This window comes from Phocoena sinus, chromosome 7 (genome assembly GCF_008692025.1).
Source record: "Phocoena sinus isolate mPhoSin1 chromosome 7, mPhoSin1.pri, whole genome shotgun sequence".
NCBI lineage: Eukaryota > Metazoa > Chordata > Mammalia > Artiodactyla > Phocoenidae > Phocoena > Phocoena sinus.
In genome coordinates, this window is record NC_045769.1 from 66,528,166 (window position 1) to 66,798,954 (window position 270,789).

Here is a 270,789-nt window from a genome sequence, read left to right on the forward strand (position 1 = left end):
TTGGAAGAATCAACATTGTGAAAAGGACTGTACTACCCAAAGCAATCAACAGATTCAATGCAATCCCTATCAAACTACCAATGGCATTTTTCACAGAACTAGAATAAAAAATTTCACAATTTGTATGGAAATACAAAATGCCCTGAATAGCCAAAGCAATCTTGAGGAAAAAAAAAGGAGCTGGAGGAATCAGGCTCCCAGACTTCAGAGTATACTACAAAGCTACAGTAATCAAGACACTATGGTACTGGCACAAAAACAGAAGTATAGATCAATGGAACAGGATAGAAAGCACAGAGATATACCCATGCACATAGGGTCACCTTACCTTTGATAAAGGAGGCAAGACTATACAATGGAGAAAAGACAGCCACTTCAATAAGTGCTGCTGGGAAAAGTGGACATCTGCCTGTAAAAGAATGAAATTAGAACACTCCCTAACACCATATACAGAAATAAACTGCAAATGGATTAAAGACCTAAATGTAAGACTAGAGACTATAAAACTCTTAGAGGAAAACTTAGGCAGAGTACTCTATGACATAAATCACAGCAAGATCCTTTTTGATCCACCTCCTAGGGAAATGGAAATAAAAATAAAAATAAACAAATGGGACCTAATGAAACTTAAAAGCTTTTGCACAGCAAAGGAAACCATAAACAAGATGAAAAAACAACCCTCAGAATGGGAGAAAATATTTGTAAATGAAGCAACTGACAAAGGATTAATCTCCAAAATATACAAGCAGCTCATGCAGCTCAATATGAAAAAGCAAACAACACAATCCAAAAAAGGACAGAAGACCTAAATAGACATTTTTCCAAAGAAGATATACAGATTGCCAACAAACACGTGAAAGGGTGCTCAACATCACTAATCATGAGAGAAATACAAATCAAAACAGTGAAGTATTACCTCACACCGATCAGAATGGCCATCATCAAAAAATCTAGAAACAATAAAGGCTGGAGAGGTTGTGGAGAAAAGGGAACCCTCTTGCACTGTTGGTGGGCATGTAAATTGATACAGCCACTATGGAGAACAGTATGGTGGTTCCTTAAGAAACTGAAAATAGAACTACCATAGGACCCAGTAATCCCACTACTGGGCATATACCCTGAGAAGAGCATAATTCAAAAAGAGTCATGTACCACAATGTTCATTGCAGCACTATTTACAATAGCCAGGACATGGAAACAACCTAAGTGTCCATCAACAGATGAATGGATAAAGAAGATGCGGCACATATATACAATGGAATATTGCTCAGCCATAAAAAGAAATGAAATTGAGTTATTTGTCATGAGATGGATGGACCTAGAGTCTGTCATACAGAGTGAAGTAAGTCAGAAAGAGAAAAGCAAATACCATACGCTAACATATATATGGAATCAAAATAAAAGTGTTTCTGAAGAACATAGGGGCAGGACGGGAATAAAGACACATATGTAGAGAATGGAGTTGAGGACACAGCAAGAGGGAAGTATAAGCTGGGAAGATGTGAGAGTGTGGCACTGACATATGTACACTACCAACCGTAAAACAGATAGCTAGTGGGAACCAGCCGCATAGCACAGGGAGATCAGCTTGATGCTTTGTGACCACCTAGAGGGGTGGGTTAGGGAGCGTGGAGGGAGATGCAAGAGGAAGGGGATATGAGGATATATGTATAGCTGATTCACTTTGTTATACAGCAGAAACTAACACAACAATGTAAAGCAATTATACTCCAATAAAGCTGTTAAAAAAAAGAAAAGATCTTTTCTCCATACTGATGCTGGTACTGCTCCTTTCATCTAATGACCAAGAGAAATGGCTTGCACTTTAATCAACAATATAAAATATTATTACACTTGGAATTTGTTAGAGTCCAAACCTGAGTTGACTTTGATACAGTTTTTGCCAAAATCTTACTTCAGCTATTCAGTTTTTAGAAAGGTGGTCTAATGGCTAGATTAACTTTTAATCTTTCTATATTTTTCAGGCATTAGTGCTATATTAAGATCACTCACCAGAAAACGTAGGGCCTGTACCATATTTCATAAATTCCCCACAGAAATGCTTTTACTGAATTATGATTTAATGATTAATAATTTACAATCTGCACTCAGCCATCTAAAAGTCAGATGCAAGCCAGTTTTATCTGATTAAGTGCTTGCATTTCTCTGTCATACCACAGAAGACAAGGCCCACTACACATTTATTCACCTAGTCAACAACTGGAATAGTTTCATTCAACATCAAAATCATGACTAAAGAAGTCTTTGGGGACAGCTGACTGGATTGGGAGAGAGAATTAGCACTGATAAAGTCAGTACTGTGTAGCAGGCTTTCTGTATATGGTCTGTTTTAATGTTTGTGACCCAGTGTGATATATGAGGGGTTCCAAAATTTACCCAGGCTATGTTATAAAGATCTCTTAGCTAGTAGGTGGCAGACTGAGTAATCAAAGACTGTTGTGCTGTGAAATGATAACAGAAAGAAAAAGAAGATTATATTTGGACTATACAGTAAGAAGACTGGCTGGCAAATTAAATTTTGAGGTTTCAATGGATGGTGTTCAAAAATGTTTTCATTAATGCAATAAGGTTGCAACCTCCCTTTGTATCTACTTTTAAGGACACTATTTTTTACACACAAAAAATAATGATTTTTAGCAGTTAGAATGGATCACTAAAAATATAAAAAAGCACTTTTACTGTAATATGAAGAGATATATGTTAAAAATGCTTTTGATTTTGTTAATTCAATTATTGTTAATTCAGTGCTGCATACGTTTAGTTTAGCTAATATTTAGCCTAAACGTTTAGGTCATGTGATACTCTGAATATTCAAAGATTTTAGGATTGCAAAGTTCTAAATACAAGGTTGCCATCAATCATATTTGGATCCATTTAAATTATTCTGTTAATAAGTCCATGCTTCCACATTGCTAGTCAGAGGGAAGGATTAATGTCCAAGTCAACTTATTCCATTTTTCAATGGCTATTTAGAAAGTGCTTTATTATCTTGAGCCAAATCTATTCTGGCTTCAGCTCATTGCTCCTAGTTCATCTTATTTTTTTAAAGTAATACTTAAATCTAATTTCTCTTCTACATAAAATCATTCAGATACTTGGAAACAATAATGTTCTACTTCAGTCTCTTCTGCTTCAACTAATATATCCTCTATTATTTTAACTGGTCTGTAGATGGCATGATTTGAGTTTTATCATATGCTGATCCCATTTGAAGACCCTCCAGTTGACATGCATGCCTTTTAAGAGTGGTCATGGAATACAGAAGAAGAGAGAGAAATTGCCTCATTCATCTTCCTTCAATACCAATAAAGGTTATATTAGCTTTCTTGGCAGACACAAGTCAGTATTGATTTATATTGCACTTACTATTAAGTAAACCCCCTTGGCAGTTTTCTCTGCTGTAAAAACGTACTGACTGCACTTGTGCAGATAGGTTGTTTTGGTCCAAATTTCAAAACCTTACATGTATTCCTACTATACTATTATTCTGTTAGATTCAACCAATCATTCTAAGATATAAAATCATATCACAGTTAAAATTTTATGTTTAGGGCTTCTCTGGTGGCGCAGTGGTTAAGAATCTGCCTGCCAATGCAGGGGACATGGGTTGGAGCCCTGGTCCAGGAAGATCCCACATGCCGCGGAGCAACTAAGCCTGTGCGCCACAACTACTGAGCCTGCGCTCTAGAGCCCACGAGCCACAACTACTGAGCCCGAGTGCCACAACTACTGAAGCCTGCATTCCTAGAGCCCGTGCTCTGCAATGAGAAGCCCCCCAATGAGAAGCCAACGCACCGCAACGAAGAGTAGCCCCCGCTCTCCGCTACTAGAGAAAAGCCCGTGCACAGCAACAAAGACCCAACACAGCCAAAAAATTAAAATAAATTAATTAATTTTAAAAAATTTATGTGTAGTTTGAACCTATTATGTGCCAATCACCGCACTAGGCATTTTCATTCATATTATTTTATTTTATCCTTATTTAACCCGAGTAGGAACCCCAATTTTATGATTGACAGGTTCAAGAATATAAGTAATTTAATTGAGACCTCTAAGAATATTAATAACAGAATTTAGGATTTGATTGTAAGTCTAATTCCAAAGTTTGTGATTTCGTTTATACTAGTCTATAACCATGAATTGTTAAGAATCTATTCAAGGAACTACATGTAAGGAGTACAATTTTGAAAGCTCATTAAATATTTTAAGGGAAGAAGATTATATATGTAAGTAAGAGCAAACTTCAGTTGTCTGTAGCTTGTCTCCATAAATTGTACTTATTCAAAGCATTTTGACTCCCCTCAATAGAATTTGATATGTGAGGTATTCCTATACATGCATTTGTATGTGTGTATGGTGTATATAAATAATTCTTACTAATCCTTTAATAAGTGTTAGTTTTGTGCATGATATTGAAGCGAGATATTTGAAAAATAAGTAAATTTTATGATGAGGAATTGTTAGTTTTTATTAGTCTGGAAAGAGAGTTCCAAATAGATATATGCTGACATTCCTATTCCATATTTCTCTCTTTAAAACTGCTTCACACCCATCCTTGCAGCATCCCTTGAGGGTCTTGGGCATAAGCTGCCATTGCTATTGTGAAAATGTCCCTCTCTCTGGTCACAAATAACTGAACCAAGAGGAAATAAATCCATAGGCTGGGCTAGTCAATTAGAGTATATTTTAATTTACATTTTTGGAGGTAGAGGTTATAGGCATATGGTGGGAACTTAAACTGAAATATCAAAGTTGAGGCAGGCGATGGCATTTTGTTCTACGTGCATTCTTAGAAGTAAGCATAGGAAGCCATTCTTTAGATAGAATGCAGTAGAAATTAAAAGAAAAGAAAAGCCGAGAAAACTGTGATGCCATGAACAGCATAAGGAGTTACCCTAGTAATTATTTTCCATTTTTATTTTTCAGGGTACAGAAATGGACTATGTGTCCTCTCCTTGGATGTCTACGAGACTGCCATTTGTGTATTTTAAATATCTCTCACACATCTCTTATTTAACCTATTAGGAGTCTGATTCTCACAATGATTGGTACTCCATTATGATTAGCGAACATATTTTTTCTTACTTTCCATTAATAGCAAGTAATGGATTCAACTATTAAACAACTCAATTTTACCCAGTAGTGGAAAATTCTGGATTAGCATATATGTGTGTATACATATGTGTGTGATTTCTGTCTTAGGAAAATATTATAGAAGAAATTCAGCTAAGACCAACACTATTACAGACAAAATATACATATAGAAAATGCTACAGTATCAAGTACAAAATTTCTTATCCTTAATTGCAATAATAAAATTACAAAGGGGGTTAAGGAGAATGTATAAAGAATAATCAGTCAGTTGTCACTGAGCAGGATCATTTGAAGTGTAGGTTTTGACAGAAATTGGACTGGGAAAAATCAGCAAAAGAACATAATTTTATGAGAGGAAAGAACCAGGTTCATAAATGGAGAATTGATGCATGAAATTGTATTTAATGAAGACTAATTGAGTGACCCATAGGACGACTTGAAGTAGATAAAGACTAGAATTGAGAGAGACCTGTAAAGACTACTAGAGCAATCCAGAGATAGAATTACAAAGATGACTATCTTGATGTAGGTATATGAACAGTGGATAATATTTAAATACCTAATGGAAAATAATTGTAAGAAAATTATTTTTTTCAGAGGAATTAATGACAAAGAAAAACATTTCATGAGTAATTTTCAAGGCAATAAATTTATATGTGTGTTTTTGTTTTTACAATGGCTAGAAGGTAAAAGAGTGATTCTAGTCTTGGGGAAAAACAACAAACTTTGTTTTTACTTGTTAAATTGCGTTATTGGTGGATTGCCACATAGATGACTGAGGGAAGGGAGTGTTTGGGGAAATGTACTTGGTAAATACCCATGTACGGTAGTTAAAATTCTGTGTTTGCCTATGTATGTACCAAAAAGATGGATATAACTAGGGGAAAAGCAGAACTTTAAAGGATATCAAAGTTAAAATTTCAGAGGAAAAACTAAGTCAAAGGAATTAATCAGAGCTATAGGAAGAGATAAAGAAGAGGGGGCCCCCAGAGCCAATGAAAACTGAGTTTAGAGAAGGAAAGTCTAGTCAGTAGTTAAATACAGCTGAGAGTGAAATAATTGGATTTGGCCTTCCAACAATCTCTAGCCACTTTAGAACTCTTTCATTACAAGGGAGAAACTGAAAGGCAGATTTCAGTAAAAGAAAGAAGATTCAATGGATGAATAAATGAAATAGAATGAGTTATTTGTGAAATTACAAATTAAGTCTAATATTAAGTGAAACAAAACCAAGTTTAATGACTCAGATTTCTCTAAAACTCAGGAATTTTCTTTGAATGCTTTTATTCAGTTTGCTCTTCTCTTTTATTCCTATCCTAGACTTTTAAAACTTAAATTTTTTCTTTATATACACAAATCTTATCTAGAACTGAAGAAAATACTTTTCAGGTGCAAAACTGGAAATGGCTTCCCCAGAACGTAAGGGCCTTGTCCCCTTCACCAGAGAGTCTCTTGAAGTTATGGAACAGCATAGTGCTAAAAAACACAGTGAGGAACACAAAGAAGATTTAAAGCCAAACACTGACTTGGAAGCTGGAAAAGAGCTGCCGTTTGTTTATGGAAATCTTCCTAGAGCAATGGTGTCAGAGCCATTGGAAGATGTGGACCCATACTTCAAGAATAAAATGGTAAGGATTAATTAAACTTATGACTATATTTTTATTCATTTTCCAGACATGTGAAAAATGTAATTGAGATAGGATGAAAGAAGATGGAAGAATAAGTGAAGAGGTAATTTTAAGTTATAGAAAATTGGATAAGAAATTTCACACATATTTGAGATTTTTATCAAAACCGAATATTTGCCTGGTAGGTTAGTTTGTTTAGGGTTACTGTACTTTGTATGTAACTAGTTAGGAAAATAAAGCCAATGTATATTTCATTCATAAATTTTATTCATTCATACAGTCACAGCCTATCTATCCAGAGAATGATTTGAGGAACTTACTAAATATTTTGAACAATCCAAAAAGAAGCACAAAGTGATAAAAATAAAAATAATTATGCTTAGAAAAGCCAGAGATCTGTGTAGACTGACAAAGCTGGAAGAGTCTCTACTAAGAAAATAGAATTTGAGTTATAGCTTGGAGAACACTTCACATTTTTACAAGGCAAAGGGAAGCTCTTCAATGAACAGTCAGTCAATAGCAGATATTAATTCTGGAATAGGGAAGAGACAGGCTGATGATAGAACTAGAACCCTGTAGCTGTGTTGCAAATTGTGAGAAATACGATGAGATAACAGAGATGGCAGCATGGCTTTAATGTGGTGGCCAAAGTACTGGTGTAATGAGTGCAGTGTTTAAGTAAGATTAATCTAGAGATTCCTAAATTACTATTGCATGGAAGAGATAGGGTCAGAAAGATGAAATTAGAGAGAAAACAATTGAGGCCTGAAGTCAAGAGGTCTGGATTATCGGAGTGTCTTGGAGAGAGGTAACACACCCGAGAAGAAATAGCAGGATTTGAAGACTGATTAATAATGCCAAGGTTTCCAGCTTGAAAGAATAGAAGTGCTTCTGACAAAAATGAAGTAACTATAAAGAAAGATCAAATTTGGGAGAGATGAGGATTAGTCCCGTTGTAGACAAATGTAATTTGATATTCTTGTAGAGTGTTCAGTGATTTTACCAAATGGGTGAAATGGAAATGAATCACTTTCTAGACAGAAAGCAAAGTGAGCATTTTGTATAATCACAACTCTTTTGAATACTTTGCATGGTGGAAGCGTATTGACAATTTACAGTATAAATGTATATATTAACAAAAGATTCCAGTATCTCTGGTAGCCTCCATGGGCATTATGCATCATTCGCTATAAAACACCTGTAAAACCTTAAGAACATTTTAGTGAAAATGTAAGTCCTCATCTCAATTATCTCCGCTTTCACTTTTGCTACGCTTAAGTCATTAACAGTTGATATAACAGTAACCTTAAAGGTAACTCTATTATAGCAGAGTTCTGAGTTCTTTGTAGTGTTTACAGACATGGCAGACAAATCTAGGTGTGTTACTGAAGACAAAATCAAAGATTTTGAAAAAACAAAAACGGTAAGGATACCTTAGTATAAAAAGTATTGTTATTAGTGATAACACAAAGATACTAAAATTTTAAATTATATTTAGTTTGCTCTGTTAAAGATGGCATACAAATAAATAATTCTAAAATGAAATGAACAATTTCAGCACTTAAATATTAACTAGAAAATTATTCTATCTGGATCTACTCATTCCTTCACAAAGACATAAGTTGGTTGGCTACATCCTGTGTGAAGTTTGAAATTGTTTTGGAAAATACATGGAAAGCACATTTTAAACAATCAGATTTATTTTATTTGGCCCTTTTTACTTTCTTTTTGCTTTTAAAATGGAAAGAGGGACAATAACTACAATCAGGCCAAAATACACACAAATTGTATGTTGGAAAAGTGTTCCATTGAGGAGAATCAGAGCACGGTTTGTTTTCCATTTAGAATAGGTATTCATAAAATATCAATGAATATATATTTGTATATATAGACAAATATAAATACCAATGTATAGTCACATATACACCTCTGTATAATTATATATTAAATATATATTTTAGTATATTATAATATATTTTATCACATTGCATTATACACTATACATTACTGTTACATTATACTCTATATAATGTTTACTATGTGTAATATAGTTATGCACACACCACAACAAATGAATTTTCCAAATGGGTATGTATATATAATAAAAGTGCACATATGTGTGTGTGTATATACTTATGTGTGTGTGTGTATATATATATACAGACATACACACATACATATACACTTTTACTGTGTATCCATATTTTACACACATATACACACATATACATAAGTCCTTTTTAAAATGTTTCTGATTTTTCCCTTTTTTGCTTTAATATTTCTATATGCCAACATATTAGTTTTACATGATATAAACTTCTGTTTTAAATATGTTTATGTCGGGGCTTCCCTGGTGGCGCAGTGGTTGAGAGTTCGCCTGCCGATGCGGGGGACACGGGTTCGTGCCCCGGTTCGGGAGGATCCCACATGCCGCGGAGCGGCTGGGCCCATGAACCATGGCCGCTGAGCCTGCGTGTCCAGAGCCTGTGCTCTGCAACGGGAGATGTCACAACAGTGAGAGGCCCGTGTACCTCAAAAAAAAAAAAAAAAAATATATATATATATATATGTTTATGTTATTGATAATTTACAAGTGGGGTTTTATACCGTAGGTAATTACTAATGATTAATGTAATGTTTGAGTGCATTCGGTCACTTTTACTACTATAATCCCATACCTTATTTGCTTCAAAATAAAATTAACTTATTTTACATTCATTGAATTTTAGTATGCTTAAATGCATACCCATGAGCCATCTGGATATAGATTTCTTTCTATTACATTAGTTTTGCAGGAAGACTTGAGGATTGGTGTGTGGCAAACAGTTTTCTTAGGTAGAACATTGTTTAAAAAAAAGTGGTAGATAAGGCTAAATATAAGTAAAAATAGTTTAAAAAAAACTTTCCATTTGATTTAGTCTGTAAAAGGATATCAAAATGTAAGAAGTATAACTGTTAGACTTCATGACAAATGATCATTGGCAATACGCTTCATAATTGATGAGATCATAATTCTCAGTTCTAATTTCAGTTGATGTTCTTTATTTTCATTTCACTTGATGTTCTTCTTTTCCTCTTACAGACTTTCATAGTATTAAATAAAAAGAGAACAGTATTCAGATTCAGTGCCAGCTGGTGTACCTTGTCTCCTTTCAATTCAGTTAGAAGAACAGCCATTAAGATTTTGGTACATCCATATCCTTTTCTGTTGGTTTTAAACTGTACTAATATCAAATGCAACTATTCTATTCAGATATTGCTGCAGTCTTTTTCTCTTTTTAATTTTCATTTTAGGTCATACTGAAATCTTGATTATAACTGCACTGTGTTCCATATTTGAAAGTACATTTAAAATATATTTTCTAGGGACTTCCCTGGTGGTCCAGCAGTTAAGACTCCGTACTTCCACTGCAGGGGGCTCGGGTTCGGTCCCTGGTCGGGGAACTAAGATCCCACATGCCTCGTGGCCAAAAAAATATATATATATTGTTTTCTTTTCTAGTACACACAACAGTAGTAAATGTTAACAAATCTTAGTAATCCTCATTGTTTTCAATATGAGGAGTATATTTTTTTGACATTTGAGAAACTATGTGATCTCATATGTGTAAATACATATAAACAGATTATAGAAACATGTATTTCCAATATTATTTTTATTAACATTATTCCTTGACAATAACTTACCTTTTTCCGACTGTTAATTTTAATTAGCATCTTGATTGACTGCATATTTATGTCCATGACTGATTTGCCAAAATGGGGGCCAGCATTACAGTAAGTTATATAATTTTATTATGTATAATTGCGTATATAATTTATTTTATATTTAATACATTGTGTTACAGTACATTATATATTACATAATATAACAAATTAATATTTTTAATATATAATATACATTGTACATAATATAATATTTATACACATGCCACAATTAATTGATAGTCAAATTTCATGGTTAATGCTGTAAGACATAGCCCACTCTAGAAGCCCTAACTAAAGCCCTATCCTATGGTCGTCTGGTTGATTGGTTGGTTGGTTGCTTGGTTGCCAGATAATTATCCTCGACATAGTTCTTCAGAGTTGATGATGTATTAGTCTCACTTTTAATATGAAAAGTTATTATATGAAAACTTTTCTGCAGGAATACTTTGCTTGGAATTTATACATTTGAAATACTTGTAAAACTCATTGCAAGAGGCATCTGGGCAGGATCTTTTTATTTCTTTGGTGATCCATGGAACTGGCTCGATTTCAGTGTAACTTTGTTTGAGTGAGTATTTCTTTTAAGTTGCAAACATCTTAATACCTTGCTAAGAAAATGCTCTTCATAAAGAAACATTGAAGATGATAAAGTTTTCTGCCTGCAAAAATTCTGTGAGTAAAGAATAATTCATAAATCATAGCCATATGAGCTCTCTCAGGCAGCTCCAACTGAACTAGTCCTTAGAATATGCATTCAAAATGAAAGGAGTGGGATATTATCTCTGTAATCTACCCGAAGCAAAAACAATAGAGATTGAATTTTTGCATTTGAAGTGATTATTTTCAGTGAACAGAAAATCTCCTGGGAGTTTAAGAGAGGATCCTGGCGTATTTGATTCTTCTCTAATCTACATTGCTTAAAAACAGTAAATATTCTAGTTATCAGAATAAGATAGTTTATACGCACACATTTTTCTAGAATGATACATTAAGTTCTAATAATTTACATGTGTATTGATTTATTTAATCCTTCTACTTAGTGTACTCTATTTTATGGCTAAAGAAATTGTCACTGGCATCAAACTTCTGTTAAAATAATTTAAAATAATACTCTATTTGTGGACTTGGGGTCAATGTTTTTGAAAAAGAAATAACCTTTATAAAGAACATAATTAGTTTCTGCCATGTTGTAAGCAGTCAAAAAATAGTAGCTAATATCATTGAAATTATTATCGCTACTACTTCTACTATTACTATTATTATTTCTGCTCTTGCCATTGCTATTAGCTAACACTTAGGTAACACAGCTAACATTTAGCCCTTAGTATGTGCCAGATGCTTTGCCATGAACTTTACATATATTAACTTATTTAATCCCCCCAAATCCTCAGAATTAGGAAGTATTATTATCCTTACTTTACGTTTGAGGAAACTAAGGCAAGAAAGATTAAGTAATTTAAATAGTGGAGCCTGTATTTCTACATGGTCAGTCTGGCTACAGAGTCTGTATCGTTAACCACTATTCACCTTTACTTCTGCTGTCATCACCATCACCATTGTCATCATCATCATCACCTCATCACCATCATTATCATCACCAGAAGTTTAAATACTTAAATTTTATTCCTTTAAAAAACTGTGGATTTCCTTATTTTTAACTATTTCTTCACCAATTAGATTCAAAGTATTTATGAACATAATATAGAGTATTTGATATGGAATTATGACTACTCAGAGTGTCAAGCTTTTATAAACTCTCATAATTTGTTTGTAGATTAATATTTACTTGGATACCTTGCACTATAGCAGTCTTTCCCTTCCAAACAATTATAAAACTGTTTGCAAAATGCAATAATGAAAGCAAGTGAAACATTTGGATATATGGTTTTAAAAATAAGTTTCAAATAGTATAAAGAGCCAATATGACTTCTAAATGACTCCAATTTAATCCCACAGGCATATATCAAGATATTCACCTCCAAACTTCATTTCAATATTTCGAATTACAAGAAATTTGAGAATTTTGAAAATTATTCCTTTAAACCAAGGTAAGAAAAGGCATTGAGTTCTTCATTTTGTTTCATGTACTTCCGTGTATTCATCTGAACACCCCTATTATTGCTTGAAGAAATGTTAAATTGAACAGTGTTTTAGCTTTGGAATAAATGAATTATCTGATTTTCAAATTTATTTCAGTCACTCCTGGAACGGCAAGAAAGAAATATCACATTTTTTACTAATTTGAAGTGGGTTCAATGCTTTGATAATAAAATATAGAGCTCAATCAAAATATATTATTTTTCTATTTTTTTCTTTTTTACTTATTCTTATGTCTTAAATATGAACTTATAAAATTGTCTTTAGACTTCTGAGAGAGATAGCAGTTTAGACAGATATCTAATCTGTCCTCTTCTTTTCCTCACTGTGTCTAAAAACCAGTTGAAATGAACAAAGCAATATAAAATAAGATAAATTTCCTTTTGCTGTCAGTGCTTGGATAGGATGCATTCCACATGCCACAAAGTTTAAGAAGGTTCTGCTAAATAAAGTGGAGCTGTGACCACATTGATGGGAGAAGCTGACAACTAATTTACACCTCCCATTCCTGAAAGAGTCTTACAGAAGCCTACCAATACCTTCTGATTTGTTGTTCTGAATGAGTAAAAACAATCAGCTAGGAAAACTTGACCCTGAGTTTTTTTTTGGCTTCTATGAGTCAGAGGTGTTATGAAATATTTGAACGAATAAACCCACAGGCAAGTGTGATAATACCAAAATAAGATCTACAGGCAACTTTCATCCACTGGAACACCATGAAAAAGGCCAGATATATTGCATACTCTGTACTTTGAGAACAGGCTGGGCAAAACAGCAAAAAAAGATTGGAGAAATATGGTAATGGATGCCTAACCTTGTGGATATACTGAAAGATTAAATAGTACACATTAAACAGGTGAATTGTATGGTTTATAAATTATATCTCTTATTTTTCTTCTAATACATTGGCAATGATATTTTTTTAAAATGTCCTAGCTTTAGTGAAGGCCTGACTATATATTTATAGTCTCTGGTTTATGCATTGGTTCAACATCTCAACAATTTGAACGTATGAACCAATACTTAAATATGGTCATATATTTTGATACAGAAATTCCATTTCTAATGTAATACTTTAAAAAGACTTGCATATGGCAAAAAAAAATTAGTAGTATTATTCCAGGTGGCAAAAGTAGCTATAAATATATATTTCGGTATGATAGCAATTAAAATTGTATATTTACTCTAGATATCACATTTCTTTAACGACAGGAATAACTTTATTTCAACCCTATTCTATTACACTCAAGAAATCTAATCATCTGAGGAGGTCATTTAAAAAATAGATTTTCAGTTCTCACAATGATATATGAAATAGGTATCACTATACCCATTTAAAAAATAATAAAACAAGCATAGAAATGTTGGTAACTTGCTCAACGTCACAGAGCTAGTATATTCTCATCCATTGTTGAGCTGAGTAGCTATTAGGATCATAAATTTAAACAGACCAACAAATAAAAAAGGAGCAAGGGAAAAAGAGAAGGAAGGAAGGAGGGAACTAACGAAGGAAGGATGGAAAGAAGGAAGGAAGCAAGGGAGGAAGGAAGGCTTATAGTAGTTTCATCAATGAAATTTAATTATGCGGTTTTTGTTGTTGTATCTTCTTGTTTTCTATGTTTTCAAAATTGAGCATGTATTATTTAATAATTAGAAAAATGAATGTTCTTAAATAAATCTAGCTTTAAAGTTGAATTCTCGATTAGTAAGTATTCTGATATAAATACAGCCACATACAATCACAGTTATGTGTTATTCTCATTTCTAATCATTAAAAGTTTTTCATGTTTTACTTAATCAGCTCTAAAACTTGAGTTCTTAAAAAGTTAATGAGATAGCCACTATGGAGAACAGTATGGAGGTTCCTTAAAAAACTAAAAATAGAACTACCATATGAACCAGCAAGCCCACTACTGGGCATATACCCTGAGAAAACCATAATTCAAAAAGAGTCATGTACCAAAATGTTCACTGCAGCTCTATTTACAATAGCCAGGACATGGAAGTAACCTAAGTGTCCATCAACAGATGAATGGATAAAGAAGATGTGGCACATATATACAATGGAATATTACTGGGCCATAAAAAGAAATGAAATTGAGTTATTTGTAGTGAGGTGGATGGACCTAGAGTCTGTCATACAGAGTGAAGTAAGTCAGAAAGAGAAAAACAAATACCATATGCTAACACATATATGGAATCTAAGAAAAAAAAATCGTCATGAAGAACCTAGGGGCAAGATGGGAATAAAGACACAGACCTGCTAGAGAATGGACTTGAGGATATGGGGAGGGGGAAGGGTAAGCTGTGACAAAGTGAGAGAGTGGCATGGACATATATACACTACCAAAAGTAAAATAGATAGCTAGTGGGAAGCAGCCGCATAGCACAGGGAGATCAGCTCAGTGGTTTGTGACCACCTAGAGGGGTGGGATAGGGAGGGTGGGAGGGAGGGAGATGCAAGAGGGAAGAGATATGGGGATATATGTATATGTATAACTGATTCACTTTGTTATAAAGCAGAAACTAACACACCATTGTAAAGCAATTATACTCCAATAAAGATGTTTAAAAAAAAAGTTAATGAAAGAATGTATAGAATACTGCTATTTCAAGCTATTTCTTGTTTCAACATTTGCAACCCATGTTGATTTTTAACTCTACGCCTTTACCTATGCTTATAAATAATGGTGATTAGTATGAAAAGCAATAGCCAAGAGAGAAGTCCTCTTCTTTATGTAGTAAAGAGAAACAAACAAATAACTAATTTAAAAATACTAAGTTATGTCTAAATTATTGCCAGGTGTAATAAATTAGCAATCATACAGAAACCTCAAAGTTAAGGGTTTTATTCATTTTAGTCATTGGACCTAGATAATGGTGAATTAAATTATAAAACACAAAACTATTGATTTCGATGGCATCTGCATTTGCCATGGGAGAAGTTTGCTAATCCTGCTTTACTAAGATATTTTATTTTATCGAAAACAAACCTTTCTCTTTTCAGGTCTGAAGTCTTTTGTAGGGATCCTGATCCATTGTTTGAAGAAACTCACTGGGGTCATTATCCTAACTCTCTTCTTTCTGAGCATATTTTCTCTGATTGGGATGGGGCTCTTCATGGGCAACCTGAAGCATAAATGTTTGCGATGGCCCCAAGAAAATGAAACTGAAACACTGCACAACCGAACTGGAAACCCTTATTATATTCGAGGTAAGAATCCCTTGCATCTATATCAAAAAAATTAAAACTTTTCTTACTGGAAAAACATTCTTCACAGAAATATTGAACATTCAATTTCAGAACAAATTTGACTTCAGAACAACCTTCATATAAATGCCATAACTATGCTCAAGTACTAATTTGGATCAGTTTCCTTTATCAGGATAATAAAGTTCCAAGTCTTCAGACAGTTAAATCAGGGAAACCTAAGTTTGGAATTGCTAACTTGCAAGTTTTATCCTTTCATAAATAAATAAATATGACCAAAGTCTTAATTGCAATTTTATCAGAGTACAATCCTCATGATACTACCTTTCTTCGATAAAGTTGTTTAAAATTTAAATGTAATTATACACATTAGAAACTTTGGGGTGATCATATAAATCAAAAAATGACCTACAATATAGAAATTCTTACTATTGTTGTATTTCAATTGCTGCTGCTCATTTTAAATGCTTTGAGTTATACTTTGATGAATAATGAAAATATTTTAGGCTAACAGAAATAATGTCAAACAAGTATTGCTTAGCCCTTATACATAAGTAATTCACATGCCTGATCACATATCTTCACCATAATCCTGCAGAAAAGACATGAATAACCCGTTACCAACAGGGAAACAGAAGTAAAGAGAAATTTTGTGAATGTTCTAGCATACTATAACCACTCGGTGGCAAAACTAGGATTCTAGCCAAACTCCATCTGGCTTTAAAACCCATTCCATTTTCACCAGGCCATACTCTCTTATTAGATTTTTCCCTCATATTAAAATCATCAGCTCCTTTCTGACAGTATTTAGAAAAAACCAAAAGCATATTGTTCAACTAATAAAAATAAAATATTGTTTAACCTTAAGTAGTCCTTCTACCTTAATTTTATTTATACTTTGGATTTAATAAGTTCTAAAACAAATCTTAATAAATTTTACTCTTTGGTTTATCCCATAATATGATATGATGCAAGTAATGCAAAATTATTAGTATATATGTGAAATGTTTCCTTATTATGTAGGTCTATTTCATGGTCTTAATTCTAGTGATAAGAACAATAGGAGATGGATGTTAAATCTTAGATTCCAAGTGAAATCCCCTTTAGCTTCTTTGATGTTGTAATAAAAATATGCTAATTACTAAAAATTTTGCTACTTCACTGGTTATTGCTAAGAAAATAGAGTCCAAGTTCTTTTCTTTGTTAAAGTATGTATATTATAATGAAATCATTTTAAAGATTATCACTTTAATATTTGTCCAATTCTAGTCATTCCATTTTCTCAAATAGCATGTTAGGAACTGCTGGAAATATATTTGCAAAACATTATTTAATTTCCATGTCGTAGTCCTTGTATTTAGAAGAACACTTGGGAGTGCTCAGTTCTAATGTCAAATTTCATTTGGGTTTTGACAGTCACTCAAAAGTTTTGATTAATGGTTCCTAACTATGATTTTTAAATTCTTCTAAAATTATTTTAGGTGACAAAATAAAGTGACATTTTCTGAGATTGGTGTAATTCAATTTTGTATACACACACACACACACACACACACACTCACCAGGACTGATCTCATGGGTTTGATTTGTGTGATTTGAATTCAGAACCTAAAAAGCAATGCTACTAAACCTATATGTTCCCAACCCTGGTAACTGATATCTATAAATACACAATTTACATTTTGATTGATAGCAGATAAAAATACCTGGATGAATTCTATGGGCTATGACTCAGATTAGCTCAGATTATGATTGAAACTAGGTGATATCAGGACAAGTAATTAGGCGGCACTGGACACTCATTGTAGAAAAATAAGCTGCAAAGTGGGAAGAGAATGGAAATTAAACCCAGAGGCAGAAAGCTCTGGTCTTCTGTTCAGGAAGATCATCAGGAATAAATCCTGGAAGGAATAATCCTCAATTTTCAAATAGATTAGTCTTGGGAATTTTTCTTTCAGGGTCTGGTCATACCTGGCTGGAGTAGGTGGATTGCCAGAGGTCTTTTGGCCTGTACACTGGATGCTAGGACAGCCTCCTAGATTTAAAAGAAAAGCGGGGGAGTCAGGCTCTATGCTCCTTCCTTCTCACTATACAGAAGTATGTTCATCTGTACAGATTTAACTGGGTTTCAGATATGCTGTCCACTCAAGATTAGATATGGAATATCATTTCTTTCCTATTTTTCAGAAACAGAAAACTTTTATTATTTGGAAGGAGAAAGGTATGCTCTTCTTTGTGGCAACAGAACAGATGCTGGGTAAGTGGTATTAATGTTTTCTTCTATTGTAACCAGAAGTGAGGTCTGGCTGTTCAACACTCAAAAGCCGGTAAAAAGGCCAGGTTGGTGGAAAGGAAAGTTTGCTTTATTTTGGGTGCCAGCAACCGTGAGCAGGAGATGGGGTGGGGAGAGGGCGGAAGCCTGTGTCCAATGGACGACTCTGACCCCACCGCCCTGACAATCAGGGAGCAAGAGCTTTTATAGATGGAGGGAGGGGACTACAGGCAGGAACAGCGCAGTCAGCTCTGACAGACATCTTGACATTGGTCATCGGTGGTCTGACCAGCATCATCTTGATTGTTTAAAGTACAGTTAATCTTCAGTTCCAGGGTCGGTTTGTTCCCATTTCCTTGAGGCCAGTTCTTGGAATTATGGCAGCTCATGTCACGGCTACAGTCTGGTCTTCATGTAGTTAACTTCTTCCACCTGGTGGGGACTTCAGCATCTATAGACAGCTCACAGGATATGGCTCAGAATATTATCTGTAGCCCTTGAGAAGGAACTAAAGGTCCTTGACTATGTTTAATGACTAAACTATTATTATTTGGTCTCCTTTGACTGTTTTCCTTTGTTTCTACTTTTTCTCACTTCTCTGATTAAACTTATTCTTTGGTTAAAGTTTTTCCACAGACAAAAGTCAGGATGAGAACATGGGAGAGCAAGGACCATAGGGTCCTGCTCCGTTTCAGTATCCCTGATCAATAGTATTTATTTAATGATTATTGCTTTTATTAATGGTTCCTATTTGATTACATAATCTCATTTTACCATCAAAACCATGCTGAGAAGTGTACAATATGGAATACTATTAATCTGATTTTACAGAAAAAAGTATAATGGATAGACTAGCTAAATGGTTTATTCAAGGTCAAGAAGTTAGTAAATGGAAGAGCTGGGACTTAAATAAGAATCTGATTTTCTGTTTTCAGTGTGCCCCAGAGCTAATAGGAATTATCAAGAAAGAAAATATAATCTGTTCTTCAGCCCGAAGACTTTGAAGAAAAAAAAATTAAAGATATGATGTTATTTCACTTATTTTATGGCTTGTATGTCTTTAATGAATATAATTTACATTAATCACAAGCTGATTGCTCTTAAAAACAGTACTTATAAATAATTCTTCAGTGAGATGACAAAACTCTCAAGTTTTATTGTCCTATAATTTCAGATGAAGAAATAAGAAGGTAGAAATAGAGTGCTTCTCAGCAGTACTATGACTCAATTCCTTATGTTACTTCCCTAAGCCAGGATGACTTGACATCCATTTGTAAACTCAGCTCTTTCTTAGAGGCTCTGGGCACAGATTGACAAAAAAGCACACGGGAGAGGGGAACATGAGTTATGTAGTTTAGTTGTATTAAGGTGATTTAGACATATTGTTGCTTACTCAGCTCTTTTTGCCACCCTACTTCTGGGCTTCCTTTCTGTTTTCAAGTCCAGATTGTGATTTCGTCGCATCGTTTCTGCCCCATCCCACTCGAGCTAACCCTTTCAATGGACATTCCAAATTAAATTTGACCTGAAATGCATGTTGGAGATATCTGGTCATGGATAGAAAGAATCACAATGATATAGTATGTCAAGGTCAGAAGAGAGAGTCATACAGCGTTTCACCTGCAGCCATCATACTTTGCTGCATGGTAAACTATCCTAAAAGTTGGTGCTTTAAGACAAGAACAAAAATTCATTTGTTCGGGCTTCCCTGGTGGCGCAGTGGTTGAGAGTCCGCCTTCCAATTCAGGGGACACGGGTTCGTGCCCCGGTCCGGGAAGATCCCACATGCCGCGGAGCGGCTGGGCCCGTGAGCCATGGCCGCTGAGCCTGCGCGTCCGGAGCCTGTGCCCCGCAATGGGAGAGGCCACAACAGTGAGAGGCCCGCGTACTACAAAAAAAAAAAAAAAAAAAAAAAAAATCATTTGTTCAGATTCTGTAGGTCAGCAATTTAACAAGCCTCAACACACAAGTAAGTACTTTTTAAACCTTTGTTTGCATCACAATTGTTAACAAGTATGCAAAACAAGTCACATGGCCAAAGTTCCAATAATGTAGGAGGAACTACAGAAAGTTGTGGATGGAGGAAGCATGATTTATTGGGCCACTACTGTCATAATGGACCACAACACCCAAGCCCCAGTAGGTAAAAGTATGAAGACTCCATGAAAGGAAATGAAATAAATATTTAATCATCTTTCTACCAAACTGCCAGTTCTGCTTATAAATTATTGATAATAAAATTTTTCTCACCCTTGAATAATGGGATGTAAGGATTTGAGATGATATCACTTAAAAATTAAACCCTAAACTACTACAGTTTTATTTTTATCAGTGTTATTTTCTGTCAGTTATACTTTCACTTTGATACTGGGTAGTAAAGAAATCTTTAACAAAAGGCTTAGCAAAAACCATTTGTGAGGCCCTGTTGTCTTTTAGTTTAATTAACACTGTTCACTTATATCAACTTAAAATCTAACTCATATGCAGCTTTTTCCGCCGGGAATTTTTTGGGAGAAGACTATTTCCTGTGGAAGAGGGAGCCGTTTATTATTCATGGGCAGATGTTATATATTTATGATTTGACCATAATCTGAAAGTCACCTAAGAGTAAACAGTTTTTCTTTTCTGTGTCTTAATTAGTCAGTGTCCTGAAGGATATGTGTGTGTAAAAGCTGGTGTAAATCCTGATTATGGCTACACAAATTTTGACAGTTTTGGCTGGACCTTATTAGCCTTATTTCGGTTAATGATGCAGGATTACCCTGAAGCACTTTATCACCAGGTAAGAACACAGAGAATCTGCACTGCACAGAAAAATGGTGCCATGCTCCTCCTTTCTGAAATAATGATCAAATATAATACACTGTATTAAATTTTTATGTGAAGAAGAATTTGAGGACAGAAGAAAAGAGGACGAGAATTACCTAATGTCAAACTGTATGTTAAAACTGAGCCCAAGTCTGTGTTCTTATGTATGGTATTGATATCTTATTTAATCTTTGAAACAATCCTACAAGGATATAAATATGTATATGCGCTTTTTTATGAAGACCCTAAGATCAGAGCATTTAGGTAATCTCCCCAAAGTTAAAACACATGTATCTGCCAGAGATCACTATACTGCTCTGTGCTCTCAGACATTTGACATTAACTAAGTAAAGAGCATTTCTAACTACTAATTCTTTAGACAAAAAAACTGAACCTATGAGATTACCATGTATTAAGAAATTATTTGTTGAATGCCCACAATGTACTCCTTCTCTTTAATTCTCTATTTCTTCTCATTCTCCTTTAATATTCAATCAGGCTCCAGTTGTAATAGCAGAAAGCCTGCTGTTATGAGACTTGAAATCAAAATGCTGAGAGTCCTCCTTTATAACTGATGATTTGGGTGCCATAGTGTCTCAGAAGGATATAATACGTGCTCATTAAAATAGAAATTCAATTTTTCTTTTAAGAAAAGTTCCAGTATAGTGGAATATGCAGTGTCATTTCAGCAGCATAGTTAATATGGAAGGATATTAGATAAAATAAGTAAATTACTTTAAATTCCAAAAGTATTTACAGTTGAAGAAGAGCACTCTTTTTAAACACACACACCATACTTTTTATGATTGAATAAATTATGGTGTGTGTGTATGTGTGTTTACAGGCCATTAATAATGATAAGGATAATATAATATATTTTTGGCACAAAGATTCATAATATATTATTAAATGAAAATCAAGTAAACCAAACATGCTTGTAGTATAATTATATTTCTAGTAAAAGTACATGAAAATACTACAAGTGACTTTTTCTTTATGCAAACTATATTTTTCTAATTTTGTAAGAGTAGTTATATTGTTATTTCCCAAAATTTTGACAAGCATCAATGCCTCCTCCACAACACTGTAAACTTCTTATTTCTAAAATAATCTCATCATGTTATTCTCCTTCTAACAATCCTTCAGTGATTTCCAAATTTCTGTGAGATGAAGTTCAAAGTCCATATGCATTGTCCATAGTGCCCTTTAAAATCTAGTCTCAGCATTTGTTGCCAGATTCATTTCCCAAAAATATCCCAATATATACTCTCTGCTTTATTTGAGTCAAAAAGATTTGCTGTTTCCTAAATGACCTTTGCCTGTAATTTCTTGTTTCAGTGTGTACAAATTCAAGTTTCTTCCATCTTCAGTCTCATGTCTCAGATTTTTGCCTCCAAGCTATATTTCTTTTTTGAGCTTTTCCCCAACCTCTTCTTTTAGAGCTGGACATATTCTACATCAGAATTCCATGGTACCCTGTAATTGCCTCAGGTAGTGGTTATTTTAATTGCTTGTTCAGCATTTCCTCCCACTACCTAAGAAGAAGTATTTTGTCTTATTTTAATTTTTGTATTCTCAGCATCTAACACAGAAATGTTTGATGAAATTTTAATAAACAAAAATATAAGTAAATATTCATGGGTTATGTTACTTTATATAATAGTGAATGTCTTGCCTTTTTTTTTACAGCTTTCAAAGTGCGTTAGCTAATTTTCTTGGTAACATTGGTCTAAAGGAAATCCTCTCATACAACCAGTGAAATGAGAAATCAGTTTGGGAGTGCCCTGGTGCTGGAGTCTTACAGGACCTTCATCATTATTGTACTCTAAATTTTTATTGACTAGTGTAGATAAGGTTTGCTTTGATTTGGACTTGGTTTTTACTCTGAGCATTGCCCTACGGAACTAAACTGACTGTGGCTAGGGAAATTTGGTAATTATTCCCAAAGAGTACAGCTCACGTTTTAGAGGATATCATTCTCCGTTTGTTCAACAAATATTTATTTGACCCAAGTACTCTTTGATACAGCATCAGTACGGAAATGAACAAAGCAGATTGTCAATCCTCATGGAATGGAGTTATGTTTAGCAATGGTTAACGTAATGCATACTTGCCATGAGCTAAGATCTTCTCATACATTGTTTCATTTGATTTTCATAACAAATCTATGACAAAGGGGTATAATTAGCCCCTATTTCCTGCTAAAATATAATAGAACTAGAATTTGTATACTTTTCCATTCTAATAAGATTGTATACTTTTATTCTCCATCAGCTTCATATAGGGGAAAGAGCAAAAGTTTTGAATTCAGGCATTCCCCCACAGTTGTGAGATCTTTGCCTATCTAATTTTCATCTCTTTTCTATGTGGTAAACACCACACGAATGTTTTGCCCAGAATTAATAAAATAATAACCATAAAGTATTTATTAATATACATGTCCTGCAGTGTACTCCATGATATCTATTACTAACTCCTGAATATACTGTAAATGACAGCCATTTAGTAGGGGAAAAATATTTAACCACATCCTAAATAGCTGACTCACTGAGATAATCGAGTTTATTAAAAATACCTTTAAAGAAAAACATACTATAGATTAATAAGAAATTATTTCGGACTAAATGTTAGAAGGTCGTATTAATTTGTAAACATTCTTAACTCTGTTATATCAACACAGTATTTTCTGTAAATACCTGTCTATTGATTCAAATGAATACTTAAAAATTAAAACTATTCCCATTTGTTTTCTTGAAATTTGTTCATATACTTTTAATCAATGAAGATAAATCAGTGGACTATATTTTGAATTTGTCGTATCTACTTATAAATTTAAAAGTTTTCTGATATATCTTAGGTAATTATTATGAAATAAAAGCTAGTCAATGTGCAGTTTGGAAATCTACAGTTTTGTATTTTTCTATCCACAAATGACTTCATATAAGTGAATGATATGACTTTCCTTTGTGATTTGTCTAGAGGTTCATCAACAAAGCAGGTATTCCGACAGATATAGAAATATTCCTGTTCCTCACCCCTTTGAATAGAACTGATTTTGTACCTCGTTGTGATGTTTCCATAAAGTTCAGAGGAAAGTAATCTCCAAACAGTCATTCTTTGACTTTATTACACTTCGTATAGTTAAAGATTCTACTTCAAAGTAAATAATCTTTCATATTCAGACTGTCCAGCTTTCTTTATTGAAAGATGACAGTTTTTTCCTTTCAACATGTTTACTCTGTTAATGAAGACATAAAAGTCAGATGTTCAGCCTGAATTAATTAAATTACTAAATTCTTCCCTGGTTTTGTACCATGTATTTTGTACCTTACATATATGTCTAAATTGAAGAGCTTTCATTTATTTCTCCAGGTAGAGCCAGTACTTAAGCTGTCTTGTGATTACATTCCACTTATAACTAAATTATTTTCATAACAAAATTTCATTTTTCATTTTAAAATAACAGATTGCAGGAAGACAAATAACGTTTCCTCTCTGTCCTGTTTTCCACCTTTCCTTAGATCCTTTATGCTTCTGGGAAGGTCTACATGATATTTTTTGTTGTGATAAGTTTTTGGTTTGCCTTTTATATGGCAAGTTTGTTCTTAGGCATACTTGCTATCTCCTGTGAAGAAGAAAAGCAGAGAGCTGCTGAAAAAGCTAAGAAGATTGAGCTGGAGCTTCAGCAGGCTTTAACGGAACTTCAAGAAGGAAATAAAGCAGCAGAGGTACAGATTTTTTAAATGCTTTTTTGGAGTCAGAGTTTATCTTCTTGGAGCATATTGTCTTCTAATAGATGCTCAATATCTGTGTGTGGTACATAATAAGATCATAAGTGATTTTAATAGGAGGGCTCACTTTTGCTACATAACATTCTTTCCTGAGTGTGGTGTGGTAAGAGTGACCAACATGTTTAAGATTTTGTTTTTGCTCCAAAATGCATACTACTACTGCTGATAAACTATGGATATATTATACAATTTTTTGAACTTGACTTCTCTTAATGCAGGTATAATTTATTAATTTAAACTTGCTTCAGACAGCACATCAGAATTAGCTTTGGAAAATTTCAGTGTTCAACTCAAAAGTGACAGTGCCTTCCATAATTTAGAAATCAGAAAGTACTAAAAGCATGGATCGAAGTATAGTACTGAAGTTGTAAAAAGAGGAAAAAATTTTACTTTATTGACTTTCTAACTCGTTCAAGAGGAAATGCACTGTGCATCCTGACCTAAGGAGTTATTTTACCTGTGGAATAATTAAATCCATGATCAGTAAAATTTAATACAGTTTTACTCTAATTTTCAATGACCTTAGTGTTGTGTTTGAATATATTTTCAGATGTTTAGCCTCATAGCAAAAGATTTTGCCCACGAATCTAAAAGTATTGACAGAAGTAACATTAAAGAAGTAGAAAATTATCTTTAAAAATCTAAATTGTGCCATAAGTGTGCAGAAAAGAAGAACAGGACCTAGGAAAGCAACCAGAAGTAGCTTTCTTATATACCACAGGACCTAGCTAGCTCACACCTCCTCTTAGGTTTAGAGAGGGATAGGTTTAGCTCAGTCTCCTAATATCCCTACCCAGAAGCTGTCAAGGTGTGCAGTGGGCAGAAGCCAAAGCAGCCTAAGGGGGACGGAACCCATGCCTCTTCTGAGGTGTTGCTCCCTTCCTCTGTGTTGTGAGAAGTCCCCCTGCCAAGAAGCTTGTTCTTTGGAGGGTGTTTGGCCCAAAGTGATCACAAGCAAGTCCAGTGCTCCCACCCCACTGGCCTAGTTACAGGACCCTCACTTGCGGGAGGGGGGCCATGCCCTGCCTTCTTTTCCATCCTTCTGGAATATTTATTTTTGCACTCTTAACACTTGCTAATAAAGATTGTCTACATGGGAAAAATACTCGAACTATATTTTCTAGTAGATGTAAAAAGGACAGATTGCCGGAGCAAACAAAAGATAGAAAGGAGCTATATCCAGAATCCTCTCACAAAAAAAGATAAAAAGAGCTGAGGAAAAGTAAAGGGCAAAAGATTCACTCCGGCATGTGTAGTATGACTGGCTAAGAAGTTCGTTAATACCAAAGGCCCCTGCTGGGCCAAAAAGAGGAAAATGCTAACTTCCCTGTTATATAACCCTTTCGTTAAGTTGTCATCAGTAAAGAAGCTCTAGAAAAGTCATTCCACTACAAAGTGGGGTCTGAATGATATGATATAGGATCATACCAAATGACAAGTTATTGATAGATATGTGTATCTATGAGGTTTCAATGCATACAATTGAAAAATGAATCAATTACAGACCGTATGAAGAAAACATGTATAAAAAGAAGCTATCAAACATAGCCATCATATCACCCATGAGGAAGTCACAGAAGAACAAATTACAAAAGCTTTCTGTCTCTAGAAATGAGTCTGAGGTCCTTCAGATTGAATGATTGTAGTCTGAATGATATGTTGAATGTGTAATTTGTTTTGAAGTGGCATTTCAAATCTCAAGGGCTACACACAAATGCATTCAAGAGCACAATACTTCTCTTATTCCAGATGAGATGCCCTATTAGCTCTGCTTATGAAGAACTTAGATTATTCCCTAATTTCCCAATATCTCCATTCCTTTGGCTATTTGGATCACATAAAGCCTTTCTGGTTTTAATTAAAATCTTTCAATTATAAAAGATTTCTGTTCCTGGAAGAGTACTAGAACATTTTGTCATGCAAAAGTTTTCTGGGAAAATGAGAATAAAAGTTATTTTCACAAGATGTACTTTCTTTTCCTTTCTTATTTATAAGAAAACACTGGACAGTGAAGAATTTAAAATGGAACATACTGAGGACCCTTTAGGTGACCGACCTGATTTAACCCTAGACAGATTCTAATTCCAATGTTGGAATTACTGGGAAATTACATATGTGTTTCATATTCTCACATTATAAGAAAACAGTAGATCATATTGGCTAAAATCAGAGTTTTGCAGTCAGATAAATATAGATTTAAGTCCATTTTAGCCACTTAATAGATGTATGATATTTGCCAAGTCTGTTAACCTTTCTAAACTTCAGCTTCTTTATCTGTAAGGTGTGTATTATAATATCTGTGTCATAGGTTGTTGTGAGATTCAAATTAAATAAACGTTTGTAAAGCACTTAGCACTGCTTAGAATATACTAAGCAACTGAAAAAATGGTAATGGCTAATTATAGGAAAGACAAGAAGACAACTGCAAGAAGGTACTGTCGTCCATATGGAGAATACTTGTCAATATAAAATTCTTTAAGTCTTTGACTATGTCCCCCTTTTAGGGATAATTAAAGTAATAATAATAATATTGATAATAATAGTATATAATGTTTATTGAGTGTCAACTATGTGCCAGACACATAATTAGTGTCTTAACAAATTCTCAAATTTAATCTTTATTGAGAAGTTCCAGTTACAAAGTTTGATCTATATTTATTGGTAATTGATTTCTCAACACTGAGAAAGAGAACCCATTTTTCATCACTTTACCATCATTGTTCTGGAGAATCAACACTGAAACAATATTATTTCATCAGTTACACAGTTGGTAAGTGAAACTTTCCTATGAATTGTCAGTTATTGGCAAAACCTTAGAAAAGAATGATTTATACAACTGTAGGAATATAAATATTAAAAAAAATTTTGCCCATCTAAACTGATATCCTTACAGTTCATCTGTATAATTAAACATTATTGACAATATTCTGTATGTTAGGCATTGTATTAAGCATTGGAGATTTTAAAATTAATAAATATAAATACAGTGTCTATCATCATGAAGCTAATGGTCTAATGGGGAGATAAACTATAAAAATAAATGGTAACTTTAGGACCCCCAGACATTATGTTTCCTGATGTTATGAAATAGGAAACATAAAACACCACAACATATTCTTGCCAAAATCCATGCTAAGTCTAATATGCCTCTAGATCTAACCATCTTTTTCCAGAGACTATAGGAGAGAGAAGAATGCATTAAATTAAACTAAAAAGACATAATCTGCCAAATTAAGAATGTGGAAAATTCTACAATATAAGTGATTCAGTGTCTTTAACAAATCACACAGGCTAAATAAACTTAAAAGCATGATAATCAGTAGAACTGCAAACCAAAAAAAAAATGTATATCATTTTGTATTTTGATTGGAACAAGTCAACTATAATAGAATGTTTCTGAGAAATGAAAGAAAATTGAGCATGGTCTGGGTCATGGATAATATAAAGGAATTAATAATTTTGCTGACTGTGATAATGGTGTTGTGGTTATCTTTTTAAAAAGCTTATTCTGAAATTTTATGATATTTGAAATTTGATTTAAAATACTTCAGGAAAAAAGTAGGGTGAGTAATACATGAAAAATGGAAAGTATAATGTCATTAATGGTTGAAGCAACCTATTGGGTACCTGGTGAGTATTATTCTCCACTAAAAAATTAAATGAAAATATGGGGAGTGCTATAAAAGTGAGAAACTTAGTGCTTTGAAAACTTGTAATAAAGAATTTCTCTGAGTCAGAAAAGGTTTTTATTGAGGACTTGGCACTTGAACTGAGATCTGAAGAATGAGTCCGTTCTCTCTGACAGGACGGAACAAGATGAGTCAGAGGATTAAAAAGGCCAGTGGGGTTGCAGTAGAGAGAGGAAGTCTGGGTCCAAGATGAACACTTCAGGTGTTCATTGCTAAATGCCAGGAGTATGACTGGGTTCTTCCTTTTTCATATCGCCCCTCCAGAGAAAATTGAAACCAGCAGTGAGAAGAATCCTAGCCCGTTCTTCCAGTTTAATTTTAATGCTGGATTGTCTAAAATTCAGGCATATATCCTTTTTAGCTCTTAAACTTCCAAAAAGAAGATTTTTGAGTCATAATCCTTTCAATTTACATTGTAAACTAGGTGTATCCTTAGGAGTTGGCCAACGTATGGGCACTTATTGAGAAGTTCAATTGAGATAATTACTAGACTGATATGTGGTTTGTTCATTTTGTATCCTAAAACACATCCGTAGTTCAAGCCAAATCAGTAATGAGCATTGACTGTCTCAACAATAACGTTATCACTCTCCCCGCTCCACTGCTCCCCCCCATCACAGATGATGATCTTAACTGGATTGCCCTTTGTTGTAAATTCATCAAACATTGTCACCGTCACTACCAGAAGCAGCTCTATGAGAAGTAATTCCTCAGTATTAAGAATATAGTGGAAGATATTGTTCACGATATGACAAAGTATCATCTTTATGAAGAAACACCTGGGAAATTCCTATCAGACTTTAATAACAAAAATTATAGTTCTGTTGGTTTTTAACTCATGGAAATTTGGAATTATATAAATGATCACATATTTTATGTAGCCTTGTAAGTCAGCAAAGAAAATACTTTCTGGAATAAGCATTGGTTTAAATAAATAAATTAGCTTCACATCCTGAGCTTTTGCTTACTTTTTCAGTTTAAAAAAAAAAAGTGAGGCAACAGAGATCTGTAGACCTAAAGAATCTGTCATTTTCCTGATGGAACTCAGTATGTAGTACAGTTGGTTTTTACCTCCTCTAGCTCTAGTATTTAAATTAGAAGGACTTGACTCCTACTGAGTGAGATGAATATGATGATTCCCTTTATATCTACTCTGGGACTTCAGATAGACCACAGCAGAACCTGCCAGCCAGGGTGTTCTGGGTATGGGTATCAGTGAGCCTCAACCATGAATCCCCTCAGTGTTAGGGCAGCAGCAGGCCCATGCCAGTTATCTCTATTCAAAAGCTGCCTCACCTATTTAAATTTATTTACTATTTATTTCACCTATTAGGCTCACCTATTTACCAAATTAACAAGCATACAAATATTATTATTCTTTGTGTGTGCCAAGTGTAAAAACTGTTGGGGGCTCTATGGTGCAATGTCATCTACCCATTGCCAGTTTCTTACTGTTTAAATTCAAATACAAAATTTATACATGGTCACTAGAAACATCTGGGGCCATACTTGTGATAATCATGAATGTGTAGAACTTGTAACATCTGCATCGAAGCCGAGGAGTTTTGAGTGCCTTTCCAATGCAAGGGTTCTTTTTAACTCGGTAACCACGTCAGCAAAACAGAGGTTGTCTTAAAATCGTTACTCAAGAGTCATGAGGGACAGAAAGAAGTGATTCGTTTTTGGAAGTATCAAATATGTTCTAACCAAAAATATCCTTTAAAATTCATTCTATTACCTGATATTACATGAGACATGTTTCATCATCTCAACACCAAATAATTGATTTTATCAAGAAAGTTTACAAAGTCATAGTTAACATATCCTCAAGTAAAAAATGTAAGGTGTTAGAGAAATGTAAGGTGTTATTGTCTGGTAGCATGTTTGCCAACTGCATATTCCACAATAATTCTAAACTGTACGCTGAATTCTTTGTCAAATATGGGTAATACCACTATCATTCTCTGATTTTCTCCTTTTATAGTTGACCTTATAATATAAAATGATTTTGTTGAGTTGCAAGTAGTACACATTCATTTTCCAAAAAATCCTAAGTCAGTTTAATAATATCTATAGTGTAAAGAGTGGCAAATTATGGAACACAGAAAGGCTATTGGAAGTAAGAATCAGCATTTTAAAGAAGGTTATAAGCCGTCTTATAGTTATTGTCTTAGATATACAAAGGGGAGAAGCCAGTATTAGACTCATCAAATTTCTTTTTAGACCAAGACTACAGAAATAGAAATGAAGAAAAGATCATCAACTTCTATGATTACTTCTTTGGATATGTTGGATGATGCTACCATCAGACATAAAGAAGGTAAAGTAAAAAATATTTAGACACTATGGAAGGTACCATTCATATGATTCACTTTTTTAAATTTTTATTTATTTATTTATTTATTGGCTGTGTTGGTTCTTTGTTGCTGCCCGCGGGCTTTCTCTAGTTGCAGCAAGCGGGGGCTACTCTTCGTTGTGGTGCTCGAGCTTCTCATTATGGTGGCTTCTCTTTGTTGCGGAGCATGGGCTCTAGGTGCGCAGCCTTCAGTAGTTGTGGCACAGAGGCTCAGTAGTTGTGGCACATGGGCTTAGTTGCTCTGTGGCATGTGGGATCTTCCCAGACCAGGGCTCAAACCCGTGTCTCCTGCATTGGCAGGAGGATTCTTAACCACGGCGCCACCAGGGAAGTCCCCATATGATTCACTTTTAAGGAAATCCTCCAATTTCTTCAGAATTTTAGATGATAATAACTAAAATTTAAGGAATAACATGAGACTATTAGGGTAAACAATACTTTAAAATTTCATAAGCATAGTGTTTTAAACACTGGAAAAGGAACCAAAGAGTACCAAGGTATTTTCTTTGTTTAAAACTGAAAACAACATGAAGTATTACCTTGTAACTAAAAATACAGTTTGGTGTATATAACATTAACCTATTAAGGTCCTTTTTATACTTGTCTCTGCTTTTTAAATATATATAACTAGTAATCATTATTATAGACAATATTGAAAGACATTATTTTGTAAAGCATGTAAATCTAAAATTATAAATATACTCTCAGTTATATTCCATATTTTTTTTTCTTGAGAGGTACTCCTATGTTTTGATTCTAATACATAATTTGTCTCATTTTCATTTGTCTAACTTGAAAGCAGGAACAAAATAGAAGAAATTTACTTTGCTCAGATTTTTATTAATACAAAATATTTCTATTTGCTAATATAAAATCAGAAGTCTAGTTTCAAACCTCCCTTTGCATGCAAAAGTCAAAAATTTCTACTAGTTAGAGCTTAAATAAACAATTAGCTAATGCATAACTTTTCTATTCTTTCATTTCAGAACTTAGAAAATCCAGGAAGAGATGCCCATTTTGTTGGTATAGATTTGCTAAAACTTTCTTGATCTGGAATTGTTCTCCTTGTTGGTTAAAGTTGAAAGAGTTTGTCCATATGATTATAATGGACCCATTTACCGATCTTTTCCTTACCATATGCATAATTCTAAATGTACATTTTTTGGCCTTAGAACACTTCCCAATGAGTTTAGAAACCAACAATATTCTCAACATTGAAAACCAGGTAAGGCTCTCATTGTACATTATTTTCTTTTGCAATTTCAACTTTTCTTTAGTCATCATTATCCCTGCTATTTTATTTTATAACTCCAAATTGTTGCAAATGCATTATATGAGTATGAGATGAAGTACTATGTTCATGCTTTCTCACCTCACCTCCCCCAGCCCTGCTTTGTAAATATTCTTATCATTGAATAGATTTATAGCTAGAGTCCGTTTAAATTTAATACTTCTGGCTAGCTGCATGGCAGTCAGGTTAAGTAGAAATTATTTATTTCCTCTCCCTTCTCAAATATCCCCTCTTTTGGTATGGTAGCCCCTAGATCAAGGTAGGGCAGAGGTGAAATAACAGACACAAGTCCTTCACTGACACCTGAATTTTGAATTCTGTTACAACTGCACCTAATCTTAGACTGGAGCTTATCCTTTTGGCAAGGTATTTTTGAGATTCGCCCATCTTTTCTTTCCACATACAATACAAAAGACAAAGATTTCTATGAGTTTAAAAACAAGTCACATTCAAGCAAATATATATTGTTTAATTTCGTTTGCTTTTATTGTTGTTTAGTTGCTTGATACCAATACAAAGAGCCAACTGCTACCAATTTTGAACTATACATTTACTTGATACCAAAACAGTAATTTAGTTAGTTCTGCCAATGTAGTTTTCAAAGGACAATTTCCATGGGTTTGCTTTTTTTCTGGATCATATATACTTTTGAAAAATTTCTTTTACAGTTTTAAAAATTAAATATCTTAATATGTACTCTTTAGCCCAAAAGGAACTATTGAAAATGAAAAGATTTTCACTCTCAAATATTCTTTTGTTTTCTTCCAGGATGACTTTTATTAAAGTAATTGAAGATTACACGATGTTTGACATTAGATTGTCAAACAAAACCTATGAGCCTGTACTTGTAATACAGACTCTGAAACTAATCAGATCTTGACAGAGGAAATATGAAAAAGGTGGCAGTGAAAATTTACAGTTTCTGCGTGTGAGGGTTCTGATAGAGCTACTGGAATCATATTCTCATCTCTATGTTTTGTTCTATTTAGGTGTTTATTGGAATTTTCACAGCAGAAATGATTTTTAAAATAATTGCCATGCATCCATATGGGTATTTCCAAGTAGGCTGGAACATTTATGATAGCCTAATTGTGTTCCATGGTTTAGTAGAACTTTATGTAACACATTGTCATGGACTGGCTGTTTTTCGATCATTCAGGGTGGTAAGTAGAATCCAAGACCTAAATTTTATTTTATAAAAATTCATCTCAGTTTCCTCAGACATGAAGTGGGAAGAATAGTAATACCTATCCTTTTGGTATACTGGAGGTAGTAAATGAACTAATTCATATGTAACAAGCTTAGAAAGTAACCCAGAAAAGAGTAAGTAGTCTCCAATGCTGTTGCTTGGCTCAGGCATTAAAGGAAATATGCCATATATACAGCAAATTTGAGATACAGTTTCAGAAAGCAGGGTCAGGAATACTGGGTCAGTTTTGTGAAGCAGAATAATAAAGAGTCCCAGAAGCTGAATACCAGTGTGTAACTAAAGAATCAGGTGAGTGTTTCTAAATGTAGGGTAGAAAACTTTGTAAAAGAAGAACGGTCAGGCCAATAAAATGTTATTAGAAAATTATCAAGTCAGAATCACTATATGCCTGCAATGTAGGTGGTAGTAAAAGCATCAGAAAACTAGGCAAAGAAATAATGTTATTAGAATGATATTTATAGAAATGTTGGGCATTTGATAAATAATATATTGTCTCATTCTTGGTAACAAGTTGAAGGAATGTAGCAGATATCAAGACCAATTAAGTAGATTTGATCTTATCCAAATAATTCTTCAGAATCCTATCTTAAATCTTTATCCATAGGCTTGTCTAATGAGTAAGAGAATAATATAAAAGCTGTATTTATCAAATTTATGGATGAAACAAGACTGGGAAATACAGACAATGTAATAAAAGGTAGTATCAAAATATCTGAAAGACTAGTAATGGACTGAATCTAAGATGATGACGTTTATTTATTTATTTTTTTGGCTGTGTTGGGTCTTCGTTTCTGTGCGAGGGCTTTCTCTAGTTGCGGCAAGCAGGGACCACTCTTCATCACGGTGCGTGGGCCTTTCTCTATAGCGGCCTCTCTAGTTGCGGAGCACAAGCTCCAGACGCGCAGGCTCAGTAGTTGTGGCTCACGGGCCTAATAGCTCCGCGGCATGTGGGATCTTCTCAAACCAGGGCTCGAACCCGTGTCCCCTGCATTGGCAGGCAGATCCTCAACCACTGCGCCACCAGGGAAGCCCTAAGATGATTAAGTTTTACATGGATAAATGTTAAGTCCTACCCCTGAGTCCAGAAAGCCAACTATATACCAGAAAAAGTTGAGGAGGGTATAGCACATATAAAAATAATATATGGATTTTAGATGACCCAAATATTAAGGTGATTTTGTGCCATATAAATAAAAATTTTTTAATCTGGTGAAAAGAAGTGAAATATTCAGACTAAGCCTAGCATGTTATGTTTGGTCTTCCATGTTATTTTTAAAGGTAAATACACAATAGAACTGTCAATGGAATTCACTGGAAACTGAAGACTTTTCCAGCATCATCTATATGTCAAAATGTGGGAAAATATTCAATACACTGTGAAAAACAAAACAAAGAATGGATACTTGCTTTACCAGATATTAAAACATAAAACTAGAATAATTATAATAGTATAATATTGAATGGGAATTGACAGATCAATAGAAGAAAATATACATGGATTTACAGTAATAAAGTATAGAATATGTAAGATGTATTAAGAATTATACATAAACTGAATTTTCAGTGCTTAGTATTTAATAATGCTCAAAACTGAATATTACTTTAAAGACTACATATGTATATGTGTATAATGCTGATAAAATTTTTTAATGTACATCGTAATGAATAGTGACCAGATTTTTTGTTGTTTTTTTCTTATTCTGGGTTTTACATTGCTCTATCAGTTGCGAATTTTCAAATTGGGGAGATATTGGCCAACTTTCAAGATTTTGCTGCTGACTCTTGGTAACTCAATCATGGCCCTGAAAGACTTGGTCCTGCTGTTGTTCACATTCATATTCTTTTCTGCTGTGCTTGGCCTGAAGCTGTTTGGTTCAAATTACAAAATATACGTCTGCAACATAGATGAAGACTGTCAACTTCCACGCTGGCACATGCATGACTTCCTCCACTCCTTCCTGAATGTATTCCGGATTCTCTGTGGAGAGTGGATAGAAACTTTATGGGATTGCTTTAAGGTAGCAGGCCAATTCAGTTGTATTCCTTTTTACATGATGGTGATTTTAGTTGGAAACTTATTGGTAAGTAATTCATGCTTTAAAATTTTCCTTGAAAAACTGATGTATTGTAGTCTGGCATTTTCACAATGTGGACTTATGGAAGCCAGTGGTCTATAACTGTGCTGTCTGATATGGTGGCCTCTAGCCACATGTGGCCATTGATCAGTTAAAATATGAGTGGTCCACTTTGAGATGTGTCATAAGTGTAAAATACCCACTGAATTTGAAGTCTTACCTCCCAAAAAAGAATGTAAATGATTTCATTAATAATTTTTATATCGAATGTATTTTAATTATAATATTTTGATACATTTAGTTGAATAAAATATATTCGTAAAATTAATTTCACCTGTTTTTGTTTACACTTTTAGTGTGCCTACTGGAAAATTGCATATGTGATATGCATCATATCTCCATTGGATAGCACTGGTTATAACCTGCTACTCAAAGTAGCTTTGGCTTTATGGGAGATAGTTATTAATGAAGACTCTCAGATTCCATCCCAGAACTGTGGAATCAGAATCTATATTTTAACAATATCCCCAAGTGATCTGTATGCACATTAAATTTTAAGAAGCGCTTAAATGTAGCACTGGTTGTCAAATTTGACTGCACGTTGGAATTACCAGGGGAACTAATAAAAATAAATTAATGTCTTGGATTCATTCCAGAGATTCTGATTTTATTGGTATGTGGACATAACCTGGTCATCACGATTTTTTTTTAAATCCTCATTTGATTAAATTGTGCAGCAAAGTTGGAAAACCACTGATCTATAAAACTGTTATGCATTAACTAAGAGGAAATACTTTCACTTTTAAATTTCCAGTAATTGTAGTGATATTACCTTTTACTTCTTAAAGAAAAAAATGGCTTATAAGACAAAATTGTTCTTACAGGAAAAAAAAGAGATTCAATATTTACTTTTTATTCCTAAGTCATAGAGGTCAAGCACATCTCCCAAAAAGTGGGGAAAAAAAATCACAGGTTAGACTCCATTGTATCAGCACACTTCCTCATTACTTCTGTTTACCCTGGGCATACTCCTGTCATATGCACACATTGACATTATGTTTAATTGTTCATGTACTTGTCTATCTTCCTTATTAAACTGTAGGCTCCATGAAGGAAGGGATCATGAGTCCTCCTATTAATCTTTTAGGAGACTAAGCTATTTTTAATTCAGAGCGCACTTAAACAAAGCAGTAGCATTTTATAGTGTTATAAAGTTCTTTCTTTAGATCACAGTTCCAGAGCATTTTGAACTTGATTTTCAGCCTTTTAATGCTCTTATCGTATATGTATATATGCATATATATATACGTATATATACGTATATATATATATATATATATATATGGGGGGAAGTGTGTGTGTGTCTAAGATATAAGAAATCTTACATTGTAAGCTCTTAAATATACAGTTGCTGTAGCATAATTTTTCCTTCTCCAAATCCTGACACAAAAATCTATTCTCTCATTCATTCCATACTTAATTAATTTTTCAACAAATATTTTTATCATGTACTTTGTGCCTAGCATTGTGCTGGTTGTCTATTTAAGAGAAAACATGGTTTCTACTCATATGAAGCTTATAGTCATGAAATTCTTACTAAACACCCTTTTCATTTTTCTCACTGTGGACAATACTTAACCAAACAAAGGAAAAAGAAACAACCAACTACCTTAAATTATACTTGCTCTTTCCCTTTGTCCTTTGAGAATGATAGAGATGCTAATAGTCTAGTTCCTACAAGGGCCATGGAGCTCCTGCCCAGATTATCTGTAAGTAAGCCTTAATATCAAAATGGGACACTAGTGGGAGAAAATCAAACTATTCTGGGGATATTGGCATTCAATTACGGTCTTTTCAGTTTTTTTTTTTCCCATTGAGATTCTGTAACTGTAGGTTATAGAAAATATATGTTAGTTGTTCAGATGATCTTACCTGCAAGAAATTTCCAATGCTGAGCCATCTTATACCCTCTGTTTTATTGCTACACCAAAACTATGGTTACGATTAAGATGATTTATTTGATGACTTTATTAACTGCAAAAATATTTTGATTTTTCCATGAGTGAGTCTCATTTGAGCTTTCTCTATTCCTAAGTGTTAAAAAATATCTGGGTATTGAGAAGTAAAAGTAATTCATTAGAAATGAACACGATTTGGTGGGTACTTCATAATATTTTAGGTGTATATGTGCATGAGAAACAGTAATTATCAGAGTGCTTGAGAATTCACCTCTTCGCATAGATCCAAAATTCTGAAAGATATTTTAACAAATGAACGCTGCAGATCTTCATATACTTAGCTATTTTATTTTATGTACACATAAATTTTCAGTATAAGTATTTTTAAAAGTAGATCTTAATATATGAAGAAATCAGAAATACAAGCAGGAAAATGTTATGTAAGTTATATACATATTATTACACATAATGTGTAACATTTGAACCTTTCCCTTTAAAAATAATAGGTAAAGCATAAACAAGGAAAGTTAGATGTGGGCTTCAGAACCAGGGATAGCTCTCTCCCCATGAGATTCCTCATGGGTTTGCAGACCCATGAAGATGTCATTACACATCTTCCTGGGTTAGGGCTAAAGTGAAGTCAGCCACCTGGAGTAGCAATTCATTTTCTCACTTTGGGAGAGTTAGCCTGGCTTAGTGAGAAAAACAAACTTTGGAATAAGACAGACTTATGTTCAACCTGTGTGATCTTTGATACTTAGCATCTGTAAGCTTTGTGGTTCTCATCTGTAAAAGAGAAAAAATGATATTTCATAGAATATTGTGACCTTGAGATGAGTTCTGGCTATACAAGCCACTAACACAGCACCTGGCCCACTGTAGATGAGCAAAAACTGAATAGCCTAAATAACATTGTAGTGTGTATGCTGTTTTCAAATCTCAGGTCCGCTTTTTTAGAAGATTATTTTGTCATTGTTGTTTGAAAGGAAACAGAAAAATGAGATGCATTTAACCTCATTGACTTCCTCATTCAGATACTTTACCTGTTTCTGGCATTGGTCAGCTCATTTAGTTCATACAAGGCTGCAACAACTGAAGAGAATGATGAAGCAAAAAATCTCCAGCGTGCAATGGCGAGGATTAAAAAAGGAATAAATTATGTGCTTTCTAAAATATTATGCAAAACCCAAAATGTTCCAGAGGAAACAATGGACAATGTAAGTGACATATATGTTAAAGAGAATATTTCTGACCATACTCTCTCTGAATTGAGCAACACCCAAGATTTCCTCAAGGATAAGGAAAAAAGCAGTGGCACAGAGAAAAACACAATGACCGAAAATGGGAGTCAGTCACTTATCCCCAGTCCCAGTGTCTCAGAAACTGTACCGATTGCGTCAGAAGAATCTGATATAGAAAATCTGAACAATAAGGAGATTCAGAGCAAGTCAGGTGATGGAAGCAACAAAGAAGTAAGTTGTTTTAATATCATGATTTCTTATTGTTGATTGATGGCATTGTTGATAAGGAAGTGAAGCAGTGCTGAAGTTCCCGAGTTAGATTACCCATTCAATCCTAGCTATAGCATTCCTTGCTCCTGATTTTCTGCTGCTGATCAAGTTTCTTAAACTTTCTAAGCTTCAGTTTCCTCGTCTGTGAATGAGGATAAACTTGTATCTATTTCTTAGAGGAGATAGAAAAGAAAGATTGAGAAAAATAGTTCAATAGTACATAGAATAATGCCCATATATAGTAAGCACTTAGTAAACATCAGATAATATAATTATAATAGTCTGTCCATTAATAAGCAAGCAGCATGGGGTGATGAAAAGTATATTGAAGAAAACTACATTTAAAAAAATCTGTGTGTGTTATTGGAGAAATCACCAAACTCTCCTGGACTTTATCATGTTTAAAATATAAGATGGGACTAGAAGAGTGCTAAGTTACTTTCTTGCTTGCTAAAATTTTAAGATTCTTGTCAGTTCATTTCTGCAACGTATTATAGCATATATAATTGAGTTGGACTAAAAGAACAAAGGAAAAAACCACCAGTTTGAATTGTGAACATTTTGCAACTTTATAAACACAGGGTGGTGGGGGAGAAGGGTCATATTCAAAGAAGGGCAGATACTGCTGTTCACTTAGCTTTTAAAATGTATACCCTATGGGATACAGTCTTACTGTCTTCATTTGCAAGCAGCATAATGTGTTAGTAGGAGCTATCATTTAATTCAAAGCTACATCTATAGAGATCACATCTGCACTGCGAGCCACTTGCATTGGACCTCACTAGAGAATCGTTTTAGTTCATTCACTGGCATGGGGAAGGGCAGAGAATATCTTTTTCCAGGTTCCCATAGTCTCTGACACCATCTTATCTCCTAGACCTCTTCTGGCTTGGCAGCTGCTCTCTGCAATAACTTATCAAATTGGCCTTCTAAAAGGAATTGTTTCAATTATTCAAAGTCCTTCCAGTTTCTAGTGCAGGCATCTTTGTTTCCGAGAATCATTTTCACTCCTTGTCACACCCCATATTCTCAGGTTCATTTTCCTTTAATTAATACCATTGTTAGAAAATGAAAAGTATTCTTCTCCAGCACACTTCTATATCTTCACTTAAATATTTATGAATATTTATAGAGTGCTAGCTGATTTTATTTAAATTATAACAACACTATAAGGCATGTACTACCATCCATTTCTCAGTAAAATTACTATTTATCATAGCACATCATGTGGAAATGGGAAACTTCTTGCCAATCTCATTAGAAAGTTGGAGATACGAAAATACATAGGAAAGATGGAAATTAATATAACTGTAAATGTTGAAGTTTCAGAAGTTGTCATTTAAGCTGCATAATTATTTGGTCTTGTTGATTAGTTAACTACTCAAAGAAGATTTATTCGTTTATATATTTATAACACTTTCCAGATTATGTAGCCCAAGAGTGCTTAGGATGTTGATATACCAAAAGCTAAAGATGAAATATAAAATTACATGTGATCTGATAATTCAGAGATTCATACTCTCTTTGGTATTTAAACTTTCATATTTTATTACAAATATATAACTATATAAATTTCATAAAAGCATAAAATTTAAATCAGATTTTGAAACTTGTTTTTTCATAATGTAGCAATATATATTGGCCATTAAATAATCTTTTACTAAAATGATTTATAATTTTGAATCTTAATTGATTTATTTATAAATTTAGAATAAAAGTACTCACACAGTTTTGGGAAAATGTCATCAAACAATTTATGTGCAAGGGTTTTCCAAACTCTAATAAAGCATTTAAATATAAAATGTATAATTTTCAATCATTGAATGCTCAAACATGATATAATATTAACTTATTTATTGTCTACTCCCAAATCAGTGCATTGCTATACCCTTATTTTATCAATAATAAAGAGAATACAAAGGGAAATGAAATAATTTTTCAAAAGATTTGCTTATTTAAGAGTAATATCCTGCTGTATATTTTATTTTTTTAATTGAGCACCATGATGTCTTACAATTGACCGTATATGGTTTAAAGCAAACAAAACTTCTAATTTTATTTCCTTGATGCTTACTGTGCAAAAGACAAAGAGGTAGAACAAAATATTTATAATTTTCTTTTTTGTATACTCTACCTAGATCTTTCCTTTCAGAAATTTGAGATAGCCTGCACATCTTTTAGGAGAACAGTGTTATTAACTATATGTTAATTTTAATCTAAAAATCATTTTATCTTAAGTTAATTTTTTAAATATTTTTTAAAACTTCAATTCCCAGAGATATGTATACATTTTAATATCAATTATGAAATTGGCCTGAAGTCTTTTACACCTGACAGTAGTCTTTCTGTACATAATTTTTCTTTTTTCTGAAAATAAAATAAATTTTAACTACAGTGAGTAAATGAAAGTTTAATCACAACTTTCTTGGTGGGATTTTACTTTTCAGAAGGTAAAGCAGTCTAGCTCATCTGAATGCAGTACGGTTGATATTGCTATCTCTGAAGAAGAAGAAATGGTCTATGAACATGGAAAGCCAAAGCGTCTTAAAAATGGTAAGAAAAAAATTAATTCCTTTGAAAATTGTATTGAAATTAGACTAAATTTCTCTTAACCTAAATAATACTATTGAATATACTTTTAATTTTAAAGAGTTTATTAATCTGACTAAGGAATACACACACATGAACATGTTTGTGTGCATGCACATGTACACATGCCCATATGAATCCTGATAGAAACTTATAATAAATATCTAAGAAAAAGTCAGTATTTGGAAAAGAGAGGAAGGGCCTACTTCCTAGGGAGTCTAATGAAGTAGTTAAGAGTGTTGGTTCTGGGGCTTCCCTGGTGGCGCAGTGGTTGAGAGTTCGCCTACTGATGCAGGAGGCACGGGTTCAGGCACGGGTTCGCGCCCCGGTCAGGGAAGATCCCACATGCCGAGGAGCGGCTAGGCCCGTGAGCCATGGCCACTGAGCCTGCGCATCCGGAGCCTCTGCTCTGCAACGAGAGAGGCCACAACAGTGAGAGGCCCGCATACCGCAAAAAAAAAGAGTGTTGGTTCTGAAATCAGACAGCGTGAGTTCGTATGCCAGCCCACCATTTACTAGCTTTTACTTACCCTCTCTCTGGCTCATTTCCTAACATGTAAAATGAGAATAATAATAAGACTTCATGGGATTATTAAAAAGATTAAATTAGTGTACGTGTGTATGTTTTTATAACTCGTGGAATGGGGTCAATATTTAAAATACTCATAGGAAAACAAATCACGTGATGGTCATGTATTTTTATATACCACATGAATATTAAGAAATGTATGGGGCTTCTGTCAGTTGACCGACTCACTAGATATGTAGCATGCAACCCTCAATGACTTATAATTCAAGTTAGTTTCCTAACAAATAACTGTAGGTTCTGAACATTTGAAATCACTGGACATCATCAAAATGGTAATTGCTAAATGTTCAAATTCCTATATTCAAAAATAAGAATACGCTCTCGGTAGCTTGAGTTATAGCACTTGTATCATACAAGACCAGGGAGGAAACGTTTTCTATATTTTTCCGACCAAAGATGTATAAATTGACTCTAGGTAAAATTCTATAAAATTCTAAAATGTGTTGACTTTAAACTCCACCCACCTCCATTCTTCATTCTCTTACCTATTAATCATACCCTTCTCAAGCCTCACGTTTTCCTTATGCTAACTCTCTTGACGAGAAGGTAAAATTCAACCTCATACACAAGTATCCTACCCACAAATTACTCCATAATCCAAGCTTAGCTCCTTAAATAGTCTCAATCAAAATTTCCATTCCCATGCCACCTAAGAGCTGGTATCAATTTAACTTACTTAACTGATATTATATCTCTTATCATGTCATAAATATTTGTATATTTAAATGGAAATGCTTGTTATGCCATGTGAATCTTCAGAGAATGACTTTTCAGGCATTATGCAAAAATGTAGTCATCAGAAGATGGTGTGTGTGTGTCTTGTGTGTATGTGTGTGTGTGTTTTGTAGGAGTGGGGGTGAGTTCTATTCTCAGACTCTGTCCAGCAGGGTAAGAGGATGTTCTAAGGCATCTCTTCCTTTCACAATTTCTTTCCTCCTACTGTTACCAAACTCACAAGCTAAGTTTTTTCTTTTTTTCCTCAGTGATTGCAGTGGTCACTACAATAGAGGTAAAAATCAAATATTTATGTCAGAAACCACCTATATTAGACTCTGTAAATAAATACTTGCCAAAACATTTGGAATGTTTACTTTTTCATGAGTTTTCTAGATTTCTGTTCTTAATAGTTTCATTCTTGACAGGTTATGGACGAAGATCTTCATCTGCTCAAATCAGTAGAGACTCCAGGAAAAGAAAAATTTGGCAGAACATAGGGAAAACTTGCTGCAAGATAGTAGAAAACAGTTGTTTTAAGTGTTTCATTGGCCTTGTCACTCTGCTCAGCACGGGTGCTCTGGTAAGTGAGAGTTCATATTTTTATGGAAAAAAAATGCATCATGAGTCTCCATTCATGAAGTCACCATGCCAAATCATTTTTCCCCAGAATACTTATTAGAGCACAAAATTTCATATTCTAGGATTTTAGTTTTGAAAGACATACATTACAGTTTCTCAGAGAGTCTGTATATGCCTCATTCAATATTAAATAGATAATATAATTTCAAAATATATGAATGATAGCAGGAAAAACGAATGTTAATAAATACCCAATTTTTCTTATTTTAATAAAGTTTAATAAAATGCACATATTGTACTAGTACTTTGTTACCCGTTCCATTGGAAAGAGAAATAGTGCATTTACTTTTTTGTAAAATTAATTAATTAATTTTTGGCTGCATTGGGTCTTTGTTGCTGCACGTGGGCTTTCTCTCTAGTTGCGGCGAGCAGGGCTTACTCTTCATTGCAAAGCGTGGGCTTCTTATTGCGGTGGCTTCTCTTTGTTGCGGGCTCTAGGCGCATGGGCTCAGGAGTTGTGTCTCGAGGGCTCTAGAGCACAGGCTCAGCAGTTGTGACGCATGGGCTTAGTCGCTCCGCGGCAAGTGGGATCTTCCTGGACCAGGGCCCGAACCCGTGTCTCCTGCATTGGCAGGAGGATTCTTAACCACTGTGCCACCAGGGAAGTCCCTGCACATACTTTTAAGAACCTTTGAACTGCAAATATATTTACCCATTGGCCCAAGAATCTTAATTCAGGGAAATTATTTTAAAATCTTCACACATATTAAATGCATTTACAAGGCTATGCACTGAAGAATTTTTTGTAATAGCAAAAGATTGAAAAACAAAAAGAAACCATATTAGGTGACTGTTTAAATATGCTATGGTACAGTCATCCAATGGGATACTGTGCAGTTACCTAGAAAATACAAGAGCTGTCTGCATGCTGATATTGCAATTCCCCAAGATATGGTAATAAGTGAAAAAAAGAAAGAATAAAGTGTACAGCATGCTACATTTTATGTAAGAAAGGGAGAAAAATAGAACGCATATTGATATTTGCTTGTGTTTGATTAAAGAAGATCAAAGAATGATACACAAGAAATAATTAATCATGAGATGCACAAAACAGAGAAGATGGAGTCATGGTTCGGAACCAGACTTTGTACTGCAAATATTTCTAAAGTAAACTTTATACTGACATTTAGCACACATACTGAAAAGCATGAAAATCTTAAGTGTATAGCATAAAAGATTTTCACCAAGTGTGTGTACCTATGTAACCATCACTTGGCTTGAGAAATAGAATGCTACCAGGGCTCCAGAACCATACTCTGACCCTAACAGTTACTTCTTCATTCCATGTGGATAGCCAGTATGTGGACTTCAACTGCCACAGATTGGTTTTGCCTATTTTTTAATGTTTTAATTGAAATAGAGACTTCTGTATATCTTTTTATATTATTTCACATTATATACCTATTTAGTAAGTAAATACATGTAATGAATAAAGTCCTTTAAAATAACTTTGGATAATATTTATAATCTGCTTTTATAAACACTTTTACTCCATAATTCGTTCAATTGAGTCAGCAATTCTCTTATTTTATATTTACTTTTATTTAATAGGTTTTTAAGAGTCACACCATTATTTACCAAAGATTATTTTCATCCTTGTTTAATCTTTGACCTCAAATACACTTTGAAACAAGTCTGCCTGAGGTTATTGATATTTTATTGCCTTTTTTACAGTGATAAAAAATACTATGAAATTGCTTTGAATGACATTATCAGAATTTGCTTCCTTCACATTAAAATTGAGGTTGATCTATTAAAACCAAGAAACTTTAGAAAAACATTATAATTTTATCTCATATTCATGTGTTTCCAATGGTTGATCTGACAAGCTCTGTGACTTTTTCATGTAATAGCAGCATGGATTTCTGAAAACACAGGTTTGGGGGGTTTTGTTTCTTTGTTTGTTTATCTCTGCTCCTTTAATCTCAATAGCATATATCTATGAGATGGCTATGTGGAATTAGAGACAAGAACCAGGTCAGATGTGACTAAAGATTCCACCTCTTAAGTTTGATTAATTGATTTGAGAGAGGCTTTTCAGATCACTAATTAGAACACAATTTGGAGGTTCTGGAATCAATGAATGATGTCTGCTACAGGCATGGGATCAGAAAACAGATGTGGATTGTGTGAATAAATCCAAACCAAGTGAACAAGCCCTTGAGACTACAACCTATGACAATGCTCACCATCTAGAGATGGGATTTCATTCCCCTCTGTGCCAAAAGAGCTTATAGAAATTACATGTACACTAATCCTTAAATTTTTTACCCACAGGCTTTTGAAGATATATATATTGATCAGAGGAAGACTATTAAAATCTTATTAGAATATGCTGACATGATCTTCACTTACATCTTTATTCTGGAAATGCTTCTAAAGTGGATGGCATACGGTTTTAAAGCCTATTTCACTAATGGCTGGTACCAACTAGACTTCATGGTTGTTATTGTACGTATTTTAAAGAAAAAATTGAAAGGCTATTTGATTTACTCTTCCTTCTTTACTCTGACTTACTCTTCCATTTACTTATGTCTTTCTTTTCCCTCTCTATATACATTTTCAGTCACCAACATCCCATATTTCTTCATATGTAATGTTTCACATCCATCCTTTTCTTTTCATTCTAAAATTTTAACAGTTCAGTACTTAACTCCTGATTCTTCTAATCATTGCCTATAAACCTGCTGCTAATTAGACTAGCCTTATTGCAGAATATCTTGAAAATATCAGCATTCTAAAATATTTAGATTGGTTCTACCTTTAAATCATACATTTAAAATTAGACTACTTATCATAACCTTCACCAGTACCACACTGATCCAAGCTACCAGAACTGCCCATTTGTATCACTGCAGTAGATTCCAAGCTGAGATCCTTGCTTCCACCACTGCACGCCTTTGTTCTACTCTCCACATAGCAACCACATATGTTGTACTGTTGTAAAATGAAACTCAGCTCAAGTCACTTTTCTTGAATTCCTCCAATAAACACCCCTCACTCATAGTAAAAGCTACAGTCTTTGCAATCAAAGGTCTACAAGTCTCTACATGATCCAGTCTTATGTCCTGCTACTCCCCCTTTCCCCCATCCTGGTCTATATACTGCTCCACCAGCACCGGAATTCTTGAAGTTGAAAAACCATGCCAAAATTACTTCTATCTTAGTGCCTTTGCACTTATTCTTCCTTCCACCTGAAATTTTTGCTGGCTTACCTCATTTATGTCTGCTGAAAAGAAAGTGTTGAAGTTAGGTCTTTATGCATTACCATATTTAAAACTGCAACCACTACAATACTCCTTTGTGCTTTCTCTGCTTTCTTCATTTCCTATTAATATTATATGGGGTTGGCCAAAAAGTTCCTTCGGTTTTAAGTAAAAATAAAAGACACATTTTTCATTTTCACCAAGAACTTTATTGAACAACATATTCACCCTTCTGTTCCACTACTTTCTGCCGTTTTTCAGCCAACTTCATAATTTCATCTTCCCAAAACTTTTTATCTTTTTGAGCAAAGAACTGTTCTAGGTGCCTTTTACAGTCTTCCAGGGAACTGAAATATTTTCCATTAAGAGAATTTTGTAAAGACCAAAATAAATGGAAATCCAAAGTTGCAGTGTCTGGTGAATATAGCGGATGAATCAGAACTTCCCAGCCAAACCATAATAGTTTTTGTCTGTGTGGTCTTGCATTAAACTCATGGAAGATTATGCGTTTTTTGTTGACTAATTCCGGATGCTTTTTGCTGAGTGCTGCTTTCAGTTGGTCTAATTGGGAGGAGTACTTGTTGGAATTAATCGTTTCGTTTCTCAGAAGGAGCTCATAATAGAGGACTCCCTTCCAATCCCACCATATACACAACATCACCTTCTTTGGATGAAGACTGGCCTTTGGTGTGGTTGGTGGTGGTTCATTTCACTTGCCCCACGATCTCCTCCATTCCACGTTATTGTACAGTAGCCACTTTTCATCGTCTGTCACAATTTTTTTTAAAAAACAGAATGTCTTCATTACATTTAAGTAGAGAATCGCATGCAGAAATACGGTCAAGAAGGTTTTTTTCGCTTAACTTATGTGGAACCCAAACATCAAAGTGATTCACATAACCAAGCTGGTGCAAATGATTTTCAGTGTTTGATTTGGATATTTTGAGTATGCCAGCTATCTCCCACATGGTATAACGCTGATTGTTCTCAATTAATGTCTCAATTTGACACTATCAACTTCATCTGGTCTACCCAACCATGAAGCATCATCCAGCGAGAAATCTCCAGCACTCAAAACACTTTTGACACATTTGACCAGTCACAGCACCTTCTTCAAAAACTGCTAAATCTTTTTTTGCATTTCAGTTGCGTTTTTACCTTTCTTGAAATAAGAAAGCATAATATGCTGAAACTGTTGCTTCTTTTTTTCCATCTTCAATATTAAAATGGTTACACAAAAATTCACCAATTTTGATAAGTTTTTTAAAAATGCACACAGATATGACAGCTGTCACAATACAATCTAATAAAATTGTTTCAAATGAAGTTAAAGACAACTAAGTGCTACTAGAGCCATCTTACCGAAAAAAACCAAACAAACCTTTTGGCCAGCCCAATATAATTTACTCACTGATTTTGCTTACTGAAAGATAAGCTCCATTAAGGCAAAATAGTTTCTCAGTTTGGTTCTCTCCTTATCCTATACAATTGTTATCCTAGAACAATTCATGTCACATATTAGGTGCTCAATAATTTTTGTTGAATGCACAAATGTCTCCCTATTCTATAAACAATGATTGAAGCTTCTCAGTCTTTAAATAATGACTTACAATATCTGACCTTTGTCTTCTAAATTAATTCTTGCAATTAACCTTCTACTTCAACCAAACCATACTACACCTGCAACCCACCTTCCTGTTTCCTGGTATTGTTCTTTTGAGTCCACATCCCTCCATGCTTATATAAATGATACCCTTACTTCAAAGTCCACTTCAAGATAATCTCTTTAGCATGGGGTAAAAGAGAGTAATTTTTTTCATTTATATTGCCTTGAAAATACAGAAAATATGAAGGTACAACAAAAGTTAATCATAACTATACCACCTTGCTCAATCTCCGTTAATTTTTTAGAATTTGAATCATATTTATACATATATGTTTAGTTTAAAAAATCACCTTAGAATCTTGCTATATTTTTTGGTAATTAGTACTTGGACTTAACAGTATTCATTTCCTTCTTTATGCCTCTTCTCTGAAATCCTATTTTTTATATCATCTTAACCATCTTCATATTTAGATTCATATGTAAATATATTCCGAATTTTGTTTTAATGAATACATTGTGTACTATTACTATATTGCAAATAATCATGTAACTGATTCTTAATTTAATTTAAAAATAAAAAGTGGATATAAATATTAAGCCTTGACCATAAAGAATCTCAAATATACAAACTTTTGTTTATCTCGATAGCATATATTCCTATTACCAGAAAATAGTTTTATCTTTCTTTAAGTGATTTTAACACAGAATGATTTTCTTATATCTTTCTGTAGGTCATCATTAAGATATATTGAAATGTATATTAAAATATTTCATAAATTTCTTAGTAGGCTTTGACTGTATCTTTTCCATAATAAAAGTTTTTTACACATTGTTTTGATTAAAGTTAAAATTAAATTCTATTCACTTTTTTGATATACCCAGGTGTTTTGTCTTAGCTTAATAGGCAAATCTCGGGAAGAATTAAAACCACTTATTTCCATTAAATTCCTTCGAGCACTCAGAGTTCTATCTCAATTTGAAAGAATGAAGGTAAGAGAAAAGTTTCTAATCTATAGGTTTTTATTTAAGATTTAAGATCTCCATAAATTAGCAATCATGTTGTCTTCACATTTGTATCTTTATCAATATTAATACAAAAGTCTTACATATTACTAATTAAAAATACAGAAGAAAGGTTTATTAGTTATGCTTATTAACATTTTAGGCCTTTATTGCTCATAAGATATGAAAACTAATAAAGATAAGCAAAAAATTAATAGTTGAGAGAGAAAAAAGTAATAACCCACTGATACATAGAAGTATTAATGAAATGATGTCCATGTTAAAAATATAACTGATAGAAAATGAAATGTTGATCAGTTAGCTAACTTTTTAAAATTATAAGGACATCATACACACTTATTAATTTACCAAATGAAATAACAGTTTGAGTTTTAAAATAAATTCACTTTTAAGTCACACATCACAAATTACGAATTCTTGCCAGTCTTCTCTCTCTCACTCCCATGTTAAAACTTCTTCTGAACAATGTGAGGGAAACTAATAGGTTGCACCATATAAAATGGCCAATGTTCAATCTTTGGGCCTATAATGGAAGTCCCATATGACTCAACCTAGAAGAAAAAACAGAGTCTATGACCACCACAATTAGTATAATTATATAGCTATACAGTGATCAATTATATGCAGAAATGGGAGAGTAGTATTTTACCTTTTATTTTGTAATCATACATTTATATTCCTTGCATTTGTCATTTACATGGATTATTTAACATTAGCCTGCCTCTTTGACTAATACTATGGAATATCATATATCCAATGTAGGTGGAAGCAATAAGAAACTTATTTATGTTTAAGCTGCATTGTTTTTATAGTTGATACATTGTATGTTACATTTAAACTGCCATTCATTAAGAAACTCAATACTTAAATTCCTTCCACTTGATTAAAAAATAGATATTTATTTTTATTTCAAAATTTGAGTGATTATTATAAATCTAAACAGAAATATAAGTAATTTAAAAAATGTGTTTTACCTAAAACATACTTCCAAAATTTTAATAGTACCATCTTTTTATGATTCAATATAATATGATTATGTGATACACAGTTGTGTATATATGTGTATATGTTTTAAGTATGTTAATTATATTTTAATATATATGCAAATGCATGATTGACAATATTTTTGTAATTAATATGAATCTGTGACTGGTCAACCTATTCTCCAAATACATTTGATGTGCTAATGTTGGGAAAGAAACATTTGATCATGTAGCAAATACAGAAAAATTCCAGTTATCATACACCTAGAAAACAAAAATTTTGAATATTAATTGTAATTTACATTATGACTTACGAAACACTTTATTAACAACGTTATGGAAGTCCACAAGGTGGTGATATTCCCCAGTGCTTTTAAACCAAAATAAGGAGGAAAATAAGCTGAAAAGGAGAAAATGATTGAAAAGATCTGTAAGATTCAGGAATGACAATACAGCCAAATTTCTAGCATAAATTCAGTTTAGTGATAAGATAATTTCATAGTATATTCTAGGGCTATAAACTACACATGGCCTATTAAAACATAAGGGCTGTGGGTAAGGGAAATGGAGAAATGTTGATCAAAGGGTCCAAACTTTCATTTATAAGATGAATAAGTTCTGGGGATCTAGTGTACAGTATGGTGACTACAGTTAGTAATACTGCATTGTATACTCGAAATTTTCTAAGAGAGTAGATCTTAAATGTTTCTCACCACATACCCGAAAAGATAATTATGTGAAGTGACGGATGTGTTAATTAGCTTGATTGTAGGAATCATTTCACAATTTATACATATATCAGGACATCACCTTGTACATCTTAAATTTACACAATTTTTGTAAATTATACGTAAATAAAGCAAAACACGTACAGATATACACTAACACACAGAAATTAGATAATGAATGTAACTAGACTACTTTTCCTTATTTTAAAAAACGTTCTGGCATAATATCAGCGTTTCTTTTTCCTAATAAATTTAGATACAAAGAGGAAAAAAAAGTGTCAAAATCAGCAAGTTTTCTGCCCTTGATTCACAGAAAAGTAGGAAGCGATTTGCTAGGGAAGCTGCCTCTCAGAAATCAAGTGCTGTACTATTTGATGCCATTCATTAATTAGAACGGCAATGAGACAGTAGCCATGGACAATTCGAGGTCAGGTAAATAATTATGTTTAGGTCAAGGTCAGATCCAGATCTTAATCTTCATCTCATCCTCTGGAAGTTCTGTAGCTGAATTAACTGAGTATATAAGGAAGCTAAGTGATTACAAAATTAATGTTTTATGTATTTAATAAGCTTCAGGTGCTCTTACTATTTAAATATTTGTTTCAACCATATCTATTGCTTTTATTCTTACATTTGTGTGTATTTTCTAATAGACATAGCATTTTTTTCATCAGAAGCATCAGTGGGCCTTTCAAAGTATCTAAATGTCAACAAAGGATCTGTGACTTAGTTTTAGAAGTAAAACTGAATGTAATTAAAAGCATAATTAAAAATCAAAATATTAATTCAAGGACAGAAATCTAAGGAATATAAGAAAGAAAGTATAGGCACAAGGCTCCGTATCCAGTAATGGCTGAGGGAAGGGAAGGTTAGAATGGTAGAAAACAGAAGGGTCCCTCAGGGAAAAAAAGAGAGAGAGAGAAGTGAGGTTGGGGAAAAGGAGTCAAAGTATAAATGATAAAGGAAAGATAAAGAGGTAGCAAAGATTGAAAATATTTTATTGGGTATAGCCACTGGTTTACATTCACCATAACAGCTTTAGTGGACTGATAAGAATAAAATTCTGAATGTATCAATAATATTTAAAGAATGAAGGAACTGAGGAAATGGAGACCGTGATCATAGATTATTGTTATATTTAAGTTTAGGTGGTAGATTCATTTCCCAAATGTCCCACTCTGGAGTAGGTCACTAGAGACAGTGGTTCAGAGAGGAGATCTATGATTTTGAGAGGCACAGCTGCACATTCAGTGTTTCTTGACACAATCTCTTGCCTTGGCTTCAAGAATCTACAATCTCTACAATCTCTTGGTCTTCCTCTTATTTTCCCTCCACTTCTTCACCATCTCCTTTATAGGCTAATCCTCCCTGAAGTTAGAATCCCCAAGATTAGATCCAGCCTTATTTCACTCTCATTTTATATGCTTTCTAAATAATCTCATACATATACACAGGTTCAGTTGTCTTGCCCATTTCTGGCACAATAGAGAAAATGGAAAAACGAGTTAAATAAGTGAAATAATTATGTATTCTAGTATTTATACCAATCAGCCCTGTTGTCTTTTAATATTTTTAGTACAAAAATTTTGAGAATATCTGGATTTTTAATATATATATATTTTAACATCTTTATTGGAGTATAATTGCTTTACAATGGTGTGTTAGTTTCTGCTTTATAACAAAGTGAATCAGCTATATGCATAAATATATCCCCATATCTCCTCCTTCTTCAACCTCCCTCCCACCTTCTCTATCCCACCCCTCTAGGTGGTCACAAAGCACCGAGCTGACCTCCCTGTGCTCTGCGGCTGCTTCCCATTAGCTATCTATTTTACATTTGGTAGTGTATATATGTCCATGCCACTCTCTCACTTTGTCCCAGCTTACCCTTACCCCTCCCCGTGTCCTCAAGTCCGTTCTCTATGTCTATGTCTTTAGTCCTGTCCTGCCCCTAGGTTCATCAGAAACTTTTTTTTTTTTTTTTTTAGATTCCATATATATGTGTTAGTGTATGGTATTTGTTTTTCTCTTTCTGACTTACATCACTCTGTATGACAGACTCTAGGTCCATCCAGCACACTACAAATAACGCAGTTTCGTTTCTTTTTATGGCTGAGTAATATTCCATTGTATATATGTGCCACATCTTCTTTATCCATTCATCTGTCGATGGACACTTCAGTTGCTTCCGTGTCCTGGCTATTGTAAATGGTGCTGCAATGAACATTGTAGTACATGACTCTTTTTTGAATTGTGGTTTTCTCAGGGTATATGCCCAGTAGTGGGATTGCTGGGTCCTATGGTAGTTCTATTTTTAGTTTTTTAAGGAACTTCCATACTGTTCTCCATAGTGGCTGTATCAATTTACATTCCACCAACAATGCAAGATGTTGCCCTTTTCTCCACACCCTCTCCAGCCTTTATTGTTTGTAGATTTTTGATGATGGCCATTCTGATTGGTGTGAGGTGATACCTCATTGTAGTCTTGATTTGCATTTCTCTCATGATTAGTGATGTTGAGCATCCTTTCATGTGTTTGTTGGCAATTTGTGTACCTTCTTTGCAGAAATGTCTATTTAGATCTTCTGCCCATTTTTGGATTGGGTTGTTTGTTTTTTTGATATTGAGCTGCATGAGCTGCTTGTATATTTTGGAGATTAATCCCTTGTCAGTTGCTTCACTTGCAAATATTTTCTCCCATTCTGAGGGTTGCCTTTTGTCTTGTTTATGGTTTCCTTTGCTGTGCAAAAACTTTGTTTCATTAGGTCCCATTTGTTTATTTTTGTTTTTATTTCTGTTTCTCTAGGAGGTGGGTCAAAAAGGATCTTGCTGTGATTTATGTCATAGAGTGTTCTGCCTATGTTTTCCTCTAAGAGTTTTAGTATCCAGCCTTACATTTAGGTCTTTAATCCATTTTGAGTTTATTTTTGTGTATGGTGTTAGGGAGTGTTCTAATTTCATTATTTTACATGTAGCTATCCAGTTTTCTCAGCACCACTTATTGAAGAGGCTGTCTTTGCTCCATTGTATATTCTTGACTCCTTTATCAAAGATAAGGTGACCCTATGTGCGTGGGATTATCTCTGGGCTTTCTACCCTGTCCCATTGATCTATATTTCTGTTTTTGAGCCAGTACAATACTGTCTTGATTACAGTAACTTTGTAGTATAGTCTGAAATCTGGGAGCCTGATTCCTCCAGCTCCATTTTTGTTTCTCAAGATTGCTTTGGCTGTTCGGGGTCTTTTGTGTTTCCATACAAATTGTGAAGTTTTTTGTTCTCATTCTGTGAAAAATGCCAATGGTAGTTTGATAGTGTTTGCAGTGAATCTGTAGATTGCTTTGGGTAGTGGAGTCATTTTCACAATCTTGATTCTTCCAATCCAACAACATAGTATATCTCTCCATCTGTTTGTACCATCTTTAATTTCTTTCATTGGCATCTATAGTTTTCTGCATACAGGTCTTTTGTCTCCTTAGGTAGGTTTATTCCTAGGTATTTTATCTTTTCGTTGCAATGGTAAATGGGAGTGTTTCTGTAATTTCTCTTTCAGATTTTTCATCATTAGTGTATAGGAATGAAAGAGATTTCTGTGCATTAATTTGGTATCCTGCTACTTTACCAAATTTATTGATTAGCTCTAGAAGTTTTCTGGTAGCATCTTTAGGATTCTCTATGTATAGTATCATGTCACCTGCAAACAGTGACAGTTTTGCTTCTTCTTTTCCCATTTGGATTCCTTTTATTTCTTTTTATTCTTTGATTGCTGTGGCTAAAACTTCAAAAACGTTGAATAATAATGGTGAGAGTGGGCAACATTGTCTTGTTCCTGAACTTAGAGGAAATGCTTCCAGTTTTTCACCTTTGTAAACAATGTTTGCTGTGGGTTGGTCATATAATGGCCTTTATTATGTTGAGGTAAGTTCCCTCTATGTCTACTTTCTGGAGGATTTTCATCATAAATGGGTGTTGAATTTTGTCGAAAATTTTTTCCGCATCCATTGAGATTATCATATTGTTTTTCTCCTTCAGTTTGTTAATGTCGTGTCACATTGATTGATTTGTGTATATTGAAGAATCCTTGCATTCCTGGGATAAACCCCACTTGATCATGGTGTATGATCCCTTTAATGTGCTGTTGGATTCTGTTTGCTAGTGTTTTGTTGAGGAATTTTGCATCTATGTTCATCAGTGATACTGGCCTGTAGGTTTTTTTTGTGTGTGTGACTTCTTTGTCTGGTGTTGGTATCAGGGTGATGGTGGCCTCATAGAATGAAGTTGGGAGTGTTCCTCCCTCTGCTATATTTTGGAAAACTTTGAGAAGGATAGCTGTTAGCTCTTCTCTAAATGTTTGATAGAATTTGCCTGTGAAACTGTCTGGTCCTGGGCTTTGGTTATTGGAAGATTTTTAAACAGTTTCAATTTCAATGCTTGTGATTGGTCTCTTCATATTTTCTATTTCTTCCTGGTTGAGTCTTGGAAGGTTGTGCTTTTCTAAGAATTTGCCCATTTCTTCCAGGTTGTTCATTTTATTGACATATATTTGCTTGTAGTAATCTCTTATGATCATTTGTATTTCTGTTGTTACTTGTCCTTTTTCATTTCTAATTCTGCTGATTTGAGTCTTTTCCCTTTTTTCTTGATGAGTCTGGCTAATGGTTTATCAATTTTGTTTATCTTCTCAAAGAACCAGCTTTAAGTTTTATTGATCTTTGCCATTGTGTCCTTCATTTCTTTTTCATTTATTTCTGCTGATTTTTATGATTTCTTTCCTTCTGCTAACTTTGGGGTTTTTTTGTTCTTCTTTCTCTAATTGCTTTAGTTGTAAGGTTAAGTTGTTTATTTGAGATTTTTCTTGTTTCTTGAAGTAGGATTATATTGCTGTAAACTTCCCTCTTAGAACTGCGTTAGCTGCATCGCATAGGTTTTGGGCTGTTGTGTGTTCATTGTCATTTGTTTATAGGTATTTTTTGATTTCCTCTTGATTTCTTCACTGATCTCTTGGTTATTTAGTACTCTATTGTTTAGCCTCCATGTGTTTGTATTTTTTTCCTGTAATTGATATCTAGTCTCATAGCATTGTGGTTGGAAAAGATACTTGACACGATTTCAATTTTCTTAAATTTACCAAGGCTTGATATGTGACCCAAGATATGATCTATCCTGGAGAATGTTCCATGAGCACTTGAAAAGAAAGTGTATTCTATTGTTTTTGGATGGAATATCCTATAAATAGCAATTAAGTCTATCTTGTTTAATGTCTCATTTAAAGCTTGTGTTTCCTTATTTTCATTTTGGATGATCTGTCCATTGGTGAATGTGGGGTGTTATAGTCCCCTACTATGATTGTGTTACTGTCGATTTCCCCTTTTATGGCTGTTAGCATTTGCCTTGCATATTGAGGTGCTCCTATGTTGGGTGCATAAGTATTTACAATTGTTATATCTTCTTCTTGGATTGATCCCTTGATCATTATGTAGTGTCCTTCTTTGTCTCTTGGAATAGTCTTTATTTTAAAGTCTATTTTGTCTGATATGAGAATTACTACTTCAACTTTCTTTTGATTTCCATTTGCATGGAATATCTTTTTCCATCCCCTCACTTTCAGTCTGTATGTGTCCCTAGGTCTGAAGTGGGTCTCTTGTAGACAGCATATGTACAAGTCTTGTTTTTGTATCCGTTCAGCCAGCCTATGTCTTTTGGTTGGAGCATTTAATCCTTTTACATTTAAGGTAATTATTGATATGTATGTTCTTATTACCATTTTCTTAATTGTTTTGGGTTTGTTTGTTTGTTTTTTGTTTTTTTGAGGTATGCGGGCCTCTCACTGTTGTGGCCTCTCCTGTTGCGGAGCACAGGCTCCAGATGCGCAGGCTCAGCAGCCATGGCTCATGGGCCTAGCCACTCCGTGGCATGTGGGATCTTCCCAGACCAGGGCACCAACCTGTGTCCCCTGCATCGGCAGGCGGACTCTCAACCAGTGCGCCACCAGGGAAGCCCTGTATTTAATTTTTGATAGTTTGATTAATATGTGTCTTGGCATGTTTCTCCTTGGATTTATCCTATATGGTACTCTCTGCACTTTCTGGACTTGAATAACAATTTCGTTCCCTGTATTAAGGAAGTTTTCAACTATAATCTCTTCAAATATTTTCTCAGTCCCTTTCTTTTTTTCTTCTTCTTCTAGGACCCCTATAATTCAAATGTTGGTGCATTTAATTTTGTCCCAGAAGTATCCGTGACTGTCCTCAATTCTTTTCATTCTTTTTTCTTTATTCTGCTCTGTAGTTATTTCCACTATTTTATATTCCAGGTTACTTATCCATTCTTCTGCCTCAGTGATTCTGCTATTGATTCTTTCTAGAGAATTTGTAATTTCATTTATTGTGTTGTTCATCACTGTTTGTTTGCTCTTTAGTTCTTCTAGGTCCTTGTTAAACGTTTCTTGTATTTTCTCTATTCTATTTCCAAGATTTTGGATCATCTTTACTACCTTTACTCTGAATTCTTTTTCAGGTAGACTGCCTATTTCCTCTTCATTTGTTTTGTCTGGTGGGTTTTTACTTTGCTCCTTCATCTGCTGAGTATTTCTCTGTCTTCTCATTTTGCTTAACTTACTGTGTTTGGGGTCTCCTTTTCACAGGGTTCAGGTTTGTAGGTCCTGTTGTTTTTGATGTCTACCCCAAGTGGGTGAGGTTGGTTCAGTGGATTGTGTAGGCTTCCTGATGGAGGGAACTGGTGCCTGTGTTTTGGTGGATGAGGCTGGATCTTGTCTTTCTGGTGGGCAGAAACACATCTGTTGTTGTGTTTTGGGGTTTCTGTGAACTTATTATGATTTTAGGCAGCCTCTCTGCTAATGGGTGGGGTTGTGTTTCTGTCTTGCTAGTTGTTTGGCATGTGGTGTCCAGCAGTGGAGCTTGCTGGTCGTTGAGTGGAGCTGGGTCTTAGCGTTGAGATGGAGATCTTTGGGAGACATCTCACCAACTGATATTACATGGGGCCAGGAGGTCTCTGGTAGTCCATTGTCCTGAACTTAGCTCTCCCACTTCCAATGCTCAGGCCTGACACCCCGCCAGAGCACCACGACCCTGTCAGCCACACTGTATTCAAAATGTGATCTTAAGACCAGCACATGGTTATCATGTGGCAGCTTGTTAAAACTCGAACATTTCAATCTTTCTTTTCTTCTCTTTTCTTTTCTTTTCATTTCTTCTCTTCTCTTCTCTTCTTTTCTTCTCTTCTCTCTCTCTCTTTCTTTCATCAACCACTCTGATTGTTTTAGTTCTACTGCAGGCATTTTACTCCTCACATTTAATAAACCAGGGCCTCGCTTCTTCCCTTCCAAGGGTCGTGTTGTGTGAAGCTGTGCTGGGCTGACCTGGTTGGGGTTCAGAAGCCCTCAGGACCTATTATATTCTTCCAGCCTCTCTCTAATTCTTAGAAATCCAGCCCCCTCAACCTGTCTGCCACTCCCTCAAGGCAGGCCTATCTTCTAAAGCTAAGACATTTCCTTTCTCCTCCACAGTTAAAACTTTCCAGAAAGATCAGCAGTCCAAGGCTGGTATCATCTAATTAGCCAGCACTGAAATTGCTCAGGCAGGAGGCAGCAGGACCATCTGGGCAGGTGTGGGTGGTGAGGTAACTTGGGGTGCGCTGAGGCTGACACTAGAGCGCAGGCTCATGGCCTTTAATGTATATTTTTAATTGAAATTTGTTTTTTAGGTTATTCGACTATCAGATGTGATCTATTAAATCTTTAAAGATGGCCTTTTTTGTTGTTATTTCAATATGCCATTACATTAATTAATATTTCCAATTTAATTAAAACACTTTCACATTTCTTACCTAAAGTTTACATGTTTGTTTTTTATATGCCAGGTGGTAGTGAGAGCTTTGGTAAAAACAACTTTACCCACATTGAATGTGTTACTGGTCTGCCTTATGATCTGGCTGGCTTTTAGCATCATAGGAGTACACTTATTTGCTGGCACATTCTATGAATGCATTGACCCAACAAGTGGAGAAAGGTTTCCTATATCTGAAGTCATGAATAGAAACCAATGTGAAAGCCTTGTGTTTAATGAATCCATGCCATGGGAGAATGCAAAACTGAACTTTGATAATGTTGGAATCAGTTTCCTTTCACTGCTTCAAGTAGTAAGTACATGTTTGAATTTGTGAATTACATGTTCATTCATATTGTATGTGAACATAAAGGACAAAATGTGGGTGCTTAATAAAGTTGGTTTTAAATTATTTTAGCAATTATTAGTTAGTAGATACATGTTATGGGGCATACTATACTAAGCTCATTTAGAAAGACAAAAGTGAAATATAGTCCTTGCTCTGTTGGGAGAAGGAAGTGGAAATAAAGGTAGGACTAACGGAGGAAATGACAGGTACTGGCCAAAGCTATTTCCTCCACCACTGATGAGATAATAGGTTCACAACTTTTGATCTAACTCAGATTACTGCTATTTTGTTTCTACTTAGTGCTTTGAGGAATGGCTACTTGGTCCCCCAATATCTAGCAGATATAAGGTGGTGAATAATTCCTGTCTTACCTCTGTCATAGTAAAGCACATATACAGCAGTTACAACTAACTATGACACTTGGGCAGCATGTATTTATTTACCATTTATCTATCTATCTAACCAGTGCTCTCTCTCTCTCTTTTTATTAATACTATCTTAAAATATTTTAAGTTATTAACTACAATTAAGCTAAGTAGTTTTAAATAGTTGTTAATAGACAGTATAAATGTAAAAATGAAAGTGGTAAAGATCTCAATTACACAGTATATTGAAGTGTGGTCAGCCTTACTAATCAAATGCTTTACTGTATTAATAACAGATTGAGTTTTAATTTTTATTTGCCACAAAGCATAAGATTTCCATAAAAATTAAATACATGCCATTTTTACAGGCCACATTTAATGGATGGATCACTATTATGAATTCAGCAGTTGATTCTATTGGTGTAAGTACAATATAATCCTAGAGCCACTGTTAAGGTTCACACAAAGTCATTTTTGCAATTCAAGGACAGGACACAAGCAATAATTGAGTAATTAACATGGTAAAAGCAAATGCTTATGCTAGATAGAAATTAAATACATTTCAGATTGAATATTTCATGAACAATGAACTCCTTCCAGGATTATATACAATGGTTGAGGCCAAACAGACCCATTTGAAGGATTATCATAACAATGATTAAACCAATGCAATAAACTTTAAAATTCAAATAAAAGCCATGATATCTCTTCACCAAAGACCAAGGAGGAAATATTGCCTCAAGTATCACTGTTGTATTTTTTTTTGTCATAAATTATTTTCTAAGTCTTAAAAGGTCAGTATAAATATTTTGCTTATTTTCTCACTTTTTATTTTATTTTTAAAAACAATTTTTTCAGAGAAACTTTAGATCTACAGCAAAATTGAGAGGGAGGTACAGAGATTTCCCATATACCCCTGCTCTCACACATGCACACCTCCCCATTATTGACATTCCTCACCACAGTGCTACATTTTTTACCAAAGACGAACCTACATTGACACATCATAATCACCCAATGTTCATAGTTCATAGGGTTCACTCAGTGTTGTACATTCTATGGGTTTAGACAAATGTATAATAACATATACCCTTCGTTATAATATCATACAGAGTATTTTCACTGCCCTAAAAATCCTCTATGTTCTGCCTTATTTCGCTTATTTTTTAACTTAACTTTTAGGTAGATATGCAGCCTAATTTTGAAGACAACATCTACATGTATTGTTACTTTATTGACTTCATTATCATTGGATTATTTCTTCCTCTGAGTATGTTGATTGGTGCTATTATTGCTAATTTCAACAAACATAAAGTAAAGATAAGTATAAATATTCTTTGTTCATCAATGTCCAAGGGGAAAAAAATGTCCTGCTTCAAATAATTGGTTTTGGATTCAGTTTAATATTGTTTTTATTTGGTACTTATCTTTAAAAAAATGATTGATGTTCCTGCAGATTGATGGATATTGCTGAAATGTTCACTTTTACATTGTTTTCTATATTTAAAAAAGCACAGACAAGATTAAAGGTTGAAAATTACAAATGTTTCTGTATATAGGTTTGTAAATAATGACATGCTGAAAAATAACATTGTTATGCATCTGCACAAATATCTGAAGATGTTCAAGAAAAATAAACCACACTTTTTTACTCTCTGATATACTCAAAGCTTTGAGTCATAACCAGCAGAGACATCTTTGTCAGTTGAAATAGCTTTTCCTGCTAGAAGTAGAGTCATAAATCCTAACTACATGACCTAAATAGGAGTGCTCGAAACAAATAAGAGAGAATTCAGAGGCAGAATTGAACAACCCATGTTTGGTGCCGTCTCCACACAAAGACTCCCTTCAGGGCTTCTATTAATACAAATGTCTCAAAAGTCATATAAGTTCACTTATTTTAACCTCAGGCCCTACTTTCTATTAGGTGTAGGAATGCCTTATGGTAAATCAAAGAAAAGAAGAGTTTAATCTTGAAATTCCATCTTTGGCCATGTCATCAAAGTTTAACCACATGCAGAATCTGGTAAACAAACCACTCTGAGTCTGCACTAATTAGATGGGATTAGAAAGATCAGTGGTCAAATGAAATATTCGTTGGATTGGATGCTTCATCTTCCTAGGGATTTCAACCTAATGGGATGATATCCTAGGATTCTGGACTTCAAACTGATGACCCCTATCAATTTTAAGTGAGCAAGTCCTGCCATGGGCAGTAACAATTCCTAATTCCTAGATTAACACATTAAATGTTCACCTCTTATTCACTTTGCATATTCTGTATAAGATACTGAAATTAGCACTAGAAACACAAAGATGAATAATCCCTAGAAGGTTCAATGAAGAGGTAAGCAATGGTGCTTTTTGAATAATAGTGAAAAGTATCTTCTAATAGTATTTGGAAAATTAAGTAACGTATGAACATATAAAAACACATATATGACCAATTATATTTTTTCCTGATTATTAAAAGGTACAAACCAGCTTTACCTTTAGCTTTTTAGTTCAACTTTTCTTAGTCACCTTTCCAGATATCCTCTGCTGTTTCTCCTTTGTCTCTAACAAGAGGTCGGCCTCAGTAACTAAAAAGTTAAAATACGGTTGACTACCCACAGGAAAGTTCATCAAAAGATAATTATCAATCATTTCCAGTGTATACTCTGTTTTGTATGAATTTTTGTGCAGAAGGTCAGACATGTTTAAACTTGATTTAGTTCATTGCAGTTAATCCTTTTTTAAAGGATTAAATCAATAGTTGCCAAGCTTTCGAAAATGCATATTAATGTAAGATGAAATTTGGATTAAATATGATTTTAATATCTTTTTCTTTCATTTATTTACCTGGGAGGCTCAAATATCTTTATAACAGTAAAACAGAAGAAACAATACCATGCACTGAAGAAGCTGATGTGTGAAGTCTCTCAAAAACCAGTACCTCGCCCAGGAGTAAGGAAATATCTAGATTTTTTTTTAAGTTCTGAAAAAGTTTCCTTTATATATTCTCTCTTACAAATGAAGATGTGTTTTTAAAATTCTTAACAACAAATGCTTTTGACAAAATTTTTAAAATATAGTCTTTGAAAGAGCTTTTGATGGTCTTTCTGTTTGCTTTTACTCTGTGCTATAGTTATTGCTTGGTAAAAACCGTCTTCAGTTATTTTCCTATTTATGCTGGGAGGGAAGCTGTAAATCTAAAGACAATATGTCTGTATAAATATCTTATTAATAAAAATATTACACCTTTTTTCTTTACACACAGAACAAGTTCCAAGGATTTGTCTTTGACTTGATAACAAATCAAGTTTTTAATGTCATCATCATGGTTCTTATATTTTTCCAAGCAATAACCATTATGATACAAAGTGATGAACAGAACCCCAAAATTGACATTGCTGTCTACTGGATTAACTCAGTTTTTGTTACACTGTACACTGGAGAATGTGTACTAAAGCTCATCGTTTTCCATTATAACTATTTCACCAATGGATGGAATGTTTTTGATTTTATGGTGGTTGTTTTCTCTATTACAGGTAAGATTTTGTTTAGTCAAATTTTCATTTGTAATAATATTAATTCAGGCAAGCTCTTCGAGTAAACATCTCCTGAGATATAGTCTCTTAATAAGCAAAACAGGTAGAGATCCTTTTTATTTCCAGCAGGAATGCCTTACATTTTTACATTCATACATGTACACATGCCTGACAGATATAAGATATTAAAAATACTTTCTGAATTAATACATAGACTTTACTTCACAGACCACCAGATAAATGCTTAATTATATCAGTATATCACATACATTATTTTTCTAAGATAACACTAGAAGGATCTTTATGTCTTAGCATGCTATAACCTTTCAAACTCATTATTGTTCCCTTTCCTCTAAGCTCTAAAACTGTTTGCTACTTTCACAACACTAGAGTTTTAGGGTTTAATGAATTTGTTACAAGTTTTCTCTTACTCTGGAGATCCCAGTCCTTTATTTAACAAATATACTTGATTACCCTCTTTGTGAATATATATTATGCTGTGTGCAAAGAGTTCAGTTACAAACAAAGTAGGCATAATTCCTGTATATACATAGTTTATAATCTATCAAGGGATGCAGATAATTAAACAGTACATGTTAATGTTGTGCTATTAAGGTTATGATAAGGGAAGAAGCATGGGGTGCCACAACAGCACAACAGAGCGAGGAGCACCTAATCAGTAAGCAGAGATCAGAGAAAACTTCACGGAAGAAGCAAAAATCTAAATAGAGACCCATTGGATAAGGAGGTAGCCAAGAATCTAAGATAAAAGTGTTTTAGGCAGAGAAAAGTTTGTTTATTGTCTGCCTCCCATAAGACACATACTAGAAAGTTATCTCCATAAGAGTAGAAACAATATTTAATGTTATTGTCAAGTACTATTCTATGCAGTCAGTAGTGAAAAATGTAGATAAACTGCTCAGTTGTGCTCCCAGAAAATTCATTCATCGGCTGGTAGTAGAAGCAGTGCAGCTAATATTGATAGACAAGTACAAGAAGCTTGCTAGAAAAGTATGTAAAGTCAGCAAAGGGCTGATAGGAAGAAAACAGAGGAAAACAGAATTAAAGAGCCCCATGAGATTGAAATGAGAGTTACTGAATCAGACATCTAGAAGGAGAGGAAATCGCAGTCCGAGATAAAGATGTTTGAATTTGAGATCTCAGAAGGTCAGGTATCCTGGGTGCAGAATGTGGCCATAGATGGGTGTGTCTACAGTAAAATGATGGAGATTATTAAAATTTAAGAAAGCCAAATACTGGAGGGCTAGCCTTTCAATGGGTTGTTGATGGTAGGTGCTGGGGTGGAAAGGGTGACAGTGAGCCATGTACCAAAGTCTCCAATGAATATGATTGAGGGAGAATGAATAGATCATAGAACCAAGGAATGGTAGGAGATGGTATAGTTGAATGTCATGGTCCACAAACTCAAAAATTTCTTTTTTGTTTATAAAATTAATGTGAAGGAAAAGTATCTGAAAAACACATTGGAAAGAGGGAAAGATGCTTGCTTGTTCCATCTTTCTACCCTGAGAAATGTGGAATGGGAAAGAGTGAGTTATCTGTGTTTGAGAGTGTTGCAAAGGGAATAGTGTCCTCAAGATAGAGTCAGATTTTAGATAAGAAAGGAAGTGAAGAAAATTTAGTGATGAAGAAGTAAAAATGTGTTTGTAATTAAGTAGGGAAACCTCCTGCATAATGGAAAGGTTTGAGAGATTGAGGAGAAATGAAAATTTGAGTCAGAGTAGAAAGTTCACTAAAGCACTGTGGAAATGAGGGTATATGTAAGATAGAACGTCAGAGAGAATGCCATCATTGGCAGTGACCAAATTAACAGAAATGTGAGACATGATCCTTCCAGATTCAGCAAACATACCATCTCATTTAGAAGTTTCATGGGATTTTCCCCTTCTCCACCTTCTCAACTCAGGATGAACCACACCCTCTCCAGTACTTTCAGAGAGCATCCCTTACATTTTTTATGGTAATTATAATTTCACCTTGCTCTATAGTTATATATCTCCCTCTCATAGTGCCATCATCCTCCCACCATTGCCAGAAAGAAAAGTTCTTGGCGAAGACTCATTTATTCAATTCACATTTAAAGCTCCTAAGGTCCCAGATACTATTTATGAAGTCAATAAATCAAATTATAATCTGTGATCACTGAATACAAAATATTTTTTAAACTATGTTTATCCACTAGGTCTTTCTGCCTTGCATTATAGTTAGTTTAAATATCTACCTCTACTCCCTAGATTATAGGGTCTTTGAGGATAGGAGTCATGTCACTCATCTCCGCATATTTTCTTGACACCTTTATGAGGTATCCAATAAAGGTTGGGTCGAATTAAATTTCTTGATCTAACTGCAATCAGGAAAAAAAAATATGACTACTGTCCTATATTATGAATTCATGCCATCTGTGACTCCAGAAGTGCTTGATCTGTAATACTCTGAAAATGATGGTAGAAATAATTATCTTCCAAATTTTGTTAGACACTCTGAGCATTGCCACAATTAGTATTTGGCTAACCCAGACTTTCAATATGTGCTAAATGTTATACGGGAAAGATTAATTACCTTAACATATAGAAGAAAACCAAAGAAATGTAAAATAATTTATATTCCTCTAAATAATTGTATTGCCTGCTTTATCTTTTCCTACACCAAGGACTATTTCTGCCTCTGATGGTGGGATATTACCTTGTACCTCCTTCCCTTGTGCAACTGATACTTCTCTCACGGATCATCCACATCCTGCGTCCTGAGAAAGGACCAAAGGTGTTCCATGATCTGCTGCTTCCTTTGGTGCTGTCCCTCCCCGCATTGTTGAACATCGGTCTCCTCATCTTCCTGATCATGTTCATCTACGCCATCTTTGGAATGTACAATTTTGCCTATGTTAAAAAGGAAGCTGGAATTAATGATGTGTCCAACTTTGAAACCTTTGGCAGCAGTATGCTCTGTCTTTTCCAAGTTACAATATTTGCTGGTTGGGACGGGATGCTCAATGCAATTTTCAACAGTAAATGGTCTGACTGTGATCCTGATAAAATTAACCCTGGGACTCAGGTTAGAGGAGACTGTGGTAACCCCTTTGTTGGGATTGTTTATTTTGTCAGTTACATCCTCATATCATGGCTGATCATTGTAAACATGTACATTGTTGTTGTCATGGAGTTTTTAAATATTGCTTCTAAAAAAAAAGCCAAGACATTGAGTGAAGATGATTTTAGGAAATTTTTTCAGGTATGGAAGAGGTTTGATCCTGATAGAACCCAGTATATAGACTCTAGCAAGCTTTCAGATTTTGCAGCTGCTCTTCATCCTCCTCTTTTCATGGCAAAACCAAACAAGGGCCAGATCGTTGCCATGGATCTTCCCATGGCTGTCGGGGACCGAGTTCATTGCCTTGACATCCTACTCGCTTTAACAAAGCGAGTTATGAGTCAAGATGTAAGCATGGAGAAAGTTCTTTCAGAGATGGAATCTGGATTTATGTTAGCCAACCCTTTTAAAGTCACATATGAGCCAATTACAACTACTCTGAAACGAAAACAAGAGGTAGTCTCAGCAACCATCATTCAGCGTGCTTATAAAAGTTACCGTTTGAGGCAAAATGACAAGAAAACATCAGATATTCATATGATAGATGGGGACGTGGAAGTTCAGGCTATCAAAGAAGGTTCATATTTTGACAAAACTGAGGGAAAGTCAACCATTTAAAGCCAGATCTAATCCCACTCACTACCTTTTCACCTTCTTTACATATTCCCCAAATGTTAAAAGTTTAGATCAGAAATAAAAGCAAAGATCAGAGAAACTAAAGATTTCACTTAAAAATCAATTGTTTACAACCCATGGAAGATAAGCTTGCGCTCACAAGATCCCACGTCCAATTCACTTTTACCCCTGTATATTCAGTCTGTCCAAGACAACCCCTTGCTATTACTGCAGAGTTAAATTGGGCTAAAACTGTTGTTTAATAATCCAATACTTGTTTTCTCTATATGGCTTATATGGTGTGTGCTTCTTCTGGAGGGTTGGGGGAGGTAGTAGCAGAAATTAGTAGCCAAAGGAGCTTACTTATACATTTTATGTCTACTTTAACTTGATGGGATTCAAGTCACTACTAATGGGACTTAATTACAAATAACCAAGTACTTTCTTAAAGTGGGATGGTATTTAAAAAAATAGTACAGGGCTTCCCTGGTGGCGCAGTGGTTGGGAGTCCGCCTGCCGATGCAGGGGACACGGGTTCGTGCCCCAGTCCGGGAGGATCCCACATGCCGCGGAGCGGCTGGGCCTGTGGGCCAAGGCCGCCGAGCCTGCGCTCCGCATCGGGAGAGGCCACAGCAGTGAGAGGCCCGCATACCGCAAAAAAAAAAAAAAAAAAAAATAGTACAATGCTACAGGCCATTAAATCATAAACTTGCCTAGACCAATGCCAATCAGGGGAAGAGGAAAGGCAGTTCTTAGAAAGTGTCTCTGAGATTAATCAAAGAGACTCTTGGGCTGATTCAAACCACTTTTGAAAAAGATTGATTAGAGCCTAGGTTTTGTTTTTGATTGTTTTGGTTTTATTTATTTTTGGTTTGTGAATTAATGTTGTTTCATTGTTCTTGGATTCCTGGTTTCTCATCTTTTTGGCTAGTTCCAGCTAAGGACCATTCTCTCTTTAAGAGAATGAGTTCCTAGAACAATCAGCATAAAGGGAGCTACAGTTATAGCCTACACTTTCTAATTTTTCTCATTTCGTGTTGGGAAACTGTGGCCACTTTGTAGTACTTTTCACTGCACTTCATGGATTTTTATAACTTTCAGAAAGAAAATGATCACTAAAACTGTGTGGACTCTGAACTAGGAGATCAAAGTGTGAGTTTGCTGTTCGTGGTGTTTTATAACATTAGTGTATGCAACTTAGTTTCCACGTTCACATTTATCTTTCCAAGTTTTCTGTTTTGTTTTGTGTTTATTTCATCACATACATAATTACTATGTAAAATGTTTTATGTTTGAAAAACTTTAAAATCCTAAGCATTAATTTTCACTAGTAAGATAGGCACAAATTGTTGTTTTGATGTAATCATAAAATGCAGTCTCTTGCATCCCTGTAGTTTGAGATTCAGATATTTATTCTATTTGTGTGATGATTGATTTCAGTGTGCCTACAAAGCCCTAAAGGATTCAGAAGGAAAATATGTATACTGATGACTTAATGAAAAGCTTTAAATATGACGTTCAATATCACTTAAATATCAGTAATTGTATTTTATTATGAATGCATGATCTTGATTGAGCCTTAACTATTATAATCTATTTCTGCTCCTCAGAAATGTATTAACCTGACCAAGATGCCTTTGGGGGATCCCCTAAGCAAATGTAATTTCAGAGTTCTGTTTCTTACTATAAATGTCGCTTCCCTCTCTCCTCCTGTTCTCCATCATGTGATGGGGACCAGTGAGGAATCAGTGTTAATTTGGTGACATGGTGACAGCTGGTGCTTTATTTAAGCTTCTCAATTTTCTATTTCTTGGAAATGCTTTAATGTGGAAACTGCTTCAAATATTTAAACTGAATCTAAGCTTGCTTCTGTATATTCTATAAAGACTATGAACTGATTTTAGTTCGAAAATGACATCTTTTAATTGTAAATCACGTTTGCCGCTAACCTTCCGAAAGCTATGTAAAGAATTATTTTTAACAAATCTTACAAAATATTTTACTTTTTAGATACTAAAGAAAATAGTAAATACAACTTGTTAACCAAGGTAAGCTTTGGTTCTTTTTCTTTCGTAAATTAGGTTGGCAACTTTGTGTAATAAGAACTTTTTAAAATGAGCCTTACAGGGCTTCCCTGGTGGCGCAGTGGTTGGGGGTCCGCCTGCCGATGCAGGGGACGCGGGTTCGTGCCCCGGTCCGGGAGGATCCCACATGCCGTGGAGCGGCTGGGCCCGTGAGCCATGGCCGCTGGGGCTGCGCGTCCGGAGCCTGGGCTCCGCAGCGGGAGAGGCCACAACGGTGAGAGGCCCGCGTACCGCAAAAAAAAAAAAAAAAAAAAAAAAAAAAAAAAAAAAAAATGAGCCTTACATTAAAGCTTATTCATTCAGGTTCAAAGTTCAAAACTGGAAATATTTTTGCTTCGTTTGGATTAACTTAATTTTGTAAAATAAATATTAGTAAGCTTACCAGAGATCCTTACAAACCGAAAAATGTAAAAAGCACTCCTCTTAGCAAAATCTGAAGTTTACTAGATATATCTTCATATTTTTAGAAGTTGCTATACGGAAGATAATGCTGAAATTAAATTTATTGTTATGCTAATATTTATCAATACCTGCTTCTTTAAAATTTTTCTTTCTGCTTCTTTAATAAATATAATTCACTTTAATATGGTTTTTAAAATGTTGGAAATAGCTACCATTTATTGAGCAGACTGTTAAACCCAGCCTTGTGCTAAGTATTTACCATGCATGAACTCAGCATTCACAACTCATGAAGCAATGATAACTCTCATTTTATAGATGAAAAAACTCAGGCTTAGAAGGGTTATAAGGGCTTTTATATGACACAGAACTTGTAATTAACATGGCCAGGAATGCAAACCAGGGCTAATTTCAGAGCCTGAATAGTTAACCACTCTGTGTGACAACTGTCTACTAATAAATGACCTGGATAAAGACAAAGGAAATTTAAGATAAATTATATTTTTGTGCAGAGATAAGGAATCTTTTTCCCTCCCTCTCCTCTCACCCTCTCCCCCAGCCCTCTCTCTCCCTCTCTCTCTCTCCCTTTCTCCCTCTCTCCTTCTCTCCCCAACATCCAGCCCCCCACCACCACTGCCCACACCCCACCCCCGTGGGAAGAATTTTAAAAGTCATGACCACTTCTGGAAAAAGGAAAGGCACAAGGGATAAAACTATAGAAGTTTTTTTCATTCAACACTTATTGAATGCTAGATACTAGAGATAAAACCAGAGCCTGGATAGATATACATACATATACACATAGATACATACAAAGATAAATATGAAACTAAAGAATTTATTGGCTACCAGGGGAAACATCACTATTTAGCTGGATATATAACATATTGTAATTTTTATACTATTTCATATAACCTATAATATATATATATACAGGAAGGAATGATGGATTCTACATTAGAAATTACAGGTGATGTTAATAAAATGAGCTCCTGAAGAAAAAGAAAGATTTTATCAATTAGAGAAAAAGGTAACTGTATTCAACACAGAGACACTTTTAAGGAGAGGAGTTCGTCATGGAGATGAGACCTAGGTTTCCAGCTACTAGTTCTTCAAGCTAGACAATAAAGAGAGAGAGGAATCAACAATAGGATAAAATTTTCACAGCAGAGATGGAATAGAAACTGGAGCAGAATTACTCTGGGCACTCTGAATCCCTTCCCAGACATGCTTTATTTTTGCCCTTTGGCTCTTGAACCCTCTCCTCCTTTAACTGCTCCTTTCAATAAATTCCAGGTCCACATGCTCAACTCTAACACTCAATAACATGCCCCAGTGAATGACTGAGCCTTCACTCTACCCGTGGGGGTTTTCCTCTTTATGTTAGGTAACCTAAAACTGTCAGGGTCAGACACTTACTCTTTTCCTCATCTGTAAGTGAACCTCTTATCTTCACTGACTTCAAAATTACAAATTAGCTCACAGGATTTTCTCTCAACTCCAGCTATCTACTCTATCAACCATCCAGGTGGCACAACACCCCTACTCCTGGATTCTAGTCTAAAACCACATGAAGGTAACATCTTCAAATGACCCATAAATTCAGGGTCCCCATTCATACAAAATATCATCACCATTCTTCCCTTCTTTTCTTCTTACTATCTTTCATAAAAAACTGTTGAGCATCTCCTAGGCACAGTAATTTAGAGATAAAGTTGTCTTTATCCTTAAAAAGGTATTAGTCAAGGTTCTCCAGAGAAACAGAACTAATAGGATACATAGAGATATATAAGAGGAGATTTATTATTATGTGAATTGGCTCACACAGTTATAGAATCTGAGATATGCCACGTGCAAGCTTGAGAACCAGGAAAGATGACAGTACAGTTCTGTCCACATCCAAAGGCCTGAGAACCAGGAGAGCCATGGGGTAGCTCACAGTCCAAGGCCAAAGGCCTAAGAACTGGGGAGGGACACTGGTGTAAGTCCCAAAATCTGAATCTAAAGGCCCTGGAACCAGGAGCTCCAATGTCCAAGAGCAGGAGAATATAGATGTCCCAGCTCAAGAACAGAGAGAGAGAATTCATCCTTCCTCCACTTTTTGTTCTATTTGAACCTTAAATGAACTGGATGATGCCTGCCTATTGTTGAGGGAAATCTTCCTTGTTTTCATTCCAATAGACATATGTCACTGAATTTGAAGTGGGCTTCTTATAATCACTATATGGCTGGGTCACATTTTTTAATCTACTTTTTACTGGTATATTAGATCAATTACATTTAAGGTAATTATTGATATGTTAACATTTAAGGTTGTCATTTATTATTTGTTTTTTATTTGTTTCCTCCAGTCTCATTTCTCTGGTTCTCTTTTCTTACCTTCCTGCACAATTCTGAACGTATTTTAGGATTCCATCTGGATTTATTCATAGTGCTTTTAAGTGTATCTCTTTGTATATTTTTGGTAGTGCTTGTTCTGAGTATTACTATATCTACTTATCTATATATATATAGATCTACAAATTATACAGTCTAATATAAAGCATTTTACCACTTTTAGTGGAGTATGGAAACCTCACTCTCATTTGTCTCTTTGTCTTCCTTATTTGAAAATATTATTGTCTTGGGAATCAGAAGGCACTACAATTTTTGCTCCACTCATCAAATATGGTTTTAAAACTCATAAGGAAAAGGACAGTCCCTTGTATGAGTCCATATTTCTGCTTTTTGCATTATTTCTTTCTTCTTGATGCTCCATCATTCCTTCTTTTATCAATTATTTTCTGTTTGAAGAATTTTGCTTAGCCAATATTTAAAAGTAAGAGAGTTTATTTCTCTTTAATATTTTTATATTTAATATATATTTATTACAAGTTGAAATGATAGTGTTTTGATATATTGGGTTAAACAGAATATATTACTAAATTTTTAGAAAGACTATGTCTGCTAGTAAAAAGTTCTTCTAGCTATTCTTCCTCTGAGAATGTTTTTATTTCTCTTTCATTCCTGAAGTATAAATTCATAGGATATAGAATTTTTGGTTGACAGTTTTTTGTGGTTGACAGTTTTTTGCCTGAAGAATATTTTACCATTTCTGGCTTCCATAACCTCACATAAGAAATCCATTGTCATTTGCATTGGTATTCATTCCACTGTAGGTAAAATGTCATCTCCTTACAGCTGCTTTCAATAATTTTTAATTTTCAAATTTTTTAATTGGGTGCAGCTTTGGCATGGATTTCTTTATGTTTATCCTGTTTGATATCTACTCAGCTTCTTGGAACTGTAGATTTGTGTCTTTCACCAAATTTATGACATCTTCAGCCAATACTTCTTCAAACAATTTTTCAGCCTCGCTTTTTTCTCCTTTCCTTCTGAGATAGTAATGACATGATGGATGACTCTTTTGTTATTGTCTCACAGGTACCTGAGGCTCTGTTCATTTTTTTTTTTTTTTACAATCTTTTTTCTATCTGTTGTTCAGATTGGATGAATTGTATTGTTCTCTGCTTAAGTTCACTGATTTTCTCTTTCATAATCTTCACTTTACTGTTGAACCCATCTATTGAGTTTTTTATTACTGTTATTGTATTTTTCAGTTCTATAATTCCACTGTTTTTTTCTTATAGAATCTATTTCTTTGCAGTGATTTTCTGGTTTTTAATTTGTTTCAAGAGAATTTGCAATTCATTGTTGAAGCATTGTTATAGTGGATGTTTTAAAAATATTTCTCAGATAATTCCAGTATCTGACTCATCTCAGGATTAGTGTCAACTAATTGTCTTTTGTCCTTCAACTTGTGATTTTTCTTAGTTCTTGGTATGTTGGCTGCTCTTTTAAAATCATACTCTGGATATTTTGTCTATATTAGGAGATACTGGACCCTACTTAAATCTTTTATTTTAGCAGTTAATCACACTGTTTAGGTTTAGCATATAGGTTTTGGTCTATTTTTGCAGGCTATGGTTCTCATAGTAGTTTAATTTCAGAGCCTTGGAGGTGTTATTTTGGTTTTCCTTGTTTATCTGATGTAGCTTGGGCTGTCATTGGTCCCTGCTGGACTGAAAGAGGTTTCCATAGGCCAAGCAACCTGGCTTTTCTCAGAGGGAGGTCAGGGAATGAGGAAGGATCCCTCTACGAACAGCTCATGAGGACAAGGAGACTTTCTGGACCAGGCTACTTGTGCCTGCATCCTCCTTGCTGGCTCCTCCCATCCATTCAGGTGTTTCTGGACAGAGAAGGAAAGTCTCTGCATCTCCCAGATTACTGGGTTTAATTTCCACTCTTTATGGCTGCAACTTCTGTAACTGACACTTTGTTATAGCTACATCTAGTCACTAGGGAACTTCTGGTAATCATGCCTCCTGCACCCTGATCCCCAGCCCCCACCACACCTTCAGGCCTAGAAGCAAAATCCCTTGACTTCCCTTTAAACTTTGCCCATACATTTTATGAGCTCAACTCTCCACAAATTATCCCTGATCCATACACCACCTAAACGTTTGGCCTTTTATAGTTGTTGAAACAGAAAGAACTCAAATTCTACCTCCTGTAATAATTGACCTCAAAGTAAGCTTAAATCTTATTCTCTCTCTTTTTAAAAATTTTTAAAATTTAACTTTATTTTTTTGAAAAAGTAAAGGAAGGAAAAATGGAAGGAAGAAAAGAAGGAAAGGAGGGAGGGAGGGAGAGAGGAAGGAAAGAAGGAAGGAAGGAAGAGTACATCCTATGATACTTGTATTTTGCTGAGTGTTAACAAACTTGGAACCACAGCTGAACTGATTGCTCAGAACAATAGAGAAACTATATGGCTCTGAGAACATGGGAGGTAGGAGAGGAAACTTGGATATAGAAGAGCTGGACAAGCAACGTTTGGGAAGAAGTGACCTGTATGGTGAGACTTGTAGAGTGAATTGTTTAGATCTTTTCACCTCCCTGGTGGCCCCAATTTGAAAGAAGCACTCCTGCTTTCCGTCTGGGAGAATCTTTTTTTCTAGTCTGAAGAAAGGAAATTCACCTTTCCTCTGTGCTTTTTCAAGATGTTTTGTTTCTATCTGAAAATTACCTAAAACCTATAAGTTTTCCTAAAGATCCAGGCTTTCCAAAAGCAAAGTCCAGAGTACTTCGAAGCTTTTTGTCTTTTCTGCCTTGACATATAATTGGCTGGGTTTAGAAAGAACAAATCAGTTCTCTTCCTAAATGTGTGGAAATTGAGGGAGGGCAGAAGCAAAGGTTAAAAGGGTGAAAAAAGAATCTGAACTGATATCAAATAATATCTGAAAATATGCAAAGTAGTGTATTCCAACCCTACATTGACTTTCACTTTTTGCTTAGGATTCTCTCCAATAATCCTAAACAAGTGAATTGGAAGGAAATTATCATAAACTCATAAAATAGTGCTTTCCGATCATTGGGTACATCATACTGTTTCAGTACCTGAAAGAGCTATCCTTTTTTTTGCTGAATAATCCTTTTTGTGTTAAAATTCTTATAGCATAGACTGTCTCATATATGCCAAAAAACAAGTCTGTTCTTATTTCCAAGTAGTATATTTAGGTACAAAAACCAAGTAAAATACAGACTTTCTGACCTCAAGAAGTTGACATCTAGGTGGGGAAACAGACCATTAATAAAATGATACAAAAATAATTAAAGGTGGTATATGCTGCAACTCAGATTACTAATGGAAGTAAATGTACCACAGCTACTAAATTGATTATCACCATAGGACCTGATCTGGCCTTTGATCACACACTAGCAGTATGAACACAATTAGGAAAAACAGTATTTTCACAAGTTTCAGCCCAATTCTTCTTCCTCTCTTGCTTCAACTCCCAATTACTTAAAGTTCTTCTGCTCAGAAAATCACATCTTTGCTGCCACAACCCAGCCTGAGCACTTGAAAAATCCATCACCAAGAATACTGTCTTAATTCTCTCCAAGCTTCCAGTCCATCCAGCAGAAACAGAGATAGCAGCCTCCTTTCCAAATGGGCACCATACTCTCATCCTGATGAGAAAACTACAGAAAATTCAGGGCATGACAGTGAAAACTGTTCAATAAGTTCCTTTTAATAAGTGTAAGATTTAGATAAAGGCTAATTTTCTAACTAGGTCTCATGGTTAAGCAGACTCAGTATGTTACAAAGACTCTTTGTTTCCCCCAAACTTGTTCTCCCATCCTTACATAGTAATAGCATTCCTGATTCTTAGCTAGATAACATGGCCTTCTGGAATAAATACTATATTTTATAACCTTTTTTTTTTTTCAATTAAGGCTGTCTCTGTAACTAAATTCTATCCTTTTTAACTTTCTTTCCACTGACCAGAACATGGATGAAGAGGCAGGGTATCTGTTATGAAACAAGGGAGGCCAACAATCAATGAATGCTAAGCAATAAGTTAGAAGGGTCTGGTTCAGATAATCATACTTTATGATTAAAGTAGGGAACAGTCAGATCACATTGTGTCTCCTTTACCTAAGCTATGAAGAAAAATATGAACCCTGAAGGATGACCCAAACCTCTTTCCAAAATTTCCAGGCAAAGGTCCAAATCTTAAAAAAAAAAAAAAAAAAATCAGACCATTACAGCAGAATCATATTCTCTAGAGCTTAAAACTGAAAAATTGTTATGGTTATGTACAGTTGTGTAGTAGAGAGCATAGGACTCTAATATAATATCCCATGATAATTGTCTCTTTGTTAGCCATATGGGTATTACGGGCAGTAGTTTCCAGCCCTACGCTGACTTTCACTTTTTGCTTAGGATTCTCTCCAATAATCCTAAACAAATGAATTGGAAGGAAACTATCATAAACTCATAAAATAGTGTTTTTCGATCATTGGGTACATCATACTGTTTCAGTACATGAAAGAGCTATCTTTTTTTTTTTTTGCTGAATAATTATTTCTTTCGAATTGTTCTATCAACCATGCTTGACAGTTATGGTGAAGGAAAATATTTGTTCTCTCAACTGAGTGAAGCTTTTAGATCAAGGAAAAGCACTGACATATTTAGGAAAAGCAAGACTCTGCAGTAGTAGCATCAGTTTGATTAAAGGATGTGTTGATTTATTTTATTTTACATTCCAGAAAGTGACTAATAATCATCTCTAAGATGTCTGTTTTTCTCCTGAACCTTAAATTATTAAACGTATTTCCCTGTCCTCACCTTGGTTTCTGCAGAAGAAAGCACTGCATCCTTCCAGTGCACACAAAGATTCTACTGCAGTGCAACCCAAGAAAAACCAGCCAAGGTCTGCTGAGGATCTCTGCTGCTGCAGCATTTGATACACACAGGAAAAGTCTCATGAATAATGCACAGTTATAAACAGGTAGCCATATCAAGAGCTCTTCACTTAATTCTATTGCCAAACACACTCCAAGGAAAGTAACTGGATACCTTCATTAACGATTGATCTGTATAGGAAGAAAGTATGATTAAAAGCTTTCAAGACATCGATTGCATGTGCATTAGCTTGCATTGACCTGCATTGTTTTCTACTGAAAACCCAAGCAAATTGTAGCAATAATCAGAATTGTAGTGCTAAACAGAAATATAAAATATTTTAAAACCACAAGTATGAACATCCAGAACAGTTCACCCACTGCAGAGTATGTAAGAAGCAAAAGCAGCTTGTCATGAGGTCACCTTATAACTGGGTAAGTGCTTGTGAGGCAGCATGAAGTGTTGATGTGCTACCAATGGAACAGCTTGTAGGATATGAATCCACTTTAGTCCATTTTCTTAACACCAACGACAAGAAGTGCCAGGAGGCTCTAAACACCTTCCCGGAACAGCCATCATTAATCTCTAATATGATCACATTACTTTTTTATTATTTTAGATGAAAAAAATAGTGGGCACTTTTCTTTTTTTTTTGCCCAATCAGAGACTATGTGTTAAACCTACAATATAACAGCCTTTGTGTATTCACCTCAATTTGCCAGAATTATCAACACAATTGGCTGAAGTTGATTGCTGCTCTTGGTGGAGGGAGGGAGGATGGCCCCCACGGCCAAGTCATACACTACAAATATAAGCCTCTCTACTCTTTTACACATATCTTCTTTAACAAGAAGATGGAACAGTGTAACACTATCCTAACTAGACTATAAATTATTATTATTATAGTAAGCATTTATAGGTATTTTTAAGACAGCACTCAATTTCTGTATGTTTCGTTTTGCTTTATATTGTTTTATCTCAGTGGCTCTTATGTTATCAGTTGAGTCCTATATAAGGTTAACTGTATATGATTAACTTTTTCTCTTTGAAATTGTAAAGTAGAGTAACTCATCTAGGCGGTCCGGAGATTCTATGTTGCTGACTGTGGTAGGAAGTTTTGTTTATATCATTACTCTGTTATGGTTATGTTCTCCATATCTTAGTTACTTCAAGATATCTGTGTTGATTTAATGCATGAAAATTAAATATGCTAATATGGGAGAGAAAAAATCAAATTCTAAGCTGTCATTAATATGAGGTGCAATCACTGGGGAAGAGGGCTTTATTTAAGGTTACTTAAAATTAAAGTCAGGATCTTCTGCCTGTATTTACAAAAGATTGATGCGGGAATTACCATCTCATTGTAAATAACTAGAAAACTTGACAAAATGTATGAAACAAATATTTTTAGACATTGAACAATAGTCAGCACAAGATTATGAAATCTGACAGAATGGGTCCTGAGACAACTAAGTTTCAGGATCTCTGCCCTTTATCAAAGGCTGCTTCAGACCTGACTTAAATACACTTTAACACAAGCCTCACAAAGGCTAAACAAATCTGAAAGGAATTTAAGTGCATGCCATGCTTAAGGAATACAGTAAAATGCAGCACTCAGTACTATAAAATTCACAATGTCCAGTAACCAATCAAAACTTTCAGAAAATGGAATAAGCAGGAATATGTGGCTCTTAAGCAGAAGTAAAAAGAAACAGATTCAGTTACGATATTAATTATGAAATAAGCGGAACAGGATATTAAAATAGCTATTCTGAATATTATAACCATGGGCAAGGTTATAAAGGAACACATGAAGTAATAAGGAGAGAAATTAAAATTATGAACAATTATCCTAATAGAAGTCCTAGGGATGAACAAAAATCATCTGGAATGAAAAATAAACCAGATGGGTTTAACTGCAGATTAGAAACTGCAGTAGAAAAGATCAGTGAACTTGAAAATGTGGAATAAAAACTATGCAAATTTAGAGAGAGAAAAAATTACAGAGTCTCAGTAACCTATGGGTCAATATCTAACAATCTTATATATGTGTAATCTTGCCAAAACAAAGATAAATACTTTTTTTTATTGGCGTATAATTGCTTTACAATGGTGTGTTACTTTCTGCTTTATAACAAAGTGAATCAGATAAATACTTTTAAACACAAACAAAAGATAAGAAAATTTATCACCGGTGTTGCTGCACTACAAGGTCAAAGGAAGTTCTTCAGGTGGAAAGCAAATGATATCAGATTGAAATGTGGATTTAAACAATGGAATGAAAAGCACTAGAAATTGTAAACATGTGAATAAATATGAAAGACATATTTTCTCATCTTTAATATTTTTAAGTTGACTGTATAAAGCAAGATAATAATGTACATTTTCTATAATTTGTTTGTAAACATGTATAAAAATGCCTAACAACATGGCAAAAAGGACAAGATTGAAGAAATAGAAGTATTTTGGAATAGGTGTTATACTGTATACATGAAGTGGTATATTATTTGAAGTTAGACTGCGATAAGTTAAAGAAGCACATTCTAAATTATAGAATAACCATTTTAAAATATAAAACAAAGAGAAGGTTAATAAGCCAAAAGAGGGGACAAATGGAAACTTTCAAAGTGCTAAAATAATTTTTTAAAAGAATGAAAACTTGAAAAACAAATACAAACAAAGATGGAACAAATAGAAAGCATAGTAAGATAGCAATATCACTGATATAAATTCAACAATATCAATAATTACATAAAGTGTAAATGATCTAAACACTCCACTTAAAAGACAAACATGTCAAATAGAATTTAAAAATTACCAAACCCACAGTATGGAGTTTCCTTAAAAAACTACAAATAGAACTACCATATGACCCAGCAATCCCACTACTGGGCATATACCCTGAGAAAACCATAATTCAAAAAGAGTCATGTACCAAAATGTTCATTGCAGCTCTATTTACAATAGCCCAGAGATGGAAACAATCTAAGTGTCCATCATCGGATGAATGGATAAAGAAGATGTGGCACATATATACAATGGAATATTACTCAGCCATAAAAAGAAACGAAATTGAGCTATTTGTAATGAGGTGGATGGACCTGGAGTCTGTCATACAGAATGAAGTAAGTCAGAAAGAGAGAGACAGGTACCATATGCTAACACATATATATGGAATTTAAGAAAAAAAAAATGTCATGAAGGACCTAGGGGTAAGACAGGAATAAAGACACAGACCTACTAGAGAATGGACTTGAGGATATAGGGAGGGGGAAGGGTAAGCTGTGACGAGGTGAGAGAGTGGCATGGACATATATACACTACCAAGCGTAAGATAGATAGCTAGTGGGAGGCAGCCGCATAGCACAGGGAGATCAGCTCGGTGCTTTGTGACCACCTGGAGGGGGTGGGATAGGGAGAGTGGGAGGAAGGGAGATGCAGGAGGGATGAGATATGGGAACATATGTATATGTATAGCTGATTCACTTTGTTATAAAGCAGAAACTAACACACCATTGTAAAGCAACTATACTCCAATAAAGATGTTTAAAAAAAAAAAAGGTAATCTCTTCAACAAACAATGCTGGAATAACTGATCATTCACAGGCAAAAAAATGTATCTAGACACAGACCTTACACCCTTCACAAAAATTAACTCAAAGTTGTTTACAGACTTAAATGTAAAATTATAAAACTTTTAGAAGATAACATAGGAGAAAACCCAGATGACCTTGGGTATGGTGATGCCTTTTTGGATACAACATCAAAGACACAGTCCATGAAAAAAGAGAATTGATAAGCTGGACTTCATTAAAAGTAAAAACTACTCTGCCAAAGATAATATCAGCAGAATTAGAAGGTAAGTACAGAGTGGAGGAAAATATTTGCAAAAGACATATCATCTGATAAAGGACTGTTATCCAAAATGTACAAAGAACTTTTAAAATGCAACAGTTAGAAAACAAACAGCCCTATTTAAAAATGAGCCAAAGACCTTAACAGCTACCTCACTGAAGAAGATATACAGCTGTCTAATAAGAATGTGAAAAGATGCTCTACATAATATGGCACCAGGAAAATGCAAATTAAAATAACAATGAGATATCACTACACACCTATCAAGGCCAAAATCTGTAATACTGACCACACCAAATGCTAATGAGAATGTGGAACAACAGGAACTCTCATTCATTGCTGGTGGAAATGCAAAATGGTACAGCCACTCTGGAAGACAGTTTGGCAGTTTCTTACAAAACACCACTTACTCTTAGCATGTGATTGAGCAATTGTCCTCCTTGATATTACCCAAAAGAGCTGAAAATTTATGTTCACACAAAAACCTGCACACAGACATTATAGCAGTTTTACTAATAATTGCCAAAACTTGGAAGCAACCAAGATATCTTTCAGCAGATGAATAGATAAATATTCCACACAATGGAATATTACTCAGTGCTGAAAAGAAATGAGCTATCAAGCCATGAAAAGACATGGAGAAAATTTAAATTCATATCATTAAGTGAAAGAACCAATCTGAAAAGATACATAATACTGTATGATTCAAACTATATGACATTCTGGAAAAGGCAAAACTATGGAGACAATAAAAAGATCAATGGTTGCCAAGGGCGGAGGGGGAGAGGGAAGAGATGAAGAAGCAGAGCATAGAAAAATTTTAGGGCAGTGAAAATACTCTGTAAGATAGTTTAATGATGGACATATGTAATTATACAATTGTCCAATATCCCATAGAATGTACAACACTAAGAGTGAACTCTAAGGTAAACTATGGTCTTTGAGCGATTATGATGCATTAATGTAGGTTCATCCTTGGTAAAAAATAAACCATTTGGGTGAGTGATGTTGATAATGTGGGAGGCTGGGCATGCATGGGGGCAGGGGGTATATGAGAAAGCTCTGTACCTCCCTTTCAGATTTGTTGTAAACCCAGAACTTCCCTAAAAAAATAAAGTAAAACAAAAATAGAAGAAAAACAAAACAGTGTAAAAGATTTTTATGACTTTCTAAAACACTGGACATATTTTGAACACCAGGTGGCAGTAGATATAGCATTTATCAAAATGAATGCGTGAGGAGGAAACAGTTTGTGTCTGCAAATCAATAGTATATACAGAATGTCCACGGTATGCAGCATGCTAGAATTTGACTGAGGTACCTCTGAAGGAATGAGTCATAATCCAGTGCTGTAAGGATAACTTCACGTTTGAGTCTATGGCTTTTATTCAATTAATCCTCATTTGATTATTTCTCTTAACTTGTAACAATAGACACTAATTAGCCATTTTGATAACATCTCCCAAAAGTGGCCATCATAGAGAAAATATGAATACTGAATACATGCTGCTTACAAACAACAATTCCCCAGTAGGTAACATGTTTCAATGAAAGAAATATTCGATTTAAATTTGACTTAGAAAAACTACACATATTCATTTAAAAGAAACAAATCTAAAAGGTTAGCAAAGAAAGGATCTTAAAAATAATTAGTACAAGCCTTCCTATTTAGAGAGGAGAAAAGTGAAATACACAGAGATTAGGAGACTTGTGCAATGAACGACACAGTCATAATTATGGTCAGGAAATGGCTTCTGTATTCTCTCCACCATAATACAATGCAATTGAACTTCTCTGACTTGTTTGATTTCAGTTAACATGTTTATTTGTAAATAAATGAACTACTGAGAGATTTACTTTATGTTTATATTGTTCTTCTACATTACAATTACCAACTTTATTTTCCATTCATAATTATAATGTAGCCTGGCCAATTTTTCTTAATTGTAGGTTTATGTTTCTTAATGTGTATACTGTCTTTATAAGACATAGAATAGCCATTTCCCTGTGGGATTAGTATCTCTTGGTGCTTAAGCACAGACTCCAGAGCCTGATTACCTAGGCTGACACCTTGGCCCTTCCACATATTAGCTGGGTGACCTTGGGAAAGTTAATTAACCTCTCACATTTAAATGTTCTTACCTGCAAAAATGGGGATGATAATACTACTTACTTCCACGAGTTGTACGGATTAAATGGGTAAACAAGTAGAGTTTTAAAAACAATGTCTACTACGTATTAAAAAGTAAACAAGTGTTATTAATCTCACTGGCAAGGACAAAAATAATTTTAAGTGTGAAACCTAACTACTTTGCTGAATTTTTTATAAAAATATACTGACCATTTTAAAAAACATAGTATTATTTACCATTCAGTCTATCTTCACTACATTTCACATAATGATGCACTCCCAAAATATTTTTGGAATAGGTAGCTATTTTAGACATTGCTTAAACAGGATTCAAATTTAAAATTTACCATATCCTAGTCATCATAACACAAATACATTCGGTTTTAAAGAAAATCTGGTTTCCTTTTTCTTTTTTTTTTTTATCTTTCCTCACTGCTAGAAATTTTGAGTCTATTTACTGAATTGCTTAAAACACACCGAAGTAAACCTTTTTTTAAAATTGTCAAAACTCCCCACTACAATGATAATCTGATCATTTGAAAATCTGTGATTTCAAAGATAAACCTTAACTAATTAGTATTTACATGATAAAAAGTTGCAGTGTGGGAATCTTTAAACAACAAACAGCGCTTAGAACATGGGGTCTATAAACAGCAAAAAAGTCCTTGCAAGTGTATCTCAGACCCTTTGAATGCTGGGCTCCTGGAGACCTCCCCAGGCTGACCCCTCTCTTAGGTCTTTCTAAATCACTCAGAACTTCTGATCCATGAACTGGGAACATTCATTCCATTGTTTCTTCTTTCTCAAATACCCCATCCCATCTTTGCTTTAACATCTCGTACTCTGGCAAAATTCAGTTATTACCACATCCTAGACTACACGTTCGAATTTGCCAACAGTCTACTTCTGACAACAATCAAAACAACCACCAAAAAAATGCCTATATAAACTCCAGTTATGTAAACTCCATTTAATGTTGCATAATGGAAGTTTCAATTTAGTAAAGATACCGGAGTTAATACATTTAAATAGCTGTTACCACCTTTAAAGTAGCAGCTTGGGAAGTTACATCTTGATTTCACTAATGATATTGCTGAAATATTTAAAAATTTTTCTTTTGGAACTATCTTCAAGGCCTGTTTTATATATCTTTAATGGACAAAATTTCCTAAACCTTGAGAGTGAACTTAATAAATATAAAATGTTAGTTAAATCCAATATATTAAAATACTTATTGCGAAGTTAAATATGGTCACAACTTCGAATTATTATAACGGCAAAAAATTATGCATTACTATTTTATTGTTTCAAATAATATTATATTTGTTTACACAGACAAATAAAAGTCTGGAAAGACAGTGGTCAACCTCTTAAAACAGTTCGTACATGAAATTCAGGATTACAGGAGTCATTACTTTTCTATTTTGCGTATACATATTGTAAGGCCAACTGGCCCGAGGCAGGGGAACACAATCAGATTCACAGGTTGCATCAGACCGAAATTCTCCAGACCACCCAGTTTCAGAAACTGCCCCGGAAACATTCCGGACCACCCAGTTCCAGGAACTGACCTGGGGACTTTGAACCCAGCCCAGTCTTCCCGCCTTTCGAGGGGCGGGACTAACGGTCCCCCAGGATACCCGAAAAGACCACCAAATAAGGAATACCCTGCGCCCTCGCAGATTCACCACACCCCTTTCCCTTCTTCCCCTATAAAATCTTGCCCAACCCTCGCCCGGGAGCGATTTCTCTGGCCGCTTTTTCTCGGTCCAGTGAACCTCGCCTGGGAGCGCTCCCTAATAAAGCTCACTTGAAGCTTTCCTCTGTTTCGCGGTGCCGTTTGTTAAGATCCGACCTTACTCATATGTATTCCTTAAATATTCTTCCAAGTGAGTATTACTTTTAAATACCATGGATTTTCAATTTCTTATATTGTATTTTTCACATCTAGAAGTTCAATCTTGGGGTTTTTTATATCTTCTATTTCCCTCTCTTCATCGTGCTCAGATTTTTCTCTACTGTCTTGGGCATTCAAAACACACATAATATGCAATCTAATGTCCTAATCTGTTAATTCCACCGTCTTTGCCATTTCTCGGTCTGTTCCCAGAAATGACTTTTTTTTTTTTTTTCCAGAAATGACTTTTAATCGACTTGTCTCCTGGCTATAGTTCATATTTTCCTTTTCTTTGCAAGTGTGGTAATTTTTTTTAAATGGTGCCAATCAGTGATAATTTTATGTTTTCAGGTCCTTCAGAAATGTTGAATTTTATTCTGGTTAGCAATTAAGCGAGTTGAAACCGGTTGGATTCTTTTGTCTTGCTTTTAAGCTTTGTTGCTGTAAATCCAGAGCAACTTTAAAGTTAATTTAGCCCCACTACTAACACAATATCCTTTTAAGGATTCTACCAATATCTCACATGTGACGAGATCTTTCCACTTTGGCTGGGGGGAATACAATTTCTAGCCCTGCGTGAGGTCCAGGAATTTTTTGACATGCTGTTTGCCATTAGTTCTTTCCCTGGCCTTAGGTATGTCTGTTCTCACACAATGGCACATCAGGATCAACCAGAAAAGGTGAGGGTCTCCTCTGCAGGTCCCTGGCATACTCTTTATGCAGTTTCCTTCTCTCTGGTTTTCTAGACCACAGATTCCAGCTCCCTCAGCCTCTTAAACTCTAGTTTCTGTCTTCTCAACTCAGGGAGGTTGTGGAGCTCTTTTGGGGTTTTCCTCTTTCTTTGCTTCAGTCTGAAAACCAATTTCATGTAGTAAACTGGGACGATCACCAGCTCACCTTGTTTATTTCCTTTCTCTCAGGGTTCACAGTTTTGCATATCATGTTGCCCCAGTGTCTAAAAGCAAAGGTTTCATATATTGTGTAACCTTGTCTAGTTTAAGGCTTCTGCAAGAAGGGGACTTGGATAACAGTGGTTTTGATCAAGAACAATTCCAAAGAAAGCACATCATCAACAAAAGCATTGCTCTGGTAAAGGACCCATCCGTGGGCTGTTTGACCTTGTGAGAGGAATTCTTCATGAATAATTGATCAATCAATATATTTACTGAGCATCTACTACATGCAAAACAAAACACATTTATTTTTCTTTACATGAGTTTACTGGCACAACAGCCAAGACCATGTCAAATTAGATCAGTAAACACTCTGATGTTGATACATTTTTAGTAAACTGCTTTTCTTCTGTTGTTTCATTATGCATAATTTGTCCATCTTATCACTTAAGCTTATGTCTGATAATCTCCCTTGTTTATTGCACCATGTTTTAATTATAGCTCTAGTTCTTTTTAATCCTACTTTGAAACTCTACTTTTGAACCCTACTTTAAAATTAATTAATTAATTTTTGGCTGCATTGGGTCTTTGTTGCTGCACGCGGTCTTTCTCTAGTTGCGGGGATCAGGGGCCGCTCTTTGTTGCGGTGCACAGGCTTCTCATTGCGGTGGCTTCTCTTGCTGTGGACCACGGGCTGTAGGGCGCACAGGCTTCAGTAGTTGTGGCACACGAGCTCAGTAGTTGTGGCTCACGGGCTCTAGAGCGCAGGCTCAGTAGTTGTGACACACGGGCTTAGTTGCTCTGCGGCATGTGGGATCTTCCAGGACCAGGGCTTGAACCCGTGTCCCCCGCATTGGCAGGCGGATTCTTAACCACTGCACCACCAGGAAAGTCCCTGAACCCTACTTAAAAAAAAAAATTATTTATTTGGTTGCACCAAGTCTTAGTTGTGGCAGGTGGGATCCTTAGTTGTGGCACACAGGCTCCTTAGTTATGGCTCCAGGGCTCCTTAGTTGCAGCACATGGGCTCCTTAGTAGTGGCATGCGGACTCTTAGTTGTGGCATACATGTGGGAGCTAGTTCCCTGACCAGGGATCGAACCCAGGACCCCTGCATTGGGAGCATGGAGTCTTATGCAGTGTGCCACCAGGGAAGTCCTGAACCCTACATTTTAGCTATGTATACACAAAAACTTATAGCTCTATTCCTCCATTTTCACAACAGTGTAATTGTTTTTCCTCAAATTAGAATATTGCCATGTAGCAGATGTTAGAAGATAAATAGATATTTCTAATCCTATTTAATGAGAAAACTCTGCCAGTACTGTATTGCTTAGTTTATTGTCTCATATTACTGCCTATCTACCTCTTTTCCAGAAACTTCTGTAGTTTTGAAAATTGGAGTGGCAATTGTGGAAAAGATAGATGTGTGGATTTCCATGTTACTACCAAGTAAAACAAAATTCTTCATTCTTGTTCTGGTTTTGAAGTATAATATTAGTCAATTTCAAAGTATAAACATACCTACTCTTTTCTACCCAAATTATAGAATATCAGTTGTGAATAGTCCAAGAATTTATTGGTTGTTGGCTGGCTCAACTGGGTTCTTCTCTGCCTCCCATAATTCAAGCCTACCCTTTAACCTTCTCAATGGCACTATCTACTTATGTCTACATGTGACACCATCACTTAGTGTTTGGTGAATTCTTAGGGGTATTTAGTGTAATATTCAATAGGAGACTCAGAGTCTTTTTCTGAATTTAAACAGAGACAAAAAATCCCAGCACTGCCAAAAGAGCAATAAAAACACAGACAGCATAGACTAAAGGCAACAGATTACAAATTCTTGCAAGACTGAAAATGGTACATGAAGTAAATAGATGGATGGTAAATAAATAGTTGGGAGATGAAAGAGAATTAGAAAAAATAATGAATAATATACACCATGCTTTGCCAATGAATTCACAGGTAAAATCCCACCAGGGACCCCTCAGACAAACCAAGGAGGTTTTATTTTTGAAGACCCCTAATAAGAACCTAGGTATATTGAACAGATTTTTAGAGTGGCAAAGCATGGTATATATTATTTTCTTAGTGGCAGGGGGAGAGGGATACCAAATCCCTTTCCTACCACACAGGTGGGAAAAAATTTTGGTCATTAAGAAAACCTGCTACACTTCATCGAACCAATGGATCACCCAGCCTAGTATCTCATCACTATCCCAAGTGAAGTTTTCTGGGTAGTCCTACATATTAACCACCAAAAGTGACTCTAATTTCCTATAATTCCATACGTTGCCATCATTTTTCAATTCATCTTGACTCTATTTTTGTCTTCATTTTTCACCATCTCTAGGAATAACAAATCCAATAAACTCACTCTATACTGTATTTTATAATATGGTACTTTGGTTTGTTCTTGATTGCTTCTTTAAAGCTTTGAGTATTTTGGAATTTGATCAAATCTGTGTTAATCATATTAATAAATTTTATAATTTCAGAGGCATTGATCATTTTTTCTTTGTCTTAATCAGCTAGAGCCTTAATGTTCTAATTTATCTTCTTAAGGAAAAAATAACATGGATTTGAAATTCTGTGGGTTCTAATTATTCTGAATGTCATATGGATTATTCCCTAATGAAATGGAGAGAGCTGTAAGAGAAAGGGTTGATTGAGCTCATCTTACATCTCAGTGACTGTGCATCAGACAATTTAGTTGAAGGGAGACTCCACTTCAAGGTGGTAAGAAAAGACAGTGGCTTTACTGCATCTAATAAAAAAGGCTGTGTCTCCTAGTACAGTTAATTCTTCTTCTTATGTCTGCAAACAATGAAGGAAGAGAAAGTGACTTGGCCACGACATGGCATTGAGAATTAGGTCCCAGTGACCCAGTTCACTCTTCAGTGGAAAGCCTCAGAAACTGACAGTTTCCTTCCTTCAACAGCACATCTTACAAATCAAGAATGTTAAGGTCCAAAGCCCCAGGGCAAATCTCAGAAGCTTAGTAAGCGGCCCAGAAAGGTAAACCCTGGGACTTGGTATCCTGTGTGTTTACCACTAAGTATCATTTCCATAATAGGAGTGGAAGCAAATTACACTATAGCTGCAAATGCCCATCATTCATATTTATACAGCTAAGTGATCTGTCCATTTTATAAGGCCGGGATCCGGAAGTCTACCCTACCTCAACATCTTAATCCTTCGATTTTTCCCCTTGGTGGAAACTTCCTGTTTCTCTTTGAGAAAGATAATTCTATCCTGTTTTCATCGCCTTCCTCCCAGCAGGCTGCTGTAGAAAACACGCGCGCGCGCACACACATCGCACAAAATAATTTATAAAGATTTCTTTTCACAGTCGCTCCTACCCAGCTCTGAAAGTCAGAACCTATATGACTGATCGTGTAACCAGATGAGCGGGTCCCAGGTCCGAGAAGGCAAGTCCCCTCTGCCCCAGGTCCCCCTCTCCACCCACGGCGACTTGGGCTCCTCTCTCCGCCTTTGAAAGAAAATGCATTCTTTGCTTCCCTGGAAGACTTGGCAACCCGATCGATCTATCATAAAAAAGAAAAGAAAAATCGCAGCCTAGAGACAGGTCTTGCACACCACCAACCCAGCCTCCGTGGGCAAAGTCCCAGGGAAGGAACCGATTCCCAGTATTGAATCCTCGGAGCCCAGGGCCCAGGAGACAATGGCTGGGCCTTTGCCATCGGTCCCCACCTCCTCTGCCCGTAGTTCTCTCCAGCTCCCCGTCAAGCCGCAGTAAGTGACTTCTCGGAAATCTCAGCAGATTCTGCTGAGCAGGAAGGGAGGAAGGGGTGATGGGGGCGGAGTGAGGTAAGGGAAGGGCTCTTCTGGCTCCTGGACACACACGCGCGCGCCCCACCCAATGGGGTAGGTGAGGGTTCACGGTCTTGCCATCCCCTCCTCTGCCTTCTTCTAGCGCACAGTAGAGACTGCAGCATCTCCAATACCTCGCCGGCTGGGTCCCCGCCCCGCGCCCCCTGCGGGAGTGGAGGGCGGCGGGGAGCGAGGGTGGGGAAAGGGCGGGGAGCGAGGAGGGGCCGGAGAACCGGGGCGGGGCCGCTGCTTCCCTGGGCGCGCCCCGGAAGGAGGGGCGCAGTCTCCGGGCTGGCCCTCGCCCGCAGTGCTGCGTCCGGTGTCTGGTTTCCAATTCCGCGGGCTCTGCCGGCTGGGGCTGGGTGCCAAGCGGCGGGTAGTGGCAGGCGCCCGCTGAGCAACAGGATCCCAGAGAAAGAGGGAGCGGCAGCGGCAGTGGCAGCGGCAGCGGAGGGGACGCCGCGGGAGAGAGGCCGGGAGCGAGGAAGGGTCCCTGAAGCCCGCCCCCTACCCGGCGCCAGACTCTGCGTGCGCACTGGGTGAGCATGGTCGGCGGGCAAGGTTGCAAGTAAGTGCCTTTTCTCTTGCTCCTCCGGTATAGCGGGTAGGGAAACCGCCAGTCTCGCCAGTGCTCGCCTCGACCGCCACACCCACCTGTGCCTGATTTCACATCTGTCGGGTTTTGGCCGCCCGGTGTTAACGCCACCTGGAAAGTAGAGGGGAGAAGTTAGGCGAGGAGGTGCCAGCGACTGGACAAAGAGGAGCTGGAAAGGCAACCGGTCCTTTGCCAGTTTTGACGGTGTGGATTTCAGGTTCTGAAAATGTGGAAAGGCAAGGCAGCTAGCTTTACCTCATGGTTTACTATTATTTCTTTCTGTCTACGCTAGCTGAGTCGTTGGATGGGTTTCGGTTCCAGGGGTAGGTCGTATTCTTTACGAGCAAAAAGCATGTGTTCTTTTTCCCATCTGCAAAGGTGAGCGTGCAGAACCAACAGAGCTGACACTACCTGTGGAGACGGCGAGGATGCGCCGAACCCCTTAGGAGCACACAAACACAAATGATTGACGGGACCGCTTAGCCCCATTTCTCGACGCAGTTTTTTTTTTCAAACGAATGTGCATTTTATAGTGAAATTCAGATGAGATTCAGAATCATTTTAACTTTTTATCGGCTTCAGCTGAAACCGTCTTTTAGTTTTAGAAGAAAATAGTTGTTTTCGTCACTTCTATTAAAGACAAAAGATTAAAGCGAGATTAACATACTAGAAACTTAAGTGCCAAGTTTTGTGATTACAGCAAACATATTTCTCATTATTTCAGTGTTTTTTTTATTACAGTTGCAGCATTCAAAATAATTTATATCTCCTCTGAAGCTAAGAGCAATTTTTATGTGAGAGAAGCTTAGGGGAGGTTTTAAAAAGCTCATTTCAATAAGATAAAGACCAAATCAACATAGGCTTTTAAAAGAATGATGGATTTTCAGTTGTTGAGTGTGAAGTCAGTGCTAGAAGGTTCAGGTTTTTTTCAGAAACACAATGTTCTTTTCTATTTCTCATGCTTCTCTATGGGCAGGAGAAAGGTATTGTCTTTCTTTGGTGATTTAAAAAATATATTTATGATTTTTGCTTTAATGTCAATAAAACCTATCTATATATAATCTGCAAACCAAGTCCAATTATTAAACAGTCCATTTTATTGAAAACTCTTTAACTTATTTTTCCATCATTTAAAACAACTTAAACTAGAATTCACTTTTTTAGAAACTATGTTAAGTAGGATCTTTAACAAATTTTATTATTTGAAAGCCTTATCTGAGCCCTATGTGTGGAATGATCATGATTGCTAGAACAGCTTATTTACAACAAAATGCTAGACAAAATATGGCATTTGATATAATGAAGGATGTGCCCTGTATCAGGCAACCGACAGTAGTTTTGCTTAAGGTACGTTTTTGTATTTTGTAGATGTTTAAAGTACCTCTTTATTTAGAGGTCCCCTTTTGAACGTGAACCATTGTGCAATCGTGGGACACTATGACATATTCTTATAAAAGCCGGGTATATGGTTTGCCATGATTCCTATGGTGCAGGGCAGGGCTTACAGGGTACCTGATGCTTCTATGGAAGAGAGATGAGTCAGGTCTGGCTCTCTGCCAAGAGCATCCTCCTGCCTCTGTGACTCTCAGGACCAGGAGAGACCATGGGAGCCCTCCTGTGGTAGTGCTTCTGTGATTTTGCTACCTGTTGCTGAGGAGACTTTTGGCAGCAAAGAAAAAGTAAGAAATTCAGAGGTGGAATCATTGGGGTCCTATTCACCTTATTTAATGTGACCAACCAACTTTCTCTGTGGCAAGGAAAAAGAACAGAATCTTGCATTTTTCATGAATAATAAAAATTAATATTTACCTAATGTCTCTTCCTGTTAGACATGTGAAAGAGTGTGAAGTACTAGGAAGAATTATATGTTATTTTTCTAACCCTGTAAAGGAACTTAAAGTTTATTAATATGAATGGGTCATTCTTAACGTCATAGTGGTAATAATTTATGATTTTCCCTAAAACTCTTGTCTCAGATCCTTTTCCCCAGTCTTTGTCACCTGGATTAATGGTTCCACCATCCACCAAGTGTTGATTGCTTTCTGTTCCTCGTCCCGGCATTTTATCCCTACTCAGTCCATGTTTAGATCTCTCAATCTTATCTCCCAAACGCATCTCTATTCAATTATATTTCTCAGCTGTACCTCTTCCACCTTGTTTTCTATATCTACCCTGCCACCAAATTAGTGGCATCATCATAATTTTCCTGGATTCCTGCTACAGCCTTCACATTAACCTACCTCCATAGTTCGCTCCCTTGTGATTCACTCTCCATACAAAGCAATGCCATTATGCCTCTGCTTAAGAACATTCAGTGGCTCATAACTACATAGAAAAAAGGAATAAATGCAGAAACACAAAACTATTAATAACAAATTCCTTCTGGTAGCCTACAGCTCACTCTTTGATCTGGCCCTCTGCTACAATCTCCCTTAGTGCATCTCCCACTCATTTATATGCTCCAGCCACCCTGGTCTTTTTTTTTAATTTATTTATTTTTGGCTGTGGTGGGTCTTCATTGCTGTGCGTGGGCTTTCTCTATTTGTGATGAGCGGGGGTTGCTCTTTGTTGCAGTGCATGGGCTTCTCATTGCGGGGGCTTCTCTTGTTGCAGAGCACAGGCTCTAGACACGCAGGCTTCAGTAGTTGTGGCACATGGGCTCAGTAGTTGCAGCTCGTGGGCTCTAGAGTGCAGGCTTGGTAGTTGTGGTGCACAGGCTTAGTTGCTGGGCGGCACGTGGGATCTTCCAGGATCAGGGCTTGAACCCGTGTCCTCTGCACTGGCAGGCAGATTCTTAAGCACTGTGCTACCAGGGAAGTCCCCACCCTGGTCTTTTAGTACCTGAAACACATGAAACGATTTCACTCCCTAGGCCTTTTCTTTTCAAGTGTTCCCAGCGCCTGGACTATTCCTTCCTCTCTTTAAATGCCTAGCTCCTTTGCAAACTTTAAACTTCAGCTCAAAGGTCTCTGCCTCACAGAGATCATTCTTGATCACCTTGTCAAAAGTAAGCTGTTATCTGTTAGATTCTGTCTTGCTTCCTTGTTTTCTTCCTCCATAGTGCTTATTACAGCATGTGGGTATTTTGTGGATTTTGTGGATTTGTGTATCGAGTGCTCCAAATGAACGGGCACCGCTTCCGTAACAGTACCTACAATGAAGCAGTAGGGGTTTCCTAGATATTTATGTAAATAATTAAGTACAAAGATTAAGACTTATTTCACCATAGAGTGCACTAACCTTGCAAACTTACGCATTTTAGGATTCAATTTCTTTTTTATTTGTTGAGCATTGGGTGTATTTACACTCAGTACTATGATTGTGAGGAGGTAAAATTAAAATATCCTGAGATGTATTCCCATCTCTCAGCAGTGTAGGCATTAAGGTATTCAAAGGGAAGTAGACTGTAACACACCCTTAGAAAGGCAGTGACCATAACTGGATTAAAATGTATTTTGAAGAAACATTGGAGTACATAAGGCAATGACTTTATGACTTTGGTGTAAGTGATTCCTAATATACAATGATGACCTTATTAGGTTTAAATATGTATGTTTTACCAAAATTTGAGGGCCGCTTAATAATCACTAAATTTAAAATCATGTTTTGTAATAAATATGGCCACTTGAGTGGGCTCAGTTGATGGAAGTATGGTCAACAGGTGCCAACATGATCGAAATTGGTGTTTACTCCAGACTCAAGGGGCAAATTATCTCACAAATGCAAAGTGTTCACTAGGGAAGGCTCAGAGAGACACTGTGGACTAATACAGGAAAGTCCATCACTATTATTGGGGAAGGGGAGTGGGCTCAAAATTCACATTGGTGAATGATAGCATCATACTTACACTAGAATGTATACACACACACACACTTTTTTTTTTTGAATTTAATTTTATTTATTTTTTCATACAGCAGGTTCCTATTAGTCATCCATTTTATACACATCAGTGTATACATGTCAATTGCAAGTTCCCAATTCATCACACCACCCCACCCCCCGCCGCTTTCCCCGCTTGGTGTCCATACGTTTGTTCTCTACATCTGTGTCTCAACTTCTGCCCTGCAAACCATTTCATCTGTACCATTTTTCTAGGTTCCACATATATGCGTTAATATACAATATTTGTTTTTCTCTTTCTGACTTACATCACTCTATATGACAGTCTCTAGATCCATCCACGTCTCTACAAATGACCCAATTTTGTTCCTTTTTATGTCTGAGTAATATTCCATCGTATATATGTACCACATCTTCTTTATCCATTCGTCTGTTGATGGGCATTTAGGTTGCTTCCATGACCTGGCTATTGTAAATAGTGCTGCAGTGAACATTGGGGTGCATGTGTCTTTTCGAATTATGGTTTTCTTTGGGTATATGCCCAGTAGTGGGATTGCTGGGTCATATCGTAATTCTATGTTTTTTTTTTTAAGGAACCTCCATACTGTTCTCCTTAGTGGCTGTCTCAATTTACATTCCCAGCAACAGTGCAAGAGGGTTCCCTTTTCTCCACTCCCTCTCCAGCATTTGTTGCTTGTAGATTTTCTGATGATGCCCATTCTAACTGGTGTGAGGTGATACCTCATTGTAGTTTTGATTTGTGTTTCTCTAATAATTAATGATGTTGAGCAGCTTTTCATGTGCTTCTTGGCCATCTGTATGTCTTCTTTGGAGAAATGTCTATTTACTTCTGCCCATTTTTGGATTGGGTTGTTTGTTTCTTTAATATTGAGCTGCATGAGCTGTTTATATAATTTGGAGATTAATCCTTTGTCCATTGATTCGTTTGCAGATATTTTCTCCCATTCTGAGGGTTGTCTTTTCATCTTGTTTATGGTTTCCTTTGCTGTGCAAAAGATTTTAAGTTTCATTAGGTCCCATTTGTTTATTTTTGTTTTTATTTCCATTTCTCTAGGAGGTGGATCAAAAAATATCTTGCTGTGATTTATGTCAAAGAGTGTTCTTCCTATGTTTTCCTCTAAGAGTTTTATAGTGTCTGGCCTTACATTTAGGTCTCCAATCCATTTTGAGTTTATTTTTGTGTATGGTGTTAGGGAGTGTTCTAATTTCATTCTTTTACATGTAGCTCTCCAGTTTTCCCAGCACCACTTATTGAAGGGACTGTCTTTTCTCCATTGTGTATCCTTGCCTCCTTTGTCATAGATTAGTTGACCATAGGTGCGTGGGTTTATCTTTGGGCTTTCTATCTTGTTCCATTGATCTATGTTTCTGTTTTTGTGCCAGTACCATATCGTCTTGATTACTGTAGCTTTGTAGTATAGTCTGAAGTCAGGGAATCTGATTCCTCCAGTTTCGTTTTTTTCCTTCAAGACTGCTTTGGCTGTTCTGGGTCTTTCGTGTCTCCATACAAATTTTAAGATTTTTTGTTCTAGTTCCGTAAAAAATGCCATTGGTAATTTGATAGGGCTTGCATTGAATCTGTAGATTGCTTTGGGTGGTATAGTCATTTTCACAATATTGATTCTTCCAGTCCAAGAACATGGTATATTTCTCCATCTGTTGGTATCATCTTTAATTTCTTTCATCAGTGTCTTATAGTTTTCTGCATACAGGTCTTTTATCTCCCTAGGTAGGTTTATTCCTAGGTATTTTATTCTTTTCATTGCAGTGGTAAATGGGAGTGTTTCCTTAATTTCTCTTTCATATTTTTCATCATTAGTGTATAGGAATGCAAGAGATTTCTGTGCATTAATTTTGTATCTTGCAACTTTACCAAATTCATTGATTAGTTCTAGTAGTTTTCTGGTGGCATCTTTAGGATTCTCTATGTATAGTATCATGTCACCTGCAAACAGTGAGAGTTTTACTTCTTCTTTTCCAATTTGTCTTCCTTTTATTTCTTTTTCTTCTCTGATTGACATGGCTAGGACTTCCAGAACTATGTTGAAAAATAGTGGTGAGAGTGTGTGCATCCTTGTCTTGTTCCTGATCTTAGAGGAAATGCTTTCAGTTTTTCACCATTGAGAATGATGTTTGCTCTGGGTTTGTCATATATGGCCTTTATTATGTTGAGGGAGGTTCCCTCTATGCCTTGTTTCTGGAGAGTTTTTATCATAAATGGGTGTTGAATTTTGTCAAAAGCTTTTTCTGCATCTATTGAGGTGATCTATGGTTTTTATTCTTCAATTTGTTAATATGGTGTATCACATTGATTGATTTCGTATATTGAAGAATCCTTGCATTCCTGGGATAAATCCCACTTGATCATGCTATATGATCCTTTTAATGTGTTGTTCGATTCTGTTTGCTAGTATTTTGTTGAGGATTTTTGCATCTGTATTCATTAGTTATATTGGTCTGTAATTTTCTTTTTTTGTAGTATCTTTGTCTGGTTTTGGTATCCTCATAGGGTGATGGTGGCCTCGTAGAATGAGTTTGGGAGTGTTCCTTCCTCTGCAATTTTTGGGAAGAGTTTGAGAAGGATGGGTGTTAGCTCTTCTCTAAATGTTTGACAGAATTCACCTGTGAAGCCATCTGGTCCTGGGCTTTTGTTTGTTGGAAGACTTTTAATCACAGTTTCAATTTCATTACTTGTAATTGGTCTGTTCATATTTTCTATTTCTTCCTGGTTCAGTCTTCGAAGGTTATACCTTTCTAAGAATTTGTCCATTTCTTCCAGGTTGTGCATTTTATTGGCATAGAGTTGCTTGTAGTAGTCTCTTAGGGTGCTTTGTATTTCTGTGGTGTCTGTTGTAACTTCTCCTTTTTCATTTCTAATTTTATTGATTTGAGTCCTCTCCCTCTTTTTCTTGATGAGTCTGGCTAATGGTTTATCAATTATGTTTATCTTCTCAAAGAACCAGCTTTTAGTTTTATTAATCTTTGCTCTTGTTTTCTTTGTTTCTATTTTATTTATTTCTGCTCTGATCTTTATGATTTCTTTCCTTGTGTTAACTTTGGGTTTTGTTTGTTCTACTTCCTCTAGTTTCTTTAGGTGTAAGTTTAGATTGTTTATTTGAGATTTTTCTTGTTTCTTGAGGTAGGCTTGTATAGCTACAAACTTCCCTCTTAGAACTGCTTTTGCTGCATCCCATAGGTTTTGGACCGTCGTGTTTTCATTGTCATTTGTCTCTAGTTATTTTTTGATTTCCTCTTTGATTTCTTCAGTGATCTGTTGGTTATTTAGTAACATATTTTTTAGCCTCCATGTGTTTGTGTTTTTTACATTTTTTTCCCTGTAATTGATTTCTAATCTCATAGTGTTGTGGTCAGAAAAGATGCTTGATATGATTCCAATTTTCTTAAATTTACTGAGGCTTGATTTGTGACCCAAGATATGATCTATCCTGGAGAATGTTCCGTGCGCACTTGAGAAGAAAGTGTAATGTGCTGTTTTTGGATGGAATGTCCTATAAATATAAATTAAATCTATCTAGTCTATTGTGTCATTTAAAGCTTGTGTTTCCTTATTAATTTTCTGTTTTGATGATCTGTCCATTGGTGTAAGTGAGGTGTTAAAGTCCCCCACTATTACTGTGTTACTGTCGATTTCCTCTTTTATAGCTGTTATCAGTTGCCTTATGTATTGAGGTACTCCTATGTTGGGTGCTTATATATGTCTAATTGTTATATCTTCTTCTTGGATTGATCCCTTGATCATTATGTAGTGTCCTCCCTTTTCTCTTATAACATTCTTAATTTTTTTTTTTTTTTTGCGGTACGCGGGCCTCTCACTGTTGTGGCCTCTCCTGTTGCGGAGCACAGGCTCTGATGCGCAGGCTCAGTGGCCATGGCTCACGGGCCCAGCCACTCTGCGGCATGTGGGATCTTCCCGAACCGGGGCATGAACCCGTGTCCCCTGCATCAGCAGGCGGACTCTCAACCACTGAGCCACCAGGGAAGCCCAACATTCTTAATTTTAAAGTCTATTTTATCTGATATGAGTATTGCTACTCCGGTTTTCTTTTGATTTCTATTTGCATGGAATATCTTTTTCCATCCCCTCACTTTCAGTCTGTGTGTGTCCCTAGGTCTGAAGTGGGTCTCTCATAGACAGCATATATATGGGTCTTGTGTTTGTATCCATTCAGCAAGCCTGTGTCTTTTGGTTGGAGCATTTAATCCATTTAAGGTAATTATTGATAGGTATTTTCCTATTACCATTTTGTTAATCGTTTTGGGTTTGTCTTTGTAGGTCCTTTCCTTCTCTTGTGTTTCCCACTTAGAGAAGTTCCTTTAGCATTTGTTGTAGAGCTGGTTTGGTGGTTTTGAATCCTCTTAGCTTTTGCTTGTCTGTAAAGCTTTTAATTTCTCCATCAAATCTGAATGAGATCCATGCTGGGTAGAGGAATCTTGGTTGTAGGTTTTCCCCTTTCATCACTTTAAGTATATCATGCCACTCCCTTCTGGCTTGTAGAGTTTCTGCTGAGAAATCAGCTGGTAACCTTACGGAAGTTCCCTTGTATGTTATTCGTCATTTTTCCCTTGCTGCTTTCAACAATTTTTCTTTGTCTTTAATTTTTGCCAATTTAATTACTATGTGTCTTGGCATGTTTCTCCTTGGGTTTATCCTGTATGGGACTCTGTGTGCTTCCTGGACTTGGGTGGCTATTTCCTTTCCCATGTTAGGGAAGTTTTCGACTATAATCTCTTCAAATATTTTCTCGGGTCCTTTCTCTCTCTCTTCTCCTTCTGGGACCCCTATAATGCGAATGTTTTTGCATTTAATGTTGTCCCAGAGGTCTCTTATGCTGTCTTCATTTCTTTTCATTCTTTTTTCTTTATTCTGTTCCATGGCAGTGAATTCCACCATTCTGTCTTCCAGGTCACTTATCCGTTCTTCTACCTCAGTTATTCTGCTATTGATTTTTTCTAGTGTATTTTTCATTTCAATTATTGTATTGTTCATCTCTGTTTGTTCCTTAATTCTTCTAGGTCTTTGTTAAACATTTCTTGCATCTTCTCGATCTTTGCCTCCATTCTTTTTCCAAGGTCCTGGATCACCTTCACTATTATTATTCTGAATTCTTTTTCTGGAAGGTTGCTTATCTATACTTCATTTAGTTGTTTTTCTGGGGTTTTATCTTGTTCCTTCATCTGGTACATAGCCTTCTGCCTTTTCATCTTGTCTGTCTTTCTATGAATGTGGTTTTTGTTCCACAGGCTGCAGGATTGTAGTTCTTCTTGCTTCTGCTGTCTGCCCTCTGGTGGATGAGGTTATCTAAGAGGCTTGTGGAAGTTTCCTGATGGGAGGGACTGGTGGTGGGTAGAGCTGGCTGTTGCTCTGTTGGGCAGAGCTCAGTAAAACTTTAATCCACTTGCCAGCTAATGGGTGGGGCTGGGTCCCCTCCCTGTTGGTTGTTTGGCTTGAGTAGACGCAACACTGGAGCCTACCCAGGCTCTTTGGTGGGGCTAATGGCAGACTCTGGGAGGGCTCATGCCAAGGAGTAGTTCCCAGAACTTCTGCTGCCAGTGTCCTTGTCCTCACGGTGAGACAGAGCCACCCCCTGCTTCTGCAGGAGACCCCCACCAACACTAGCAGGTAGGTCTGGTTCAGTCTCTATGGTGTCACTGTTCCTTCCCCTGGGTCCCGATGTGCACACTACTTTGTGTGTGCCCTCCAAGAGTGGAGTCTCTGTTTCCCCCAGTCCTGTCGAAGTCCTGCAATCGAATCCCACTAGCCTTCAAAGTCTGATTCTCTAGGAATTCCTCCTCCTGTTGCTGGACCCCCAGGTTGGGAAGCCTGACGTGGGGCTCAGAACCTTCACTCCAGTGGGTGGACTTCTGTGGTATAAGTGTTCTCCAGTCTGTGAGTCACCCACCCAGCAGTTAAGGGATTTGATTTTATTGTGATTGCGCCCCTCGTATCATCTCACTGTGGCTTCTCCTTTGTCTTTGGATGTGGGGTATCTTTTTTGGTGAGTTCCAACTGTCTTCCTGTCGATGACTGTTCAGCAGTTAGTTGTGATTCCAGTGTTCTTGCAAGAGGGAGTGAGAGCACGTCCTTCTACTCTGCTGTCTTGAACCAATCTCCTCACACACTCTTTGTGTGACAATAAGTCTCCTCCTTTTTTGAGACTATACTTAAAGATATGAAACAAATAAGTAGTTTTGCTATTACCGTTTGGTTGAAAATTTAGCTTTTGGTTAAGTAGTCAGCTTTGATTAATGATATTTTTATCTAGCAAGTGTCTAACCATATTTGTTTGTTTGTTTCTGGTAAAGAATTTGGCAATCATGTTTCTTTTTGAAAGACTAAACTATTTCACGAATTGTCACCAGGGATTTGGTTAAATTTTGCAATTATGGTGGCACAACGTGGTTGTTGTAATCTGTTGGAATGCATCTGTGCGCTAATTGAAGTTGGGCCTCCATTTTACACATCTCACATTAGCTAATTCTCACATGGAGGTATTAGGGCTTCCTTCAGAACTTTGTAGGATTAGATTACTGTTTAAGATGGCAAGGTCATAATGAAATGGATAGTCTAAGATTGTATGAAAATGATTTTCATATGAGAATTTTTAGGAGAGCATTCACAGACGTGGGTAGATTACTTTTGTGGAATATGAGAGAACAGTTTTGGTGTCTTTTGCATTCTGCAAAATGAAATTTCTTCATTGAAGGTTTAACTTTCTCTTCCTTCTCTGTAGCTAGAAGGAAACTGCTTTAGGCAACAGGGAAAGCCATCAGCTCTTGGCAGCTAAAGGTAAAATGAAGTTTGGAGGAATGAAACCCTTGAGTGGTGAGGAAAAATGCCAGACCATGAAAGAGGGGAAGGAGGAAGGAATGCCTTGAACAGTGCCAATAAACGTATCGGCCACAGACAAATTTGAGTAGACGTTGTATATGGAATTGGATGATCTTATATCTTTTTAGCCCCACTGAGAAAATAATTCTTTCTTTTCTCTTTAATATAACAACTGTATTTTAAATGAAAAAATTCTGTCATTACTTCTTTAATACAGGAAATTGAATACCTTTGGATTTTTAAACTGATATAACTGGGAGCCAAAAGTACCATATATTATTATTGTTAAAATATACCATGAATGGGGCTTCCCTGGTGGCGCAGTGGTTGGGGGTCCGCCTGCCGATGCAGGGGATGCAGGTTTGTGCCCCGGTCCGGGAAGATCCCACATGCCACAGAGCGGCTGGGCCCGTGAGCCATGGCCACTGAGCCTGCGCGTCTGGAGCCTGTGATCCGCGACGGAAGAGGCCACGGCGGTGGGAGGCCCGCGTACCGCAAAAAAAAAAAAAAAAAAAAAAAAAATACCATGACTTTAATTGTAATTTCATTGCTGTTCATTTTATGACTTCCTTTTGTTGTGTCAGGTGTTTGAGAGACTGCCATTATTGATCACAACTTTCTTTAAAATGTCTCTTTGGATTTTTTACAAAGCTCTCTGAATCATTTATTAAAATATGATAAAACTTTAATTGCGCCTATGATTGTTCACTTGGAAATGGTTCAGTCTTACAGGGAGTGAGTACGCTTACAGTATCATTAACCTACCATCTCTGCCCTGCAATGAATGCCTTTTTCTTGCCCTTTCTCTCTTATATCTCATCTTTGAAAACATTTGATCTATATACCAGTAATACAAATTTTGCCCCACTATTAGATTAAAGTATTAACACAAATAATTGGAAAATTGAGCCTCTAAAGAAGAATTAGTAAGATTAGATAGATGCATTAAAATATAAGTACAAAGACATTTCTGTGTAGATGTTTAATGAAATCTTCTTTGTGTTATACGCCAAACGAAACTCCCGTGTCATCTGATTGTTTTTTAAAAATGGGGTGATTTCACTAGATGTAATGTTTGCCAACTATATTAGTCACTCATACAATATATATCTTAGAATCTAATGTAATTAAAAATATGTCTTCTTCAGGGCCTATTACTTAGAAGTTCAAAAAAGGAGTAAATAGAAGTAAACAGTAGATATACAAATCCATACATGAAAATAAAACAGGGGAAAGTGAGAGAAATGTTATATGATAATGAAATATTCCCTTATGTATTGACTTAAACTCCACTAAATGATTATTCTTTCAAGTCCAATGGACAGTGCTTCCTTTAGGGCTTAGAGTATGGATAATTTACTAACTCTATGTACATTTTAAATAGAATAAATAGAATATTTTATTGGTAAATTATGCTTTCACTTTCTCTGGGTGATGATATAAAGTTAACATTCCTTCTAGATAAATTTTATGGGACCAATCTTCATAGGTGATCCTTTCATGGAACAAGTATTACAAAGTTGAAGTGTTGATTTCCACACAAATGGAAATACATATATATTCTTGTTACCCTGGACAAACTTGGCTCAAGGTAATTCAAGTAGGGAGAAAAGAAATGGCATCCTCAGGGGTCAACTGGGAGCAAGCTTCTTATAATCCCATGAGATCGTCTGACAGACTTTCAGGAATGAATGTTTGTGGCATGGCTATGCAGAGAAACTCTTTCGAAAATTCATATTATGTCCCTCCTATAGTTCAGAATCATTGTAAAATATTGTTATAACATGTTAAAAGCACAGAGGAATAAATTTGTGTTCACATTTGGGTAGTGAAAAAAGTGTTTGTCTAGTTATCTCTCTTGCTGAACATGTGATCTTAGTCAAATACTTTCACTTCTCAAATGCAACTTTGTTATAAAATTGGTAGTGTCTACTTCTCAGGGTTGCTGTACAAATTAGATTAAAAAATATATATCCACAGCAGCCATTTTAGTGTCTCACACATGACAAGGAGGTGTTCAATTATGTTGGCTAGATATTTGGTAGCAGTATATAGACAGCACAGTTTACATCTTGTTAATATTACTGATACTAACATTAATTTAACAGCTTCATATGTGAGGGTCTCATTTATGCCGAATAGTGCATTAAGGGATTTGCAAATGCTCCTTTTAAATCCCCACAGCCGCCCTCTGAGGTGAGTAAACACGAAGGCTCAGGAGTTACCTTACCTTCATAAAGACTCACCGTGTTTACTAAACTTGAATAACATATATATTCCTTTTAATGGAAATAAAATCTTATTTATCCCAAGATTACACTTGCAAATAGCCAGGTACGCCTGGTTACCAGGTATGCCACAAAGCCTTTTTAACCCATAATGGAGCTGAAAGAATCTACATTTGCAATTAAACATAGCAAACTGTAATTACAATACTATAGAACAAGAAAAAGAAAGGTTGAATATTGGTTAAATGTTCCCCTTGAATACTGATTCTTGGGCAGTGCATTTGTATTAAACTGAAATTGAGATTTAGGTAGAAGTTTGAAGACAGTATGATATTATGAAATGTATCTATACATTTAAAGTGTTCCTGAGGTTGTTTTAGACATTGAATACCTTTGCTTTCTTGGTCTAGGGTTGTCCCTGTATTGCCCTGACTTGACTTGGCCACAATTAGAGTATTGGGGTTTTTTGGTTTTATTATGAGAGAATCAAGACAGGAAAGGGGACTTTCCCAAGGCAGACAAAAATTGAAAGAAGAGGGGTAGTGTCATTGAAAAGGGTAAGTGTGTGAAATGTCTCGGGCAGGTTCATTCAGCTATGAGCTATGAAATGGAGTAGAAACAGGGAGTGGAGTTGTACCTATGAGATCCTGGGTGTTAGAGGATGGAGAAGGAGAGAAAGCAAAGTGATCTTGTGCAGGGTAAGGAAAGAAGAAGACAGTGTTCATCTAAGGTGTTCGTATGTCCTAACCTAAAGCTCAGTACTTATTGTAACAAAGAATCAATGATTTATATCAATAACAGTGATTCTTTAACATCAATGATTCAGGGTGCTTACTCTTAAGGGTTTTAAAACATTTGGGGAAAAATAATTTATTTTACATGATGCTTATAATAATTTTCTAAGGCAGATGATTTTCTTTTAATATCTATTACCTACTTAGATACTGTTCTTTGAGTGAGATATGAAAATCATGAGAAATTGGACCCCTGAGTTCTACGATATGTCTCAATCTGTTGTAATGGTTGTGGATTGGCAGCTTATCCACTAGACTGCTAAGGTTTTAAGGGTAGAGACCATAACTTGTTCATATTGGCACCCCTGCAGGGTGCCATACATGCAGTCATTCTTGATACATATTTCATGAATAAATGATACATACTACACAACCAGGTGCTTGACTTCTATGAAAAATAGCTTTTTCACTGAAACTGAATGCTTTCTAAGAATATAGGAGGAATAAGTTAACAAGAATTTAATAATTTATGCTTCTCTTGCCTAGCTTTTTACCATTACTAGGTAAATTCATATTTCTTATTTCTTAGGGAAGGAATAGCATTCCTGCTTATTTTCTGCCCCAGTTTGGGTTCATCAATTCTAGGTGACAATGTTTAGCCTCCTTTGTAGAAAAGAGCCCAAATATTTTGACATGTACTCAAGTTGATGCATTAAAAAGGCTGAAGCCCAAATCCGTCTCTAAAGATTTGCTTAAAAGGTGGACTGGTAATCAGATAGTAAAAAAAAGTTTGAACTACAATTTCCAACTGCTTTGTCTTGAGCTCATGATCAATCATTAAGCCCTATCTGGTTGGCCTCCAAAATGTGTAGGTCAGGAGTTCGAATCCAAGTTTGTATCAGTGCCATTGAGGTTTGTGGGGAGGGAGGACCTGGCAGAGATCCCAAGGGTAGTGGTAAAGAGATGCTGAGTTGCTCCAGGTCTGTTCCTAGAACTCTCAGCCTTACTATTCTCGGCATTTATATGTTTTCTGAAATTAAATGGTAATTCCTTCTTTCCTTCCCTCTTCCTTTGTTCACTCCCTTCAGCAAGTATTTATTGAGTGCCTATTCAGGGCATTGCTGTAGACACTGTACATGCAACATTGAACAAAACGTAGAGGTTTCCTGCTAGTTTTGAGACAGATAATGAATAAGTAAACAAATGTTCACCACTTCCTGACCTTGTATTATACTATACACTGAAGAAAAATAAAGCAGGACAGAGAAAATTGAGGGAAGGAGGCATTGTTTATTAAGGGTGGTTAGAAAAGCCTTTCAGAGGTGCTATTTGAGCAGAGACCTGAAGGAGGTAAGGAAGTGAGGGAGCCAGCTACTAAGCTACAGGAAAATTATTCTAGTCACAAGAAGCAGAGATGGCAACAGCCCTAAGGCATATTTGATGTGTTTACGGAACATCAAGGAGGTCAGTGTGACTGAAGTGCAAGAGAGCAAGGTGGAAAGTGGTAGAAGATGGGAACCTTTTCTTAATTTGGAGAAGATTACTAAGTCTGCCTAGAGGTCTGTGTGATGTCAACATTACAGTGACTGGCAGGGGACAGACTTTGGGAGGGGATGAAGTGTTCTTTCTTTAAAAACTGGATCCCATTCTGGACGTGGGTACCACACAATCCAAATATATGATTGGGAAACTCCTAATTTCCATACAAAATTCATCTTTCAGTCATTTTTTTGTGATTTATATGTAAATGTTTTATGTTCTTTTCTCATCTGCAATAGATTAGATTCTTGGAAGCCATTTGAGGAAAGAAGGGCTAATATGACAGAGGTTACAATTGAGAGTATCTTTAAATTCTGGAAATTAAAACATGGCAAGAGTACAGTAATATTTTGCATATTTTGATTAATTTTTATATCTATTGTACAAATTATTTCTCGAGAAATAATGATACTGCATATATATAAAGGAGTCCTGCCTGGCAAAATAGATACCAGAGAAGCACATCTGAATCCCATCGAGGTTGACCCACTGTTAACTGCCATGACTTTGGTATCTTCCTGACGCTCCTCCCTACAGTTCTGAGCAAATTTTTGCAGATTAAAAAATAAAAAATTTTTTGCAGTAAAATATACGTAACATAAAATTTACCATTTCAGCCATTGTTAAGTGTACAACTCAGGGGCATTAAGTCCATTCACATTGTTTGCGACCATCACCACCGTCCATCTCCGGAACTTTTTTTTTTTTTTTGCGGTACACGGGCCTCTCACCGTTGTGGCCTCCCCCGTCGCGGAGCACAGGCTCCGGACGCGCAGGCCCAGCGGCCATGGCCCACGGGCCCAGCCGCTCCGCGGCACGTGGGATCCTCCCGGACCGGGGCACGAACCCGTGTCCCCTGCATCGGCAGGCGGACTCCCAACCACTGCGCCACCAGGGAAGCCCTCCGGAACTTTTTCATCATTCCACACTGAAACTCTGTACCCATTGAATAATAATTCCTCATGCTTTCCACTCCCCCCAGTCCCTGGTAACCAGCATTCTACTTTCTTTCTTTATGAATTTGACTATTCCAGGTACCTCATGTAAGTAGAAATATTCAATATTTGTCCTTTTTTGTCTGGCTTATTTCACCTCACATAATATTTTTAAGGCTCATTGATGTTATAGCATGTATCAGAACTTCCTTCCTTTTTAAGTCTGTATAGTAATCCATTGTATGTACATAGCACATTTTATTTATCCATTCCTCCACTGATGGATGTTTGGGTTGCTTGTATGTTATGGATAATGCTGTGATGAACACCATTGTACAAATATCTCATTGAGTCCCTGCTTTTAATTCTTTTGGGTATATGCCCACAAGTGGAGTTGCTAGATCATAAGATAATTCTATAGTTAATTTTTTGAAGAACTGCCATACTCTTTTGCACAGGGCTGCACTATTTTATATTCCCACCAGCACTGCATAATGGTTCCAATTTCTCTACACCCTCACTAACATTTATTTTCTCTCTTTTTAAATAATGGTCATCCTGCTGGGTGTGAAGTTGGCTCTCCCTGTGGTTTTGACTTGCATTTCCTAATGATTAGTGAAGTTGAATATTTTTTCATGTGCATATTGACCATTTGTATATTTTCTTTGCAGAAATGTGTATTCAGGTCCTTTGCTCATTTTAGAATAGGGGTGTTTGTTTTTGTTGAGTTTAAGAGTCCTTAATATATTGTGGATACTAATCCCTTATCAGATACATGATTTGCAAATATTTTGTCTGTTCTTGGGTTGTCTTTTTACTCTCCAACAGTGTCCTTTGACACACAAAAGTTTTAATTTTTATGAAATCCAATATTCTTTTTCTTTTGCTGCCTGTACTTTTGGTGCCATATCCAAGAAATCATTGCCAAATCCAATGTCTTAAAGGTTTTCCCCATGTTTTCTTACTTTAGTTTTATAGTCTTAGCTCTTAAGTTTAGGTCTGTGATCCATTGCTGATTATTTTTTTCCATTCCTATAGACATTATAGAGTCTAAGAATCTCCAGCTTCCCTTCACCCATCACTCCCAGGGGTTTGGTTTTTAGTTCAATATTCCTTACTCTGAACATTTACCTTTCTTTTCAGTAACCCCCATCTCATTTGTTCTTTCTTGTATGCTAGGATTAAAATGCTTTAATTATTGAAAGAGTATAGTAGTGACAGATAGGGATCCCTGGTGCAGAAAGAATATTATATACTCACATGCTCCTAGTCTCTGATTGGGTTCATTCATCCTTTTGACCAATCTTATCATTGAAAAACGTTTGGGTTTAGTCCCTTCCTATGTAGTTTAGGAATTCTGATTCCTTACTCACTAGATAATAGATTCAGGAGCTCTTTATATTCTGATCCTAGGTATTAGATGATATGATTAAATAGAGCAAGAATTTTGTCTTGCTACAGTTATAACCCCCCCAATCATAGCAGAATATTTTACACAGAGTGAGTGCTCAATACTACTTGATTGAATAAACAGATGAGTAAATGAATGGGGAAAAAAAGACTATCTTGTTTCCTTAGGTGTTTGGTAAATCAATGGCTTCTACTATTTAGAATTTTAGATTCATTTTAATAAAGAGCAAGTTCGAAAATCTCCTTTCCCCTTTCCCTTAATTCTTAGTGAAGACACTAATTTTTCAATCAGTTTTGTTAGAAGTGTTTTAGAAGAGTTTGCTGCTGAGAACTGAGGTTTGAAGATTAGAGTTTGTACCACAAATATTTCTGTTCCGTTAGACAGTCTTTGTGGAGGTTAAGTCCTATAAGCAGCACCTTTCCCCTTGGGTAGCTACCAGAAAATGAAAAATGGTGACTATTTATAGAAACTCAAGGTCACTGTGTACGGTTTATATTGTCATGAAAATAAGATGTATGAACATCTTTTTGTTTATAAACAGTTAAATGCATTAATTAGAACAATAGCTGAAAGAAGTAAAACTTTAAGTAAAAGTTAAGCCCCTTTGCCATTGAATTGTTATATACTCTTTTTGCCTAAACACTCACCTTATCTCAGAATACAAGTCTTCTGGTCAGATATCTACTGGAATGTAAATTTGAAGAAGGATGGGAATTATTTTCTCCCCACTTACTTGTTACTCTGTGGCCAGTATCTGATCTGGAATTTTCTCCACTATTCTAAGCCTGTTTACATTTATTATGAGAGTCTGAAAATCCTGTTTAAAAGTGGCAGAAAGTAAGAGATATTATCATACATTTAATTCACCCCTCTTTAAAAATAGCCATACTTGGGCTTCCCTGGTGGCGCAGTGGCTGAGAGTCCGCCTGCCGATGCAGGGTACACGGGTTTGTGCCCCGGTCCGGGAGGATCCCACGTGCCGCGGAGCGGCAGGGCCCGTGAGCCATGGCTGCTGAGCCTGCGCATCCGGAGCCTGTGCTCCACAACGGGAGAGGCCACAACAGTGAGAGGCCCGCGTACCACACACACACATACACACAAAAGCCATACCCTTCGTCTTCTGAATATCTTTTAAACAACGACTACCTCAAAAGAGGGTACTTTTTAAACAGTCTTATATGGGTTTCATCGTATTCGTAGATTGAGGTCAGGGCTACTGAATGCCTTGCCATAATTATAGCCTCTAGTTCTAAGAAGGAGTAGAGAAGTATGAAGCACAGGAAGTTCCTCTGTTGATGAACATATTAGTTCGATGGACATATTAGTTTGCAAAGGACTTGTTTGTAAGTTCGTGTGATTCGTTCCATGGTTCTTTACCATCCCTAGATGAATTTCCATTAATAAGCTGTTTCTTTAGAATCATGAAACCTCCTTTCCCTGCCATTATGCATTCTAAAAAAATGTCTACACCAAAAGTCTTATAAGTAGACTGACAACTTTTCTTGATAATGTCCACAAATATTCCAAAGAATCTCTTGGCATGTGTGCTACTTTATTCACTTGTTCTGTTATTGAGTTAAAGGGCTTTGAGTCTATTGAACCATTCGTGGCCTGCCAGGAATATTTTATCAGCAACTGTCACTATGCTTGGATTTTTGCCTTCTTGAATGAATACCTAGCCTTCTCTTGCTTTAGCATTAAGTTCTGGAGCATCCACTACTAATGAAGAATAATCCTCTGACCCCTACTAGAAATTTTTCCCTATTTTTTTTTTTAAATAATGTTTCTGTGTATCATGCTGGTTATTGCCTACCCTCAGCATTTTTAACCTATTGCATGATCCTTCTCAGTCCTAAAGAACCATTTCTAATGTCAGATGATTAATCTTTTATGAACTTGCCACATTCCTTATTTTCATATACGAAATTATTTTATTATTTCCACATTGGTTTTCATCAAATTCCAATTTTTTGGTTATCACATATTTTAACACTCTCAGTATATTTTCAGTTAACAAGTCTGATTGGTTTAATAATTTTTATCACCTTTTAAAAACAATGCACACATTCTGCGTACACTGCATGGACAGACTGATGAGCCTTATGTCAGGCAGGGACTAGTTGACTGTATGACGTATATCGCCATCTGTTGGTAGAAAGCACTGTCGTTTTGGTTGATCATAGTTTAGTTTTAATCTTTAAAATATCTTGAAAGTGGAGACTCACGGACTTGAAGAATGAATTTATGATTACCGGGGGGACAGGTGGGGGGGGGATAGTTAGGGAGTTTGAGATTGACATGTACACACTGCTATATCTAAAATGAATGACCAACAAGGACCTACTGTATAGCACAGGGACATCTGCTCAATATTCTGTAACAACCTAATTGGGAAGAGAATTTGAAAAAAGAATAGATACATGTATATGTATAACCGAATCACTTTGTTGTACACCTGAAACTAACAAAACATTGTTAATCAGCTATACTCCAGTGTGAAATAAAAAGTTTAAAAAAAAAACCAGGTACAACCCCTAAGAAGAGCAATTTGGGAATATCTTTCAAAATTACAAATACACATATCTTTGACCTAAAAAAAAAAAAAGCAGTCCTGAAGAAGAAAAGTTTCTGTGTGTAGGTAAATGCAAAGCTTTATCTATTATGAAGTAACCAAATTTATTCTCCTTTCTTAAGAACGTTAGGTGTGCAAAATCAATTGATAAGGAAGTTGATAAAAATCATTCATAATAACGGTTCGAGTTTTTGTGCACATAAAACATCAGGAAATAAGCTAAATGAACGGTTAGAATGTATTGTACACTTAAAATGTACTAAGAAATGTGCTTCATGTTTAAAATGCAGTGTCTCGTTTTTTCCCTTAAAATGACCTTATTGGATAATTATTTCCAGCCCTGTTTTCCAATGCAGAAACCAAGCTTTAGAGAGGTTAATTAACTTGCCCAAGGACACAAGCTAATAAGCAGTAGAGATGGAATTTGAAGCCAGGTCTCTCTCACTCTGGAGCCACAAATTTAAGAACTATGAATATTGCTAATATTTAGCCTAGGCACTGTGTTAGGCACAGAAACTGTTTCTATTTTACCTAATAACCAGCTACTTTCCCTGCTTCATGAATGAGGACTTTGCATAATGTCACAAGGCTACTTATGTGTTATAACTAGGGAAGTCAAAAAACCTAACCCTGCCTGGCATCAAAGGTATTATGCCCTTTCTCCAAAACCAAGTTGATGTTTTGGGGGAGGTGGGTATATGCATAATCAGAGTGCAAATGAACTCACTATACAACACTTTATAAAAAGGGGTAGGACCTCTTCTGCAGCCGTACTTTAGTGACCCCAGAAGTTACCTAAGTTTGTGATGATTTGTGCTCTCAAGAATTCTGACTAACAGAGAAAATTTAATGTGAGCAAAGAAATCTTTTCCCTTTTTCCTTCATACATCACATGTAAATGGGACTACATGAATTTTCTTTTAAAAATTTCAGATATGCCAGCAATCATTGACAATCATCTTAATTTCCCTCAAGGTAATATACTTTTTGAGGTTATAAACTTTAATTTCTTATAAATTTGAGGAGTACTGTATTTTGTAAGCCCATACATAGAGACAACTTCTGTCTTAAAGTATAACATAGATAATCAATACAGGCTGTCTGAAAGGCCCAGATCACAATATTTCAATAATTTTCCTCATCAAAGAGTCTAGAAATAAATCCCTAACTATCTGTCTGCTACTCTTAGTATGAAATTATCACATACAATCCTTAAAATTTTTTGTGTATCAGTTGATCAGATGCTATAAAATGTCATGAAAACTCTTTGATTTTGGGATGTGGAATATTGGGCTACTCGTTTGAAGTGTTTGTCATCCTCCAAATTATACAGCTTTAAGAAATAATAATCACTTTGACAATTTATTAATATGATTAACATGGTGCTAAATATAAAGGATGTAATGGTAAGGTTTCAGCAATCATAAAATAATTAAATTGATTGCTTATTTATTGATTATTATATTTAATTTATAGATGATGTATCTCTACTTAACATTAGGGGTTTTAAAGTGGGTGGCCAGCTCAGCTCAGTTTTCTTATGATGGTATATTTTGTGTTTATGGTCTAAAGAGAAGGTATTAAGGAAAGGAGTTATAGCATATAAAGACAGCAGTTCTTTTTAAGTTAACTTATAAATTTACTGCGATCCCATTGAAAATAAAAATAGGATTTTCACTCTGAAATTAGATCAACCGAGTCTACTTAGCTAGGACAATATACAAAACACAGAGTAATATCTGATAGGACTTACCCCATTAGATATCAAATGATTTTGTAAACTAGAGTAATTAAAATGGTGTAATATTGGTATAATACATAATGCAGTGGAAGAAAATATAATGTCCAGAAATAGACATAATTACATATGAGAATTATAAAGGTGGCATCTCAAGTAGATGCGAGGAAATATTACTTAATAGGTATCGTTGGGACAGCTGGGTAACCATGTGGATAAAGATAAATTCAGATTGCTACCTCACAACTTAATCCCAAGATACATTCAAATGAATCAAATATTTAAAATATAAACCACAGGAAGAAAAAATGTTACTAGAAGAACACGTTGAATTTTTTCAAAATCTTAAAGTAGAAAATTTTTCTAAGGTAATGTAAAGCACAATAGCCATTAGAGAAAGCACTGCTGAATTCAGTTTAATAAAAACTAAATGTTTTGAAGGGGAAACATCACCATAAACCAAAAGAAATGAAAAATAGCAAACTGTTAAAAATATTTACATCTTATTCCACAAAAAAGAATTTCCTTATTATATTAAGAGTTCCTAAATTAATAAGAACAGACCAATAGCCCATTATAAAAACGGACAAAGGCTGTATACAGAGAGCTCACAGAAAAGGAAGAACCAATGGTTTCTAAGGATAGGAAAAGATCCCCAACCTTACTCAGAAGAGAAAATGCAAAATAAAACAATAGGAAGTTGTCATTTCCCACTTCTCAAAATGGCAAAGATGAAAACAATTTAAAAAACTCTGTGTTGAAGTTATGTGCAAACAATTCCTGACATATTGTGGGGAGTATGAATTGATAGAACCTCTATGAAAAGTAATTTGGCAATATTATCTTTTTCCAAATTAAAAACAGATACAATTATGACCCAGCAATTCCACTTTCAGGCATTTGTCTCACAAATATAGTTCCGTATTGTGAAGCTATATATGAGAGGATAATCATCATAGCTTTGTGAAAAAAACTAAATGTTCTACAAGGGGGAACGGCTAAATAATTTTGGCATATTCATGGACATATATACACTACCAAATGTAAAATAGATAGCTAGTGGGAAGCAGCTGCATAGCACAGGGAGATCAGCTTGGTGCTTAGTGACCACCTAGAGGGGTGGGATAGGGAGGGTGGGAGGGAAACGCAAGAGGGAGGGGATATGGGGATGTACGTATACGTATAGCTGACTCACTTTGTTATACAGCAGAAACTAACACCCCATTGTAAAGCAATTATACTCCAATAAAGACGTTAAAACATTTTTTGATATGTTCATACAATAGGAATTTATGAAACTGTTGGAAAAAAGAGGTGGTGCCTCTATACATACTATTATGGAAATACTTCCAGGTTATACTTTTAAGTGATAAATGCAAAACGTAAAGCAGTGTGTATATAGGGTATTATTTGTGTGAAAAGAAAAATTAATAGGTATTTATGTGTTTATAGAAACACGTTAGATGGATACACAAGGGATTGGTACCAGTGGTTCCCTCCTACTATGGTAAGAGTATAGGTGGCTGGGAAACAAGGGAGAGAGGGAGAATTAATTTTCATTATATATACCTTTGAGTTTTGTGGCTGTGTTTAGTCTTCAAAAACAAAGATAAGAACACTATTGAGGGGAAAATACTGAGTCATAAACCTGTAGTTTTGACCCAACTATTCAACTTAAAAGTATTCTATTCTCAGAGTTACTAATTGCTCTGAAGCTTAGGGTTATAATCAAATAGTGTATCCTCAAAAATATGTCTAGAATGAACTTGAATGAATGAATGATGCAGGTGAAAGTGTTTAGCAAACCATAATGTGTATAAAAAAATATATTATTATTAGCCTTATTTAGAATAGAGTCATCTGAATTAAAGAAATTTCACTCTACGAAAATTCCAAATGCAGACAAGGTTATACAGAAGATCGGAGGAGGTGCGTGACCCAAACACTGAGAGAAGAGGAGAGGCAAAGGTTGAATTGGATGAATCCAGTCGAGGTAAAATGAGCAACCTGTCTCAGCCTCAGACCTGACTCCAGGGACTGTGTGAATAGCTCATTCCTAGGCCTGTGATTCCCAGAAATATATCTGGAAAATAAAACTCTGCTCTCACACTAGGAAAAAATACGTATGCATAAAAAGTGAACATTTTAATTATAAAGTCACTGTATAGTTTTTTAGATAGCAATTATGTAAGTCTATTTTCAAAAACCAGGTTTACCAAAGACAAAAATTAAAAGATGACAAACTGGCAAAAAATAAGTAAATAGAAACTTTTATGCAAAGGGACCAATATCCTTAGCATAAAAAGACCCCTTATCAGGCTTCCCTGGTGGCGCAGTGGTTGAGAGTCCGCCTGCCGATGCAGGGGATGAGGGTTCGTGCCCCGATCCGGGAAGATCCCACATGCCGCGGAGCAGCTGGGCCCGTGAGCCATGGCTGCTGAGCCTGCGCGTCCGGAGCCTGTGCTCCGCAATGGGAGAGGCCACAACAGTGAGAGGCCCGGGTACCGCAAAAAAAAAAAAAAAAAAAACCCTTATCAAAGAAGGAAATGGTGAAAACCCCCATAGAAAAAGGACCAAGGGAATAAGCAGATTTATTAAAGAAGAAACAGGAATGTTCCATGGAATGCACATTTTTAAATGTTTTTTTCCTATCAAATTGGGAAGCATTTTAAAAATTACTATATTTAATATTGTTTGGGTATGGAAAAATATATGCTTATATATTGCTAGAGGGAACGTAAATTTTTACAGCCTTTCTGGAAAGCATTTTTGCTGTATGTATGTGCGTAAAAACACAAAGCAAATACTTCAGAATATTGTCAGTAATTTTTTCTGAATAGATTCATTTTGTTTTAATCTTTATGCTTTTCAGTATTTTCTAAATTTTATACCAATGAAAATTTGCTATTTATATTCAACTGTATTAATAACCTTAAATTAGTTATATGCACAACTTTCTTCAAGGTATTGTATGTCAGATTTAACAATAATAAAATATTTTCTGTATAACTTGGCCCTGTTATTTCCCTACAAATTTTAAATAAACCGCGTTGTTAATGGCAAAATTTAAGTTAGAATGAATCACTAATCTACTCTTGCATCTGTGCCTAAGTTTCTGAAACAATTAAGTTATCACTTTGCTAGAGATCCAGACATTTGGGGATTTGTCCTTAATCAAATAAGTGTTTCAAGTAAAGTATTTGCAGTTTTGGGGTGCTTAAGCACTGGTGAAATGGGAAAATATTCCTAATGAATTTTTAGGAGTGACTAGTATAATTGTGACTATGCATGACTAGTATAATTCAGAATTGAAGAATTTTACATTTAATTAGGTGATGTCCACCATATTGGTCTCCCTTCTCATCTGTCAGATCAAGCTTTTAACTTTACTGTTTTTGGTTGTTTGAATGCTGCTTTGATTAAACCCAAGCAGATAGACAGTAGTTTTTATTTTGGTATCATTAAAATGAGAAACAGAGTATAACAGCAGAAAATTTATATTTCTTACACACATCAGGCTACATATAAGGATAGGAATTGTTTTGTTTCTGAATGTTTTTTAATTTTTTTAATGAGAAGCAAAAGGAAAATTGAGAGTGCCATAAATTTTTTTCAAGTTTCTGATGTAAAGTCAATGACATGACAGTTATTGATTATTGTATTTGAAGATACTCTCAAAATATTGAAAACTCTTGGGCGTCCCTGGTGGCACAGTGGTTGAGAATCTGCCTGCTAATGCAGGGGACACGGGTTCGAGCCCTGGTCTGGGAGGATCCCACATGCCGCAGAGCAACTAGGCCAGTGAGCCACAACTACTGAGCCTGCACGTCTGGAGCCTGTGCTCCGCGACAAGAGAGGCCGCGATAGTGAGAGGCCCATGCACCGCGATGAAGAGTGGCCCCCGCTTGCCACAACTAGAGAAAGCCCTCGCACAGAAACGAAGACCCAACACAGCAACAACAAAAAAATAATAAACTCCTACCCCCAACATCTTAAAAAAAATATTGAAAACTCTTAAGTAATTTCATTGAATAATAACTAAAATTTGCTTACAAATCAGTGTGATGTATACATTACCTTAAAGGCAAGATTCTTGCTTCTTCATATATTTGGGTTAGGAGAAGTTGTCATTCATCAGTCATTCAGCAGGTTCCTGTGAGTCTAGATACCATGCAATACGCTAGTGATAAAAGATGCCTAACACAAGTTTCCTATCTAAGAAGCTTAGCGTCTAGATGAAGAAGATAGGCATGGAGACTAATGAAAGAAATGAGGCATTATAAGAAATATGATAAAAATCTGCACTAGGTGGTAGTTGGGAGCCCAAGTCAGACAGGAGAGATGAGAGAAGGAGAAGCTGATGAAGAGTTGAGTTTATATTTGAGGCAAGAAAGGTAGGAGATGCGATCAGATCTCTTCATATAAGAGATATAAAGCATTATAGAGTATTGCTATATATAGCAATATATAGCATTAAAGAGTAAAAACATAACACTGTACTGGAATAAAAGACTTTTTAAGTGTCACTGTATTATTTTGCATATAAATATGTTCTTAGGTGGCATCAGCTATGCTGATGAGGTGCTTCATAGTAATTGTTTAAAACTCCACAATGAGATTTGTTCCCATTCTAATCGAGAAGGATAAGGCATTTTGAGAAAAAAAAAGAAAAGATCGATTCTCTGGTAATTAAAGTTAACCATATGGGCACCTGGCTGAGAAGGTTTGGACATCGTAAATCCACATGGTTTTTCTACCCAATCCACAAGCCTAATGACTTAGATGATCCTGTTGTATTTGCTTGTCTATTGCAAAGATAGACGGGTCAGCCAGGGAATTCTCCACTAGCTCTGCCTTTCTGAAACCACAGTCAGGAAATGTAATCAGAGTGCTCAGCTGAACCAGAGCAAGAGCTTTCCTAATGGGTAACTGTGACTTGAGAAATCACATCCATTAGATAAAGTGATTAAATATACATCAGCCCTTTGGCAAGGAGCCATGAAGATATTGCAATAGAACATCATCATGTGACCCATCTCTCCTGCTTGAAAAAAGAAACATGTTTTTACCTTTGACATGTATCAGCTCTAAATTCCTCAGCTCAGTTGCAGGGAGACATTTTTTTGTGACAAGATTGATGCAGTTCTGATTTTCTGTGAACCGTAAAGTAATTGCGTGGTTGATAAAACATTATAAAGGAAATATTTCTGACTTGCTCATTCCCCCACACTGTTTTTGTTTTATATTGCTGTGCTTCATAGGCATTTCACAGTTCAGTTATTTATTTTTTTTTTTTTTGCGGTATGCGGGCCTCTCACTGTTGTGGCCTCTCCAGTTGCGAAGCACAGGCTCCGGACGCGCAGGCTCAGCGGCCATGGCTCACAGGCCCAGCCGCTCCGCGGCATGTGGGATCTTCCCAGACCGGGTTACGAACCCGTGTCCCCTGCATCGGCAGGCGGACTCTCAACCACTGCGCCACCAGGGAAGCCCTAGAATGTTCTTTTTAAACGACGAATAATCTTTCACTTTTTCCCTGGTGACCATCCGCAGACAACTGCAAGATGACTGACAGAGCATGTGTTTACAATCATGGAGTCATAGATAATTAAGTTGAAAGTACCCTCAAAAATTATAGCCGACTTCCTCACTTTACAGACGAATCCCTGAGCACTCAATTCATTGTGTCGAGCATAATAGAAAGCACAATTAAAAACTAAATCGAAAGTAATTGTCATTTTTAAAGTTTCATTAGTGAATTCCTGAGCACACCTCTATACACACTAATTCCTCTCCCCCAAATCAAGGTTTCTCTTCATATTCTTAAATCTCCAAATCCTCAAAGTCAGCAGAGATGAGAAAGTGAAGCTCTGATTTTCTTGGGTTTTGTGTACGTATTTATACGGTTCTAAAGCACATATAGGGATGTCTACTATCATGAGACCAAGTGGTGGGGATATTACATACACAGAGAAAGTTGTCACAAACAAAACCAGACAGGAATGCATATGAAGTGCCTGGAAAGTTGTCTTCACTAGCCTGTGTAATGTCTGCTGTTATGTAAAACACTCAAATTACCTGTAAATTATACATGCAGGAAAAATGGAATCAGAATTTTCGTACAGATGTACTAGTATAAATGTTCTTGGTGCCAGAGATAGTTTAGCTATAGCATAGCAAGTTAGAGTCAAGTCCATGAACCATTCATTGGTAGAAAGGCTTTCAACTGAAAATATAGCAGACCTAGCATGTTACTATGAAACATTTTTATGTACATAATGACCTAGGCTCCTATAGTGTACTGCCCTCAGTGTCTACTTAGAGTGTTTAGTAAAATTGTGCCCTAACTTAATGTAGTGGAGATATTTAATTTGCAGAATTGACAATATTTTAATTCTCTCTGACCATTGAGAATGTTTCATTTAATATTCCAAAACTGGAGATGAGGGGAAAGTACTCAGTAGGTAAGTAAAATATGTGGTTCAGTGCAGAAATTGAAATAAATAAAATGGATTGTATAGAAAGTAATAAATATGAGAGAGAAAGTGGAGAACTCATTACATAAGTTGGTGACATTTTTCTTTTTCTTTATTGGGATCTTGAGTTTTGAGCTTTTTCTAATCTTTTCTGGAGTATGGAATAGAGAAAAAAAGTATATAACCATGGAATCATGTTTGTTGTCTGCCTACTATGTGCGTCATGGGAGTTGAAAGATGAATAAGATGTCAAATCATGATGAGGAGTAACTACTTTGGAGATTTAAGGAAAGTGGTCCTGGGTGAAATAATCCTTGGACTGGCTCCTGAAGGATGAATGGGAATGCTCCATTGGACCAGAGCCACTTCGCCAGAGTTCTGAATAGGTGGGTGGGCCTGAATTTCATGGAATGAGGCTGGGGTCTCTTAAGAAAGGCCTTTGTAGTTAATCTCATAAACCAACCATGGATGATTTTTAAGTAGAGAAGTGAAGTCATCAGTTTTTATTTACCACTTTGATAGTAATGTGTAGTCTGTAGATTAGAGGAAAAGAGACTGGAAACCTAGACATTAGGAAACTATTTTGATAATGCAGATAAGAGGTAAAGAATAAAGAGAAAAGCTGTGGGGATGTAAAAGGGAATAAATTTAGGGATGGTTTAGGAGGAATAATCAGTAGGACTTGTTGATTGGATATTAAGAATCTATTCTGTATCCCTAGATAGTGAATGATATTTGTTACTTCTAGTACTGGCTACTGATTAACAGTGTCATTAAGTGATCCTGGTAATATAAGAGTATAGGAAAAATAGATACCAGTTTGCTGAACCTGAAAGGACGTATATAGGCTGGTAAATAGTTGTTTCTCAAGTTTTTACAGTGGAAAGCCTTTCCGTTCTTAGTTTGTAAAAAAGCAGTCCATATGATAATCAACAAATAATTGCACATGGTGGCTCGTGAGTTGACTGCTTCCTGGCGTCCTCTCTGAGAATCACAGCATGACAGTTGGGAAGTGGGCGATCTCTTCCCCATGTGTTCTCCCTGCATGTGCACCTGATTTGAGTACCCACCATCTTATTATACTGAAAGAAGAAGGCCTAGTCCCTCTGGATCATGGTCATGAAAAGTTGCCAATTCCTTATGTAGGTCCTGGGTCTATTTGAAATTCAAATTCAACTGGGTACTGCATATTTTATCTGGCAACCCTATCCTATAGTTTTAAAAAAATGTTCATCCTTTTCTGTCTCCTCATGACCTCATTATATAAGCTGTAGATCAGAATGTATCCCTTAAATTCTGGGACATGAACTTCAAATGCAATGTGAAGGGTGGGGTCAGGGGAGGATAGTCTACCAGTCAAGTCAAGGTACTTAAGACGCTAAATTCCTGGGTTTATTTTCAGTGTTGTCATTTATTGGTGACTTCACATAAAGCCTTAATGTGTTTATAACTCAGGAAGAATGATGGAATAGTACTAACAGTGCCCCAGGTGTGTTTTGAGCATTAATTAGTTAATTATGAAACACTTGGTTGAGAGGCATCCTAAATGCACAGAACTCAAGGCTTTTCGCCTCAATTGGGGGTCCACTTAAATAACACTTTACTATGCCAGGAAAAACAAATACAACTTGTCCATAAGGTACATCATCCACTAGGAAGGGCTGATCTCCCAGTGTGATCACATGCATGAAAATATATCCCTTGGGTGTCAAAGGCTTTCAAGAGCAATGATTCATGAAGCTCCTAGATTTTTAGGACAATATTGTGAACATATTTTCATCTGTATTCTTAAACAGTTACTTGACGTGATTAAAATATTTTATGCTTTGATCCAGGAGTTGTAGGTGTCAGTGGAAATGAGAGAATGCTCCAAAAATATAAGATCCCAGAGGAGATTAAGAAGTGGGAGAGGACAGATGGGCTAGGAGGATGGAGAGAGTGGTAGGCCAGTGCCTAAAGATTTTAGACAAACTTGCAGTACTAATGCTTCTAGTTTGTGTTCTCTAAGTTCCATTCTTATTGATTCAGGGTCACCGTAATACATAAAAACTTTTTTTTTTTTTTTTGCGGTACGCGGGCCTCTCACTGTCGTGGCCTCTCCAGTTGCGGAGCACAGGCTGCGGACGCGCAGGCTCAGCGGCCATGGCTCACGGGCCCAGCCGCTCCGCGGCATGTGGGATCTTCCCGGACCGGGGCACGAACCTGTGTCCCCTGCATCAGCAGGCGGACTCTCAACCACTGCGCCACCAGGGAAGCCCTAGAAGTCATATTCTTGATCGTGTACATTTATATATTTTATATATATATATATATATATATATATATATATATATATATATATATATATTTAATTGAGCTCGATTCCCACCTGAACCCCTGCTATAGAGAGAAAATGATAAGTTTTCTCTGCACCTGTTCCATGTTTAGTAAGTTTCCAGTTCCTTTCGGTATCAAACAATAGCATGTATCTCTGCAGTCCCTCAGGTCACTAGTGTGCTGGTTTTGTTGTCAAGGTAGCAGCTGAGCTATAGCTTTCACAACAGGTGGTAAATTGTTTTTCAGCTTGAGCTGAGCACCGCCCATTCATTAGGTAGAAATGCCCCTAGAGGCCCATCTTTATGTTGTCGACAGGGCCAAAGCATTGTATACTTTAAAGTGTCTAATACGTACAGTATTGAATTGTTTTAAAACATTAAGTATCCTTAATGTTTTAGTAAATCCTCTTTGTTGAGATGAATAAAAGGTGTCCAGTTTCCCAAGGCAAGACTGAAAAGATCTATGAGAAATGCCAAGTCGTGGTGGATTCATTTGGGGAAAAAAGAGAAAAGTTTTGTGCAAAAGATTTATGATCTTTGGTATTAAATTTTGGAATTAAGAATAGGCCTAAGTAATGAGAAGATTTTCTGATGATCTGTTCCGTTTTCATATACCCTGACTAACCCCCGTTTTCCTTTTGAGAAATTGGCTAAGGCAGGAAAGAGGGAGCAAGTGTCAGGGCACCACTGGTGCTTCTTTCCTTGTTTGTTACAAGTGGTGAGACAAATTATCTACCACAGCAGCACAGGTTAATCAAGAGGCTCAGAAGAGCAGGAAGATGAGACACTCCTTACTGATATTTCACTACAGAATTCTCCATCTTGGTGGTTTTAAGGCAGATGACAGAAGTTCCCAAGCCTATAAGTCCCAACAAGCAGACCTAATGACATAGGACTTTATCACGTGTTCCCTGGTGGCAATTTTAAGTGTATTCTGCACTTAAAATACTCCCTAGCGAGGATGCTAGGTCTAGCTGTTCTTCAGTAATATTGAAAGTCTATCCATAATACCTGTGTTTAAACAGTCGTGTTTCTAACAAGTTATATCTTTGGAAGATATTCTCTTGGGTGCGAACTTTAAAATACAGGGTAGGCAATGTTAGTTTTATTTTGGGAGGAGTTGGTAGTAGGGGAAAATGTAACCAAGGATATCATCCTCATTCCTAGTCACGGCAACATGGAATTCTGGGAGCTCAGGAAGAAGGAAAGCAACAAATACTTTCACCTTCAACAGGACCTTCTGGCAAATATACCTGGGTTTGTTTTGTTTCTTTGGGTTTTGTTTCATTGTTTTTTATTCCTCTGTTGATTTGAAATACCTATTTGTATTGTGTGTTTTCTTATAACTTACACCTTTATGTCAGTCAGTATCCCATTTTCCATAGCTTTCTTCCCCTCACCTTTAAAGAGCCTACTGACCTCAATGTGGTGAAAACCTTTCAAAACAGGGAGAACTGAGTTTAGCTTGCCTCTGCCCCTTTCTAGGAGTATCAAAGAAGTTCTCTAAGTCTCCATGAATTGGAATGAGAGTAATAACACATTCATAGTGTTCTGAAAAGATTACACTTCTAGCACAGTACTTAACACAGAGTAGCTGCTTTATATATATATTAGCTTTCTTCTATAGCACAACCAAACTCTACCTACTCTCAAAAATCATATTCTTTGCTGATGGCATTTACAGTTTTGTAAAAGCTCTCATCACTGGCCGATTTTCTAAGCTATGTACACCACAACCCAGTACCAATTTTGTCATGAAATGACCTAAAGATAGCCTAAGAATAGAGATTCTATGAAAGAAACTTTGGGTACTACTAAATCAAGATATGTATATCAAGCAGCAATTTGCTGGCCATTCTTCTATACGGGTGAGAGCTGAGGTCTCTATTTAGGGCACTTGATGCCCGTCTTACAAGACAGTTGTGATATTTTAATTCTTGGAGTAATTGGGGGAATATTTTCAATACAATCAGCTCAAATCTAATTTATCAATTTATGAGGTCTGAAACATGGTCAGAGCTCTCTTTCGGAGCCTTGAGGAAAAGCTGCTTTGGCAAGACAACAAAGGGCATGACTCAGGGCTTTCTGACTTGCACTCCTGGTTCACATCAGACGCAGAGAATTTATGTTAGTGACTTTCCTCCTCCCACGTATTTTGGATTTTCTCATCTAAAGGCACAGCTGTGACATCAGCGGTGGAAATTTCCATCTCTGGGTTTGTTATCTTGATTAGTTTTTCCTGCTTGCACAAAAGGATTTTAGGTGGCTTTCCATAAAACACACATGAAAGGGGATCACTAAAAGGAATTTCAAAATAAATTAGATATTGGTAATGGAGGAAAACAGTTCAAGCATAGGAAATTTTGTTTGTCTTTGGCAGAAGGTCTACCACATACTGATGAATTGCTAGTATGATGATTATTTATACAGCCCAGATACATCTTCTTAAGGTTTATTCTCTAGTTTCTTTGACCAAGCCCAGTACTCTTATAAGGTTGAATGAGTCTGATGATAGATGATTAGGAGGACCCCTTTCTAAGCCAATGTAAAAAATTATAAATCCTTAGCTTCATAAGATAACTTCTCACCAAAAGGCTTACTTTGTGGTTTCTCACGTTTTCACACTTCTGTTAACTCCTAGGTGATGGTTAATGGTATCCTTTTTAGCAGTGCAATGTTGTTAGATTCAAATGAAATAATAATACTAAAAAGCTTTACAAAGGTAAAAAATATACCAAATGTGGTTTTAAAGATGCTCATTTATTCTAAATAATATGATGTGGTTAATAATTTTTCAATTAAGTATGTGGTCTGTGCCAGTTTAGTTGGTTGATTGAAATATACTACTAAAGCTAATGCAATGGATTGGATCCGTATAGGAACACTTAGCATTTATTTCTCCATGAAAAGACATATTATACTCTCAGGCACCCTCCTTGACCCTAGCGGATTATCCACATAAGCATAGAATTGAGCCTTAGCAATTGAGCTTTAAATTATTTTATTGAGTGGTTCTTGTGTTCAGCACCCCCTCATCACTTTGTCTTATAAGTCATCTATATAAATAGATGGCTTTAATTTGCAGTATCTATTGTAATGCACACAATAACATAATGAGGAAAGGCACTATTGTCGTCTCCACTTTTTAGGTGAGCAAACTTGATCTTAGAGAAGTAGAGACACTAGTCCATCACACACAACCAGAAGATGATAGAGCTGGACTTCAAAAGCTGGTTTGTCTGACTCATAGTTTCCTATACAATAACTATGTTCCTCAGTCCAAAGGCTCTCTCTTGGCTGATTTTGAAATGTATAGAAAAATTCTTGGGGGAAAAGAAAGCAATATTTTATTTAAAATTTTTTCTTTCCAGAAAAAGGTATCTGGTATGTATTTTGCATCAACTGGAACTTCTTTTTTGAAGCACAAACATTTCCAGTTCTGTAAAATACTGACATATGTAATGTCTCCTGAAAACTTGGGGTTTTCATATGTAAGACTCCTTGCTTTTGTTTCAAAATAAAATACAGTCATAACTCTAAATGGGTTATCCAAAATACGTAATTTTCTCCTCTAAACCAGCAAAAGATATGACAAAAAATTTTATGTGTTCTCTTTTTCACCACACCAAGAAAAATTCAGTCTTATAATTATTTCATATAAATATACATTTAGTGCAGATTTCGCCTGCGCTAATTATGTAGTTAATTTCACAGCATCTAGAAAGGTGTAATACAGAAGATGTTACAATTAATCTTGATGTTGAAAAAAATGCTAGTTTTAAAACCAAAAGTACTCTGTGCACTATAAGTGTTTTTGCAGTGTGAAGGTAGGAATAGATGGGACATGTTTGCCATGGTTCTCCAGGGAAGTTTTGGTGATGGATGTGAGGCCTGAGCTGAGCTGGTCCAGTTATGATTTGGACATGGGAAAGGCGTAATCTGCAGTCTCCAAGTGGATTATGCACATCTAAGAAGGATGCTAGAAGACTTTTTTTTTAATTCTTGTCTTTAAATTTCAATCTTATATGTACATATTTTTAATTTACATAATGTTTTACAGTTGCACATGTAGATTCTTTAAAATTTTAGCGATAGTATAAATTCATGTAGGAGATGCTCACTTTATTATTATTGTTATTTTCCTAGTAAAAATGAATCTGGGACGTTTTCTTAATGATAAGGATTGCAAACTTGATCCTATACGTATTATCATCTTAAGAAAAGGCAGGAAAACTAACTGCAGGAATTGCCTATTGGCATGTTGTAGGGGTCATGATTGGCCCAGTGTATCAGCAAGTGACCAGACACTAACATCTCCATATGGCATTGACTGAATAGACTGGGCCACCTCTGATTTAAATCATTTGTGTTTCCTGCACAAACTTGAAATAACCCAATAATTCTAAATTATTTTAAAGTAAATATAATGTATTATTATATTATATATATATACATATGTGTTCATATATATTTATTTGCTCTTCTTTTTTCTATTTGTAAGACATCATAATTTCCCAAACGTCAAGGAGTGAATCTTCATGACAAGATTTTTGGAAAGTATACGCAGTCTTCTCTCAATTAATTATTATTTTGATAGATATTTATGCAACACACAGAGAAATAAGTCTGAGACATTTCCTGTGTATTGACCTCATTATTCTGCAAGTATGCTTACAAAACAGTAAAAGAGAGACCAGAATCTCCTAGTTTTCTTAAAATTAAGATCAAAACTTGCCTCATATTTTCTGAATGAAATGACAGGTTAATATTATTGATGAAATGATTATGGCTTGGCTTCCTTGAAATATAAGCTGTTAGGAAAAAAAAAGGCAATTAGGAAAATAAGAAAGAAATGAAGCAGCAATTCCTCTCCCAGTTTTTCCTCTGTATTCTGTCATGAGCAAAAGAAACATAATAGCCACTAACTATAGGAAACCTCTCAGACTTTGTAATTGTATCTCTCATTTTTCCCACAGCAAGGGTGAACTAAGAATTTATTCACAGATAGGCCTGGTTCATTCCCATGAACTCTCATCAGTGTGTCTTTCTGAGAGCCTTAAAAAAAGAGAGACCCATGTACATATTTAGACATATTGGCTAAACTGCCTTTTTTTTTTTTTTTTGGGAGCAAGTATCTTTAGGCTTATTGTTGCGTATTCTTCCATTTACTATCCAAATGACCTATATCAAGCAGAATGAAGTGGTGGAAGGCACTGAACTCAAAGCTCAAAACTTGACTTCTAGTCATGGCTCCAATATCTCCTTCAACATGACTTTGCAAATACTAAACTCTAAACCTTGATGTCACCATTTATATTAAATTAAGGAAAGGATAGTTGCATATTATAGTTCAGAGCATTGACATATGAGAAAGAGCTGTGAAAATTATAAAACCATTGTAACTCAGCATATCTTTATATAAATCTGTGTTACTCTTGAATTGGAAATGTATTTTTAATTTTTTTCTCTGAAAAAGGTACTATCAATTAAGCGGTGTTTCCAAAAGAAATTAGTTTTTTAGAAATATGTTGGCATATTAATGTCTGTCAAAAAATATGAAGAAATGTTGATATAAAAATAAGATATATAGCAAATACAAAACCATGTTCTTGGTATACTTTTGTACATCAAGAAGTAAACTTCATAATGTGATGAGAGGACTGAATCTAAAACATTAGAAACCTGATAAAATAAAAATTAGACATCGGATGAATGGATAAAGAAGATGTGGCACATATACACAATGGAATATTACTCAGCCTTAAAAAGAAATGAAATTGAGCTATTTGTAATGAGATGGATAGACCTAGAGTCTGTCATACAGAGTGAAGTAAGTCAGAAAGAAAAAGACAAATACCGTATGCTAACACATATATATGGAATTTAAGGGAAAAAAATGTCATGAAGAACGTAGGGGTAAGACAGGAATAAAGACGCAGACCTACTGGAGAACGGACTTGAGGATATGGGGAGGGGGAAGGGTGAGTTTTGACAGGGTGAGAGAGAGTCATGGACATATACACACTAACAAACGTAGTAAGGTAGATAGCTGGGGGGAAGCAGCCACAAGGCACAGGGATATTAGCTCGGTGCTTTGTGACAGCCTGGAAGGGTGGGATGGGGATAGTGGGAGGGAGGGAGACGCAAGAGGGAAGACATATGGGAACATATGTATATGTATAGCTGATTCACTTTGTTATAAAGCAGAAACTAACACACCATTGTAAAGCAATTATACCCCAATAAAGATGTTTAAAAAAAAAAAAAAAATTAGAAAACCAGTCATGTACCACAGTGTTCATTGCAGCTCTATTTACAATAGCCAGGACACGGAAGCAACCTAAGTGTCCATTGACAGATGAATGGATAAGAAGATGCTTCCTTCCTTCCTTTCTTCCTCCCTCCCTCCCTCCCTCCCTTCCCTCTCTTCCCTCTCTTCCTCCCTCCTTCCCTCCCTCCCTCCCTTCTTTCCTTCCTTCCTTTCTTCCTCTCTTTCTCTCTCTCTTTCTTTTTGCTGTAATGCTGTAGAATAAAACTAACCAGTTTGTCGACATGCTTTATCTCATGCCTTCTTCCTAACAGATTAGCCAGATAAGTTCCTCACCACTGATATGGGATGTAGAATTCCTGAGTATCTGAGAGAATAAGTTACTTGCTCTTTATACGACAGTGTGAAGCCAACATTTGGACCTGTGATTTTGTGACAAGAGCGCTTATGATTTGCTAGCTGTAATATGCTACCTCTCTAGACAGTGGACTTTAGTTTCAAAAGAAATATCATAAGAGATGTTGTATGTACTTATATTCCTCACTAACGTTCTCATTTAAAATGTTTGCCATATTATTATATAGAGGTTATTGAATAAAAGTCATCTTAAGATGATTTTTATACTAACATCAAGTTTCTTCGTTGCAGTGGTGAATTTACAATTCATTAACCAATACTTATTGAGTAGACACTTAGATGCAAGGGACTCAATTTTGTTGTTAATATATTTCTTTTTTATTTAAATATAGAGACTCGATATCAAATATTGGGATGAAAGTAATAGATTTAATAAGCTTCTCTTCCATCTTCATAAATTCATTACACTTAGGGGTGGGGGCCTGTAAAAATACAAGGACCAATAGATTTGTTGTACTTCAACAAAATATGTTTCCTTCCCAAGGTATTTCTTTAATATTCTCTTGTCCTCACCTATTTTTGCGTATTTACTAATCTTTAATTAAAGTTCAAATTGAAAATTTAGAAATTCCCAAGTTATGTTCCTATCAATAAAAGATTACTGCCTACGAAATGAGCCTTTTCTTTGACACATCAAGTATCAGAGGGTTTGCAATTACTTGTGCATGCCTTTAAGGAAGTTAAGAGCAACCTGCCTGTCATTTTAAATTTGATTTTCAAAGAGCAGTGTGACAGAAACGTGACAGAAGCACCCCAATGAATTGTAGCTTCTAGGTGTTACTGATGGGTAGACATTCCTCAATTAAGTTTCTGGAGATTGTTTTATTTAATTACAAAGGCAGTTTACTAGATAAACTACTTGCTGATTGAGTTTCTAGACTCAAGCCTGCTGAACAAAGCCAAATGAGTCATCAATTAAAAACCGGTGATTCAGATGCCAAGACCTCTGTGACGGGTACATACTCTAAGCCATATACTTCTACATTTTGAACTTTTAAAAACATGAACATCTCTTATCTAATGTTATCTTTTTTTTCTACATTGGGGTGAGCAGACCTTCGTCCTCGTCCTGACTCTGCTTTACACAGCTTTGTCATCTTGGACAAAGTCACCCTCTAGATGACACTTCAGTTTCCATGTTTGCGAATTGAGAGGTCTGACTTAGATTTCCTCTAAGCTCCAGTCACTGTAGAGTAGTATTTTAAATGGGATTAGTGAGTTGTAGTGTGTAGATTTAACACACACACATACACAAAGACAGTGAGGGTAGACTAGAAGAGAGAACCTCCTGTATTACTTAACAATAAGAATATATATTGTTTGTGAAACTTTGTTTCAAATATAAGTGAACATGTATATACTCAGCCACAGTGTACAACATAGTTTGCACTGTGGGTCATGGCCAAAAACTGTGAGAACTTCTCTAGAATCTTACCCATGTTTCCCACTCTGTTTATAGTGGTTGGTTTGCAAATGAAAACTTAACGCCTGTTCCCATTACAGAATTTTAATTGTCACAGCCTTAAAAACACCATGTCCCCAAACAGTAAGCCTCAAAACAAACCCAACACAAACCAGGATAATTCATGCCTGGAATATGTATGATATAGGGTTTTTTGATTAACCTAAATGTAGTCATGGAAAAGCAGAATGTGTTCAAGGCACTAAATAGTATTTTGCCCTGTTAAGGTGAGGTGCATTTTTAAGTATTTGCTGCATCCTAAAAGTCTGATTAGTGGTTAAATTTTAATGTTGACTTTGCTGCACCCTGTTCCTTTTAGAATAATGAGTCTGATCATTGCCATCTGAGATTTGCATGTTAAATCAAGATGATTAATAATTGTTGAGCCTCAGTAGATAGTAATTAATGTAGTCTTCTTAAAGTATTCAAATTGGCTTTTTATTTCTAAGCTATAAAATAGGTTTTAGCACTGTTGGTCTTGGAAAATTTCAATTAGGAAAAATTGTTTTAATATAGCCATTTGCATGCAGACCATTTGAACCAAGGTCTGTATGCACTATAATTTTTGGCATCTTATTAAAATATTACCTCTGGATTCATGGGTATAGTCCTTGAGATTTTCTTATAAGTGAAACTGATATGTTGCTGTACCTTGAACTTCCTCTCAAATGGCACCTAAGATCTAGTTGCTCTGTGCTTCATTCTTCTCTTTGGAAAAATAATATTAATATGGTATTAAAGTTATTCGATTATGCGATTGGTTTTATAGCCCTCTGCATTTCGTAAGAACTGTGCTTTTTGAGGAAAGCAACCTGTGTGGTAACATGTCAAACACTAAGATGATTTTTAAAAGTTAGGAATAATTATGAAAAATTAAATAAAGTTTGATAAATGTAAAAGAACAGAAGCATGTAAATGTGTTTCAATATTGTATATGATATTAAGAATAATTTCATTCAGCATTAATCAGTTTATGAATCAAATTAATATCATTTGATTGGATAGGTATTCGATATTGCTTTCGTGTCATTTGGAATTAGATTCAGCTGCTAATAATAGCGACCTGAACACAGTAGCTCAAACTTTCAAGTTGTTATGCTTTCGCTTCATGGAAGGCCAAGATAGACATCCAGGACTGGTCCAGTGGCTGCACAAAGTCAGTGGATATCCACCCAGATCCTTCGTCCTCCTCTGTTACTTCTGACTTCCAACCAGAAGTTCACATTATAGTCCAGGACGGTTGTTGGAGTGCTAATATCCAAATTCAAGGCAACAGAAAGAAGGGAAGATGCAAATTCTCCCTTTCCAGGCATCTGCAAGGAAGTTCCATTAACATTTCTTACCTTTATTTAGTCAAAACTAGTCACACCCCTACCTATGAGGAAAACTGAGTAAATATGGTTTTTCAGTTGGGTGGATAACCCGGGATTCTCGTGGAAAGAAAAAAAGTGAGAATGAATATTAGAAACACATACATTTCCTCTTTTGTTCCAAATAATGGACCCATTTGGGGTTTTTTATTTTTTCAAAAGCAGTCTCACTATCAAGTAATACTGAAGGGTTTATGAAATAATCATTTATAGACACGGTGCTCTTTATTCAGAACAAGTTAAACTTATTCTGGTAGTATTACTGGTTCAGAAAAGCTATTTAAATTAACTTTTTAGACCAGAAAAGAACTTAGAGATTACCATCTAAATTCTGTGTTTTCTAGGTGGGATAACTGGCGCCAGGGTAAGCTGAGTGACCTGCTCAGGGTCTCATAAGTGACAAGAGTAAGAGCCAGGACAGAAATATAGGTTTCTTAAGGTTCCTACTAGTACTCTTCCTACTACATGATGGCATAAAAATTGCTGAAAAGATTCCCTTAGAAGGGGAATGCCTGTCACCACTACTCTGCTGCTAGCAAGTTCTGGTTCTTACCATCTATTCCTGGGTTTAGGGCTACCAAGTACTCCATAGACCTCTCTTCATTTCCTTAACTTGTTCTGCATGTTTTGATGCATCAATGCCCTGGTTCACTTTGTTCCCTCTGCCTGATTAATAATGATAATAACAGCAGTCATCATAGGCATTTATTAAGGTCTTACTGTTTCAGATACAGTTCTGAAGAGTTTATATTTGTTGATTCGTTTAATTCTCCATCATCCTTTTCATACTCATCTTACAGATGAGTAAATTGAAATGCCCAATTAAGTAATTTGACCAAGGTGACACAGCTTCTAAGTCTTGAAGTCAGGATTAAAAAGAAGGTATCCTGGCTCATACAGTCCAGCCTTGAGAAATACACATTCAACCATGTACTTCTGCAGAATTCTGACTTATCTTTCCTGTACTAGCTCAAACCCACTTCTGCTTCCTTGTGTTTCTAAAGCACTTTTGAAATACTTCCATTCAAGTAATTATATCATCCCTTGAATTATGGTAATTTGCATATAAGTCTTAAAGGCTATTAACCTATTAAGAGTAGAAATTTTCCTGGTCAGTGTCAAATAGTTCTTTGTGCTGGTGACTCCAAAGTTACTATTTCCAACCCAGGCTCATGGATTGAGTTCTAGAACAACATGGCTAACTATTTATTGGACGTGTATACTTTATGTCTCCAGGCATCTCAGACACATGATGACCAAAACTGGAACCATCATTTTTCCTCCCTTGTTTAAGCCTCATCCTTCTAGTTTTCCTACCATAAGAAATTATGAGAGCATTTCTTGGTTGACCAAGTCAGATACTTGAAAGTAATCCTTGATTCTCATCTCTTTCCTGGGGTCCCACATTCCAGTGTCAATTCTAACTTTTCATTATCTCTCAAATATGACCACACCTCTACATCATGATATGCTACAGTTTCACATTCATTCACCAGCTGATCTCTGTTGTAAGTTCACCCTCTGCACAGTGGGAGACCTGAGCTTTACAAAATACAGATTTGATCATTTTCCTGCTTAAATCAATTCACAGTCATTGCATCTACCTTCTTCTCCAGCCCCCTTTCTCTCCACTTTATTATTTCAAGGACATAGTTCCTTTAAATATAATGAAAATGGTGAATATTTCCCAAGTGAATTAGTGTCAGTGTCTAGGGTCTATAGCTCTGCACAGATATTCTCTATAGAGAGTACTACAATAGGAGTACCAAAGGTTGGACCAAAGGTAACGACAATGTAATGATTATAAATGAAAATGGTGGAGACTTTGGATTTATTGACAGCCTACAATACCCTTCAAGAGATAAGAGAACTAAAAACTGAGCCATCTGCTCCGGGTGTTTACAATGTAAACAGCAAGTAGATAATGTAAAAATCAATTAGAGCCAAATTAGCAAGTAAGTTACTAAGAACCCTGGTCAGGGCTAAATCAGAGAGGCCTACAGATGAAATTGTGGTTTAAGCATAGGTTTCTCAACTCAGGAAGGTTGACATTTGGGCCATATAATTCTTTACTGTAGGAGGCTTTCCTGTTAGCAGCCTTCCTAGACTCTTCCTACCAGTTGTCCATAACAAACACTCCTCCCTCTTATTGAGTTAGGAGTTGATCATAAAAACTGTACTTCTAAAGCAGAAGCTGATACACCTTTGTAAAGCAATTATATTCCAATAAAGTTGTTTAAAAAAAAACAACAAAAAAAACTGTACTTCTTTTGGTGGAGACAATACAAATATAATTTGGTGAATGTTTGCCTAAAGGTGTGTTTTGTATTCAAAGTCGAAGCAAAGTATAAATGAGCCTCTGGGTGGTGTTGGCTATTCTGCTGTATTGTACATGATGAACAACATCTGGTGTCCTTTATATTGACAGTAAAGTAATTGCCATGAAATTGTTTCCTTATTTTAGGATTCTGTTCAAACAGAATGATTAGAGGATTTTTGTGTTTTTGTTTGCATTCATTATTCTTCAGTTCTCTTGCATTCTAAAAGTTAGTTTTTCTCTAACAAATGAGGTAGAGAGAATCCTCGACTATTGAAGCACTGAAATCATACATTAATTCTGAAAAGGCCCCACAAATTCTTGTTGACTTTTTAAATAGCTCATTGTGTGAAGCCTACTTATTCCCTGTTTATGGTTTTCAATTTCTCTTTACAGTAGGATTATGCTGTTTGAAAAGAAGAGTAGAAAGTATTATTGAAGTACTCCACTGCTTTAAAGAACTTATTGAATGAAAAACATGAGTGACAATGTTACTCGTTAAATGCCAAGGCTGTTTTTAAAAGGGACATTATTGAGGAACACGTGGGGAAAAAAATCCATTTGAAATGAATGATTTTTACAACAGTTTTTCATGACTGTATTTTGAAATGGATTCTACCTCTTGAAGAATTGATTCTTGTATATGAATATTGCAAAATACTCTTCCAGAATGGGATTAATTGGAGTCATGTGTAGTCAGAGAATAAAAATTCATGACATTGCTCTTGTTTGTCAGTAGGCAACATTTTAAAAAGTTGTAGATCAAGAGATACAACTTAGTCCTGAAAAATACAAAAGCAAGTTATGTCATGAAAGATAACAACTCTGAGCCTTGCTGTTTCTAACTTTATATACATATGTGTTCAGTATCCCAGCTTGTAAGACTAATATTGACCATGTTTTCTCATTAATGAATGTTCATTGGACAAAAGAATGAAATAAGTGGATGTGACCACTATGGCAGATGTGTTACAGTGTAAATGGAACATAGACTCTAACTGCAAGAAATTTTATGAGAAAATTCTGCAAAACAAGGAGCTGTTAATGAAAGCCAAATCATCAGATATTCAGGAAAGATATATATATATATATATATATATATATATATATATATATATATATATATAGTTTAGATACTGATCATTTATTTCCAATAAACAATGAATGAAGTTTTAGAATAAGTATGCTCTGTGTATATGTTTTATTTATCTCAAAATGTGCATAGGCAATTAGAAATAATTTAAATTTAACTGAATGTTGTGATTTTTTATTTCCTAACTTTGGGAACCCTATCTGAGAGGTGAGTAGGGAAGAATTGCCCTGTTGAGAGAGCCACTAATTTAGGCCAAGATCAAATAATATAGCATTCTTATGATTATTTAAATTACTTGATTATTAGTCATTATATTTCTCATAATCACAATATTCCTGTATGTCTCAGACTTTCCTGAGGATGAAAAACTACAAATATTTTATTATTTTGAAATGTATTAAAAATGTAACTTTAAAAGACAATTTAATTTTGAAGTATTTTAATCACTTAGCAAAACTGCCCTGTCTAAAATTAGCGTGTTCTTATCATAACCCAGTTTCCACACAGTGAGTAAGAAGTAATTTTCCCTTATTAAACAAGAATATTGGTTGACAGCAAGAGAAATAAACGTTGGCTATCTCAAGCCAAAGGGAGATTTATTGAAAGATTCTGGATCCTCACACAGTCACTGGAAGGCTTTGGGTATCTGGACGAGCTGACTGGGGAAAATGAGCAGACCAGCAGGAGGGCTAGAGGCTGTTCGGCAGACTCATCTGGCCAGGACAGAACTGCTGGATGATTCTGCCGGAATTGGACTCTACTGTAGTTGCACAAAGGAATTCCAACTAGACCTTTCTTCATTTTGGCTTCACTCATTCCAGGATCCAAGTAAAGGGAAAGTTAATCCATTCGGATTAGTTTAGGAGATGCGGCCTTGCCATACTAACAAGAGTAGAAAGGAAGGATAATTCACCTTAGATTTCCACAGCAAGAGGTAGGGCTCGAGTTCCATCACCACTACTCCCAGGGGGAGATCCTTGTTCACCCCAGTTAAGAAGGAAGATTGGCTGCTGGATATAAATATAAATATATATACATACACACACATATGCATAGACACACCTATAATTTGCTTTGGGGTTTAAAAATGAAGTAGATTAATATCTGATTATGCGAGATTGATCAGGTATGTGCAGTCAGACATTGAGTGACTGAATGGTTAGAATAGATATACCTTATATACTTGAAGCAAAGAAGGCATTTTACCTCAAGTAGTATAACGATTAAATAAAGTATCATTTTACATTTGAGTTTAAGTCATCTGGTGGCAATGGATGTCCCTCCTCCCCAAGGTAATAGATAATTTGTGGTGCTTTTCTAATTTGTGAAGTTATCATTCTGTAGTTCAGAGAATTCCCAAGTGATTTATACCCAACTATGCCTATTCTCTAATTTGATAAGTGAACTATGAAGTAGTATATTATGAAAAGATAACATAAGTGTGAAAGGTAATGCACTAAAAGTAAGTTATATTAAAAAGAAGCAGTTAAAGTTGAGGGCATGGCATTTTGTCTTTTTTATCATTGAATTCCCAGATCTTATGCAGTATCTGACATAAAGTGGTTATTCATACTCTATATTGGTGCTCCAAGAAAAAGAAAAAGAAATAAAAGGAGAAAAAATTGTCATTATTTCCAGAGATATGATCATCTATTCAGAAAGCATAATTGACAAACTATTAGAAATGAAAATTAAAGATCACAGGATATAAAGTCCAATCAGTAGCAATTACCAACTAGAATGTATGTGTTTTAAAATAGGACCTCATTTACAATAGCAACATATAACTATACAGTGTCTAGAATTAATTCATTAATTTAAGTAGTAATACACAAATCCTTACATATAAAAATTTAAAACTCTAATAAGGGGCATATAAAATTATCTAACCTCTTCAGATGGGAAGACAAATATTATAAAGGTATAAATCCTTCATAAATTATTCAATGTGTCAATTGGCTTTTTGGAAAAATTGATAAAGTAGAAGACTAAACAATCATGTATAGGTAAGTTAACCTCAAGTAGAGAGAAAAGGAGAGGACATGTCTCAATATGGATGAAAACATACTATAAAAAAATCTTTGTAGGAGGAGAGGTGAAGAAGCCTATATGAAGCAAGACTTTCAGAACATTAAAATAAGGCCAATTAAAGATACCTGTTCAATGAAGAAAAGATACCACTGACAAAGTTAATGATAGAATAGAAGATACTTGCAATTCTGAAACTGAGGTATTACAGTCTAGTTTATACGGGAACACCTGCTAATCAACCAGTAAAAGACAACAATCATAATAGAAAAATTGGAAAAAGAATAAGAACAAAGAATTCACATAAGAAGAAACCCAGAAAGTGAGTAGACATACAAAGAGATGCTCAACATCATTATAGACCAGAGCAATGGTAACTCAGTTTGAAAAGTGATAGGTTTTTCACCTCTTAGCCTGATAAAAGTTAAAAAACTGAATAATGCCATATGTTGGTGTGGATGTAGAGATATAGAACCTTCTCTGGTGGGAGAATAGAAAAGTGCAGCCATTCTGGAGAGGAACTTGACATTACTTAGTCCAATTATGTATATATGTACCCTAGGACCCAACAATTATGCTCCCTACCTCGGGATATTGCCAAAGAATTCTTACACAGCTCCCTAAAGGGACACATACAAAGTTGTTCATGACAACGTTATTTTGTGGTGGTGACAGAAGTGAGTTTAATGAGGAAATAATCAAGTTTAATCTAGGAGGAGCTTTAGCAATGTTTTCACATGTTACCTATTTTGGTAAGATTTACAAAAGTAAGATATTTTAACTATCGATATTACCATGATTTTCCCTGCTATCGAGTAGTTTTGGAGTAGCCATGACCATATCTGGTTTGTAGCAAAGAGGAGTTGAGTTGGAGATACATTTAATTTGAGTTTATTTATGGGGTTTACAGTTACTTCCATGTACATTTATCACACACACTCTTATAAAAACACTAAGTATATAGAATAGGTGCCATGTTCAGCTCTTTAATCTTGCCAGAGAAGCTTCCCAGTAACTGAAATTGTGATTACTTTGGTATTTTTCAACAGTTACATGTTTGTTTTGTTTTTTTACTGGTCACATTTCATAGATGTCATATTTGATACACAGATGCCAACTTGGAATTTTCTTTTATTTACTCTGCCTATTATAAAGCTTCCCAAATTACATGAAATAGGTACAATGAAATTCCAAAATATATCCTTAATATATATTTTGGGTTTCTTGAGAAACCCAATTACAAATGAGGTACAAGATATTTATCCACAAACACAATAAAGCTCAAATATGACAGTTTAATTGCAATTTAGAAAGATATATAAGAATACTCTAAGTTAAAAATGACACATTAACTAAATATATATAATATATGTATATATATGAAAGGCACTTTCTTTTTCATCTTTAACTTTTTGTATTAAAGTACTGAGAGAAAATTTAGATATAAAATTAGTGGAATATGAAACAAAAATTGTAAAAAGCAAGGAAATCATTATATATTAACATTGAACAATGAAATATAGCAAGCATTTTGTCATATCAGAAGCAAAAGTAAGAAACAGTATTTCACTAAAAGGAAGAGGTGAATTTCTAATAGAAGTATTAAATAGTCTCTTGGATTGTTTGATAATCCAGTTAAAGAAGAGTGAATCATATAAATATGTTGGGAAAAAATACTTAATTTCTTGCTGGTTGGCCATGAAATACCCAAACACATGAGATAACATGAAATTCATTGTATATCACTACGTTGAGGACATCGATGACAAAGTGGTTAGTGAGTGTTGTCAATTCAGAGTATATAAGATTAGCCGTTGAACAAGGACACTCAAATGCTCTGGTATCTTAAAGCTCAAATATGAAAGGAACTTGGTGGAGGTTTTCCCAAATCTGACAGTAATACTAAAAATGTACATGCCATTACCAAGACACATTCCAATTAGTTATACTAAAGGAAAGACTAAATTGCCTCTGTTTCCCTCATTAAAAAATTGTTACCCTGTGTAGAGATGGTCAAACGAGAATGAAGCCAAAAATGGAGGAAAAGTATTAAAAGAGGTGTACTAGGGAGTTAATTTCATTTAAATTTTGGAATGTATGGTGTTTGTGGTATTGGTTAGTTTTTTTTTTTAATGGAAATACATTTAATTTCTGTATCTAATTTGTATTTGTAATTTGCATTTTTCCCCTCAGTCCCTCCTGCTAAAAAATTGTATAGGCTACAGGCTTAAATAACCTGGATCTGTCTCTGGGTCCCCAGAGAGGTAGGGGGGCCTAGATGGCACCCAAGTGTTCTCACTAAGAGAGCAGATAGGTAAAATGTCTGATAATATACATTGGAATATTAGAAGTAGTTAGAAGCACATATTAGATGTACTTATTGTAACACAGATGGATCTTATAATCATAGTGCTTAGTTTAAAATAAATAGAAATGGAATGAGGTGTATAACACAAAATTTATAAAAATTTAAGATACTTGCATCCAAGGTAATATTCAATTTTTAAGAAAACATAACACAAAGACGCACAGTAAACCCATTAGGATGGTTGCATATGGATGAGAATGGGAATGGGAAGGGGCTGGAGTAAACAGGACTGGCATACAGAGCTGAATAAAGAAGAAAATAATAATAGAGGCTTTGCATGGCCAGTGGTGACGATGGGCATGATCTGGGGAGATTAACTCTCCAAACCTGAGGTTAAAACAAAAAATTTATGGAATGCAGTGATGGTTGATATTATGCACAGTACAGCTAAATTATGATTTAATCTTTACAGGCTTTGTGCAAACTTTTAAAAAATTTAAGTTAGAATAGCCTGAGATTAGATAAATCCAGGAATAGACTCTAAAGAGCTTATGAAGTTATACATTTCAGAGTCCATGGAAGGACAAAGCCAGAGATGATTTTTTTTTTTTTTTTTTTTTTGCGGTTACGCGGGCCTCTCACCGCCGTGGCCTCTCCTGTTGCGGAGCACAGGCTCCGGACGCGCAGGCTCAGCAGCCATGGCTCACGGGCCCAGCCGCTCCGCGGCATGTGGGATCTTCCCGGACCGGGACACGAACCCATGTCCTATGAATCAGCAGGCGGACTCTCAACCACTGCGCCACCTGGGAAGCCCCAGAGATGACTTTTTTATTGTTTAGAAAAGCTGAGTGTGGAGAAGACGATCAGGCTAGGGACAAACCTAAAAAATGACAAAGACAGCTCCTGGACCATAGTAGGCACTTAACAGTCTTACAAATAAAGAGTGCCAAGGCAGAGGACTTATCGGGGCTGCAAGTCATAGTACAGACCACCCAAACCTCTACCCATCTTCCCTCCTTGACCAAAATCTTCCTTCCAGAGTCCAGGTCAGGTACCTTTTCCATATATTCTCATTACTGTCATATGATAGATGGATTGCAATTGTTTGCCTTCCCATATTCCCAATAGACTGTAGGTCCCAGAGGACAAGGACCAAGGCTACCTATTTTGTTATTTGTGTCCCCAGAATGTGGTATTGTGTCTGACACTTAGTAATCAGTTTTAAAATATTTGTTGAACAGTAAGTAAAATGAAATGGACATAGTAAGGAATATTAACATCATATGATTTCACACATGTAACAATTATTATTTGTATAACCTGTTGGGAGGTGATCTTAAAATCAGGATTACCTTCAGTTTGTCTTAATAATTTGACCAATAAGGAATTCATAATGTTTAGGTCTTCTTGCTTTAGTCTTTTGTAGCTTAATAAAGAAAAATCCCCAAAGCACATCCTGTTAATTCTGCTGACAGTTTATTGTGATGGCATTTAAAAATAAATTTTAATACAAATAATCACGTTGAAAATACTTTAACTGATGGCTGGTCATTTAAGATTCGTTTTCTAATTTTCAGTTATTGAAGGCTCTTTCAAAATAAGGCTACTTTGAAAATAGTAATATTTATACAACAGTATGCACTAAGGTCTTCATGGACAGTGTTTTCTACATAACAGAGAAGAAAATTCCATCTTCTTTTTTTGAAACCTGAGAACAACTACCTTAATAATAAAACTCAAATGTTACAGGCTGAAATAAGTAAAAATTAAATAAGATTAAAGGAAATCTAGTTTGTATACATAATGATGGATTCAAGAAAATATATAAACTGGAATTCATTCATGCATTTTATTCTACATCGTCTTAAAATCCGTGATATAGAATTATTATTGCTTTGTATAGTCATTCATTTTTGTAGAGTCAGTTTTTCCTTTTATATACACAGACACATACCCATTCCGATGTTCTTCATTTCTCTCTGTATTTCCACTCTTCTTCCCTTAGGATCTTTTCCTTCTGCCTAGAAACTTCCTTTAATGTTTAATGTATATTTTCATATGGTGATGAATTCTCTCAGTTTGTGTTTTCTGAAAAAAGTTTTTAAATTTCACATTCATCTTTTTAAACTTTCCATGAAGTACAGTATACTTACAGAAAAGTACATATATCCTAAATATATAGTTCCATGAATTTCTCCAAACTAAACAAACCACTCAACCAGCAATGGGGTAAAAACGCAGAACTGTTCACTCTAGAAGGATATTTTTATACCTTCTAATGTTCTGGATTGTCAGTGACCACGAGACTACAAAACCAAGTGGCAGGTCTACTTTGTTCTAAGCACAATTACAGACTCTAGGATCATATAATCTTAAAGATTCCTAGAGACACCTAATTCTTTTTTTCGTTGTTTTTTTTTTTAATTAATTAATTTATTTATGGCTGTGTTGGGTCTTCGTTTCTGTGCGAGGGCTTTCTCTAGCTGTGGCAAGCGGGGGCCACTCTTCATCGCGGTGCGCGGGCCTCTCACTACCGCTGCCTCTCTTGTTCTCTGCGGAGCACAGGCTCCAGACGCGCAGGCTCAGTAATTGTGGCTCACGGGCCCAGTTGCTCCGCGGCATGTGGGATCTTCCCAGACCAGGGCTCGAACCCGTGTCCCCTGCATTGGTAGGCAGATTCTCAACCACCGCACCACCAGGGAAGCCCGAGACACCTAATTCTAACAGTCAAGTGAAGCTATATATTTATGGGCTATAGTTCAATGATGACACATATTAGTTCATCTAACCCATCTTGTAAGGGAAGGCTCCTTAGTACCAGCTAGATGTGAGGAATTACTAGGATATGCACAAGATAAATCCACAATGAAGATAGGCAATTAAATAGTAAAGTGTACTATATTTAGTGACTACTGATGACATTGTAAGAAATTATATAAAGTTCAAAGCAAATTGAGGAAATAGATGATTGCATATAGATTCATAAAGGCTGTCTTAATTCTAGTCTCCTTACTGCCTACTTAAGTGAAAAATTTTTGGTTAATTTTTAAATTTCAGATAACGAAACAAATAATATGGCCATCACCTAAATCCCTAAACATAATGGATTACAACCACTGGTTTTACTGAACCGTGACCTGGCACAGAGGAAGATAAAGCAACAGAGGTAGAACAATTTGAAAATTCGTACAATTTTCAAAAATGATAAACTGATAGGAAGTGTTAGAGGTTCTGCCCAAATTAGAGCTAAAATTATGTATTTATTTTGATCAAAATTAGATATATCAAGACAGCAAATTAAAAGATTAGTCAAAGGGTTTTTATAGACCTTTTATTGCATATTAAATGCAATGCCAAGCAGTATTTGAATATAACCCATGGTGCTTCCAGCCTGCACCTGAAGCTGGGAATCTTTAGTTATCTGAGGTCCCAGGCTAGAAGACTCCCTGGGATGTCATTTAAGCAAGATGTAGGATTCCCAAAGAGTAGCAATGTCATTATGATTAAATCTTAAGGATTTAAGATTTAAGTTCTGCCTATGTTTATTTTGGTACTTCTGTGCAGCCATAACGTCTGTCTTTCAGCAAAGCACACAGTAGCTGTGGTACACCTAGACAAATAATGATCAAGACAGTTAGTCTTATATGCTCCCATAAAAAGGAAAGTATTACAAAGGAATGCCTTGTAAGGATCTTAGGTCCTTTTTGATAACTTCTAGGCTGTCTCAAAAGTAGGATGAGCACATATCGAAGTTTGCCCAGAACAGTCCCAATTTATGTCTTGGTGTCTGATGTGATGTAGCATTTATTCTTGACAAAAAATCTTGCTTTGCAACATAAATGCCATGGTCATCCTGCCATGAATGGAACAAAATTTGTACAGCCAGGGCATATCTGTCTATTGCCTTCCTCCAGTGATGTTATCAGGTGTTCACGTATCAGCAAAATGAACGTCTATTGAGAGGCCTTCTAATTACAATTCAGGGAGCAGCCAGGAATGGACTCAAACCTGGTTTAGTTACTGTTTTTTTCCCTATACTCTCCAGATTCAGTCCTCCAGCAGCTTTCACTTTCTTATCTAAATAGTAGAGCTACTGGATGATTAATGTACACTTCCTCTTATCTTTGAGTGTTTCAGCTTCATCTTCCTTGTCGCTGACAGATAGGATTTGTATGATCTAGGTATTCCTCTCATGTACTGCAGCTGGGTATAGGAAGGATCCAAGTGTTTCCTTTGGTGCCAAGATGTAGAGCAGAACTTCCAGACTCATCTGAAGTTTTGTAGTTCTGATAAAAGAGAGCTTATATCATAACAGTTTGTACTGGAAGTAAAGGTTGCCTCTCGCATCTCCTGATGATGACTTTCTCTTTTATCATGAGATTTTAGATTTTATGAGTAGAAAAATTGTAAAGGGGATGTCACTGAACATAGATGAGGGTTTTAAAATGCCATGGTGGCAACAGAGGACTTTCCTTATAAGAAATGGTTAATTAAGTGTATCCCTGACTATTATCAGGTGTTTAGAAGTCAGTAAAATGAGAATTTCTGAGTCAGATAGATTTCCTTCATCGCAGTGTTACCCCACAGTTTCTAAAGTAATACAGAAACCAAAAGAGAGCCTTTTATAGCTTAACTGCATCATCATGACAGACATATAATAATGCATTAATTTAACAACTTAAAAAATACTTGGTATGCTTAACACTACCGAGTGAGCTAAATTACCCTTAATCTAAAAGAAAACACATATGAATCCCTTATAGATGAATTTTTTTTTTTTTTTTTTTTTTTTTTTTTTTTTTTTTTTGCGCGGTATGCGGGCCTCTCACTGTTGGGGCCCCTCCCGTTGCGGGGCACAGGCTCCGGACGCGCAGGCTCAGCGGCCATAGCTCGTGGGCCTAGCCGCTCCGCGGCATGTGGGATCTTCCCGGACCGGGGCACGAACCCATGTCCCCTGCATCGGCAGGCGGGCTCTCAACCACTGCGCCACCAGGGAAGCCCCATAGATGAATTTTTTAGCCTACTTAGTCATAATGATCTCAAGTATAATCAGGACTCAGACATTGTGACTCCAGTCTAATTCTATGTTTATAAGTTGTAAGCTTATTCCTTACCCAAGAGGGCACATTTATAAAAATTACCCTCCCAAGCATAATAACTTAAAAATTGTTCAGCATTTCTAATGGATCTCCTGTTTATCAAAGTGATGCTATTTTTTACTATGCAAAATATTTTTATGTATTAATTATAACCCATTTAAATTAAAGTAGCTCAGTTTTGTAGGTCTGTTATCACTTAGGTATATTCTAAATAATGGCAATGTATTTACTTGATAAAATTACTGGTACATTGTTAACTTTACATAATATTAGTATAATTTTATACCTGTGTTGTCTCTTTTTTTTTAAATGAACTTTTTATCTTGGAATTGTTTTAGGTTTATGAAAAATTATGCAGGTAGTACAGAGTTCCCATGTACTCCATACCCAGTTTCCCCTATTAATAACAGTTTACATTTTTATGGTATATATCTTGCAATTAATGAAACCATAATGATACATTATTATTATTAAGTAATAATACTTTACTCAGATTGCCCTAGGTTTTCGCCACTGTCTTTTTTTTCTCATCCAAGATCCTGCCCAGGATACCAGGATTACATTTAGCCATCATGTCTCCTTAGACATCTATAGGCTGTCACAGTTCCTCAGACTTGCCTTGTTTTTGATAACTGATGATTTGAAGGAGTACTGGTCAGGTATTTTGTAGAATGTCCCTGACTTGGGGTTTTCTGATGTTTTTCTCATGATTAGGATCAAAGTTTTGAATTTTGGGGAGGACTACTATACAAGTAAAGCACCATTCTCATCATATATCAAGAGAACATATCATCAACATGAGTTATCACTGTTGATGTGAGGTATGATTTATTTTAAATTGCCCTTTAAAATGCTTGTGTATGGATTCCATGGTGTCTTGAGAAGGCTTTAAAAGTGAATGGTACTCGAGGGCTTCCCTGGTGGCGCGGTGATTGGGAGTCCGCCTGCCGATGCAGGGGATACAGGTTCGTGCCCTGGTCCGGGAGGATCCCACATGCCGCGGAGCGGCTGGGCCTGTGAGCCATGGCCGCTGACCCTGCGCGTCCAGGGCCTGTGCTCCGCAGTGAGAGGCCCGCGTACCGCAAAAAAAAAAAAAAAAAAAAAAAAGAATGGTACTCCAGCTAAAATTTTACCTGTGAGAAAATATCACTGTCTGTTTCCAGACAAGTGACATTTTCAAAGCAGTCTTTCATTTGAGAACAGTGAGATCAATATAACATCCTATTTTACTTATTTTTACATTTGCCCACTGTCTGAAATAATTTAGATTTGACCAAAGTTGATTCAGATTTTGGCAGATCTTCAAAATGGTTTATTGGATCTATTTTAATTTTATATAAATTTAAGTAAGCTATAGGTAAGAGACTCAGTGATGGAATATAAAACAGAGCCTGAGTTTATTATAGAATTATGAACATGTAATTATTCTCCTGTTCCTTGAAATGAGGGAATATCATATCTTTAATTGTCTAATCACAAAGAAATAAGAAATTCAAATATTACCTGATCTCTGCAAGAAATGTTGAAACTTGTCAAATGAAACTAACTGCTGAAGTATTCCATAGGAAATATTTTAAGAGGATAATTCTATTTTTAAATATATATTACATGGGTAAGACAAAGTATGCTGATAATCATTACAAAAGCCCATTTCTTATTACAAAATTACTTGGACATGATATACACATATCCTACCTGAACCACAATAGAGTTGACACTCTGGCATTAATAAATCAATTGGGAACTGCCATTTAGAGTTCCAGTATTAGGCACCTTCCGTGGGGCTAAGGTAACAGAGGCCACTGAGACCTTTACCAGCATAAGATAATGGGCACAGACCACATTTTTTCCCTTTTCCACATTTAAGTAAAAACTGGTGTTGGGGTTCACTTCATTGATTTCTGGGAGATTCCCAGTTTGGACTGTAAACATCTAGGGGAACCCACACCCATCTCACTCTCAGAAATTATCCCTATGTGAGGGGCTTCCTAGGACCCTGAGGACTAAAGGAATCCCCCAAAGCAGCTTTGTCATGGCTGCTGCTGATACATGACTACAAGAATACAGTTTTTGGAACAGTATGTTCAGAGCCATAGAAGGTACCCAGAGTCCCTAAAACTTTCTAGAGACTGATATTTCTTTGCTTGAAGGAAAGGATCATTCCTGTACTCTGTTCAGAGACTCCATTAATGATACTTAAATGCTTCTCAGAAGATGAACCAAGTGGTAGAATTCACTTCCTTTTGAGCCTGTACAGAAATACCACTTCAATTAAAAAAAAGAAAAAAACATCTTAATGATAGCTCTTGAACCACATAATTTCATCTAAATAAAAAATTATCTCACAAATGTTGATATAAAGTTCAAGGCAGCAAAGGCAAAGTAATGGGAATTTACTTAGACAAAGGAAACTCAGCAGCCATCTAAATCTCTGAGCAATGAAGATTCATTCTGGGGATATTTGTAGTGTTTAACATTATGTTTTACAAAGTAACTGGTTCTGTTGTAAATGCTTCAGTGTCTTTTAGGCTCAGATAGGTTGCATAACTTGGATATACAAGATCACATAACTAGTAGCTAGTAAACCCAGGATTCAAACTCTAGGATTTCTGGCTCCTGAACTTGCACTTGAATCATGTCTCTAAATCAAATCTCTGCTTGTGTTGTACATATATGTGAACTATGTTTCTTGTTTAAAAGGCTAATAAATTTCTATAAATTGAAATATCCTCGTTTATTGTAATTAGTAGATCTTAATTACAAATGTATGATGTAAATGACCAAAGCAAGGAATTCAAATGGAAACATGAGACAAGTTAATAATATTAATGGCACCATATATGGTTACTATGTGTAAAATTCTCCTAAACACTTTATATACACTTAACCATGCCAACCCTAACCACTCTTGGAGGCAGTGATTATTAACACCATTTTCAAACTAGGAAACTGAGGCTCAGAGAAATTAAGTCATCTGTAAAGGGTCAATAGGTATAAAATGTGGAACGTGGATTGTGATGGGAAAGGTCAAGATGATGACTGATCTGTGAGCTACTGAAACCAGTTTGAGTTTTTCTGTATTGAATACAAGTGCACTTCATGGTATATATTATGAAGGATTTTGTCCATTTTACATTTTTGGAAATTGAGCCATATTTTCAATGTCTTGCAGAAACTCAAATTTGAAGAGAAACTGGAGAAACTTATGTAAAATGAAAAAAAAAATTTTAAGTGTGTACATTGCTAAATATTTAGCATTCATAAATTAATACATACCTTTAGTTCTTAAGCTGATAAACATGTTTCTTTTAATATCTTTGTCTTCTTTTTTTACAGTGCTGTCATTTATTCCTAAAAGTTGAAAGATCAGCTTTTTTTAAATTGAGGAATAATTGACATATAACATTATATTAATTTCAGGTGTACAACATAATAATTTGATATTTGGGGTTCCTGTCTTAATAGAGATGAAGTAATATGACATGAATGACATGAATGATGCTTAAAATGTTGAGAATTAAAAATAAAAATTAATATGGTGAAGAACTTGCTTTGTTTTTTTTGTTGTCTTGGACTTTGTAGCCGGAAGGGAGCTAAGGGACCAAGGGTATTTTTGTTAGTCTCTCTCCCTTTTACCCTATTACACTCTTCTTTCCTGTTCAGTTTGTTTATCATCTTCCTTCTCTCATTCAACCTTTTTCATTTCCTCCTTTTTTCCCCTCATTCCAAATCTTCTTTCTTTAACGGAGCATAATATAGATTCCCAGTTCAAAAAATGTGTTGTTTTTATTGAATGGAATTTATGTTTATCTTTTCAATTTTAAAATGGAGACTTTAAACTTTCATATTTTACATTCCAACTACATACTCTTCAAATAAAACAAAATCCAAAAACTTTTGTGTGCTTTTAATTGCATTTGATTTATCTTATTGAATAATAAAACCTGGTCATTAATTTATATGTATTCATCTGCTGTTTTTGATTTAGTGCATTTGTTGCTTTAAAAATGGTTCTTAAAAGGGGAATCACATCAATATTTTATGCTTTTTTAAAGTAGATAAACTTAAACCCTCCCTCAAAAATTTTATTTCAGCATTACTTGGATAAGCCCTGGCAGCTGTAGTTTTTAAGTTATGCAGATGATTCTTTTATACACCCAGGTTGGGAACCAAAACAGAGTATACCTTCATTCTGACATACATTTTTTGGCAGCAATAGGGAAAAATGACACTTAGCTGCCCTTTTTTTTTTTTTTTTGGCTGCATTGGGTCTTTTTTGCTGTGTGCGAGCTGTCTCTAGTTGCAGCGAGAGGGGGCTACTCTTCGTTGCGGCACGTGGGCTTCTCATTGCGGTGGCTTCTCTTGTTGTGGAGCACAGGCTATAGGCGTGCGGGCTTCAGTAGTTGTGGCACGCGGGCTCAGTAGTTGTGGTGCGTGGGCTCTAGAGTGCAGGCTCAGTAGTTGTGGCTCCAGGGCTTAGCTGCTCTGCAGCATGTGGGATCTTCCTGGACCAGGGATCGAACCCAGGTCCCTTGCATTGGCAGGCGGATTCTTAACCACTGCGCCACCAGGGAAGTCCTTAGCCACCTTTTTACTGTTACCTAAGTGAAAAGAGCTTTTAAAATAGTAGTATTTAAGAAAATAGTAGGGAATAAGACTCATTAATTTTATAATATGGGTTCTTGATATTGTTTAACATGATGCCAGTATCCATACCTAGTTATGGAAGAATTGGTGTGAGATTCAATGAAAATTGATACCATTGGAAATCATACATTCAGCAAGCCAACCATAGGTGGCACCTAATAAAGCTTTCTGTATTCATCTAAGCAAAGAAAGTCGAAGAGACATTCCTTACCCTGTGGGAGTTTGCAGTGTGACACATTGGTCCCTTGAAAGGAAGATATTAATAAAATAAATTTCAGATTGTCTCCAGTTTACCCTAAAGAGAACAAAACAATGGATCTAATATATGGATTTTTTTCAAAATCTTGTCTTTCTTATTGGAATTCTAAATTTTCACTAGAATCGACCTTTTTAATTGAACCTCTTTTGTATTTTCAAGATGACTCTTGATTAATTTTCTTCTATCTTTTTAAAATTATTATTTTCTCTTTTCCATTTGCTGCTCCCTCTTTTGGAAGCTCAAATGAGACTGATGTTGGGACTCCCTGGATTATTCTATATCTCCTGAATTTTATTTTGAGCTTTCCTTTGCTCTTTTGCACTACTTTTTAGGAGAATTTTTTGACACAAATCCAAAGTATAGAACTCCATTAATTTTTACATATGTACGTACCCATGTGACCATCACACAGATCAAGATACAGAACATTTCCACACCTTAGAATGCTCACTTATGCCCCTTCCTGGTAAAGTACCCTTGAAAGGTAACTAAAATTCTGACTTCTAGTTCTTTTCAGCAAACATTCTATTGAAATTTTTATTTTGACCATCATGCCTCTAATTATTAGGAATTTTTGTTGTTTTGATACCTCTTTTTTTTTTTTTTTTGTAGCCTATTCTTTTCTGTAATAGATTCTCTATCCTCTCAGGTTTCTCTGGGAATACTAATTTTAAACTCTTAATATTCCCCTATGTTTGCTTTTTCCTTTTTTCTAGAGTTAGGAGTTTGGTCTGTTTGTCTTAGTCCTTCAGTTTCATGTTTGGTAGTCTTTGATTACCAATTTATCCTTAATTATCTATTAATAGTTATAAATGAAAGTCTATGCTGTTGTTGGTCAGGATTTCTCCTGCCTTTATGTAGGCCTGTTTTCCAAACAAATACTCCCTTGAAAGAGGGATGACGGCAAGCTCTCTGTGTGTGTCTGGTGTGTTGATAGGCTGGCTTCCTTTTAGGATGTATGGGCAAGAAGAAGAGTCCACCTTTCCCCAGTCTCCACTCTGCTTTCAGCTAAAATGGAAATGGACACCCTAAGGGTCTTATCTCAATTAATTCAAAGATTAACTTTTTGGTTTTAGCCTGGGGATAAATTCTGCTGCTTTATACTTGAATACAGAGGGAGTAGTGGGAAATGTGACCTGCAAGTTGTTAAATCGACAATCCTTGGGTTAGTCAGCTTGTTTTCTGACATACTTGCCCTGTGTGCCAACTCTATGACTTCTGTGCTGGGAAGAAGTATTTCTTTCTCTGTTCTGACATTCTCAGATGAGTGTTTTAGGCTGTGCCTTCTGCTCTGATCTCTTCACTGGGGTAACCCCCCCCCATCTGCTATCTCTTCTTCAGATTTGTGAAAACTGTTTAGTGTCTTTTTTGGTGTTCAATGATGTCATGAAACTCTTCCCTACAGTGCATCTTTGTTTTCAGTGCAGTGGGAATTTGGAAGCCAAGGGGTGGTAAACACATGGGTCAAGACCATTGTCATGAACTGGAAGTTGACATTGCTTTGACTGGAAAAGATGTATGAGATAAAAATAGGTAGATGATAGACAGAGAGAGAGAGAGAGGGAGAGAGAGAAATGCATACATACATAGATAATAGCTAGAAAATAAGAGTTCAGAATAAATATTTTGATACCTATTATAACTGTAAGAAATCCTAGATACAAGGATAATACCTTCAGTTTTTATTTTCAGAAGTTAAGTATCTTCTATTATGAGATTAATGGTAGGTCGGCAAAATAGTCATGAGAACACAAAAATATTGTCTTCATGTGCAATATTGTGATCTTACTCTGAAGAAGATGCAGTCATAGTGATATTAATAAGTGGAAACATGGTAATTTTCAGAATTGTAAACTAAATATGGAAAGAATAAACAGAGGCTGATTTCATTAAATATATTAAATCTGGTCAAATAAATTTAAGTGCTTCTTTTTAAAGTACGCTTTTTTGGATAAAAAAGCATGACATTTTTATTGTTAAAATTTGAAAAATAAGTATAAATAAATTAATAAAAATAACTCATAAGCCCTCAGCTAGGAATGACCTTCATTAAATATATAGTGTATTTAATTTCAGAGTTTCTTTCTATACATTTTAAAAAATTAAGATGAATATAAATATATGTTTGTGTACATGTACCCTGTATTCTATTAATTATCCTTTATAAGATTTTTTAAATTTATTAAATAGTCTTTAAAAGCACTCTTGAAATGCCACTCAGTTTTTCATTGTATGTTTATTTTCATTTAATGAAACCCTGACATTTAGACTTTTGTATTGATTACAATTTTTCAATATTATAAAAACATTGCAGTAAACATCTTCATAAATGTTTGAGGACATCTGAGATTATTGCTTTTGGTTACATTCCTAGAAGGGAGGTTGTTTGGCCATAAAAATGAATCAACATATTTGAGGCTTTTGATAGATATTGCAAAATTACCCTCAAAATTTGGTACACATTATTTTTTCCCATCATCCAGACAGGAAGCAGTGATTTCCCCTCTACCCTCCAAACTAGAGGATGATTATGGAATCTGACTGGAGTCTCTTCAACTTAACTTTTCAAGGCCCTGATGTTAAGCAGGTGCTTAGTGTCTTCCTTCAATTTAGCCTGAGGAAAATATGTCCCAGTGGTACCACTGACTTGAATCACCCACCATCCCTGCTATTTCCATATACTGTAGTTACTCAGAAACTGTATATTGAGAATGTGCATGAGCAAGGAGAAGAAAAAGAGGGAAAAAGAGAGTAAGAATATTGAAAGAGTGGAGCTGGTGACTGGACATCTGAGTTCATGACATCTACTTACCTGGATTTCTGTCAAATAATTCTTGAAAGAGGTGACACCTTCATTTGAATGTAAGATGTACAAAAATACCAGTTCTTCAGCCATCTCTTCCCGCAAGAGACCATGTATGTGTACACTGAAAGTCAGTTGACACAAGTAACCCCTCCTCGCCTTTGTGATTTCCAAAAGTGTTGAGGAATCTCCTAAGCCCAAGTGGCAACTACACTCACTGCCTTGCTTCTCAGATTGATTTGTGACCACAGTTTTAAAACCTGTACCAGGCTTGGCCTTCAAGTGCTAGAACTAAACCTTAGCTTCTCCTGAATTAATCTTACACCAAGAGCAATCCCATGTTTATACTGAGACTACAGAGACTTATACAGTGATGGGTGTTGAGTATGTGCATTTGTTTCCATTTTCCTAAACCTCTCTTCTCAGCTTAGGGCAATTTTCACAGATTTCATGATTCAATTTTTTTAGAAAGCATTTATAATAATTTTATTGAGGTATAGCTCACATACCATAAAAATCATCCTTTAAAGTGTAAGTTCAGTAGTTTATAGCATATTCACAGAGTTGTGCAATCATTGCCATTATCTAATTTTAGAACTTTTTATCACCTCCCCAAGAAACTTCATTCCTATTAACCATTAACCCCATAACCATTAATGGTCTCTCCTCACTACCCCCTCCCCCCAGCTTCTGGCAATAGCAATGTACTTTTTGTCTCTGAGGGTATGCCTGTTCTGGGCATTTCATACAGATGGAATCATCCAGTATGTGACCTTTTGGGTCTGGCCACCTTCACGGGGTTTTCAGAGTTCATCCATGTTGTAACATGTATCTGTATTTTATTTATTTTTATTGTCGTATTCCGTTGTGTGGATATGCCCCATTTTGTCAGTCGACAGACATTTGGATTGTTTCCACTTTTTGGCTATTAAGAATAATGCTGCTCTGAACATTCAGGTACAAGTTTGGCGGGGACATGTTTTCAATTCTGTTGAGTACTTACCTAGTAGTGGAATGCTGAGTCATGATTCATTCTTTCATGAGTCACTCTGTCCTGCTTTTGAATGTGCAGATGCAGTGTCCCTTATTTTTCACTACATTCTTCGAAATTCTTCTCAACTTTCGTTTCCATCAAAATCTATACCTCTTCTTACTGGTTTGAATTTATAGAAATAACAATAAATAATCTTAGTCAAATACTTTAAAACCCAGGGCAAACCAGCAGACACATAGTCAATTAACTATATGAATTTTGTTCAAAAGCAACAATTTTAGCTGCTTGTGGCCAGCAGAATGGACTGACTTTGCTCTTCTTTTTCATAATTATAAAATTCCATAATTCTGAATCCATAGGTAGAGATGTGTTCTTATTTCCAAATATGCCATTGCATGGCTTTCAGCAAATTTTCTCTCATGAACTATTGCTATATATCTAGTATTTATAAGATGTTTTGAGTTCTCCGTGTTTGGAGAGGCTCCTAAAAGAGTCCTGGAATTTATGTCAGTAATGTTTGAAATTTTGTACTTGAATCACAGGAACTTGCTACTCCCTATTACCTATGGCACCCTCACTCCTGGCACATGCCTATATCTCTTTCTCCGTGTCTACATCAGGATATAAAGGAAGGCTGTGAGTTATTTAAGCTGATTGTATTCTCCTGTAGTATGGCCAAACCAGGCTTGTCTTTGCTGTATGATTTGGTATGATTGGTATTCCTTTTTAGAATGTAAGGTCCTTAATGACAAAAACTGTGTTTTCTCTTTACTCTCACAGCTTTAAATATCTGATATAGGAACATGCCCAGATTAACTATTTGGTAAAAACATTTTAAATGAATATGGGTTAGCAGATTTAAAAAGAAATATGTTGATACATACCATGGCAAAATCCAGACTCATTTATGTGATTAAAAACATAAAAATGCATTTTTTCAGAAAAGCTAAATTTGCATTATAATCCTTTCTATAATTTTACATTGCAAAATGAGTTTCTGTTGTTTTTAAGCTGGTTTTCCACCTTAAAAAAATACATAGATTTCTGATAAGGGTTATTCTTATACCATACCCAAATAACTAAGGGGAAAAGTCATCCATTTTGCTCTAAACATAATTGAAGTAAATTTTGTTTGACATGGGAATAGGAGAAATCTGTAAAAGAATAATTAGTTTCAGCTTCTTTTCACTACTTTTTCTGAATCTATATAACCTGTGTTGTCACTATTGTGATTTGCTTAATTTTTATGTTTCGCATTGGAAAATAAAAGAACAGACCGTGGCTTCTCTTAGCTTATCCTCCCTCTGTGTGTCATGATATCACTTAATATACAACCTTTCAAGTTGTTCACAGTGGGTTGACATACTAGAAGTTGGTGTGTCCCAACTCTCAGGCAATCCTAATGCAGAAGGACTCATTTTTATTTTCCAGTGGAGGAATTATGAAGTTATCTTGACTCATTGAAATAATAAGTCTGTTATTTTAAAAATAGGAACAGTTATTTTTTATGCTCTTTTATTTAGAACATTCCAAAATAATAATATATAGAAGTTTGTATTTTTTATTTTGTATTTTTCTTTCCTGTAGTTCTTGTAATGTTTTGTATACACATGTAAGTTAATTAGGGAAGTCATAATTTGAATGCCTATTATAGTGTTTTTACTTTTTAAATGGAATCTATGCCAAACCTTTCCCAAATTCCTTTTATCTTCTTTGTTCTTCTGGAACATTTGCCTAAATTGTTTTTAATTCAAAATGGAAATATATTTTTTTCTGATTCATAAAGGTATATGTATTTATTGTAAGAAAATCTAAAAGTGTAAAATAGAGTAAAACAGTCTTCCACCACCTCACTTCACAGAGATGAGTTTCCTCAAGAAAGAGAAGCAGAGGGTGTGAGTATATTATGAGATGTCAGACAGAAGAGGATCAGGTGACGAGAGAGGCAAGAAGGGAACCTGGAGAGTGGTGCTATCAGAAGCACTGTCATAAAGATTTTTAAACAAGGAAAGTTGAACTGAATTGCACTAAGAGTAAATACAGATGAAAAATAAAGGGAATTAAACATTTTTCATTAAGTTATCACTTTAAGATCTGTGAAGTGTTAAGTTCAAATTCTTAAATAAAGATCATTAGAGAGCATGGAAAATGAGTCATGTACGTCGTAGTCACTTAAGTGCTCATTCAACATGATGATAATTCTGTGAACACAGTGCTTCTTGTAGTTGAAACCAAAATCTGTTTTATTATTACTATTACTATTATTTTTTTTTTCAAGTGCCGTCTCTGGCTGGCAACCACTTAAGGCTTTGTTTGTTTCTACTTAGGCCTCTTATGTAAGGAGCTGAAGGGGAAATAAAATATACAGGATGAAAAGATGGCAATGTTGCCTCCCCCAGGACCTCAGAGCTTTGTCTACTTCACAAAACAGTCTCTTGCCCTCATTGAACAACGTATTGCTGAAGGAAAAACAAAGGAACCCAAAGAAGAAAAGAAAGACGATGACGAAGAAGGGCCAAAGCCAAGCACTGACTTGGAAGCCGGCAAACAGCTGCCCTTCATCTATGGGGACATCCCTCAGGGCATGGTTTCGGAGCCCCTGGAGGACCTGGACCCTTACTATGCAGACAAAAAAGTGAGTTTATTGTGCCTGCGATGGTGTGGTCTCTGTTTACCTCTTTTGTACAGAAAAATATTTTAAATTGAGATTAAGTGGAATTTAGTGAAAAGCCACATCATGACAAAAATGTTTAGTTAAATACATATGTAGGCTCTTTCAGAATATGTACTTTTACTAATTTTTCATCAAAACTGGTTCTGTCACTGGCATACTATTTTGATTTTTTTAAATTTAATAGCGTTTAGTATAATGTTCTGCCTTTTGGGACATAACATAAGTGCATCCTGGTAGGAACAAAATAATTGTCAGTTTGAGAAGTAAGACCTGGGGATATGTCCAGAATGCATTTGCACGGAGGTGGCAGGTGAATCCATGGGAATATATAAAATCACTCAACTAATAATGGGATTTAGAGAGCCATTCATTTAGGGGGTTGGAGAGAAAGAGTCTGAGATGGTCAGAGAGGCAAGACATTATAAATCAGAAAGTTTTCCATTATTCAAAAAAAAAAAAAGGAAGAGAGTATCTCATAAAATTATCCAGAAAGTTGAGGCTGGAGAAAGGCTATTGGAATGAACAAGGAGGATGAGTTGGTAACTTTTTGGAAGCAGTTTGTGTTAGGTGATGGAAATAAAAGCAAGATAGCGGTGGATAGCAAGTAAAAAGAAGAAGTGGGTGGCAGTCGACGCATGCTGAAAAATTTGAGAAATTTCCACCAGAAAGATGGTCACTTGAGGCAATGAATAAATTGAAAACCTTTTCAATGTAGGGTATAAATAGCACGTTTGAAAGTGGAGAAAAATTATTCTCAGAGAAAAATACAGAGGGTCGAGTAAGTAGCTAGTTGCTGATGTTAACAGACAAGGGATAAACCACAGGTCAGCTTGTATTTGCATTAGAAAAATGGAGCGAAGCCTTACTGTGTGAGCCCTGAAGGGCAAATAGGAGGATGAATTTGAGTCCTGATATGTTGAAGTAAAGGTAGGCACATCTGAGGAAATGCATGTTAAATCATATCAATATTTTCCGTACTACAGGAGTGGAAATTGTCCTTTGAGAGTCAATCTTGAGAGCAGTAGATCTGAGAAGGTGTTGATTGCATTAAGGAAAGGGGAGAGTTTGAAACAACTGCTATAATGGTTATTCTACCAAGAAAATGAGAAGGGGATTACAGTCATTTCTGAGACAGTAGCAGATACAACCAGATTGAACTTGACAAAGAGGAGACAGTAAAGGATTAGATCAGCAGGTTCCATAACTTTCTCCAACAATGCTTTGCTGCATGGCAACTGCAGAGTTATCTTTAAGAGGTCAAGAAAGGCAGGATAAAGTCCATTAAAAAAACTATTTTGACTTAAGATGTAAATAAAAGAGATTATTTATTGATAACACATCTAGCAAATAAAATAAAGGGCACTGAAATGTCTTAAGAAATAGAAAATGTGATGAAGTTAATTTTGATGGTAGAAACACATCTCCTTTGGGATAGTTGCTGTGAATAGCAATATGTAATATTTTGCTTCACGTTAAAGCCAGCATCTCAGCAAGCTGACAGCACAGAAGGAGAAAGCAGAATACCTGAGAAGCCTTTGAGATACTACCCAGCATTCCAATTAACCAATCAGTATTCTGACACAGGAAGGAAGAATGTTAACATGTATTCAGGATCTCTGCGTCAGGCACTAGACTTTTTATACAAATTAGCACACATATTTACTATAACTTGGTAAGACAGGAAGTAACAAAGGACCTGGGGAAAATAAGTAACTTACAAAATGCTACATGCTAGTAAGTTTTGTCACAAATTTTTTAGTTCAAGTTGATTTGACTCCCTACTGAAATATTCTGTTGTATAACATCTCTTAGTTTAATTTCTGTTGTATAGCAGTCACCATGCTCACAGCTTTACAAAAATGAATGGAAGAATGAATGGGTAAATAATGAAACCGGCAATATAGAAAGTACTTTCTCATTTTAATTACTACTTCATCCTGAAAAATGCCTGGCTCTCCATGGATACCTCCTGCATTTCCCATTTCTCAAGGGGGCCTGAATATTACTTAACCAGGAACCCCTGAAGGAGGAAAGGACTCTTTCTGAAATAAATCCCAATTCAGGGATAAACTAATATTGGCTTAAAGTGACTTGAGAGGTAAGGAGAAAATGTTTGTATTTGGATGGAGGATTAACTAATGGAATCATTTTGGGTACGTGGTAGACAACTTTAATGGAGAATATTTAGGGGTGGGACTCCAATCCCTCACCTTGGCCCCAGCTCCTTTCAAATATGACGTCAACCACATTAAAAGCCTAACGCACATCTGCATCAGTATACATGGGTAGAGCTAGGTCAAACGAAGTGATCTATTTTTCATGGTCCTCTATTAACAGATGAATAAATACCCACAGGGATTACCGAGTCTTTGTAATTTTTTGGTTTCGAGCTTTAAATGATCAGCTTTTTGTGCCATGTCCTAGCCCTTCAATCATTCTTGATTAAAGTAGTTTTGACTTCCACTTGCAACTTCAGGATTGGCTTCTGTGTGGATTGATTCCTTAATGTTTTGGGTTATTCACACTAGTTGACAAGAACTTTATTTCTGCTACATTATAATCACTGCTTGGACTAAAAATCTAAATGACTCCTGATTTGACCTGGGTTCAGATTTTAACTTATATTTGAGTGTAATTATCAATGCTTTGTTAAAAAAAGGACACTTAATAAACTAATGATAGAAGTTAGGGCTTCATTTTCGTGTGTGATGAATATATTAAGTGCTTTTGAAGAGTTTTATGCAGTGCCTTTATTATAGATGAAAGTTTGTGTCTTTAAGAAGGAATAAATTACCAATCACCCTCTGCTGTGGGTATTAAGAGGACAGGTACAATGTCTTATTATCTTCATATCACTGGTGCCTTATATGTTGCCCAGAATATCAGCAGCTGTTCCTACCATTTACTAAGAATTTACAATACACCAGAACTTAAAAGCTTCACAGACATGAAGTGCTAGCTCTCAAGTTGTGAAATGGTAGATCAGGTATTTAGAATCCTATCTGTCCAACTCCAACGGTTATACTCTTTAAGTACCTTAATTCTCTAATTTTATGTTCAATAAATTATTAAATAAGTGAGCAATATTAAAAAAAAAAATTATTCAGACCTTGACATCTATGTGTTTCCTAGTAGGATTTTAGACTTTGCTAAAGAGACTCATTCTGCTACCCAAAATTTCATAGGCATATCTATTTTTCCCACCTGTAATTAACTCCTGGTTGTTTATAAATCTAGACAATCCTAAAGAAGTTTTTAATGAAAATGAAAATTGGGAATCTGAATTTAAAAATGGTAAACCAGTTCTTTTTTTTAAATTTCAAGGACAAGGTAACTTGATCTTGCCAAGTTGAGGCAGTAATATGATTTTCACATTAGCTCAGATGACCTCTGGTTCATGAAGTCCCCTGATTATTCTGACAGACATGTGACCACGCCCCCTCTTTACTCTCATGCTCTGCCATTTGTATTTCTCTGTATGCTACCTGTCACATCTTGCCTTGTATTAGAGTTATTGTGTTCTATCACTTTTCTCGGAAGCTCCTTGAATGCAAAACTCGTGCCTCATTTAAGTTCAAAATTCCTTTCATTGCCTCTTATGCCATAGTTGCTCACTGCACAATTGTAGAATATAATGGCTGAACGAATTTTAAAAAGCACAGTGTATTGAGATAAGAAACAATAGTTGTACTCAAAGGTGAGATATTAATTTTAAAAACTAATTTCAATGTAAAAGTGAACTTTATGTTAAATTATGTTTAATTTACTATACATAACTGGTATAGTAAAAGGGACCAGGAATATAAAAGGGCATCTGAAAATAATAGATTCTATTTGTTTTCTTGGGGGCTCTGCCACATACAAAAGCAAGATTACCCAAAGTTACATCTCCAGTTTGGTGAAAAATATTTATTACCAGAAGCTCCCTTATAAACTTATATAAAATTCAGAATCAACAACAAAAAGACCAAATTAGTGTCTTCTAGATAACACAAGGAATTTGTTTGCCAACCACAGAAAAATAAGACAAGGATTTGAACTTGGTCTTTCTGATTTCCAAGCCAACTCCTTCGGTTGTTTTAATGTTTTGTTGTTATTGCTGTTTGTTTGTTTGGGTTTCAAATTTTTCAACTAAATACCAAAGACATGGAAAATGTCACTCATTATGCAATGGTTACATAACATATTTCTTAAATGTTTGGTTCTATTCGTATTATTTCAAAAAATTGCCATGGATAGTAGCAAGCAAGTCCTTTAATTCATGTTCTTTTATTTTAGCTGTTATTGGTATTAACATCTAAAATAGGAAAATCATACTGAGTAGTAGGATTCTTTCAACTCTAATATTCCTTAAATTTATGAAAATATTTTTGAAAACTCATATTTTGGTACATTTGCTACTAAACCTGACAATAGCCAAGAAGTATTAAATTCTCTCAGTGATATGATAAAATCAAGGATAGCTAGTATCTATTTGGTTTGCATAAAATGCAATGTAATGAAAGAACTAAGCTGTATTTTAAAATACTTACAGTGGCCACAAGTTATTGTTACTGATTTGGATGTTGAAGGGATATGAAAAAGTGAAAACTGTATTTTGAAAGCCCTAAATAATACATGCTCGTAAATGGCTCACTTCTTACTTTACTGATGAAATGGACAATGGACTTGGAGTTCATTGGCCAGCATGACGTGAAGAGCTGCATCAATGGTATTGGAACCACATTGCTTGAGTCTGATGGCAGTGTTTCTTTAATATGACCCTGCTCGTAAATGGCTCACTTCTTACTTTACTGATGAAATGGACAATGGACTTGGAGTTCATTGGCCAGCATGACGTGAAGAGCTGCATCAATGGTATTGGAACCACATTGCTTGAGTCTGATGGCAGTGTTCTTTAATATGACCCTACCACATGGAGAGGTAAATTGCAGATATTAACCTACTACATTGAAATTTTGGAGTCTCAATTCATGCTGTTTTCTTTTTACTCCTGCAGACTTTCATAGTTTTGAACAAAGGGAAAGCAATCTTCCGTTTTAATGCCACACCTGCTTTGTACATCCTCTCTCCTTTCAGTCCTCTCAGAAGAATATCTATTAAGATTTTAGTACACTCATATCCTTTTTAAAATGCTTACTTACAATGGTTCTTTAAAATGCAGTTTAAAAAAAATTTTTTTTTAAATATAGATTTTAGTCCTTTTGTACCTGAAAAGACTCTGGTTTACCAATCTCAATATAATTTGGTGTAGATCTGTGAGTAGATTGGGAGAATGGCAATTTTAGTATTTTAGGAAAAATTGCTTTTGTCTATTACTCCCTTGTTCAAAGAGATTTTTTTTAAGTCTATAGACGTGCTTAGAATTTTTTTCTAAGGAAAAATTGTTAGCATTTCAACAGATGTCTTTATCAGATATTCAAAGTTCCTACCGTGGTCTTGTATCATATTCCTTGATTCTAAGCTACCGCATTCAGCATGCTTATCATGTGCACTATTCTGACGAATTGCATATTTATGACCATGAGTAACCCTCCAGACTGGACCAAGAATGTAGAGTAAGTGGGTTTAAGTACATTTTAATATAGTCTTAGTATGGTCATTTTTATCCTTTCCTTTTTAGACCAGGAAGTTATTGCATCTATAAATATTGTGGTGTTTATCTTCCCATGTTACATAGTTGCTTTTCTTTCAATTATTTTTCTCTCCCCTACAATATTAACCTGCTAATATTACAATAGAATAATACGTGCTACAGTCTTTTCTAGAAAAAAGACCTTATCAGATGCCCTGCTTTGTTCTTAGACATGCCACATATCTCTTGTCCTTGGGTATATTTCTGATAGGAACAATGCAGGAATTTTCTAGGCAGACCTAATACCTGTGTTCTTAACTAATTTTTAAATACCTCTACTTTCTGAGAGTGTTTCTGATATGTACATTTTAAGATTTTCTGGAAGGACCTTTACTATAGTTTATTCTAATAGTTAGAATGGGTCCATAAACCAACAGCCATACTCCAATAGATGCCGTCCTTTGGTTGATCAGAAAAAATTAATTATAACGATTCACATGGTATTGTATTCTTTTCACACTTAATATCCCAATGGATTCTTGTGCCTAGGTACACTTTTACTGGAATATATACTTTTGAATCACTTGTAAAAATCCTTGCAAGAGGCTTCTGTGTAGGAGAATTCACTTTCCTTCGTGACCCTTGGAACTGGCTTGATTTTATTGTCATTGTTTTTGCGTAAGTACTTTCAGTTTTTTGAAATGCCAAACTCATGAAAGTCTCAGACAGCACAGTATTCCAGTAAGAACAGACTTTTGGGGTTTGACTTTTCCTGCATATAATGGTTGCATTTAAAGGATACTGTATGAAAGTTAGTCATCAAAAAAATATTAATATTTTTTCAGATAGAGCATTTTCTACTCAAAAGTGTATGACATCATTAAGATAGATGGTCTTCCTCCATGCTTAGTACTTGGATAGATAATATATGTGGTGCCAGTTAGGGTCACACTTTTTCCAAGTTCTTATTTAAAATCTGGTAAAACCTATAAGAAAAAACTCAGGCATTTATTATAAGTACGGTGCTCTTTTTTTAAATTAACCTATATTATTCAAAAGCTAATAAGTATATTAAAATATAGAAATAAATCTTTTTATAAGGGCTGTCACTGCATACTAAACCTAACATTAATGCATTGTGTATGCATTACATAGGTATCCACAGTTTATTTTCAAGGGAAAAGTATCACATTAAGATATAATTTTAATTTATTCATATTGCTGCTCTTTTCCTAAATATATTTGTCAGAAACATTTCTTTATTTTTTAAATCTCAAACCTATATACAGTATTTTCCCTCTGTCATTTTGAATTGTAAAAGTAATGCATGTTCATTGGAGGGATTTAGACAATACAGAAGGGTCTTGAGATTTCTAGTCTCCAATTCCCGCACACCTGCCCCACCTCTTTGTCCTTCAGGCTGGCTCTTTTTGTGGTCATATAAGACTGCTGTAGTGCCACCCACCACCTGCTAAGACAACACTGTGTCAAAGAAGGCTGCATCTTCTCAGGGGTCCCTTTTTTAAATTTATGTGCCATAAACTTTACCATTTTTAAAGTATAAAATTCAGTGTTTTGTAGTATGTTCACAAAGTTGTGCAACCATCATCACTTTCTAATTCCAGAATATTTTCATCACCCCAGAGAGCAGTCACTTCCATTCCCTTCTCCCCCTGCCCCAGTCCCTGGAAACCACTCAACTGTGTTCTGTCTCTGTGGATTTGCCTATTCTAGACATTTCACGTGAATGGAATCATACAATATATGACCTTTTTGTGTCTGGCTTCTTTGAATTAGCATACAGTTGTCTAGGTTTGCTGCTGGTATTTTATAGAATATTAAATATCTATATTACCATAATATTGAAGTTTAGTAATTGAAGCATTTAATTGTTTAGTTAGGCATTTATGTGTATGAAACCATTTTAATAATATGTTTGTATTTTGCTCACATCAAATGACTCAAATCAAATCAAATTAAATTAGTAATGATAGAAGCAAAAGACTTGCAGAACTGTAAATTTAAATAAGAAGTTCCAAGCGTAGGAAACACCTTGACTAAAGGCACAGGTAAGTATCATAGACTCTATCTAAATTCTGAATAACTCTGATTTAATTCTACAGGTATTTAACAGAATTTGTAAATCTAGGCAATGTTTCAGCTCTTCGAACTTTCAGAGTGTTGAGAGCTTTGAAACTATTTCTGTAATCCCAGGTAAGAAGTAATTGGTGTGAAGCATTAGGCCACTCATAACTCCAACTATTTTGGGAGTTGTTCTTTGTTTGTGTGTGTGTGTTGTTACCGTGTTTGTGTATAAACTCCCCTATTACAGATATGTGACAGAGTTTGTGGACCTGGGCAATGTCTCAGCGTTGAGAACATTCAGAGTTCTCCGAGCTTTGAAAACAATTTCAGTCATTCCAGGTGAGAGTGGGGTTAAACACCGGGGCTGACTTTGATCTTTTGAAGGAAAAACAAGAAAAACTTTCTCTTATGCAATTTTAATTAAATTTGATCTCTTACGTTTTTCACAATCGTTATTAAAAGTCAGCCTTTGAGTTTAATCAGTTGCATGAGTCTTAGGCGATGAAGATGGCCATTTGGTTCACATCTCAACTTGAAATTTTCCCTCCTGTCTAACAGTTCATTTTCCATTTTGCTTATCCAGGAATGAAAATTTCAATTTGTTTTATTGCTTTTCATATGGTTAAGAAAAGAGATACAGAATATCAGCATGGGGAGGATTGCATGACATAATGTTTTTTTCTTTCCTCAACAACCATTTCTTAACTGAAAGTTAGTAAGTTGTCACTGTGTGCTGCAACTCAGCCTCTTTTCTGTTTTGGTGTCATTATAAAGAGATGTTTTGTCTGACCAAACATTCACTGAATTGACACTTTTTAAAAATTATTTTTTCAAGTAAGTGTGGATATGGTTTGAGCAACCAAATTATTCATTTTGACAGCTTGGTTATTCTCTGGAAATATTTAAAGTTTTTAATCATTTGCTGTAATATACAGAAACAAAATATATAAAACAGCAAGTCCACCCTTTTGAGCTGGTAGACTTTTTTCCAACTAGGTTATTTAAGATCATCGGTTTGATAAAATGCATGCATTTCTAGGAAAGCTTGTGTTTTGTTTTCGTTTCTCATTCAGAGGCTTTATTTCATTTTGAACACCTATTTCTCCTCCTCGTATTCAGGCCTAAAGACCATCGTAGGGGCCCTGATCCAGTCTGTGAAGAAGCTTTCTGACGTCATGATCCTGACTGTGTTCTGTCTGAGCGTGTTTGCACTGATTGGACTGCAGCTCTTTATGGGCAACCTGAAGCAAAAATGTGTGCGGACTCTGCTTGAAAATAATGAAACAATAGAAAGCATATTGAATACTCTCGATGAAGAAGACTATGGAAGTAAGAATGCCCTTATAGTTATTAATAGGTTGAAATAAGGCTAAGAGCATTGTTCTCTTCTGGCAATGAAATGTTGCTTTCATTTTAATTATTTCAAAAATCACTCAATATAGAGAAAGCTGCTGCAATGTGAATTTGGATCATGTTATTTTTCATAAATTTCCCTGGATCTAAGCTTTCTAGCGGTTCTGGTATTAAGAACATGGGATAGTTCTATTAATTCTCAATTTCTGTAAGATAAAAAAGAATAAGTTTGCTCTAGAAAAATAAATTTAGCTATGAATTAATGATATTGACCATTAAATTTCATAAGTTATATATTTATATACTGTAGTTTTATTGAGTAATTTATACTTATGTTTATTTTATAGTATAATTTATTATGTAATAATATAATTATATTTTTACCCTTGTATTTTTCTTATAACTATAACATTGTACAGTCATGTTAATCATGTTATAATGAATTATCACATATTAAAATGTTTGTCTCGATGGTATTTCTAAAGATTTGTATAAGCAGAACAGTTTATTCAGCTTTATCAGCAGTATCCTCATACTATAACCGATGATGAGTTTTACAGCTCTTTCTAATGGCTTCCCTCAATCTAGCTAATGACCATCATAGTTTAATTCATCAGAACTAGTTCTGTAGATACCATTTACGATGATCTGTACGCACAGTCTCAGAAGTCTACTTAATTCACAAGTGTATTTTAGAGTATCTTACAAAAAGCATAAACGGCATGTTTTCTAAATAGTTATCGCCTAACACAGTTTCTCTCACCAGAGCTGATGAGTTTGGGTGAGAATGAAATCTAGCAAGATTGTAATTTCTGTCTAACACCTGCAGTGTGTCTGTAAGATGTTGCCCACATGAACCCATAAACCTTAATAATTAGATCCAGAGGTAAGGTGGACATGCAAGTGCCTTTGATAGAAGGAGATCAGGGAGTAAAGGTCAGGTGTTAATTCTCCTTAAATAATAAAGAGTCGTATACATCATTTTTTTTTTTTTTTTACTTTACTCAATGTGTTTTTTCCTGCTCACTGAGTAATATAAAGGCAAATAAAACCTAGCTAATATAGTAAAAGACTGTAAATAAAGAAAACTGAAAAAAAGGAAGCCTAAAACAAGAAAACTGAAGGGTTTCAAAGTAAAATTTTTAATGTATATATTTTTTACTACCAGCATTTGATGAGGAATGTAGCATATTTTCCTTTGCTTTTCTTTATTTTTTCAGCTTCTGATTTTTATTAATATGATCTTAAAAGTTTATTTCTAGTTTCCAAAGGATTTTATTTCTTAATTTATATACCATGCAAGTTATAGAGCTTACAGGTAATTGCTGACATTTGTACTCTGTTTTATGAATCAGTTTACAGCACTTACTTAAACTTGACTTTTTTTTAACTAGCATCATTACCAGTCCTTTTATTCTGAATCTTGGTCTCATTCCTGAGTTCATACTTTGAGTGATTTTTTTTTTTTTTTTAACTTTCTGGAATTGCTTCAAGCAATTTTTTTCAAAAGGAGTCGAAAAAGCTCTTGGATTTTGCAGTGTATCTTCATATTGGGTTCACACATGAGTGAATGACAGCTTAGCTAACAATGAAATTTTATACCACAATCTTCTCCCTCAACCCTATATATTATTCTTGATTTTCTTCTGAAATATAGTTTCACAGCAGAGATGATTGTGTTCAGTCCGAGTTTGGTTTCCTACCTGTTTTCTGTGTCATAGAAGCCCAGTCTCACTGCAATATTTTTTCAAGTATTCATCACATGGGTTTATTGAGTGCTTCCCTGAGCTAAGCATTGTACAAGTTTCTGGACCTGTAGCAGTGAGTATGATAACCTCAGCCTCTGCATCCACAGAGCTTATCTTCTAGGGAGAATGAAAGAGTAAAAGGAGGGGAACAGACAAATAAAAAATATTGCAAGTTATAACAAATGCTATGTGAAGAAAATAAATCTCAGGGGCTGAGATACCAACTAAATGAGAAGCCCTCTCTGAGGAGGTGGCATTTAAGCAGAGATGTAAAGGATAATAAGAAGCCATAAAATAGTGTAAGTGTAAATGGGAGCTGTTCCTTGAATTAGAAGGAAGAGCTTGTGGAAGAGCCCTGAGACAAGAAAGAGTACCATGTGTTTAAGGAATGGGAAAATAGCAGTGTGGTTAGACTTTAGCAAAGGAGAGGCAGAATGGCAACAGAGAAAGTTAGAGAAAAAGGCAGAGGTCATATCATGAAGAATGTCTTAGCCCATGGAAAGGAGCTTGGATTTTATTTTAAATGCAGTGGTTTTAATCACTTTACCATATGGGGAGCTGATTGGGTAAGAGTAGATGGTAGATTAGAATAAGGAAGACCAGTTAGGATGATGTTTCTATCATTCCAAACAAGGCAAGGTTGTGGTTTCATCTAGAGTGGCGGCAGAAAGTGAAAAATGTGAGTTCAAAATGACACCTATAGAACCCACTGATGAATTAGAGAGGAGAGAAGGGCTTGGGGAATCTCATCTACGTTTCTGGCACAGTAACTGGATAGGTGGCAATGGGAAGTGAGGGAAGAGTGGGCAGGTTTGTAGGAGAAAGTCTCTATTAACCAGTTAAAATTGAGATGTCATTGGGATATCCAAGTGGAGATAGGAAGTAGACAATTGGAGATTTAAGCATAGAGATCAGAGGAGATGCCTAGTTTGGAGATATACACTTCGAAGTAATCAGCAAAGGGAAAAGAAATGTACACACATACACACATCCTTTTGAAAATCCTCATGTTTATAAGTAGGTAGACAATGGGAAACCTGGTGTTTAAAGCAAATTTGGTGTTTAGAAGATGCTCATCTCCACAACCCTAATGTCTAGAAGGCAGGTAGAGAGGAGGACCCCAAAAAAGATGCAGCGAAAGAGTGTCCAGTAAAGCAAGAAGCAAAGATATAAGTAGGAAAATAAAGAGAAAAAAGTATGTTGAGAAAAGGGAGTGCTTGTGTTGAATGACGCTGCAAGATCAAGGATTAAGATCAAGATCAAGGATGATGAGGATAGAGAAATGTATATTAGCTTAAACAACATGGAAGTCATTAGAGAATTTCATGAGCAGATTTTATTAGAGTGGTAGGACACAAGGTTGGATGAAGGTGGTGACGGGTGAATAAGATGTCAGAAGGAAGAGAAGACAGTATGTGTAGACAATTCTTCCAAGAAATTTGGCTGTAAGGGAATCAGAATAACAGGGGCAATGGCCGGCATTTTTTAAAAGATGGATTTGATAGGGATATTTTTCTAGTGCTAGAAATGAATGAGTAGTAAAATATGGATTAATAATTCAGGAGAGCAGGGGAGAGCAAGTCCTTGAGAAAGTGGGAGAGCGAAGGGGAGAGACATCTCCACCATAGAAGCAGGAGGAAAGATGGAAGAGCAGGCTCCAGCGTAATCAGAGGAGGATTAAGTCAAGCCCAGTGGCTTTTTTTTTTTTTTTTTGGTACGCGGGCCTCCCACTGTTGTGGCCTCCCCCGTTGCGGAGCACAGGCTCCGGACGCACAGGCTCAGCGGCCATGGCTCACGGGCCCAGCCGCTCCGCGGCATGTGGGATGCTCCTGGACCGGGGCACGAACCCGTGTCCCCTGCATCGGCAGGCGGACTCTCAACCACTGCGCCACCAGGGAAGCCCAAGCCCAGTGGCTTTTATTTCCACAGAAAAATGTGAGATGGGCTCATTGGCTGGGAGTGCAAAAGAGGAATTCTTCTCTTGGTATTACATTTTCCCTTTACATGTTAACCTTAAATTCTCTTGAGGCTAATTATCCTAATAATTTACTGTTTATTTGTTTGGGAATTATTTTCAAGTGTTCTACAAGACCAGAGTGAGCTACTCCCATTGCTTCACCTTTCACCCTTCATGTATTGAATTGACTATGTTAGCCCTGCAACATGCCCGTACAGGCAGCTTTAGAGCCTACTTTTATAAAGCAGCTCCTCAGTGATTGGTAAATGTGAACTGGTATTTCTTTAAAGGATAACTCTAAAGTAATCCTTCCATAATAAAATATCTCAGAGGTTTATGTATAAAACGTTGCATGATCACCTCCTCCATCCTCATTCTGCCATGCCTACCCTCCCCAAGGCAACAGGATTTTCTGCAAAAAATGAACACTGAGAGTTTTCACCCCAAACTAAGAGGCCTAATTGGTTTATTTGTGTCTTCTAATATTTGTATCTTCTACATAAGACCAAACGATGGCATATAAGTCAGTTAGTCTTATCTGAAGTTGTTTAATAAGAGCTGCTGCTCTTTTAGCATTGATGTAGAAAGTGTGGGTCACTGTGTTAAGTGTTTTACATGCCATAGCCTATTAATACTAATTCAGCAGCTCTACAAAGTAGGTGTTCTTATCCACATTTTACAGATGCAGAAGCTAAATCTTAAAGTGATAAAGTAATTCACCTACATAGGAAGGGGTAGAAACAATATTCAAATCCAAGTACATCTGACTTCAAAGTCTTCGTTCTGCTGTTACTCCAGAGCCTCCTAGAAATTACATCTTTATTTATTTATTTATTTATTTATTTATTTATTTATTTTTTTTTTTTTGCGGTACGCGGGCCTCTCACTGCTGTGGCCTCTCCCGTTGAGGAGCACAGGCTCCAGACGCACAGGCCCAGCGGCCATGGCCCACGGGCCCAGCCACTCCGCGGCATATGGGATCCTCCCAGACCGGGACACGAACCCGTGTCCCCTGCATCGGCAGGCAGACTCTCAACCACTGCGCCACCAGGGAAGCCCCTTTATTTATTTTGACTTGAGCCAGATAGGAAGTTGGGCTCTTATTAAAAAAATTCTTTTTGTCCTTTATACCTTTACTGTATAGGTTTGGATCAGCCCCCTGTATTAAGAATAAGTCATTATAGTAAATAAAGGAAGAGTTATGAGTTCCTTTACACCTGAAAATGGGCACAGAGGGTACCATGAAAGGGGAAAATGTACATTTATTTCAGTTCTGTATCCTCAACATCCAGAACTTAGTAAGTCCTAAATAGATGTTGATTGGTGAGTAAACAATGAGAGAATTTCAGAAAATAAATTTCCTTCACTTATAGTGTTGCCTTGCCAACTGTACCCTTCTGGAATACTTGGGGCTGAGCTGGGGGCTCTTTTCCTTCTCGTTTCCCTCCCCTTCCCCCAGCTCCACTTTCTGGGTTAACTCATCAGGTCCCATGGCCTGACGATGACGCCCATCTTTGTATCTCCATAGTTGATACCTTCACTGACCTCAAGACTCATATCAATCCAGTCACTTACTTGACAAATATAATTTAATACCTAATAATCATCTCACGTGGAGCACAGCTAAAACGGAGCTCCTGGTTGTCCTTCAGGCCATTCTGTGCCCCACTCTTCCTTATCCCAGTAACTGGTACCACTCTTGACCAGCTGATACATCCTTGTGTCTCCTCTCTTCCACATACCCCACATGCACTCCGTCAACACATCCCGTCCGCTTGATTCTATCCCCTTCTCTCCGTATCCATGGCTACTCTCTGAATCGTAGCCATGTCACCTGTCACTGTAGTCACTTAGCTTGTATCCCTGCTTCCACACTTGCCCTCCTATAGTCCATAGTCCACAAAGCAGCCACAGCAACATTCAGAAATGTTAATTATTGTCTCACATCTCTACTTCCTACTTCTATTACTTCCTATCACACTTACAATCCAAACTCCTTTCCATGGCATGCAAAGCCTTGCTACGTGGCCCCGGCCTACCTCTGACACCACAATCCTCCCCACTCACTGCACTATACCTGGGCTGGCCATTTTGCTTTTTTGTTTCCATATACCAACTTCATTTCTACCTTGGGGTTTTGCTCTTCGCTCTTCACTCTGTCAAGATGTCTCACGAGGGTCCTCGAATGGCTGGCTTCTCTGTAGCATCTAGGTTCCAGCTCGAATGTCATCTCTTTAGAAAAGACTTCCCTGACCACATTTTGTCACGTTGTCTTAATTTATTTTCTTTAGGGCATTTATCCCAATGTGAAAATACCTTGTATATTTACTTATTTACTTGTCAAGTGTCTTTCTCCATTCCCAACCTCCACCCTTACCTAAACATAAAGAAAGCTTCATAAACTTGATGATCTTATTTATCATGTTTGTCATCATATTCACTGCCTGGCCCATAAGAGGTTATCGACAAATATTTGAAGGAAAATATATAAGAATACAATAAATAAATGAATGCCTATTGCCTGGCACTGGGCCTGAATATGTTTGTAAATATATCTATATTAATTAACTGACCTGCTGTGTCACTCTTAAAGCTTACACTCCATAATGTTATATTGTTCAATTTCTTCCTGAACAGAATATTTTTATTACTTGGAGGGATCCAAAGATGCTCTCCTTTGTGGTTTCAGCACCGATTCAGGGTACGTAATATTTGTTTTCAGTTTAGTCCAAAGGCTGGGGGAAAAAAGAAAAATCAAACTCAATTAGTTTGCTAATAAGAACCTTTGATTCTATATTATTTTCATATATTTCATGGCATTTTTTGACTCATTCTGTCCCACAGTGAGTCCAGAGTTTAAAACTTTCATGGTTAATGCATACCATACATTTGAAAGCAATACTTTGAGGTAGTGCTTGAATTAAAACAAGATACAAATCATATACATCCTAAGAAAGTAGAAAAAAATTACTTCCAAAAAACCCCACCAAAAGTTGGATGGATAGTTTCCAGCCTTCTTTCTGGGAAGAAGAGTGACAAAATCAACTTTTCTTTCCATCCCCAAATTATTCTCCCATCAAGTATGGTTCATAGGTGACAGAATGCAGTGACAGTTTGGCCACTCTAAACAAAAGGATCCCATGGACTGGGGTAAAGATATTTTAAGAATGTCGTATTTATGTAAGTACCCATTTTGTTCTTTCTCCCACACGCCGACTTTATTTCTGCTGCAGGGCCTTTGTTGTTGCACTGCCCCCTGCCCAGGAGGAGGCTCTGGGTACAGTGGGAACATAAAAACAAACAAGATAAGGTTGCTGCTCCTAAAGACACCTCAGAACACTGTGTTTATTTGACATCATGGATACCAATCCACTAACTTTAAAGAGAAAAAGAGTCTTAAACTAGAAATCTCTATGTACTTACACAATTGTTATCTATTGACTGTTCTTGATTCTAATTCACCTCAAGAATAATTTGGGGAGACAATTTTATTCGAGGCCTATATATCAATCTTTATGGGTACAAGAACTACTATATGACAGCTGGTGAAAGTTTCCAAGTCTTAATGATTGATGTTGATGATGATACTAATAGCAGCTACCATTTATTAAATGCTTTCTATGTGCAGGAACTAGGCTAGGTAATTTGCATACATTATCTTCTTTAAACTTAATAACAGTCCTAACCTTTGGAGGTTGAAGGAAAATATATAAGAATATATATATATTATATATATAAGAATATATATAAGAATATATATTATATATATATAATATATATTTATATATAATATATAATATATGTTATATATTTATATATAAATAATATATAATATATTTATATATATTATATATATATATATTTCCTTCAACTCTTAACCTTTGGAGGTAGGTATTATTATCTTGTCTCACAGAAAGAAAGAACCCGGCCTTGGAGAATTTAAGTAATTTGACAAAGTCAACAACTAGTAAAAAGTAAGGATGGGATTCAAACCCAGTTCTTGCTGACTCCAAATAATGTGTTCTTAATCATTATTCAATATTGTCCCCCTGGAAAGGAAACCTTGAGTTTCCGACTTCTCTGTAGTACCCTTTAGCTTGCATCCTGAAGGTACTCTGACTTGTGATATCCTTTTTCACATGTAGTCAGTGTCCAGAAGGGTACACCTGTGTGAAGGTTGGCAAGAACCCTGATTATGGCTACACGAGCTTCGATACTTTCAGTTGGGCCTTCTTAGCCTTGTTTCGGCTAATGACCCAGGATTACTGGGAAAACCTTTACCAACAGGTGAGTGCCAAGAGAAACATTGCATTCATTGCACAAAAATCTGATGTATGTTCCCTACCAGCCTTATATATGAGATGTTTTATTCAATTTAGAATGGAGAAAACTCTATTGTCTTAGTACTAAAATAGACATGTTCTATTTCCAGCACTATTAGAATGGATAGTTCTTAAATCATAAATTATTTTCTTACTCTTCTGGGCTTTTTGATCTCTAGATCTCTTTCCCCCTTTCTGAATATAGCATCCCACGGGGTCCTAGGTAAATAGCAAGAAATATACTGTAATGTTCTCTCACAGCACTCCTACACATGCTATGCTTTCCACACTTGCCTCCCTGCCTGCAGTGCCCTAAACACCAGGCTCTCCTGTGCTCACTGTTCTTTATTTTGTGCACTCCCATGTACAGTTGTTCTGGACTGAATAGTATCTCCCCCAGATTCATATGTTGAAGTCCTAACTCCCAATACCTTAGAATGACTATATTTAGAGTTAGGGCCTTTAAAGCAGTAACTAAAATGAGGCTATTAGGGTGGGTCCTAAACCTATCTGATGTCCTTATAAGAAGGAAGCATTAGGACATGAGTAGAGATACACACACACAGAGAGAAAATACCTTGTGATGACTCAGTGAGAAGGTAGCCATCCACAAGCCAAGGGGAGAGACCACAGGAGAAACCAAACCTGCCAATACTTTGATCTTGGATTTCAATCCCCTAGGACTGAGAAAATAAATTTCTGTTGTTTAAGTTACCCAATTTATAGCATTTTGTTATGGCAGCCTGAGCAAACTAATATGAGAATGGAAGACTCAATTCATGTCTCTGAGTTTTTCTCTCTCAACTCACTTGTTCCTTCTTCTACACTTCCATGCCCTTTGTTCTTCAGTTTATAGCATCCATCTCTTGTACTGGAATTCTTCATTCATGTGAACATCTCCTCTCTAACTTACATGTGATCCTCTTGGGATTGTGGCTCTATCTTTTCACCTATATGTTATCAGTACCCAACCCCAAGAGGAAGGAGATCAAAAATGATTATTCTATATTATAAAAAATAACGAATCACTTCTCAAATTGCTACAGATTCTTCTTTTGGCCTGTTTTATGTCTGTTTAATTTCTGAGAATATTATAAATGAATGCAGAAATTATATAAAAATCTTACTTCACAGGAAAAAAAAGAAATACAAGTGACTTTTTAAGTATGCAAAAAGATACTCACCTTTACTGCAAATTAAAACTGGAGTGACATATAACTTTTCACCTGTCGGAATGACCAAAATCAAAAAGTTGATCAAAGGAGAGATACTGTCTGACTAGATGTGGGGAGGTAGACTTTCTCACACATTTCTGGGAACCACTGGAGAAGATATCATGGCAATTTCTATGAAAATTAAAATGAATATAACTGTTGACCTAAGAATTCCACTACAAAGAATTTATCCAAAAGAAGAAATCAGTAACAACAGTAACTGATAGAAAAGGCAATTGAGTTACCATGCATCAGCTATAGAATAAAGAGACTTATTTTTCATTTAATATCTGTTTGTACCATTTGAATTTTTTACCATGTATTACATTTAAACATTTTTAATAAATGTTGATTTAAAATACATAAAAGATGAATGCATAAATTCATATAATAAGGCTATCTACCTTGTGTTAACATAATCATTAATACTTCTTAAAGGTATGATTTTATCAGTAAATGATACTATGGAAATTGTCTAGTCCTATAATTTGAAAATGAGTAAAGCAGCTAGTTTTTGAGTAATTTTCAGATTAAGGGAGAAAAAATCCAGGGTTATTATTATGCTTACTAATAGTCAAGAATCAAACTTAATTTCAGTACAAGCTTAATTAATTGCTATATCTTTTGTACTGAAAAAGTGTGTATTTTAATACTGATTGTTTTCGATGAAGATACAATTTTATTCCTTTGTATTTTTGATAACATGAGAGTATACAGAGCTGTACGATTTACATACCTAATATGCCATTCAAGTTGAAATGATTTACCAAAAAAACCCTTTGTGTTATTAAAATAATAATTACCATTTTTCCCTAGACACTGCGTGCTGCTGGGAAAACCTACATGATCTTCTTTGTTGTGGTGATTTTCCTGGGATCCTTTTATCTAATAAACTTGATCCTGGCAGTGGTTGCTATGGCCTATGAAGAACAGAACCAGGCAAACATCGAAGAAGCTAGGCAGAAAGAGTTAGAATTTCAACAGATGTTAGATCGACTTAAAAAAGAGCAAGAGGAAGCTGAGGTATTGTTATTTGATTTAAAATTCTTCCTAGAAGTAGAAAAGCAGCGGAAACAGCAGAAGCCCTGTGGCCTATGCTCAGCCTTCCCCGGGGAGATTTTCCTTCCTGGTTTCCTTTCATTTTTATAAATGAAAACTGAATTTTCATTCTGGTGTGGTCAAAGGAAGCAATTCTGGATTGAGTTAGAACTGACATCTGCCCCATTCCACCTTCCCACATAATCAGCTCACTCCAGCAAGGAGAATGTTCTAAACTCTTCCTCCTAAACCTGTTACTCACAATTCCTCTGTGTGCATGGCATTATGCAAAGTCCCAGAACGTATATGATGTATTTCCCCAGAGTAACAATTGTACACAAATGTTTAGGGAAAATTATTTGATGTTAAAGTTAGATACTCTGTGGGGTAGAAAGCAAAATGTTCATCAGTTTTGGTTAATGTTGCAAGGATTTTAAGATAACGTGTGAGATGTTAAGAAAATCATACTTATGATTGTGGCCACAAATTCTTGAGGATTTCTCCTTACTCCTCCCTCCAAAGGGGTATTTCAGTGGAAAAGTTTGAGGAGGCTTGTACTAAGAGAACCAAAATTTCAAATATTCCACACGTGTTTGGAATATTTGACCTAGCAAATCTCTTCAAGCAATCTAACCTATTTGGGGGAGGGTAGTAATCTGTGATGCGGAGAAACTTTGAAGCAGAAAGATGTTCAGGACAGTATTTTAATAATATTAAAAATCAGAAAGCATTTAAATTTCCAAAAATTAGAAAATGGTTAAGAGGACTATCAAAAAAAAAAAAAAAAAAAAAACAAAAAAAAAAAAAACAAAAAAAAAGAGGACTATGATATGTTTGTGTCGTGGAGTATTATTTGGCCATAAAATGATGTGTTTTAAGAATATTATGACAGGAAAAGGTATTAATATAACAATATATTAAGTTGTAGAATACAAAATAGAATATAGGGTACAAACAATTTAAAAATTATATATATAAAGAGTGGAAGAAATGTTAACACCAATTATTGCTAGGATGTAGGTTTCTGACTGATTTTTGTTTTTTATTCACAATATCTTTATTTTCCAAATTTTTACAAGGATTATTTTATTTTAATAATAAAAATTTAATTTTTATAAAAGGGGTAGCACTAGGCTATCCCAGGAATTTCCTAGAGAACCCCTAAAAGGCTCTTTCATTTTCTTGAGATATTATTCTGTAATGATTCATTTTATTTGCAAACAATTCATTCTTCATTAAAGTATAGCTGTACCTGAATTTATTGATAATATTGAGTTAATTACCCGAACAAGATATACAAATGAATTATCACATGGTTTATGTGTTTTATGACCCAGAATTACCTAAAATTAAAACTTTTACATGGTTTATGTGTTTTATGACCCAGAATTACCTAAAATTAAAACTTTTACGTATACAATTTAAAATTCCACATATACTACTTAAATTGCTTTACTATATAGTAATAGTATGTAATAGTTTAATTCCAAGGCACAGTATGGCTTTATTACAATGCAGGAGAAGCAATAAACATATATTTTGTAAGCTCTCTATTCAGAGTGCAAAGAAAACGACATTACTTCCCTTACAAGGGACGTGATTACATGAACAGTGTAACTGAATTTGTAGTAAACAGGTGCCCCATAATAGGGTTTCCCAGACTTTGGAAATGACTCACTGTGTGTGTAACCTCTTGGTGCAACAGGCAATAGCAATGGCAGCAGCTGAATATACAAGCATTGAGAGAAGCCAGATAATGGGCCTCTCTGAGAGTTCTTCTGAAACATCCAAAATGAGCTCTAAAAGTGCTAAAGAAAGAAGAAACAGAAGAAAGAAAAATAATCAAAAGAAACTCTCCATTGGGGAAGAAAAGGGAGATGATGAGAAATTGTCCATATCGGAATCCGAGGAGAGCATCAGGAGAAAAAGTTTCCACCTTGGTGTTGAAGGTCATAGGCGAGCACGTGAAAAGAGATTTTCTACCCCTAACCAGGTACCACTGACACCGTCACATGCATATCACCAGAGGTGGCATCATAGAACAAAGTGTTCTGAGGGAAGGGACCTCAGGAGAGGAGTGAATTGTTGTAGCCACTGACTACAGAACAAGCCCCACATCTTGCCAATGCCATGGACTGGCTTCACCTCAGTCCTACCTTTCTCAACCTTCATGTACCCTCAGTCCCCCATGATTGTTTACTCTCACCTACATGCCCTATATTTTCATTGCTTTATTACTTGTTACACATGGTTTCCTCTAAGTGGGATGATTTTCTTCCTTGTTTGCCTCCTGGCATAGGACCACCCATTCTTTATCCATTAGCTTAGGTGCCACCCATCCACAAAGATTCCTCTGTCCTCTCCACTCTTCCCAATCTGCTCTTCAGTTACCCACGCAGAATTCCTATCCTTTTTATCTACATCATCATTTAAAATTTCTATCTTCTACTACTTAAGTCTGTAAGACCCTTCCAGATACATACAAAATAAAAGTCCCTGCCTTCAAAGATTTCATAATCTGGTTGGGGAGACAGAACTTGAATACATGTGATATCAATAAAAAGAAATATGACAAGAGCAGTCCAAGCTAGTTTTAAGGTAACGACCCTGTCATACCCATTTTCCATTATTCACTATGCCTACCACCTTGTCCTGTATATAGCAAGCACTAATGTTTATTCAATTAGATACTTCCAAAGAATATGCAGTTTCATTTAAACCTGTACAGAGCCACCTGCCCTCAAGCCAGTGGTCTCAGTGGAAGTTATGGGAAATGAACTTCTGTTTTGGGGTGCTTCAGCAGATACGTGTCATCTCTTATTTTTTCTGCAGTCACCACTCAGCATTCATGGCTCCTTGTTTTCTGCAAGGCGAAGCAGCAGAACAAGTCTTTTTAGTTTCAAAGGTCGAGGAAAAGATATTGGATCTGAGACTGAATTTGCTGACGACGAGCATAGCATCTTCGGGGACAACGAGAGCAGAAGGGGCTCACTGTTCGTGCCCCACAGACCTCGGGAGCGGCGCAGCAGTAATATCAGCCAAGCCAGTAGGTCCTCCCCAGGGCTGCCGGTGAACAGGAAGATGCATAGCGCCGTGGACTGCAATGGTGTGGTCTCCTTGGTGGATGGACCCTCAGCCCTCATGCTCCCCAATGGACAGCTTCTGCCAGAGGTGATAATAGATAAGGCAACTTCTGATGACAGTGTAAGGACGTTTTAAATACCTCAGGCGTGGCTCGGCCCTTACTCTTGCATCCATCAGTCTCTCTGCTGGAGGTGCCTTCTCTCTGGTCCTGTGAATGCCTCTGCATCTTGCAATACCTTTTATGTTAGAAACACACCTTTAACTGATGAACATATTCCTCATACTATTGTTATAGGTATCTAATTCCAAGATATTTAAAACCCCATTTTTGAAAAAAGGTACTTATCTACTGTTACTGTACTTGATTATGAATCATCCCCTTAGAAAACAATTTATAAAAGATCTATATATCAGCACAAAGTGCATTGATAATGCTGATCTTATTAGTTGATAATAGGTCCCATGTCTCTAAGGAAATTTGGATTATTTGTCACCTACTGCTATTTTTTTCAAGTCACTACTTAATATATACCTTATTGCAAGGATCTTATTTGAGTTGTTAATAATCAATAATAGTAATAATAATAGCAGACACATTAGTATTTACAGCAGCCCTATGAGGTGATATATTATTATCCCTGTTTTACAAATGGGGAAACTGAGGCACAGGGAAATAAAGCAGTTTGTGCAAGGTCACTCAGCTAATAAATGGTAGTCCTAAAGTTCAAACAGAGACCCTCTATTTCAAAGCTTGTGCTTTTAACCACCATACTTCCTCTCCAATGTGTGGTAGGCTTCTTGGAAATAATTTAGAATAACTGTGCTTTTTCCCATACATAAATGAAACTTACTGTTTTCATTAAAAAACAACAAAACTCTTTTATCTGGAATCTATGAATAAAAACATAATATCCAAAACACATACAGAAATGCAAACGTATATATATAAAGACAAAAACAAAACACCTTTCCAAAACAACAGTTTCAAGAGTTTAGGAATCATTGAGTGGTTTGAGAAAAGGGTGTGATGAGGCTTGAAAGTCTTTCTGGTTTATGGAGTATCTAGGTAACCTCTTAAGGCCACTCACTATGTTTCACTGCATTACTCAGTATCAGCAAGGCTTTGACCTTGAACTTGGGCTACCTGTTCATAAATTCACAGTTGCAGACAATGTAGTATTTCAAGTGAGAATAAAGTTCCATCAGACCCATGGCCACACACATATTTTCGTTTGGTTTGAAAGAATGCATGTGCTTTTAGGTCACCTGTGACCTCTATGCTTGCACAATACAGCTTCAGCCCTCTGTGAAGGTGTTTTTCCTTATCAAACAAGCATGTTAAATTTCCATAGAATCAGATCTTTGTTGTGTTTTGCTTTTCAACAATGTGTATTACCTGTAAAAGATTATATAATGTGTATCAGACTTGGAGATTAGTTCCTATTTTTAAATGAAATGTTTCATTTAATACTTTATTTTTACCCACAGAAAAATCAGTAGCACTCTAAATCCTGAAACTAAAACTACAAAACTTGAGTAATTGGTGGATACTGTAAGATTCAATAGAAATGCAAAACATAATAGTGTGGAATAATGTACAGTTTAGATGAAAAGATTGCATGAGAAATAATATAAACGTGACACCTGAGACATGTCTACATGGAGAACAAATTATTTAATCAACACAGCTGATTGTTTGGGGGAAAAAGAAATCTCTGCTTCTGGAAAGTCAGTAAATTAGAGAGTATATCAGAGAAAACATGGTTATAGAAAGATTTCTATATAAAGCCACCTGCAGATATGTGTGTGTGTCTTTGCACATACACATACCTGCATACATACACACATACATATATTTTTGCCTGCTTGTCAATGTTTTAATATATACACAAATATAACTATATCTAAACAACTGTACAACTTTACAACTCTAGATCTGTGTATCTATATATATGTAGAATGGTGTGTGCGTGTGTATACACATGTACATACATACCACACACAACTAGATAGATAGATGATAAATGTAGACTTGTATAGTTGTTTGTATGTATATATATGTGTGTGCATGTGTGTGTGTGTGTGTATTGTTGGCCTGCACTGAACTGGCATAGTGTTTTAACTTTGAATTAGTTGCTAAGATTTAGAAATAAGACATCTTCACATAAAAATGGGTATACCTGGTAAGACTGAGCTCATATTCCTGCATAGCAGCAATCCTTTAGAGCTGGAGAGTGGTCACCTCTTTTAGATGGAGCTTATATTCTCCATTTTGCTACAGTTTCCATCAGTCTTAATTGTCCTTTTCCAACTGAGCCATTTATCCTCATAGCCTCAGAGCAGTTCATGAGATCTTCCTTGGCAGTGAGAAACAATCATTACAGTTGCCTCTGTTATTGCTGAACTTTAACAAAGAATAACTACAGAAATTTAATTTAACCTAGAAATCTAGGTTCTACCCCTTTATACACACGCCACTTACAACAATTGTTTAGCTGTTTACACGTAGGATTCTTACATAGTAAAACTATCTGAATAAATTGGAAACCCTGAAAGATAGATAATGATAGTGAATTTAACAATGAAAGCAGCTCATTTTATTTTTTATTTCCTAAGTACTAACTCATTTAATACTCATAGCAAGATTGTAAGGCAAGTGCTATGGTAATCCCCATTTTACCAATGATGAAATGGAGACAGAGAGGTTAAGTAACTCTCCTATGATACACAGCCTGTAAGTAGCAGAGCCATGATTCAAATCAACAATCTAGACTCTACTTTTAATTATTCACTACAACTATGTGAGGAAGATTTTATTTTCTACCTATAATTTATTAGAATTCCATTCTTAAAACTGTAATTAATCATCTTTTTTTTTTTCAGGGTACAAACAATCAAATACACAAGAAAAGACGTTCCAGTTCTTACCTCCTCTCTGAGGATATGTTAAATGATCCCAATCTCAGACAAAGGGCAATGAGTAGGGCAAGCATATTAACAAACACTGTAGAAGGTACGGAATAATATTCTCTTTACCATACAGATTTTTAACAAAATTCAGGTAAGTCCTTGTCAGCCTTAAATAGATATAGCAAGTTCTTAGAAAGAATTCAAAGAATATAAAATGGTTTATAAACAATGGTAAGGCTAACCAATGGACACTAAAGGAATTGTCTTTATGTGCTTAAAAAGTGGATAAAGTTATTTGTGATTAAAGACAGGCTTTGGGTGATATGCCTTTCAAAGATAGATAGCTTTATGGTACTAAATGAAGAAAGGGAGGTTAACCCAGGCCTGTGTGGTTCTCTCACTATGTATTCTTCGAAACTTTACCTAGTCTCTTGGAATTGATCATCTTTCTAAAATGTGAGAAAATAATACAAACTTCCAGGTGTTTATACATTGCTGCCTCTGAGCACCTTCTATAAAATTGCAAAATGGTAATATGTGACATGACATCTGTTAAGATTGTGATCCAAAGGAATTAGAGAAAGCAGTTCAGAGAATATGATGTGAATAGTAGTGGTCGGTCAAAGGGTGGCAATTTTAAAAATGTATTGGCTCCCACCTTCTCTCCCCACAATGTGCCCCAGGTCTTACCTTGTCCACGGGCTACCACCTCATCCCCCGATATACCCATGATGGGCCCAGTCAAAGTTTTCACCCACCTCCTAAATTTATGATGAGAACTAAATGGGCTAATGCTGTTTAGTGCCTATTGCATGAGTCACTCTATAAATTATTTCCAGTCTCTTGGTTCTGGGATTGTTTTCACCTGTGAACTAGCAAGAGCTTTTCCTGGAGAGAGTAGAAGTGTGTTATTGTTGTAATGGGTTAAGGACACAGGGGAAAGTATGTATACTGGTATACATACATTTATCTTAAAAATATACATATCTCCATTAAGAAAACATCATTTCTCTTGTTTACTGTCACATGTTAAGTATATGTTTCTCTCAGAGATATCCATATCTGCTCTCATTCATTAATTTCACTGCCTTCTCCTTGGTTGATCTAGTAAATGAATGTGTGATCTAAGATTTTTATGTAACATGCTATGCTTTCATAGAAACAGTACTGTTAAATTTGCAAAGTCTAAACAGAAGACTTGTTTCAGTGTTAAAGTATACTGCTGATTTGTATCTGGTGAGGAATAAAAAGTATACAATATGCAAATGATTGACTTGGTGTTCTCTGTTGTTTTTTCTCCCAGAACTCGAGGAGTCCAGACAAAAATGTCCACCTTGGTGGTACAGATTTGCACACACATTCTTGATCTGGAATTGCTCTCCATATTGGATAAAATTCAAAAGACTTATCTATTTTATTGTAATGGATCCTTTTGTAGATCTTGCTATTACCATTTGCATAGTTTTAAATACTCTGTTCATGGCTATGGAACATCACCCAATGACTGATGAATTCAAAAACGTGCTCACTGTGGGAAATTTGGTAAGTCTCTTAATGTGAGTTATGTTCCCAGAGCTGCTCTCTTTGTTTGTCATGATTGTCGTTTCTTTTTTTGAAGTCAGATGGATATTTAGTTAGGTAATTAGGCATCTCCAGAATTCACAGTATGAATCATTGTACAGAGTCAAGTTTCTGGTGATAGTTACTATTTTTAAATAATTTTGCAGTAATATTGAGGCCTATAAATAACAGTACTATTTCCATAACGAGTCACATCTTGGGAGTTGATAGTGTGTTCTGTTCTTCTGCTGGCATGTCTCTTAGCAGCAACACTTTGAAAATTTGATACTTCCTTACCCATTTTATAATTACACTGCAGCTTCCTTGTGAGTACATACCCTACATGTTTTCAGAAAAGCTATGGATACTTTGTTTTGACATAATAGGTAAAGAATCTAGACCTTTGGAGGCCCAAAGTCCTGAGTTTGAATCCTGGTTTTGCCTCTTACTCGTTATATGACCTTGGGAAAATGTTTTAATATCTATAAGCTTTAATTTTCTCATTTATATAATTATAATATTTTATAAAATAATAATAATTCTTTAATATAATGATAATAATAATTTATATATCATATTATTGAAAGGAATAAAAACTTTCTACTTATCATCCTGGCATATAGTAAGTACTCAACAAATCAAACCTATTGTCATCATCACCATCATGCTTTCAATGAATCAGCAGAAAAAAGCCTTAAGAACAAGAATATTTAGAAACCAGAATGATTAAACTAGACACAGAAGACATAAGGGCAGACTAGAAGGATTCTAGTAGGAAAGTTGATGCTCTTTAATGTGCAGTGTTGATCACACTCAAGTTAATTAATGCCTTACGGCAAATAGAAAGTGCTAGTTTCCAATAATCTGCATGAACCAGGCAGAAGTACTATTTCACAGCCAAAAGGTCCCAACTTATGACTCCTCATAAATCATAAAAAACTCTGGATGTCTTTGCAAATGTCTGTATAAGATAATTTTACTTTTGCCGTGGTCCCAAACCAATTGATCTTTGAAGTCAAAGAGTGTTTCTGAGTTGATCGTCTCTAAAATTTCTTATGAATATTCCCAGTCAGGATGTTTAAAACTCATGTGCTCTAAGTTAGCATTCTTCTTTCTCTGTATTCCTCACTGGAAAAAGGCAGGACTGTCTAGTTTCTAATTGTTGGTGAGGTCCAGATTATGAAAATCAGTACCTTCTTACTGAGTTGGCTGCATCACTGTGAATCCAAAAAAGACTCACCATGTTTCTTGTCTATAACTACAATCCCAAGTCTGGGTGGTCCCTGCTAGTCTTCCTGATGCTGCATTGTTTTAAAAATGACTCACGCAGTTATAGAGCTAACTATTTCCCTTTGAACCTTCTTTGCTCAGTTTCTTTGAATCAAATTGTACCCGAATGATTCATAAGTCTTTCACTGTTGCCTTTTTAAATGAGTCCTTTGATGCCATGTCATGAATTAATGATGTTTTGTGATGCACTTTCGTGTCAAAGCTTTGGCAGTCTTACTTTACCTGCTACTGTATCAATTAAATACTTTTTCCTTTACTGATAAATCTTTAAAGAGTGAGTCAATTTGTTCTTTATTACCCTAAGAGTAGTCAGACCAGAAAAGCCTGGTTCAAAATTTTTGTATCAGTCTGTTTCCTTTATATTATCTTCCAGAATAACTTGTTGACCCACAAAACTTGTTTTGCAAAAATTGCCTGTGTTAATTTTCTAAGGTTTTATTTATCTGAAATTTTAGTATGCTTTTCTATGATGCTATCTAAAGGTGATAAGAGCTGATAGGTGAGTTAGAGCTTCATAACCCTTCGATGCTTGTATTAGAGCTATAGGACTAGCGATACTTGGTTTGTAGGATTGAATGAAATAATAATATGTTTATAAAGTATCTAGCACATTGTCTGAAACACAGTAAATGCTAAACATATAGTCATTATTATCGTTAGCTTGATTCCATACCTTCTAATAATACTAGAAAAATATTATATTTTTTCATGTAGGTCTTTACTGGCATCTTTGCAGCTGAAATGGTTTTAAAACTAATTGCCATGGATCCATATGAGTACTTCCAAGTAGGATGGAATATTTTTGACAGTCTTATTGTGACTTTAAGCTTAGTGGAGCTTTTTCTAGCAGATGTGGAAGGATTGTCAGTTCTACGATCATTCAGACTGGTAAATATAGACCAACCTTACCATTATATTCTGTATATAAAGGGGTGTTTCTTTGGTTTTGCATTATTATTATTTAAAACTTTTGGAGGTTTGAATCAAAAGACAAGATTAGGTCTCAGTATCTAGTAAAATAAAGCCCATTCAGTAACATGTACTTAGAGCTCAAAATCACAGAGATATCTTAATTTTAGGATCTTGAAGACATATTCAGTTGTATGCTAGTATAATGGTAGGGCGATGATTTATATCGCAATAAGCTTATGGTTTATAGAATTTCAACCATTATAATATGTTCAGTACTTTGTGTATTTGATAATTAAAGATTATACCCTCAAAATTGTTCTCTGATATCAAAAATATTAAAAAGTAAAGACTTTCTAATGCTTTTTTCCTCTAACATGTTAGGCTTTCTCCCTATGTCAGCATGAAAAAAATTATGAAAGTATCAGAAAATAGAATTAAGGATAAATTTTCAATTTAAAGGATATAATATCTGATAGAGGTTCTATAACAATCCTGAACTAAAATTACAGTTCCTTCAAAATTTGTGTGGTAATTATATGGTAGCAAGTATAACAAAATAACAGGAATATTGAGAGTAGATCAAAATGAAAAGTAGAAATAATCGATTTTAGCTAGGTAATAATGACAATATTTTAGAACTAAATTTTGGAACAAAATTCAAGCTTGGAAACATTGAGAACTTTTTCATAAAAATTAATATTAAGCTTTGTGTTGACTTTTAGCTCCGAGTTTTTAAGTTGGCAAAATCTTGGCCAACACTGAACATGCTGATCAAGATCATTGGTAACTCAGTGGGGGCTCTGGGTAACCTCACCTTGGTGTTGGCCATCATCGTCTTCATTTTTGCTGTGGTCGGCATGCAGCTCTTTGGTAAGAGCTACAAAGAATGTGTCTGCAAGATCAGTGAAGACTGCACACTCCCACGCTGGCACATGAATGACTTCTTCCACTCCTTCCTGATTGTGTTCCGAGTGCTGTGTGGAGAGTGGATAGAGACCATGTGGGACTGCATGGAGGTCGCTGGTCAAGCCATGTGCCTTATTGTTTACATGATGGTCATGGTCATTGGAAACCTGGTGGTATGTAATCTGATGTTCATACATTTAAAATTCTCCATAGAAAATTTTATATGATGATATGATCAGTTACTTTTATAATTATAGGATTAATTAGATCTAAAACTGTTAATTATAATGGAATATTGACTTTTAATTCAATGAAGAACAGAAAAGAAAATGAAATATTGTCTACATTTCTGTGCCAGATAACCTATATTTATATTTTTCACAATATTTATTTTAATGGAAAGTTTTCTATTTTATTCTTTCATTTTGATAGTGATGTCATATGAATTACATCTGTGGTTTTCATGTCTCTTAAGTGTTGATTCCAATGTGAAGCTATACTAGTAAATAGAATATGATTAAATTAACAATAACAAAAATGAAGTTATAGTGGAACAAGGCAAATGGAAGGACTAGTCCTGCTCTGTTAAAGTCACATATAAGACTAGCACCTATAACAAGTATCAGCAAACAATATGGCCCATGGGCCAAATCCCACACACTGCTTGTTTTTGCATGGCCCTGCAAAACTGAAATGTTTTTTACATTTTTAAATTGTTCAAAATAAATAAAGAAAAATCTTTTTTGGCACATGGAAATTATATGAAATTCAAATTTCAGTTTCCATAAGCAAAATTTATTGAAACACGGACATGCTCATTCATTTACATATTGTCTTTGGCTGTTTTACTCTATACAGACAGGTCTGAGTAGTGTCCATAGAGATTCTTTGTCCTACAAAACCTAAATAATTTATTATCGGGCCCTTTTACAGAAAAAGTTTGCCCACCACTGCTCTATAGCATCTCTTTTACAAGTGATCTGCTTCTCCATTAGTGTTTTCCTAGCTTGTATGCCTTCACTGTTTGTTTCCTCCTTTCTTATACGTACCTGTTGGTAGGAATTTTCAAGCTTAGAGGCAGGAGATAATTGGGATAAGATGCTCTTCAATGACTCAATTCAATTTTCAAAGCCACCATGTTGGTTTGGTTTAGTTGGTCAACCTAGCATCAGACTCTTCATCAGGTATCCCAGGAGGTTGTCTGTGATAATAGCCATATGGTTAGTACCTTCACTCCCCACTGGCTTGAATATAAGTTGCTCATTTTTTTTGTCCTTGCAGCCCACATGCCAACTTGAAAGTTGCTAAGAGAGTAGACTTATATGTTCTCACCACAAGAAAATAATGGTAATTATGAGACATGATGGAGGTATTCCCTAATATATAAGGATATCAAATCAACATGTTGTACACTTTAAACTTACACAGTGTTGTATGACAATTAATCTCTCAGTAAAGCTGGAAAAATGAAATCTAATTAAAAATTTGAAGGAAAAAAAGAAATCTATTAACATTTGCATTGATTAGGGAGACTAAAGGGTAAAATGAGCCCTTGGCTTCCCATCAACATTCCTATTAAAACATACACATAAACAAACATGCATTTCATAGTGAAATATATTTTTCATTGACAATAAAAACCAAAATGAAAATAACCAATTCTGAATTCCTTAATGATTCATCAAATTGTTTTCTATGCTTTTCTTTTCCCCCTCCCTCTCAGATTCTTCTCTTAAACTAGACATATTAACACAGACATTTTTTTTTTTAATGTTTATTTATTTATTTTTGGCTGTGTTGGGTCTTCATTTTTGTGTGTGCGCTTTCTCTAGTTGCAGCGAGTGGGGGCCACTCTTCATCGCCGTGCGTGGGCCTCTCACTGTCGCGGCCTCTCTTGTTGCAGAGCACGAGCTCCAGACGCGCAGGCTGAGTAGTTGTGGCTCACGGGCCTAATTGCTCCGCGGCATGTGGGATCTTCCCAGACCAGGGCTTGAATCCATGTCCCCTGCATTGGCAGGCAGATTCTCAACCACTGCGCCAGGGAAGCCCAACACAGACATTTTTAACTTGTGCTTTTCTACTTACATTTCTGAGAAATTGTTTTAGGTGTGACCAAAATCAGGGGTGAGTCCCTTTTCCTCAGTTTGGTCTAATTTTGATTGTTTAAATATGAGGTAGATGTTTTTGGCCATGAAGAGACTTAAATGAAAGTTTATTTCAATTATCTTTTTGTTTTTTATATAAAACACTTTTAAAATATGATTTACGTATTTTCAGCCCTCTGTAAGAATTCTTTTTTTTTTTTCCACAATGTTCAGTTCACCTGGACCCTTACCTCCAGGAGGAAAAACAGAAATAGTTTGCACACAAACAGAACTTTGCTTCAAGTCGGAGTTGTCTTGACCTGGAGTTGTCTGGGGCGAAAATGATTGGCATTGAAGCCACCCAATCATAATGCCATCGTCTCATTTGAATTGGGTTCAATGGGCAGGTCTTTTTCTTTGCTTTAAAAGCTTCATTAAGGGACTTCCCTAGCAGTCCAGTGGTTAGGACTCCATGCTTCCACTGCAGGGGGCACGGGTTTGATCCCTGGCCAGGGAACTAAGATCCCGTATAACACACGGTGCAACCAAAAAAAAAAAAGCCTCATTAAGTTGCAAGTTGGCAAAAATCTCGGACAGAATAAATATTTTATTACAGGTGCTCTGCAAGTATTATGTGTTCCATTTGTTGTAATAAGTGACATTTATCTCCTGGGAAAAGTGAACACAGATCTTGGCTTAAGTTACCTTCAGCACAATAGACACTAGTCACAATTTTCTTGTTCTACTTGTTTCTCACAGGTAACAAATATCAATTAAAGGTAGTGTTAGAAGAGCTATTTAGACCCATAAAAGGGAATTTGGACAAGGGATTCCCGCTGTAGAAAGGAACTTAGGAATGACATCCTGGTAATGGTGAGGGAGCATTCTCTTTGCTTCTCATACCCTTTAAGGGTATGGCTGATCTCTGTTCTCCAGAGTTCACAGAAGCTCAGACATGGAGAGACTGATGAGGACTCTAGCTTCTCCTCTACACCTATCATATGTTCTCATCTATGGGTGAAGAAGTGCAGGGCTCTTCATTGCTGGTTTGGATTTCGGCCTGTATTTCAGAAAACTGCACTTATTTTCGTTTTTATTTCCTGTCTCCCTTTTTCTCCACACCCTATCCCCACCCTGACATAGGTCCTCAACCTATTTCTTGCTTTATTATTGAGCTCATTTAGTTCAGACAATCTTACAGCAATTGAAGAAGACACTGATGCAAACAACCTCCAGACTGCAGTGGCTAGAATTAAGAAGGGAATAAATTATGTGAAACAAACCTTACGTGAATTTTTTCTAAAAGCATTTTCCACAAAACCAAAGATTTCCAAAGAGATAAGACGAACAGAAGATCTAAATTATAAGAAGGAAAACTACATCTCTAACCACACACTTGCTGAAATGAGCAAGGATCACAATTTTCACAAAGAAAAAGATAAAACCAGTGGTTTTGGAAACAGCATGGACAAATACTTGGTGGAAGAAAGTGATTGTCAATCATTTATTCATAATGCCAGCCTCACAGTGACAGTGCCAATTGCACCCGGGGAATCTGATTTGGAAATTATGAATACTGAGGAACTTAGCAGTGATTCAGATAGTGAATACAGCAAAGGGGTAAGATTGTTTTATACACATTTTGTTTCATGTTATTAACTAGTACGAAATGAGTTAAAATTTCAGATTTTTTGCTGTCCTAAGTTTATTCTAATATTGCATACTAATGAGTAGTTTGTGTGTATGTGAATTTATACTGTAGCTTCCTGAAGGTTCATATGGTAAGGTTTTACTTACTGTTCTTCATAACTGATATAATCCATTTAGCGAAATTTGAAAGTACCAGGTATCTTTAAGTCTTCCCTTCCTTTATTCCCTGTTTGTTATCAGTTGTAAAGTCATATACCTTTCACAGTGTCTGTAGAATCCACAGCTCTTGTTCATCACCTTTCCCTTTGCCCTCTCTACTTCTTGCCGAAACCATTCCACGTGGATTCCCCACTGGTGTCTCTGCCTCCATTTTCCATCTACTCTAATCCACTTGTTTGATTAATTTTACTTAGGTTCAATCCTAATCATACTTCTCCTTTGAAGTATCCTTGATCCCCAACGTAGATTTGAATTGTGGACCATACATAAAGCCTTCACACCATGGCCCTGACCAGCTGTCTCTCCTGGGCTTGCTAGGGCTCCTGTGCCTGAACCAAGCCAGTTTCCTTCTGGGCCACATACACTCACAACCTGCATGATTTTGCTTGGGGTTTCCTTCTTCAGTCAAAATCCTAAACACGTACTTCAAGTCATAGCCCTCAGCTTCCTCGCGTGTAAAATTACTAGCCCTTACAGCATAGGGTTAGGTGAGGGTTAAATGAATTAACACATGTAGGATGCTTAGAACAGTACTCAGAGTGCTCAGAAGTGGTAGCTGTTGCATCATTCCTAGTTTCTCTTCAAACAGATATGATCTCATTTTTTTTTTTTTTTTTTGCGGTACGTGGGCCTCTCACCGCTGCGGCCCCTCCCGCTGCGGAGCACAGGCTCCGGACGCGCAGGCCCAGCGGCCACGGCCCACGGGCCCAGCCGCTCCGCGGCACGCGGGATCCTCCCGGACCGGGGCACGGACCCGCGTCCCCTGCATCGGCAGGCGGACTCCCAACCACTGTGCCACCAGGGAAGCCTGATATGATCTCATTTTGAACCCCACACAATTTTATGCCTTTTCCTAGATTTATTATTTAGCCTTGTATCTTAATTTTTTTGAGAAATTATTGTATGCATCAAATAGTACTGTAAACTCATTGAAAACGGGAAACTTTTATTAAAACTTTTTTTGTATCCTCCTTCCCCACACCTGGTTGCATATATCCAGAGCATTATTGAGCTGTATTTTTATTAATATGGAATATAATAATCATAAGTGAGTTTTATCACAAAGCATTTTTTATGGCATCTCTTTAAAGTTTTAAGATATCACTTTAAAATACTTTTCCTTTCTTTAGGTCATATTTGAAAGTATTTGACAGGTATTTCCCAAACATCTTCTGTCTTCTTAACCTTATATCAAGAACTATCCTCCATGAATTTATAGTGGATTTTGGAACAAAGATACACAGCTCTGTGTGTGTGTATGTGTGTGTGTATGTGTGGGCATGCACACCATACGACCAGTACTAGGTGCAGAGTAAATGTTCAATACTTACTTATTGAATGAATAGATGATTACATAAATTATGAACATATATATTTTACGTAGCCAAAAAAATTATTTCCAAGATCACAAAGTAAGGAATCAAATATTTTATTTTTTATCTAAAAAATCTTTACATGGAAGAAGTAATCCAAAATTCAAAAGGTGTGGTTGATTTGGCTTGAAGGTAGAAAATTCGATTTCACATACCCCGCTCAGGAACAGTAATCTGGGTCTAGTCTCATGTGAAAATGAAAACTAATTCAATTACCCATTTTTCTGCCTACAAAGATTAGAGTTGTAAAACCCTAACTGCCTGGCAGACTTTCTGAATAAGCTTGAGATTCTGGGTGTTAAAGCACTTTGGTAGCTTGGTTGAGTTTACCAAATACTGCTTTCCTCTTAATATTTGGGAGGAATCATTTCTTACCTGGTCGTTTTTTCTTTTCTCAAAGCCTATGACTCTCCTTACATGGATCTCCTTAGTCGCTGGCAAAAATCATATTCTTAGTATGTTGAATTATAACATTGTAAAAGGGACTATAATAGACCTGCCCCATTTAGCACCTCATTTCCGAACTGAGAAAGCCATTAAGAGGAAGCGACTTTATCTATAGTTATAAAGCTGGTTCAAGGCAGAGCCAAGACAAGAATCCCAGTCTTGTTATTCATAAGTCTACCTTCCTTCTCCTGTCTTTGTCTATTTCAGGGATAAAACCCACATTCCTATTGGGGTTAATACCCAGTTTGTCTCCCCTGGGATACTGAGCCATGCTTCTGAAGAATTTACATACCCTGTAGTATCCAGAGGAAGTTTGTGATGTCATAGTATCCAGCAGTCTTTTATAATTAATGATTTAGTCTATAAACTATTTGGTTACTGAAATAGACTATTTTAACCATCCATAAAGTTACTCTGCCACCTAGCCCATAAATCCTTCCTAAAAAGCATGAAATTTAGTGCACTTAAACTGTGTTATCCAAAGACCATTTGCTGGTAACATTTTAATATTCTTAATTATCATTGGTTTTTGTTCGTGACATTATAGTCATAACTACATGAGAAAAAATACACTTTTTCTAATTCATATCTGTGGTTTACATGGTATAATATTCAGGAGCTTGAGGCTACCTCATAGGTTGTAATAAGGAATACATAAGCTAGTCTCTTTAAATCATTTAGCACAGTATTTGAGTTGGTAAGCCCTAAAAAAGTGTTAGGTGTTGTGTTTATTATTGAATTCATCATCATTATTAGCCTCTAAAAGTTCAGATTTTAAATTATGGATTTTGAAAGTTTATCCTTCTTCATAAGACATTTTCCACGGCATATCTCAAAATGTGTCATCTTGAGTACATTCAAACATACTTGACTATATACTGGACTTGAGAAGTAATGAAATTTCAAGCTCTACAGGAAATTTGTTAGATAATGTTAAGCTGTTGCCAACTGTGACACCCTGTGTCTAGAGCCTGTCTCTCCAGTAGCTTGAGATTTAAATGATCCTAGTTATGACTTGTTGGTTTTACTTTTCAATTTGGACGACTAAAAAAATGCAGATTTCCTTATTCACCTAAAGTGTTTCTAATGCCCTTCCAGGCTAACCTCCCTGCTCTAATTCCCCTAATCTTCAGCTCTTACTTGAGTTCCCAATTTTTTAACTGCTATGTAACTTTCTTATTTTTCATGCCTCAGATATCTTTGAAATAATGATTCTGTGTTCTTGATGAACCTTGCCCAAAGAGGCAAATCATGATTATCCAATGGAAAATAATGCCCAATTGAATATATGTAAGTTATTTAAGTCTTAAGCACTACCTTGGAGTATGATGAAGAATGCATCCTCTGGAGATAGAATACTTGCCTTAGATCCTGTATTTAATATTTGCTAATAACTCCATGATCTTGAGCAATTTAAAAAAACCTCTGTTTTTTTTCTAGTTTACTTGTATGCAACATAGAATTGTAATAAAGATTGAATGATTTAGGTAAACAAGTGCCTGTTGGAAAATAAGTGCCCAATTAACAATTATCATGGGTATGATTAGTAGTCATGTACACACTGTAAATAGCTATTTGCTACAGGTTAAATTTTAGTGTGTAAAGACAAACACAGGAGCCTGTTACAAACGCCTGTTCTGGTCCATATCCTCCAAACTCTGCCTAAGTCTGGATGCAACCTCAGAATCCTTACCAGCAGGGTTCCCAGGGGCCACTGTGCTGGATTGAGTTTGCATAGGAAGGGAACCTGAATTCATCCCTGGTTTATTTTGATCCAGGTTTCTGAGAAATCATTTTCTTTATTCAGGGGCTGGGGTATTTTCCACTTTTACCTGTTTAAGAATCTGCATTTTGAACAGGGGGAAAGAATATCTTTGACCTTTGACACCTGTTCCTCTTTCCCTTTCCCCATCCAAAAAAACAAATCCACGCTCTTTCATGTCCTAGCATACTTGTTTTCCCATTGTATTTTATGGAGACTTTCTGTCCTCTTCTAGTGTCGGCTCTCAGATAGGCAGGTTTCCGTGTTCTGATAGACAGTTATATATACACTCCAGATTGAAGTCAAAATATTTTGTAATCAAACACCTTACCAGCAAATGACCAAAGAGATGAGTTCAAATAAGGTGTTGAGTAAAATATCTAAGAGTTTTGAGGCAGTAACTGGCAATAGAACGTCAGCATTTCTCTGAAGATAGAGTCTGTCTCAGAATCGAGAAAGACATACTGTCATCTCAAGGGGACCCATGAGAGTAAGACTCCTGTCACTGTTTCTCAGAATACACTCTAAACTGATGGCCCTTTTCAGAGTCAGCCTCCACCTGAGGCAGCCCTCTAAGCCCTAGGCAAACATTAACACACTGCAGATTTTCACCATTAACAATGAAGTGCTTCATTATTATGAGCCTCAAATGAAGCATGAAATGCACCCATTCATTCAATAAATATTTATTGAGATCTACTATGCTCCAGGCACTGTGCTAACAGCTGCTTAGAGAAAAAAAAGAAAAAATTTTTTTCACCCAGCTGCAGTAATTCAATGTGATCTGGCTTAACTAAATTCTTAAGAAGTGTAGTTTTTTTCTTTTTTAAATCATGCCAAATCTCAAAATTGAAAGTTCTAAAAAACTAAATTAATAAATTTTTTTAAATGGAGAGGTCTTTCTTGGAGAGTTAAAGAGACCCTTTGTTTTCAGTTATTACAGATTACTTATTTCTTTGCTTTAAAGATAAAAAAAGAGCCATTTTACAGAATTGTGACGTTGATTTGAAAGTGTATGTAAATTTGGGGGAAAAACGTTAAATTTATCCAGTTTACTTCTCCAAATATTTTAAAACATAACAGCCTCATGTGATTTTGGAAGTGGTTAAACTCTGACAGCTTTCAGAGAAGCTACTAAGCTGTGAATCTAATACCCCAAATCTTCTTTACTGCTCTTTTGACAAATGTATCTATTATCAAGGCTTAAGTGAATTTGCTCCTGTTGTGTACTCAGCAGAAAGGAAAACATCCTGTGTAAAGTTTTCCTGCACGGAAAGATCCCCTATTCATTCCTCCTCCAGTCAAACACAGAAACTTTACTCAGCTTTACTTAGTAGCTCTTTAGTGTTTTGAAACACTGTCTCCAAGTTGTGAGGGAGCTTGCTGAGGTCCTTGAAGAAAGGAAACCAATGAAACCTTCAAATTTTACATAATCAAACTTCTCATCTTCAACAGAGTGTCATTTAAAACACTGCAAACACAGTTATGCAAAATTTTTGTTCTTAAAGGAAGCAAAGTCCATTCACTTTGATCATTGTGAGAGAAAAAAATTGTGAAGGAATACATGAGTACATGTTCAGTAAACTGTGGCTATTCAGTTTTTCAACTCACATTTCCTAAGCACCTGCTTTTTGCCTTATGCCTGCTGGACACTAGAAAGGTGTCATCGGTGTACTCATTTCCTCAGTAGACGTAGGCTCAGGGTCTTCTTGCTCTCTGGCACTGTCTTAAGTGATAAAAGAGTAAAGCAAGGTCCCTGCCTTTGAAGAGAAACATGTATGGAAATCAGAAATTATAGTTAAACATATAAAAAAGAATTAAAACAGATTTTTAGAAAAAAATATTGAAGCAGGATAAAGATATGGTTAATAATCTTGAAAATAAACTGGAATACTTCACAGTGGAGAATGCACTTGAAGAGAATTTTATGGTAAAAAGACAATTCATCAGGAAAAAGAGAATGAAAGAGGGGGAGCCCGGAAGAGAGGGGGAGGAAGGGAGGGAGACAGAGACGGAGAGAGACAGAGACACCCTTCTGGTAGATGTAATGGGCCCAGCATGTGGAGGCATCCAGATGCACAAAAGCCCATGAAATACACATGAGGATGGCCTGCTGGGAAGTAGTAAGTGACAGAGGTAAATTGGAGCCAGAGAGTAAATGGCTTGACTTACCATGGGCAAGAGATTGAAATAGGTTTCTTTTTATTTACCAGAAAGAGGAAACTTTGTCTTGTTTTGTTATACTTTGTTGTTAGCAAACCTCTACTTTTTTTTTCTTTTGCGGTTCGTGGGCCTCTCACTTGTTGTGGCCTCTCCCGTTGCGGAGCACAGGCTCTGGACGCACAGGCTCAGCGGCCATGGCTCACGGGCCCAGGCGCTCCGCGGCATGTGGGACCTTCCCGGACCGGGGCACGAACCCGTGTTCCCTGCATCGGCAGGCGGACTCTCAACACTGCGCCACCAGGGAAGCCCCTCAAACCTCTACTTTTAAAGAAAGTTTGGTTGGGGGTGTAATAAAGGGGAGAGGATGAAAGGGTATTGAAGCCATCCGAAGCACACGTGATGAGGGCTCAAATCTAAGGGCGTGGTGGTGGCGTGTGGGATAATGGTAAGACACCGCAAGTTAAAAAATAAGGGCTCAGGGTCTGGATATGTGAGTTGTGAGCTGTTTCAAAGGGTATATTCATTTCCTGTGGCTGTCATAACAGAGTATCACAAACTTGGGGCTTTATACAACAGAACTGTATCCTTAGATAGTTCTAGAGGCTGTGAGTCTGAAATGGAGGTGTAGGCAGGGCCATGCTCTCTGCAGGCTCTAGCGAGGATCCTACCTCGCTTTTTCCTAGCTTCTGGTGGTGGTACTTCATCCTTGGCCTCCCATGTGTAGCAGCTGCATCACTCTGATCTTCGCTTCTGTTGTCACATGGAGTTCTCCCTATCTGTCTCTGTCTTTTCATTTTATAAAGACACTAATTATGTTAGATTAGGGCCCACCCTAGTGAATTCCTCTCAATTTGACATCTGCAAAGACCCTATTTCCACATAAGGTCATATTCAGAGGTACCACGCATTAGGACTTCAGCATATCTTTTTTGGGAGATACAAATTAACTCATAATCAAAAGTTTTGGCTTAGACGACTGGATGGATATTGATGCTATTAAAAATATATGGGATGGGGGGAGGGAAGAAAACTTGGGAGGTAAGATAGAGGCAGAGTTTAATTTGGGGACATCTTAATTGTGAGCTATGTGCAGGATAGCTAAGTGATGGTGAGCGGTCGGTATTTGGAGGTTTTAAGAAGATAAGTCAGAGTTGTAGACAGGTTGGAATTTTGTATGTTAATTTTGAGGTCAGGTTCCCTGGGAAACCAACTCTGAGTAGTGTTCTCAGGTTCAGCACCTAACACCTGTAAGAAGTGAGGGAAGGGAGATGATTGCACAGAGGGAGAAGCTGAAATGCGCTGCAGTTGCAGCAGAGGCCTCAGCTGACCCTGTAGGCACCTCTGGCACTGGAATGACCCTTTGGAGTAGTCCCAAGTTGAAGCAAGGGGTCAGGACTTTGTGTGCTCTACACCAGTCCATCACTGCATACAGTTTCTCCCTCCACTCTTCCAGGCCAGGGGAGGGGATGTAACCTTGAGTAAGGCAGCTTCCTTCTGTATTTCAATTCCCAGAGAGGGACTCAGCTGTGGACCTTCAGCTGCCAACACTCCTAGCAGGTGGAAGAATGAGTGACTTGTCTGAAAGGGGGACTGGGGCAGTGCACCACAGCATCCACTGCAGTACAGGGACCATAGAAAGGAAGAGGACAAGTGATCAACTCGGCACTTGAGAAGTGGACACAAGAAAGCACCAAAGAGACCAAGGAGAAAATGTATACATTAGCCACTTTCATATAAGCTATATAACTTTCCTCCTTAAAACAACCCAGGAAAGTGGATAATATGAATCTATATTTACTAAGATTAAGAAATGTTGCTGGTTAGTCACTGATGTTTCTAGGGTTCTTTTAAAATTTGAGCTCCAAGCTTTAACCACCATAATACATATCATAGAAAGGCAAGAGAGTGGATAGGAATATAATTATTTTCTGTTATATCTCTGTAATGTTGCAATTCAGGATCAGATTTTCTGTTCTAATGGTATTGTGCATTTGCTGATTCGTGTTCAGTGTCTAATCCTCCTTAATGTAATTTATTATCTTATAGTTCACTTTGACAATATAACAGAGCAGAGCAAATTACAGTCCATAAGAGAATAATAAACCAGTCCATCGAGGATGTATTAAGTAAGGGATTATGTCAGGTCGAAGGCACATGAAAGGAGGTGGCACCTAAGCTAGACCCTAAAGGATGGAGATCATTTCATTGTGTGAATGTGCTGGAGAAGGAAATCCCAGGCAGAGGAACAACCATTCATGTTGTTCATCTGATTCACTCATTCATTTTATCCATCCACCTATTCATCTATTCAGTATTCCATTTTTGAAAGCCATCATCTTTGGAGAAACTTAAATGTGCTTACTTGTTATTAAATTCATTCCTTTTATTGATTTTATAAAAAGTTGTTTAAATATTTGTCGTCATCAAAGTTAAATATTTTATTTATTTTTAATATATGGTGGTTTTAATTACATTGTTATTAGGTCTGTCTCTCCTTAGATTTTTTATAAAGTGTTTTCCAAAAAGAGGCAGTTGCAGGCAGTTTAGATTTCTTCTCTTTACTGCGTTTTAGAAAATATAATAATCTTCTCCAGAAATGCATTTGATTTGGCAAGATTTAGGGATTAGTTTCAATTACACCTTTGGGGGAAGCTAACATTTGATCCTATCTTTTATGCATAGATTCTTGCAAAAACAAAACAAAGCACCCCTACAGAATTTTACTTAGATAATTTCTTTTTTGCAGATTGGTTCCAAACTATTTGAAATTATTTTCATCTTTATTGGATTTGTTCTTGTGTCTAAAAACAGTGAAATTTTGGTCTGACATTTAAATCAGTGTTTCTTAATTTTTATATTTTGATAAATTTGAAAACATTCCTTTCCTGTAATGCTGTTTGAAATGTCAAAATTTAAAGTAAATCAAGAAATGCTAATTTTAAAATATACTTCAAAAACCACATACTCTCAACTCTCACCTCATTCCAGTATTGAGGATCACTTATTTTAAAATGTTTGTTATGAAGAGCAAGCAGAATGCAAAAGATTGCCGTCGCACATTATATCAATAGTGTTTAAATTCATCTCCTAAATGACAGAACTATATTACTGTTTAGTTCATTATTTCTAAATCTGTGTTGAATGATATTTAATCTTATTACTGTGTTTCAAATATATTGCTTTGCGTTGAGCATATAGCATGCATTGTCAAATATAACTAATTTCTACTTACAGGTATATGTCTTTAAACATTTCAAATCTGTTGATTAAACTGTTCCATCATGCTGCATTTACAGACTTCAGTACCTGACCTTCTTACTTCTCACAGGGGTAAAAACAAACTGGATCCATCAAGGATGCAGCTCTGTGCTTTTAACCAGGCACAGACATATGTGACCACTTTTACACAGGTTACCTAAAAAAAAATCATACATATGTATATGATATTTTTTTTCAGTGTCATGCATGCTGTTCAGCTACAAAATCTCTCTGCCTGACCCATTGCAAGAAAGTTAAAACATATACAATTTTTCCATAGATAAATTGACATCACAGCATGTCACTGGGGCAATTCCATCGTTTTTTGTTACTCTATTGCTTAATTCCTTGATACATCTCTCATGTCCTTAGGTGATTTCAAGTGCATGATCTACAAATTTTATTGGCTGGATTATAAAAGTTAGTATGTAACAGAAGCCACTGAAGCAGCATTTAATTAAAAAACCTCTATCAACTTCCCCTCCTAATTTAAGCTATACAGTTGACCCTTGAACAACAGGGGTTTGAACTGCGTGATTCCACTAATACTGGGATTTTTTTCAGTAGTAAAGGATACAGTACTACACGATCTGTGGTTGGTTGGATCCACGGGTGTGGAACAGAGGGTGCTGAGGAACGGTGGATGCGGAGGGCTGACTACGAGTTATAATCAGATTTTAGACCTCACAGAGGGTTGTGCCCTGACCCCCATGATGTTCAAGGGTCACCTGTATATATATAGATGTATGTCATACTAAATTGTCAGGTTTATTGCAATGAGAGAAGAGTTTTAATATTCTCACCATAATAACAACAAGGAAATGGTAATTATGTGAGGTGAAGGACGTATTAACTAACCTTATTGTGGTAAACATTTCACAATATATACATGTATCTAATTATCACGTTGTTTACCTTAAACTTACACAACGCTGTATGTCAGTTACATCTCAGTAAAGCCGGGGGGAAAAAATAAAAATTGTCACATTCAAATTCAGTAAATTAAAACTCAAGAAATAATTTTTGTGGGAGAAATATTTCAGGCATAAACATAAAATTCTTGTAACAGGAAAGGACCTTTCTAGTGTTAGTCGTGTATTCACAGGTAAGGAAATTGAGACTCATACAGTTTCTGAGTACACATGTAGAAAGTTGGAGACAGAGCCAAAGTACCCAGCTTCTAGGCCAGACTTTGAGTATGTTTTGAAATTATTTTAAGCACAATGATAACTAGGACTTTATTTTTTTAATTAATTCAGTAATATTTGATTTTTATTTGGCAGTATATAAAATGAATCAATTAATAATTTACTGGGCTCTGCCTATGAAGGAATGAATTGTAAATGCCTGAAATGATTAATTTGATTCCAGAGCAGATTTACACACTGATGAGACTAAGTTTCTGATTATGTACATTTGGCCCTCTGTATCCATGTGTCCTGCATGAGCAGTTTCAACTAATCGGGCTTGAAAATATTTGGGGAAAAAATTCCAGAAAGTTCCAAAAACCACAACGTGAATTTGCTGTACACCAGCAACTATTTACATGCATATACATTCTATTTACATAGCATTCACATCGTATTAGGTATTATGAGTAATCTAGAGATGATTTAAAGTATAAGGGAGAATGGAAGGATGTGCATATGTTATATGCAAATACTATACCTTTTTATATAAGGGACTTGAGCATTTGCAGATTTTGGTATCTGCTGGGGCCCTGCAGCCAACCTCCCAGGATACCGAGGGATGACTGAATATATTTCATGAGGAGATAGATATACATGTAGCCTCAAGAAAGATAAGAGGTTTAAATGGAACATATTACGAAGTGAACACTAAATCTGTCAAGACATGAAACACTTTCCCTAAAATTAGAAAGATTAATATGGATTGCTGTATCTGGCTAACACGTATAAAAGAAATATACTACTCAGATATAATATCTTGTTTTAATTTTAGTATAACCTGTTGAATGAATGAACTCTAAAATTCCTTGGAAGGAAAAAAATCCACATTAATAAGAATCTTGCCTTTTTTATATTTAATGCAGTTCATATTTTCAATTTCTCTGTCATTGTGAGAATGTTTGTATTATTGTTTTCCGTTTGCAATGATGGAAGCAAGACTCTATCCTAAAATTGATACACTCTAGGAATAGTAATGATAGGAGTTTCAAATTTAAAAAGAAACATATAATTGTTCTAGTTTACTTGCAGTTAATTTTAAAGGTGCTCCTAGGTAAAAGACATATTTTTCTATTTCAAATTGATGGTGATTTACAGGCAATATTTTAGAGAACCATTTTATTCCAAAATGCAGTAAATTTCCTTCCCCTAGAACCTAAGATGTACACATATACAATAGTATCTATATATGTACAGCTAAAACACAATTTTTGAGAAAACTGTTTCTAGAAATATATATGTGTATGTATGTGTGTGTGTGCTTAATTCCTAAATTATTATTACTTTTTTTTTTTTTTTTTTACCAAACTACTGTTAGAAAACTTGAGGTACATATTAAGGAGTGGTCGTTCTCCAGATAAACAAAAATTCAGTTGCAAAAAATTGACTTGAAATACAATACTTTTCTTTGTCAGAAGCTACCTACATAAAGGTTAGGAAAAATATATTTTATCTGTGCCAAATTTTATTTTACATTGTGTTTGCAGTATTAGAAGCCCCGGTATTTAAAAACTATTGGAACGTTCCAATTGGAATTTTTCCAATTGGAATTTCTTTCCTTGTCCTTCCTCATTATGGGTAGTTTTAGGGAATACCATTAATCACTCAGATGTACAGGTAGTTTGTTTTTTGTCATTTCCTTTTTTATTATAAATAATATTTAGTGACCTTGAGTCATAGAGTATATGCTTTTACCTCACATTTTCCTGTCATGTTTGCTTGTGTTCCAATCCGTACTTGGAGTTTCCTAGCAGGCCTCAAAAATAGAAGTTTTTAAGGTATTCTTTCTGATTTGGCCCACTGTATTCCAGCTATTTAAATAAGCTATCCTCTGCAAATAGCAGTTCTGTGTTAGTGCACAAAGCCTTTGACTACCAGTGGTTGCTTTACCTTTCAAGACCTTACTGGTGAATGCCATTTGCCTTTCCGTTAGAAAGAAGTTGATGATATTGTAGGATCTGGCTGAGAAATCTGTAGGTCGGATCTTATATGACCCAACTTCGCTGCATTTGTTTGTTTGTTTTCATACGCAAGATCTTGATTTTGATCTTTCAGCCCCATAAATTGTCCTGTTATTGAATAGAAAGTACCCTAGCTAGAAGATTCTGGGAAAACTAGGAACTTTCAGTAAACTGCTTTATTTTGAATTTCGCTGGTGGTGACTGCGATTTGACCACATTATTTCTCCATCAACTAATACTATAAACCATCTGACCCTGTGATGGAATTGTTAAGTAGATTTCCTGCTGCATGAACAACTTCCCAAAAAGCCAACACAGCTTCTCTAGTAGCGATAAACAAAACGCTAGGAAAGGAAAAACTCCATTTTCTTGCCCTTTATATGAAAAAGTGCTGGAGTTTTAGTTGCCCATAATGTGAGAAAAGAATTTACTGTAACTAGTAAGTAAACTATTTTCTGCTAATTTAAATGGAAGTGAAATGAAAATCTAGATCAAAGAGAGGAAAAAATATTTAATTTTCCATTGATGAAGTGTATCTGGAGTACTTTTTAACTTTGGTCATTGCCTTTTTTTTTTAACATCTTTATTGGAGTATAATTGCTTTACAATGTTGTGTTAGTTGCTGCTGTATAACAAAGTGAATCAGCTGTGTGTATACATGTATCCCCATATCCCCTCCCTCTTGCGTCTCCCTCCCACCCTCCCTATCCCACCCCTCTAGGTGGTCACAAAGCACCCAGCTGATCTCCCTGTGCTATGCGGCTGCTTCCCACTAGCTATCTATTTTACATTTGGTAGTATATATAGGTCCATGCCACTCTTTCACTTTGTCCCAGATTACCCTTACCCCTCCCCGTGTCCTCAAGTCCATTCTCTATGTCTGCGTCTTTATTCCTGTCCTGCCCCTAGGTTCTTCTTAACCACTTTTTTTTTTTTTTTAGATTCCATATATATGTGTTAGCATATGGTATTTGCCTTTTAAAAATAATTTTGAGAGAAAGCAGAATTCCAGAGAGACTGGAAAAGGATTTGAGGGACTTTGAGGGGCCCAGAAGCTAAATCATGTAAAGAAACTAAATATCATTACTCTTTAAAAAAAAAACAAAAAAAAAAAAACCCCACAAATGGTAATACCATAGGTAATCTTTAGTTTTAAAAGGCTGAAAGGGGTAGTGTTTGCATTTCTTCAGAAGGCAAAAAAAGAGCCTAACAATTGCAAGGGAGAGGAAAGCATATTTTGGCTTTAAAATTCAAGTTATCCCATAATAGAATGGTAAACTTGGAAAAATAAGCATAGTAGCTATCTGTGGAATTCCTCTGTAAATGTTCTTTGATCCTTTATTCTAAACTTTACCATTTCACTCCTCATTATAGATTCAGAGCCCTCATTATAGATATCAATTGTAAAATTAGGCTCTAAAATTAAAAGATGGGTGATATTGAATTGAATCTAATAGAAGTCTTTCTTGTTTATTGACATACAGTGGAGCTTAGTGTATCACTAATGTCTCCCATAATTTTTCTGCCCTTATATGCCCATCCTTTCCTTTTGATTTGCTTCTTTCAATCTTGCTGTCCTTTGGGTTTTTTTGTTTGGACGTTCAGGTGAAATAACTATTCTAGACTCTGCTACTCAAAGAATACCTTTCTTGTGTTGTGTGAAGCAAACAGCCTTATAGCATGTGCTTTAAACATGACATCTTTGGGATGTTTTCAACACCAGCCATCCTCTTTGAATAAGGCTTTTGTTGAGTTCTGTGTTTTCTACAGTGCTGCTATATGTTGATAGTGTTTTTGATTTTGAGTGCCAGATTGTCAAGTTATTAGACAATCCTACTTCATACCTCTCGAAATAAATGACCAACTAGCATTAACCACCATCCTATACTAGCATCAAATAGGCTTACAATGAGATCGCCTATTTCAGGAAATGACAGTAACAAATTTGTAAGTGACCAGCCTAGGGCAGTTTTTCATATGACACCTATATTTAACAGAGTTTCTACCTATATGCAGTGTTGTAGAAAACACACCTTCAAGGCAAAAGGAGATCCATGAAGAATAATTAAGCTTTAATTTGATCATATTTTCAATAGTGAAATAGCTACATAAGTTTATAATCAAGAGTAGGATGTTTCAAAACTACTTCAGTGTTTTATGGATGCTCATTGAAGAATATAGAAACACATGTCAAAAAGTACATATATATAGTATAGTAATTACCTAAAGGAAATAGAATCAGGGCGAGAGTGGAGGGGACTTTTATTTTTCATCACATGCTATTGTACATTTGAAATTTTTGAATCAAGTGTATAGGTTTTATTTAAAGGAAAGAAAGAAAAAAATTAGAAAGTACCTACAGTCAATACCATATTATTTAATAAAAAGTCAGGAACGCTAACAATAGCGTATTTCCTATTCTATACTATACTAGTGAGTCTACCTTTATGGTCCTATTTTTACACTTATTTCTATTTATATGTAGACCACCACAGATTAAGAATTATCTTTGTTGACAAGCAAAGAAATAATAGACAAAAAGTATATTTCACATTTTACTAAAAATAAAATCGACGTGAAATTTTAAAATGACCTATTTATAAAACCAGAAGGGAACTTTTTCATACTGAAGTATTTATTTCACTGCTCTTAGTATAGTATAACTATTCTTCCATTTCCAAAATCACAAGAAAACTAAATAGTAAATGATTGAGTATACAGAAATGAAAATAATCATGTAATTAATTATGTAAAATGATACAAATGATTGACTTGATCTTCACTGTATACTAAATAAGAATAAAAGAAGATTCAGTAGTTAAATCTAGCAGTGCCTACTATGAGATTTAAAAGAATTTACCTTCAAGAGAAAACCTTTGTAATAGATGTTAGCCTTTCTATTTTAAAATGTCCTTTTTGGACCCTGTTAAAGAAACTTCTGCTTTAGTACGTATGAAGTTTAAAAGCTGAGTAGATTAAAACTAAACTGTCTATATTGCTAGGACATGCCCGTAAATATTTAACATTATATACAGTACTGAAATAGCTACTTGTGAATACTTAATGCATTCCCAGGAAAACATTGAATTCCTAAAAACATTCTAAACATTGAATTTGACTTGTGATACAAATTATAGTTCATATTAAATATTTTGATAATTTCTGTTCCAATGAGGAATCATTTTGAATAACTGTCATTTATGATGTAAGATCCGAGCCAAACTCCGAATTTAATTGACAAAATATTGCCATAAAAGTATGGGCGGGAAAGGCTTCAATGGCAAGAATACACGTCATAAAATCATCTTAATTTTTACTTATAAATTAACTTGGCATAAGTCTGCTTTGTTAATGCTCTTTTAAAGAGTGAGAAAACCAAATGTTGAGGTTGAAGATGCTTTCATTAATTTAACATACATCAGGGTTCTGCAGACTTGAAACATTTTATTTAAAAGTTGTTACAAGATGAGAGAAAAATCATTATAACTATATCCTAGTTGTCAGCATTTTGGCTAATAGCAGGGAGGCGCTTTGTATTCTATCAGCTATTTCACCCACTGCTTTTCCTCAAGGTCCAAGCCAATAACTTCTTTTCAGCATGGAAATGTTTGGTCTCATCTCCACAGAATCATAGTGCCTTGTCCTTCATTTCCCTAGTGACAGTTCACTTGCAACTGAAAGGTCAGGAATTGAAGACATCAAATAACTGTAGTCTTTTAGATATGGTACTTAAAATGGGTTTTTGTGGTAATTGGCACAATAGGACATATTAATAATTATAAGTTTCCCCATTGTTTCCTGGAGTAATATATATTTTGAAACCTTAGGTCTTACAGGATATTGTCTTATAATTAATTTTTATTTGTTTTTTTAAAGTAATTTTAGATAATTCAATCAGTTTAACCTGCTTCTTAAGTGAAATTTCATATTGATACTGTTAATAATGTAATATTCTAAAACTCTTCGACTATGTGGGAATAATACTTCTATGCCAATGTAGATTAGAAGTAGTAATTTAATAGAGTGTTCATAATTCTTTACCTCAGTTATACAAACCACTTTGCTTACATCATTCCTTATGTTCAATTCTTATCAATGCCTTTTTTACTGATATTGAATACTGTGTGATAATAATAGTACTGAGAATTTAATGTGGTACCCATAAAGTATACTTTTAGCTTCCAAAGTCATTCTCTAAAAGTTAATATTTTAGTTTGGGCCTATGATCTTAATGCAAATCAATAGATTGAAGAATCAATTTAAATGAAATAAGTATTTCCTCATTTTTAGCACTTACATTTGTTTGAATTATTATTAAAAAAAACAAGTAAAGCTGTAATCTTATTAAGAGAAGTACATACTATAATAACTAGTAGTTTTCAATATTCACATGTCGTTTAGCAAATGAGAATGAAAATTGAACTCTTCCATTGATGTGCTGCTCTACCCCTTATAAAATAATATTAGGAAAATTTGACACAGTTTTGCTACAATTGCTGTATGTATTTTATCTAAAACTTTCTGTGTATGTGTATGTGTGTAAACATCATGTTTGATCACAAAGTTCTGGGTGGGGAAAATTTGTGTTATGATCAGTTTTATGATCATAATGACAATGATTCATTCCTCTCATGTGTTGGTCTGCCATGTTCAATTTCATGGAGTCTTTGTTTCCGAGTTTGCATGTGGTGCTCACTTTAGTATCCACTATCTCTTGACATTATAAATAATATTTATGATCTCTTCTACTGTATCCTGAAATTCTATCACTGAAATAGGTGGTATTGGATAAGATAATTACTATGGTCTTTGACATTTTGATTCCAATACAATATTTGACTTTTTTTGTTTTGATGAAAGGCCTTCTATCTATATCATCCTGATACATATTCTCAAATCCAAGCGTTAATAGAAAAAAATATGTTTGGATTTCATTTTACACTGGTTTTATTCTTTTTAAAAATTTTAAGTACCAACAAGCTTTTTCTGCCAGTTGTCAGATCTGACCTTTCAATGATCAGGTGTTGGCAATTTGGCACTCGTATATTATTTCTATCAGGGTCTTGGTTGTTCTAAAATAGTAATTATTGGTGTATACAAATTTATATTAAACATAAAACAAAATAAAAATGTGGCCAATACTTTGCAGTGTTATAGTTTACATAAAAATATTACCTTAAGACTAATTCTGTCCATAACTTGTTAGCATACGAAAAATAAGGAAATGTATTTTTCACAGGATGTGTAGATAGAAAGATCAAGCACAGATGCATTGTAAGGTGACCTGACCTCAATGTATGTTTATATGTTTTTATGGCCATCATACTGTTAATCTCTTTTCATAACACTTTGCATGACTCTGATTATCAAATATGGTTTTAATGCAAGATTTGAATGAACCCTAAATGAACTCTCTGGTGGGGTGGTGAATTTCTTTTTAGAGGCTGAACGGATCGAGTTCCTCTGAGTGCAGCACAGTTGATAACCCTGTGCCAGGAGAAGGAGAGGAAGCAGAGGCTGAGCCTGTAAATTCAGATGAGCCAGAGGCCTGTTTTACAGATGGTAAGAGAAAAACTGAGACCTCAGTTAGCAGCCATTTATTAGTGTTTTGGCTTTGGTCTTAAAACCTAATACTTACTGGGGGTTGATGAGTAAAAAGTCAGAAGACTCTATTCCATGCTGATTCAGTCATGGCTCTGTGACTAAGGGCAAGTTGCTGGAGCTTTCTAAGCTTCAGTTTCCACACTTATGATATGCTACTAACAGTAATTTATGACGGTGACGCTGTTATACTATATAGCACTCTACTTACTGAAAGATGTTCATATTCTCCTTTAGGTCCTTAATTCATGTTCTCAGCTCCATGAAACCAGTAAACAAATTAATGGGGTAGATGGTACTGTTGTCCTTTTCATCAAAAGCTGGAGCTACTCTGTCAGGAAACCATTTGAGACAGTTGACCATAGTCTGTCTCAAAATTCTTCCCTTGGTTTCAGAGGCCACACTCTATTTTTGTTCTTCTTTTACATCACTGAGAATTCTGAGTTTCTTCCCCTGTTTCTTTTTTTTTTTTTTTTTTTTTTGCGGTACGCGGGCCTCTCACTGTTGTGGCCTCTCCCGTTGCGGAGCACAGGCTCCGGACGCGCAAGTTCAGCAGCCATGGCTCACGGGCCCAGCCGCTCCATGGCATGTGGGATCTTCCCGGACCGGGGCATGAACCCACGTCCCCTGCATCGGCAGGCGGACTCTCAACCACTGCGCCAACAGGGAAGGCCCCCCTGTTTCTTTTAGTGACTATTTTTTATGCACAAACCTTAAATAATGATGTTTCCCCACATTTTGATGCTTGGTTATCTACTTTTCTTATTCTCTAGCCCTAAGCGGTTTCATCCATGTCTGTGGTGTAAGCAACCATTTCTGTGTTGTTGCTCTTAAATCTTTATCTTTACCCCTGACTTCATTCAAGTTCCAGATCTGCCTACAGCTCCGCATTGCTCATCTCCATCTGTTGTCTTTAAACAACAGTTGAATAAGTTCAAAACAAACTTCAGTGGGGTTTCCACATGTAATCTACAGCTTCTTCCAGTCTCTATCACATTTAGTGACGTCATGATCTATCTTGCCTCTCAAGCTAGACTTTAAGTCAGTCCTAACCTCTCCCTTTCTAGCCACAGGTTGATCACAAAACACAGAAGTTGATCAGAAACTCTGGAGATAGGGTCCGAGTCCTTCAGGGGATTCTGATGCACACTAAAATTTGAGAACCATTGGTAGGATAAAACCTGAAGTCCTTAACTTGGCATGTAAGGCCCTTTACATTTGGCCTCAGTGTCTTATTTTATAACAGTGCCTCTTTTCATTCCTTTTCACTTTCTATCTTACTGAACTTCTTACTACTCCTGGAATTTTTCAGGGATTTTATTCAAAGCACTAACTTTGAACTTGACTTGGGAAAGTATGCAGTTTTCTAAGCAAGTATTGTGTCATCTAAGTAAAAATGCAAACCTAGAGTAGGGTTACAATGTAATACGATAATTTATTGTACAAGCTTTGGAGCATGATAAATATGAGTTCTAATTGGCCTACTGCTAACTCTCTATGAGACCTTGAGCACATTTCAGTCTTGTACCTCAGACGCCTTATCTGTAAAATGGGTACATTTTACATCCATATCATAGGGATGTTGAGGAGATTAAATGAGATAGCATTAATAAATTAATTAGCACAGTACTGTCTTTCATCTCCTTCTAGTTTCCTTATTGTTTTTAAAGTATTTTGTTAACCGTTTTATCTAGAAGCAATGGTAGCCTTGATGCTAATGGCTCATGATCTACTCGTGGGCTTAAACTCTCAGCATTTGTGGTTTTTTTGTAGAAATCACTGACTCGCTTTCATTCTTCAAGATTTTCTGAACCAGTCTCCTATAACACTCATGCAGTAAACAAAATGACCTGCAAATAAAGATATCTGCAAACTACAACGGATGCATGAATTCTCTTTAAATAAAAGCCAAATGTCATTTTTTGTGTGTGTGAGAAGCAAAAAAGTGTGACACCCAATTAATAGAAATTTGTGTTAGCTCAAATTAGTACCATAAGCAAAACACATGGAGTTTTCTTTAGAAGTGTTCATGTTAAAGGCATTTAAGATCATCATGTATTTCAGCATCACGATAAAATTAAATTGACTAGTACCATGTAAACTTAAATTTGTACGGATGCTACCAAGATTTCTTCCACACATTTTATGAATGACCCTGACTTAAAATTCTAGGATAACCAGAAAGAAGTTGGGCTTATCAAACAAATTATGGCTCTATATCAGAAAAGGGCTTTAGAAAACCTTAAACCCTCTGCAGAAAGTATTAATGCTAAGCTATTTCAGACTGTAGGTGCTATCTTACTGAGATCAAACTTTACAAAAGCTATTTTAATCCTATAAAACACCAATGAGAATACTTATATAATGACTTTGAGATTATTCATAACTTCTTTTTTTTTCATAACTTCTAATTTGAGTCTAGTATATGAGATATTATAGCAACACATTTTCAGTGAATTGTGGTCTTGACCACTGAAAATTTACTGAGAACCAAAGTTTCAGTTGTACGAGATGAATGCATTCTGGAAATCTAATGGACAACAATATGAGTATAGTTAACAATACCGTGTTGTGTACTTGAAATTTGCTGAGGGTAGATCTTCAGTGTTCTCAACGCACCCAAAAAAAAGAAATTGGTAACTACGTGAGGTGTTGGCAATTTAATTAACTTGATCGTGGTGATTATTTCACAGTATAAACCTATATCAAATCATCAAGTTGCACACCTTAAATATATACAATTTTTAATTGTCAATTATACCTCAGTAAAGCTGGAAGAAATGGGCAAAATAAGAGAAGAATAGGCAAAATCAATCTACAAAGATAGAAGTCAGACTAGTGGTTACCTTTAGCAGGTACAGATTGGGAAAGGGCATGAGGGTGATTTCTGGGTGCTTGGAAATGTTATATCATGACCTACATGGCTGTTACATGAGAATATCAATCTGTATACTTAAAATATGTGTACTATATGTATGTTCTCAATAAAAATGTAAATAAACAGATAAATATATTTTTTTAAATGACAAGAAAATCTACTAGCAAACACACATCTCTGAGTCATATCACTTTGAGCAGCTGTGCTCCACTTGAGACTTTATACTCACTGGACCTGCTGCGCTAAGAGGCTCAGCCTGATAAAACAGGGCAACCAATTTTCTGAGCCCTTCAACCCTTTATCCACTTAATCATTCTTTTATCCAATCAACAAATAATCGTTAAATACCTTCTGTCTGCCAGGCTCAGACCTGAGCACTAGACAGAGAGAGCAGGGAAAACAAAACAATGTTTCTTACCCAAATAAACAGATAAATATTTAGTAGGTCTGATAAGTGATACATGCTATGGAGAAGTAAAGTGAAAATGGGAATACTAAGACTGAGGGGTAGAAGCCTACTCTCATACAAATAGAGTGGTCAGAGAAGGCCTTTCTAAAAAGATAACATTGGACCATGCAAATATATGAAGGAAGAGTATTTTAAGCAGAGTAATGAAGGCACATGCCCTGAAGTGGCGATACGCACACTTGAAAACAAAATCAAGAGGCCGGTATGAGTAGAACAGATTGAGAGGTGGAAAGGGTGGTAGAAGTTGAGGTTAGAGACACAGCGGAGGCCAGATCTCAAGAGCACTGAAAAACATAAGAATCTCATTTAGAAGTCTCACGAAATGCCATCTTAAGAGCAGATAGGTGGATAGCAAGGGCAGAAGCTGGGAAACCTCTTGGATGTCCCTGCGGTAATCCAGGTGAGAGATGATGGGAGCATAGACTACTGTGGGAGTATTGGGAATGGTGAGAGTATGAGATTCTGAGTATATTTTCAAGTTAAAGCTGAAGGGATTTGCGGGTGGATTCGATGTTGGGTGTTAAAGCTTTCTTCTCTTCAGAAGAGTCAAAGATGACACCAAGCTTGGGGCCTCAAGAAACTGGAAATAGATGGTTTCCACATGAAGAGTTCAAAATGAGTGGGCTTGACAGGATGGAAAATTGGGAACTTGTTTACTCATAGTGGAAATGACCCTTACCAAGTCCTGATTGGTTGACAAGTGTTGCGCTAGAACCAGTGCCAATTTACAGCAGCATTTGGCCTCGAGGTTTTTGTTACCTGAAAGGCAGCAGAAAAATCAAAGGAAGTGGGAGAGTTAAATCAGAATAGTTGTGTTTCAGTGAAGACGAACGCTAAAATGATTTTGTTGTTCATAGCCTCACATCCACTGATCCTTTTTAACTTCGTAACTATCACTTCATTCATTCGCATCTTGTTCCTCTTCACCTTTTTCTCCTCCCTCTTATTCTGTGTTTTTCCTTAGTTCTGTTTCATTAGCTTTATCATTCAAGACTTCAGGTACCTTCCCCAGATCTGGTACTGCTCTTCGCTATCCTTAATTCTACATGTCTTTGCAATCTATATAATTAGGAACATGACATGACTCTGATTCTGCTTGGTTTTATATTATACTCCTTTTGGATTATACAATTAGTAACTCACAAAATCAAGATTAGGGTGTGAGAAGGATACACTCTTTTCCTTAAAAGTAATGTATTTTCTATTAATTTAGTAGGAGGAGCTAACTCAACTTTCCCCCAAAATGTTCTGAATTCCACTTCCTATAAAATAACTAACAACTAATTCTAAGTTTAGTGACACAATAACCAATACCTTTGTGCCTATTTTTGTCTTTTTTTGGAAAGAAAATGTGGACAAAAAACTTGTTTTAAAGGATTTAGAAGTTTTTAAAAAGTGTTTAAAAAAAGACATGTTTTCCTAATAAATTTTTATATTATACTGATCATGCTGTTATATTTTTATTAATGGCTAAACTTAGAAGAGGCCTGTGGTTTCTTTTTTTATTTGAAAGCATTAATTTAACATGATGAAACACAATAGAGATTTTATTTAATGGATCACAAGAGCAAATTAATGAAACCACCCAAAAGAAATAGCATTTACCCATGGGGACCTATTAAAATGTTTGAGACATTCTGTGCTGTATTTACATTTAATTAATAGTCCTTTTAAAAAAGAAGGTGTGATATAACGTTGCTAACCAGCTAGGTTGGGAATCTCTTGGGATATGCCTTTGCATAAAAGCTAGACAGGCAGTGGTCCTATTCTCCTGCTCAGAATAAGAGAGAAACTCTCTGAGGTGTGATAAATCCTGAGGACAATGCTTATGAACCTTCCGCTCAGATAAAAAGTTTACTTACTTTTCTAATTAGAATATATAGTGCCTTTTCCTGCCTCAATCATAAGAATAATATTTCTCTTCCACCTTAAGACCTACAAAAAGAAATCCCAAATAGTAAAATCTTCTTAACCAAAGAGATAACTTTCTCCTCTGGTAATTATACTTGATGCAGATAGATTCTGTTCTGCACAAGATCTTTGTTTTTAAAATAAATTCTAAAGTCTCAAGCATTAAGTTAATAAAAAAAAAATTCCATCTTAAATTTTTCCACTCTATCTGGTGTTTTCTTTTGCCCCGAAAAAGATGATCTGGTGTCAATTTTTGGCCTTACCTTTTACTATTTTTTCATATCATTTTATAAAATATTCTTTCTTTACTAAATGCATTTGAGATATAAAGTAATTGTTTTAGATACAATGAAGATAAATTCTTTCAGATCTGAGGTCATGTGAACTGTAATTAACATTGGATAAATGAAGCCATGTGTATATTTTCCTTTCACCCTGTTCTTTTTTTTTTCTGTTTCGTCCAAATTTTGTGTAAATTCTAGAATTCACAAAGACATGACCCTTCAGATCATGACTAATGCTTAGATTATTTTAGAACTCTTTTTGGGGGGGTTATGTCTTTTAAGTCAACTATCCCAGCATGTGAATCTATGTAGAGGATTGTAGTAAGTACTGTGAGCAGAAAAAGAGGGCATAACAGAAACAGTTCAGCCTTCTGGGAACTTAGAAGTTTCCAGAGTGAAAGGACAGGAACACATAAAATTGTTAGCAAAAATGTCAGACTTGGGAGAAAAACATAACTTGCTACATTTCTATAAAACTGGAAAGGAAAGTACTAGGAGATACCTCATATTAAGGATCAATGAATTAATTTCGCTACAGAATCGTAAAAGAAGCCATAACAAGACATTGTCCAAAAAATGTATTTCATCAAGAGAATTCTACCTTTGTTGTTTCAGGACAGACAGCTATGATTATATGAAGTTATTACTTGATAGGCTCAATATTTTTAATGAAATATATTGTTTCATAGACAAGTAAATTATTTTTAGAGTGCCTAACTTGCAAACTTCTAAAACAAGTCTCTAAAAAATGCTGTTCATTCTTGCTTTCCCACCTTCTACATTCCCTCCAAACGAGGTTTTTGATCTAAAATTTTTAAGAGAAGAATTCACTGTAGTTCCTCTTTTTAAATTCTTCCTTTTTTAAGTAATTTTGATGATTTATTTTTTAATCAACTTTAATTTTTTTTTTAATTTCAATCATTATCTCTCTGAGCCTCTCTTGGTCATAGCTGTGTTCACCAGTCCTTCATGAAACTCTTCCCTGACTTTTCTTTTATTGCAGCCTCTTGTACATTTTCCCCACCCCAACTTTGTCACCTCCTTCAGGGTTTTCTCATCTTCCACCTTTCCCAGTGGTAGACAGGTAAATGTTTAACAACCAGTTCTCCAAGAAAAAGAAAGTATGCATACATCCATCAGTTTACCATATATTTTACTGATACAAAGGATATGTGGTACACAATTTACAGGCAGTAATATAATCAACATCCTTCATTGAACATTCATATAGCTAATTGGTTCCCACAGAATGCTTTTGTTGAATTTTGCCAAAATTTTGTATTTATAAACAACAGTGGTTGCAACTGATGAACAAGTATAGTTTTAACCTGAAGGTTGATTGGTATTTTCATTTACATTAATCAGTAAGGTGAGAGTGAAACAAAAAGGCTGTGTGTCAGAACTTGACTCATTCATCAATGATGTGAACAAATCTTTGCTGAATCAGATAATAGAATTCGAGTAATGAAGGAATATTTCCTCAATTTTTTGTGCTATTCACAGTGTAATGGCTACCAATATGGCATACTTTTCCAGTTTTATTAACATTTTCTCCATCACTTTCTTAATTCTACTCTAGAAAATCAACAAGCCTGGATTTGTAGCATTTGATGACTTTTGTAAAGATTCCCACCATGGCTGATCTCAAACTACTGGTGTGACTTTGCTGCATGTAGAGTTGGGAAGAGGTACATAGTAGCCCAACAGTATAACATATTCTACCAACCAGACAGAATGCTTAAATATATTCAAGAGCATAGATAATAGTAAAATGTAGAGTAATATATTTTTAGTATTTATTACCTTTTTAAAGTAAGTTATACTTTTAAGTTTATACAATTTAATTTTTGCTAACAGCTGCATTTAACAACAGGCTAGCAAAATTTCCTGGCAATTTAACAATAAGTTGTCAAAAACCAGCATGAGTTGGCTCCAGCATACCACTGAATTCTGTCTCTTAATATTGCTGTCCCAGAATGTTCCAGACTTGACCCTTTTCTCTCCTCATCCTAAATACTTTTTTGTGTGTGACCTCAACAACTGTCCTGATCTCAGCTGACACATATGTGCTAATGATTCCTACACATTCTTTTCCAGCCCAGACTTTTCCCCTGAGCTTCAGATTCACACCTCCAAATATCTACAGGAAGTCTGTATTTAGAGGTTTCACTGGCATCTCAAACTCATTACCACCCCAAGCAGCTCCTGTTCCTGTGGTCTTCATTTCATTACTGATATCCACCCAGTTGTCTGGGCTTCTCCCTTCCTCTTACATCCCATATCCAATCAGTCAGCAAATGTGTTGATTTTACCGGCCAAATATGTCTTGACTCTGTTATTGCTCTAGTTCCTAACCAGAGCTGCCCAAATCTATCCTTCTTGTTGGGGATACTGAACCAGACCCTAATTGGTTTTCTAGCTCTGGGTCTTTCTTTGCTCCCTACCCCTCCTTCTTCTTCTCTTCCAACTTATCCTCTACAGTTGCTGGAGACATCTATTTATTTTTTTATTATTATTATAAATTTATTTTATTTTTTAATTTAATTTTTTTTAAATTATTTTTGGCTGCGTTGGGTCTTCGTTGCTATGCACAGGCTTTCTCTAGTTGCAGTGATCGGGGGCTACTCTTTGTTGCAGTGTGCATGGGCTTCTCATTGCAGTGGCTTCTCTTGTTGCAGAGAATGGGCTCTACGTGTGTCGGCTTCAGTAGTTGTGGCGTGCGGACTCAGTGGTTGTGGTTCACAGGCCCTAGAGTGCAGGCTCAGTAGTTGTGGCACACAGGCTTAATTGCTCCGCAGCATGTGGGATCTTCCCGGACCAGGGCTCGAACCCGTGTCCCCTGCATTGGCAGGCGGATTCTTAACCACTGTGCCACCAGGGAAGCCCAAGACATCTATTTAAATTACAATCTTCCTATGTAATTTTCTGCTTAACAACCCTTCACTTACTCCTCGTTAGGATTTAGGATATAGCCAAACTCCTTAAGGTGGGAGAAAATGCTTTCCATAATCTGACCAGTTTCTCTTCCTTATCTCTCATCCATACCTTTTCTGTACACTTTGCTTTCATCAAAATTCTGAACTACTTGTAAGTCCTGTACACGGCACATTTTGCTGCCTCTTGGCCTGGAATTCCACTCCACTCTTTTTGGCTACTACTTTGATACAGTTCAGGTCCCACCTCTTCCAGAAAACCTCCTCTGACCTCACTTTCTCAACAAATAAGCCAGGTTAGGTGAATTTCTTCCAAGCTATCAAACATAACCCCAGCATATCTGTCATTTTAGTTGCATTATCCAGTTATAGTCATTTATTTCTGTATCTAGCCGCCTAACCAAAAACCAGTAATAGATATCTTGAGGAGAAGAAACTATGTACACAGCTGAGTAAAAAGGTTAATCAATAAATGTTTGATGGGGATATGAATGAATTAACCTAAACAACTTTAAATAAAATATTCTTCAGTTTTTTATAGCAGTGTGTTTTACATCTGGGATTCCAGAGTCAGATTTGTTTTTAACGTATAGTACTTGAAACAGTTTCATCTGTTTCTTGTAATCAAGATCTGTTTCTTTTGAACTGAATTATAAGACCTTCTACTAATTTTTAAAGTATTAAATAGAATGCTGTTTCTCAAAGGGTTTTTTATAGAGGAGTTGAAGCAGCACCAGACTGTAGACTAAATTCATATCAAGAAGGCCATGAAATACATTTTTGTCTCGAGATTTTAGTTCATTCGTTAACCAATAATTATTTACTGCTCATTGTGTGTTAGGATTACATTAGGGCTGCAATCATAAAAAGAACAATATGTGGTTTAAACACTGTAGAGGAGACTGATGAGAAACTAGGGAAGAACAGAAAACACGAATACATCCCAAGTTAGAAATTACTGATACAAGTATTAAGAAAACACCAGGGAGAGTTAAGAGATGAGAAAAGGTAGCATCCAAGTTGAAACTATTTGAAGCTTCAGGTGTAAGTGTTAGAAATTATTTGGTTGAGGAACTATCGTAGGGAGCGCTTTGCATTAAATAATGTATGTTAAGGATTTTATGTATTCTGAATATCCAGATTTTACATGCCTGTCTTTCTTGCCAGGTTGTGTGCAGAGGCTCCCATGCTGCCAAGTTAACACAGAATCAGGGAAAGGAAAAATCTGGTGGAACATCAGGAAGACCTGCTATAGGATAGTTGAGCACAGTTGGTTTGAAAGCTTCATTGTTCTCATGATCTTGCTTAGCAGTGGTGCTCTGGTAAGTGATCTGACATCTAAGGCTTAAATCAATTAAGTCATTATTTTTAATAGATGAGTTGAAGATAAGAATACCATGGCAAATGGTTTTACTTAAAAATTAATCCCTCTGATCAGTCCTAAGGACAAAATTTTCGTTAGCTCAGTAAATATTTACTCCATGCCTGGCATTATTCTTGCTGCCCTGAATGCAAAGTTGGATAAGATCCAGATACTTTCCTCAGGGAGCTCAGAGAGCATTAGGGAAGTGAGAGGCACAAGTGATACAGAATTGGGATGTGTTTGTAAGTGAAGTATATGCATGATTAAGCTCTGGAGCAGGAAGTGTTGTCTGCTTGGGATTTCAGAACGGTAGATGTTCCTCCAGAACTCGGAGAAGGGAAGCAGAAGAGTCCTGAGGGCTGCACTTCAGTTCTTGCCTTTCAGTTCCATTGTCTTTCATAACCTCTGCTAGCTGCTAGAACATTCTCTCAGCATCTTCATGGATCTGTCCATTCTCTCTGTTCCAACTTCTCTGTTTTCTTCAATATTGAGGATTACATTTCTCCAGAAGTGCTAAGGATCATTTTTAACGTATTGATATAAGAACTTGGAATAAGAAGAATAAAAATGGCACAAGCCCGTGACTATGGACAGGTAGTCCAGTGTTACCACCAAGGATACAGGTCCTTTTGCTTTCATTTTCTCCAACAAAGTGAATATTGTTTAAACTTGAAAGAGAAAAATCTAATACTTTAGACCTGTTTAGGTCAGCAGTCATTTTCAGTGGCTTCAGTGAGATCACTTCTTTAAGTCCATTCAGATTATTTCCCACGGGCCTTGTGGCTATGACCACAGTACCATCGTCTATCACTTACTAAAATTTCTTGGAAAGTGATAAAAGATGTCACATTGATGGAATAAATATAACAGTGATTTGTAGAGCTGAAACTTTTAATGAATGATAAAGTATTGGTGCAAAATTCAAAGGAAGAAACCATCGTCTGTGTTCTATAGCCCTATTAAGCTACTGCATTCATTCATTTAACAAACCTTTCCTGCTGTGTTCTTGACATGGTGCTAGGCACTGGGAATGTACAAGCACATAAGAGCTGAAGGAGAGGGCTTAAATCCTACTTCTGTGTCGAAGTAGAGTGCAGGGTTAGAGAGATTTATAAAAGGGGCTGACCCTGGAATCATGTCTTAAATTACTAGGACTTACCTAATTTGAAGGAGGATAAAAGGGGAGTCAGATGAGCGGAAATCCCTGAATGTGTCAGAGATCATGATTCTTTTAGGGCACTATAAATAATTTCATTCTTTTGTACTCTCTTCCTCTTGACCTCTGGTGATCAGCCCCCTGCACTGGTGCAAAGGCTAGAACTAAGTGTTACACAGTAACTGTAAACCAGAAGAAAGACAGCTGGCCTGTAATAGTATTATATCTCAGTGTTCTCTTTATCAGAATTTCATTTCCTGCTTTAAGTTGTACCAAATTTAAATCTGAATATTATTTTCACAGGCTTTTGAAGATATATATATTGAAAAGAAAAAGACCATTAAGATTATCCTGGAGTACGCTGACAAGATATTCACTTACATCTTTATTCTGGAAATGCTTCTAAAATGGATAGCATATGGTTATAAAACCTATTTCACCAATGCCTGGTGTTGGCTGGATTTCTTAATTGTCGATGTAGGTACTTTTGAGTAAATTTTAAAAGGGGATTTATTCTTACAAATAAGTGTTCTCAAAAACCTTCACTAATGTTAAATATTATCACATTTAGATAGGTGATATGCAAAAAAAATTTTTTTTTCCAAGGCAGGCATAGCTATACGTTATATCTCCTATGTTCTCTCAGACTTCCTCTATGAGATATTTAATTTTTGATACTGTATGTTAATGATTTTATGTTTGATTATTTTTTGATTTACCTTTTTTTCATATACGTTACATAGTTAGTGCCTAGAAAAATGAATGGTAAGATGAACACTTTTGTAATACAATAGTTTTAAAGAAAGGCTAACCAAAATAAGAAATAATAGAAGGAATGTAGATTATTTCTTTTCTCTTAAGCTGTAAATATGATTACACCTTTTAAAAATTATAAAATATATGATATTCAGAAACTTTTAAAAATATTGTCAGTGTTCTTTTCACCTCTCAGATTAAAAAAATGTTTACAAGTAGAGTTGAATTTATTTTTAGTTAAGAAAGAGATATGGCTATTTAATAATGAAATTTTTTGTATTTGAAAATCTGAATTAGCGCTTCTCAATATTTAGGGGTATGTAATATGCAGAATTCAGGGAAGTTATATAGCTTCAATTTGAAATATTTAACATTTTGAAAAAACTAAATAAATTATATATACGTGTGTGTTTGTGTGTGTGTATGTGTATATATATATATATATATATATATACACACACATAATGCATATAATTATATATATATAATGTTTTCATAATGCAACAGAGAGAGCAAAACTCCACTCAATTGTGTTGCTGATAGAGGTGCAGATCTAGGCATGTGGATTTTGGGGAGGAGCTGAGATTTTTTTTATTTCTCAAAAATTGAGAAATTTATCTAGCACAGTTGCTCTCACAGTGTGATCCCTGAACCAACAGCACTGGCACATGTGGGTGGGAACTTGTTATAGATACCAACTCTATAGGTCCAACTCTCAGGTCCAACTCTCAGGTCAAACTCAAGTGCTACTAAATCAGAAACTCTGGTGTTGGGATGCAGAAAATTCTTGTAATAAGATCTCCAGATGATTCTGGTACATATTCAGGTTTCAGAACCTGATTTGATATTCTTTTGATTTGATATTCAGAGGATGGATTTGTTTGATTTCTGCAAGCTTCCTGATTAGTTGAAACTTATTTGATCGAGCATTATTCATCAGTAGGGGCATATATCATGCACATACACATGTATACATACATAGATAAATATATGCCTATACATATGTTCTCAGTTACAGACTACATACATTCAATATAATAACACTCATTTAACAATGGTTTGGAGATCAGGTTAACCATTTCCTTAGGGGTTATTCAAATTATCATAGACATTTTAAACCTTTATTTTTTTCTGATTAAAAAGGAACATTTATTATTCTGATTAAAAAATACACATTTTTTAAAGCATACTTAAGTGGGAAATAAGGGACCTGAATGACTGGGTGAATTTAAGAGTGATACTGAGGATTAGTTAGTAATTCTGAATACATAGAATGAGGACCTAAAAACAAAGAGTTATGTTACATTTAGTGAGACATTTAGAAGTAACTGTATGAGAGCAAAACACTTCAACACGTCCTGATTCAAAAATCAGTTCACTGTGTTTCTGATAGCAGCAGTAGTGAACTTGCAAGCAATAAATTTTTCTACTTCTTCAATAGTTAAGGAACTTGACTCTCCTGTTGCTCCTGATCTTTCCTGGAAAACTTCAATCTTTCAGTCATTACTTAATTCCAATGAACTGCATTGCGGACATTGTTCTTAGGCATTGCCTCCTGCTGCACGCAGTGTGAAACAATGGATATTTTAAATGGAACTTATTCAAAGACTGAATACATTTACCGATCCAGATCTTGGGTCATTGAAGAGCTCATTGGTCCTTACCAAAACATGTATTGATTTTACTTCTGTCCATGTTCTTTCTTCTGAGATAACTTGCGACAAGAACACAAATTTCTGTTGGATACTGGTGATGGTGATTGTGGAGGGTCCGTCTAATATGACGAAGTTCTTGTGTGTCTATGTTGTTTGTGAAGCCAGTGAGATCACCTGCTTGTGTGCTCTCTTCAGTACAGTTGAGAGTTTCTCCCACTAATTATTGATAGGAAGATCTTTGGTGCCAATTCTGAGAAACTGTAGGTCAGAATAATCTTCTGGGGAATTTGCCTCATCTCAAAGTCATGAGTCTTCAGAGTGCTTTTGAAAAAGGTCTATACTGGGACTTCGATTTGGTTGAGTGATTGCCACACTCTTTTAACTTAACTTCAGAATCACACACTTTGTTATGCCCTGGGCTTTATTCCAACTGAAATTTTGATAGTTGCTTTACTTAAATGTTCAGGATTAATAAGCAAGTACAAAACCATTGACTACAGAAGTGTGAAAAGCATGTGTGATTTTTTTATTCAGATATAAGAAATAACTTACTTTCCTTCTATTATTTTATCTTATTTAGGTTAACTTTCCTTTAAATCTATTTCCTTTAAAAAGCATCTATCTTATCCAATTTTTAGACAATAAGTAGATAACTTTATGTATAAAATCATATTGTTCTTGTTGAACTGCTCTTAGTGATCTTTGAAATTGACTTTTTCTCTTCCTGCTTTATTATTTCATTGAAATGATTAATGAAATTTTTCTTCTTTTTTAGGTTTCTTTGGTTACTTTGGTCGCAAACACTCTTGGCTACTCAGACCTTGGCCCCATTAAATCCCTTCGGACACTTAGAGCCTTAAGACCTCTGAGAGCTTTATCTAGATTTGAAGGAATGAGGGTAAGAAAATACTAAACTTCCAATATAATATTCATATTTCCTAATGGAGTGTAAAATATGAAAAAATGGGTATGTAGGAATTATGGACTGTTTATATTTACACACATGTGCATATATATACGTATATATGGGCTGTTTATGTATATGAGTGTGTATACATGTGCATATAGATGCAGTATTTCAATGCCTATTGATTAACAAAAACTAAATCAAATACAGTAATGCCTCCATATTATATTGTGAGGCAGTGATTCAAATAAGTGACTTTTCCCTTCCTAAATGACAGTCTTTCCTATGCTAGGAAACTCAGGTGAAGGGGACACTCTTAGTCCTGACAGTATCTCTCATATACAAGTCACGAAGGACTTGCCTTTATCAGGTGCTCAAACAATTTAAGGAACTACCCTGGGTGTGGGGCATAAGAAAAGACAGAGAAGTGAAGTAGCATCAGGCATCACTTTTAATTTCATTCTTTAAATACATGGCTCAGTGAAAGTGGAAATAGCTCCAAATTATATTTGAGAAAACTAAAGCTCTGATTTTACTTAATTTGCAGTAGGCAGCATAGTACCTGAAAAGAGATTCATTTTGCAGAAACAAACAAGGTGAGATAAATACTGACTACCAGCAACTTAGCTTTAGGGCTGTATTAAACCAGCAACTTCTTCATAAAATCCATGCTTTATTTTCTCTAATGAGTCTATACCCTCATTTGTTGCTTCTCTCCTTGAATTTCTTCTTCTCCAGATATATTCCTGCTTTCTCATTCCTCCATTCTCTTGGCCAGGAATGTTTCTCCCTGCCCTATCTCAATCCTAACTCATCAATATAGTAAATACCTACTCATCTTTTAAGCCTCAGTTTAAATGTGCCTTGTCTGTCCACCACCAGGTATAATTGAGCATCCTTCCTATATGTTCAGACACATAACATCCTCATTATATTGCATCGTACTTATTTATTTATCTGACTGCCTCTCTAACTGTAGTCTCTGAACAATTTGCTTACTGCATCTTTTAAATGTGGTCAGCATCATCTGAAAACTTACTAGAAATGCAAATTCCCAGGTTCCACCCCAGATATACTGAGTAATAAACTCCGGAATGGGGCTCAGAAATCTGAAGCCTCAGGTGAAAGAATGTTAGTTGTGTTTTAGTCTAGCAGATCTTCATTACATTATGACTGTACCTAATTATGACTGTAACCTCTACTTGTTAGTGTATCCGGTATATGTTGGCCCCCATGTAAATATATGAAAGATCATGATTATACAAAGATTTTTTTTCATAATTAAAAGTCAAGTACTTTTGATCATGTAAGAATTGAAATTACGTTTCATTTTATACAGAACGGTAGTATTGGAGTTGACATTAATTTTTCTTTTTGAGCATTAGTAGAATGTTGCGATCTATTCAGAACTTATGACTGATCCCTGGACTCAAGCAGAGCATGTACTACATTCTCATGATCAAGTAATATACTTTCCCCATCAAGATATTAATACATCCCTCAGTGATTAAGCCACTCCATTATTTTACCGTTTGCTCTCTGTTGTTTATCTAATATACAGGTGAATTGGATGCAGGAGAATGTTTTAATATATTTGGAGGGGCAAGTATGTCTACTTAGTTACGTTTATTAGCCGTGCGAAACAGGGATGTTTCTTCAAATTGCAGGGTCGTTTTAAAGAATAAATGAAATATGATTGGAGGCATTTTGTAGTTAGCTTCCTTTAAAAAGGCTTGAGGTTCTTGAACTTACTGACTTTTCCAAATGGCTTCTCATCAGAACGATATGTATCCATCTCCCTCAGAGACTCATCATTATGCACATTCTTTCAGCACCAAAACTGTGAAATTTTGTACTATAAAAAGAGTACAATGGTAAATAGACCCCAGTCCCCCATGAGTGAGCCAGGACAGCGGTCATGGAGAGACAGAGAGGGGAATAGTAGTTATTCTGTGACATCTGCTATAAAACAGTAGGCACACAGTGCTACGGGAGTAGAGATGAAAGTGGCTGCCTGGGGAGGTCTGGGAGGGGCTTCATATGGAGGCGACCTCGCAGCCATGACTGAAAGAATGGGCCCCAAGTCACAGGCAGGTGGGCATTCCAGGCAGAGATGCAACTTGGTAGAGGACAGAGTTGACTAGGCAAGGTATGTTTGAGCAGTGACTATAAGAATCAGCGTGCCTAGGTTATGAGCATAGTGGGAGGGTAGCAGGAAATGAGGATGAAAATGTAGGCTTGAATAAGAGCTGACCGTTTGGAATTCTACTCTCTAATTCTGTTCTTCCTAACCCTTTGGGGGTCATGTACGTTGTAAGAATCTCATAAAAGTAGAAACCATTTCTCCGTAAAGAAAGCATACCCATAATAATGTTCTTCATATGATTTCATGCCCCCATGGAACCTCTGTAGGTCCATATCTACCCATGAACCCCAGGGTAATAACTGTTGTTCTTGACCAAGGGTCAACAACCAAAGCCTACAGGCTGGATGCCTGTTTTTATAAAGGAAGTTTCATTGGATCACAGCCATGCTCATTTGTTTATATATGATCTATCGCTGCAATGGCAGAATGGAATAGTGGTAACAGAAATCATATAATCTGCAAAACCTAAAAATATTTAAGAAAATGTTTGACAACTCCTGCTCTAGACAATCTCAAAAGTAGTCAGGGATCCTGCTTGATACATTGCAAGAAAAAAGGGAGCACGTGCTCTTTACTTAACAAGTTATTCTTTAACACCTTTGCACTCAAATTCAGAGTAGAGGTCAACTGTAAGAAGATAGTAAGTTTGGAAAGATGAGGTAATTTAGAAAATCTGGAGGGTGATAAATGCTACAGTGGTCGCCATGAAGGAACACTGGGTGGCAAGAGGCACTGGTGATCAATAGTATTGGAAATGCTGAAAAGCAGAAATAAAGGGAGTATTAAAGATAAACTATTCTGTATTTTTTGTTTTTAATTGAGGCCAGTACTATCTATATTTAGCCAGGGGCTTATGTATAAAGTGTTTTTAGAGTTAGAATAATAAATTTGAAAAGGATTGCTCTCATTCTGTAGATGAGGAAACAGAGGTCCCAAGGTCTTAATTAAGTTTACATATCACGCAACTAGCAGAACCAGTTAAATCTATGGCATTCAAACCGTGAAAAGATTCCCAATCTTAACTCAGCTTATATGTACTAGTAGTTTCTCTATATGGGAGAATTTTAGCACTGGTAATTCTAGGACTATGAACCATTAAATGTACATTTTACTTATTTTAATTGTTTACATTTATAAATTTCTTTCTTTTCTAGAGCATGCAGATTTTATGGCTTCACCTTACATATATCAGGTTTTTGGTTTATTCTTTTTATTTATTTTTTTCATTTATTTAAGCTGTCATATAATCTTAGTGATATGTTCTGTATTGTTGCTAGTAGTTTCACTGTGTGATCCTCATGTACTTTTGTAAACTCATTGATCAAGGGGCTCCTGTCTTATTTTGTCCTGATGAGCACACAGTAGGCCTTCAATAAGTACGTGTTGGTTGGTTGATTTATGTCTTAAACATGTAAGGGTGGCTTTTCTAATTTCTTTAATTCTGTATTGTGTTTCATTAATGTTGCCCATTTAACATTCATACTAATCCTAATCATTCTTTTTTTTGAATGCTAGGTGGTCGTGAATGCGCTCATAGGTGCAATCCCTTCCATCATGAATGTGCTACTTGTGTGTCTTATATTCTGGCTAATATTTAGCATCATGGGAGTAAATTTGTTTGCTGGCAAGTTCTATCAGTGTGTTAACACCACAGATGGGTCACCGTTTCCTACAAGTGAAGTTGAAAATCGTTCTGAGTGTTTTGCACTTATGAATGTTAGTCAAAATGTGCGATGGAAGAACCTGAAAGTGAACTTTGATAATGTTGGACTTGGTTACCTGTCTCTGCTTCAAGTTGTAAGTGAGCCCTTTTATGAATGCTTGACATTTTGGTGCACACTGGATGGAGGAGCTGTCATTATTTATATAATTATTAACTAAAAATTAAAGATAAAGTACTTTGTGACTTTAAAAATAGAGTTGGTCTTTTTAGAACATGTGCCTATAAACATGAAAACAGAACATGGGTTCTGTTGCATTTTATCCACCTTTTTGGAGTCACCTGATCCCCTGCCATTGTGCCATCTGAATACTGCGTGCAAAAATGAATAGTCGTGTTTTGGACTGCACTTTTACACTACAGGGAAATGAGAAGGACTTCCCACGGGTATGGAGAATCCTTAAGATATGGAAAAAAAATTGTTTCCTTTGTTATTCATAAAATTCTCCTCCCCACTCTGGAAAAAAATAAAAGTTCATGTACAAAACTCACAGGCAGTTGTGACAACCTGGCGATAATTAACTAGGAGTCAGATTTAGGATGTGACTTTGTGATGTGTCCCTCCCCTTTTTTCCCTTGACACAGCATCTTATGTTAAATTGGTATTTTGAAATACAGTGGGCTCTCCTTATCCGTGGGTTCGCATCTGCCTAATGCAAGGGACTTGAGCGTGGGCAGATTTTGGTATCTTCAGGGGGGCCCTGGAACCAATCCCCTGCAGATACCGAGGGACGACTGTATAGTAAAACTCACTAATTTAGTATTAATTAATAAATGCTATAACATTAAACACACTAAACTCACTTGTGACTAGTTTAAAGTATGAGGTTCAGATTCTATAAATTTTATATTTACAGGCAACATTTAAAGGATGGATGACTATTATGTATGCAGCAGTTGATTCTGTTAACGTAAGTATTGGTAAACATAACACTAAACTCTACAATTTTGAAAAGTTCCTTAGTTTAGTTAGGCTGTTTTCAAACAGCAGCTCCAAGGAGCCCTTGGTATGTGCACACACACTGAAGAACACCCACCTGGTGGTAGCCTAGTGGTTACCTGTGCAGCATTTGGAAACAGAGCTTGGCTTAAATTCTGGCTGTCCCATATCAGACAAGCTTGCATATGACTTCGAGCAAATTACTTTATCTCTCTGAGCCTGTTTATTGATTTATGAAAAGAAAGTAATTCACCGCCTACATCATGGGATTGTTCTGAGTGAGGATCCAACTAGAAAATGTTAAGTAGAGCGTTTAGCACAGCTTGGCAATAATAAGTGCTCAGTAAATATTTGTTTATCAAAATAAAAAGGAAATAACATATTTTATTCATCGTTTTTACTGCTTTTATATTTTAAAGTTCCTTGAAAGAGTTTATGCGAAATTAGTCACACACTAAGAAAGTTTGAAGACTGCTGACTATTTCATATTGTCACAAAAGCCACAGAAGACGTTGTAATCAAATGAAAAAAAAAGATTTATATAAGTGTGATATCATTTCTTTTATTTTTTTCTGGAAATAAAAATTATGCATTAGGTCCTTTACTTACTAAATTGTCCTACAATCTGAGAATAAGTACTACAGTGGATAAGCCCTTTGTAGTAATTTGAAGATTATATTCATAGTAAGCATGTAATAAATATTTATTTAGTGTTGAATAAATTTTTAAGAATGATTATGTTGAACCTTGTCAACACTATGGCTTCTGAAAAACCACGTTTACCTAGGATAGCACTGTTTGAATTACCTTGTCAAACCATGTGAAAAAGAAAATGATGAATTTTATTGTCAACATACTGCTAACTTTTGTTAATTTTATAGGTAGACAGGCAGCCCATATATGAATACAGCCTCTACATGTATATTTATTTTGTCATCTTCATCATCTTTGGGTCATTCTTCACCTTGAACTTGTTCATTGGGGTCATCATAGATAACTTCAACCAACAGAAAAAGAAGATAAGTATTTCAAGTTTTTGTCATTGCACTGAAAGAAATTAACAATTATTTTCCCAAAAATACAATGTGAAATTTAATTTGATGTCAGTTAGTAATTAGTTCATTAGAATTTCATTCATTTTCCAAGTAATTGGTTACTATACAATGATGGATATGCTTAATCTCATTCATCTCTGCACAGAAAATAATCATCTCCTAAGTCAGAATTATTTTTAAGAAATACATCAACTATTCAGTTTTATTTTCCAATGTTCCCTATAGGGGATTGATTAAGAAAATTCAACGAACTAATTATTTACTCAAAACATGTTTCATAAGTAGTTACTGTATTCTGTTCTGAGCCACTGTTCTGCGTGGTATGTATTGGGCTGGTACTTAAAAAGGACAACAGAAGATACTTTCCTGAGCTCAAGGAGTTTATATAGCAGAAGAAATGACACAGGTAATTAAAGTTAAGATTTGCAGGTCAGACACAATGAGATTTTTGTTTCATTAATGTTCACATCAACTGTATCAGTCTTAGGGCTGCCATAGCAAAGTACCACATACTGGGTGGTTTCGAACATCAGAAGTCGATTCTTTCACAGTTCTGGAAGCTAAAAGTCCAAAATCAAAGTGTTGGTAGGACCATGCTTTCCTCAGAGTCTCTAGAGGAGGATCCTTCTTTGCATCTTCCAGCTTCTGGTAGCTCAAGTATTCCTTGGCTTATGGCAGGGTAACTTCAGTCTCAGCCTCTGTGGTCACATGACGTTCTCTCTCTGTCTCTCTCCTCTCCTTATAGGGGCACCAGTCATATTGGATTAAGGGCCCACCCTACTCCAGTATGACCTTATTTTAATTACATCTTCAATGACACTATTTCCAAATAAGGTCTTTCTGAGGTACGAGGGGTTAGGACTTCAACATATCTCCTTTTTTATTTTTGGCGGGGTGAGGAGGGGGGTTGGACACAGTTTAATCCTTAACATCAACCATGAGAGGAATTATTATTATAAACTTTGTCTGATAAATGAGGAAAGGCACGAGATTTTGAGTGACTTACCCATGATTATGCACCTGGTTAAGTGTTAGGGTTTTAATAGTCAGTAGTTGATCCCATGTACCTTGTATATTACTTAGGCCCTTTCCTATGCTGTACCCCCAAATACTATAATATGACATAGTGATAAATGCAGTAAGAAAATTAACAACAAAAAATGTAAATGGGCAGTCAGAGGAAAACGAGATACAGCTATAGAAAGTTTTATGATATATGTGACAATTGAGCAGGCCTTGGAAGATGGATGAAAAGACACAAAGCAAGTGGCAGGCAGAAGGATAAGTAAGCCACATGAAGGGTCAGAGAAGTGTGTGAGCACATGGACCATGCTGGCAAAGAAGGTGCACTGCAGGAGAAATACCAGTCCATCCACTTTGGATGGAGTTTTGAGAAGAGAAATAGAAAAGATGAGGTCTTTATTTGCTTGAGAGCAGATCTGAAAAGTCATGTTAGATATTTTTCAGTAGGATCTGATGTGTCATTGAGGTATTTTGAGTACGGAAGAATGTATAAGCAGGACATGGACATCTGTTAAGATTTGATGACATGTCTGATCGTGTATAAAATACTTTACACAGTAATCTTCGTCACATTTTATAAGTCTACAGAGCACAGTATCCCCACTTCACCTTTCAGAGGGGTTGTGTGACTTGCACATGGTCTGATAGCTAAGAAGTAGCTTCATTATGCATCTAACTCCAGAGTCTCTTTTCCCAGAGATTATGAAAACTCAGCTTTAATTAAAAATTTAGGGCTTCCCTGGTGGCGCAGTGGTTGAGAGTCTGCCTGCCGCTGCAGGGGACGCGGGTTCGTGCCCCGGTCCGGGAGGATCCCACATGCCGCAGAGCGGCTGGGCCCGTGAGCCATGGCCGCTGGGCCTGCGCGTCCGGAGCCTGTGCTCTGCAACGGGAGAGGCCACAACAGTGAGAGGCCCGCGTACCGCAAAAAAAAAAAAAAAAAAAAAAAAAAAAAAAAATTTAACCTAACAATGATGCAGGGAATGACTGGGGAGAGACCAAAGACTAGGTCAGACCCTGCTTTACCTGACACCTAGACCACACTTAATTCTCCAAATTAGTCATTTGCAGCAATAGAGAATAGGGGATTCATTCAGTTAAGAGATTTTAGGGGGTAGGGTCTACAGTGTTGTTTGTGATTTGCAGGAGAAAAAAATGTCTAAGAAGTCTCAGTTTTCTCAAAGTTAACAGAGTTACAGTGGCTCTAGCACCACCCACAGGAAAAGAGACCTTTGAAGGGTGAGTGCTGGAATACCAGGAGGAAGTGATTTCAGCTACTGGCTTAGCATCTAAGAAAAGACAGGTGTACATGCAGTGAAATGTCATCAGTGGCCGTGATTGACTATTCTCATGTGAAAGAAGATGTAGCAAATATTAAATATTATTTATGCTTATATTTCCAAATACAGGTGTTTATTTTTCAAAGAATTTTTAAAATTCCATGTTCCATTCTTACATTTTATATCTAACAGTCAAACTTAGCTAGCATTATCATATATTCATGCCTTTAGGCAGAGGATCTTGAATAATTAATAATTAATCTTGAAAATAATTTCACAAATTATACCGTAATTTCCAATTTATTTTTCCTACTTTAGTCATTATATACGTGTATATGTGATATATAAGCACATACATATGGTTCTCCAGCATTCCCTGTATATAATAAATTATAGTGGATCTAGAAAGAGCAGTATGACATGACAGGACAGCCACAGCCCTAACTGCTTTGATCCCCTTGCTCTTGAATGTTATTCTTACAACAAGAATTGCCACTGCAGGAAGATGGGTTGGGTAGACATCATTACCAGTAATGTCAGGCGAAAGTTACTAATTTCAAAGCAGTGACAGCTACAGTTATCCCCTACCATTCTTCCAGTGTTTCGCTTGCATTCTAAGCTGCTTTTTATCTTCTGACCCTTTCTGAATGGTTTAGGGTTTCTTTACAACCTACTAAGAGAAGGAAAGAAGACAGGACCAACACGTCAATTAATAATCTACTACAGAGGAGGTCTCCTGCTAGAGGCCTCTGTATGAATTCATCTAATCATAGAACAAACAAATGAAAGTGGTGTCTCTATACAAGTGTATAAACCGAGGCCTAGAGAAGATAAACAACTTGTTTCAAATCAAGTAGTAGGTCATTGGTAGTCAGGATCCAAAGTTCTGTTTGACTGCAAAGCCTATTTTTTCCACAATGCGATGTTGCCTCTTAATGCTTTTTAACTTCAACACTTTGGTCTCAGTTTAGGACCCTGCCAAATTCCCATACCTCTTTCTAATCACCAGCCCCACTTTACTAGTTTGCCAACTATCCATCATTCTTATACACACTGTTTTCATCTTTAACAAATCCGTGTGATAATTGGGTTTTAATAGTTCATCAGAAAATATACTTCTGAAAATTAGAACATAAGTTATTAATGAGTTCAAGTTATAAAAGGGAAATGTATGCAATGTATTTACACAAATGACTAGTACAGGCCTGGGTACATAGGAGTAAATTCTAAGTAACATCAACCCTTTTCAGTAACTATAACTGTTTGGAAGGTTAATAACAACAACGGAAGTTATAAATAATTACTGAGCGTTTGAAATACAGTATCTTAATTGATCCTCACAACAAACCAATGAGGTAGTTACTCTTGTAATAATGAGATGATATAACCTTAAAGAGATTTAAAAACTTACCCAAGGGCAACAGAGATGAGGATTGAACGAAGATGATCTTACACCAGAACTGGGGTCTTCTTAACTACTATATAATACAGCCTTGACAGAGTGTAAAGACCAGCCTGACTTACAGAATGTCTGCCACCTAGCTTTTTTTTTCTTTAATTTTAAATTTTTATTTTTTTTTATATCTTTATTGGAGTATAACTGCTTTACAATGGTGTGTTAGTTTCTGCTTTATAACAAAGTGAATCAGTTACACATATACATATGTTCCCATATCTCTTCCCTCTTGCGTCTCCCTCCCTCACACTCTCTCTATCCCACTCCTCTAGGTGGTCACAAAGCACCAAGCTGATCTCCCTGTGCCATGTGGCTGCTTCCCACTAGCTATCTACTTTACGTTTGGTAGTGTATATATGTCCAGGCCACTCTCTCACTTTGTCACAGCTTACCCTTCCCCCTCACCATCAAGTCTGTTCTCTAGTAACGGGATGCATTTTACAAGGTCTGTATAAGCTACAGTTAAATAAAATCACAACACAAGTTTCTCTACTGGAGCATTTTGTAATCTCCTATTAGATTCATCCCATCCTTCATTATGTTGACAACCAGGGTATCATCAAGGGAAGACAAAACCTGCTACTTTGGTTTTTACCTCTAATTCAGAGTTATCTTCCCAGTGTTTTCCTAACTTCTTGTAAGTTCTTGACCTGCTGTGATATTCAACCCTCATCACTGAGGAATAAAGGGTCTGGGCTTCTCTTAACATTGGCATGAAAGTTCTGTCTCACACTCAATAGATCAGATAGATGAATGCCAAAATTGCACAAAGACTTCCTATCAATTAGAGGAGATGTAAATTAAAACACGTAAGACAGAAAGGGAAGCCTGGTTATCGTTAGGTATTTGATAAGAAAATGCAATCCAGAAAAACCAAAGGGAAACCATAAACAGATCACCTTAGCTCCAGGACCCTACAAGTTAAGTAAGGATTTCAGAACTGTAAATTCCCCAAAATAAATTCCTAGTTACATGGATTGTACTAATTTATGCCATAACTAAAAAGTTTATATTGTGGACCGATGAGGAATGTGCGTGAATCTGTATAAATTATAGATAATTTTAAGAAATTAACAGAGTTTAAAAGAATAGGCAAAGTTTCTAGGCCTCCTTTGTGAGATTTAGGCTTATACAGCGTAGAAAGGAACAAAAACTTTATTTAGATGTTAGTTTATTTACTGTTGAATCTTAAATGTTGTATATTCAATTAGAAAATCCTTCAAGTCAGAAACCCTGGATTATTGGTAATTTTCTCAACATCTGAAACTCTATTACATGTAATGTTTACACCCAATAAAGTGTTTATGTTGAAATTCCTTGTTTGGAATTAAAGAGGTAACTAAAGAGTTTTTTTTTTTAATAAATAAATTTATTATATGTATACCAAATATGTGTGTGTGTGTGTGTGTGTGTGTGTGTGTATGCAGTATTTATGGATATGTGCTATACATGTATATAGTATATTCATTTATTCTGCTAAGGGAATATGATATATTAAAATGAATACAAGTGAATATAAAAATAATACTATTTTAGCTACCACTTTTGGCCCCTACTCCCTACTCTTTATGAGTCAATATGGCTAATAAGTAGACGTTAGCCAAATTATCATTCACTACTGATATATTTGTTATTTAGCAATGAAATGCCTGGTGAGACAAGTAGCAGATAAAATGAGATAGCAGGTTAGGCTACTAAAAGATAATTGAGCCAATCATTATTGCATGTAATCCATATATTTTATGTATTATGCATACTGCATTACGTACGGAGAGTCTGTGCCTACACGTAGGTAATCCTTTAAGACAGGTTTGATTTATAGCTACCTTGCACATAATAAAGGGCATTTCATTTCTTTCAATTGAAGTGTAATTGATATATAACAGTATATTAGTTCCAGGTATACAACATAATGATTTGATATTTGCATACATTGTGAAATGTTTACTATAAAAGTCTAGTTACTGTCTGTCACCATCTGTCACCAAAACTACAGAACGCTTCACAGATTTGCATGTCATCCTAGATCAGGAGCCATGCTAATCTCTGTATGGCTCCAATTTTAATATATGTGCTACTGAAGCGAGAAAACATTTCATTTCTATATGAATATATTTTTAACCTGAATAATGATCTGAAGGAAGATCTAGACAATGATTCTGGTTTTAACTAGATTTATTTTTTATTTCTTTACCTTGGAGGTCAAGATATCTTTATGACAGAAGAACAGAAGAAATATTATAATGCAATGAAAAAGCTGGGATCCAAGAAACCACAAAAGCCAATACCTCGTCCGGGGGTAAAAAAAAAAAATTATATTTAGCATGTAACTTTTAAAATTATTTTGAATTCATCTTTAATATATAATTATTTCTTAAACATGAATGCATATATTTTAATATTTTGAAGAAAAATTCTTATAAAACTGAACATATGTATTTTGAACACTATCACAGCTCGTAATATACCTTCATATAATTTCTTTTTCTATAAAAATGAAAAATAATTATATATGCTTTTTTTCTTTTTTTTTTTTTGCGGTACGCCGGCCTCTCACCGTTGTGGCCTCTCCCGTCATGGAGCACAGGCTCCGGACGCGCAGGCTGAGCAGCCATGGCTCATGGGCCCAGCCGCTCCGCAGCATGTGGGATCCTCCCGGACCGGGGCACGAACTAATGTGCCCCGGGGCACGAACCACTGCGCCACCAGGAAAGCCCCTATATATGCTTTTATCTCTACCTTAGCTATACAACTTACTATTAGTATAAATGGCCTGTAGAGAATCAAAATAAAATGTACTTTTGATTGAAATTTGATTTTCTTGATGGCTTTATGATGTAATGATGGCTCTCTATCAGTCAGGTGAAACTAACCTTGTAGATCTCTGATATTACAACAAATAGCCAGAGAAGCAGTTGGACTGGTCATGAATCTAAACTTTATCTTACCATAGGGTCAAAGACCAGAATAGGCTCAGATGTAAATAGTGAGTCTTAGCAGTTAAAGAATAGTTTGTATTCCTCTAACAATTAAAATAATTTTAAATGCATTACATGTTTTTCAATTTCTTTTCAACATAACACACCTTACCAAAAGTCATGGCTGCAGACAGAGCCGTCCTAAAGATGGGAATCCACTTAGTACCAGCTGGCTACATGAGGATTACCCAGCACTTTTTAAATGGACACATGGCCAGGTTTCACCCAGACCCTACTGAATCATAATGTATGAATTTAAAGCTCTGGTATTTAATTTTTTCAGTACACTACTTGACTTTGAATACAGTGCCTTAAAACTTGCCTATGCAACTAATAAAGTGATTTTGAAAATCGGTTTCCTAGAAAGCATAATACTGTCAGACTGACAAGAAAGGTGATGTGTTAAGTATGGGTATGTTTGGAAATGTATATTCTATACATGGAAGAGATAGGAAAATATAGATCTGATATTATAGCAGTAATATCAGTACAAGACAGTGCCAACACATTAGTCAAAATAACGTGACAAAGTAGAAATTTAGAGATGTCATTTTATTACCTTGAAATACTCGAGGTAGTAGGGCTGAGGTTTTCTTAGTTAAACTTAACCTTGTGATCCTGGCAACTCCTATATAACATACTAGGGGTGGATATGCTTAAAAGCAAATGTTAGTTTACAAGGCTCGCTGAAGACTTGGTATACTGAAAGTCAACAGCAACAAAAAGTTTTCATGTACTCTAAGATTTAATAATATTTCTTGTATAAAGCAAGAACCTATGACCAGGGATAAGTTATGCAAGTTTTGAAGACTGATACCTTAAAAAAATTTTTTTTACTAATGTAATGATTTATGGATACTACTTGCAAAATTTACTGTACATTTCCTATTATTTTTGTTTCTTTGCAGAACAAATTCCAAGGATGTATATTTGACCTAGTAACAAACCAAGCTTTTGATATCGCCATCATGGTTCTTATCTGCCTCAACATGGTAACCATGATGGTAGAAAAAGAAGGACAAAGTGCATACATGACTGAAGTTTTATATTGGATCAATGTAGTTTTTGTTATCCTTTTCACTGGAGAATGTGTGCTGAAACTGATCTCCCTCAGATGCTACTACTTCACTGTAGGATGGAACATTTTTGATTTTGTGGTCGTGATTCTCTCCATTGTAGGTAAGAGCATTTATTAATCAGATTTCCATTTTGAATCAAACTAAACATCACACATACTCAGGGAAGTTTCTGAATTCTGGAATATAAACTTACTTTTGAGTAAGTTAGTAACACTGAAAGAGTGAAGGAACCTTAAAAACAAAACTAAAAAAAACAAATACCTCTGTGTCAGAATTCCTAGGTTTCACACAACAAGCCTCAAAGCCACACATATTCTGTTTGTTGGAAGCACATAAAACTCCTTGATATTTGATTTCCAAGATTACCCTTCACAAAGGTAGCAGCTGGGTCTATAGGTAGGTAGGTCTTAGAAGACCAATGTAGAATCTGAAATCACTTCCGGTTTTTATACATATGAGAACTATCCTTTGATTAATGATAATATAACTAGCCAGAATATTGGTGACTCTTTGTGAAAATTATTCCTGAACTCAAAGTAAAAAGTTAAGGTCTGAAGAAATGCCAGCTTCATTTCTTATGGCTTCATACTTGTCAAGTTTGTCATCATTTCTCAACCAACCCCAGTCATATCTGTGAATCACAGTATTTGATTTTATACTTCCTCTCATTTCATTACCATAGCTGTTTTTTCTATCCTATTTTTTTTATTATTTGTACATGCCTTGCCCAGTAGTTTAGGATTGCATTTATTTTCATAATTATGAATTTTAGACAGAGATTGTAGAGATTATTTAATACAAACTCAATTTGGAGATACTGAAACAGGCAGGACAAGAAAGGTTAAAAGTCACATAACCTAAAACTGCCATACTGAGTAGTATAAGTTAGAATAGGGATTCAAAATCAATTTTTGAAAAAGGAGTATTATTACCAGAGGTGAGATTAAAGTTAATATATAAAAAACACAAATTAAAATTTAGGTAGGAATCACATACAACAAGCAAAATGGTGGAAGCATTCCAGTTAACTTAGGAAGAAGAAAAGTGTATCCCTCTATCACCTCTATTTGTAACAGTGTTGGCTGATACAATTAGATAAGAAAACAGAGAGGTACTTATATTTGAACAATGGAGCAAATTTTCATTTTCAGATCTTATTATGGCACTCTAAAAATGCAAGAGAATCAACTGAAAAATATGGATTCAATTAGAATTCCAAAGGTGCAAATTTTAAATTGTACATACCAATGTTAGTAATTGTTTTATATGTGGAGCAAAAAATTAGAAAATATGCCTAAAGAAAAATTTCATTCACAATTCCAATAAAAATAAAGTAAAATACCTAGTAACAACTTTAACAAGAAATGTATAAGGCTTCTATGAGGAAAACTAACAAACAAAAGAAGGTTTAAAATAATTGAAAGGCTTTTCTTGTACTTGGATAAGAAGGGTCTCCCTGTAATCATGACCATTTTTTTAAGAGATTAATCTATAATTCCAGTGTTATCCCAATGAGAATATGAGCGTCTTTTTGTGTAGTGGGGATAATAAATTGGTGATATAAATCTAATGATTCTAAAGTTCACCTGGAAGAAAAATTAGAGTAATGAGGGGTGACTTACATTGCTAGATATTAAGATTATTATTACATTGATGAAGTAAAACAGTGTTTACTAAGAAGCTCAATGGATTCAAATGAATAATCCAAAATTAAACATCAATATATAGAGAATTACTAAGTTACTCAGTTAAAAGATCTCATGGATCAAGATTTAGTAATTGATGTGTAAAAATTAATGTATTAAAAAAAAATGGATTCTAGTAGAAATAGATTTATAACCATGAGCTTGAATAGTCCTTTCTATTCATGACAAACTTGACTCCATGAAGAAAATATAATAGATATGACTACATAAAAATCAAAATATTCTATGGAGGAAAACTCACTACCACCACCAAATTAAAAAAAAAAAAAAGTTGAAAGACAAATTAGAAACAGGGCTATTGTTAATGTAACATTTAAGGCCAACAAAGGATTAGCACTTGTAATAGAAAAGTAGTCCTCATAAATCAGTAAGAAAATAGTAAATCTCCCAATAGAAAAATGGGCAAAGGACTAGACTAGGCCAAAAAGAGAAAGTTGAAAATAGTCAACAAGTATACAAAATGTCCAATAAATAATAAAAAAATTTTGGATTATTTTTTCCCAAAAGAAATGCAAATAAACTATAATAATGAGATGTTTTAAACATCACAAAGTTTTTTTGGTAAAATTATAAAGAAAAATGACAACACTGGTGAGCATGTGGAGTGTGAGCACTTTCATAGACTATCATTAGGAGTGTTAATTTTACAGACTTTCTGGAGATAGATTTGCAATATATAACAAAACTTTAAATATACTGTTTGACCTACCTTCTTTTATTATCAAAATATGCCCATGGCCCGTGAGCCATGGCCGCTGGGCCTGCGCGTCCGGAGCCTGTGCTCTGCAACGGGAGAGGCCCCAACAGTGAGAGGCCCGCGCAAAAAAAAAAAAAAAAAAATGCCCATGCAACTAAAAGAAAATATACCTGCTTGGATATTTGTCTCAGCCAAAACAATTGGAAACAACATAAAATTCTTCAATATACGGTTATTTGGACACAACATCATACAACTATAAGGAATTATTCTGTTGTCATTTATATGAAAATATGTCCATAACATATAATGAAGTAGCTAAAACAGATGACATAAAAAAGCTCCTATATCATGATTACATTTGTAAATGTTTGTGTGCTTGCATAGAAAAATGGAGTGATCCTCAACAGAATATTAACAGTAGTAAATGGTTGGTTGATATTTCAGGTGATTTATATTTTCTTTTTAGCATTTTACTGTGTAGCTTTAATTTTTCTACCCTTAACAATTAAAAAAATTGTTGTGGAGGAAAAAAATAAGATCTACAAACTTAGTAAGGGAGAGAAAATTTCACAATAGTAATTCTAACCATTTCCCTGTGGGATTGCTTGATCCTTGGGTTGTAATGAAATTGCTTGCAATGTAAAATGACAATCCTGAAATCATAAGAGGTAAGATGGCACATAAAACTATTTAGAGTCATAATTTTCTGTAGCATGGATATTTAAGTATTTTCTTTGTATTCCTTCCCTCTTCACCAGGTATGTTTCTAGCAGATTTGATAGAAAGGTATTTTGTGTCCCCTACCCTGTTCCGAGTGATCCGTCTTGCCAGGATTGGCCGAATCCTGCGTCTGATCAAAGGGGCCAAGGGGATCCGCACGCTGCTCTTTGCTTTGATGATGTCCCTTCCTGCGTTGTTTAACATCGGCCTCCTGCTCTTTCTGGTCATGTTCATTTACGCCATCTTTGGGATGTCCAACTTTGCCTACGTTAAAAAGGAAGCTGGAATTAATGACATGTTCAACTTTGAGACCTTTGGCAACAGCATGATCTGCCTGTTCCAGATTACCACCTCTGCTGGCTGGGATGGATTGCTAGCACCTATTCTCAACAGTGCACCACCTGATTGTGACCCCAGGAAAGTTCATCCTGGAAGCTCAGTTGAAGGAGACTGTGGGAACCCATCTGTGGGGATATTCTATTTTGTCAGTTACATCATCATATCATTCCTGGTCGTGGTGAACATGTACATCGCTGTCATTCTGGAGAACTTCAGTGTTGCCACTGAAGAAAGTACTGAGCCGCTGAGTGAGGATGACTTTGAGATGTTCTACGAGGTTTGGGAGAAGTTTGATCCCGATGCCACCCAATTTATAGAATATAGCAAACTCTCTGATTTTGCAGCTGCCCTGGATCCTCCTCTTCTCATAGCAAAACCAAACAAAGTCCAGCTCATTGCCATGGATCTGCCCATGGTCAGTGGGGACCGGATCCATTGTCTCGACATCTTATTTGCTTTTACAAAGCGTGTTTTGGGTGAAAGTGGAGAGATGGACTCTCTTCGTTCACAGATGGAAGAAAGGTTCACGTCTGCAAATCCTTCTAAAGTGTCCTATGAACCCATCACAACTACACTAAAACGAAAACAGGAAGATGTGTCTGCTACTGTCATTCAGCGTGCTTACAGACGTTATCGCTTACGGAAAAATGTCAAAAACATATCAAGTATATACATAAAAGATGGTGACAGAGATGATGATTTGCCCAATAAAGAAGATATGGTTTTTGATAACGTTAATGAGAACTCAAGTCCAGAAAAAACAGATGGAACTCCATCCACCATCTCTCCACCTTCATATGATAGTGTAACAAAACCAGACAAAGAGAAATATGAAAAAGACAAAACAGAAAAGGAGGACAAAGGAAAAGATGGCAAGGAAGGCAAAAAATAGAGCTTCACTTTGATATATTGTTTACAGCCTGTGAAAGTGATATATTTGTGTTAATAAGACTCTTTTAAGGAGGTCTATGACAAAACTCTTTTTATCAAAATAGTCTCAAAGTCAGTGCAGTCGCTAACTCTGATTCTCTAACATAAGTGAGCAGCATTAGCAGTGGCTATTTTTGCATTGGTAAATGAATCTATAAGAATTCTTAAGAGTAACTGTACAGGGATTATTGATTACAGCAAACAAAGGTGATTTAATTTTATTTACTTTTAATAAATCAGAAGACCATGTAGAAAATGTTCACATCTGCCTTGTCATCTTTTCACAGGATTGTAAACGTTCATGTTTCCCATGCAAATACAAATGCGCGCGCGTGCGCGCAAATATCTGTCATTTGGAGATCTACAAAAGTATTTTCCCTTGGCTTTGCCGTGAAGTGCCCTGATGGAAGGAATGAATACTAGTAATGAATGTTTAGTTAAAGCATCTTGTTATTATTAGGGGGCAAGACTCTTTTATCCATCTACAGTGGTCATTCTATATTTTGAGGTGCTTAAATTTATTCATATTGCATCAAAACCAATTTATATGTGCCTATTAAATGCCGTGGGATTAAAAACATGTAGGCTCGTCAGTTCAATAAATGCTTTTTATTCATCTTGACTCATACCAACTAGGATAAGTTACCTTTAGAGTATTGTGCCTCATAGACTGCCTTTTTCTATATCCTTCTTTGTTCATACAATAACTGTGGAACATGAAAAAAATATTTTCAGTATGTATCACATTCCTCGAAAGAAAAAAATGAAGGTAATTGAGAAAAGAAGCAACTGAAGAAAGCTTTATTCACTCTTATGTATACAGTGTAACACTGGACTGTGCTGCCCCAAAATACCATTAATAACCCAACTCTTAGTCATTTTTGTCACCGTTTTCTGCTTTCTGATTCAGTATTGTTGAGTTATGCTTTAGCACTAAGCAAAGTTGATATTTCTCTTCCGTGGAGTGCTTCCAGATATGCGGATAGATATTTGATACCATGGAACATGTTTGAGCAGATAATGACTTGGGCACAGTATTAACTGTGTCTCCTGCATACCATCCTAAGTGTGTATGGCAAGCTTTCAACACAGACTTGTGTGTGAAAGGATGAAATAGCATTCATCCTCTTGAACTTTTATGCTTTCATCTACAAAATGAGAAAGATGTCACTTTCTCCATAAAAATCTGTGACTATGAGGTATATTATGTATCAATCAATAACATATCCTGAGCTTATAGTTTACCAAGCACACATTCATTTTGCTTTAGCTGTTGTCCTTCCACCAAGGATTATGAATCTAGTTTTTTAAAAATCCTTGTTAATAGTGGCTTGAAAAGAAACAGCCATGATGTATTTTTTATGAGTTTATTCCAGGAATATGAGATCTTTCTTCTATCGAGTTATTTATGCACACACAAAAATCGAGTTACATAAGTAGAAAGAATTTTATTTAGAAGATTTTGTGGGAGTTTTCAAAGCAAATATATACAACAATATTTCATTCATTTGCTTTCTTAAATGAAAAAAGAACATAAATATATTTCTATCTGAAGTATTTAAAGCAATTTTTTTGTTGTTCTGGCTAGTTAAAAATAAAGGAGATTTAAGCATACCTATAGAGATGAAGAAGTATAGGTAGAGAATGAGAGGCAGAGAGGCAAAGAAACACAGAAATGAGAAAGACAGATAAAAACCAAGAAAGCGAAATTTCCACAGAACTTTCTATCTAGAATGTTTTCAGCATCTGTGAAGGAGATTATCACGTCCAGACATTTGTCCTAAGGCACATATGAAACTAAACCTAGGGCCAAAGATTCTTTACACCTAAGTTCAATCACTCATCTTACATTATTTGAGCCTCTTTTTTATTTAATATATAAGATACCATGCAGTGTTTTCCTAGACTATGTAGAGCATTGCATCACATCCCTGCTAAGTCTGTTGAAAATAGGTTTTGACACTTTAATTAGAGAACCATACAAAATATATTACATTTGTAAGATATTTTAATACATTAAATTAAGAAATTAATATTACCTTAAATTTGAATGCAGTTTATCCTCATTTTAAATCCATATAAATATAACTGCACTTTGCATATTTATATAATACAGTGTGAAAAGATGTATAGTGGGTAAGTTTATTATGTGTGATTTACTACTAATGTTTTTACATTGCCTGATTTTTATGTGAAGAAAATATTGGCAACTGGTTCCTCAACACAATTTCTTCTTAGCGTTTCAAAAAAGAAAAACTTACAAAGTCACACTTCTATTTCATGCTGCACCTATTTCATGCTGAACTATAATTTTTTTCAATATAACATGCTTAGGTTTTGTATATGTATGTTTTCCCAGGAATGTCTAGTTGTGACTTTTTATTTAATTTAATGCATTTAATGTATTTAATACAGTACAAGCTTGAAGGAAAGCTCATTTAATACAGTACAAGCTTGAAGGAAAATTAGACTTCTCTTTTCATGTAGATTACTGTTTGGTACTGATTATAAGATACCACCCTCAGAAAGCACTGTCATGCTAATATTTAAGTCACACAATCATTGAACTCATTTAACCTAATGATATAGAATGGCAGTTACACTGTAAAATTTAAATTGGAATAAAACTGAAGTGAACAGATTTGAACACAAATCCATTCATACAATTTGAATAAAAGTGGGAGAATCTCACTTTACCTTTTTGACTGTTACATAGTTTGCAAAAGATATAAGTGATTTGTGGGCTGTTTCTAAATGCTGATTGTTGAAAACCTCAACCAAAAATGTTCAGCATGATTTCATAGAATTTTAATAGCTTTGTTAAAAAGAGTTAAGATAAAATGCATATGTAAATAAAGCAGTTCTAAATAGCAATTTCAGAGAAATGTTAGTGGGAGTGATGAAAAAGGGCCAGCTAAATTAGAATGCCCAAGTAATTGGCTTGGGTTTAGGACCTATGTATAGAGGCCATCAATTTCTGTAAATATCTGCGGTTTATTATGTTATATTCTTGAGGAAGATAATCAAGAACTGCTTCATAAAATTCAGTGAATAGCCATGAATATAATAATGCTGTTTACATAGAATTCTTTACAAATTTCATATATCTATGAATGCTCAAAATGTTTGTCATAAATTATATTGTAGTTATACTTGAGACTTACACATTGTAATAGAATCTAAAAATAAAAGTCATCAAAAAAATAAAATCATGTTGGCATGTATCTTCTGTTTTTGTGAAAATAATCTTTAAGGAGATCAATTCAGTGCCTCCCTAAATAAGTTGTAGCTACTGATAACTTTTTTCTTTTCATTGAAAAATGGACAGCTTCAAATGTCTTCCATGAGGAGTTTTCCAGGGTAAGAAAGATGGGGAGAAAGACTATAGAATTCCAAAGGAATTCATTGAAATCTACAATAGAGTTTGTGCAGGAGAAGAAAATTGAGTCAGGAAGTGAAAATATACAAACATTTAGCCACACAATGACAGTGTGTATCTTTTTTGTGTGATAGTGTTGAGAGGTAAGATAGCATACATAATGGCGAGGGCTTGGGTTCTAGATCCAGAATTGTATTTGGATACCAGTTAAGCCAGGACTCTTCAAATTTCCTTAATACATTACTTAACATGTGCCTCAGCTTTCTCATCCGTAAAATGAAGATAATAGTACCACGCTGCCATATGGTTATAAAGGTAGAATGAGAAAATTCACATGAAGCAATTAGAACAGTGCCTGACAACACAGAATCAAGAATTTATATTACTAATAGTAGTTAGTGTGACAGTCACTTCGCTGCTAAAAGTATGAGCCCAAGCTACCTCTCCATCATACAGGAGCACAATGCAGTCTCCATAAATGTTAAATGATGATATTTCTATTTTATATGGGTAAGTGTGAATATAGTATCCAGAGAGTCTCATGCATCCAGTTGGTATGTAGTGAGCATTCAGTGCACCAAAATATTTTTAAATTGAACTATTTTTTTAGATTTATGAATGCAAACAACATGCTAAAATGAGAAAACATGCATACTGTATTTACAAAGGTTTAGCTTTTTCCAGGAGAGTATTTGGAGGTAGAAGTTCCCATATTAACTAAATAGTTAATCCAAACCTCTATTTTAGTTTAGCTGTGAGCATCCAGTCCTGTTATTTGTCTTTAAACAAGATATACTAAAAAGAATTGCTGCTGAGCTGGGCCACTATTTCTACCTTGTGTGTTAGTATAATGGCGTGTAGAAAGGTATAAAATATTCCTAGGGAATCTCTGTACTGGCAGTTGTGATAGTCACTCTGCAGAATAAAATTATAGTCCCTCAACAGTACCATCACCTCAACCTGATTGGCAATCACATGAAGTTCCTACAACAGAACAGCTCAATTCTTCCTTGCTGTAGATAACATTATACCATAATCCAGGCAAAATGAGCTGCAGAACACACGGTAATAATCTCTCTCAAGGGAGGGAAAAGTTGCATACTGATTAGAGCAGAGGAGACCTTTGCTGCAACAACATTTAATGCATACAGGAAGAGAAACATGAATAATTGAGAGCTATAAACAAGCAACAGAGCAAACATGCTACACTTTATTATTCTAAGAGTTGTATAATTAGGTACCTACATTAACAATCCATCCCAGAAAAGAAAGCCAATTTTAAGAGATTTAGGAGGCATGTGTCATGTCTGTATCATGTGCTTTAACTTGATTCTCAAATATTTAATATATATTTTCATAAGCAGTTTAAAGGCAAAAACGTAGATAAAACTATAGGCAATAAGTATATAGAAATGATTCAGAGCTTGTTAACAATTTTGAAAACCTAGTGGAATTGAGGAAAAATTACTCCTGTTCCAGATGCTATATTTGCTGGCAGGTGCTAGTTTTGATTGTAATTCATACAAGACAATATGACTTCTATTTAGTTAATTTCCACTAGGTGACTAGCAACACCTTGGGATATCTTTATGGGCCTATCAAAATAATTAAAAGCAAAGACAAACCGTATTACGAAGTGAAAGAAACCAGTCTGAAACGGCAACATACCGTACAAACTAGCAGGTGACACCAATGGGAATACTTCAACGCAGAACAAACAGATTTCATAACCTTAGGGAATTTAAAATAAAATTGATTTTAACTGCATTAGACCCCTGGCAAAATTGAAAAGAGAACTACCAAAGAAAACCGCCGTAAAGTATTGAGGGAAAAGAACGCAATTCAAAGACAAGGTCTGGGAAAGACCCCTGACAAATTAAGACAACAAAAAAGTGAACTTTTCCAATCTTCCCCAAAAAGTCACGTAAACCCCATCTACCTTTTGTCTTTCTACAGAGTTTTAGAGCTGCTGACACCTTCACTTCCACCTCAGCCTATGAAACAAAATCCATGAATTAAAAGCTTTTGTGACTCCTAATTACTTTCAAGGGAGTCAAACTTAGCAAAATTCAGTTTATGTTCAAAAAGAGCTAAATGTCATATGTGAATTGTTCATTCATTCAGTGAATATCTACTGAGCACCCTCAATCTGCCAGTCCCTGTTTCAGACAACGTAAAACAGACAAATCCCTTCCCTCGTGGAGATTTTATTTGAGAGACAAAAATGATGACAACTGAATGATTATAAATATCAGAGAGTAATATTATATTATCATTCATTATAAATCATGTACATATGAGTTAAATTATATTTTACTATTTCTTCTATTATTATGTTATATTCTCTTTTCTTTTATGATACTTTGAAAGAGTGTCAGGACATTCCACTCTCAAAAGCTTCATAATTTTGGTTCACAACTTAAAGACAGGGACTTGAGGTTGTGCAGATTCTTTTACTGCAAATTTTGTAACTGTAGAAATACTCTAGCCATTCATTCTAATAATTTATAAGCTGTTTTGCCAGAGAAAATCACTCTGGAGCTAACTTTTCATCCCTAGTAGGTATTTTACTTCTCAGTCCTACAAATAAGTGATTTAAAAATCAAGAATACAGAATAGTTATTTCACTTTGGCAGTTCAGGCCAAATATTTAATGAGAAAAGATTAAAATTTATAGTTAAAATGTGTGCTTCTGTTTGAAGCTAGGATACTACTATTGTCCCTGATGTTCTTCCCAATGCTGGAAATTAAGAACTAATTTTGTAATAAAATATGATGAATGAGACATAGGTATCAAAGCTCCACAGAAAACATATTTTTTTCTTAAAAATCCTGTGAAACTCACAACTACCAAACTTCTAAATATCAATATCTCCTTTTGACTCCCTTTAAGAAAACAGTAAAGATAGTTTTCTTGTAATCTCCCTAAACAACTCAGCCTGTCTTGATATATTGGTTCTAGTTGATGCCTTCAATAAAATCAGCTCTGTTAAGAGAAGAATTGGGGGAAACAGAGGTGGGAAAAGAATTTCTCCATGCTTCATTTTCCTGCCTAATTTATTTTCTTTTATAAATTCATCTTTCCCTACCCATCTCATTTCGACCCACAAAGACTGAAAATTGGTTTAGAGTCATCTAATTTGGCCCTGACACTTGCAACTAAAAGAAAAGATGTTTATCTCTAAGGAATCACACAGTCTGTTTATTTGAGAGGTAAATGGGTCTGCCTCCTACAAACCTTGGCCAGAATGCCGAGTGTAGAGCCGGGTTATGGGCAGAAAGTGATCTGGGAGGGAGCCAGGGAGAACAAAGGAAACGATCTACTTTAGCTTCATGATACTAAACGACAGACTATATGAGAAATCCGAAGAATGACTGCAGGCAAGAAGTGAATGTGGGTAAGCATATTTTTTTCCTTTGAAATAAAGCTGAAACTTCACTTCACTCTCATGCCAAGAGCTATAACAGGCATGATAAGTTTGGTCTTAAGAAGCCAACGCTTCTATAGAAAAGCAAAGCCCATTGACCCGAACAAAGCTAGGGAATCATTCTGGCAGCTTAAAATGGCAGGCATTGGCATTTTTTTCCCCATTGGCATTTCTTCCTGTCTAGTTATCTCCTTCAAGAGTAAGAGAACTCTCTTTTTCCTCCCCTGTGTCTGTCATCTTCAGAGCTAAAACGAACAAAACAAATCTCTTCCTCTTTACAAGATCAATAAAGAAAATTAGACATGACTTTGAAAGCACTTAAAGAAGTCTAAGCTCTGCTTTTCAGAGTGCAATATCATCTTATGCCTTTAAGGATTGCCAAAAAATATAAATATACACAGCAGCAGCCTATTACATAATATCATGAGTTTAAATCTTTCTGTCACTTACTAACAGTGTGACGATAAACTTGAACAAGGTACTCTATTCTCTGAGCCTTCTTCATCTATAAGAGACTGGCACTCATTAGATCCAAAATACATAAATATGTGGTAGAAACTTAAAAGGGCAACAATTTATTATGCATTTTCTGAAGTATCTCTCAATTTAGGATTCAATAATAAATTCTATAAAATAATATTGAGCAACTACTGTATCTTGGAAGAATCAGTCCACAATGATAGTACGATGCTTTACTTCCATATTGTACCATGCGAACATGATGAAGACGAGTTAAATCTATCCAGGGTAGACTAGAGCTGAGTATTGAAAAGTGAGTAAGAGTTAGTTTTGAATGTGTTGAATTTGAGGTGCTATAGGTCAAAGAAAAAAGTCCTGAAGGCAATTGAATATAATAGCCTGTAGTTCAATGAAGACATCAGGGTTAGAGACACATATCCAGGAGTCATTGCTTTGCAGGGATGATAGTATCTAAAGACAGACTAAGTGAACCAGGAAGAGCATATGCAGGCTGAGACGTGAAACAGAGAGTTTTAAGGAGAACCAAGAGAGTATTAAGAAAGAGAAAGTGAGCAGCATTACACAATGCTGCAAAGTTGGCACACAACTAAAAGTATCAGTCATTTAGTGCAAAAAATTTTCGAGGAATAGTACATGCAAGAGCTATGTTGCACGAATCAGTGAAAAGTATGTTAAGGCTTAATATGACCATTAAACACCTGTCACGAAATTCACCTTTCCAGCATGTAGCAGAGTAGATAGTGTAAGAATAGAAACTTAAGGAGCCAAATTGAACATCCTCTTTCATGAAGTATATGCTTGCATTTTCTGCCTATATTTAAATTGGGCTTTCAGGACATCAGTGGATATGTCAGAGTAAGGACTTCTGAAAATCCAGTTCTCCATGAATGAACAGGAGCACAAGCAAAATTGTCAAAATCAACTTTTTCAGAACTTTGAAAATTAACCAAAATTAACCAAAGGAACATTTATTCAAGAAAAATGGCTGTATCTCAGTAAGAACAGCAAACTTCATAGTAGCCTTTGAAAACCAACAGTCCTACAATCACAGTGAAAACCTACAGCCTAGAGACACTGGAGGAGAGAACAGATTTGGAGCTCCCCAAAAGCCATTACCAGAAAATTGCATGGCAGTTCCCTGGTAAATCCACTTGCACGGCTGTCTTATTTGGCCTGCCTCAGAGCTCAGCCAGTGCAAAGAGCCTTTACCCTGCGGTTGTTTGCAATTATTTAACATTGCGTCTGCCCACGGCAGTGATAACAGTCGGGGTGAACAAGATTATAAAAAAATTTTAAAGGAGAAGCTGGGGAATCAGATGTCCACAAAGGACTTTGTAAACAGGTGGGAAGAGATGGGCACCACGGGCCCCTCCAGCCAGTCCAAGCTGGCTCCGGCACACCACTGCCGTCCATAATGCGCCAAGAACAGAGTGGAAAATTTCTATTCAGTCTCTCCTGTCTTAGAGTAACCCATAAATTGATAGTCACATGTCAGAGGTGAGGACATAAACTTAGGTAACTTGCTCATGGCTCTACATCACGAAAAGGATAATACGAGAATTCAAATCCAGATTTCTCTGATTCCAGAGACCACATCTCTCATTTGTTTCAGGGAGTGGTAGTCAAAACAGCCACCCAAAACCTCAGCAATAAACAAAAGAGTTTGGTTAAATGTTGAGTTGCTTCTTAAGGTCATGGTTATCTTCTGAATATCCTGGATGTCTTGCAGATGATGGAAATTTTATTGCTAGCATCAATTATATGCAAAGTATACAATTAGATGGATTGAGAATCTTTAGAGTGGAAGATTAATCAGAGTTCAGTGCACCAACAAACTCTTGGAACCTCTCTCTCTAGTCCTCTTTCTTGCTTTGTTTGCTAGCTCTTTTTTTTTTTTTTTTTGACCCTTTCTTCCAAACATTAACATCTTAGACGTCAAGGGAGCAGGCATTGAAAGAAAAAGTGAGTAACAGGATGTGTCTATGTGTTTAGCAATTCTGGTGAAAAACAAAAAATGGATCAGTTTCAATGGTAAAAATGTCAATGAGGTAGTGAAGGAGTTCCATCCCTTTGGGAGATTGAGTCTCCACCTGTCAGGAATAAAAAGAGAAGATTGGTCCTAAGTTAGACCAGTGATTCTCAGATGTTAGTACGTGTCAGATCACCACAGATCACTGAGTTGCACGACCCATTTCTGATTCACTAGATCTAAGGTGGGGCCCCAAATCTGCATTACTAACAAGTTCCCAGATGATGCTGAGGCTTTTCATCCAGTGACCACAATTAGAGCAGGGATGCTTCAGATACCCGGTAATTTGTGTACACATTACAGATGGAAATGCACTGGTAAAGATCCCTTCTTCTCAAACTTCACTGCACGTTGCAATCACCTGGGGACTTTAAAACAAATGTCTAGGTCCCAACCCAGAGATTCTGCTTTAATTAGTCCGGAGTGCAGCTTGGGTGCTGGGAATGTTAAGAACTCCACAGGTGATTCTAATGCACAGCTAAGTTTGAAAACCAGTAGAAGTTGATCTGAACTTTAACCCTTGGATGCTATATTCTTTGCACATGACTCTCAGTGTTTCCTCCTAAAACTGGCCCATAAGAAAAGCACACATTCCCTCAGTGTCCTAGCTTGTTTCAAGTGTGTGTTGATTGGTATAAGCTGGAGTGCCAGCTGGGCGATCCAGTAGACTGTGCCTGAACTATGAGTTAGGAAGCTCTCCTTTGGGTCTCACTCAGTCTCTGCTACTTACTGAATGTGTGACCTTACTTAGTTGAATATGACATTTAATTTCTCTATTTTGTCTCCTGTTCTTAGGTATAGATAATAGTGAGCAGTATATTAAAAACAACTTGGAAAATAATAATATAATAATATATTATTTCTCTGCATATGGGAGGTTAAAACATGTTACCTCCTTTCCATTGTTAAGAATAAAATGATATTCAGCCTACTCAGATTGCATAAAATGGTCTAAAATAATAATAGAGAATGTGTGGTTCCATTTTGGCTGTCAAGTTTTTAAAATTCTTTATATAATGGCTCCATCTACTGGTCAATGAAATAAAGAGTTTTCAGGCTCCAAAACGCAGTCAGGTTTCACGCTTCACAAATTAACTAGTCTAGTCTGAGTCAGGAAAAGAATAAGGTGACTTTTTATTTAGAAAGCTTCCACAAACTTGATTTAATTTCTTCCTTGAGAATTTTGCTTTGTTTATTGTTTGAATCAAGCCCAGTCTCTGTAACACTGCTATGTAAAAGTGAACAGTGTTGTATTTGCATATTTCCCTCTGATTTCCTTCTTCATTGTTCCCCATCCTTCCCTCTTGGTACTTCTTCCTCCGGCGCCCAGTCCTGCTGCTACCCCTGACACTTCAGGCAGGCTTGATGTTTCATGCTCTGTACCCAACTTTTCATTCTAATTGGGAAGAAATTTTATGAAATTTATGCTAAAATAGCAATGAGAAAGTATGGATAACTGACCCGTGAACAAAGTGTGGTTCCTGGAGATGGAATATCCAGCAGAAAGAAAGATTCTCAATAGCAGATCTAGATCCAATAAGTATAAGAGAACTTTGGGGGCTTATGGGCTTAGCTTAATAGGAATGAAGACCTCTTGAAAAGTGAGATTAATTTTAAATGAATAGATGCGTACTTGAATGGGAGAAAAAACCCTATGAACCCACTTACTGTTTGGATATAAATCTCATGGAAATATTTTACTCTCCCTGTGCCCAGTGTATCTGATGGCAAATATAGCACAAGTTATCCATATTCTTTAGTTAATACAATATAGTAAAATAGTAGACCATTTAAAATTGTGTTTCAATGTCTATCTGAGCCTTAGCAAATATAACTTACTGGTTCAATATAACTGAATATTAATATACACAGCTAGGTTAGTATTTTAGAAATCCAGTATGAGCCTATTGTCATTATAGCTGTTGTTTTGCTTTTTATTAAGAGGAACACAATCTTTTCTTAGAATAGGGAGACAGGGACACACTTGAATAGAAATTTTATTTTTACTTTTTATATTTATGTTATGGAAATTGTGATTCATTTTTGTACCCATTGGAATGTTCTGGGCCACAGTAGATATTATTCACATCAAGACATATTGAGTCTAATAGGATATTATTTACACCAACACATATTGAGTCTATTAATATGTCTCTTGGGATAAAGTGAGTGCAAGCAGTTAGTTGAATAGTAAAAGAAAAGTGTTGGGCAGAAGTACCATACTTTTTGCTCTGTAACTGCTCTATAAGAAGAATAAAACTTCTGCTACTGTTTCATCCTACAAATATGGTAGTGAAAAACTTAGTCTCTTCTAATACTTTACTGCTGAGATATTTCAAGTGGTTTTATTGAAATGAAAGGATATGAAAATTACCTCAAAAGTATAGTAAAGAAACTAAAGAAGAATAAAAGATTAAGATGTTAAATGCTCTAATAGCAAAATAATCACTGAGTCTCTTGTGAACCTCCAATGGACACAGTATTTTCACTAACTCACTAATAAGGTCTTACATTCTCTGATATGAAATGTACAAGGAAAAGAAATAACCGATGATTTTTTGGTAGGATAACTAATTCAATAGATATTTATTGACTGCCGTCTTTGTTAGATACTATTCTAGGCACTGGGCGGAAAAAAGGAGTGAACAAAACAGAAAACAGTTTCAGTCTTTAATAATAATAACAACAGTAACAATAGCTAGTAGTAGCTGGGCATAATTACACCAGATCCTGCATGATCTATTCATCTAATTTATCCCTCAGTTAATATTTATAACGAATTTCTTCTTGTCCCCTTATTTTCTTCATTATCCTTCAATCCCCTCATTTGTAGTTAAAAAAAAAAATCACAACAATCCGAGTTCATTCTGAGCAATATGGCAGAAAGGAGCTTTGTGGGTAGGGAGGGGGCTGAGGCTTAGCGTGGTTCTGTTATAAATGTCATGTGCCTGGATTCTCCTCCTCACCGCAAGTTGTTAGAACAGCCCTGAGCAGTACTCAGCTTTCTGGGGATTTTGTTTCATCTTTATGAAGTACTAACACAGCATTGGGATCTATACTTAAAATAGGCCTCTTGTCATGGTCCCACTTAAGGAGCCTGAAGAGTCAGGAGAACTAAGAAAAGTAAGGTATGGAACAAGCAAGCTGGAACAGTGAGGGAAAACGGGTCAGGGACACCTCAGTAGACAACTACAGTTTGCATAGATATCACTGTAAAAGCCTCCCCCTGCAGGATTAATGGTAAGAAATGGATCCAGAAAGTGAACTTGTGGACAGCAAGGCATGCCCTGTTTGGTAATAGGTAAGTCTTAAACTGTGACGTGGCCTCCGAAGATACGAAAGACAGCCAGCCTACAGCTCTGGATTCCTGTGACCTCACAGCTTGCTCACTCGACTTATAGCTAGCTCTCTTTGGGTGTTCCTGTGAAGGGGGGGGGGCTCTGGGGAGCTGCAACCACTCACTCATTCGTGTCTGTATCTGGTTTTTAATCTTTGCACCACTTGCTGCTAATTTGGTATAAACTAAAATGACAACAACTGTGAACTAAGTCTGAGTATACATTCTCTAGTCACTGATCACAGACCAGTTCTGTGTAGTCTGGTCAGCACAGGTAGGCTGCTTAACCACATTGCACCAGGCTGGTCACTTCAAAGGGGTCTGCATTGCCTGATGTATTGGGGGAACACATTGCACTAAAGAAATACACATTTATTATTTCCTTAAAATCTAGTATTCACTCCTCAGATTGCAAAAATAACATGTTCTTTGTAGAAACTGGAAAAACACAGAAACCCAAAAAGAAGGAAAAAAATATAGTAAGTCCCCTACATATGAATGAGTTCTGTTCTGAGCGCATGTTCGTAAGTCCAGTTTGCTTTTAAGTCCAACAAAGTTAGCCTAGGGACCCAGCTAACATAGTCAGCTATATAGTACTGTACTGTAATAGGTTTATAATACTTTTCACACAAATAATACATAAAAAACAAACACAAAAATAAAGAAAACATTTAAAATCTTGCAGTAGAGTACCTTGAAAAGTACAGTAGTACAGAACAACAGCTGGCGTACAGGGGCTGACATTGAGTGAACTGGCAAGAAGAGTTACTGATGAAGAGGGAAAGGAGGTGGGAGGTGGTAGAGTTGAAGGATCGTCAGCAATAGAAAATGGAAGGCAAGCTGCAATTTCACTCACAGCTGACGGTGATGGCACAGGTTCCGCTTCCTTGCTGGATTCAATTCTATCTACCCTCTTGAAAAAACGATCCACTGATGTCTGGGTAGTAGCTCTTTTTTCCTCGTCATAGATGACACGGTAGCACTGGATTGCATTCTGAACGACTGCTGCAACCTTTGTGTATCGGCCTAGTTTGGGTCCTGTGCCTCAAAAACTAACAGTGCCTCCTCAAATAAACAAAATCCCCTTGCCATTTCCTGCGTTGTGAATCTCTTTGGTTCTTCAGTTACTTCTTCCTCTTGTCTCTATTCATCCTTTCTCTGGGCCTCCAGTTCCATCAGGTGTTCATTAGTAAGCTCCTTGTGTTGCACAGCAAGGAGTTCAATGAAGTCGTCCTCTTGCAGATCTAGCTCCAGCTTTTCGCTGAGGGTCACTAAGTTGCTGAAGACCTCTTTGGACTCCTTATTCACCTTTGCAAATCCACGAAAATTATGAATAGACTGCAGGCAAAGCTTCTTCCAAACCCCATTCATGGCGATGGCTGTAACCTCACGTCAAGCAAAGTCAATGTTTTTTATGGCCTTGTAGATGTTATATGCCTTTCAAAATTGTCGCAAGGTTGCTCCTGACTCATCACTCGCCTCTACTGCCTGATGAAAAGTATGACGTAATAATATTTCTTAAAAGTCGCTATAACTCCCTGGTCCATAGGTCGGATGAGCAACATAGTATTTGGTGGCAGATGCAGTACTTTGACGTTGGGATGAAAGTTGTCCATGAATGGGGTGTGGCCTGGAGCACTGTCAAGCAGCAAAAGAATATTGAATGGGGCATCCTTCTCCAAGCAATATTTCTCTACCTCGGGGATAAAGTGGTGGAAAAAATAGTTCTGGAAAATGGCCTGTGTAACCCAGGCTTTGCGGTTACTCTTCCACACACCAGGAAGAGAGCCCTTGGCTGTTTTTAAGTACTCTTGGGTTCACTGAATGAAAAACTAAGAGAAGCTTCAGCTTCATATCTCTGGAAGCATTGCCACCAAACAACAGAGTTAGCCTATCCTTTGCTGCTACCTAGCCTGGCATCAACTTTTTCTCCTTACTGATGTAACTTTGGTCTGGCATCCTCTTCCAGTACAGTCCTGTCTCATCCACATTAAAAACCTGCTCATGTGAATACATGCCTTCATCAATTATTTCTCGAAGCATTTCAGAAAATTCCCCAGCAGATACCGTATCTGCACTTGCTGCTGCACCACTTACTTTTATGTTGTGAAGTTTGGCTCTAGCCTTGAACCGATGAAACCAGCCATGGCTGGCATTAAAAGATGCACCTCTGATTCTCTGCCGTTTTTCTTCTTCAAGACTTCATAGGGGAGGAGCTTCAAGATGGCGGAAGAGTAAAACGCGGAAATCACCTTCCTCCCCACAAATACATCAGAAATACATCTACATGTGGAACAACTCCTACAGAACACCTGCTGAACGCTGGCAGAAGACCTCAGACCTCCCGAAAGGCAAGAAACTCCCCACGTACCTGGGTAAGGCAAAAGAAAAAACAGACAAAAGAATAGGGCCGGGGCCTGCACCAGTGGGAGGGAGCTGTGAAGGAGGAAATGCTTCCACACACTAGGAAGCCCCTTCGCGGGCAGAGACTGCGGGTGGCGGAGGGGGGAGCTTCGGAGCCGCGGAGGAGAGCACAGCAACAGGGGTGCGGAGGGCACAGCGGAGAGATTCCCGCACAGAGGAGAGATTCCCGCACAGAAGATTGGTGCCGACCGGCACTCACCAGCCCGAGAGTCTTGTCTCTCACCCGCCAGGGCGGGCGGGGCTGCGAGCTGAGGCTCGGGCTTCAGTCGGAGCGCCGGGAGAGGACTGGGGCTGGCGGCGTGAACACAGCCTGAGGGGGCTAGTGAGCCACGGCTAGCCGGGAGGGATTCCGGGAAAAAGTCTGGGGCTGCAGAAGAGGCAAGAGACGTTTTCTTGCCTCCCTGTTTCCTGGTGCGCGAGGAGAGGGGATTGAGAGTGCTGCTTAAAGGAGCTCCAGAGACGGGCGCGAGCCGCGGCTAAAAGCGCGGACTCCAGAGACGGGCGTGAGACGCTAAGGCTGCTGCTGCCGCCACCAAGAAGCCTGTGTGCCAGCACAGGTCACTCTCCACACCTCCCTTCCGGGGAGCCTGTGCAGCCCGCCACTGCCAGGGTCCCGGGATCCAGGGACAACTTCCCCGGGAGAACACACAGCGCGCCTCAGGCTGGTGAAACGTCATGCCGGCCTCTGCCACCGCAGGCCCGCCCTGCACTCCGTGCCCCTCCCTTACCCCCCCCGCCCCCCCCACCCCGGCCTGAGTGAGCCAGAGCCCGCGAATCAGCGGCTCCTTTAACCCCGTCCTGTCTGAGCAAAGAACAGATGCCCTCAGGCGACCTACACGCAGAGGCGGGGCCAAATCCAAAGCTGAGCCCCTGGGAGCTGTGAGAACAAAGAAGAGAAAGGGAAATCTCTTCCAGCAGCCTCAGGGGCAGCAGATTAAATCTCCACAATCAACTTGATGTACCCTGCATCTGTGGAATACCTGAATAGACAACGAATCATCCCAAATTGAGGAGGTGGACTTTGGGAGCAAAGATACATATTTGTTTATCCTTTTTCTCTTTTTCTGTGTGGATGATAGGCTCTTGGCGCTCCAGCCAGGCGTCAGGGGTGTGCCACTGACATGGGAGAGCCAACTTCAGGACACTGGTCCACAAGAGACCTCCCAGCTCCACATAATATCAAACGGCGAAAATCTCCCAGAGATTTCCATCTCAACATCAAGACCCAGCTCCACTCAATGACCAGCAAGCTACAGTGCTGGATGCCCTATGCCAAACAACTAGCAACCACAGGAACACAACCCCACGCATTAGCAGAGAGGCTGCCTAAAATCATAATAAGGCCACAGACACCCCAAAACACACCACCAGACGTGGACCTGCCCACCAGAAAGACAAGATCCAGCCTCATCCACCAGAACAGAGGCACTACTCCCCTCCACCAGGAAGCCTACACAACCCACTGAACCAACCTTCGCCACTGGGGACAGACACCAAAAACAGCAGGAACTACGAACCTGCATCCTCCAAAAAGAAGAACCCAAACACAGTAAGTTAAGCAAAATGAGAAAACAGAGAAACACAGCAGATGAAGGAGCAAGGCAAAAACCCACCAGACCAAACAAATGAAGAGGAAATAGGCAGTCTACCTGAAAAATAATTCAGAATAATGATAGTAAAGGTGATCCAAAATCTTGGAAATAGAATAGAGAAAATACAAGAAACGTTTAACAAGGACCTAGAAGATTTAAAGAGCAAACAAACGGTGATGAACAACACAATAAATGAAATTACAAATTCTCTAGAAGGGATCAATAGCAGAATAACTGATGCAGAAGAACGGATAAGTGACCTGGGAGATAAAATAGTGGAAATAACTACTGCAGAGCAGAATAAAGAAAAAACAATGAAAAGAACTGAGGACAGTCTCAGAGACCTCTGGGACAACATTAAACGCACGAACATTCGATTTATAGGGGTCCCAGAAGAAGAAGAGGAAAAAAAAGGGACTGAGAAAATATTTGAAGAGATTATAGTTGAAAACTTCCCTAATATGGGAAAGGAAATAGTCAATCAAGTCCAGGAAGCACAGAGAGTCCCATACAGGATAAATCCAAGGAGAAACACGCCAAGACACATATTAATCAAACTATCAAAAATTAAATACAAAGAAAAAATATTAAAAGCAGCAAGGGAAAAACAAATAACACACAAGGGAATCCCCATAAGGTTAACAGCTGATCTTTCAGCAGAAACTCCGCAAGCCAGAAGGGAGTGGCAGGACATATTTAAAGTGATGAAGGAGAAAAACCTGAAACCAAGATTACTCTACCCAGCATGGATCTCATTCAGATTTGTTGGAGAAATTAAAACCTTTACAGATAAGCAAAAGCTAAGAGAACTCAGCACCACCAAACCAGCTTTACAACAAATGCTAAAGGAACTTCTCTAGGCAGGAAACACCAGAGAAGGAAAAGGCCTACAATAAAAAACCCAAAACAATTAAGAAAATGGGAATAGGAACATACATATCAATAATTACCTTAAATGTAAGTGGATTAAATGCTCCAACCAAAAGACATAGACTGGCTGAATGGATACAAACACAAGACCTGTATATATGCTGTCTACAAGAGACCCACTTCAGACCTAGGGACACATCCAGACTGAAAGTGAGGGAATGGAAAAAGATATTCTATACAAATGGAAATCAAAAGAAAGCTGGAGCAGCAATTCTCATATCAGACTTTAAAATAGACTTTAAAATAGACTTTAAAGTAAATACTATTACAAGAGACAAAGAAGGGCACTACATAATGATCAAGGTATCATTACGGGATCCCATCTATGGGATGCAGCAAAAGCAGTTCTATGAGGGAGTTTATAGCAATACAATCCTACCTTAAGAAACAAGAAACATCTCAAATAAACAACCTAACCTTACACCTAAAGCAATTAGAGAAAGAAGAACAAAAAAACCCCAAAGTTAGCAGAAGGAAAGAACTCATAAAGATCAGATCAGAAATAAATGAAAAAGAAATGAAGGAAACAATAGCAAAGATCAATAAAACTAAAAGCTGGTTCTTTGAGAAGATAAACAAAATTGATAAACCATTAGCCAGACTCATCAAGGAAAAAAGGGAGAAGACTCAAATCAATAGAATTAGAAATGAAAAAGGCGAAGTAACAAATGACACTACAGACATACAAAGGATCATGAGAGATTACTACAAGCAACTCTATGCCAATAAAGTGGACAACATGGAAGAAATGGACAGATACTTAGAAATGCACAACCGTCTGAGACTGACTGAACCAGGAAGAAATAGAAAATATGAACAGACCAATCACAAGCACTGAAATTGAAACTGTGATTAAAAATCTTCCAACAAACAAAAGCCCAGGACCAGATGGCTTCACAGGCGAATTCTATCAAACATTTAGAGAAGAGCTAACACCTATCCTTCTCAAACTCTTCCAAGATATAGCAGAGGGAGGAACACTCCCAAACTCATTCTACGAGGCCACCATCACCCTGAAACCAAAACCAGACAAAGATGTCACCAAGAAAGAAAACTACAGGCCAATATCACTGATGAACATAGATGCAAAATTCCTCAACAAAATACTAGCAAACAGAATCCAACAGCACATTAAATGGATCATACACCATGACCAGGTGGGGTTTATCCCAGAGATGCAAGGATTCTTCAATATACGCAAATCAATCAATGTGATACACCATATTAACAAATTGAAGGAGAAAAACCATATGATCATCTCAATCGATGCAGAGAAAGCTTTCGACAAAATTCAACACCCATTTATGATAAAAACCCTGCAGAAAGTAGGCATAGAGGGAACTTTCCTCAACATAATAAAGGCCATATATGACAAACCCACAGCCAACATCATCCTCAATGGTGAAAAACTGAAACCATTTCCACCAAGATCAGGAACAAGACAAGGTTGCCTACTCTCACCAATATTATTCAACATAGTTTGGGAAGTTTTAGCCACAGCAATCAGAGAAGAAAAAGAAATAAAAGGAATCCAAATTGGAAAAGAGGAAGTAAAGCTGTCACTGTTTGCAGATGACATGATACTATACATAGAGAATCCTAAAGATGCTACCAGAAAACTACTAGAGCTAATCAGTGAATTTGGTAAAGTAGCAGGATACAAAATTAATGCACAGAAATCTCTAGCATTCCTGTACACTAATGATGAAAAATCTGACAGTGAAATTAAGAAAACACTCCCATTTACCACTGCAACAAAAAGAATAAAATATCTAGGGATAAACCTACCTAAGGAGATAAAAGACCTGTATGTAGAAAATTATACAACACTGGTGAAAGAAATTAAAGATGATACAAATAGATAGAGAGATATACCATGTTCTTGGATGGGAAGAATCAACATTGTGAAAATGACTCTACTACCCAAAGCAATTTCAGATTCAATGCAATCCCTATCAAACTACCAATGGCAATTTTCACAGAACTAGAACCAAAAATTTCACAATCTGTATGGAAACACAAAAGACCCCGAATAGCCAAAGGAATCTTGAGAAAGAAAAACGGAGCTGGAAGGATCAGGCTCCCTGGCTTCAGACCATACTACAAAGTTACAGTAATCAAGAGAGTATGGTACTGGCACAAAAACAGAAATATAGACCAATGGAACAGGATAGAAAGCCCAAAGATAAACCCATGCACATATGGTCACCTTATCTTTGATAAAGGAGGCAAGAATATACAGTGGGGAAAAGACAGCCTCTTCAGTAAGTGGTTCTGGGAAAACTGGACAGGTACATGTAAAAGTATGAAATTAGAACACTCCCTAACACCATACGCAAAAAAACTCAAAATGGGTTAAAGACCTAAATGTAAGGCCAGACACTATCAAACTCTTAGAGGAAAACGTAGGCAGAACACTCTATCACATAAATCACAGCAAGATCCTTTTTGACCCACCTCCTAGAGAAATGGAAATAAAAACAAAAATAAACAAAGGGGACCTAATGAAACTTCAAAGCTTTTGCACAGCAAAGGGAACCGTAAACAAGACCAATAGACAACCCTCAGAATGGGAGAAAATATTTGCAAATGAAGCAACTGACAAAGGATTAATCTCCAAAATTTACAAGCAGCTCATGCAGCTCAATAACAAAAAAACAAACAACCCAATCCAAAAATGGGCAGAAGACCTAAAAAGACATTTCTCCAAAGAAGATATACAGATTGCCAACGAACACATGGAAGAATGCTCAACATCATTAATCATTAGAAAAATGCAAATCAAAACTATAATGAGGGGCTTCCCTGGTGGCGCAGTGGTTGGGAGTCCGCCTGCCGATGCGGGGGACACGGGTTCGTGCCCTGGTCCGGGAGGATCCCACATGCCGCGGAGCGGCTGGGCCCGTGAGCCATGGCCGCTGAGCCTGCGCGTCCGGAGCCTGTGCTCCGCAATGGGAGAGGCCACAACAGTGAGAGACCCGCATAACGCAAAAAAAAAAAACAAAACAAAACAAAAAAAAAAAACTATAATGAGGGCTTCCCTGGTGGCACAGTGGTTGAGGGTCCGCCTGCCGATACAGGGGACACGGGTTCGTGCCTCGGTCCAGGAGGGTCCCACATGCCGCAGAGCAGCTGGGCCCGTGAGCCATGACCGCTGAGCCTGCGCATCCGGAGCATGTGCTCCGCGACGGGAGAGGCCCAAACGGTGAGAGGCCTGCGTACCGCAAAAAAAAAAAAAAAAAAAAAGCTACAATGAGATATCATCTCACACCGGTCAGAATGGCCAACATCAAAAAATCTACAAACAATAAATGCTGGAGAGGGTGTGGAGAAAAGGGAGCCCTCTTGCACTGTTGGTGGGAATGTAAATTGATACAGCCACAATGGAGAACAGTATGGAGGTTCCTTAAAAATCTAAAAATAGAACTACCATACCACCCAGCAATCCCACTACTGGGCATATAGCCTGAGAAAACCATAATTCAAAAAGAGTCACGTACCAAAATGTTCATTGCAGCTCTATTTACAATAGCCAGGACATGGCAGCAGCCTAAGTGTCCATCAACAGATGAATGGATAAAGAAGATGTGGCACATATATTCAATGGAATATTACTCAGCCACAAAAAGAAACGAAATTGAGTTATTTTTAGTGAGCTGGATGGTTCATCTTATAGAGCTTTCTCTGATTTTCTTTGTCTCTCCGTCTCTGTCTTTTTTGTCTTTGTTATCTCTGCATGCCTCTCTCTCTTTCTTTCTCTCTCTCACCAGTGAAGGCACTGATGCTGGTGAAAAGTCCCCACTCCTTGCTCCCACGTATGGAGGCTATACTATTTAATTTACTTGACTCCAGTGGACAGAGGGATGAAGCTGGATTTTGTGTGCTACTTCTTAGTGGTAGCAAAGAAAAAATTATCAATAGGCTTGCTTCCAAATATTAATCCACCTAGGGGAGCACTTTTCAATAAAATGTGTATAGAAACCTTCAGTTACAAACATTTACTAAATCAGCTTCTGGTCCTGGGGCAGACCCCTATGAGATTCAAAATTTTCATCATAAGTACCCTCCCATATCTATTCATGTATTGTTCTTATAATCACAATTGGAATGGGTATATGTGTATGTATTTGAAAATACCAAAAAGGGGAGTGTGTTTGAAAACACTTCTACTTATTTTAACCATTTTTCAACTCTTTAAAACTCTTATAAGTTCATGTGTGTATAAATTCATAAAAATGTGTAGAAGCATATACATCATACATTAGTGTCTCTAAGTGTTGGTATTTGGATGTGCTTTCTGAATATTTGTACTTTTATGAATTTCACCTTTAGCTTGAATTTTTAAAAAATGAAGTATGAGTTACTTTTATCAGCATAAAAAAGATACTTTCTAGTTTATTTTAAAAATAACACAAAACAAAAAGTTTTAAGTGATTAATTCAGCAAAGCACTTGCCCTGACCGCATTTGTGTCTATGTCACAGTAGGTGAGAAGTGGAGGACGGTGATACCAGCACACAGAGGAGCAAACACAGGCCTCTCCTATGGAGTAAGGCTTATTTGCCATGTGTTACCTGCTCAGAAACAATTGAAATGATTCATAGAAAATGATATGGTATTTGTCTTTCTGAATATGGCAGCAACGTGAATCATACCTTGTTTTCCAGGGCTCACTTCAGAGACTTATGTGCTTTCTTTGCCTCCAACAATGGATCTGGAAAAGCTTGAATCAAAACTACAACATGACTAGGTAAGTAGCATCCTACCCAATTCATATCACATTCCTGAAGATACTTGAAGACTATGTATTCTTAATCATTAAAAAGCAATACCAAACTGCCCTCTACAGAGGCCAAGCCTTGTAAGAAAATGCTTCAAACTATATTAAAATTGGAGTAAATATTCCTGTCTGGAAGAAAACTTCATTAAGTAGACTTTAGAATGTGAGTTACTATAATATCACAGTACTGATTATTCTTTTTTCTCAGCTATACTAAAATATAATTGACATATAACCATGAGTAAATTTAGGTGGACAGTGAGGCGATTTGATACGTGTGTGTGTGTGTATATACACATACTGAGAAATGTTTACCAGATAAGGTTAGTAAACACATCCTTTACCTCACATGATTACCATTTTGTAGTTGGTTTTATGGTGAGAATATTAAAACTCTACTCTCATAGCAACCTTTAACTATAGAATATTGTATCATTAACTATAATTGCCACACTGTACATTAGATCACCAGAACTTTTCATCTTTTAACTGAAAGTTTGTAGCATTTGACCAACATCTTGCTGCCCCTACCCCTCAGCCCTTGGCAACCACCATTCCAATTTCTATGAGTTCAGCGTTTTCAGATTTCACATACGAGATTCTACAGTATTTGTCTTTCTCTCTCTGATTCATTTCACTTAGCATAATGCTTTCAAGGTCCATCTATGCTGTTGTAAATGGCAGGGTTCCTTCTTTTTATGGCTGTATAATATTCTGCTATAGATATGTTTGCCAAGTTTTCTTTATCTATTCATCCATCAGTTGACACTTAGGTTGTTTCCATGTCTTGTCTGTTGTGAATAGTGCTGCATTAAACATGGAAGTACACATATCTCTTTGAGATAGTGATTTCATTTCCTTTAGAGATATACCCAGAAGTGTATTTGCTGGATCATATGTGAGTTTTACTTTTAATTTTTTGAGGAACCTCAATAATGTTTTCCAGAGGGGCTGCACCAATTTACATTCCCACCCAGCAAGGCAACAGTATTCCCTTTTCTTCACATCCTCATCAGAATTCATTTTTTCTTTTCTTTTTGATGATAGCCATTCTAACAGTTATGAGGTGATATCTTATTGTGGTTTACATTGCATTTTCCCAATGATTAGTGATGTTAAACAACTTTTCACATACTTGTTTGTCATTCATGTGTGTTTTAGAAAAATGTCTGTCCAAATCCTCTGCCCATTTTTAAATCAGATGTTTTGGGGATTTTTTGCCATCGAATTATTAGTTCCTTACATATTTTGGATATTAACTCTTTATCAGATACATAGTTTGCAAGTATTTTCTCTCATTCTGTAGGTTACCTTTGCATTTTGTTGATTATTTCTTTTGCTGTGCAGAAGGCTTTTAGTTTGATGTACTCCTACTTTCTGGTTTACGTTTTTGTTGCTTCTGCTTTTGATGTCATGTCCAAAAAATTATTGCCAAAACCTATGTCAAGGGGCTTACCTCCTATATTTTCTTTCAGGAGTTTTATGATTACAGGTCTTATATTTAAGTCCTTGATCCATTTCAAGACAATTATGTAAGTCGTGTAAGATAGGGATTCAATTTCATTCTTTTGCAAGTGAATACCCAGTTTTCTCAGCACCAGTTATTGAAGAGACTATCCTTTCTCCTTTCAGTATCCTTGGCTCCATTGTCAAATATCAGTTGACCATATGTGCATGGGCTTATTTCTGGGCTCTTGATTCTATTCCATTGGTCTGTGTGTCTTTTTTAAGGCAATATAATTCTCTTTTGATTACTATAATTTTGTAGTATAGTGATGCCTCCAGCTCTGCTCTTTCTCAAGATTGTTTTATCTGTTTGGGGTCTTCTGTGGTTTCATATGAATTTTAGGATTATTCTTTCTATTTCTGTGAAAAATGCCATTGAAATTTTGATGGAAATGCATTGAATCTATAGATGGCTTTGGGAAGTAAAACCATTTTAATAGTTTTAACTCTTTTGATCTATGAATATGGATATCTTTCCATTGATTTGAGTCTTCAATTTCTTTCATCAATGTCTTATCATTTTCAGTGTATAGATTTTTCACTTCCTTGGTTAAATTTATTCCTAAGTGGGCTTCCCTGGTGGTGCAGTGGTTGGGAGTCCGCCTGCCGATGCAGGGGACGCGGGTTCATGCCCCGGTCTGGGAAGATCCCACATGCCGCGGAGCGGCTGGTCCCGTGAGCCGTGGCCACTGAGCCTGCGCTTCCAGAGCCTGTGCTCCGCAACGGGAGAGGCCACAACAGTGAGAGGCCCACGTACGGAAGAAAAAAAAAAAAAAAAAAAAATTTATTCCTAAGTATCATTTTTGATGCTATTGGAATTTTATTTTTTCTTCAGATAGTTCATTTTTAATGTATAGAAATACAAGTAATTTTTGTACGTTGATTTTGTATCCTGCATTACTAAACTCTTTTTTAGTTCCAACAGATTTTTGGTGAAGTCCAGGATTTTCTATATACAAAATCATGTCATCAGCAAACAGAACAATTTTATTTCTTCCTTTTGGATTTGGATGCCTTTTCTTTCTTTTTCTTGTCTAACTGCTCTGGCTAGGACTTCTAATACTATAATAGGAGTGATGAGAATGGGCATCCCTGTTTTGTTCCTGATATTAGAGGAAAACCTTTAATCTTTCAATGTTAAGTATGATGTTACCTATGGATTTATAATATGTGGCCTTTATTATGTTTAGTTATATTCCTTCTATACCCAATTTGTTGAGATTTTATCATGAAAGGATGTTGAATTTTGTCAAATGTTTTTTCTGCATCTATTGAGATAATCATATGATTTTTGCCTTTCATTCTATTAATGTGATATATCCCATTTATTTTTTTATTTTATTTTATTTTTTAAACATCTTTATTGGGGTATAATTGCTTTACAATGGTGTGTTAGTTTCTGCTTTACAACAAAGTGAATCAGCTATACATATACATATGTTCCCATATGTCTTCCCTCTTGCGTCTCCCTCCCTCCCACTCTCCCCATCCCACCCTTCCAGGCTGTCACAAAGCACCGAGCTAATATCCCTGTGCCTTGCGGCTGCTTCCCCCCAGCTATCTACCTTACTACGTTTGTTAGTGTGTATATGTCCATGACTCTCTCTCGCCCTGTCAAAACTCACCCTTCCCCCCCCCATATCCTTAAGTCCGTTCTCCAGTAGGTCTGCGTCTTTATTCCTATCTTACCCCTAGGTTCTTCATGACATTTTTTTCCCTTAAATTCCATATATATGTGTTAGCATACGGTATTTGTCTTTTTCTTTCTGACTTACTTCACTCTGTATGACAGATTCTAGGTCTATCCATCTCATTACAAATAGCTCAATTTCATTTCTTTTTAAGGCTGAGTAATATTCCATTGTGTATATGTGCCACATCTTCTTTATCCATTCATCTGATGATGGGCGCTTAGGTTGTTTCCATGTCCTGGCTATTGTAAATAGAGCTGCAATGAACATTTTGGTACATGACTCTCTTTGAATTTTGGTTTTCTCAGGGTATATGCCAAGTAGTGGGATTGCTGGGTCATATGGTAATTCTATTTGTAGTTTTTTAAGGAACCTCCATACTGTTCTCCACAGTGGCTGAACCAATTCACATTCCCACCAGCAGTGCAAGAGTGTCCCCTTTTCTCCACACCCTCTCCAGCATTTATTGTTTCTAGATTTTTTGATGATGGCCATTCTGACTGGTGTGAGATGATATCTCATTGTAGTTTTGATTTGCATTTCTCTAATGATTAATGATGTTGAGCATTCTTTCATGTGTTTGTTGGCATTCTGTATATCTTCTTTGGAGAAATGTCTATTTAGGTCTTCTGCCCATTTTTGGATGGGGTTGTTTGTTTTTTTGTTATTGAGCTGCATGAGCTGCTTGTAAATTTTGGAGATTAATCCTTTGTCAGTTGCTTCATTTGCAAATGTTTTCTCCCATTCTGAGGGTTGTCTTTTGGTCTTGGTTATGGTTTCCTTTGCTGTGCAAAAGCTTTGAAGTTTCATTAGGTCCCATTTGTTTATTTTTGTTTTTATTTCCATTACTCTAGGAGGTGGGTCAGAAAGGATCTTGCTGTGATTTATGTCATAGAGTGTTCTTCCTATGTTTTCTTCTAAGAGTTTGATAGTTTCTGGCCTTACATTTAGGTCTTTAATCCATTTTGAGCTTATTTTTGTGTATGGTGTTAGGGAGTGATCTAATCTCATACTTTTACATGTACCTGTCCAGTTTTCCCAGCACCATTTATTGAAGAGGCTGTCCTTTCTCCACTGTACATTCCTGCCTCCTTTATCAAAGATAAGGTGTCCATATGTGCGTGGGTTTATCTCTGGGCTTTCTATCCTGTTCCACTGATCTATCTTTCTGTTTTTGTGCCAGTACCATACTGTCTTGATGACTGTTGCTTTGTAATATAGTCTGAAGTCAGGGAGCCTTATTCCTCCAGCTCCTTTTTTCGTTCTCAAGATTGCTTTGGCTATTCGGGGTCTTTTGTGTTTCCATACAAATTGCGAAATTTTTTGTTCTAGTTCTGTGAAAAATGCCAGTGGTAGTTTGATAGGGATTGCATTGAATCTGTAGATTGCTTTGGGTAGTAGAGTCATTTTCACAATGTTGATTCTTCCCATCCAAGAACATGGTATATCTCTCCATCTATTTGTATCATCTTTAATTTCTTTCATCAGTGTCTTATAATTTTCTGCATACAGGTCTTTCGTATCCTTAGGTAGGTTTATTCCTAGATATTTTATTCTTTTTGTTGCAATGGTAAATGGGAGTGTTTTCTTGATTTCACTTTCAGATTTTTCATCATTAGTATATAGGAATGCCAGAGATTTCTGTGCATTAATTTTGTATCCTGCTACTTTACCAAATTCATTGATTAGCTCTAGTAGTTTTCTGGTAGCATCTTTAGGATTCTCTATGTATAGTATCATGTCATCTGCAAACAGTGACAGCTTTACTTCTTCTTTTCCGATTTGGATTCCTTTTATTTCCTTTTCTTCTCTGATTGCTGTGGCTAAAACTTCCAAAACTATGTTGAATAAGAGTGGTGAGAGTGGGCAACCTTGTCTTGTTCCTGATCTTAGTGGAAATGCTTTCAGTTTTTCACCATTGAGGATGATGTTTGCTGTGGGCTTGTCATATATGGCTTTTATTATGTTTAGGAAAGTTCCCTCTATGCCTACTTTCTGGAGGGTTTTTATCATAAATGGGTGTTGAATTTTGTCGAAAGCTTTCTCTGCATCTATTGAGATGATCATATGGTTTTTCTCCTTCAATTTGTTAATATGGTTTATCACATTGATAGATTTGCGTATATTGAAGAATCCTTGCATTCCTGGAATAAACCCCACTTGATCATGGTGTATGATCCTTTTAATGTGCTGTTGGATTCTGTTTGCTAGTATTTTGTTGAGGATTTTTGCATCTATGTTCATCAGTGATATTGGCCTGTAGTTTTCTTTCTTTGTGACATCCTTGTCTGGTTTTGGTATCAAGGTGATGGTGGCTTCGTAGAAGGAATTTGGGAGTGTTCCTCCCTCTGCTATATTTTGGAAGAGTTTGAGAAGGATAGGTGTTAGCTCTTCTCTAAACGTTTGATAGAATTCACCTGTGAAGCCATCTGGTCCTGGGCTTTTGTTTGTTGGAAGGTTTTTAATCACAGTTTCAATTTCAGTGCTTGTGATTGGTCTGTTCATATTTTCTATTTCTTCCTGATTCAGTCTTGGCAGGTTGTGCATTTCTAAGAATTTGTCCATTTCTTCCAGATTGTCCATTTTATTGGCATAGAGTTGCTTGTAGTAATCTCTCATGATTTTTTTTATTTCTGCAGTGTCAGTTGTTACTTCTCCTTTTTCATTTCTAATTCTATTGATTTGAGTCTTCTCCCTTTTTTTCTTGATGAGTCTGGCTAGTGGTTTATCTATTTTGTTTATCTTCTCAAAGAACCAGCTTTTAGTTTTATTGATCTTTGCTATTGTTTCCTTCATTTCTTTTTCATTTATTTCTGATCTGATTTTTATGATTTCTTTCCTTCTGCTAGCTTTGGGGTTTTTTTGTTCTTCTTTCTCTAATTGCTTGAGGTGCAAGGTTAGGTTGTTTATTCGAGATGTTTCCTGCTTCTTAAGGTGGGCTTGTATTGCTATAAACTTCCCCCTTAGAACTGCTTTTGCTGCATCCCATAGGTTTTGGGTCGTTGTGTCTCCATTGTCATTTGTTTCTAGGTATTTTTTTATTTCCTCTTTGATTTCTTCAGTGATCACTTCATTATTAAGTAGTGTATTGTTTAGCCTCCATGTGTTTGTATTTTTTACAGATCTTTTCCTGTAATTGATATCTAGTCTCATGGCGTTGTGGTCGGAAAAGATACTTGATACAATTTCAGTTTTCTTAAATTTACCAAGGCTTGATTTGTGACCCAAGATATGATCTATCCTGGAGAATGTTCCATGAGCACTTGAGAAAAATGTGTATTCTGCTGTTTTTGGATGGAGTGTCCTATAAATATCAATTAAGTCCATCTTGTTTAATGTATCATTTAAAGCTTGTGTTTCCTTATTTATTTTCATTTTGGATGATCTGTCCATGGGTGAAAGTGGGGTGTTAAAGTCCCCTACTATGAATGTGTTACTGTCGATCTCCCCTTTTATGGCTGTTAGTATTTGCCTTATGTATTGAGGTGCTCCTATGTTGGGTGCATAAATATTTACAATTGTTATATCTTCTTCTTGGATCGATCCCTTGATCATTATGTAGTGTCCTTCTTTGTCCCTTTTAATAGTCCTTATTTTAAAGTCTATTTTGTCTGATATGAGAATTGCTACTCCAGCTTTCTTTTGGTTTCCATTTGCATGGAATATCTTTTTCCATCCCCTTACTTTCAGTCTGTATGTGTCTCTAGTTCTGAAGTGGGTCTCTTGTAGACAGCATATATAAGGGTCTTGTTTTTGTATCCATTCAGCCAATCTGTGTCTTTTGGTGGGAGCATTTAGTCCATTTACATTTAAGGTAATTATTGATATGTATGTTCCTATTTCCATTTTATATATTGTTTTGGGTTCGCTACTATAGGTCATTTCCTTCTCTTGTGTTTCGTGTCTAGAGAAGTTCCTTTAGCATTTGTTGTAAAGCTGGTTTGGTGGTGCTGAACTCTCTCAGCTTTTGCTTGTCTGTAAAGGTTTTAATTTCTCCATCAAATGTGAATGAGATCCTTGCTGGGTAGAGTAGTCTTGGTTTCAGGCTATTCTCCTTCATCACTTTCAGTATGTCCTGCCACTCCCTTCTGGCTTGTAGGGTTTCTACTGAGAGATCAGCTGTTAACCTTATGGGGATTCCCTTGTGTGTTATTTGTTGTTTTTCCCTTGCTGCTTTTAATATGCTTTCTTTGTATTTAATTTTTGACAGTTTGATTAATATGTGTCTTGGCGTGTTTCTCCTTGTATTTATCCTGTATGGGACCCTCTGTGCTTCCTGGACTTGATTAACTATTTCCTTTCCCATATTAGGGAAGTTTTCAACTATAATCTCTTCAAATATTTTCTCAGTCCCTTTCTTTCTTTCTTCTTCTTCTGGAACCCCTATAATTCGAATGTTGGTGCGTTTCATGTTGTCCCAGAGGTCTCTGAGACTGTCCTCAGTTCTTTTCATTCTTTTTTCTTTATTCTGCTCTGCAGTAGTTATTTCCACTACTTTATCTTCCAGGTCACTTATCCATTCTTCTGCCTCAGTTATTCTGCTATTGATCCTATCTAGAGTGATTTTAATTTCATTTATTGCATTGTTCATCGTTGCTTGTTTCATCTTTAGTTCTTGTAGGTCCTGGTTAACTGTTTCTTGCATTTTGTCCATTCTACTTCCAAGATTTCGGATCATCCTTACTATCATTATTCTGAATTCTTTTTCAGGTAGATTGCCTATTTCCTCTTCATTTGTTAGGTCTGGTGGGTTTTTATCTTGCTCCTTCATCTGCTGTGTGTTTTTCTGTCTTCTCATTTTGCTTATCTTACTGTGTTTGGGGTCTCCTTTTTGCAGGCTGCAGGTTCGTAGTTCCCGTTGTTTTTGATGTCTGTCTCCAGTGGCTAAGGTTGTTTCAGTGGGTTGTGTAGGCTTCCTGGTGGAGGGGACTAGTGCCTGTGTTGTGCTGGATGAGGCTGGATCTTGTCTCTCTAGTGGGCAGGTTCACGTCTGGTGGTGTGTTTTGGGGTGTCTGTGGCCTTATTATGATTTTAGGCAGCCTCTCTGCTAATGGGTGGGGTTGTGTTCCTGTTTTGCTAGTTGTTTGGCATAGGTTGTCCAGCACTGTGGCTTGCTGGTCGTTGAGTGAAGCTGGGTGCTGGTGTTAAGATGGAGGTCTCTGGGATATTTCCACCGTTTAATATTATGTGGAGCTGGGAGGTCTCTTGTTGACCAGTGTCCTGAAGTTGGCTCTCCTACCTCAGAGGCAGAGCCCTGACTCCTGGCTGGAGCACCAAGAGCCTTTCATCCACACAGCTCAGAATAAAAGGGAGAAAAAGTAGGGAGAATTAGTAGAAGTATGAGTAAAGAAAGAGGGAAAGGAGGAAAGGAAGGAAGGAAGAAAGAAGCAAAGAAGGAAAGAAAGGAGGGAGGGAGGGAGGGAGGGAGGAAGGAAGGAAGGAGGGAAAGAAGGAAAAAAAGACAGAAAGAAAGATGATACAGTAAAAATAAAATAAAGTATAATATAGTTATTGAATTAAAAAATATTTAGAAAAAAAAAAGGGACGGATAGAACCTTAGGACAAATGTTGGAAGCAAAGCTATACAGAGAAAATCTTACACAGAAGCATACACATACACCTTCACAAAAAGAGGTAAAGGGGGAAAAATCATAAATCCTGCTCCCTGAGACCACCTCCTCAATTTGGGGTGATTCGTTGTCTAAAGGAGGGAGGGAAGGAAGGAAAGAAAGAAAGAACGAAGGTAAAGTATAATAAAGTTATTACAATTAAACTTAATTATTAAGAAAAAGAATTTTTAAAAAAAAGTCATGGACGGATAGAGCCCTAGGACAAATGGTGGAAGCTAGAGTGTACAGACTAGATGTCACACAGAAGCATACACGTACACTATCCCATTTATTGATTTGTGAATGTTGGACCATCCTTGCATCCCAGGGATAAATCTCACTTACTTATGTTGTACGACTCTTTTAAAGTGCTCTTGAATTCAGTTTGGTAGTATTTTGTTCAGAATTTTTGCACCTATATTTATCAGGGATAGTGGCCTTACCTTTCTATTCTTTTATTTTTTTTCGCGGTACCCGGGCCTCTCACTGTTGTGGCCTCTCCAGTTGCGGAGCACAGGCTCCGGACGCGCAGGCTCAGTGGCCATGGCTCATGGGCCTAGCCGCTCCGCGGCATGTGGGATCTTCCTGGCCTGGGGCACGAACCCGTGTCCCCTGCATCGGCAGGCAGACTTTCAACCACTGCGCCACCAGGGAAGCCCAACCTTTCTATTCTTGTAGTACCTTTATCTGGCTTTGGTATTAGGGTAATGTTGGCCTTGTAAAAATGAGGTTGTGAGTGTTCCTGCCTCATTCGTTTTTTGGAAGAGTTGAGAAGAATTGGTATTAATTCTTCTTTAAGTGTTTAGTAGAATTCACCAGTGAAGCCATCTGGTCCTGGGCTTTGCTTTGTTGGAAGGGTTTTGACTACTGATTAGATTTCTTACTTGTTATTGGTCTATTCAGATTTTCTATTTCTTCATAATTCAGACTTGGTAGGTTGTATGTGTCTGGGTATTTATCCATGTCTTACAAGCTGTCCAAATTTTTGGCGTATAATTATTCTTTGTGGTTTTTTTGTGATATCAGTTGTAATGTCTATGCTTTCACTCATAATTTTACTTGAGTTCTTCCTCTCCTTTTTTTAGCTAAAGGTTTGTCAATTTTGTTTCTTTGCAAAAAACAACTCTTACTGTTTTTTTTTTAACTTTTCTGTTGTTTTCCTGTTCTCTATTTTGTTTATTTCTCCTCTGATCTTTGTTATATCCCTGCTTCTGGTAAATTTGGGCTTAGGTTTTTTTTTTTTTTGGTGGTATGCGGGCCTTTCACTGTTGTGGCCTCTCCCGCCGCGGAGCACAGGCTCCAGACGCGCAGGTTCAGCGGCCATGGCTCACGGGCCCAGCCGCTCCGCGGCATGTGGGACCTTCCCGGACTGGGGCACGAACCCGTGTCCCCTGCATCGGCAGGCGGACTCTCAACCACTGTGCCACCAGGGAAGCCCTGGGCTTAGTTTTTATTTTGAAATCTTTGTCAGGTAATTCATCTATTTCCATGTTTTTGGTGTCAGTTCCTGAGTTTACTGTACTCCTTTGGTGGTGTCATGTTTCCTTGATTCCTCGTGATCCCTATAGCTTTGTGTGCGTGTCTGTGCATTTGAAGCAATCATTTCTTTCAGACTTTATGGATTTAACCCCAGTAAGAAAAG

At 36.1% G+C, this 270,789-nt stretch overlaps 2 protein-coding genes and 1 non-coding gene across 3 annotated transcripts; 2 read left to right on the forward strand and 1 right to left on the reverse strand.

The window, feature by feature from the left end:
* Window positions 1-6,518: 6,518 nt before the first annotated feature.
* SCN7A (sodium voltage-gated channel alpha subunit 7) lies at window positions 6,519-66,674 on the forward strand. The gene is made up of 24 exons (XM_032637450.1): window positions 6,519-6,743; window positions 9,826-9,938; window positions 10,431-10,520; window positions 10,891-11,019; window positions 12,408-12,499; window positions 15,556-15,762; window positions 17,947-18,016; window positions 20,672-20,813; window positions 24,361-24,567; window positions 30,543-30,639; window positions 31,662-31,900; window positions 32,956-33,129; window positions 34,901-35,257; window positions 38,244-38,681; window positions 41,168-41,273; window positions 43,041-43,195; window positions 45,532-45,705; window positions 48,949-49,056; window positions 58,678-58,956; window positions 59,726-59,783; window positions 60,544-60,677; window positions 62,199-62,303; window positions 62,617-62,887; window positions 65,559-66,674. The coding sequence occupies exons 1-24, from the start codon at window positions 6,519-6,521 to the stop codon at window positions 66,611-66,613; spliced, it is 5,025 nt and encodes a 1,674-aa protein (XP_032493341.1). The 3' UTR covers window positions 66,614-66,674.
* A 22,707-nt stretch (window positions 66,675-89,381) lies between these two features.
* Window positions 89,382-241,154, forward strand: SCN9A (sodium voltage-gated channel alpha subunit 9). Its single transcript, XM_032637962.1, has 27 exons — window positions 89,382-89,501; window positions 153,577-153,884; window positions 158,923-159,041; window positions 159,392-159,481; window positions 160,048-160,176; window positions 161,831-161,922; window positions 162,703-162,912; window positions 169,279-169,342; window positions 170,787-170,928; window positions 172,994-173,200; window positions 174,921-175,208; window positions 176,048-176,419; window positions 179,183-179,312; window positions 180,513-180,751; window positions 182,774-182,947; window positions 183,694-184,050; window positions 187,105-187,581; window positions 205,423-205,543; window positions 215,225-215,379; window positions 216,880-217,053; window positions 219,763-219,885; window positions 223,556-223,837; window positions 224,618-224,671; window positions 225,582-225,719; window positions 231,706-231,810; window positions 233,398-233,668; window positions 236,733-241,154. The coding sequence occupies exons 2-27, from the start codon at window positions 153,627-153,629 to the stop codon at window positions 237,923-237,925; spliced, it is 5,964 nt and encodes a 1,987-aa protein (XP_032493853.1). The 5' UTR covers window positions 89,382-89,501; window positions 153,577-153,626; the 3' UTR covers window positions 237,926-241,154.
* On the reverse strand, window positions 231,498-231,603 carry LOC116757279. Its single transcript, XR_004350924.1, has one exon. It is a non-coding gene; the product is annotated as a U6 spliceosomal RNA (small nuclear RNA).
* Window positions 241,155-270,789: the final 29,635 nt, after the last annotated feature.

Bases quoted from the DNA above. Each gene is read 5' to 3' on its own strand.
- SCN9A (XM_032637962.1), top strand. From the start codon at position 153,627: ATGGCAATGTTGCCTCCCCCAGGACCTCAGAGCTTTGTCTACTTCACA. The intron at 182,948-183,693 runs GTAAATATAGAC...GTTGACTTTTAG, and splicing joins TTCTACGATCATTCAGACTG to CTCCGAGTTTTTAAGTTGGC. The intron at 184,051-187,104 runs GTATGTAATCTG...ACCCTGACATAG, and splicing joins TGGTCATTGGAAACCTGGTG to GTCCTCAACCTATTTCTTGC.
- SCN7A (XM_032637450.1), top strand. From the start codon at position 6,519: ATGGCTTCCCCAGAACGTAAGGGCCTTGTCCCCTTCACCAGAGAGTCT. The intron at 35,258-38,243 runs GTAAGTAATTCA...TTCCTCATTCAG, and splicing joins TTTTAGTTGGAAACTTATTG to ATACTTTACCTGTTTCTGGC. The intron at 62,888-65,558 runs GTAAGATTTTGT...TCCTACACCAAG, and splicing joins GGTTGTTTTCTCTATTACAG to GACTATTTCTGCCTCTGATG.